This window comes from Oncorhynchus tshawytscha, linkage group LG18, assembly GCF_018296145.1.
Source record: "Oncorhynchus tshawytscha isolate Ot180627B linkage group LG18, Otsh_v2.0, whole genome shotgun sequence".
Classification (NCBI taxonomy): domain Eukaryota; kingdom Metazoa; phylum Chordata; class Actinopteri; order Salmoniformes; family Salmonidae; genus Oncorhynchus; species Oncorhynchus tshawytscha.
In genome coordinates, this window is record NC_056446.1 from 15,817,799 (window position 1) to 16,072,619 (window position 254,821).

The 254,821-nt window shown below is 42.9% G+C and overlaps 1 protein-coding gene across 1 annotated transcript; it reads left to right on the forward strand.

Moving 5' to 3' along the window:
- Positions 1-85,492: 85,492 nt before the first annotated feature.
- On the forward strand, positions 85,493-243,391 carry LOC112217585 (mannosyl-oligosaccharide 1,2-alpha-mannosidase IA). The gene is made up of 12 exons (XM_024377994.2): positions 85,493-85,528; positions 125,404-125,500; positions 152,977-153,092; positions 162,239-162,319; positions 203,743-203,837; positions 224,008-224,131; positions 224,453-224,546; positions 230,116-230,231; positions 232,093-232,312; positions 233,179-233,351; positions 234,675-234,790; positions 240,151-243,391. The coding sequence occupies exons 2-12, from the start codon at positions 125,404-125,406 to the stop codon at positions 240,281-240,283; spliced, it is 1,365 nt and encodes a 454-aa protein (XP_024233762.2). The 5' UTR covers positions 85,493-85,528; the 3' UTR covers positions 240,284-243,391.
- The last annotated feature ends 11,430 nt before the right edge of the window (positions 243,392-254,821 follow it).

A 254,821-nucleotide genomic window follows, 5' to 3' on the forward strand; every position in this document is an offset into this window, starting at 1 on the left:
TACCTTTAGTGGCTTTATTCAAGCCATTGCCGTTACATAATCTTGTCATGAAGTTGTATTTATTGTCATTGACTATTGTATTTCTACTCTCTCCTCCTAGCATTCAACCGTACATACCCCTGTGTTACATCTGTTTATGAAGGATAAATGTACAGTAAGTACCGAACAAGTTTGACGTATTCATGAGTATAGCTCAAAACAAACTTTACTTAATCCCCTTCAATAGCTAGGGTAATCAACATCAGAACGCTGAGTTTCCATAGTCACACATGACCACAGCAAGTCCTAGCACATCTAATATGATGTATGAGGCGCTAGCCAACCAGCTTGCATAAAGTGATTAATTATAAATGGGATGGAGGAGCATATTTTCCATGCAGTAAACCAAAACAGGGAACGGTTTGATGCACCAGGCAGAAGTCATTAGTATGCTCACTAATCTCTGAAACACTGGTTTTCCTTGCAGCTACAAAAAAGCTAAAAGCTCAAAAGGCGCGGGGAGTCAGACTTCAGCTCAGTACCAACGCTGAGGCAACTTGGGAAAAGACACTCAGCAAGGAGAGAAGAAGAAGTAGAAGCAGAACTTCAGTGCAGCCAGCCAAGTGAGAACAGACACTGTCGTCCTCATAAATTGAGGTCAACCTCCTGCGAATCACTCAGTGAACATACTTAATGCAAAATCCCAATGTGCCCGTGTGCAAAATTAGGCGGGAAAAGTGTTTCACGTGCTTGTAATCATCACAATAGGAATGCATCTCCTGGTGATTTATCCTCAAGGTTCCTGATTTTGTGTGCTGTAAATCAGACTGTGCTTCTGGCTACTGCTGCTTGCCAGCTTTACAGCCTACAGACTGCGATAAGGAGACATATTTATTGAATGTTTGCCTGCTTCTTTGGGGCATTTACGGGCAATTCCGTGCTACCACATCGAAATTCGAACCAGGCTAGGATTATTGTTTTGTTACTGGCAAGGGCTGTGTAACAAGCGTTTTATATCGTACAGACACTGTGAAACAGTCAGACTCCTTCACAGTGATGTGCGTTACTCTCAACAGGTGCTTGGCACAACTCTAGCTAGACCTTGAGCCACAAGTTTTACAAACTTGAAATAGACTCCTTCAGTTTTTTAGATAAGCCAAATGTATTCAGCCTCGTGTTAAATCAGAGTTGTTTTCACTCTCTCTACTTCATAACTTATTTTCTTTCATTGGGTGATGACTGACGAGGGAAGGCAGGCAGTGCTCAGAGCGGTGAAATAATTGTCAACCGTATGAGCCAACGCCGGGCGTAGGGCGGGGGATGCGGTGTCATGGGAGTCGTTACACGGATCAGTCAGAAGTAATTACTGCAGGCAGCCACAACACTGAGGAGAAACGCTACAGGGTCCACAGGTCCCCAACACCCCACTCACTTCCTCATTAGCACGACACCTCCCAACCCAATCTCACAAAACACTACCACACTCACTACCACAAACTAAGTGCCATCCGTTCCTGAACAATTCAACCCACTCTCACACCAGAACCTCTCCAGTCCAATCCATAGTCCACTAATCCACGACTAATACAGCTTCTGGCCACAGGAAGTCTGATGTTCATTAGGGAGAGGAATAATTGGTCTGGGGTGTTTGTAAAGGTGTTGTTATCTCCCCTGATTCATTTTGAGTATTAGGTATTTTCCTGTGGTGGAAAAAGTACCCAATTGTCATACTTGAGTAAAAGTAAATATACCTTAATAGAAAATGACTCAAGTAAAAGTGGAAGTAGCCCAGTACAATTCTACTTGAGTAAATTCAAAAAATATATATTTGATTGGAATATACTTAAGTATCAAATGTAAATGTAATCGCTAAAATATACTTAAGTATCAAAGTAGAAGTTCAAATATACATCATTTAAAATTCTTCATATTAAGCAAACCATACAGAACCAGTTTCATGTTTTTTTTTTACATTTACGGATAGCAAGGGACATGCTTCAACACTCAGACATAATTTACAAATGAAGCATGTGTTTAGTGAGTCCGCCAGATCAGAGACAGTAGGGATGACCAGAGATGTTCTCTTGATAAGTGTGTGAATTTGACCATTTCCTGTCCTGCTAAGCATTCAAAATGTAACGAGTACTTTTGGGTCTCAGGGAAAATGTATGGAGTAAAAAGTGCATCCTTTTCTCGGGGAATGTAGTGAAGGAAAAATGGTCCAAAATATAAATAGTAAAGTGAAGTACAGATACCAAAAAAACAAACAATTTAAGTAGTACTTTCAAGTCTTTTTACTTAAGTACTTTACACCACTGGTATTTTCACTGGTCTCATACTCGAGCCTTGATTAAGAGATCTTGTCAAGTAGACCCGCTGGTCAGCAAATTAATCAACATTAACATGAATAAGTCAGAGAATTGTCTGACAACTCTTTTCTGCTTTCCCCTGCAGAATATTGAGGAAGTACAGTACCGTATTGAGCAAATCATTTTTGCAGCACTGCTTTGATGGACTCTACCTTGATTGAAGTTATGGGCACCGTAAGCTGTTTTCGGAGCTCTAAAATAACATAAACGTGTATCTCACCGTGATTAATTGACTTCATCTGCTCAGATCCTTAGCAATGCTTCGATCAATATGAGGCTGATGATATGCATGTGAACACTCCACCAGTCTCATTCTCCTGCCACCGGTGCATGTCCCTATTAAGACATAATAAACCTTTTATTTCTAGCCCGTGCTCAGGGCTGAAGTAGGGGCTTGACAGAGATCATGTGAAAAGGTTGCACTTCAGGGATGAATGAAGGATGACTGAAGCAATAAGGCCCCGGGGGGGGTTGTGGAAAATTGGCCATATACCACAACCCCTGGGGTGCTTTATTGCTATTATAAACTGGTTTTCCAACGTAATTAGACAAGTAAAAATACATGTTTTGTCATACCTGTGATATACCAGGTGGTATTGAACCACCCGGTTTATAACACTTGATTTGTACCTTTTGAAAGTTTGATCCAATCAAAACAATACACATGATCACACTGAAGTGGCTTTATGTACTGAAGGGCTGAATACTGCAGCATGGATGTGGGAGGAAAACGAAGGAGGAATATCTGCTCTGAGTGTACAACATGGGATGCTTATTCAGAAGACACAGATACACATGTTTGCCATGCAGTAAATTCATCTACCATGAGATGTTTCATACCTTCATGCAGTGCAATTTATCATAAACGAGTTGACCATACATAGGGCTACATATAAAATATCCGATACGGACACTTTTAAGTGAGATTAAAAATAGCACACGCCAGGTGCCTATTTCATACACTCCGCTCACCACAAAGGTGTAGAGGACATCGATGTAAATAATACATGGAACATGGTGTTGAACCTAGACCTAAATGTCCTAGTGTAGGTCTTTGTTAATAGTTGTAGCGATCATCTTGGATGAATTTCCAAGACAGGGGGACAGGGATATAGTGGATGAGCATTAAAGGTCATGCTAAGATCATTTAGATAGGACTGCTAGATGAAAAACCAGCAATGACATGATATAGCTTAGAGAAATGTGTTTTCTCCCCTCAGAATACACATGCACACGCACACGCACAGCATTGGCTGACAAACTGCAGCATTTTTGAAGCTGGGTACAGAGTGTGTTCCTCCCTGACAGGCCTGCATCATTCTCCCAGTGTGGCTCCTCCGTGTCTCCCTGAGGTCCTACTGATGTGGAGGAACAGCATGTTGCTGACAGAACCCAGATGAATTCCTGGAACCTCAGCTTTAAATAGGCCCCTGTATTAAAAAAGAACTCACAGCCATTCTCCATGATCTCCTTTATCACTCCATTCTGCTTAGAGCTATGGGAGAGGCACTAAGCTTTACACGTGATTAAGATCCTATATACCCTGGCCACTGATGGTGGACATCTAGAGGTACACAGTAATGTTCTAGAAAACCAATTTTGATTTCTTTGAAGCAGCCAGCACAGCACACAAGAGCTCTTTCCTTCTTGTTTTCCATTGCAAAGTCGTGGCTCGTAGCTGCAGGGTGTTATGGAGTTAGTGTCTCTGTGGCCAGATGTATTGATCGGCCTGAAGTTTGGATGGAGCCAGAGGGTCCATTGAGCAGACAAATAACTGTCTATGCCTGAGAATCAGACTTCCTATCTCCAAGCACACAGACTAATAACATCAAACCCTTTTTGTCTGCCTGCCTTGCCTGCCTATCTCACAGAGTAGCTCGGAACCGGCCGTCCAAAACCTCCTTTGTCTCAACAACTTGCTTGGAAAAGGCTGCTTTTACAAATGCTACACAAAAACGACATTGTTCTATAATTACAGCAGAAGATAAAGCATTCCCGGTAAATGTCATTCAGCCTTGGCCAAAAAAAACAGACAAAGCCTTTGCAGTACTCAGCGGAAACAGTCAAAAGACAGAGAAAGATACTGTAGGACTGGAAAGTAGTTCAATTAATCATACCGCTTTGAAATTAACAGATTAATCTCACTGTGTTATCAATGTGGTGGTATTGGTTACAATAGATTTGCTGACATTAGAGAAAGGATGTGCATCTATTTTGAGGTTCTCTCTCTCTCTCTCTCTCTCTCTCTCTCTGTCTGTCTGTCTGTCTCTCTTTCTCTGCTGTTTTACCATGAACAATTTGTGGATTGTTCTCCATGCGTGACTTCAGTCATAGCTGTGCCCACTGAGAATACACATTTCAGTTAAATGCACTGATGGTGCATTCGGAAAGTGCATTCGGACCCCTTCCCTTTTCCATATTTTGTTACGTTACAGCATTATCTAAATTATATAAATTTTTTAAACACACAATACCCCATAATAACGAAGTGAAAACAGGCTTTTAGAAATGTTTGCAAATGTGTTAAAAATAAAAAACAGAAATACCTTATTTACATATTTATTCATACCCTTTGCTATGAGACTCGAAATTGAGCTCAGGTGCATCCTGTTCCCATTGATCATCCTTGAGATGTTTCTACAACTTGATTAGAGTCCACCTGTGGTAAATTCAATTGATTGGACTTGATTTGGAAAGGCACACACCTGTCTATATAAGGTCCCACATTTGACAGTGCATATCAAAGCAAAAACCAAGTCATGAGGTCGAAGTAATTGTCCGTAGAGCACTGAGACAGGACTGTGTCGAAGCACAGATCTGGGGAAGGCTACCAAAATATTTCTGCAGCATTGAAGGTCCCCAAGAACATAGTGGCCTCAATCATTCTTAAATGGAAGAAGTTTGGAACCACCAAGAGCTGGCCTCCCGGCCAAACTGAGCTATCGGGGGAGAAGGGCCTTGGTTAGTGAGTTGACCAAGAACCCAATGATCACTCTGACAGAGTTACTCTGTGGTGATGGGGGAACCTTCCAGAAGGACAACCATCTTTGCAGCACTCCACCAATCAGGCTTTTATGGTAGAGTGGCCAGACGGAAGCCACTCCTCAGTAAAAGGCACATGACAGCCCGCTTGGAGTTTGCCAAAAGGCACCTAAAGGACTCTCAGACCATGAGAAACAAGATTCTCTGGTCCTTTGGCCTGAATGCCAGCGTCACATCTGGAGGAAACTAGGCACCATCCCTACGGTGAAGCATGGTGGTGGCAGGATCATGCTGTGGGGGTGGTTTTCAGCTGCAGGGACTGGGAGACTTGTCAGGCTTGAGGGAAAGATGAACGGAGCAAAGTAAAGAGAGATCTTTGATGAAAACCTGCTCCAGAACACTCAGGACATCAGACTGGGGCGAAGGTTCACCTTCCAAAAGGACAATGACCCTAAGCACACAGCCAAGACAATGCAGGAGTAGCTGAATGTCCTTGAGTGGCCCAGCCAGAGCCCGGACATGAACCCTATCGAACATCTCTGGAGAGACCTGAAAATAGCTGTGCAGCGACACTCCCAATCCAACCTTACAGAGCTTGAGAGGATCTGCAGAGAAGAATGGGAGAAACTCCACAAATACAGGTGTGCCAAGCTTGTAGCGTCATACCCAAGAAGACTCGACTGTAATCGCTGAATACTTATGTAAATGTTATATTACATTTTTTAAGTACTTTTTTTTTTTACCTGTGTGTAGTTGATGAGGGGGAAAAACAATTTAATACATTTTAGAATAAGGCTGTAACTTAACTTAAATGTGGAAAAAGTCAAGGGGTCTGAATACTTTCCGGTACATAATCAAGCAGAGAGAACAGTCTATGACTAGGGTGGCTGGAATCTGACCATTTTTAGGGCCTTCCTATGACACCGCCTGGTATAGAGGTCCTGGATGGCAGGAAGCTTGGCCCCAGTGATGTACTGGACCGTATGCACTACCCTCTGTAGTGCCTTGTGGTCGGAGGCCGAGCAGTTGCCATACCAGGCTGTGATGCAACCAGTCATGCTCTCGATGGTGCAGCTGTAGAACCTTTTGAGGATCTGAGGACACATGCCAAATATTTTCAGTCTCCTGAGAGGGAACAGGTTTTGTCGTGCCCACTTCACAACTGTCATGGTGTGCTTGGACCATGTTAGTTTGTTGGTGATTTGGACAGCAAGGAACTCAATCTGCTCCACTGCATTTCCGTCAATGAGAGTGGGGGCGTCCTCTTTTTCCTGTAGTCCACAATCATCTCCTTTGTCTTGATCATGTTGAGGGAGAGGTTGTTGTCCTGGCACCACACGGCCAGGTCTCTGACCTCCTCCCTATAGGCTCTCGTTGTTGTTGGTGATCAGGCCTACCACTGTTGTGTCATCTGCAAATTTAATGATGGTGTTGGAGTCGTGCCTGGCCGTGCAGTCATGAGTGAACAGGGAGTACAGGAGGGGGCTGAGCACGTAACCCTGAGGGGCCCCTGTGTTGAGGATCAGCGTGGCAGATGTGTTATTACCTACCTTTACCACCTGGGGGCGGCCCATTGGGAAGTCCAAGGATCCAGTTGCAGAGGGAGGTGTTTAGTCCCAGGGTCCTTAGCTTATTGATGAGCTTTGAGGGCATTATGGTGTTGAACGCTGAGCTGATTATAGCTGTGAGTCTTTCTGGGTAAGTCTCTAAGACCTTTGCTCTCCTGGATTGAAAACAATATTTCCAAATTATAATTATTTAAATTCTTCAAGCTCTGTCAAGTTGGTTTTTGATCACTGCTAGACAACTATTTTAAATTCTTGCCATATATTTTCAAGCTGATTTTAGTCAAAACTATGCTACTCAGGAACATTCAATGTCATCTTGGTAAGCAACTCCAGTGTATATTTGGCCTTGTGTTGTCCTGCTGAAGGGTGAAAGGTCTCCCAGTGTCTGTTGGAAAGCAGACTGAACTAGGTTTTCGCTCTAGGATTTTGCCTGTGCTTAGCTCTGTTCAGTTTATTTTTATCCCCCAAAAAAAAAAAAAAACAACTCCCTAGTCCTTGCTGATGACAAGCTTACCCATAACATGATGCAGCCACCACCATGCGTGGAAATGTGAAGAGTGGTACTCAGTAATGTGTTGTTTTGGATTTGCCCCAAACATAATCATTTCTATTCAGGATATACAGTTAATTTCTTTGTTACATCTTTTGCAGTTTTACTTTAGTGCCTTATTGCCCACCCATTTTTACCTACCTCATCCCCATACTGTTTTTATTTATTAACTTTTCTGCTCTTTTGCACACCAATATCTCTACCTGTACATGACCATCTGATCATTTATCACTCCAGTGTTATTAATCTGCAAAATTGTAATTATTCGCCGACCTCCTCATGCCTTTTACACACAATGTATATAGACTCCCCCTTTTTTTTCTACTGTGTTATTGACTTGTTAATTGTTTACTCCATGTGTAACTCTGTGTTGTCTGTTCACACTGCTATGCTTTATCTTGGCCAGGTCGCAGTTGCAAATGAGAACTTGTTCTCAACTAGCCTACCTGGTTAAATAAAGGTGAAATAAAAAAATAAAAAATAAATTGCAAACAGGATGCATGTTTTGGAATTTTCTGTTCATGTGTCCTTCTTTTCAATCTGACAATTAGGTTAGTATTGTGGAGTAAATACAATGTTGTTGATCCGTCCTCAGTTTTCTCCTATCACAACCATTAAACTCTATAACTGTTTTGAAGTCCATATTAGCCTCATGGTGAAATTCCTGAGCATTTTCCTTCCTCTCCGGCAACTGAGTTAGGAAGGACGCCTGTATCTTTGTAGTGACTGGGTATATTGATACACCATCCAAAGTGTAATTAATAACTTTGCCATGCTCAAAGGGATATTCAATGTTTGCTTTTTTTTTTACCGATCTACCAATAGGTACCCTTCTTTGTGAGGCATTAGAAAACCTCTCTGGTCTTTGTGGTTGAATATGTGTTTGAAATTCACTGCTCGACTGAGGGACCTTACAGATAATTGCATGTGTGGGGTATAGAGATGAGGTAGTAATTTAAAAATCACGTAAAACACTATTATTGCATGCAATTTATTATGTGACTTGTTAACCAAATTTTTAACTACTGAATTTATTTAGATGTGCCATGACAAAGGGGTTGAATACTTATTGACTCGAGACATTTCAGATTTTCATTTTTTATTAATTTGTAATTCCACTTTGACATTATGGGGCATTGTGTGAAGACTAGTCACACAAAATCTACATTTTATCCATTTAAAATTCAGGCTGTAACACAACAAAATGTGGAAAAAGTCTAGGGTAATCATATAAAGCTTGCACGTTCAAGATAGCATGCATAGGTCATCGCAGGTCTGTGGACATCTTCACAATTGCTGTAATAATCTGCGCAGAATCTCGAAACGGCATTGATCACCATGTCCTTTTAATGTAATCTTAACTGCAATCTAGGCCATATGGTTCAGCTATTAGATGAAGCACAGCAATAACACATTCATCTGTTGTACAAATAAACAAAATATCCGACATTTTATTCCCATTTGAACTTTAGTGTGCTTTTAAATGGTTGAAAGCACAGTGATGGACATTAAACTAAACTCAACAAAAATCCGACATTGTTCTTCCATTGGAATTTGGTTGTGCTTTTACATGGTGTAAACTTTTGGCTGTCTTTTTGAGTGTGTGAATATAGGTTGTGATCTCATTGATCAACAACTCAACCAAATATTACCCAATTATCCACGCCGAAATGACTTGGTGTGCCCAGTGGGTATGTACACTTGGTAAAAAATTCAATTGAAAGTTCACATTGTTCAACTCAAAGTCGGCCTATTAAAGAGCAAGAGGAAGTCAGTTCCCACTATTTACCAGCAGGAGCAGGCAACTAGATGCCAAGTCAAATATTTCAGTGTTGACTAATCACAGTAATTCCTAAGTACTCATCATACCAAGGCATCCTTCACAGTCCATGTTCAAGAGGTTCTTAACAGTGTAATCTACACAACCACGTTGTCCTGATCTATTTTGAGTAAACAGTAATCTCTTCTCCCAGTGACTATCCCGCAGGTGACTGTTTTTGTAGTCACCTTTGCACCCATAACCTGGGGCCACTAAATGTGGTGAGAGGTTTGGCGAATGGCGTGCAATTTGTGTGAATGGTGCAAACATCTTAGAGTGCCTTATCGGAGTGCTGGAGTCACTGAAGCGTTCTTCTGCATCCTCTCAGCCTCCTCTCTCGTTGTCGGACAGATAAAATCTCCGCATAACAAAAGCTGTCCATGTGCTAAGGATGAAAGCATTCTGAACAGGCCCAAATGAAACATAATGGTAAGTCCATTGGTGAGTCAGTTACTGTATTTTGGAGATCTGGGAAGCTCTTTGCTGTCTTCTCTGGTGCACTTACCGTTTCGAAAGCCATATCCTAATTGGAGAGGTTTGCCTTTATGTAAAGTGCAATTTCCTGTGCACTTCCCCTGTCCTCTCACAAATACAGATTCTCCCAAATGTGCGTGCATTAGCATGTAGAGCGAAGATACTCCCATGGTATACTGTGTGGAGTGAGATAGGGGGTCATGTGAGTGATGGAGGGGGTCATCTTTTTTTTTTTTAAACCCCCGCCTTCTTTTACAGCATGACTTAATCACAGTCACTCAGTTCCCTGCATTCCCCAGAGATGGCTCCTGTATTATAATTGGGATATTTACCTTCTTCCATCCCATTTTTGGGGAAATAAAACTTTGGGAGCGGGGCTGTCTGTGTTATTGGCAACGCAGACTGTTTGTGCATCAGCTCACAGAAGCCAGCTGTCAGACCCAGAAAGGGATGAACTGTTCATGCTAAGTTGCTCAGCTCTTGTGCGATGAATTTGCAAATGAAGTAAATAATGAATTCCATTAGGATTTTGTAAATAGCTTTTCAACAGCAGAGTGTGTTCGTTGATGCACATTCTCAGCTTCTAATTCAAATCAGCGATTACAGAGTGGAAACGGGCAAAAGCTAGAACGTTTAGACCTATTTGGTATCGAAAACGGTTTTAATAGAACTGGGGTTGCTCTGGGATAGAGTTGCAAGCTCTGCTTAAATCCAGTCACACTTAACTGGCTCTGGCAGAGAACCCCCTTATAAGAGAACCATGCATTTCAATTGAGCTGCTTTTACGTACTCCTAATTGGCCAAAAGGCTCACTCTGCCCCCTCTCTCATACACATTCATGATGGATACTTTTTGGGGGATAAACAAAAGGAAGTTTTCAGGTCTTTCAAAGGTTACGGGACAGTGCAGAGCACACATACTCATTATTAGTCAAACACTTACTGTGTTGACATCTCTCGGAAACCTGCAGTCTCATCATTTCTTGTATCTCTGTTCCACTGCATTTTGGTGCCTCTCTGTAGCAGCAAAAATGCTGCATCATCTCAGCCATAGCAATTATGGCTCACTCAGCATAGGTCTCAGTGGGGCTCCAAACCTGTATGGCAGAGAAGAGGATTAGGTTTTCATATAAATTTATAACAGCATCTCCGCTGAGGATCCTAGAGGCCAGCGGTGAAGCAAATGAACATTGTTTTCTATCTCTGCTAAGCGGTGCATTACTAAACACACCATTGGAGCCCCCAGCACTTATCCTAATTGAGGGAGCCATGTTAATAATGTTTCTATCTATTACAGGGCTGAGCAGATAAGGCCTTTTATATCCTCTTGTATGGGAGACACTGGAATGACATCAGTGTCAATACTCAAAGGACAAAAAATGGTTTGGAGGAAGGGGTTGTAACATGTAGATTCACCTTTCTTTCAGTCTTATGTATCTTTATCTTTCAACGTCTGTCTCCTCACTGAATGAAGAGTGATTTCGAAATCCGTCAGCTGGAATCCAAAATATACCTTCCCTTGTGCAGATCTCTGGAGCAAAATATTTCATAAAGTAGTCATTTTTGAAAGCTATTCATTAGATCTAGATTTATACTCTGTTGTCGCTGCCAGTTTTCTACTCAAAGTCCTCTAAGTATAAGTGCATGGTATAAATCTTGTGATTTAACATACCCTCTTTCCAGTTCAGAGAGTTGTTTGGGGTTATGACTCCACTCTGTTACAGAATTCCTCTCACTCTGAGGTGTACGTTTCTAAACGTTATATACAGTATAGTATGGCCCTTTTAATATTGAAACTTCAAGAAATTGTAATCAATAATCACATAGCCAGCTTATTCTACTGTGAACAGGACTGAAACACAAAATCAGCCTGGGCTATGGCAAAAATATTACATTACAAACATGATCCCTCATACTTGATTTTTATTTCTACTTAAACTCAAATGTGTTGAACTGAGATATACCGTATTTCAGATATTTTTTTTTGTAAAAAAAACAAGTCTCTTCCCTCCAATTTTCCACAGAAACGGTCTCTTCACATACGAACAGAAAGACGTCGGTCGGCTTCAGAAGCCATCAGCGTGTGAATTACAGTGGTCGTGATTGAGGCAGGAAGAGAAGATGCCGGCTGAAATGAAATTTAAAATGGAGACACGTTCCCATCTTCAGATCTAAATCAGAGGTGGAGATTGGAAGCAGAGTGCTTCCTCTACATTAGCTGTCAGGCTGACCTTGGCCACTCTGGCTTTACACTCAGGATATGATATTTTTTTCATTGAGATTTACACCCCAGCTCTCGCATGCTCATTTACAGCCTCTGCAATGTGCAGGTGTTTGCTTCTTGTTTGATTGACACCTCCTGGGCCAACATATATGATTGGTGGGAGATTGATGTATGTGCTTGAGAGCAGTGGTGCACATGTATTAATTTATGAATAAATCAGTCAATCAAGCCTTTAGCTTTCAAAGTTCAACAAGTTATCAAACCACACCTGGCATAGATGACAATGCTTAGTTTCTGTTATTTACTCAGAGCCATAGCGAATAACATGCGAGTGTCTCTGACAACATGTTTATTTTTCTGTTTTCTATTCTTTTCCATCTGTCTTTGGGGAGAGCTAAGGGAGAAGAGAAGAGAAGAGAGGGGTGAAACTAAGACAAGCCCTAATTTGGTAGTTTCGAAGAGATGCACATTACAATGGAGAACAGTTATTTCATTTTCTAGCCTTTGAGCAGTGTTTGTTTCCAGAGGGAAATTAGCAGTCTCTTTATTGAATTCAGATACACAGACACGGCAAGGCCACAGCTCTTCTTTGCTATATTAATCAACATTTACAATTGAGTTGCATAAAAAATCAAATTGAAATAAACTATTTCCAAGGCCTAATCCAACATAAGGTTCACTATGGTCAGACTGTGGTATTGGTTCACCTTAATCTATGGGGAACTGATACCCTCTCACCTAGAAGGGGAGGGGAGGAGGAAATATCATTATTAAACTATATAACGAAAAATAGGTCTGAGTTGTTGAACTAGTCACTGGGGAAATATTATAATGAATATTCCTGTTTATAAGAATTATTTCCTAAATCATACAAAGCAGTTCAGCCATCCAAAAACTTTCCATAGATTTCTCTCCTCATGAGCTCATAACTTGATGCTCTTTGGCCCCCTGTGTGTGGCCAGGACAACTATAAATCAGTAAAAGGCATAAGTGATTAAAGTCAATGACATTTGGATGGGAGGGAAAATTTGGGCTTTGGTGAGATAATGATTGAAATCTGTTAAAAGCATTAAAAGGTCTCTAGCAGCTAATAACAGCCTATCAGGTCCTGTAACATGGCTGTTATTAGTCCTCTCCCTCCCCCTCTCTACCAGAATCCATCAACAGCACAACTGGAGCTATGAAATACCATGGTGACAGTAACCGAAATGGCAACACTGTAGCTCTTGACCCTTACTGCAGTAAAGAAATCCAATTTTACATTCGGAGTCACAAATAGGTGGATTGTCTTTCAAAGTCATGCATAAAATCATTTGAACTCTTTCTCCTCTCTCTTTCTCAGTGGCAATTTTAACATGTAAATCTTGGTGGGGCATGCCGGCAAACCCACTATATAACACAACACTGAATAATACATTAATTGCACTAGAACGGTGCCAAACGGTGCCCACACACTGTTTGTGCCCACATAACGCTGTCCCAACAGCAGTCCCAACACCTTACCACGGCTACATCTGGCTACACCTGGCAGCGAAAACAGTTAATTCAGCCTCATTTACTACCTTTTAAAACAAACATAGCAGAAATGACTGACTTGCTTAAACAAAATGTGGTTTCTACTGACAATTGAGGTGTACAAACTAGGGCACAAGGGGAATGAGAGGATAAGAGGCAATACATCATTTCGATGAAGACATTAATGAGCGAGCTAGGATGGACAAAGTGAATATAACTATTTGTTCAGCACTTTTGAAATGTAGAGCGACAGATTTCAAGACATGGGATGGTCTCACAGTATTCTCCCTGTACACCAAGTCAGAACCGTAGGATAAATAAAGGTGGCATATGAGCAGACAATGAAAGCTCTTACAATATTCAATGATTACATTTCTCTAACAGGCTATTGGCTACATGTGCACCATCAAGTCAGAACAGTACGTGAAATTAGAAGGGGAATTAGGAGGGGAAACGGGACCAAACTATTAGGGTGAGGCACATGGGCTACTAACAGCTTATGGTCTACTAACAACATACACTTAGTATTACTTTCTTAGCTACAGTATACATATCTGCCTTGCATATTACATCATTTCTGCGGGTGGACATGAAATAATGTTTAAAAAAGCAGGAAATCAGCTCCAAGGGATTTTAATTTAAGAAATCTGTTCTCGAGTATTCCCACACATATTAGAGAAAAACGTGAGCCCTGAGACTGCAGCACAGAAATATCAGCCCACAGAGAGAAGAACAAGATTCGACTTTCTAGAGCAGTAGTCACCAACTGGTTGATCGCAATTGACTGGTCGATCGCCAAGGCATTCCTAGTCGTTGCCAAACATTTCTGTAAAAAAAACACAGATAAAGCCTTGTTCCTTTTTTTAAATTCAGCTTTTTTTTTTCATCTCGGATGTTGGTGGTAGGTGCACCCGATTCAGCCGCCCTGCACACCAGGAAGGCGAACTGTTGCCTATTTTAACCATTTGAACCAGCAGCCGAGAGAGCAAATCAAGTGCACTATAGGCCTACCGCTGGCCAATCGGATGGCTCAGATGACCATGTCTGCAGTACCGTAGCAGGCATAAAAATGATACTGTGAGATTACAAAATGTTTAAAACCATGACTAGAGAGACTTTTTTTTAACCTTAATTTAACTATGCATGTCAGCTAAGAACATATTCTTATTTTATAATGGTGGTCTACCAGGGAACAGTGGGTTAACTGCAGAATGACAGATTTTTACCTTGTCAGCTTGGGATTTAGATCCAGCAACCTTTCGGTTACTGGCCCAACACTCTAACCACTAGGCTACCAGCCGCCCCACTTTCAACGAATGCAGGGAAGAGATGCTGTTTTTATGAGTGGGTTCATGTTTAAGTTCTTACTTTGGACTGTCAACACTCTGTATTCAACGCTTTTATAAGCCATAAAATGCACGTTCTTCCTGTTTCCAATCAGTGCTACAACAAGCACTGCAGCAGTAATGAACAGAGTAGGAAAGTGCATCTATAGGCTTGGCAGTGGCGACCCGTCATTCAGAGTCCCACCTGTTTTGAGCCCCACTTGTTCAGCGGAAAAACATTTCCGTTTTTTGTTGTCTGTTTTGCATGTTATTTTGACATTAATACGTGTCACATATTAGTTTGCAAACAATGTAAAAAATTAATAATAATTTAATAAAGCTGCATCTCAAATATGGTGTCTTTGCTTTCTTGAGTAAGGCAACTCCAAAATGCAGCTCAGTGCTTTCAGTGGTGGTTGGACAGTGATTGGAAAATACGGAGAGTAGTGATTGGCAATGTTCTCTAGTTGCGCCGTGATTAGCTCAATGTTCGGTCACTCATGGGGACACCAGGTCACCGCAAATCTAAGGGTAGAGATTCAAGCCCCTTGGGTGCTGCCATAGAGTTACAATAGAAGTGCCCATCCAAAAAGGCTCAAGGTCATTGGCCAAAGATATAATTATGTCAAATCACTTTGTATCAACTGTAGCTTTGATTGAACTGAACATGTCAACATCATACTTTCAAAATCTTAGATAGCAAGCTAGCAGTCATCATCATGAATCAAGTCAACAAAAACTGTTTGACCATAATGACCATCGTTATGTTTGGAGGAAAAAGGGGGAGGCTTGCAAGCCGAAGAACACCATCCCAACCGTGAAGCACAGGGGTGGCAGCATCATGTTGTGGGGGTGCTTTGCTGCAGGAGGGACTTGTGCATTTCACAAAATATATGGCATCATGAGGGAGGAAAGTTATGTGGATATATTGAAGCAACATCTCAAGACATTAGTCAGGAAGTTAAAGCTTGCTCGCAAATGGGTCTTCCAAATGGACAATGACTTCAAGCATACTTCCAAAGTTGTGGCAAAATGGCTTAAGGACAACAAAGTCAAGGTATTGGAGTGGCCATCGCAAAGCCCTGACTTCAATCCTATAGAACATTTGTGGGCAGAACTGAAAAGACGTGTGCGAGCAAGGAGGCCTTCAAACCCGACTCAGTTACACCAGCTCTGTCAGGAGGAATGGGCCAAAACTCACCCAACTTATTGTAGGAAGCTTGTGGAAGGATACCCGAAACGTTTGACCCAAGTTAAACAATTTAAAGGCAATGCTACCAAATACTAATTGAGTGTACGTAAACTTCTATGTGATGAATGTGATGAAATAAATAAAAGCTGAAATAAATCATTCTCTCTACTATTATTCTGACATTTCACATTCTTAAAATAATGTGGTGATCCTAACTGACCTAAGACAGGGAATTTTTACTAAGATGAAATGTCAGGAATAGTGAAAAACTGAGTTTAAATGTATTTGGCTAAGGTGTATGTAAACTTCCAACTTCAACTGTATGTAAACTGTAGCAAAGAAAGTAATACTAAGTGTATGTTGTGTAGTAAGCTGTTAGTAGCCCATGTGCCTCACCCTAATAATTTGGTCCCGTTTCCCCTCCTAATTTCGCATTCTGTTCTGACTTGATGGTGCACATGTAGCCTATAGCCTGTTTTAGAGAAATGTAATCACCAAATATTGTAAGAGTTGTCATTGTCTGCTTATACCCCGGACAGTGGAGGAAAGGGAGTGGAGGAAAGGGAGAGAGGAGGGATGTTGAGATGCGGACCCTCAGTCTGCTACTGACCATCCGATGCAGGCACCATCTGCCGAGTAAATGAAAATAAAAAGTGAATTATTTAAATGTATGATCACTCAGCTGTGCTTCACAAGTAATATAACAATGGATCTATTACCGGTGTGATCATATAGCCTACCTTTTTTTTCTTCAAAAGTCTCACAGAATGTAGGCCGACATTGAACACCACACATTGGCTGCTACTGTAGGCTGAATGATAGAACAGCTATTTCCATGTTAAAATATTATAGGATGCATTTTCTCCATTGTTGTTGATGGTAGGCTGCTCTGGTAGGCCTATATTATGATCAAATAGCCACAGTAGCCTACATGTCCACTGTTAAAACTGTAACTTAAAGCGGGTACAGCCTAAGTGTTCACAGTGAACACATGCTGGAAGTGGCAGAGAAGTTTCCCTCAGCAGACCTGAAATGTGACCCGATTCAGGAAACTAGGCGAATGTCGCAAGTCACGACTTCAGAGGAGAGAGCCTTTTGAACGTACATTTAAAAAAATAAATCGAAATGTGTTTTTTGGCAGAAATGCCTTCTCGAACATGTGAACTTTCATGTGCCTTAATATCAAACCTGTATGTCATGTGTAAATACGATTCCAATTGTTAAATTACGAGACTAGTTCATTTAGCCACAGAAAAAGCTGGCAAACCTTCCCGCTAGCCATGATTGGCTGAGATAATGAGTGGGCTGGACATGCCGAGAGATGAGTTTGGATTGCTCGGTGTTGGATCTTGTGTCTATAAAATGAGCTGCTCGTAATGCTTAAATAATCGTTTCTACTGCAGTTTTTTTTTGAAAGATATTATGTTAGCCATGGAGAACTACAAATATGTTGCTACTGCTCTCAATAACATTGCTGCCCTGAATTTATCAGGCACATCGACAAAGGTTAGTGGGAAAAAGTTGTGATGAACTACTTTCTGGATGACGATCGACGTGCCATGCAATGCTAACTCTCTCATTTCATAACACGTTTTGAAATCAGTGGAACACAATGGGCCAAACAAGCTGTGCAAACTAAACGGAAACAACACAGGATGTCTTATAAAAGAGGTTGCAGTCGGCCGTGAAACTTTCATCCATGTATACAGGTAAGAACCTAGCACCAGATGCAGATATTATACTTCTAATTTTGCCCAAAAGTTGTTTCCATTGCAAGCTAAAGCATACTGTTAGCTAGCCAGCTAGAGTTCGATGACTGGCTTGCTAACTAACAAAACTGAAATTCAAATTTTAATACATAAGACCGAATCCAGGTCATGAGTCACAAATTTGCTCAGTGCTGGATTTATTTTAGGGAACATTGCATGTGATCATATGCAAATGTAAGGTTTGAAATTATGATGTTTTAGTCAAACAATATACAGTGGGGCAAAACAGTATTTAGTCAGCCACCAATTGTGCAAGTTCTCCCACTTAAAAAGATGAGAGAGGCCTGTAATTTTCATCATAGGTACACTTCAACTATGACAGACAAAAAAAAAAAAAAAATCCAGAAAATCACATTGTAGGATTTTTAATGAATTTATTTGCAAATTATGGTGGAAAATAAGTATTTGGTCACCTACAAACAAGCATGATTTCTGGCTCTCACAGACCTGTAACTTCTTCTTTAAGAGGCTCCTCTGTCCTCCACTCGTTACCTGTATTAATGGCACCTGTTTGAACTTGTTATCAGTATAAAAGACACCTGTCCACAACCTCAAACAGTCACACTCCAAACTCCACTATGGCCAAGACCAAAGAGCTGTCAAAGGACATCAGAAACAAAATTGTAGACCTGCACCAGGCTGGGAAGACTGAATCTGCAATAGGTAAGCAGCTTGGTTTGAAGAAATCAACTGTGGGAGCAATTATTAGGAAATGGAAGACATACAAGACCATTGATCATCTCCCCCGATCTGGGGCTCCACACAAGATCTCACCCCGTGGGGTCAAAATGATCACAAGAACAGTGAGCAAAAATCCCAGAACCACACGGGGGGACCTAGTGAATGACCTGCAGAGAGCTGGGACCAAAGTAACAAAGCCTACCATCAATAACACACTACGCCGCCAGGGACTCAAATCCTGCAGTGCCAGACGTGTCCCCCTGCTTAAGCCAGTACATGTCCAGGCCCGTCTGAAGTTTGCTAGAGAGCATTTGGATGATCCAAAAGAAGATTGGGAGAATGTCATATGGTCAGATGAAACCAAAATATAACTTTTTGGTAAAAACTCAACTCGTCGTGTTTGGAGGACAAAGAATGCTGAGTTGCATCCAAAGAACACCATACCTACTGTGAAGCATGGGGGTGGAAACATCATGCTTTGGGGATGTTTTTCTGCAAAGGGACCAGGACGACTGATCCGTGTAAAGGAAAGAATGAATGGGGCCATGTATCGTGAGATTTTGAGTGAAAACCTCCTTCCATCAGCAAGGGCATTGAAGATGAAACATGGCTGGGTCTTTCAGCATGACAATGATCCCAAATACACCGACCGGGCAACAAAGGAGTGGCTTCGTAAGAAGCATTTCAAGGTCCTGGAGTGGCCTAGTCAGTCTCCAGATCTCAACCCCATAGAAAATCTTTGGAGGGAGTTGAAAGTCCGTGTTGCCCAGCAACAGCCCCAAAACATTACTGCTCTAGAGGAGTTCTGCATGGAGGAATGGGCCAAAATACCAGCAACAGTGTGTGAAAACCTTGTGAAGACTTACAGAAAACGTTTGACCTCTGTCATTGCCAACAAAGGGTATATAACAAAGTATTGAGATAAACTTTTGTTATTGACCAAATACTTATTTTCCACCATAATTTGCAAATAAATTAATAAAAAATCTGGATTTTTTTTCCCTCATTTTGTCTGTCATAGTTGAAGTGTACCTACAATGAAAATTACAGGCCTCTTTCATATTTTTAAGTGGGAGAACTTGCACAATTGGTGACTGACTAAATACTTTTTTGCCCAACTGTATCTGTGTGAGCTTCTTGCTCTTAATTTGATCAAGACCCAGGATACAACCCAGATGCAGACACAGGAGGTGGATAGTACAGTTCTCAGATTATTTATTACAAACACGTGGCAACAAAGGGCAGGTCGAGGACAGGCAGAGGTTTGTGATCAGATCAGTCAGGCAGGTACAGGACGGTAGAAAGGAACAGGGTCAGGGCAGGCATATGTTCGTAAACAGGTCAGTCAGGCAGATACAGGATGGCAGGCAGGCTCGGGGTCAGGGTAGGCAGAATGGTCAGAACTGTGAAAACACTAGACGAACTGGCAACAGACAAACAGAGAACACAGGTATAAATACACAGGGGATAATGGGGCAGATGGGCAACACCTGGAAGTGGGTGGAGACAAGCACAAAGACAGGTGAAATAGATCAGGGTGTGACAAATTTGCAGTCCACAAATTATTTGTAATTATGTTTTGGGTCCCCTGACCATTCGCTCAATAAATAAAAATTGGCCTGTGGCTAAATCCAATTGATGTTCCCTGGTTTATGGTATTTAGGATTTATTCATTATATCTGATTTAATCACTTTATAGCAAACAGGTATGCTAGCTAGAATACACACGTTCTTAATTCTGCATCATAAGTCACCCTCCTCAACTAATATTTGAAGGCCTAAGTCTGTCGATGCTAATAATGTGAAAACTACAGCTCTCTCTGTGAGTCTGCCACTTCAACCAACATTATTTAATATAAAATGTGTCTTACAGAGAATGAATTTTGCTGATCGTAATCACAGTCTAAGTGTGGTACAGTAGTTGTCTAGGAATGTACCACACAAGCTTACAGTGAATGAGGATGATGCATGGCATGACCTGGTGAATTTGAGACATTTTAGATGAAGATTGTCACGCCCTGGTCTTAGTATTTTGTGTTTTCTATATTGTTTGGTCAGGCCAGGGTGTGACATGGGTTTATTTTGTGTTGTGTTTATGTATGGGTTTTTTTCGTATGTTTTGGGATTGTGGCTAGTAGGGGTGTCTAGCATAGTCTATGGCTGCCTGAGGCGGTTCTCAATCAGAGTCAGGTGATTCTCGTTGTCTCTGATTGGGACCCATATTTAGGTAGCCTGGGTTTCACGGTGTGTTTGTGGGTGATTGTTCCTGTCTCTGTGTTAGTTGTCACCAGACAGGCTGTATTAGGTTTTCACATTTTCCGTTTGTTGTTTGGTTTTGATCGTGTTTTTGTATTTTCATTAAACATGTATCGAACTAACCACGCTGCATTTTGGTCCGACTCTCCTTCGACGGAAGAAAGCCGTAACAAAGATAAAGTACATGACAGGAGCAAAAGCATTGCTTTTAATATTGACTGAGTTGTGTTTTATTTGATCCTCATTCTGTCACGTCTTGATCTTTTTCACCTGTCCTTGTGCTTGTCTCCACCCCATCCAGGTGTCACCCATCTTCCCCACTTGTCCTCTGGGTATTTGTACCTGTGATTTCTGTCTGTCTGTGCCAGTTTGTCTTGTTTGTTCAAGCCAACCAGCGGATTGTGTCAGCTCTTGCTTTTTCCAATTGCTCTTTTCTCGTCCTCCTGGTTTTTGACCCTTGCCTGTCCTGACCCTGTACCGGCCCGCCTGACCACTCTGCCTGAGCCTGCCTGCCATCCTGTACCTTTGCTCGACCTCTGTCTGACCTGACCCTGAGCCTGCCGTCCTGTACTTTGGCCTCTACTCTGGATTATCGACCCCTGCCTGCCTTGACCTGTCGTTTGCCTGCCCCTGTTACATGAAACATTGTTACTTCACACAGTCTGCACTTGGGTCTTATCTTGATTCCTGATACATTCAGGAAGAAGATTAAATAAAAAAAGATTGACGTCAAGAAAAACATATCATTAATAGTTTGAAGCAAATACTGTAGTAAACATAAATTAAATTGTAATCTACTAACACCACAAGCCTAAAGCTAAATAATCAAATTCATAGCCACCCCAGACTCCTCATAACTCTTTAATTTGTATACTAGGGTAGGGTAGGAAGGGATGTCACAAACCACTTAGCTCATTTAAGCAGAACAATAGATAAATAGCTTCCTCTTCACACAAGACTAACGTCAAAGAGAAAGGAGAAGATTAAAACTGATTAAAATGATGAGGTTCACCTAAAGTGCTTTGGTTCAACAGAGAAGAGCATGACATTATATGATAACCATAGTCTGGGGACTTATCTTTGCTAAAAAAAATTTTTTTTTAAGTCCTATTGTTTCCTAACAGGTAGGGGAAGTTGTGCTGACGGGAAGTGGATGAAGAGTGTCTATCCATCCTTAGCAGAGATGAGAAGAGTGCCTGGAGCGAGATTCACACCGGGGATATGAAGTGTACAGTATATGTCTGTCTCACTGGGTTGTGTTTGTTAGAAGCAACTTCTCATGTTCCCTAAAGCAGCATACAGGAGAAGTTATGTATTTAATGAAGACCTCAATCATTTCTGGCACATATAAAACCTCACTATGATGATGTGCCTGTCCTGTTGGAATTCAAATACTTCCTCAGTGTGGTTACAACTGCTGAGGAGATGGCAAAACGTGTTAATAGTCACATGTAAATTTCCCTCGGGGCATTTAAATTGACTTTCTGAAATTAGTTCCATGATGTCCTTATAATCTAGCATTTTGCAGGCAGAGGCCTAACCAAATGTAATTTGCCATCTGCTTCGTAATAGGTTTCATCTTTCAATATAAATGTTAATAACCCCTTCTGTAGACTGAAACTGTAATGCTGGAATTCACAGAAGATTATTGAATGTCTGCTTCTGTAGATTCAAGTGAAATAAAAATATTTGTTCATTGACACACCTGTACTAGAGCTCGCCAGTCCTAAAAAATTGAATTAAAACCTCTGGTTCGTTCAGCCATTCCTACGGGGGAAATTAATGTGGTTTTGGGATAAACGCCGGAAATAAGGTCTGAGGTTTATGAGGTGTACTTTTTGTTCCACGAGAAAATATCAGTCAGTTAACATGACCTTTATGAATTAGGAAGCTTTTATCTGCTTTATGTGCTTATTTTGATTACATAATTGCTTAAAAATCCACAAAAAGTGATGTTAGCTGATCTCAGACCTTATTTTACGGATTTCCCCAAAAAACTACAAAAAAAACCACACATTTCCACATAGGCTTTGGCCAACAAGCCATGGCAGAGTTAGCCTCAGTTAGTGCCTACAAAAAGACCCCTAAACCATTGCTTTCTACTGTGTCTGATTTAAAGCTAAGAAACTGTTCAGAAAATTATTTTGGCACCATTCCAATACTCTGCCATTTTATGAGCTTTCTTCATTCTAGCACACAGCTCTCTCTCTAACTGATTCCATGTCTATTCTCTCGCCTAACCACAGTGACAGGTAGTCAGTGTCATCACCATCCTGTCTCTCCCTGCCTGCCTCCCAGTAAAAATGCAAGCTATCTCCCTTCTCATTCCCCATTCGTCAAAGTCACTAACTTGCCTTATAATAGCTGAGTAAAAGGCCATATTACAGTAGGCCTGCGACAAAGCAATGGATTAATTCCCTCTGATCCAAATGCTGTCAGACCATAAAAAATGTATGCAATTTTGCATTATCTCCTGTGCTCTGAATGTTTGAATTAAGGAAAAACAATAGTGAATTAATCAATGCCTAATTTGTACAATTCAGCATGTCTGCACCATTTCCCCCGCCTCGCCCCCAAATGAAGATAAGGCATGTCTCTTATTTCTGCCCGTCAATCATAATTCAGTCATGAAATTACATTCACTCCTCACTCTGGCATGGCATTTCTGAATGAGCACAGCGGTGCCATCAGTGTTCTGTCACAACATTTGCAATGTGAAGATTCAAAGAAGGAAGTGCTTTCAAAATGTCTTCTCCTCTTTTAAAGAGAAATATAATAAACAAGGAAGTCGTGTGCATAGAGCCTTAATCATTTCCATATCTCCTGTGGCAATTTATACATACTGTATGTGTCTCTCTATGCCTGAGGTGAATGATACTCTCTTTGACTCTCTCACATTTAAATTACTGCACTTAATTATTCTCTAACTATAGATTCATTCAAATTGGATTCCAATTCAGATACATTTAGATTGTACCAATGATGCCATATTTGTATATACAGTATATTGTACAGCATACTGTTTATGTCTATGGATCTTAGACATTGCAAGTACAGTAGAACAAGTAGAACAATGCTAAACAATAGGCCACTGATATCTGTTGTATTGTTTACCTATTTATGTTCAGACAGTTCTCATGTAAATGCTGGATAAAATGGCCTCCAGAAGTGCAATTAGCTACAGCAACAAAGCACCATTCTGTGCTCCAGACATGAAACATATGCTAATGTTTTTAGCTTTTTGACAGTTTCCTTTTCACCACAAACACAGATCCAGATGGCTGAACGGGTGGTGAGACTAATGTTGAGCATCTGTGTGTTTACACACTGCCGATTTATACATATGTTTGAACTTGTTCGACTTTACAAATGGGGACATTTCCATAATCCGTATGTTTCACCAATGAAGAAAGCAAAAGGTAACAGTTCAAAAGCTAAATAGATGGCACTGTATTGGTAACTTATGAGAATGGGTTGCCCTGTGAGCGTCTGTTCTCCACTATAGCAGCCTGGGCTCATACACTAGATGTAACGTAGTAAACATAAATTCGGCACACTATAATTAACATGATATTTCACATTTGGTATGGTTACATAAGGTAGATGGTTACTTAAGGCAAAAACAATAGCAGGGTGGATGATCGGGGTAGATGGGTAGGCGTATAATGCAAACGTCTAGCAACACGAAGGTTGCGAGTTCCAATCTCATCACGGATAACTTTAACATTTTAGCTAAGTTCAACTACTTACTACTTTTTAGCTACTTTGCAACTAAACTCAGCTAAAAAAGAAAGGTCCCTTTTTCAGGACTCTGTCTTTCAAAGATAATTCGTAAAAATCCAAATAACTTCACAGATCTTCATTGTAAAGGGTTTAAACACTGTTTTCCATGCTTGTTCAATGAACCATAAACAATGAATGAACATGCACCCATGGAACGGTCGTTAAGACCGCTTACAGACGGTAGAGAATTAAGGTCACAGTTATGTAAACTTAGGACACTAAAGAGGCCTTTCTACTGACTCTGAAAAACATCAAAAGAAAGATGCCCAGGGTCCCTGCTCATCTGCGTGAACGTGCCTTAGGAATGCTGCAAGGAGGCATGAAGACTGCAAATGTGGCCAGGGAAATAAATTGCAATGTCCGTACTGTGAGATGCCTAAGACAGAGCTACAGGACGTACAGCTGATTGTCCTCGCAGTGGCAGACCACGTCTAACAACACCTGCACAGGATCGGTACATCTGAACATCACACCTGCGGGACAGGTACAGGATGGCAACAACTGCCCGAGTTACACCAGGAACACACAATCCCTCCATCAGTGCTCAGACTGTCCACAATAGGCTGAGAGAGCCTGGACTGAAGGCTTGTAGGCCTGTTGTAAGGCAGGACCACACGAGACATCACCGGCAACAACGTCGCCTATGGGCACAAACCTACCATCGCTGGACCAGACAGAACTGGCAAAAAGTACTCTTGACTAACGAGTCGCGGTTTTGGAGGTCGATTTGGAGGTGGAGGGTCCGTCATGATCTGGGGCGGTGTGTCACAGCATCATCGGACTGAGCTTGTTGTCATTGCAGGCAATCTCAAAGCTGTGCATTACAGGGAAGACATCCTCCTCCCCCATGTGGTACCCTTCCTGAAGGGCTCATCCTAACATGACCCTCAAGCATGACAATGCCACCAGCCATACTGTTTGTTCTGTGCGTGATTTCCTTCAAGACAGGAATGTCAGTATTCTGCCATGGCCAGCGAAGAGCCCGGATCTCAATCCCATTGAGCACGTCTGGGGCCCGTTAGATCGGAGGGTGAGGGCTAGGGCCATTCCCCCCAGAAATGTCTGGGAATTTACAGGTGCCTTGGTGGAAGAGTGGGGTAACATCTCATAGCAAGAACAGGCAAATCTGGTGCAGTCCATGAGGAGGAGATGCTCTGCAGTACTTAATGCAACTGGTGGCCACACCAGATAGTGAGTGTTACTTTTGATTTTGACCCCCCCTTTGTTCAGGGGACACATTATTCAATTTCTGTTCATCACATGTCTGTGGAACTTGTTCAGTTTATGCCTCAGTTGTTGAATCCTGTTATGTTCATACAAATATTTACACAGTTGACAGTGAGAGGACGTTTCTTTTTTTGCCGAGTTTACTTAGCATGTTAGCTAACCCTTTCCCTAACCCTAACCCTTTTAGCTAACCTTTCCTAACCATAACCCTTTCCCCTACCTCTAATCCCTAGTCTAGCTATAATTCCGAACACATCATACTGTAGGTTTTGCAAATTTGTAACATATTGTACGTTTTGCAAATTCATAACATATAATACATATTGTAGTTCGTAACATATCATATGCAATGGGTTATGGATATCCACAAATTAATACATACCATACGAAACATAACATATCATACTAAATGGCTTGTCTCAGATTTACATGCAGAATAATACGAAATGCTCTGAGACCAGGTTGACGATCGACATCATCAGGTAATTCACAGTCCAAAACCTTCCGGTTCTATCAACCTTTCTTAACAGAGTAGAGAGCAACAACCCCACTATTTTAGCACACCATCAGTATCTCACTGCTCTCCTATACCAGAGAGACATTGAACTCTGTGTGGCCATCTCTAACTAATGCATCATAATTCTAGCGTGACATTCATGTTGCTATTCATGTTTCATTTATAGGGGGACCTTCAGGTTACAAAGGATAGTTTGTGTAAATTGAATTGCATACTTTTACAGGAGCATGTTGGGAATGACTGATGGCAAGTGGAAATGCAATTACTCTGCAGTCCAAAGACACTTGGGGCTCCAAAAGCACATACAGAAACACCACAAACTAAATAGTGAGGCTTTACAGTGGCTATTGTTCATACTGTAGGATTCAATGACGGTTTCTACCAAGGGTAATGAAAGCAGAGAGACGCAGTGCGCTGAATGACTGCTCTTTGGGTTTAAACCAACGAGGAGAGAGAGGAGCAACACGGAGGAAATCAAGAACTCCCAGCTCGACTCCACATGTAAACAACCCCGGGGCTACACACTAACAATGGAGCTCGTCCATTCCTAAAACACCCACTCCAAACCTTTATCTTGTTTTTAACAACAATACTCCATTCTTACCGAAACAAAAGTGTGCACTGTATGCTGTAGCACATTGATTAAGAGCCCCTACGCTCCTCCTTACAGAGTATGCTCAGACTGGGGCACCTCGCCTCAGAGCTGGGATGGAATTGAATGTGGCACCTCGTCTCAGACCTGGGGTGGAATTGAATCTGACAGCGTTTTGACTTGAGGGATTAATGGATAAACACAACCTTGGACCTGCCTAGAGGCTGGCTGCCTGGTCTTAATGCCGACTTCTTCCCTTTCGAGTGTGACCGTCATGGGACTAAACCTCCAGCGGGCGAGGCAGGGCCTGGAGGAAAACCTCTTGTGGGTCTGTAATTGATTTCACAGGGCTTTATCAAAAATTAATAATGTTGGTGAATCATTCCATTAGAGGCACAGATGCTGGGTGGATGATGGCAACATATGTTTTCCTAAACAACACAGGACAACATATTGTGGTTTCATCTCTCTCTCTCAACATAACAAAAACAAATATGAAATCAGGTTCTCTGATAGATGTTTTAACCATCTTAACACAGGGACAGTCAGAAAGACATAGCAGCTTCTGTATAAGTCTCCAGTCACTTCGTAAGAAGTATTTCTTTCTGAGGAAGCCCCTATCCTGTTCTGCCACATCTGTGTTGTCATGAAAGCCTTTTCTCTTGTCAGCTTGACAGACAGAGGCAATCAGAAACTCTCAGCTCCCTATGACGGGCCGAGTGAACTCTCCGCCATTAACCAACTTTAAGAAGTATCTGCCTTGAAACAAACTTCAAAAGAGCAACAGAAGTTTGCCAAACTGACAGACAGACAGACCACACAACTCCACACTGTGCGACACCACACAACGAATGCTTAACAGGCCATCAGAAATAGCTTGAACGGGCGAGGGGGGGGACTGGGCTCCTTAAAATTGAAAAAAGCGGCTAATAAAGAATGCTTCACGTTTTCAAAGAGCTCGCTCTCCAGCTTGCATTAGTAGTACATAAACAGCTTGTTATGTTTGGACGCTGCCATCTCCGAAGAAAACAAGAAGTGGGACATTACTTGTTTCACAACTGAAAGCACTGTCACTGATGGATGACCTTTATCTGGCCTGAAAGCACTGGAAATGTGCATAGCAGCATGCTGGGACATCTCCGTGGAAGATTTAGGGCCCCTCGCTTCACGCATCTTTATAGAGTGCTAGAGAGGGGAAGAAAATATAACTAGACGGCGCTATTGCTTACAAACACCCAGTCATCTCAGCTCAGTGGAGGGGATTACGTTTTGGAAAGAAGCTAGGAGTGACATCATCCTCAACCCCATAATCAAGGCATGATTGTGTTGAAATAGTAAAGCTGGAAAATCGAAATGGAGTTAAAACTAAAGTGTACGGTCAAGTATGTGGAGCTACAGTATGTGAGAAAATCCCAAATGATGCATTGGAGTGTCTACTTACTTACATATTGGTTGACTTGCTGGCTGAAGCTGCCGTTAATATCTGGTAGGGTGAGAGGGAGGCAGAGTGGAAATATGAGCTGATGTCAAGAGGCCACTGAGCTCTAGTCAAACCCCTTCACTGTGCCCCGGGCCTGCCATGCTTCTGGTACATAAATGAGTCTGTATGAAAGGCTGGAGAGGGTAGGTAAGTACTGGTGGTGGTGTAGTCCAGGTCTTAAGCATGTTTTTTTTGTTGGTATGTTTTATCATTTTTTTATCACGTAGCCAAATATTGCGTTATCCTCCATCTGTATCTCCAAGGAGTCAATCAGAAGGGTGTTGATTTGGCACAGTCATTTCATGTAATGGCTTTACCTGGGAGAGGCTGCTGGTGGTTAGAGGTACGTAGAGGCAATAGCTGAAGGACATCTTTGCCAGAACATTTTCCTTTCTGAGGTTGCAAGAATGGATCCTCAATGTTGGACGATTTTTGTTGAGGATTTTATGTTAATTTCCATCCCTCTGCCTTTCCATCAATAAACAGCCCAGAAGAAAATATCTTGTAATTTCTAAGGACCATTCTCAGGACTTTTTTTCATCTCCAGAAAGGAAGGCCTCTCTCATTATAGTTATTTACTCAACTACTGCAATAGGTGCAAAGTCATGATCTGATGCTGCCACTTTTTCAGTTTCCCCAGCACAGGTAGATTTTGATCTGTACCTGAGCTCCACACTGTTAGATATATGCACGTAAAGAGCATACCGTGCGAGGCTATTTATATGGATGAATCCTGAAGCACTTTTTCAAAAGTTTAGAGTGGGTGCTATTTTCCCTAGCTGTCAAACTCCTCAGTCATTTGTGTGTTGAAAAAATGATCATATTTTCTCTCAGTTTCTCCGTAGAGGCAATTTATTTAAGATTCCCAGTGGAACTCACATAAAGATTCCAGCAACAGTGAAACAGTTACAGAATGAGACAAAGGTTTCCGCTGGAAGAGAACTGCCAGTTCCTCCACGCGTCAATACCACTTCCTGCACATTTCAGTGCTTCCATGACAAATCTGCTCATTTCATGTTAACACATCATACAGTACAAGCCTTCCAATGTGCAACACCATGTCAAATAAATGAATACAAGTCATCTTAACCAGATGTCAGTTTTATTTTAATGTAGGAGAACTACAAAGGGGAATAGACGCATGTTCCCTGAAAACTCAAGGCCCTACTGTGTAGATATACTTTTCTATTCTTATACAGTAGTTGCCACTAGTTGACTTGACTCTTAATTAACTCATTAGAGGAAAGTGGGGTATGTTGATACATTTTTTACATTCAGCATCACTGCGTCAAGGGAAATATAGTATTATTTTTAACAAAGGTGTGGTATATTGTATATCTTAAATGTATCACTACATTCAGATATAGATCTGTCACGCCTGATCCTGCTTCCCCTCTCTGGTGCTTGAGGGCCTCAGCTGGCTCGTTGGGCTTCTACACCTCAGCCGGCTAGTCCAGCACCATGCCTTGGCCGGCCCGCCGTGCTCGCCCAGGTGGGGGGGCTGTCACCCTGGCTGTCATGCCTGCTCCCGCTTCCTCTCTCTGGCTCTCGAGGGTGCCAGGCTGCCCTTAATTACGCACACCGTCACCATCATTACGCACATCAGCGCTCTTTGGACACACCTGGACTCCTTTACTCTGTTGATTACCCCTCTATATCTGTCTGCTCCTCAGTTTGTTCCTTGCGTCAGCACTGATGTCTTACATTTTCCCCTGTCCAGACACTGTCCTTGCTTGTTTCTTGTCCATTTTACATTAAATGTTCACTCCCTGTACTTGCTTCTTGTCTCCCAGCATCGGTCCTTACAGAATGCTGACACCACTATTTGAAGTGTCAGGGAGTTTTTGTTTTTGGTGGTGACGTTGGGTCCTGGTGCTGCCGCCGATGGAACCGGGGGTGCCTCAACTGGTTCGTCGGGCTTCCATGCCTTAGCTGGCTCGTGAGGTTTCCTTGCCTCGGTTGGCTGGGCAGGCTACCATCCCACGTCATGCCTCAGCTGGCAGTTTGGGCTTCTACGCCTCATCCTGCTCGGCAGGCTCCCAACCCACATCATGCCTCAGCCGGCGTTTAAGGCTCCCACACCTCTTCCGGCTCGTCGGGCTTCTACGCCTCAGCGGCTAGTCCAGCATCATGCCTCAGCCGGCCTGTCATGCTCACCCAGGCTGTCACGCGTGCTCCCGCTTCCCCTCTCTGGCTCTTGAGGGTGAAAGGCTGCCCTTTATTACACACACTTGCCACTATCATTATGCCATCAGCGCTCTTTGGGCTCACTTGGTTGCCCCTCTATATCTGCTCCTCAGTTTGTTTCTCATGTCAGAATTGATGTTTTATGTTTTCCCCTGCCCAGATGCTGTCCTTGTTTGTTTCTTGTCTATTTTCCATTAAATGTTCAGTCCCTGTACTTGCTTCTCGTCTCCCAGCGTCGGTCTGTTCAATATCACTTACCCTTCCATTTCTTGACCAGTTGTCTGGTTACAGGGATTTCGTTTCAATGTGCCAATTCGTAGGCAAGTTCTCTGTCTTTGAGGCTACTAACCTCATGAAACTGGTCCGCAAGATTCCTGGTATGTTTATCAAGCTCAGACTCCATGTCATCAGATAAGTCCTTGTGTGCCTCTGCTACTCTATCATAGCTTCTCTTTCGCACAAGTAATGTTCAATTAATTTTTTTGTCAATGTACAGGTAAGTGCCAAATAAAGGAAATACTTGAGTAAATTAGGGATACAAAGTATATTGAAAACAGGTTCTTCCACAAAGGTGTAGTACCTGAGTTAATTAAGCAATTAACATTCCATCATGCTTAGGGTTATGCATAAAAATCCCCTATTGCCCATTATTTAAAAGATCTAAGTTACTTTGAAAGAGGGATCTCAAAAGAGCATAGGGGGTCTAAAGGGTGTGTGTGTGTGTGTGTGTGTGTGTGTGTGTGTGTGTGTGTGTGTATGTTAGTCACCAGCTCTCAACCCAATTGAACAAGTCTGAGACCGTGTTCTCTACCATCATCAATAAAATACCAAATGATGGAATTTCTCATGGAAGAACGGTGTCGCATCCCTCCAATAGAGTTCCAGACACTTGTAGAGTCTATGCCAAGGCGCATTGAAGCTGTTTTGGCGGCTTGTGGTGGCCTAAAACCCCATTAAGACTCCCGAGTGGCACATCGGTCTAAGGCGCTGGATCTCAGTGCTCGAGGTGTCACTAAAGACCCTGGTTTGATTCCAGACTGTATCACAACCGGCTGTGATTGGGAGTCCCACAGGGCAGCGCACAATTGGCCCAGCGTCATCCGGGTTTGGCCGGGGTATGACGTCATTGTAAATAACAATTTGTTCTTAACTGATTTGCCTAGTTAAATAGAGGTTAAATTAAAAATGAAATAAGTAAAATACACTTTATGTTGTTGTTCCCTGTTGTTACCTGTACCTCGAGTGTCATTCAGTCAAATGTTTCATCTCTTGCTGCTACTCGAATGGACTTCTTTCATTCTCTCACTTCCTTGGCTGCTCTCTCAAGAACCTCAAGGGGGGCTAGACCCTTGCTTGTTACATTTGTATACATGGGGCATGATGATGTCTGCTCTGTAACAATAAAACGCACTCAAGTTCATATGCATGACACACAGCAAAAACAATATGCAAATGATGCATAAAACTTGATAAATGTCATTTTTATTTGTATGGGGTATGGTGGTCATTGGCTCAACTTACCCCATGACCATTGGTTCAACTTACCCCACACAGCTACAAGGATGCACTTTCATGCTAGGTTTAGAACCTCATATTGTAACTTATAGAGACCCCAACTGATGTATAATACAATCTACTTTTGTTTAGATTACAAGCATCATGAGACCTATAACTCAAACTCATTTGTGAAAATCGTTTTTTTCTTTTAACTGTACTTGCTTACCACTTTTTCCATGTGTTTTTTTTCCTTCACAGAATCCATGAATGGACGACCTCTTCCTAAATATTTGGTCACATTTATTTTCTTTATGGTTTCCTAGAAACAAGGGGTGCTTCAACTTACCCTTTAACTCAACTTACCCCACTCTCCCCTACTGTTTGATTATCCTTAAATCACCCTGTAGTGATAGTCATCACTGTCTTAGCATTAGCAATATAGCCACCCAATTATCACAGTATAATTTAATTAGAATTCATCTAATTGCTGAAGTTTGAAACTCTGAACATAGTTTTATAACAGTAACATTGCAATACGCCGGCAGAAAAAAAGGTAACATTGACAGTGCCTTCATAACCACATTTAAAAACTGTCTGGATCCATCCCTGTAGGGAAAGGTCATACCAAAGAGCAGGACGGATATTTAGCAGGCGGCGCGGTGAAGCTGCCACTCCAAACAAGCAGGGCAGAGATTAACACACCTTTCTCATCAGTCTGCTGCTAGCCATGTTATAGGACCACTGACCTTTAGCCGAGGGGAGCGCTAGCACGCTAATGGCCCTGTTAGGAAAGTAAAGAGAAGGCTTTGACCAGGCGGTGTCTCTGGACCTGGGGTGGGTACCTGCAGAGTCACAGGGGGTGGTTGTGGGTAAAGCCCGTCTCTTTCAACAGATTGGACCCAGATATGCTCTGACATAACGGTATCAAAATGCCTGGGGGATTGAACCTCCGAAGGACACGAAGATGACTATTTATCACAGATGAAGTCTGATCGCTGTGATGCTCCCCTCCTCCCTGCCAGATGGGTGTGAACTGATAGCTTACCATTGTAAGCCGACTGTATTAGAGATAGAATGTGTTAAAGCAGATTCCTTTATGGAGTATTGCTGTACCTCAACATTCCAGCCTTCATTTCCAATTTCCCAAAAGAACGTGGAAGGGAAACTATCCCCTGTAATAGCATGTATTTGCTAAGAGGTAGACTTTAAATGTGTTTTAGACAGAAAAACACCTTCATTCGCACCAGAAGCACTGCCAATGTTGTCACACTTAATCTGCAAGGTCTTTAATCAGATGTGAATTTAGCAAGGATTTTCAAACAAACTGCAAGTCGTGCAAGACCCAAACGGCTCATAAGGAAAGAAGACCTCACATTCTGCTGCATGCCTAACTAGTCGGAGAGAAAATAAATTCTACATGTGTCACTAAATCGAGCCAAAGTCATTACTCAGCCCATTCAACAATGCAAGTGTGCACCATATGTTCCATTGATTACATAGTTCCTAACCAGTCCCACAGCAGTGGCTCATCCATATTCATGGAGGGATAAAATAGACCTGGGCTGCCACTGTAAGGGCAGCTCTACAGAGAGACACTACGAGAAGCCATAATGAACCTACATGTCAATGGGTATCTAGAGTTTTTAATCAGCCAGAACAAGTTCATTAGCATGGTTTTCAAGGTCAGCCCTTTGGTTGACATTGATGCAAAGGGTGACCGATGACAATTTAAAGCAATGCTAGCTATTTGTTCTCCAAAAGCAGTCCTTTGTGTACCCTTTGTCTGCTTGGTGACGTATACACATGAATACCTATCTTTAAAAGCAACCAATGGGTCTTTGGAGTCATATTTCTCCGTGCAGAGCACACTAGTTCCAACCGTAATGAAATCAGAAGTGACAGGTAGGTAGTACACAAATACTTCAGTAGTTACAGGTCAAAATATCATTGCTCATTCCATCCTTTAACCCAGATCTAATTTTAGTGCAATCACTCTGATAAAGATATTCTGTATGGCTGGAGCAGGAAAGCAAGAGGCAATGGGGTGTGTTCACCACCTGGAGTCACCCGTGTCCGATGTCGTAATCGCTGGATATGGAACGGTTCCGAGTACTGACATGAATGTGCAATCCACCCCCACAAACCTGTCGTACAGGGACAGCACAGAATTTCAATAAAGCTAATAAACTTGTACGTCTTTCAATAGAATCTGATTCTGGGATCCATCTACTTTATAGGGGAAAAACTCTGCAGGGATGCAACGGAGCGAGAGGATTTGGTAGAGGATGAGACCGAGAGCAGTAAATGACGGCCAAGTACAACTTGCCCACAAATTAGCTAGGCCATTAGCATAGAGGTTTAGAGTTTTCACAATTAATTAGTGAACGAGAATCCCCACACGGCCAATTAGCTCACCGGCAGTGTTAACGATCAATTGTGACTTGAGAGTGCATAGTTAAACTCAGTGGTTTCCTATGGCTCCGTGTAGTCCATAGAATGATGTAATAATTTTGTTATTGATCTGCAAATTCACTGTTGGATTTCATTTTGCAGCCTGACGCTCTCTTAATCTAGAAGGTTGTTATTGTGTCTCGGTGATCTCTGATTTCTGCTGTAGCTTCTAACGACGATGTCACGGGTGTAGTTTCTATTTGTTTTATGGCTCGTGTTTTAGTGCTATTGGATACAATCATTTTCTGGAGGTCAAACATAGCTTATCATATTGCAGTTTACTGGCAAGGTAGTAGCACACAGTAGTAATACTGTGAATCTTTACAGTGAGAAAAATCCATATATGTAGGCTGCATTTGCAAGTGTTGAAATGTTTCCAGTCCTTTAAAATGGGTTGTTGTTGTTTGCAGTTGTATAAAAGAGAATTCGTAACCTGATGCTGATGTTTTTCTCCTTCAATGAATACACTAAGTCCCCAGCTCGGCTCTGCTTATGCGTTACGTGTTCCCAGATGTATCGAAATCCATAAAGAATGCAACAGGACAAAGATGTTGTTGTCTGTATCGATTCTATGTGAGGTAGAAGATGAATATTCATAACATACAAAGGAAGTAGGTGAGAGGAAACCTAAACTAGCATGCATGAATAAGGAACTCCTCCTCACAGATGACAGTTCATGTTTTCTGTGGTTTGAGTTTTAACACACTAAATTAGGTTACTTAAAAACATTTAAGGGGTTTCCCCTATTTGTTTTAGCAACGAGTTGTTGTCTTCATGGCTTCTGTTCCGCATGAAAATGATTTGTCCCATATTCCAAAAACTGAGTTCTCCTCAACTTCCCAAATACAGTAGGCCTAGCATACATTCAAATATATTTGTTAGAATGGGTTGATATGTTTATGAAGTAAATTCTTGATTAAAGCTGCTGAATAAACAGCACATACAAATAGGCCTAATCCCTCTTTCTATTTCTCAGTAATAAACTCTACAGTCAAGTTATCCAAAAACACGATGTCTTCTGCTTGCTCCTGTTCATTCCTCTGAATTGCAAAACTGTGCGCGCCAGTGTGTGTTTATTTAAGCATGAGCAAAGGCTTTTCATATTTATTCTGAACATCTGCCACATCACATGTTGGGAAACACAGGGAGGGGGCCATATCTGTGCATGTGACAGAAGAAGATCCGTCCCGCATAAGAGACGGAGCCAAACAAGGGCATTAAAGATTGATAATTTGGCATACAGTTAACACCTCTCCACTGAACCGTACACAGTTTGGAGATCTCCCCTCACGGCAGGTAGCATGTTGTTTGTCTCAGACAGTGGAGATTATGTTTAATCTAATTGTTTCTCAAGGTTACAAGCAGTGCATTCATCTCTGTGGCACGGCCATTACTCAGGTGCCTTTCAGAAAGGAGCCAGGGGAGGCAATAACAGTAATGCAGCACAGAGAAGTCGCTGGAAACACCAGAGTAATCAAAAGAGATAAAAAGTGACCGGGGGGGGGCATTAAAATGACTGATGTCTGTAGCAGATGGGTGTGTTTTACGACCTGCACCAGCACTCCATTTAAGTGCACATAAAATGTATAGGTGGCAATAATTGACTCCTGTAACCACCACAGTGTTGGAAGACGTTCATCCACATTGCGGAGCCGAGGTTTCTGAGTAGAACAGAATACACAGAAGATAGTCGTTTTGATTTTATACCTCTGGAAAATGGAGCAACGTTCAGAGAGTTTCAACTCTTCCCTCTGAATTCCTGAGGGGATGTTGATGATGAATGGAATAGATCAGTCCAGAAAGACAATATGTCACGGCTAGGGCTGTGACGGTCATGAAACTTTGTCAATTGTTGATAGACGAGCAAAATAACTGCCGGTGATATTGTAATTTACCCATAATTAACATAAACACATTTAGCATCTCCTGGCTTTCATGCATAGCCTACAAGCCACTCATGCAGACCTTTGGAACAACTACATTTGAATAAATCCAGTCTTATAAATCCATGTAATGTAGCCTACACCTTCACAATAAATCCATGATTTATTTTAGACAGGTCTAAAGAAACATGATATGAGGAAAATGTTTCAGAAGAACAGAATAGCATACGCTAGTTCATTTAGCAGACAAGATTTTCTCAGAATTCTGTGACATTATTTTTGGATTATTTTATAACATCAAAAATACAATTGAACATAGCTGAATAAAATAGAAAGGATGTTTTCGCCAAACATTTTCTGAGGGAGTGAACACAGTCGGCTTCTGTGTTGACAGGTTAACAAAGAAACAGGTACTCCTATATGCTTAATTTAGAGTTATTTATGCAATTTTAGTTGTGATACAAACATTAGGCTGTATGTTTAGATTTGTAACACATTCTAAGGCTACATGATGGGACTGTAATGATGACAAGCATTTCGCTACACTCGCATTAACATCTGCTAACCATGTGTATGTGACAAATAAAATTTGATTTGATTTGATTTGATTTGAAAAAGTTACATGAAAGGGATGAACTCTGCTTTGTTTTTTGCACAGGCTGCACACATCAGTCTCTCATTCATAGCATCTCCCTAGGGTGGCCGTAATGCCCCCTAAAAAAAATCCATGCCTTTTGTGGCCAGGGGCCTTTGTGCCCTTGGGCTGAATATAATAATTATAATTCCATTCTCCCAGCTGCTTGTTCCAAAGCACCTCTCGCTCACATGGCACTCGCCGATATCTCAATTCTTATTAGCCAATACCTGTCACCTGATCTGGTCCTTCTCACAGCTAAGAAATAGGCTACAAGTGAAGGCAGGGATGCAACTGCACTTGTCCTTCTTATCGAATTCCGAGGCTTTTCGTCAGTCAAAGAGATGATTAGGCCTAACGAACAGCAAAAGCACTATCCTATGTCAATCTACTATCCCCCATAGTACAAAAGTGGACCTATTCTATTGGTCAACTTGTCCTTCTGTGCGAGAAATAAATTGTCCCAGACAATGTTTGGAATGTTGTGGGATGCTATAGAAATGAATGCAAACACTCGCATCAAAAAAACCTTTAAAAGCAATGAAGCTGACGCAAAAGATGAGAACGTTTAGCTTAACATGTTGACAGACTATTCCTCTAGTTCATCACATTATAAGCTCAGCAATGTGCACACGGCAGTAGGCTATGAGCAAGAATGTTCCAAAATGCAATCAATTAGCGGGAAAACACCATTCTCAAAACTGACCACAAATGTGATTACACATGTAATGCTTTATTATAACACTTAGACCTATGGGCTAGGCTACATGAGGTGTGGGACTATGATTTGAAAAAGTAATGCCTGTTTCTTGCCTTACTGCACACACAAATTGGCATCATTCACAAGTGATAATATATAACTCACAAGTGATAGGGTAATATTGTCACCGATCAGACTATTTTTGATTTAATCTTGTCTTTACATATACTAAATCATATACACTACTGTTCAAAGGTTTGGGGTCAAAGAACAGCACAATCTGGCTCTAACCAGAATAGAAAGATGAGTGTGAGGCCCAGGTGCATGACTGAGCAAGAGGACAAGTACTTTAGAGTGTCTGGTTTGAGAAACGGACGCCTCACAAGTCCTCAACTGTCAGCTTCATTAAATATTACCCGCAAAACACCAGTCTCAACGTCGCCAGTGAAGAGGCGACTCCGGGATGCTGGCCTTTTAGGCAGAGTTCCTATGTCCAGTGCCTGTGTTATTTTGCCCATCTTAATCTTTTATTTTTATTGGCCAGTCTGAGATATGGCTTTTTCTTTGCAACTCTGCCTAGAAGGTCGGCATCCCGGAGTCGCCTCTTCACTGTTGATGTTGAGACTGATGTTTTGCAGGAACTATTTAATGAAGCTGACAGTTGAGGATTTGTCAGGCATCTGTTTCTCAAACTAGACACTCTAATGTACTTGTCCTCTTGCTCAGCTGTGCACCGTGGCCTCCCACTCCTCTTTCTATTATGGTTATAGACAGTTTGCGCTGCTCTGTGAAGGGAGTAGTATACAGCATGATACGAGATCGTCAGTTTCTTGGCAATTTCTAGCATGTAATAGCCTTAATTCCTCAGAACAAGAATAGACTGACGTGTTTCGGAAGAAAGTTCTTTGTTTCTGGCCATTTTGAGCCTGTAATCGAACTCACAAATGCTGATGCTCCAGATACATAACTAGTCTAAACAGGGCCAGTTTGATTGCTTCTTTAAATCAGCACAACAGTTTTCAGCTGTGCCAACATAATTGCAAAAGGGTTTTCTAATGATCCATTAGCCTTTTAAAATTGTAAACTTGGATTAGCTAACACAACACGCCATTGGAACACGGGAGTGAAGGTTGCTGATAATGGGCCTCTGTACGCCTATGTAGATATTCCATTAAAAATCAGCTGTTTCCAGCTACAAAAAACAAGGACATTTCTAAGGGACCCCAAACTGTTGAACAGTAGTGTAGGTTTAAAATGAGTCTTGATTTAGAATGGACCATTACAGTAGAACTGCGCTGGAGGGGATGGCTGCCGTTTACGGGCTCCTAACAAACTGTGCTATTTTGTTTGTTTTCTCGCATTGTTTGTAACTTATTTTGTACATAATGTTGCTGCTACTGTCTCTTATGACCAAAAAGAGCTTCTGGATGTCAGAACAGTGACTACTCACCTCGAACTGGACAAAGATTTTTTTCTTTAATGAGTCTGACGCAAAGGATATACTGCTTCCCCGAGACCAAACCCAAATTCCCGCCATTCGCGTGAAGAAAAGACAGAAATACAGGGGGCGGAGATCGGGATGCCTTGTGAGAATTTGTCGGTGAGTGAGTAACCCGCCTCTACCATCCATTCTATTGGCCAACGTGCAATCACTGGAAAATAAACGGGATGATCTCCGTTCGAGATTATCCTACCAACTGGACATTAAAAACTGTAATATCTTATGTTTCACCGAGTTGTGGCTGAATGAAGACACAAATAATATAAAGTTGTCTGGGTTTTCCATGCATCAGCAGGAAAGAACAGCTACGTCTGGTAAGACGAGGGGCGGGTGTGTGTGTCTATTAGTCAATAACAGCTGGTGCGCAATGCCTAATATTAAAGAAGCCTCGAGGTATTGCTCACCCGAGGTAGAGAACCTCATGATAAGCTGCAGACCACACTATCTACCAAGAGAGTTTTCATCGATATTATTTGTAGCCATCTATTTACCACCACAAACCGATGCTGGCACTAATACCGCACTAAATGAGCTGTATAAAGCCATAAGCAAACAACAAAATGCTTATCGAGAAGCGGCGCTCCTAGTGGCCGAGGACTTTAATGCAAGCATACTTAAATCCGTTTTACCTCATTTCTACCAGCATGTCACATCAAATCAAATCAAATGTATTTGTCACATACACATGGTTAGCAGATGTTAATGCGAGTGTAGCGAAATGCTTGTGCTTCTAGTTCCGACAATGCAGTAATAACCAATCTAACCTAACCAATCTAACCTAACAATTTCAAAACTACTACCTTATACACACAAGTGTAAAGGGATAAAGAATATGTACATAAAGATATATGAATGAGTGATGGTACAGAACGGCATAGGCAAGATGCAGTAGATGGTATCGAGTACAGTATATACATATGAGATGAGTAATGTAGGGTATGTAGACAAAGTGGCATAGTTTAAAGTGGCTAGTGATACATGTATTACATAAAGATGCAGTAGATGATATAGGGTACAGTATATACATATACATATGAGATGAGTGATGTAGGGTATGTAAACATTATATTAAGTAGCATTGTTTAAAGTGGCTAGTGATATATTTTACATCAATTCCCATTATTAAAGTGGCTGGAGTTGAGTCAGTGTGTTGGCAGCAGCCACTCAATGTTAGTGGTGGCTGTTTAACAGTCGGATGGCCTTGAGATAGAAGCTGTTTTTCAGTCTCTCGGTCCCAGCTTTGATGCACCTGTACTGACCTCACCTTCTGGATGATAGCGGGGTGAACAGGCAGTGGCTCGGGTGGTTGTTGTCCTTGATGATCTTTATGGCCTTCCTGTGACATCGAGTGGTGTAGGTGTCCTGGAGGGCAGGTAGTTTGCCCCCGGTGATGCGTTGAGCAGACCTCACTACCCTCTGGAGAGCCTTACGGTTGTGGGCGGAGCAGTTGCCGTACCAGGCGGTGATACAGCCCGACAGGATGCTCTCGATTGTGCATCTGTAGAAGTTTGTGAGTGCTTTTAGTGACAAGCCGGATTTCTTCAGCCTCCTGAGGTTGAAGAGGCGCTGCTGAGCCTTCTTCACGACGCTGTCTGTGTGGGTGGACCAATTCCGTTTGTCTGTGGTGTGTACGCCGAGGAACTTAAAACTTACTACCCTCTCCACTACTGTCCCATCGATGTGGATAGGGGGGTGCTCCCTCTGCTGTTTCCCTGAAGTCCACAATCATCTCCTTTGTTTTGTTGACATTGAGTGTGAGGTTATTTTCCTGACACCACACTCCGAGGGCCCTCACCTCCTCCCTGTATGCCGTCTCGTCGTTGTTGGTAATCAAGCCTACCACTGTAGTGTCGTCTGCAAACTTGATGATTGAGTTGGAGGCGTGCATGGCCACGCAGTCATGGGTGAACAGGGAGTACAGGAGAGGGCTCAGAACGCACCCTTGTGGGGCCCCAGTGTTGAGGATCAGAGGGGTGGAGATGTTGTTACCTACCCTCACCACCTGGGGGCGGCCCGTCAGGAAGTCCAGTACCCAGTTGCACAGGGCGGGGTCGAGACCCAGGGTCTCGAGCTTGATGACGAGTTTGGAGGGTACTATGGTGTTAAATGCTGAGCTGTAGTCGATGAACAACATTCTCACATAGGTATTCCTCTTGTCCAGAAGGGTTAGGGCAGTGTGGTTGAGATTGCATCGTCTGTGGACCTATTGGCTCGGTAAGCAAATTGGAGTGGGTCTAGGGTGTCAGGTAGGGTGGAGGTGATATGGTCCTTGACTAGTCTCTCAAAGCACTTCATGATGACGGAAGTGAGTGCTACGGGGCGGTAGTCGTTTAGCTCAGTTACCTTCGCTTTCTTGGGAACAGGGACAATGGTGGCCCTCTTGAAGCATGTGGGAACAGCAGACTGTGATAAGGATTGATTGAATATGTCCATAAACACACCAGCCAGCTAGTCTGCGCATGCTCTGGGGACGCGGCTGGGGATGCCGTCTGGGCCTGCAGCCTTGCGAGGGTTAACACGTTTAAATGTTTTCCTCACTTCGGCTGCAGTGAAGGAGAGTCCGCAGGTTTTGGTTGCGGGCATGTCAGTGGAACTGTATTGTCCTCAAAGCGGGCAAAAAACGTATTTAGTCTGCCTGGGAGCAAGACCTCCTGGTTCGTGACGGGGCTGGTTTTCTTTTTGTAATCCGTGATTGACTGTAGACCCTGCCACATACCTCTTGTGTCTGAGCCGTTGAATTGTGACTCTACTTTGTCTCTATACTGACGCTTAACTTGTTTGATTGCCTTGCGTAGGGAATAGCTACACTGTTTGTATTCGTTTCGGTCACCTTTCCCTGGTTAAAACTTTCAGTTTCACTCGAATGCTGCCATCACATGTGCAACCAGAGGAAAAATCTTTCTAGACCATCTTTACTCCACACACAGAGACTCATACAAAGCTCTCCTTCACCCTCCACTTGGCAAATCTGACCATAATTATATCCTCCTGATTCCTGATTAAAAGCAAAAACTAAAGCAGGAAGTACCAGTGACCCGCTCAATACGGAAGTGGTCAGATGACGTGGATACTACGCTACAGGACTGTTTTGCTAGCTCAGACTGGAATATGTTACGGGACTCATCCAATGGCATTGCTCCTTTGCACCCCAGTATCTCTACTTGCACATTCATCTTCTGTACATCAGAAGGAATTATTCCCGCCACAGTTGGGGGAATAATAATTGCACATTTGCTCCATCATGCTCCATAGATAATGATATGTGCTCCTCCAGGACTGTTGTTAGATGCCTGATGCTCCTCCAGTGACAATTCATGGTGTTTGTGAATGAGTTGACTGTGATCCTGTGAGGGCGTCTGAATCCCTGTGCTTGTCTGGGAGCTGTGTTTAACACAGCCTCATGAATAAAACATCAGGGCAGACACATTAATGCACAGTGATGTATCTACTGATCTATGTTTAGGTTGATTGACATTTCTCCCGGATTCCTGTCTCTGCCTGCCTGCGACACGAAAAGGCTGGGGCACATTCATTGCGTGCCAGCTCATGCTCTTTCTCTGTCTCTCTTCTCTCACTCTCCCTGTCTAGCTCTACTCCTGCTCTCTCCTCTGTTTGATCAGCGCACCTTAATTAGCTGCTACTGCAGGGAGCAGGCACGATGAGTGTTGGAAAATAGATCCCTCTCTGAAGCACACAACTTTTACTTGGGAGGGAAAAAAACAAAGAGTAGAGTTTTAATGAGGGTGTTGGCAGTGGAGGCTGTTGTATACTTATCATGGTGACTAGACTGCCACAATGCATCCTATAATACCCAACCCTGTCCCTTTACCAGTTGTCCCTGGAAAGTTAGATGACATTAAGAGGTTTAGGAAATCTGAATATTACGTTTTGAGTCAGCAATTTGTATGAAAATGTACAACAGTTTCAAGATCTTTCACTATGTTGTGTCACCCTATGTTTTATGATGAGTACAGGTGACCCATGTGGGAGATAAAGTGATTTCCAGTAGAGGGAAATGTTGCCGGGGATCATGAGGATGTCAGTAGCCCCATGGTGCTAACCCCATTTAAACATGTCCTTTTCCTGATTGTGTCCACATCCTGATCGTGTCCCCATCCTGATCGTGTCCACATCCAGATCGTGCCCACATTTGTAGACAGATGTAAACGATCAAAAGACTCTTTGTAATCTGATTGTGATCAGCTCCTCCTGACCGCCTCCAGAGGTAGCCAGGCACGCATTGTGTCTGGGTATCGTACAAGTGTAGGCGGGACTGGGCAGTGAAACTATTTAAATCATCACTATCCCACCTTCTAAAATCATATAGCCGCATTAACATGTGCCACTATTGACTTAAGGCATCAATACGACAAACACAAACAGTGTTAATAAGACAAACAGTGCAATTAGTGCAACCAATGACAATAGTGAGGGGTGTGTCATAATTCTTAAGTTAATTAGAATGAATTGAGTGAAACTGTTAAAAAACAGTAGTTTATGGCATATTGATTATATTAGGCTATTGTTATCATATGAAAACCTAATTGAATATTGTACATAATATTAGCATCAACATACATGATTGTTTAATTCAATTTCACATATATATTGTTTCCCATTTCATTTTTTTTGTTTTGTTACATGTAATCTTTTGGTTCAACCATAATGAACATTAAGCCTCATCAACAGGGGAACATATTGAGTGCACACTGATAAGCTGTAGAAAGAATAGATACATTTATAAGACTTGTTCATGAAAGAGATATTTGTTCATAAGAAGGGCCTGAGATCAAAGTCAATATCCAGACCACTAGGGGTCAATGTTTTTAGATAGGATATCCAGTAAGCTTCCCTTTATAGTAGTAGGATCTCCATGTTACCTCCTCTCCTTGGTAGAGCAACATGCTCAATGCCTGTGTATTTGAAGGAGGAGATTGAATGTTTAGCTTCAACAAACTGAGCTGCTACTGGATAGTCAATGTTCTTACACCTGATTGAGCTGCAGTGTTCAGCTATGCGTTGTTTTAATTGTCTTTTTGTCTTACAGGTGATGAGATAGATTACTCCCTTGGTCTTGCATGAGATGATACCGCTAACAGAGATCGTTTGACGTGTAACTGGGTGTCTGAAGAAGGATGTTGTTATAATGCTATTGCGCTATGCACATGAGCCACATTTGTAGTTCCCATTTAGAATGGGTGTCAAGTACAGTAGGTGTGAAGTGGGCTCAGGGGGCATGTCAGATCTCACCAAGCTCCAATAATAGGACCACGCTTATATCGCAAACTGAATTATGACCCTATCCTAGAATTCCAGCATAATATCTCATCCACAGTGGAAAGCTTTTTGGAATCAGGACAAATCACCAAAAAATAATGTGAATTTCTGTGTGAAATTTCCTGAGACACCAAATTTCTATACAGTCGCTTAATTACATAAACAAGTGTCTCCTCCTCCAGGTAGACCCATTGTAGCAGCAATCGACTCTGTGACATCCAACATTTCTAAGTTTGTGGATCACCACATTAAACCGAAAGTTGAGCAACTCCCATCTTATGTTAAAGACACTAGTCACATGATCTCATTGATAGAGGGCTTAGGAAGGATACCAGAGGGCACCCTGCTGGCCACTTTTGATGTGGAGAGCTTGTACACTAACATCCCACACACTGGAGGCTTGCAAGCGCTGCAACACAGAGACTCTACCCTTGCTCCATCCAATGATGGCATCTTACAACTTACTGAACTGGCATTATCCAATAACTACTTTGTCTTGAGTCAGACTTTCCTTCAAATTCGAGGTCTAGCCGTTGGTGATTTACCCAATAAATTACTGGGAGTTTATATACGGAGTTTGCGACTAGCTTATAGTTTATTCGCCGTTAGTCAGCACCTCTAAATAAAATAATTTGTGCGCCGGCTTAGGTTTTTTTTAATCAATATGTGTCATGAAAATAAATACCTATTATTTTGAAAGAATAGCTGTCAAATAAATTGCATGCAGGTAGGGACCAGGAAATCTGGTCACAATGCAGTGGTCACAATGCAGTGGACAGATATGAGACACATTTTAATACCATGTGTAGACATATATTTGGAAATGTGGGCACAATCAGAATGTAGACTCATGTTAGAACCAGGTACAAACGAGGTTACTGTATGAAGGGGGGGACCACCACATGATAGGATTTTCTCATCCTGTACAAGATGTGACCTGACCTTGCCTATCTTGTCCATGTACTCCCCTTTTGCCTTGCCTTAACAAAACACGTGCCAACTGAAAATGGTGAGAGAGGGAACAGACGCTCATCCTCTCAGTCAGTGTCCTCAGCAAATGTTACAAAATCAGTAGTATGTTACAATGTCACAATAGGACAATGTCACAATAGGACAATGAAGCAATGATACCCAAGAGGCTGTGGTATATAAGTACTGGACACAGCTATTGGCCGTTGTGAGGCATGAGGCTGTATGGTTCCAGTATTATAATGGTGCAGGATACACTGGAGTGTCATCAGAGGAATGTGTTTTCCTCCCGGTTTGTCTTTAGTAATGGCTCCATAGATCTCTGTGGCTGTTTCCACGGCCTTGAACACGATTACCACATCTTTACATTACCGCCTCCCTTCCCGTACATTAATTCCACCACGTAAGTGACAGGGCCATGAGATAGAGCCATAAAACATGGATTCGGATCACTTCTCCAAGGTTACATTTGCCATTTGAGTCACTCATGCACAATGATGATTCACAAATCCCACTGTGATGATTCATGGTTTGTTGTATGAACTTCTAGCAGAGAATCATAATTCAGTTGCAATGTTTCCTTTTCTCTCTGGGTGGTTGTAAATGGACAGCTTTCAGCTCCCCAGCGATGGATGGCTCACTTCGATCATCACGACGGCACAGCTTCACAAAGAGACCCTGTCTTCTGCAAGCTCAGCCCTATGTCGATTCATTGACACTTAAATTAATTAATATCAATGTCATGCTCATTCGCCGGTGAAGTTATGACGCAGCAGTGCATCCTATAAAATGCATACGGTATGGTGTTGACTTGAGAGTGGTGCCTGCACCTAGAGGGCTTGTTGTGTGTGTTGGATGGCTTTCACCTGCTTATTCTACTCCCTAGAAATCTAATGTCTTTCATAGGCATTTTAGCAACCGTGTTTATCTCCGGGAATGTGACATTGTTTTTACATTGGTTTGGCATTGTAGTCACGGATATCATTAACATTAAGTCTTATGAATCACTTCAAATTGAGAGTGTTTGATAAGATTTGCTCTGATGTGTTTGACAAGTGGGTCACAGTTAAGAAAGCATGCGGAGTCATTATTCTCCTGGTTTGTTCTCTGTTTCATTCATCTGTACTGTTCCAAATGATCCTGACGAGAAAAATGGAAATGCCTTTCCCATCTCAATCTAATAGCAGGTCACAAGTGTCCTCAATGATAGATTAATCAGACCCAGTTTAATCATCATTGGTCGTCACACATTGTATATCTCCATTATATTCCAATGCATGAACAAATTAAATGAGGGTTGTTTTGTCTGAGCATACCTGCATCCGCAATCCGCCAGCTGCTGTCACGCTGATGTCATCATCAAGGGCATGGCGGTGAGCTGGCCAGAGATGGGCTCCCATGTCCCCCGGCTAGAGAGAGCACTCATGCCGAATAACGTAGTGTTTACCCAGGTCAGGAATGGACTGCACTGTACACACCCAGCCGAGGGGAGAGGACGAAATGGAAGAGAAGAGGAGGAGGGTAGGGGAGCAGATGCTGAGGAACCAGACGGACAACATCCGTTCACCAGACATGGAACGGACGAACTGACTACAGCCGTGACTGTGCAGCTGTGCAGATGGAATAAACCCTCTGGACAGCAGCCTGATCCAGTCAGCTCTCTGCTGGCCACTAATTGACTACACCATCTGGTCCTGTGGTAATGTGGGTCACCTTAACACTGCTTCCAAACAAATCAGTGACCTGGCAAGTTAGGGACATGGAGCTGGGTCATTCATTGAGTGTCAGGGGGGTGGGGTAGGGTGGGGTGGGAAGTTGACTTGGTCCTCCCTGGCTCTAATCACACCCATTTGGGTGCCCCAGATCCAACCGCGGCCAAATAACCAACCCAGACAGAGGCTTCTGCCTCCTCCCTGGGCAGACAAACCTCAGCTGTGGTGTTCTATCCCTGACTAACCTGGCCTGCCAACTGATTTATGTTTCAATTCAATTAGGCCTTTCTCAGTTCATCAGCCACAAAATCCTCCTGAGATCCAAACCACTGTCATTCAGCTGCCTCCCTCTTAGGATTGACGCCATCATATCCGTGAAAAGCACTCCCAGGTTTGGTCATGTTTCATCACTTGTCTCAGTCCCAATACCCAACAGAGAAATAAAAACCTCTCCACTCCACGAAGTCACTAATGAATACAGAAAAAACGACCCCACAAATCTCCAATCAATGAGGAGCTTTGCTTTGAGTTATGCCTATATTCTTCCTCACTGCATACTCCTTATTGTACACAATGTCATCAATCTACATGTTTGTTAGCCCAAAGACAAGGACAAGCCTGGAGTGTCTGGCTGGGTGACAGTGATGTACAGCCCTGCTATAGCCAGCTGTCCCCAGTCCAGTCTCCTGATGAGGATAGGGCTGAGTTAATAATAACCTGGCCCTATCTGGCTTTATGGACCTGGAGACCTAGGGCTCGCCCTCTGCTCCCCCAGGGTGGGACAGATCACTCTGTGATGATCTGAGAAGGGGAGAGGCTCCACCAATCCCTGATAAATCAGCAGTGGCTGGCAGAGAAGGAGCAGACAGACTGCTCACAGGCCCCAGTCCTCCCAGATCCCAGCAAATCGCCTGATTACTGGGTGTGTTTATGCCCTCGGTGCTCTAGCATTCTGGAAGAGATCCAGAGAGCTCCACTTCCCTTAGAAAGATAGACCAAACACAGGGAATGGAGGTTATTCTCATGCAGGTTATAAACACTGTTTATTCTTCCACTTCCCATTTCTCAGACTATTACCTTTTCATCAACATTGAAGTATTATGAGTTAGAATAACCAGGGTCCTAATCTATGTCCACCGGCCATTTTAGACAATGTTTATCTGGACAGGATACAGTCACTGTCCCAGAAAAGGCGACAGCACTGTTTTCCACATTGTTCTTTTATTTGACAAACAATATATCCAACTGGACAATATATATGCAGTTTATTGGGAGTCCAAATCCTGCTTAGATGCAACTACCTTTTTAATGGACAAATCTACCTGTTTGTATTTGAGAGAGGGAAAGAGACCACTAACAGAAGCAGACGTGAAAATCAAAGGAAAACGGGATAGAAAAGGCTTTTCTTTAGAAGAACCATAACACTGTATGAGGGAAAACAGACTGCTGGTCTTCCACAAAATCGAATGTGAAAGGTGTTTTAAAGGAGGACAAGATAATGGGGATTCTCTCTGTCTCTCTGAAACCCCCAGTGGCTTGCGGTGCTGAAATAGCACATTGAGTGGCGAGCTAGGAATATTGGAGTAACAGCTCAAAAAGCAGGCAATGTTGGACAAAAGTTCCATAAGCCCACTTTAATCCACTTTCATTGAAGCTTGACCTCTGTTTAAACTACCCATTTGGTTCCCTTTTTTCAGCACTTTAAACAAGAGTCAGCGCTGCTGTCCATGGTGCTGAACAAACCCTTTTACATGCCAGGGGGAGCATGAGCTATTCATCACTGCAGATGATCAGCATGAGAAGTAGTAGGTACATGGTTCTCATTCACAAGCCCACATGCGTCCTCACCTCTCTAATTTGTATTACTGTCTGTCAGTGGTAGAAAAAGTACACAATTGTCATACTTGAGTAAAAGTCAAGATACCTTAATAGGAAATGACTCACATAAAAGTGAAAGTCACCCAGTAAAATACTACTTGAGTAAAGGTCTAGAAGTATTTGGTTTTAAATATACAGTCCAGTCAAAAGTTTGGACACACCTACTCATTCAAGGGGTTTTCTTTATTTGTACTAGTTTTTACATTGACAAATAATATTGAAGACCTCAGAACTATGACATAACACATATGGAATCATGTAGTAACTAAAAAAAAGTGTTAAACAAATCAAAATATATTTTATATTTGAGATTCTTCAAAGTAGCTAGCCTTAGTCTTGATGACAGCTTTTCACAATCTTGGCATTCTCTCTACCAGCTTCATGAGGTAGTCACCTGGAATGCATTTTTAATGAACAGGTGTGTTAAAAGTTCATTTGTGGAATTTCTTTCCTTCTTAATTCGTTTGATCCAATCAGTTGTGGTGACAAAGTAGGGGTGGTAAACAGAAGATAGCCCTATTTGGTAAAAGACCAAGTCCATATTATGGCAAGAACAGCTCAAATAAACGAAGAGAAATGACAGTCCATCATTACTTTCAGACATGAAGGTCAGTCAATCTGGAAAATTTCAAGAACTTCGAAAGTTTCTTCAAGTGCAGTCGCAAAAACCATTAAGCGCTTTGATGAAACTGGCTCTCATGAGGACCGCCACAGGAAAGGAAGACCCAGTTCCCTCTGCTGCAGAGGATAAAGTTCATTAGAGTTCCCGGGCTCAGAAATTGCAGCCCAAATAAATGCTTCACAGAGTTCAAGTAACAGACACATCAACTGTTCAGAGGAGTCTGCGTGAAATCAGACCTTCGTGGTCAAATTGCTCCAAAGAAACCACTTCTAATGGACACCAATAAGAAGAAGAGACTTGCTTGGGCCAAGAAACATGAGCAATGGACATTAGACTGGTGTAAATCTGTCCTTTGGTCTGATGAGTCTAAATTTGAGATTTTTGGTTCCAACCGCCGTGTCTTTATGAGACGCTGAGTAGGTGAACGGATGATCTCCGCATGTGTAGATCCCACCGTGAAGCATGGAGGAGGTGTGATGATGTGGGGGTGCTTTGCTGGTGACACTGTCTGTGATTTATTTAGAATTCAAGGCACACTTAACCAGCATGGCTACCACAGCGATACACCATCCCATCTGGTTTGTGCTTAGTGGGACTATCATTTGTTTTTCAACAGGACAATGACCCAACACACATCAAGGCTGTGTAAGGGCTATTTGACCAAGAAGGAGAGTCATGGAGCGCTGCATCAGATGACCTGGCCTCCACAATCACCTGACCTCAACACAACTAGGACAGTTTGGGATGAGTTGACCACAGAGTGAAGAAAAAGCAGCCAACAAGTGCTCAGCATATGTGGGAAGTCCTTCAAGACTGTTGGAAAAGCATTCCAGTTGAAGCTGGTTGAGATATTGCGAAGATTGTGCAAAGCTGTCATCAAGGCAAAGCTACTTTGAAGAATCTCAAATATATTTTGATTTGTTAAACACTTTATTGGTTACTACATGATGCCATATGTGTTATGTCATAGTTTTTAGGTCTTCACTATTATTTTACAATGTAGAAAATAGTAAAAATAAAGAAAAAACCCTGAATGAGTAGGTGTGTCCAAACTTAACTGTTACTTAAGTATCAAAAGTAAATGTAATTGCAAAAATGTACTTACGTTTCAAAAGTAAAAGTATTAATAATTTCAAATCTCTCATATTAAGCACACCAGGTGGCACAATCGTTCGTGTTTTTTTACATTTACAGAGAGCCAGGGGCACACTCCAACACTCAGACATCCTTCAGAAACAAAGCATTTGTGTTTAGTGAGTTCGCCAGATCAGAGGCAGAAGAGATGACCAGGGATGTTCTCTTGATAAGTGCGTGAATTGGACCATTTATATCCTGCTAAGCATTTGAAATGTAAACGAGTACTTTTGAGTGTCAGGGAAAATGTATGGAGTAAAAAGTACATTATTTTCATTAGGAAGGTAGTGAAATAAAAGTAAACGTTGTAAAAAATACACACTACTTCCGGCGCCGACAGAGATGGCCACCCCGCTTCGCGTTCCTAGGAAACTATGTAGTATTTTGTTTTTTTATGTGTTATTTCTTACATTGTTACCCCAGGTAATCTTAGGTTTTATTACATACAGTTGGGAGGAACTATTGGATATAAGAGCAACGTCAACTCACCAACATTACGACCAGGAATACGACTTTCCCGAAGCGGATCCTCTATTTGGCCTACCGTAGAAGGGGCAGACAGAGCGATCTTCTGGTCAGGCTCCATAGACGGGCACATCGTGCACCGCTCCCGTGCATACTACTCGCCAATGTCCAGTCTCTTGACAACAAGGTAGACGAAATCCGAGCAAGCGTAGCATTCCAGAGAGACATCCAAGACTAAAGTTCTTTGTTTCACGGAAACATGGCTCACTCGAGACACATTATCTGAGTCAGTACAGCCACCTGGGTTCTTCACGCATCGCGCCGACAGAAACAAGCATCTCTCTGGTAAGAAGAAGGGCGGGGGTGTATGCCTTATGATTAACAAGACGTGGTGTGATCAAAACAGCATACAGGAACTCAAGTCCTTTTGTTCACCTGACTTAGAATTCCTCACAATCAAATGCCGACCGCATTATCTACCAAGAGAATTCTCTTTGATCATAATCACAGTCGTGTATATTCCCCCCCAAGCAGACAAATCGACGGCCCTGAAAGAACTTCATTGGACTCAATGTAAACTGGAAACCACATATCCTGAGGCTGCATTTATTGTAGCCGGGGATTTTAACAAGGCTAATCTGAAAACAAGGCTCCCCAAATTCTATTAGCATATCGATTGTGCTACCTGGGCTGGCAAAACCCTAGACCACTGTTATTCTAACTTCCGCAACGCATATAAGGCCCTCCCCCACCCTCCCTTCGGAAAAGCTGACCACGACTCAATTTTGTTGCTTCCAGCCTATAGACAGAAACTAAAACAGGAAGCACCCACGATCAGGTCTGTTCAACGCTGGTCCGACCAATCGGATTCCACGCTTCAAGATTGCTTCGATCACGTGGACTGGGATATGTTCCACATTGCGGCGAACAACAACATTGACGAATACACTGATTCGGTGTACGAGTTTATTAACAAGTGCATCACTGCTTTTAATCAGGGCAAGGTGCCCGGAAACATGACCGAATACAAACAGCTATTCCCTCCGCAAGGCAATCAAACAAGCTAAGAGTCAGTACAGAGACAAAGTGGAGTCGCAATTCAACGGCTCAGACACGAGAGGTATGTGGCAGGGTCTACAGTCAATCACGGAAAACAAAAGGAAAACCAGCCCAGTCGCAGATCACGATACCTTGCTCCCAGGCAGACAAAACAACTTTTTTGCTCGCTTTGAGGACAATACAGTGCCACTGACATGGCCCGCTACCAAAACCTGCGGGCTCTCCTTCACTGTAGCCAAAGTGAGTAAAACATTTAAATGTGTTAACCCTCGCAAGGCTGCAGGCCCAGACAGTATCCCCGGCCGGGTCCTCAGAGCATGCCCAGACCTGCTGGCTGGTATGTTTACAGACATATTCAATCAAACCTTATTCCAGTCTACTGTCCCAACATGCTTCAAGAGGGCTACCATTGTCCCTGTTCCCAAGAAAGCTAAGGTAACTGAGCTAAATGACTACCGCTCTGTAGCACTCATTTCCATCATCATGAAGTGCTTTGAGAGACAAGTCAAGGACCATATCACCTCCACCCTACCTGACACCCAAGACCCACTCCAATTTGCTTACCGAGCCAATAGGTCCACAGATGACACAATCAACATCACACTGCACACTGTCCTAAACCATCTGGACAAGAGGAATACCTATGCAAGAATGCCGTTCATCGATTACAGCTCAGCATTTAACACCATAGTACCCTCTAAACTCATCATTAAGCTCGTGGCCTTGGCTCTAAACCCCGCCCTGTGCCACTGGGTCCTGGACTTCCTGACGGGCCGCCCCCAGGTGGTGAGGGTAGGTAACAACATGTCCACCCCGCTGATCCTCAACACTGGGTCCCCACAAGGGTGCGTTCTCAGCCCTCTCCTGTACTCCCTGTTCATCCACGACTGCGTGGCCATGCACACCTCCAACTCAATCATCAAGTTTGCAGACAACACTACAGTGGTAGGCTTGATTACCAACAACGGCGAGACGGCCTACAGGGAGGAGGTGAGGGCCCTCGGAGTGTGGTGTCAGGAAAATAACCTCACACTCAATGTCAACAAAACAAAAGAGATGATCCTGGACTTCAGGAAACAGCAGAGGGAGCAGCCCCCTATCTACATTGACGGGACAGTAGTGGAGAGGGTGGGGAGTTTTAAGTTCCTCGGCGTACACATCACGGACAAACTGAAATGGTCCACCCACACAGACAGCGTGGTGAAGAAGGCGCAGAAGCGCCTCTTCAACCTCAGGAGGCTGAAGAAATTTGGCTTGTCACCAAAAACACTCAGAAACTTTTACAGATGCACAATCGAGAGCATCCTGTCGGGCTGTATCACCGCCTGGTACGGCAGCTGCTCCGCACATAACCGGAAGGCTCTCCAGAGGGTAGTGAGGTCTGCACAACGCATCACCGGGTGCAAATTACCTGCCCTCCAGGACACCTACACCACCCGATGTCACAGGAAGGCCAAAAAGATAATCTAGGACAACAACCACCCGAGCCACTGCCTGTTCACCCCGCTATCACCCAGAAGGCGAGGTCAGTACAGGTGCATCAAAGCGGGGACCGAGAGACTGAAAAACAGCTTCCATCTCAAGGCCATCAGACTGTTAAACAGCCATCACTAACATTGAGTGGCTGCTGCCAACATACTAACTCCAGCCACTTTAATAATGGAAAAAGTGATGTAACCAATTTATCACTAGCCACTTTATATTATATAATGTTTACATACCCTACATTACTAATCTCATATGTATATTAAATGTATCACTAGCCACTTTATATGTTCTCATACCCGACATTACTCATCTCATCTCATCTCATATGTATATACTGTACTCGATACCATCTACTGCATCTTGCCTATGCCGTTCGGCCATTGCTCATTTATATATTTTTATGTACATATTGTGGTGGCATTTTTCTGCTTTACCAAATGAGGAGAGTTACAAACTACACACCAGTCAGAGTTACACTTAAACGACATCTTTTAATTAAGAGCTTTGCAATAGCCCTTTTTGACTTTCAATGATGCGCTATCTCTAATGAACCATTGAAAAGTACCACCAGAAAAGTACAAAGATCTTTTATAGCCAAGATACACCCCTCTCAACTTACATGATGAACCACAAATCTTAGGAACAGTTCACAAAGGTTAAGATTTGTATGAAATATATCTATAAAACATAGCAGACAGTTACTGCTGTGTCAAACAGTTTTCATTGTAAAGACCAGTGTCTGGCCCCCTGCTACTCCAAACTGGAACCTGTCTCACCCTGGTACGGTATAGCACAAAAACATTACCTTTACTATCTGGAATGCTCTTTAGGCTTTATTACCCAAAGACATCGTAAATCTCCTCTGTCAGTGATATCTCATAGAGGCCCATCCTCAGTGGAACACACACACACACAATAGTTAACAGAATACTCTATTCTGTCAAATAAAACAACCATTCTAATGCAATACAAAGATTATAATATAATCAGACAAGCACTATAACATCATCTTGCAATTTTGCACGCCAATATTCATATTCATTCCTTTACACTTGTGTGTATAAGGTAGTTGTTGTGAAATTGTTAGGTTATATTACTTGTTAGATATTACTGCATGGTCGGAACTAGAAGCACAAGCATTTCGCTACACTTGCAGTAACATCTGCTAACCATGTGTATGTGACAAAGACATTTTATTTGGATATAAATAGTAAAGTACAGATGCCCAACAAAACTACTTAAGTAGTACTTATTTATTTTTTTACCCCCTTTTTTCTTCCCAATTTCGTGGTATTGTTAGTAGTAACTGTCTTGTCTCATCGCTACAAAATCCAACCAAGCTGCACTGCTTCTTAACACAGCATGCATCCAACCCGGAAGCCAGCAGCACCAATGTGTCGGAGGAAACACTGTACACCTAGTGACCTGGTCGGCGTGCACTGCGCTGCGGAGTCGCTAGTGCACAATGAGACAAGGATATCCTTACCAGCCAAATCCTCCCTAACCCGGGCGATGCTAGGCCAATTGTGCGTCGCCCCATGGACCTCCCGGTCGGGGCCGGCTGCGACAGAGCCTGGGCTCAAACCCAGAGTCTTGGGTGGCGCAGTGGTCTAAGGCCACCCGGGAGCTTAAGTAGTACTTTAAAGTATTTTTACTTAAGTACTTTACACCCCTGCTGTATGTTAGGACCCTGGGATATCCAGACCACTGGCTCAGTCATTATACAAGACTTATATGCCCTGCCGGTCACAGGAACCACTTTCTCCCTACTTCCAAAGGAGATCATCAGTAAGATGCTGCATAAAGACATACTAAAATGTGATGTAAATTCAGGGTTAGTCTATCAAGGATCCGCACTACATAAGCAACACACCTGCAGATTTTCCTATTCCATTTGAAATAAAGCAAATCAGTTCGGTAAATGGATTTTACCTTCCAATCTAATTTTATTGAAACACGTCCAATGTTATGATTAAATAAGACGGAAACTTTGGAAAACAGCCAACACGACTTAAGGAAATTGAAAAGAAGCAAAAGTGTCTACAGGGGGGATTGAAATAATAAAAGCCTTATTTTGTTACTTGATGTCATTAAAATAAATTGCTTTATGCTCTTTTCGTGATGTACTGGCATATTAGGTTGTGTTATTAGGTGAATTCACATGGCTTACATTAGTGATTGTATAACTATGAGTCGGATGCATCTGTACATAAGATATTTAATCAGCACGGCGATAAACTCAGACTGAATGAATTATTAACATATATTCCTTGGAAAGGAATAATCAATATAGCAACAGCTGTGGATTATAGCTATAATAATAAATGGATGCATAATACTGTAGCCTACATGTACGGTATATATACACACACACCACATGACCAAAAGTATGTGTAATCATCTCATTCCAAAATCATGGGCATTAATATGGAGTTTGTTGCTATAACATCCTCCACTCTTCTGGGAAGACGTTTCACTAGAAATGTGAACATTGCTGCAGGGACTTGCTTCCATTCAGCCACAAGAGCATTAGTGAGGCTGGGTACTGACGTTGGGCGATTAGGCCTGGCTCGCAGTTAGTGTTCCAATTCATCCCAAAGGTGTTCGATGGGGTTGAGGCCAGGGCTCTGTGCAGGCCAGTCAAGATCTTCCACACCGAACTCAAACCATTTCTGTATGGACCTTGCTTTGTGCACAGGGGCATTGTCTAGCTGAAACAGGAATGGGCTTTTCCAAACTGTTGCCACAAAAGTTTTTAGCATTCTCCTGCCATCCACCAAACCCAGATTTGTCCGTCGGACTGCCAGATGCTGAAGCGTGAGTCATCACTCCAGAGAACACATTTCCACTGCTCCAGAGTCCAATGGCGGCGAGCTTTACAGCACTCCAGCTGACGCTTGGCATTGCGCATGGTGATCTTAGGCTTGTGTGCGGCTGCTCGGCCATGGAAACCCATTTCATGAATCTCCGGACGAACAGTTCTTGTGATGATGTTGCTTCCATTGGCAGTTTGGAAATCGGTAGTGAGTGTTGCAACCGCTTCAGCACTCGGCGGTCCCGTTCTGTGAACTTGTGTGGTCTACCACTTCGCGGCTGAGCCGTTGTTGCTCCTAGACGTTTCCACTTCACAATAACAGCACTTACAGTTGACTGGGGAAGCTCCAGCAGGGCAGATATTTGACAAACTGACCTGTTGGAAAGGCTTCCTGAGCTCTTCAGTAAGGCTATTCTACTACTAACGTTTTCTATGGAGATTGCATGGCTGTGCGCATGATTTTAAACACCTGTCAGCAACGGGTGTGGCTGAAATAGATGAATCTACGAATTTAAATGGGTGTCTATATCAATTTGAAAATATAGACAGTTGAAGTCGGAAGTCATTAAAACTTATTTTTCAACCACTCTACATACTTCTTGTTAACAAACTATAGTTTTTGCAAGTCTGTTAGGACATCTACTTTGTGCATGACAAGTAATTTTTCCAACAATTGTTTACAGACAGATTATTTCACTTATAATTCACTGTATCACAATAACAGTGGGTCAGAAGTTTACATAAACTAAGTTAACTGTGCCTTTAAACAGATTGGAAAATTCCAGAAAATGATTTCATGGCTTTAGAAGCTTCTGATTGACTCAAATTATGTCAATTGGCCTATTGGAGGTGTACCTGTGGATGTAGTTCAAGGCCTACTTCAGTGCCTCTTCATCATGGGAAAATCAAAAGAAATCAGCCAAGACCTCAGAAAAAAATGTAGACCTCCACAAACTGGTTCATCCTTGGGAGCAATTTCCAAAGGCTTGAAGGTATCACGTTCATCTGTGCAAACAATAGTACGCAAGTATAAACACCATGGGATCACGCAGCTGTCACACTGCTCAGGAAGGAGACGCGTTCTGTCTCCTAGAGATGAATCTACTTTGGTGCGAAAAGTGCAAATCAATCCCAGAACAACAGCAAAGGACCTTGTGAAGATGTGGGAGGAAACAGGTACAAAAGTATCTATATCCACAGTAAAACGAGTCCCACAGTGGGGAGAACAAGTATTTGATACACTGCCGATTTTGCAGGTTTTCCTACTTACAAAGCATGTAGAAGTCTGTAATTTTATCATAGGTACACTTCAACTGTGAGAGACGGACTCTAAACAAAAATCCAGAAAATCACATGATTTTTAAGTAATTAATTTGCATTTTATTGCATGACATAAGTATTTGATACAACTACCACGTTATGCACTGCAGTGCTAGCTAGCTGTAGCTTATGCTTTCAGTCCTATATTAATTATATCTGATCATTTGATTGGGTGGACATTTCAGTTCATGCTGCAAGAGCTCTGATGGGTTGGAGGACCACCTCCGGAAGTTGTCATCATTACTGTGTAAGTCTATGGAAGGGGATGAGAACCATGAGCCTCCTAGGTTTTGTATTGAATGTATCCAGAGGAGGACGGAACCTAGCTGTCCTCCGGCTACATCATGGTGCTACTCCACAGAGTGCTGTTGAGGCTACTGTAGACCTTCATTGCAAAACAGTGTGTTTTAAACAATAATTTGGTGATGTGAATATATTTAATATAGTTTTAAAAAGGATAACTTTTTAATGTTACACTATTTTTATGAAATTCACCAAGGAGGATGGTCCTCCTGCTCCTCTGAGGACCCTCCACTGATATATACACAATTCATTCGGAAAGTATTCAGACACCTTCACTTTATCCACATCCATTCAAGGACATTCAGAGACTTGTCCCGAAGCCACTCCTGCAATGTCTTTGTGCTTAGGGTCATTGTCCTTTTGGAAGCGGAACCTTCACCCCAGTCTGAGGTCTTGAGCGGTCTGGAGCAGGTTTTCATGAAGGATCTCGCTGTACTTTGCTCCATTTAGTCAGGATCGAGGCAACGAGTTCTTGCCGCTGAAAAAAATCCACACAACATGATACTGACACCACCATGCTTCACCAAGGGATGGTGCTAGGTTTCCTCCAGACGTCACACTTGGCATTCAGGCCAAAGAGTTCAATCTTGGTTTCATCAGACCAGAGAATCTTGTTTCTCATGGTCTGAGAATACTTTAGGTGCCTTTTGGCAAACTCCAAGAGGGCTGTCATGTGCCTTTTACTGAGGAGTTGCTTCTGTCTGGCCACTATATCATAAAGGTATGATAGGTAGAGTGCTGCAGAGATGGTTGTCCTTCTGGAAGGTCCTCCCATCTCCACAGAGGAACTCTGGAGCTCTCAGAGTGACCATTGGGTTCTTGATCAAGGCCCTTATCCCCGATTTCTCAGTTTGGCCAGGTACCAGCTCTAGGAATAGTATGCGGTTCCAAATTTCTGTTTAAGAATGATGGAGGCTATTGTGGTCATGGGGACCTTCAATGCTGCAGAAATGTTTTGGTACCCTTCCCCAGATCTGTGCCTCAACACACTCTACAGACAATTCCTTTGACCTCATAGCTTGGTTTTTGCTCTGACATGTAATGTCAACTGTAGAACCTTATATAGACAGGTGTGTGCCTTTCCAAATCCTGTCCAATCTATTTAATCCATTTTAGAATAAGGCTGTAACGTATCAAAATGTGGAAAAAAGGAAGGGGTCTGAATACTTTCCAAATGCACTGTAGATGGGGCCAGAAGGGACAGAGAGGCACCGCTGTAAACCCAGATACAAACAGACAGCAAACGCTCTAATGGACATTCTATTATTCTCAACCCCAGCCCATCTAAGAGAGTTTGGTCTCTTAGATGGGCTGTTAAATCCATCTGTATAAGAGAGGCTATGTATAGACTCAACTGAATATGTGTAGACCTATGCAGAGCCCCATTTCCTCTGGGATGACAACCCCTGGCAGGTTGCAAGACGAAGGGTTTATGGACGTGTCTGGTCACATACATACAGTACAGTAGACAGCTGGATCTGCCATACTGCTCAGGGTTGCATGGCTGTGAATGTGTATATCATACAGTGAGACAAGTGTAGTATATCACCTGCACTTATTGCCTTCCTATTTAGCGTCGCTGGGACCCAATTACACATTCACACAGCATCACTAAAAGCACAACACCTAAAAGCCATTCATTGGAAAGATCTTTCCATCCATTCATTGTGCATCCCTTGTAAAGGTGTAGTGATACATTGAGTTTTGAGCTGTACACCTTGTTCAAAAATGGTTTGTGATGGTAATGTAAGTCATGATTTCTACAGCCAGACTGGAAATGAGCTGTAACCCACTGAGAGACAGGTTACAGGAAAGATGAGTGGATTATACAAAGATGAACAGGGACTTCTCTCTCTATGGAAGTGTCAAGTTGGCTGAACATAGCATTAGTGATTTAATAGGGAAACCCAGGAATCCTAACTCATAATCCCCAGGCCATAAAAGTCTTGAATACATTACCATTTAAAACCACATAATATAGTTGTAATTGAGGCTCTAAAACTAAAGCTTAAACTATCTCAGATGAGCTGAATCCAAAGCCTCATCTGCATGTTTCTCTCTGAATTAAACCTGAAAGCAGCGTCCTAACTGAATGTTTGTTGGCCTATCACTTCAGGCATTTATTCATCTAAGTGTCAAATCAGATGAATGATTCACAGAGATCCTGAAAGCAAGTGGATGCAGGACATCAATCTGAGAATGCAATATACACTACCATTCAAAAGTTTGGGGTCACTTGGAAATGTCCTTGTTTTTGAAACATATATTCTTTCTAACATCAAATTGATCAGAAATACAGTGTAGACATTGTTAATGTTGTAAATGACTATTGTAGCTGGAAACGGGTGATTTTTAATGGAATATCTACATAGGCGCACAGAGGCCCATTATCAGCAACCATCACTCCTGTGTTCTAATGGCATATTGTGTTAGCTAATCCAAGTTTATCATTTTAAAAGGCTAATTGATCATTAGAAAACCCTTTTGCAATTATGTTAGCACAGCTGAAGACTGTAGTGCTGATTAAAGAAGCAATAAAACTGGCCTTCTTTAGACTAGTTGAGTATCTGGAGCATCAGCATGTGTGGGTTTGATTACAGGCTCAAAAGGCCAGCATCCCGGAGTCGCCTCTTCACTGTTGATGTTAAGACTGGTGTTTTGCGGGTACTATTTAATGAAGCTGCCAGTTGAGGACTTGTGACGCATCTGTCTAGTTTGAGAAACACTCTAATGTACTTGCTCAGTTATGCACCGGGGCCTCCCACTCCTCTTACAATGAATGTTTGATATCACACTCACAACATTCCCATCAGGGGAGGCTCATAGCTTTCTAAAGTAAACACAGTTTTGAAAAATACCATATGCTGCTCAGGAGCTCAGGCCTGCATCATGGAATCTGTCATACTAAGAATGGCCTACAGAACCAATCCTACTATAGGTTTGGCAAAATAGTATATGATTTGAAGTGGCCTATACTAACATCTCACACCTAATCTCTTAAAAACACTTCATATTATATTCCATCAAATCTTGGCAAAACTTCAAATGGGATTGCTGGGAGGTCTTGCTGCATGTTATTCCTGGATAGTGAAAACAAAAATATAAATGTTTCTTAATCATATAACAAAAACTACTTCAAAATGCGGCAGTCACAATTCCTCTAAAGCTGAACAACATATGGTCCTATAACTGATTCATTCTGTTGAAATGGTCAGTGAGGGCTTGAAACTGATGTCCGTGAATAGGATCGGGGACAATAAATCCAGACTGGTCTCGAGGCAGGATTTCCTCTGCCAAGCCGTGGATGTGAGTGGCACATGTAAAAGCCTGCCACTGCTATCTATCAAGCTCAAGCTCACAGGTCAGAGGCTTGGTCACATGCCAAGTCCCCTCAGCCAGAAAAAGGGAGAGTACCATAAAAGCCCTAGAGAGGGATCTCAAGGGTACACTTAGGCCCTACACAACAGAAATATCTTGGTCCCAAGCCATTGCATATTACTTTGCGTATAATTTAATCTTTTTAGTGTTCTGGGCAGTCCTTTCAACCCAAAGAATGCTTAGACATAACTTTTCACCATCATTGACTCATACATCAGTTACAGTAAGGTACTGTATGTCAGCCACGGCCGGCCAACTCATTAAGCAGGATTAGGCGACCGCCTATGGCGGAAGATTGATGAGGGCAACCTTTTCTCAGCTAAACTGACCAAGACGCACCTCCAACAACAACACATAAGACCTTACAGAATTCTGCCCCAAAACAATTTCGCTCAACCAGTGGCATAAGGGCTTTTTAGGTGAGCGTTGGTGCCACCCTGTGATAAGCAGTGCCCACTTTGTCAAAGGCAGGGGCGCAGAATATTTTGCTTTTCCATTCCCAGCGCACCTCCCCAGGGTGCTGTTGGAGAGGTGCATTGCTGCGGTGCTCCACCAACCTTCCGTCAAAAAAAAGTATCTAACATAAATCATGTAGCAGATATAGGACATGGTAGAAGGAATATTTGGCCTTTACTGTAGGCTACAGGCTGGAGACAAAATGTATGACAATGTAATGAGACGAACACTTTTTACATCATGCAGGTTTCTCTGATCAAATAGCCTAACCACATTGTGCCCAGTCAAATAAAAAAATGCACTGTCATGTTATTATTAAACAACATCTCCTAAAAACAGGACAGGCCAAAGTAAAATGGACAAGTTTGTATCTGTCAATTTCTGACAAGCTTTCATAGCGAAAAATTAAATACTTCTGCATTTCCCGCTGTGTAATCACATTGCAAAAAGGCTCATGATAACTTTGGTAGCTGATATTCAGAGCTTAAGTAGCCAAATTGATTAGTTACCGGAATCAGAACTAAGAAAGCCAATGCAATGGCCTTTTACAAATGGTGAGCCTACCACATGGACGGAAATTCAGAAAATTCCATTGTGGGCCGCCATGGTAGGCTACACCCCAGTTAGCAGGAGACAATGTCTATTTTATGTTCCTTTCCAGACAGGACGCCTTTTTTTGGTGTTTTACAAAACGGTAGGCTTACTACAGATGGGCATTCATAAAATTATATTTCAGGCAACACTGTAGGTTACACCTCAGTAAGCACGGTCTGACTCTGATGCCTTATGGAGATCTTTTTTTGGTGCAGTCCGGACTGACCTTGATTTCCACATTCACGGACATTGGTTTTTGGTCCGGTCTATGACGTCTATGTTTGGTTCAGATTTTGTGCAGTCTGGACCAGCCTTGATTTGACGTCTATAAATATTGTGTTTTCAACTTTCATTCAGAATCTAAAATGAACCTGACTTTAATGTCTGAAAAATACATCATTTTCAACGTCTGCAAAACGTACGGAAAATACGTATTTTCAACTTTTATTCAGAACCTAAATTGAACCTAACTTCAACTTCTGGAGTCTTTAAACATAATTTTTCTTACTGGGAGTATTCTAGTTTTGTGGGGGCAGCATTTTTTGGTCTCGCCTAGGGCGGCAGAACAGCAAGGACCAGCCAGTTGTGCTAAATAAAACTAACCCGATTTCATGGTTGCTATGTTTAAATTGATGTGTGGGTGGCATTCTATCATTATGCACATGAGAGAAATGTACCATTTGTTGTCATATTTTTCATTCCATAACTGGTTTAGTAAAGTTCCATAGTCAACACAAACACATACATACAGTGGGAAGAAAAAGTATTTAAACCCTTGGTCATACAATTTGATCTGATCTTCATCTAAGTCACAACAATATACAAACAATTATATTTTTTCATGTCTATATTTAACACACCGTGTAGACATTCACAGTGCAGGTTGGAAAAAGTATGTGAACCCTCGGATTTAATAACAGGTTGACCCTCCGTTGGCAGCAATAACCTCAACCAAACATTTTCTGTAGTTACGAATCAGAACTGCACAACGGTCAGGAGGAATTTTGGACCATTCCTCTTTACAAAACTGTTTCAGTTCCACAATATTCTTGGGATGTCTGGTGTGAACCGCTCTCGAGGTCATGTCACAGCATCTCAATCGGGTTGAGGTCAGGACTCTGACTGGGCCACTCCAGAATGTGTATTTTCTTCTGTTGAAGTCATTCTGTTTTCGATTTACTTCTGTGTTTTGGGTCGTTGTCCTGTTGCATCACCTAACTTCTGCTGAGCTTCAATTGACGAACAGATAGCCTTTCATTCTCCTGCAAAATGTCTTGATAAACTTGGAAATTTATTTTTCGGTCGATGATAGCAAGCTGTCCAAGCCCTGAGGCAGCCCCAAACCATGACGCTCCCTCCACTATAGTTTACAGTTGGGATGAGGTTTTGATGTTGGTGTGCTGTGCCTTTTTTTCTCTCCACACATAGTGTTGTGTGTTCCTTCTAAACAACGCAACTTTAGTTTCATCTGTCCACAGAATATTTTGCCAGTAGCGCTGTGGAACATCCAGGTGCTCTTCAGACGTGCAGCAATGTTTTTTTGGACAGCAGTGGCTTCTTCCATGGTGTCCTCCCATGAACACCATTCTTGTTTAGTGTTTTACATATTGTAGACTCGTCAACAGAAATGTTAGCATGTTCTAGAGATTTCTGTAAGTCTTTAGCTGACACTCAAGGACTCTTCTTAACCTCATTGAGCATTCTGCGCTGTACTCTTGCAGTCATGTTTGCAGGACGGCCACTCATAGGGAGAGTAGCAACAGTGCTGAAATTTCTCCATTTATAGACAATTTGTCTTACGGTGAACTGATGAACATCAAGGCTTTTAGAGATACTTTTGTAACCCTTTCCAGCTTTATGCAAGGCAACAATTCTTAATCTTTGGTCTTCTGAGATCTCTTTTGTTCAAGGCATGGTTCACATCAGGCAATGCTTCTTGTGAATAGCAAACTCAAATGTTGTGAGTTTTTTATGGGGCAGAGCAGCTCTAACCAAAACCTCCAATCTCGTCTCATTGATTGGACTCCAGGTTAGCTGACTCCTGACTCCAATTATCTTTTGGAGAAGTCATTAGCTTAGGTGTTCGCATACTTTTGCCAATCTACACTGTGAATGTTTAAATGATGTATTCAATATAGACAAGAAAAATACAATAATTTGTTTATTGTAAGCACACCGAGTTTGTCTATTGTTGTGACTTAGATGAAGATCCGATCAAATTTTATGCAGAAATTCAGGTCCTTTCAAAGGGTTCACATTATTTTTCTTGCCACTGTACAGTACAGCCCATGGCAGTTCCTCTTCTTCACACTGTACGCAAATCAAGTGTTTCATATTTTCTTTCCGGTAGTATCCAAATGATCGCTGTTGACATACAATGTTAGCAGTCAATGCAGGTAAACGTCTTCCTGGAAACAATTCAGAGCCACAATACATTACAGTTGCACTCCAGACATAACGAGAGATGATCCATAATTGAATGCAGCAGTAAAATTATTGTGATTGACACATTAACTTTGTTGAGCCTCAATGGAGGTCTTGCTTTATTTCACTCAAAGATGGATCAAATGGCTGAAACTTGACATAATTGATGTAGGATCTTAATTTGAACAAGTTTGCTACAGCAGGAAGAATCCTGCAGCAACAGGAAATATTGGACATTTTTGTAGGGATTGATACATTTTTTGTTTTGGGCAAATCAAATACACTACAATATAATGTTTGACATACAGATGTATGAACTTAATTTGATCACCTTCCCTGCAATGCAGGACATGTAAAACGTGTAGTGTATTTGAGGTTTAAAAAGGCTTCTGAAGTTTGTAATTTCCACATTGAAATGTAAGATTTTCATTTATTAAAACTGTGTCAACCCCTAGAGAAATGTCCATTAATTATAATGCACATAATAATTCACATCTCCTGCTGTAACAAACTGTCTGCACAGGAAGATTCCCAGCAACAAAAGAATGATCAAATTAAGTTGATCAAGTGATCAAAATAAACCCCCCCATTCATCACATATGTTCATGCAGGCATCAAGATATGATGGTTGGATATGATAGCTGAGATACAGTGGGGCAAAAAAAGTATTTAGTCAGCCACCAATTGTGCAAGTTCTCCCACTTAAAAAGATGAGAGAGGCCTGTAATTTTCATCATAGGTACACTTCAACTATGACAGACAAAATGAGATTTTTTTGTCTCTCCAGAAAATCACATTGTAGGATTTTTAATGAATTTATTTGCAAATTATGGTGGAAAATAAGTATTTGGTCAATAACAAAAGTTTATCTCAATAATTTGTTATATACCCTTTGTTGGCAATGACAGAGGTCAAACGTTTTCTGTGAGTCTTCACAAGGTTTTCACACACTGTTGCTGGTATTTTGGCCCATTCCTCCATGCAGATCTCTAGAGCAGTGATGTTTTGGGGCTGTTGCTGGGCAACACGGACTTTCAACTCCCTCCAAAGATTTTCTATGGGGTTGAGATCTGGAGACTGGCTAGGCCACTCCAGGACCTTGAAATGCTTCTTACGAAGCCACTCCTTCGTTGCGGTGTGTTTGGGATCATTGTCATGCTGAAAGACCCAGCTACGTTTCATCTTCAATGCCCTTGCTGATGGAAGGAGGTTTTCACTCAAAATCTCACGATGCATGGCCCCATTCATTCTTTCCTTTACATGGATCAGTCGTCCTGGTCCCTTTGCAGAACAACAGCCCCAAAGCATGATGTTTCCACCCCCATGCTTCACAGTAGGTATGGTGTTCTTTGGATGCAACTCAGCATTCTTTGTCCTCCAAACACGACGAGTTGAGTTTTTACCAAAAAGTTGTATTTTGGTTTCATCTGACCATATGACATTCTCCCAATCTTCTTCTGGATCATCCAAATGCTCTCTAGCAAACTTCAGACGGGCCTGGACATGTACTGGCTTAAGCAGGGGGACACGTCTGGCACTGCAGGATTTGAGTCCCTGGCGGCGTAGTGTGTTACTGATGGTAGGCTTTGTTACTTTGGTCCCAGCTCTCTGCAGGTCATTCACTAAGTCCCCCCGTGTGGTTCTGGGATTTTTGCTCACCATTCTTGTGATCATTTTGACCCCACGGGGTGAGATCTTGCGTGGAGACCCAGATCGAGGGAGATTATCAGTGGTCTTGTATGTCTTCCATTTCCTAATAATTGCTCCCACAGTTGATTTCTTCAAACCAAGCTGCTTACCTATTGCAGATTCAGTCTTCCCAGCCTGGTGCAGGTCTACAATTTTGTTTCTGGTGTCCTTTGACAGCTCTTTGGTCTTGGCCATAGTGGAGTTTGGAGTGTGACTGGGGTTGTGGACAGGTGTCTTTTATACTGATAACAAGTTCAAACAGGTGCAATTAATACAGGTAACGAGTGGAGGACAGAGGAGCCTCTTAAAGAAGAAGTTACAGGTCTGTGAGAGCCAGAATTCTTGCTTGTTTGTAGGTGACCAAATACTTATTTTCCACCATAATTTGCAAATAAATTCATTAAAAATCCTACAATGTGATTTTCTGGATTTTCTTTCTCTCATTTTGTCTTTCATAGTTGAAGTGTACCTATGATGAAAATTACAGGCCTCTCTCATCTTTTTAAGTGGGAGAACTTGCACAATTGGTGGCTGACTAAATACTTTTTTGCCCCACTGTATGTTTCTACTGTTACAGTTTATTGGACATCATAAAGAATGCATTGACATGACGTCTATCAAAAAGCTACTGTAAATAGCTGCATACTCATATAGCTACAAAAACTGTAAAACGGTGCTGGTACAGGGAGAGAGGTACAGTTGTGAGTGAGCAGTGCAGAGCTTGTGTGTGTGATACAAATGTAGGAAAGATAAGTGAATAATCATTGATTAATACTGCACCAACACACTGACCTGCTAATTAACTCTTAAGAGACACTCCTACACCGGCTTCTTTTCAGTCACAGTTACTAATCCAGTCCTGGGAAGGTACTGTAGGCGTAATGTAATGAGTACTGCAGTTTTATTCACCAAGTATCCCAACACAGACAATATGTTAATCCTCCAAATTCATCAATGAGATTTGCTTTTCAGAGTACAACAGGGAGCCTATAAAAGGGTCATTCCATAGCTAGATCCCAGCATGATGCAAAGGGCCTCATTTTGACCTTGAAAAAGTGAATTGAAAACCACAAAGTACACTGCTGGTCTGTATTGGCTGTTTCATTTCTAAGCATCTCGTCCACAGTCTGAAATATCAAACAGTCCTGTTCTCTTGTCTTTATCTAGGATCATGGTGAGGAATGCCAATGTACTCTCTGCTAAACCCAACAAATGTTGATGAGATGAACTGATTCTATTACGCTGGCTAATATGACTTAAAATGTCAGAGGAGATCTATACCTGACTATACTATCTGGCTTTAGAGAACAATATGACAGGCCAATATACTGTAAAGTGATTTGCTTTAGATTAATGTAGTCGTCTAATAATCTCATTAGAATAATGTAACAAAGGATGTCAGGTTTGGTTAGAATTTTCCTAGTGGGGGAGTATCAAATCAGATTTTATTGGTCAGATACACATATTTAGCAGATGTTATTGCGGCTCTAGCAAAATGCTTGTGTTCGTAGCTCCAACAGTGCAGTAATATCTAACAATACACAAAAATAAAAAAAAGTAATATAATGTCATTAAGAAATATAGAAAGTCCATATTATGGCAAGAACAACTCATAAATTTAAAAATGGTGCCGACAGAGAGGGCTGCCTCGCTTCTAGTCCTTAGGAAACTTTGCAGGATTTTGTGTTATGTATTATTACATACAGCAGGGAAGAACTATTGGATATGAGAGCGACGTCAACTTACCAGCACCACGACCAAGAATATGACTTTCACGAAGCGGATCCTTTGCCCGAACCACTCAGGAAATTTGAACTGATTCCAGAGGCTGACCCAAAACAATGCCGCCGGAGAAGAGGTAGACAGAGCGGTCTTCTGGTCAGACTTCGGAGGTGCGCACACCACCCACTGCTTCCGAGTAAATTACTCGCTAATGTCCAGACTTTAGATAACAAGTTAGACAAAATTAGGGCAAGAGTTGCTTTCCAGAGACACATCAGGGATTGTAACATGGCTCTCTCCGGATATGCTGTCGGAGTCGGTACAGCCACCTGGATTCTTTGTGTGTCGCGCTGTCAGGAATAAACATCTCTCCAGGAAGAAGAAGGTCGGGGGTGTATGTTTCATGATTAACAGCTCATGGTGTAATTATAACAACGTACTGAAACTGAAGGCCTTTTGTTCACCTGACCTAGAATCCCTCACAATCAAATGCCGAACGTATTATCTCCCAAGGGAATTCTCCTCGGTTATTGTCACAGCATTGTATATCCCCCCTCAAGCCGATACCACGACGGCCCTCAAGGAACTTCACTGGACGTTAAGTAAACTGTAAACCATACAGTTGAAGGTGAAAAGCTTCAAGTTCCTCTGCATACACCACTGACAATCTGAAATAGTCAACAGCGTGTCTTCAAGTTCAGGAGGCTGAAGAAATTCAGATTCGCCCCTAGGACCCTCACAAACTTTTACAGATGCGCAATTGAGAGGATCCTGTTGGACTGTATCACCACCTGGTACAGCAACTGCATCGCCCGCAACCACAGGGCTCTCCAGAGGGTGGTGCAGTTGTATTCTACTGTATTTTAGTCAATGCCATTCTGGCATTGATCATCCTAATATTTATATATTTCTTAATTCCATTCATTTACTTTTAGATGCGTGTATTGTTGAGAATTGTTAGATACTTCTGCACTTTTGGAGCTAGGCACACAAGCATTTTGCTATACCCGCAATAGCATCTGCTAAATATGTGTATGTAACCAATAAAATTGGATTTCATGAACATGTGATGGAAGCATTTTGATTTCACCTGAAGCTTTGGGGTTGTGAACTGTCACAATAACCATTTCATCTTCATTAGTCCTTCAGAGGAGTCATATAAAACTGATGCACCACATCAGCCCGACAATTCCACATTGTGGCTTTCTATTCATTCCCTCCTGTTTATTTTTCCAGAAATGAGAGAGCCATCGTTATGATGAAGTGCTTATGACCTCAGATGGAGTGGAATCTCTGGCTTTTATTGAAGAGCATATTTAACATGGCATTTATTACATTTTCATTCAATCTGGGGTCAAAGAACCAAACTGGTGAATTACTAATATGTTCTCGAAACCAACTTGTGCTAAAAATACATTTCGGACGTGACAGGGACTAAAAACTCCAGCTAAATCCTTTGCATATTGAGAGGTCACAGGTATCAGCCCACGTTTATGGTACAGCCGGCAGTGCAGCGTATTCATCATCACACAGTGCTGCTGAGAACATTTGACATGTCACACGAGTGAAAGAATCAAACAGTATGTGAAGCGGAAGAGCACATGCTAATGGCAGTCTTGTGCGAGCATAATTACACTTTCCTCTCTCAACCTCTGAACACGGGCCCCAGCTAAGTGCTGCTCGTTGGCGATGCTAATTATCATTCATTAACGCTTCAAGACCCTCAGGTGGCCCGACTCCGTCACCCCTCTGTCTAAACCCTCCTAAGAAAGAGGCCCGGGGTTCCAGTGGAAGGGAGAGGTCAGTGATTTTTCCTCCACCACGGAGTAGCTGAGCTGGACATGGGATTCGCAATGCTGCCTGGTTGGGTGGAGGGGCGTCCCGGTCACGGGTGGGGTAAGAAAATGTAATCTCAAAGTCATGAGAGAGCCCCAGAGTGACTGCATCTGTTATTATTACATGTGACACACAGATTGGAGATTACTGACCCCGCTGTTCAAGGAGAGATGCTTCTCACATCACCTTGACAACGCAGTATCTCCAAGAGAAGCAGCTTGCCTGAAAATCTTGGTGTTTCGTTATGCCTAATGAAAAGTCTTTAAAGATAAATATGGTTGTTTACTTGTAGTCAGTGAGACTGTTATAGTGGTACTAAACAGGAATTCAGACGTAATAATACAGACAGACGGTTACTTTTTGTTTAGTCTTTCGTCTCCCCACAGAAATCAATCATAAGGCCAAAAGAGAAACAAGGAAGGGTTATGTTTTCATCTCCAAACTGCGCCAAATGGTGGTATTGATATTTGCCTCTTCTCAATTGAGAGGCCAGAGATCTAGTTCAGTTTGTTTGGTTTTGTCTGCAACAGGGAGAGTAGAGGGGGCGAAAGTGTTCGATGAATGAATATTCGAGGGCGATGACTGATGAGCAACATGTTGGCAAAAAGGTGGAACGGTATTTCCAGCGAAGCAGTAGATCAATAACACAAAAATTATAATACATGACTTCATAATACATTGGCTTATTTTCTGAAGCAGCCTGAATATGTAGCCAGCCTTTAAGCATATGCTTATAGTTTTGTGGTGGTTACATAGTAGCATCCCTCACAGTGATCAGAGGACCATGGCCTCCCAACGACAAGGTAGCATAATCTCTGACTCACTGCTGCACTGTGTGGACAGCAAGGTTATGTAATTCCTAAGGTCATTCCAACTGTACATAATACATTGTTATGGTTTCCAAACTCGTCATGGACTATGCTTATACTTTTTAGGGTGGTGTATGTGTACACGGGAATAGTAATCTTGGTTGGACAAATTGCTTTTCACCGCTACATCCTTGAATGAAACATTGGGCTCTATTGTCGGCTGGCATTAAGGCGGCACTAGCTTAAAATGCACGCTCGTTGGCAATTTCAACTTGTAAAAAGCCAGCACTCTGCTATTTTCCAACTCTGGCACCAGGGTTGGTAATGTACTTGTCTTATATCAGCTCACTTGCGCTGAGGTGGAAGGGATGGAAATATTTGAGGTGTGTCCTTAAAAAAGTGTGCCAATGTCCAAATTTCAAGCAGCGCTACAGGTAATATTTAAGACTCACCAAAAACTGGTTTTAGCGGTAACGCAATTGGTTGTGACATCGATTTTGCCAGCAGCAGCACACAGTAGCCTAATCAAGTGGTTCCCAACACTTTTCAGTTACTGTACCTCCAACTGAATTTTACTCTGGCCCGGGGACCCCTGAAGTACCCCCTTATCTGCATTTTACCAGTAGGCCTATGGTCTTATGAGTCTTCGAGTACACCCTGTGGATAAGCCAAGTACCCCCCAGGGTCCTAGTACCCCTGGTTCGGAGCTACTGGCCTAATCAGTAGCCTATAACCAATGTTTTATTCAAATATCACGAGAAGCAAAACAGTCAGACATTCCAGTTGTTTCTTTATATTTTGTCCATGCAGCTTCTGTGAAATGTTTGAACTCGTTAGATCTATGTGCAATGCCCATTGAATAAAAGTTGTCAGTGACTGTAGGAAGTCTGTTTAGGAACAGCAAGTTATTACAATAGACTGTTTGCAGTTTTTTCTTAATAATTGTGTAAAAAATGGCACACTTTCACATTTGGACAGTCAAATGGCGGGAATTCCGATCACTGTCCTTGGTGCTGGCTTGAAGGCTATTTGCCAGTTAGTTTCTTTACCTTTCACGTGGCAGTCACTAACTGGCCATATCAACAGCGATGGTAGGCTAATCTTACTATAACATTTGGGCAATGTCAAATTGTCCATGGCTCGAACATGCAGTGCATTTTTCGAAATGCAAATGCATTGTGTGTAGACTAATATTTTCATGTTGAAGCCAATACAATGTTTTATTGGCTACCTGTTTGTTATAACTAGATCTATTGCAGTCTTACTGTACTATTTAATAAACTTTCTTCAATGAATAGAACAAGCATCCATGCCTCCTGTCAAAGAGCCCTTGGGCCTATGTCTGCACACATTGCCTTATGCTCATGGAACGAGGGATGTGGTTTATGATGATATCATGCTTCTAACCTGAAATGTAGAAATACAGTTTTTTTTTAAACAACAGATGAATTGTTTTTCTTTTAATTTGATTAAAAACCAAACTTATTAGAAAGATTCACCGTCCATGCGTTTATGTTGAGAACATGCCTAGAATGCAATTCCATTTCGTCTGCTATTCCTGAGAAGTGCGAATGTCATCTGTAAGAGGTTCCATGATGTTTACAAAACATAATATTCGGGGGCAGTATAACGGTGAGTGGACATTCCGCATTTATCTTTATATTGCATCTTTGTCCAGCTCCTGTGAAAAGTTTGAATGTGCGTAAAACCCTCCATAGTAAGTTGCCATGTCTGTATTAAACTGCCCATGGGGAGCAGTTATGGTGCCTGTAACTGTATTTAAACATAACCTATTTAAAAACAACTTTGTTGTTTGGTTTTTATTTCAATTTGATTCGAATTAGACACTGTATTTTTAAGCCTTATCAATAGAATAGTGAATTTAGTCTTGCTTATTGACTACATTTGGCAAGCCCATGTCCAGACTGCAATTTACAGTAGGCCTAGACCCTACATCAGTGTGAATGCTATAACCTATGTATTTCCATATTGAGGCAATGCAATTAGAACAATGTGGACTACCATTCAAATTAAAGTTGATGACAATGCAATAAATAAAATAGCATAAATACACAATTTGAAGTAACCACATATTTAGCCATGGAGCACATTCTGATTGGTCAGTGCGGTGTCAAGCCTCGACACACCCACACCTTGTTTATCATCAAAACCCAGCGCTTTTGTGCCACTGCCAGTTACTGTGCCCATTGCAAAAATAGCAAATGTATTTCACACACCGTGGAACCTATAGCGCCAGCGCTAAGATTTATCATTGTGTTTTTACTCCTGAATAAGCAGGATATTTACTTTAATAGGTAGTCAATACTTCAAATGTGGCAAACTCTCCTACTGATTCTAAAAATGCAACAAAATTATTCTCCTCCCTAATCAATATTGTGCACGTGGAAATACCTTTCCTTTGCTGAATACATCCTCAGCGGCTTAAGTATCATTCATGCTGGCTCTGGCTGCCTCACTGTATGATTCACGCTGGCTCTGGCTGCCTCACTGTATGATTTACGCTGGCTCTGGCTGCTTCACTGCATGATTCACGCTGGCTCTGGCTGCCTCACTGCATGATTCACACTGGCTCTGGCTGCCTCACTGTATGATTCACGCTGGCTCTGGCTGCCTCACTGCATGATTCACGCTGGCTCTGGCTGCCTCACTGTATGATTTACGCTGGCTCTGGCTGCCTCACTGCATGATTCACGCTGGCTCTGGCTGCCTCACTGCATGATTCACGCTGGCTCTGGCTGCCTCACTGCATGATTCACGCTGGCTCTGGCTGCCTCACTGCATGATTCACGCTGGCTCTGGCTGCCTCACTGCATGATTCACACTGGCTCTGGCTGCCTCACTGTATGATTCACGCTGGCTCTGGCTGCCTCACTGTATGATTCACGCTGGCTCTGGCTGCCTCACTGCATGATTCACGCTGGCTCTGGCTGCCTCACTGCATGATTCACGCTGGCTCTGGCTGCCTCACTGCATGATTCACGCTGGCTCTGGCTGCCTCACTGCATGATTCATGCTGGCTCTGGCTGCCTCACTGTATGATTCACGCTGACTCTGGCTGCCTCACTGCATGATTCACTCTGGCTCTGGCTGCCTAACTGCATGATTCACTCTGGCTCTGGCTGCCTCACTGCATGATTCACGCTGGCTCTGGCTGCATCACTGCATGATTCACGCTGGCTCTGGCTGCCTCACTGCATGATTGATGCTGGCTCTGGCTGCCTCACTGCCTGATTGATGCTGGCTCTGGCTGCCTCACTGTATGCATAAACCCTCCCGTTTACACCTGTCCTGATTGTTATTCATTCTGGTTCCCCTATCTATCCAAATGAAATGGCAGTGCGTTTAGTAGCGTTACACTGCTCTACTCATCACACTGAAGTTAATTTTGTGGCATCATGATGAAAAATCACCCAGTCTCAGGAGCCACACAGACACATGGGAGGCTGCGGCTCCTGGATAAAACAAAGTGACATCTCCACAGAAGGCTGAGTCGTCGACAATAAACACAAGCCACAACAGGAGCCGCTACACTCGTTCAGGAGGGTAGCAACATGCCACTATGTTGTCCCCGGTCCAATGAGCCAATAATGCAGTCCTCAAAGTCAAAAATGGTGCAGGAGAGGACTTGTTTGTATAGGTTGGCAAAGAATGACCGAACACGGGGCTAGGATTAGGCTTCATTTCAGGGTTTGGAGAGGAGGTTTGGATCAGGTTTGGGTGGATTGGGGTTTTAGAAGGCAGTGACTTGGGTGGTTAGCGTTGCAATGGGAGGGTATATTACTAGAAACTTTACCAGTAAACTACCAGAATTATAGGGAAACTTAAATGTTTTTGGGGCATTTTATAAAATTACAGTTTATGGGTACTTCAGATTATCACAGGTGTCTGTAGTTATTGCTAACCCTCTGTGTGGCCTTATGACATGTAAGATATATAAAAATAACAAATTGAATGACAAAGCTGTAAAACATTATCTAAAATATAAACCAACTTATTGAATAATATTTTTGTTTAATATGATTGTTTCAGCATGAAATAGACTTAATATTAATGATTTTACTATTTTAATATGTATTTATTGTTAATGTTTTGGCGTCAAACTGTGAAAAAAAGTAAATAGTTGGAAGAGTTGTAGAGTTAATTAGACTATTTTCTCTTGAATTACTGCATTGTCGGAACTAGAAGCACAAGCATTTCGCTATGCTCGCATTAACATCTGCTAACCATGTGTATGTGACAAATAAAATTTGATGTGATTTGATCATATGGTATATCCACTAGAAACTCGTGGACAATATGGACATATAAACAATTAATACTGTATACGAATCATTTTTAAAAAAGTTATTCAAGTATAAATGACCAAAGTTACCATAGATTCTGTTAATTACCGAAAATTCCAATAACTTTGTTAGATTACAGGTAGCTTTGCAACCATTGATTTGGTACCTATGGCTATTTTCAATCAGGCAAAACAAACAGCAAAAGCTCTTTGAGTGGCAACATTTTGCGATCGATCATAGAATGATTTCACTCTGCTCCCTGAGGTTTCTTGAAGGTTACAATAACAAACACTTCAGACCAGCCGAATTAGAACTCAAAACACTTGTCTTGGGCTTCGTGGCCTTTAGGTTACAAAGGCTGTTCCAGAGGGTTCCAACATGCTGCTCAACATGGGAAACAGAATGCATTATGCTAATCAATAACTGTCCTCTGAAGAGGTGAAAATGCATTGATAGGATTTCCGATGATCTTCTCCGTAAATACCAGAATATGTTACTGCAGAAACATCTGGTTCTCTCTGGCTAACGTCATGCCAACATTAGTTCCACTACAGGATTTTCCAGATCAGTTCAGTTTGAATATAGTATTCATGAAATTAACTTACACAATTTCGCCTCTGGTCAACATGCATAGGTCAATGTAAGTAAATAGGTAGAAACGCACAGACATTTGTGGTAAAGGTGCTGATTAAGATGCCTCTGCTGATTCTACCTCATTGAGCAATATTGCGATGAAGAAATACTGCCTTTGTGCGACTGGTTGCTATGGAGAAACACTTGCTTTGAAGAAACTCAAGTTCCCACTGAAACACCACAGCATAAAAGCAATGGGGTATTGCGATGGGTAATTACTATTTCATGTACATCAGTCAGAAATTACACAGCGGTCTTCTCACAGAACCCTTGATTCTGCCACATGAATGGTCAAGCCTGCAGCTAGAGGAGCTTGGATGCGTAATTCATGGAGCTAAAAGCAATGTGATGGAGCAAAAGTCCACTTGAGTAAACATGGCCAGTTGCTTGAGGCTGGTAGCTATGTTAGTCTTATTCATAAAGGTAGTTCATTTTAGTTCATCATTTTTATTTGTTTTAGCTCACACAAAATAGTCCCGTGTTTGTATAATCAAGACAAAATAACAATGTACTTTTGCATTCTAATTCAGACAGGTCTTTCTTGGAACTTCCTGTCCAGTTATAGGGAGTCTAGATAACCGTAAAGATTGAGTAGATTGATTTTAGCGATCAGAGCTCTTTAATTTTGATGAGGGCCTGAGCCTGGTAGCCTTCTGAAATTACTGCTGCATTACTCTTCCAATTTCTATACAATTAGTAAACAATCATCTTTGACCTCCGAACTGCATCCTCAAATCCATCAAAAGGCAAGCCAAGCATGTTCGATTTACCTGCTGTGCCTCCTGTTCCATGTAAAACCTTCGTATGCAATTTCCTATTAACATGGGAACTAGTTCTGCCTCAAAAACGTTTCTCTAGGCGACACTCATTACAAGCCCTCATAATGATGTGTGAAGTGAAAATGTAATATGATCACAGTGTATAAACCATGATGAATTACCTGTAGCAAAGCTCTGAGCTCGGCAGGTGGGTTGTTGCTGCAGGTGTTGAGCGGGTGACATGTGGTGCATGCTTCCCTTCGTGAAGCTCCTGACTGAAAGCCTGCTGCTGATATTCCAGCAGGAGTGGGGAATGAGAGGGATTTGAGCCATGGGGAAGCTAGTCTGATAGTGTCTGTAAAGACACAGATTCTTCTGGGACTGGTACAGTCCTAACAGGTAGTAAACAAAGAAGAGATTGGCGACTAGGTCAGCAAGTTCAGTCTTTTGCTTTTGCTATGTCATTTTAAACACGTAGCCTAATCAGATACCGTTTTCAATAGTTTTTTACATTTGGGGGAGAATGTGTGTGAGGAAGATCACGACGGAAATTATTGGAGATCTCCTGCTGGCTATGCATCTCTACACTATTTTCCTGATGTGTGCACTTGTCCACTACCCACATGGAGATAGCCTCAATTGCGTACTTTACATATTTCTGGATAGATTAGGTGTTCGGTAGTGACACATACATGAAGATTTACCAACTTGCTCATACATTTTCTCCAAAATATTTGCAGACAGACACCTCACCTTATGGCCTTGCTTGAGATGGGTGCAATCCCATCACCTGGTGATATTTGTAGGGGTGTGGTTTAAGGCACATTCATTCTACAGTCTTTTAATGTGTGTGTTTCAAAAAGTGGGACCGCATTTTTTTAGAGAATGTTGTTTAGAAATATACTAAGCTACTAATTAGATCAGTATCTTTAAAACAGCTTCTTTTGAAATAATACTGTAAAAAAATGTTTTAATCATGAATTGCTTTATTTTCAAACATGATGTTTTGGAGTGTTTGTTATTGCCTTGGCTTGAATGACAACATATCATGATTTAAATAAATGTCCTAAGTTTGGGAGGAGACTTAACTGTTTTCTTTAAACCGTTTTTGGGGGATGGGACTGCAAATTGCACCACTTCTATAGAATCAACCATATCCAGGGAATAATGAGTCAGTGTGTCACACTGTGCAATAAAGGGTATGCTGTATGAAATATACCATCATACTGATACACTCCTTTATGAATGTGTAGACCTAGTCATACTTTCTGAACTTGAACATAACATGACATACCTCATACACCACAATCTGTACAATATATCCCATGCAACACGATAGCATAAATGGTCAAAATAAACCCCTTTAGAAAACAGAGTTGATGTTAACAACAACTCTGAAATGTAACTACTACAGTTATCAGTGTTTATATACTGCACTTCCTTTCAGGAAAATACTTTCCAGCCTCCATTTCTCCTCAACCCTGTTAAGTCCATTGGCAGGAAATTACAATGATAACAGTTAGTGCTTGCTGAAGCAGAGAAAAAGATGCCTGGAAGCCTCTGATGTAGAATTAGATTACGGACCTCACAGTCCTTTGTGTACTTTGATATTATCATTTCTGCTCTGCCTGTTATGTTATAATGAATGCTCCCTTCCTCCAGAATGCTCTACAACAAAGCTTTCTTAGTGTCCAACAAGCTTTCTCTACCCTTAACCTTGTTCTGAACACCTCCAAAATAAAGGTAATGTGGTTTGGTAAGAAGAATGCCCCTTTCCCCACAGGTGTGATTACTACGTCTGAGGGTTCAGAACATGAGGTACCTGATACAAGTACTTGGGAGTATGGCTAGACGGTACACTGTCCTTCTCTGAGCACATATCAAAGCTGCAGGCTAAAGTTAAATCTAGACTTGGTTTCCTCTATTGTAATCGCCCCTCTTTCACCCTAGCTGCCAAACTAACCCTGATTCAGATGACCATCCTACCCATGCTAGATTACGGAGACATCATTTATAGATCGGCAGGTAAGGGTGCTCTCGAGCGGCTAGATGTTCTTTACCATTCGGCCATCAGATTTGCCACCAATGCTCCTTATAGGACACATCACTGCACTCTATACTCCTCTGTAAACGGGTAATCTCTGTATACCCGTCGCAAGACCCACTGGTTGATGCTTATTTATAAAATCCTCTTAGGCCTCACTCCCCCCTATCTGATATATCTACTGCAGCTCTCATCCTCCACATACAACACTCGTTCTGCCAGTCACATTCTGTTAAAGGTCCCGAAAACACACACATCCCTGGGTCGCTCGTCTTTTCAGTTCGCTGCAGCTAATGACTGGAACGACCTGCAACAAACACTCAAACTGGACAGTTTTATCTCAATCTCTTCATTCAATGACTCAATCATGGACACTCTTACTGACAGTTGTGGCTGCTTTGTGTGATATATTGTTGTCTCTTTGTGCTGTTGTCTCTGCCCAATAATGTTTGTACCATGTTTTGTGCTGCTACCATGTTGTGTTGTTACCATGTTGTGTTGCTACCATGCTACCACTGGCACATTTTTTGTCTGAGCCTCACTGCATGCAATGCAAACAGTCCAGTAGGCCTACGGATTAGCATATTTTCTATGTCTTATTAAAACATTTCAAAGTAAGTTTGATTTCTGTCAGGGAGCAACAAAATGGATTGTGAGGGAGTTTAAACTCCAGTCCAATTAGTGACCATTTTCATATCATACATCCAGCCTCTCTCTCTCTCTCTCTCTCTCTCTCTCTCTCTCTCTCTTCAGCTCCACACAAATGAGTCCCCCTCAGGGACAAGGCGGCGATTGTGTTTGAATCAGATTCAATAGTGGTTATATTTGGACTATGGCTAAAGAGGGAGCAAGGAGGAATAACACAGCTGGGTGACATGGCCTACTTATCATTTGATTGGGTGCAAAGCTTACATGGGTACACGACCAACACTAGTAGCCACTTTGCATCTCAAAACTCTCTGGATGTGTCAATCAAACACGGGACCTTTCCACAAAATATACAAATATGGACGTTAGATTGCATTGAAATTAAATAGAAAATAATACCCAGGATGATTGGTTGTCAGCAGATTACTGCAACAAGCATCTAACATCAAAGCAAACATGTATTTTCCTTTCAATTTTCTTTTGAATTGCAGCAAAGACAAATAGTCTTGTGAATGCGTCAATATGTCATCATATAGCAGCAGTACTGTAGCTTTACTGACAATCAACCAATCGGGACAAAAGTAGGGGTTAGGCAATCTCCTGATTGTGAGTGAAAGACATGTCAAAGCAGGGCTAAACTTTTTTCTAGGGACTGCTGTTTGTTCCAAAACGAATCAATACAGAACAGAGTCATTAGGTAACGGACTACTGGCATCATTGTACAGTGCCTGCAGGAAATATTCACACATCTTTGACTTTTTCCACATTTTGTTGTGTTACTGCCTGAATTTTTTTGATTTGTCACTGGCCTAAACACAATACCCCATAATGTCAAAGTGGAATTATGTTTTTCGAAATGTTTACAAATTCATTTAAAATTAATAACTGAAATGTCTTCAGTCGATAAGTATTCAACCCCTTTGATATGGCAAGTCTAAATAAGTTCAGGAGTAAAAATGTGCTTAACACATCATATAATAAGTAGCAATAATAGAGTTGAACATGATTTTTGAATGACTACCCCCTCTCTTTACCCTATATATATAATTATCTGTAAGTTCCCTCAGTGGAGCAGTGAATTTCAAACACAGATTCAACCACAAAAAAAACAGGTAGGTTTTCCAATGCCTCGCAAAGAAGGTAGATGTGTAAACATTTAAAAAAGCAGACATTGAATATCCCTTTGAGCATGGTGAAGTTATTAATTGCACGTTGGACGGTGTATCAATACAACCGGTCACTACAAAGAAATATGCGTTCTTCCTAACTCAGTTGCCGGAGAGGAAGGAAACCGCTCAGGGATTTCACCATGAGGCCAATGGCGACTATAAAACAGTTTAATGGCTGTGATAGGAGAAAACGGGATGGATCAACAACATTGTAGTTACTCCACAATACTAACCTAATTGACAGAGTGAAAAGAGGGAAGGCTGTACAGAATAAAACTATTCCAAAACATGGATCCTGTTTGCAACAAGGCACTAAAGTAATACTACAAAAAATATGGCAAAGCAATTCAGTTTTTGTCCTGAATACAAAATGTTATGTATGGGGCAAATCCAATACAATGCATTACTGAGTACAACTCTCCATATTGTCAAGCATAGTGGCGGCTGCATCATGTTATTAAGGGTATGCTTGTTATCGTTAAGGACTGGGAAGTTTTTCAAGATAAAAAAAAAGTGGAATGGAGCTAAGCACAGGCAGAATCCTAGAGGAAAACCTGGTTCAGCCTGTTTTCCACCAGACACAGGGAGATTAATTCACCTTTCAGCAGGACAATAACCTAAAACACGAGGTCAAATCTACACTGAGGTTGCTTACCAAGAAGACAGTGAATATTACTGAGTGGCCGAGTTACAGTTTTGACTTAAATCAGCTTGAAAATCTATGGCAAAACTTGAAAATGGTTGTCTAGCAATGATCAACAACCAATTTGATAGAGCTTGAAGAATTTTGAAATGAATAATGGGCAAATATTGTATGATCCAGGTGTGCAAAGCTCTTAGAGACTTACCCAGAAAGACTCACAGCTGTAATCACTGCCAAATATGATTCTAACATGTATATATGATAATACACTAAAATATACTCTATACATGTATAAACTCTAAAAACATGTTTTCACTTTGTAATTATGGGGCATTGTCTGTAGATGAGTGAGATTATTATTATTTTATATACATTTTGAATTTAGGCTGTAGCACAACAACATTTTGAATAAGTCAAGGAGTATGAACACTTTCTGAAGGCACACATACAGTAAGGGTCATTCGTGAATTGCGATGGCATTTGGGCATGGCATTTACATTTTTTTTTATCAGGGCACATCATCCCATTCTAAATCAACTAATATGGCAGCTTAATGAGTTTAAATCATGTTTGCTAATATGATAACATTGTGCCACCAGAAGGAGTAGAACAACAATGACGCATCGGTAAATTAAGATTTAAAAAAAAAATGGAGGCCACAGATGCTCAAAATATAAGGTCTAAGGTCTCAGACTACTGAAGTGATATGATTAATAATTTCTTCCAAAGTAATTTACCTTCATTTAAATTGAGTAGCATCAATGACACTTTGGATTTAGACACACCAAATTCCTCAAATTTATGACAATCATTTTCTTTAATATAGACCTCTCCCCAGATAACAGCTTGTCACTGGAGCGAATGCTCAAGGTCCTTGTCTGTGTTTCTAATTCAAGGCAGTAACACCAATGACAAACTTAGAGACACATTATATTAGTTAAAAAAATACAAAAGATGTTTAGTTTTTATTGATCAATACAATATATGAATAATTTTTGTTCAGTGGTGTAGTGGTGCCTGGAGAAGTTGGTATACTCAAATTTTGGCCATTTTTTTCCCAAGGCGCCCTGTGCATCAAATTCTATAAGAAACAGTGACATACACTTTCAATGACCTAAACGATAAATCCCATATTGGTCTTTCACAGTCAGGCCTACTATTGAAACAGATCAACTGAGTCAGAAATGTACAGATTTCCCCCATTTATTTCAGGTTTTCATTCCATAACAATGCTTAAACCACATCAGGAGACTACGTTTGAGGTCTGGGAAAAATCTGAGCATGGTGAAATTTAGATTTTTGAGAGTAGTTACCCATTAATTCAAGTGTGCAGGCACCTAGCATTATTGTGCCTAAAATGTGAAGAAATAATAGTTTATCAACATTAAGCTAAACATTCCGATCTGTTCCATCAGCTCTATTAATTGATACAGCCTATACCTCCACTACACTATTTTGATTGGTATCAGTGGGGATTAAGGAATAAACGCAATGCCCACTGAAAAATAAGTGGGTATATGGCGTAGACTTGCGTACACCTTCCACTACACCACTGCATTTTTTTATTTCTTTTTAGCATTCAAAATAATGGATGGATATCTCTCAATCCCCAAAACATGTCACAACAACTCTGCTGGGCCACTACTGGGACAAGCCAATTTGCTTGCCTTAAGTAACCTACTTCAAGCAATGCATAAACAACGTTTTGCAGTATACATAACTTGTATTATGTTTTGTCATTGATAAACAGTTCAATAAAGACAAAAACAGAGTTTTTCATGGTTGCAAAGGTGAGGGACACAGATGCCACCACAATTCAAAACCAATAATGCTACACATACTGATAGTCAAGAGACAGATTCATGTACTGAAGTCGATGGGACAGTAGTGGAGAGGGTAGTAAGTTTTAAGTTCCTCGGCGTACACATCACGGACAAACTGAATTGGTCCACTCACACAGACAGCGTCGTGAAGAAGGCGCAGCAGCGCCTCTTCAACCTCAGGAGGCTGAAGAAATTCGGCTTGTCACCAAAAGCACTCACAAACTTCTACAGATGCACAATCGAGAGCATCCTGTCGGGCTGTATCACCGCCTGTATCACCGCCTGGTACGGCAGCTCCTCCGCCCACAACCGTAAGGCTCTCCAGAGGGTAGTGAGGTCTGCACAACGCATCACCGGGGGCAAACTACCTGCCCTCCAGGACACCTACACCATTCGATGTCACAGGAAGGCCATAAAGATTATCAAGGACAACAACCACCCGAGCCACTGCCTGTTCACCCCGCTATCATCAAGAAGGTGAGGTCAGTACAGGTGTATCAAAGCAGGGACCGAGAGACTGAAAAACAGCTTCTATCTCAAGACTGTTAAACAGCCACCACTAACATTGAGTGGCTGCTGCCAACACACTGACTCAACTCCAGCCACTTTAATAATGGGAATTGATGGAAATGTATGTAAAAATATATCACTAGCCACTTTAAACAATGCTACTTAATATAATGTTTACATACCCTACATTACTCATCTCATATGTATATGTATATACTGTACTCGATACTATCTACTGCATCTTACCTATGCCGTTCTGTACCATCACTCATTCATATATCTTTATGTACATAGTCTTTATCCCTTTACACTTGTGTGTATAAGGTAGTAGTTTTGGATTTGTTAGGTTAGATTACTCGTTGGTTATTACTGCATTGTCGGAACTAGAAGCACAAGCATTTCGCTACACTCACATTAACATCTGCTAACCATGTGTATGTGACAAATACATTTGATTTGAAGTGTGCAATTTAAATGCATAAATGCAGTCTGATATTGTAGCCATGCAAAAAAATCTATAGGTGGTTTATTTTTTCATTACAAGTGTTGGCAGGCTGTTATTTGTTTAGTTTACATTCAGTCTCTCTCTCTCTGTTGACATAATAAACGGCAATATCAGCAAGCAAAAATTATTACAATGACTAAAAAAATACATCTATTTGACATACACGGATCCTGCTTCTCATGTATTTTGTTCTATATTCTGTAGCCTAACATTCCAAAAACTATTTGTATGCGATTGTATTTATTTTTATTTCATTATACAACAAGTCCGATTCAGCCACGCGCAAAGCCACATGACAAACGCATGAGCCGATGTGGAATGTCCACGCGCTACACACTGAGTAGACAATCCGTGCGACTACGAGATCCATCCGAGATGTGATTGACTGACTTGACTACCTCTACTCTAGAACCGTTTCATAAGACCACTTTTTATTATGTGGTATCGTTTAGATCACTGCATGTGTCTTTTATTTATGAGTGACCATTAAGTTTGAACAAGACATCAAAACAAGAGTGTCACTGTCACGTTCGGGTCCGAACAACACGCCCACAATTGTATTTCGCTAACTGTACGCGCAGACCAAAGCGATTGGACAAGAAGAGCTGTCAATTGCGCATAGCTGCCATTCCTTCCGTTCTGCTCTGAGCGAAGAGTTTTTGCAGATGTTTTCTCAGTATGGGCAGTTGAAACAGCAGCGCGCTGCTCAATAGTAACTTTTACGAAATACTAAATTATTAATTTATCTGATATACATATGGGAAATGGATAGCTAATAGTATTGTACGGAAGCTAAGACTGTGCGACGTAAGCCGATTTTAGAATTGAATTCATTTGTTTTAGTTTCTTGAACGACAAGGAAAATGCCAGTAGCAACTCTATTGCCTTTTACAGCTACCCCGAGTAGGAAGTCTTCCAGCCCGACCTCTTTCAGACTGACAGAGAAATTCATTTTGCTATTAGTTTTTAGCGCTTTTATTACGCTTTGTTTCGGTGCTATTTTTTTCCTACCGGATTCGTCGAAGCTGCTCAGCGGAGTTTTCTTCCACTCGTCCGCGGTAGAAACCAACACTCGAAAAGGTACGGATAGTGATTCAAATATCGTAGTTGGGACCGACGAAAAGATATTAGCCAAGATTAGAAAGGACCACGAAAAGGCTTTGGTTGAAGCCAAAGACACTCTTCAGAAACGACCAGACGAGATAAAGCAAGATATACAGAACGAGAAGGACAAAGTTTTGAAGGAAGGTCTCGGTAAAGGTGGGAAAGATGACGATAACCTACCAGTCATTGAATATGTATGTATGCCATGTATGGTAGCAACAGGGCATGAGTATGTATGTATGATCCGTATGAAACCAAAGAGAGACGAGAAAAAATTAAAGAGGTGAGATGTATGTATGTATGTATGTATGTATGTATGTATGTATGTATGTATGTATGTATGTATGTATGTATGTATGTTTTATTATCTACTAGAATGAGTATGGCTGCTTTGGGTTTGTGTAATTAGTTTCGCTTCCCATACGGTGTTTGCTGTAGTGTTTTGCCTAATCGGCAAGTTCCTCTTAAATGACACGCGGTTTACTATAGTTAGGCCCATACGACACTGTACAGCACAGGCATAATATTTTCAGCTAGTGGTTTGTGTCTATTGAACTTCGAACTAATTAACTTTGTACCCAGATATCTGTCCTGTATTTATATACACGCATATGTCCTGTATTTATATACACGTAATCCCATACTCTTCATTATCACCCAGATTGAGAGTGCATCCTGTAGACCTGGGATGGGCAATTTTGATGGGGGTGGGGGCCACAAAATATCGGAACTCATTGTGGGGCCGCAGTGGCACATGGGTCTGCATACCTACATCCATACACACCTAGCGTTTTGGGGACCCCTTTAGTTAATTTCCTGTAATTCTACACATTTTGCCATTGGGTGGAAAGAAATGTTTGCAGTTTTTAATGTGACTGACTGACCTCGATTCGGTCTTATGTAGCAAACTTTGAAATTGTGCTTTTTACATTGGATAAAAGTAGAGACTCAGAGCTCCCAAATGGTATATCATACCCTGCAGTTGAGAAACAATGGGAAAGTAATTCTGCTTTGAAAGTTGACAAACTTGTTATCCCACCTTTGAGAAAATGGCCCTGGAATGTTTTGGTACATCTACTGGAGATCTCTTCAACCATTAAGCATTGTTCACACCCTCTTAAGCCTTAGCCCCACCCATCTCTTTAAAACTTCTTACGGCGGATAAATCCCGTTAACAGGATCGATTTTTCAACAGCCAGTGAAAGTGTAGGGCGCCAAATTCAAACAGAAATCTCATAATTATAATTCCTCAAACACACAAGTATTATACACCATTTTAAAATATAAACTTCTTGTTAATCCCACCATAGTGTCCGATTTCAAAAAGGCTTTACGGCGAAAGCATACCATGCAATTATGTTAGGTCAGCGCCTAGACACAGAAAAACACAGCCATTTTTCCAGCCAAAGAGAGGAGTCACAAAAAGCAGAAATAGAGAATTAATCACTAACCTTTGATCTTCATCAGATGGCACTCATAGGACTTCATGTTACACAATACATGTATGTTTTGTTCGATAAAGTTCATATTTATATCCAAAAATCTCAGTTCACATTGGCGCGTTATGTTCAGTAATGTTTTGCTTTCAAAACATGGTGATTTTGCAGAGAGCCACATCAATTTACAGAAATACTCATCATAAATGTTGATGAAAATACAAGTGTTATACATGGAATTAAATATATACTTCTCCTTAATGCAACCACTGTGTCAGATTTAAAAAAAAAAAAAGCTTTACAGCAAAAGCACACCATGGAATAATCTGAGTACAGCACTCAGAGACCAAAACAAGCCATACAGATACCCGCCATATTGTGGAGTCAACTGCAGGGTAAATATTCACTTACCTTTGATCTTCATTGGAATGCACTCCCAGGAATCCCTGTTCCACAATAAATGTTTGTTTTGTTTGATAAAGTCCATCATTTGTGTCCAAATACCTCCTTTTTGTTCACATGTTTAGTTCACAAATCCAAATTCACAAGGTGCGAGCACTAGGTCCGATGAAAAGTCCAAAAAGTTACTTTACAGTTCGTAGAAACATGTCAAACAATGTATATAATCAATCTTTAGGATGTTTTTATCATAGATCTTCAGTAATGTTCCAACTGGACAATTCCTTTGTCTTTAGAAATGAAAGGGAACGCAGCTCGTTCTCACGGCTGCATGCAAGACTTAGCTCATGGCATTCTGCCAGACACCTGGTTCAAACAACTCTTATTCGCACCCCCTTCACAGTAGAAGCCTGAAACAAGGTTCTAACGACTGTTGACATCTAGTGGAAGACCTAGGAAGTGCAATCGGACCAAATTCCACACTGTATATTGGATAGGCAAAGACTTGAAAACCTACAAACCTCAGATTTCCCACTTCCTGGTTGGATTTTTTTCTCAGGCTTTTGCCTGCCATATGAGTTCTGTTATACTCACAGTTTTAGAAACTTCTACTAATAATATGCATATCTTAGCTTCTGGGCCTAAGTAGCAGGCAGTTTACTCTGGGCACCTTATTCATCCAAGCTACTTAATACTGCCCCCCCCCAGTCATAAGAAGTTAAGGATTCACAAGTGAGGCCATGTGCTAAACAGAGTGAGTAGTGTAGTAAAAAAACAAAGATTAAGGCTTAAAGTGGTGAAAGTAGTAGCTTACAATAAGGGAAAACTCCAGATAAAAAAACACTATGTAGTCCTTGGCCTAAATCCTAATCTGATTTTGGTGCAGGTCATGTTGTTCTTCACATTACCGTCTCTGGTAAACACACTGAAGGTGTAAACAGTACAGTGAAATGGTTACATGCATATTTGCATAGTAGCAATATCAAAAATAAAAAGTGTACAGATACACATATTTCATAATTATTAGATGATGCTTACCCAGCCACTAGGGGTGTGCTGAGTAGTCGGACAAAATTATTATCGTAACGGGTATGGACCAATTTCTGGATATGATTATGATCAGAGTATTTTTTTGTAATTATCTGTGATTGGGAAAAAAAAGTTTTTGGGTGCCAGGAAGCATGTCTCTCATGTGTCAGTCACAGAGTCTCTAAACCATACTGTCTTTGCGTCAGTCATTTGCATGGTTTAAATAACTAAACTGTCTAGTTTGCCTGTTTGTAAAGAGAAGGGTGGGCTGTACGTTGATCCTGCTGCTCTGATTGGATAGAGTGAAACCGTATTTCTCCGTCCACTCACTTAAAAAAATTCACCTGATCACTTTTCCTCGCATGTTTTCTGTCTGATAATTTAGATTGCTCCTGCCTGCTACTATGATAAATCACATGGCAGCATAATATCTAACAAGTGGGGCAAGGGTATGGAAACGCTAGTGCACATTCTGACTGAGTGACAGCAAACTTGGCTGCCTGCTGCAAATTGAAGACACACAGACACTCACCCTCCCTGCACTGCTCCTAATCTGCATTTTTTTTTGCAGGGAGGTATAGTATTTAGCCAACATCTAATTAGGCTTACTAAAACACTTGTGTTTTTTATGATCACCAGTATGATCTATCAAATTTCAATTTACAGATACGATTACGGTCATGTTGGCACACCTATACCAGACACACTTGTCTAAATTGATGGGTTACGTGAAATAAATGATATAACCCCCCCCCCCAGCCACATCTAGCTAAGTGGATGGGCCACTATTGTCTAGATATGTACACATGTTCATGAATACAATTATAATCCCCCAGACACACCTGGGTCATGTAATTGTCTGGCAAAGTGGAGTCTTTTGTTTAGACCTGTAGCTAGCTAGCTAAACAATGACTCATAATCCCAAACCATACTACTAGCAATACAAACTGATTGTCATAGCTAGCCACCATGCATGAAATGCTGTAGAATGAATCTGCAGGTAGCTAAAGCTAACCGTCTAGGGTTAGGCTATAACTAGCAATGCAAATTACTTTGAGGTATAAATAATATTAGCTACTACACAGATCATACCTGTAACGTTAGCTAACAGTACACTTGAACTTGCATCGAAAACAACTTTCTGACAAATTTTGAAAAATATAATATCTGAAAATGTAGCTAGACTCTTACATGGATGAACACCTCACAGCAGACTGAACCCATTTACGCCGTTTAGTTTGTACAGCATGTTTGGCACGCGTTGTGTCAAGTCACTGACCGTGTGCAGAAAGTAGTCCATCACAACGTTTTCCCACTGATCTTTGTCGATAGCGCCTGCTAAATTCAGGGCAGCAATGTTGTTGAGTGCAGTAGTAATACTTCTCCATGGCTAGCATTATATCTTTGAAAAAAAGCTGCGGTAGCAAGGATTATCTGCACATACTGAGCAGCTCATGTTATAGACAGAAGCATGCAACGTGGCAGACCAATCCGAACTTATCTCTCGGCATGTTCAGCCCATCCATTATCTCAGCCAGTTTTGGCTTGATTACATGTTTAGATAGCTGGCCGCTAGACCAATTTAACAATAAAAAAAATGTTCGCTGACAAGACAACTGCTCATGCACAACCAAATGTAGAATATTGCACATTGTGTATTCTACTATTCTAACTCTTGACAGTAAGTTGAGACCCTGACAGATTTCCTAAAAAATTATATATCCATGTTTTTTTGTTTTTTGAGGGGTGGTGGAATTGATCCACGGGCCTACAAAAGGGGCACCGTGGTTCGCCGGTTGCCCATCTCTGCTGTAGACAAACCACAGTAGTCCAATTGATTGGATGATAATTTTGGATGGCACTTTGTTAGTGTTCGTATACTGTGTAGCCTAATTACGTGGGTCTAAGCCTCCAGACAGTCCTGTTTTTGAACAATGAATTAACCAACCAATTATAGACACTTCCATACTATGAATGATAGTGTTACAAATGATGACTAGTAAATGGGTAAGAATTATTCCCATTCAGAGGGCCAGTGTCTGTTTTTGTACAGCCACCATACTCGGAAACCACTAAAAATAGAAAGTGTTAATGGGTGTTTAGTTATGAATCCAAAAGACATACAACTCACCACTTGCTTGGCTGGTTTGTCACTTCAGCATGTTATTTGCCTAGTCTGGCGGCATTTGGTTTTGGTTCTCCTCATGTCGACTATCAGCTTCCTGTGGTACAGCTTCTCTGCTGACAAAGTACACTACTTGATGGGATCAAATTATTCAGAAGGCATAAGGTGATTTAGAGGAAATTGCAGTGGTGGCAGATTCTTTAGCAGTCAATCAAAATTTGCCATGTTTATGGTTGCAAAGCTGCCTTTGAGAGTCCTCGGCTCAGGTCCCAGCCTTGGGCTTAGAAACGCACAATGTTTCTCCTAAGGAGAGCCATAGCCTGTGTGTGTCTGTTTGTTAGGGGGAGGGATGTGCTGGTTTAGGCCTACTATGAAAACATTGCACAACCAAATAACCAGCAGGGATGCTTTGTGTAGTTTGTTTTGGGCAAGGTTAGTCATTTTTATTTTTAATGGGAAAATGTTCTGTACATTCTTTGGAACTAGTTTTGTGCTTGAGTTCCCTTCTTACACAATCACCTGCCTGTTCCCCTTTCATCCTAGTACCAAGGTTCCACTATGAATCATCGTACAAATTAAATAAAATAAAAATTCTCTGCTGTCTTTGTGTGTGTGTGTATATATCAGAGACAGTAGAGCAATCTCTGTTTATATCCCCAGTCATTACTGTAGTTAGTAGTAGCCTACACACATCCCATCCAACAAACCTCTACAGGTACAGGATAGAAACAAAACATTGCCATAGGAACAAAAGCCTGACTGTTTGACAAAGACCCTTACTGGGTGAATAGTTTATGGTAATCTTTACCATTGCAACTGTGGGCTAATTACAGCACAGTTCACAGCACCATACACAGCATCCTCTTATTGCTGATTCGCATGTCACTCTCTTCCTGTGTGTGGTGTGGTGTGTGCTGCCTGAGATTTCCTCAGTCTACTGGGCAGGTCAACATTGGGTGGAGCTAGTAAGCATTTGGAAATTATATGCAAATTAGTGCCTGGGCTGCAGCTCTGTAGGGCTGACCCGCTTATCAGTATTCACTTGGTATCTTGAAGGGCAATCGGTTAATAACCCTGTCAGGCTTTCGTCCCGTCCCCCCTGCATGCGGAGAGGAGAGGGCCAGCTGGCTCAGCAGCCAGGGATTAGAAACTGGGTTTGTTAAAGGTCTCGAGTCGCCTTGGCTGTCTAGGAAGGAAGGATGAGGCAGTCCTCTCTTTCACCCTCCTCGGTCTCTCTCTTTCTCGGTCTCTCTCTTTCTCGGTCTCTCTCTTTCTCGGTCTCTCTCTTTCTCGGTCTCTCTCTTTCTCGGTCTCTCTCTTTCTCGGTCTCTCTCTTTCTCGGTCTCTCTCTTTCTCGGTCTCTCTCTTTCTCGGTCTCTCTCTTTCTCGGTCTCTCTCTCTTTCTCGGTCTCTCTCTCTCTCTCGGTTTCTTTCTCTCTCTGTCTCTCTCTCTCTATCCCCCCCAATATCCAGTTGAATTATTTTTGCACACCATGGACGACATGACACTTAGCGAAATCGCCTTCCCTTCCTGACCTACCTCTGTAACATTCTGATAATCCCAGTAGCCTCTCTTCCTCACTTTTACTTTCATGACAGACAACCTAGTGGGGAAGTTAACAGCTTTTTAATCCAAAACTACCTGTATATCTTTGTAGAGTATTGTTCGATTCTGTACTCCTAGCCATTCTTTTGTTCATTTACCTCTTACAAAGGATGCCAGGAAGATGCGTTTGAAACGGATCTGTATTGCCCTCCATTATCTGTAGACGGCTATAGAATTACCGACGTGGAGGCCCTCCAGGTGCTCAGTCTAATTGTGTAATGGCTTTAATAGCAGTCCCTTTCTGCCAGCCAATCCCGCTGCGTCTCACAGGGGGCACAGTGTTGTTTATGCCTGTGGATAGTCTATACACTGATGGAGCCTGAAACCTCTTCACAGGAGGTTACTATGTAGGTGGCCATTACCTTTGAGTATCGCAGAGGTATGCTCAGATAAATGTAGGCTATAGAAGAATGTAGGCTATGTCCTCTGGCAGGTCAATATACGAATGCTAGGCTATAAGGTTGTAGTTATTTTGTTTCATAATATGTGAATGTTAGGCTACCTGATCATCTTCGTGTCGTCTTATATCTTAACCCCAGGAACAAGCCTTCCTAGTGCTAGGATGTAGCTAGGATAGAGTTAAAAGCCAGTATTGGCAGCTATGATGGTTTTATGGGGCTTCTGAGCAGAAGACTACGTCACAGCGTAATCATATACTGTGAGCGCACATATCCCTCTGTGTCTGTGTGCGTGTGTGTGTGTGTGTGTGTGTGTGTGTGTGTGTGTGTGTGTGTGTGTGTGTGTGTGTGTGTGTGTGTGTGTGTGCATATCAGTGATCACCGGCCTTAAGAGGCCTTGTCGCTCTTTCATCAAGCTGACCACCAGTCCAATAGCCCAGTGATCCCATGCCTCTAAGAACTGAGTGATTGAAGGACTGATTGATAAGGAGGCCAGGACTGGTGGGCCATTGCAGCTCCACTACACACTACTACGCCATTGAGGCCCAGAGCTCTAACACACTTCTACCACAGTACAGTATGAAGATAGGCAGAAACTGCTTCTCCAAAGGAAATCCCAGATTATAACTACTTCAGACATTGGCTCGAATCTAGGTTATGCCTTTTAGATTTCAAGAAAATTAGCAACTAAGGAAAAATTCTCTCACTGACTCCCCAAACCCCAGCCTGGTCTGCTTGGTCTGTTTCGCAAGCGTTCCCGGAAGTCTGGCGATGTTGCGCCTCTGCTTTTTAGAATCTCTGTGCTTCTACACCACTAAGGGGAAGCTCCCAAGCCACCAGCCCCCACCACCTGATTGACACTAATGATGACTCTCGCCTGTAAAGCAGAACAGAGACCTAATCCAATTGATCAGCACCAAGGGAGAGACAAACAGTCCCAGTAGGGAGGTGTTGGCGACCACAGTGAGACATCCTGACCTTCAGTCTTAATTGCTTTGGGAAAGGGAAATTGATGTCTCCAAGCTGGCATATTTCTTGAGTTAAAAGGTTCTTTGTACAGTAGCTTTTATTTACTGAATGCTAATAAAGACCTTCTGCGCCATTGACTCGTGCCCTTTTGAAAAGAATCTCGATTTATACAGATGCAATCTTGATATTTTATTGAACCTTTTTGACAGGGAGTCATGCTGAGACCAATGGCTATTTTACAGATGAGCCCTGTATACACATCAATATAGGCCTACACTATGCCCTTCAATATACGGAAAGCAAAACACAGCCATAGAAAACAAACACATTTTTCAGGAGAAGGGCCCTCAGTCAGCCTTTTGAATTGCCCTAGAGGAACAAATTCATCCTATTTTAGAGAGCCTTGGTGATTATTCCACAGGTAAATCTGCTTTCAGTTTTTTTTTTGCACATTACTTAACTCAGGAGAGATCAAAGGGATCACCAGTTGACCTGGTCTGGTATCTTGTACTTCGTCTGTAAATTAACAATGCAGTTAGGGTGGAAGTTTATGCAGGAGGGATGTCAGGCACGGTTGAACTTCTTCCCTGCTATAGACCTTGAGTGATACCGTTGGCTCCACTTGAGTGCTGTGGTGTTTAGTTGCTGTTAGAGCCTAGGTTATTGGTAGTCTGAGGAGCGTAACACTTGCTTTATTGCCATTCCCTTTGTATACCCTGTAATGTATACCATGGCCGGGTGATCGATTTCCTCATATTGCTTCAAGTAAACCATAATTTATGGGCCCAATGACCAGCTAATATTAATGACCTTTCTAATTTCCCCCTCTGAGTGGGGTTCCACTCTGTTTTCTTCACACCAAGAGAGGCTGGGCTAAGGATCAATGACGGCATTCAGCTCCAATTCATCTTCTAGTGTCCCGTCCTGTTCTGCCTCCTTCCTTCCACGTACTGCTGCCTTCCTGCCTACCTGTGTGGCTAGGATTCTGTGCGATTTGTCTTTGCTTCGCTGCAATTCATCAACAGAATCATAGCTGTTTAATGTCTGCTTAAGATGACTCTCTAGACTATAAAGAAATTGCTTTCTATTTCATTATTATGGTAAGATATTATACGTTGTATAGGACAACAATCCTTTTAATTGAACCCCTCTAGTGTTCAGTATTGTAGTTGGCAGACTGGTACTCAGATTCCCAATCACACAGATCATTGGTTTTCAATCTGTGTTTTATGTTTCACAAAGTTATTGCATTACTGAAAAGATAGATGGAGTACAAGACCCACAGGTTATTCCAGGGCCACCATGTCTTCTCATGCATGGTCTGTCAGTAGGATTAAAATGGGAATAATTTTTGAGGCGGAGGTATGTTGGTAATCGGGATGGACAATACTATCAAGCCAGGGCTGAGAGGGTAAGACGGAAGAGTGAGTCACTTTCACAGTACAAATGTCCCATTATTTGAATAGATCTCTCCAGCAGCCTTTGCATACAGATAACTGCCAAAATAAAGGAAACACCCAGATAAAGTTGGCCACCATGGACTGCCAGAACAGCTTCAGAACTGCGTCTTGGTATAGATTCTACAAGTGTCTGGAACTGTATCGGAGGGATGCGACACCATTCTTCCACAAGAAATTCCATCATTTGGTGTTTTGTTAATCGTGGTGGAAAATGCTGTTTCGGACTCTGTTCCAGAATCTCCCATAAGTGTTCAATTGGGTTGATCTGGTGACTGAGACACACACACACACACAAACGTACGTCCTTTAAAACCCTTATGCTACTTTGAGACCCCTCTTTCAAAGTCACTGAGATCTCTTCTTCCAGTCATGGTAGCTAAAATAATGGGCAACTGGACATTTTTATACATGATGAGATGTTAATTGCTTAATTAACTCTGGAACCACACCTGTGTGGAAGCACCTGCTTTCAATATACTTTATTCCACATTTACGCATTTATTTTGGCAGTTACCTGTATCTCACTCGAGGATGCATGCATGAGGGCAGGCCAGTCTGACTGACTGCGGTGCAGTACCAGTCAAAAGTTTGGACACACCTACTCATTGCAGGGTTTTTCTTTATTTTTACTATTTTCTACATTGTAGAATAATGGTGAAGACATCAAAACTGAAATAACACATGGAATCATGTAGTAACCAAAAAAGTGTTAAACAAATCTAAATATATTTGATATTTTCTTCAAAGTAGCCACCCTTTGCTTTGACAGCTTTGTTCATTTCTGCTTGTAGATTTCCAAACTCATCAAAAATGACTTTCAGGGCCTAAAACAAACTTTTTTGTATACCAGCCACTGCTTCTTGACACACTGCTCGCTTACCCCGGAAGCCAGCCGCACCAATGTGTCAGAGGTAACACTGTACAACTGGCGACCGAAGTCAGTGTACATGCGCCCGGCCCCCACAATTGTACACCACCTCATGGGTCTCCCGGTCACGGTGTACAATTTGCCCAGCATCGTCCGGGTTAAGGGAGGGGTTGGCCGGCCGAGATGTCCTTGGCCCAACGCGCTCAAGCGCCTCCTTGTGGGGGCCGGGCGCATGTACACTGACTACGGTCGCCAGTTGTACAGTGTTCTGACACATTGGTGCGGGATCGAACCCGGGTCTGTAGTGAACCCTTGATATGTCTTTGAACCAAAATATAAATAAAATAATAAATCCTCATTGGTGCTCCAGAGTGGCGCTGTGGTCTAAGGCACTGCATCTCAGTGCAAGAGGCGTCGAATCCAGGCTGTATCTTATCCGGCCGTGATTGGGAGTCCCATAGGGCAGCTGACAATTGGCCCAGCGTCGTCCGGGGTAGGCCGTCATTGTAATATGAATTCGTAACTGACTTGCCTAGTTAAAATAAAGGTTTAAATTATTAATTGTATTTAATTGTATAAGGTTTTCTTGGTAACAGGGCCACCTGTTTGCATGTGCCTTTTATAATCTTACTACAATGTCTCTTTTTGCTAGCAGTGGAAGCAAACTCAAACATTGAAAAGAAACCTAGCTTGTGAAAAAAAAACTATGCAAATAGCCAAGAAACACAAGGACAAAGTCTCACTTTAGTAGACTTTCGAGTAAACTTATGCCTGTGTGCATTGCTTCTAAAAAATGAGTCTTTCAGCACCCCGCTCAGTGGGATAGCTATAACATCAGGATTCAGATTTCTTGCAGAAATACTTTGAAAACATCTACTGCAGCATTTATTTTGCTATGAATCTCAACTTGCGTTTCTGCCCTTACTTGAGTTGACTATTTATGAAATGCTCGCACTGTAGAGCCCTGATTGTGACCACCCTCTATAGTGGCAGGTGAATTAGACATTCTTACACGCCAATGCCGAAATTTACCCGCATTTGGCGGGTGGCAGGTGTTAATTTTATGCCCTGATAACTTTGAGCTGGATTGCTTGTCTTTGCAATTAATTTAGTTTTGTTTGTGCTCGTTAGCATATTTAGCTATTACTAATTTTGCTGGCAATCTGGTAATAGACGCACAATGGATACGGATGGGTGTTGTAGAGTGTGAACCTGCAGGATCGAGTCACTGATTTGATGTTTGTAGAGAACGACAGGCTGTTGTCCAGGGTCACGCCAAGGTACTTTGCACTTTAGGTAGGGGGCACTGTGGATTGTCAACCGTGACAGAGAGGTCTTGGAGCGGGCAGGCCTTTCCCGGGAGGAAGAGCAGCTTGGTTTTGTCTAGGTTGAGCTTGAGGTGGTGGGCTGACATCCAAGCTGAAATGTCTGCCAGGCACGCAGAGATGCGTGTCACCACCTTGGTGTCAATTCCACCACTTTTCAACATCATTTTCATTATCTCCAGCACAATACCAGTGTCTACAGTCTACATATGAGAAATCGGCACGTTTCATAGAAATAAATGAAGGAAAAAGTTCTACCCGATCATCAGAAGTTAAAATGATTTTAAGAACGATGATTTTCAAAGACTGAGATTAGAGGTGACGTGGGGAGCAATAATAATAAAAAAAGACCTTCCCTCTGGCTAGATAGTCATTGCAGGTTTTTCTTACTTTTAATCCTACCCTGTGACATCACAGAGAAACTTTTTTTAAATGTATTTATTTTTGCTGTCTTTGTAACCACAGACCATTAGAACTTGCTGTTTTCACATATGTAATCAAATTGAATCAAGTTTTATTTGTCACATGCACCAAATACAACCAGTGTAGACATTATCATGGAATGCTTACTTGCAAGCCCGTAACCAACCATGCAGTTCAATAAATAGTGTTTAGAAAATATTAACTAAATAAACTAAAGTGAAAAAAATGTGGGGGGGGTCCATGTAAATAGTCTGGGTGGCCATTTGATTAATTGTTCAGCAGTCTTAGAAGCTGTTAAGGAGCCTTTTGGTCCCAGACTTGGCACTCTGGTATCTCTTGCCGTGCGGTAGCAGAGCGAACAGTCTATGACTTGGGTGACTGGAGCCCGTGCCAATTTTTTGGGCCTTCCTCTGACAGCCCCTAGTATATAGGTCCTGGATGGCAGGAAGCTTGGCCGTACGCAATACCCTCTGTAGTGCCTTACGGTCAGATGCCAAGCAGTGGCCATACCAGGTGGTGATGCAACCGATGGTGCAGCTCTATCTTTTTGAGGATCTGGGGACCCATGCCAAATCTTTTCACCTCCTGAGGTGTTGTCGTGCCCTCTTCACGACTGTCTTGGTGGGTTTGGACCATGATAGTTCGTTGGTGATGCAGACACCAAGGAACTTAACTCTCGACCTGCTCCACTTCATGTACACACTGGTAGGGTGCTGGTGATAATTCATTTTAGGTTGAAAAGTGGCAGAATTGCCCTTTTAATGAGGAAATGCAGTGCAATAACGACCTGTAGTTAACGGATTAGTACCTCCATCCTCAGTCTAATTAATGGCCCAACAGTGCAGCAGACTGTCCTCCTCCTCATCCACCACTGCCCTGAGTACTATTATGATGACGGACAATGCCCAATGTGGTGGAGCAGGAGCCGTCATTCCTCTGCTTTTGGCCATAGGCTGGGTTTTTTCCCCTCTGTCAGCTATCCACTATACTGCTGAATACAGACTACAGCAGAGGCAGAGTACAAGTGCTTGGAGCAGTTTACTCAGGCAACTATAACCCTCTATCTGCCACCAGGTCATCACTAACATTAAACCCTGTTTATTGTTAGGCTTGTCACGTACCTGACCTTGTTTTAACACCGGCATGGTGAATGACATCTTCACAGCTCTACATGGTATTGTTTTGCCTCTTCCGACAAATTGTTTATCTTTGGGGATTTAAGTAACCAGGCATATTTTAATAATGGCTCTCATTTTGTGAGGTCCCATTTTTTTGTTGTTGATATTATGTCTTATGTTATGTAACGTAACGTGCAGTTCTGGGACATTTAATGTTTGGGCCATTTATCCTGATGCAGACGACACAACGTACAGCTGAGAATGTTTTCAGGGGTTTGGATTGATGCTCTTTTTAAAGTGGACAATTAAAAAAATATATTGACAGATTGGGCCCATTTTGTCCAAATGCAGCAGCAGTATCCACTATTTTGTTTCTGAGATTGAATTGTGTGTGTTGCATTGTGGTGGTTGTATTTTCATGGACCTTTATGGACCCTGCCCAGGTTAGTAGTTTTGGCAGTGTATGCGGTGCACCACATTCATTTCCTGGGAAAGGAAAGCCGAGTACACACGCTAAATAATTCAGCCAGCATCTTCGTATTTTTCCACTCGTAAATAAGACATGGGAGGTAGGGGAAAGAAGAGGTAAAGGAGAGAAAGCGCAAGGCAGTGGTGAGTTTTTCTCTCAGCCAGGCCGTAACCCTCTGGGCGCCTGCTTTATTTGTAAAAGCTCTTCATTCCTGCCCCGGCCCCCATACAATCTCACCTTCTCATGTCGGACCACAACCCTGCCAAGAGTCAAGCCCCGGCCTCATTCAGACTGAGCTGGACAGGGCTGATCCGGTCCAGGCCTGAGCCAAAGGCCCCCTGTTGACCTGTGGCACCATAGAGGCAGTAATTGAAGCCCTCAAGCATCTGCAGGTGCCTGTCTTTATTTTTCTTTTTTTTTTCCATCCCCGCCCTGCTCACTTTTAATGCTCTGAATGCACATTTCATTTTTATTCCTGCTATAAAAGAGTGGAGAAAGGTATACTGCAGGGGACTGGCTGCACTCTCCCATTGACAGAGGAGAACCAAATACCTTGTGGACAGAATCTCAAAGACTGGCTTAGTAAACAAGCAGCCAAGAGGAAAGATGAGCACTCTGTTCTGCAGTGTAGGAAGAAATACTGCTCTACTGCACACTAATGGATACAACTGGAAACTCTTTACTGTTTATGTGGTTAAGGAAGATCCGTGGTACTGTGGCTCTTCTGTTAGATGAGGATGTTGGCTCCCTCTCCAATCTCTATTGATACTGACAGTGCTAAGGTACAATCCTAGAACCTAGACATCCACGCATTTACCCCTCTGTTTGGGTGTCATAATGACTTGTGAGGTCATCAAGCAGGCAAATGAATACTGACACTGATGTGTTGTGGACCGTATTGATTACTTGCCCCACCCCTGACTGAGGCACTGATTGGTCAATAATTGTCCCTAAGAGCTGTTCTCGGTTGACCTCTACCTTACACAGGTCTAAAGGTTAACATGGTGGCCAGTCACCACGGCTGAGAAATTTGACATGTGATATCGCGTGGTGAAAGGAGTTGCCCATGTGACCAAGTCTATATAGACTTTGTATCCAGTCCATCAGATCTGTATGCCAACAGTGCAGATTGGATCACCTTCACAGACAGTGCTGTGCTGTGACTATTCATTCAACAAACCGCACTTACAGGCCAACAGATTTGAATAATGTTGGGCCTCTGCTCTTTAATCATGATCTACAGCCTGTTAGGCAAAGCCATCCATAATTTCCTTAACTGCTTCCGTATCGAGGGGAGGAGGGAAGAAAATCAATTGGCTTTTCACAAGGTCTTCATTAGTTTGCCTTGTGTCGAGGCTAGGTCAAACCAGATTCCACTGTTCCCAATAATGAATAAAAATCAAAAGAACAGTTTGAAGTGAACAGAACGCTCCCCTCTTCAATTAAATAGTCCTGACCGGACCTTGTTTTGAAGACGTGTGTACTAACACCTTTCAATTACATTATTATTATTATTTTTTAAAATTTTGCCAGGGCTGTGACGATACCAGTATCACAAAAGAAATGTCATGGCAAATATGAAAACACAAACCAGACCAAACTCTTTAAAAACCTGCTCTATGTACATTGTTGTGTGCTGTAGCTTGGAAAACAAAGAAATGTGACTCTGGATGACAACATAATGATGTTTGTTTCCAACATTAGGGCTGTTTTCCTAGAGAATTTAACTCCGCTTCGTGTTTTGTTTCCTTTCAAAGATACTAACGAGTATCGTGATATTGGTATTGTTCCGGCTGTAGTTTTTGCCAGGACAGCTCTCCTCACATAATGAAAGTGATCATAAATTGCTAAATCCTTTTTTCCCCCCCTTCACGATAGCATGTTTATGTTGTCAATACCTATAATCCAGCGGCTCTTTTACCCAATTAATAACAGGAGCTTCCAGAACTGCGAGTTTATTGATTTTCCTGTTGAATTTCATCCCTTTCCCTGTCAGCAATCAGTTTCTATTGATTTGTGTTTAATATGGTGTTCCTCAGTAGGATAATCTGGTATTGTTTAACACTGTTAACTACCTATCACGTTATTGGAGGCCTAATGCTCGAAATCAGCCATTTGCCACAATTTCGAGTGACCGCAGGATGTGTGATATAAGCAAGATAGACTGATTTAACCCTACACGCCATATTGTTGCTGCTCAGCTTCAAGGCAACAAGACAACATATTTCCGACACCAGTCAAACAATCGGAGAAAGGACTTGTTCTTTACGACAATGTAGTCTCTACTATGCTCTGCAGATGAGAGCTGGATGACTCTTGTCCCAAAGCAACGTTCAATGGAAGAATGTCCGTGACCTTCTGAAAGCTGTGTCCGCAGTGCCTTTTAATAGCTGCTGACAATCTTCAATGTGGTTCACCTGTTGTGAAATAATGGTCTGAGAAGGTGAGTCTTGGATCCATCAGCCAATCACAGTGGTTCTTCTTCGCCTACCTGGTATCAAGCATCTCTCTGGCCACACGTCGCAGTGACAGAACACACTTAAAGGACCAATGGCTTATCGATTTCCTGACCAATTCATCTCATGTAACGCAGGTGGGTAGCAGCCTGAGATTTACTGGAAAGCCAATGAGACGCCATGGAGGAGAAGCTCACAGATTTACACCACACATGGCCACGGCGGCAAGGCATGTATGTCGCTTCATGGAAGTGGCGTAATGGCGCGTTAGCAGAAGCAACATTTCATGCACTTCGCTGCCTTAAAAATAAGTTATGATATCCTAGTAGCCTGAATGCATGTCAGGTTTAAAATGCCATTCATTTTTCATGATGTTTGTGCTGCTTCACTCCCGAATCGGCTTTGCATTTCTTCTTTGACTTTGGATGAAACACTTATAGTATTTCCTCAAAGCAGTGTTTTTGAAGAATCTCGTTTTGCAAGGTTGATCATCGTAAATGTTTAATGTATTATTTTTCTGTGATACTTCTGAAATGCAAGAGCTGCTGTAATTTGGTGTAAGAAAATCCAATACATTTGTTGGTCCTTTTACATAGATCCAGTTTTCTATCTCAGTGGGTGATGGCTCGATATCACAACACTGGAGACAATTGTTTTGGTGGAGTAAAAAGACCCAATATGTTTTGAGTGTTACAATTTGGGTTTAGACAGAAGCTTTATTACCACTGTTAAGTGCGTTATCAAATTGGTAATACAAGTATATTGATGATGGTGAGAGAACGGAGTGTAGTAGTGTCAGTGTGCAGATGGCCTCTGAGTAGGCGTGCTCCTGCGTAACTCAATCCCGCCGGTCCAGCACTTTGCCATGTGTAAAAGATGCCATCATCGACCACAGCCAAATCAGCCCGCTGGCCAGCCGCCACCTCTTTGCTTTCTTTTAGGGCGCAGGGCAAACATCTGTAACCCAACTCTGCCTCGCACTTTTCAGCTGTGTGCCCATGCCGTCCCAGGGGAGGCCACATTGGCTCCCCCACACAGTGTGTGTGCTGTTTGGCCATCTGTCACCCTTGTGCCAAAGACCCACTTCGTTGCCAGTGCCCAGTGTTCCACCCACACCGCCACCTCCCCCATCACTACACCCCCCCGAGCTGCACTTGTTAGCTAGACGTCATCCCCCCCAGGGAGGATTTCATTAATGCTTTTGTTTCACTATTGGATTTGTTGTCCTGTAATTTGCCAGTCCTCCCTGGGGACTTCAAGCACTACACACATGCCTCCAGTTGCAGATTACTCAATAGGACGCCTCCAGCAAACAGGGTCGTTAACTCCCAGATCTTTGCACAGCAGTCAATGATTTGCCATCATCTATATGCAGGAGGGAGGGGGGACTCATTGCTTGCCTCTCCAGTCTGCACGTTGGGTTAATGACAAGCTGCCGTAACAGTGGTGACCTCCATGGGGAATGCTGAAATGGATACAGTGGCTCATTGTGCTGTGTTGTCTGAGCACCAAGCGGCGGTCAACTTCACTGCCATTGATGTCAGCCATTGAGCAGATTCTATTCCACTTGAATCAATTGAAGGGCATTTCCATGTAAGAGGACCCATGAGCGCCAACATATGAAGTTCAGAAATTAAGGTGTGTATATACATTTTTCAAACATTTTCCCTCCTACAAATGTGGAGTAAGCCAAGGCTTTGATTTCTGGTCAACCGGATGGAAAGGGGGTCTTAGATAACATACCTTTTAGGACTTTTTCTGGTAGTATTAGAAGTACATCAAAACACAATGTTGACGTAAAGACCCTACCAACTAATATCAACACTTATATTTAGTTTTGGATACATTATTTGCCTTCTGTAAGGTTAAGAAACATTGCCTTGTGCCTTGTAGTTCTGTTACCAAAAACCCACATCTTTAAGACATTTTTCTACTTTCTCTCCCTCATGTAACAAGTAAAAGTAAACCCACCCATTTATTTTAACTGATAGGAATTACGAAGTGATTAAAACGTGCAATTCTGTTACTAAATCGGTAACGGAATTACTGCAATTGAATTGGCTACAATGGGAAATGATAGTAGTCACACCACAGTTGGGTCACCTGCTACTGTCCTCCCTTCCACTGGCATACTGTCATGTTCAGCTTTTAACTGTTTTTTTCCTCTTCTGTCATTTGGTGGTCAAAGCAAGACTTTGAAAACAATCTAGACAACCCCTCACTCTCTCTGCCACTGTCTCTTCTCTTGCTCTCTCTCCAGTTAAAGCCTCAATATAGGTTTTTGGGCGACCTGACCAAATTCATATAGAATTGTGAATGATAGATTCTCATTGAAAGCAAGTCTAAGAAGCGGTAGAGCTGTTCTATGTGCACTATTTCTATGCTTCCTGTTCTAATGTTTTGTTTTTGAGTCTTTTTCTTTCGTTTTGTACACCAGCTTCAAACAGTTGAAAATAAAATATTTTGGGTTACTGAAAACACAGAGTGTATAAAACATTAAGAACACCTTCCTAATATTGACTTTCGGTAATGGTATTTTATTAGGATCACCATTAGCTATTGCAAAAGCAGCAGCTACTCTTCCTAGGGTCCACACAAAACAAACTGTCATGACGTTGGCCTGTGGGTAAGGTTATGACCCCCCCCCCTCCATAAATACCTTTCTCCCTTCCCTCTCTTGACTCTACAGAGGGACTCTTGAATAGCCTTTGTTAAACAGAGATTCTGGGAACATCAGCCAGTGGGGGGAAATTAACCATATTTTGGTAATCCAACCAGTTGAACATATGCGTTGGTACTTAATGAATATGATGTCAGTTCGGTTGTCATCTGAGACATTCTCATCAATGATAGGATGACATAAACGGTACAGTGGAAAGTCTACACATTATAGTTATCAGATTCACATGGAATTGTTGTGCAATTTAAATGTTTGAATATGAAATTATTTGTGATGGGATGAAATGTGATTTTAGCTTTTAAAATGTGAGAATTGGGTTTTCATGAGTGAATTAGGCCCGACTCAGTGGCCCGCCCACGTGAAGAGACATTGGTTATAAACTATGAAACACACCCTCCTCTCCCTTCCTATAGAAAGCCTTGACAAAAATATAACGTTCTGTTCCGGGTACATCAGGATGATGATCCGATGTCAGAAGGGTTCAGATAATAACTACAGAACGAAGCCAACCTCGGCGTGCGCTTTGGTTGCGAATAGTATGAACTTTGAACTCTTATTCACTACAGAAGTGATACCTCCTAGCCGTTGAGTTGGCAACAGCAGCTGCAAACGTGGGCTAGGAAAGAACAGGCAGAGTATCCCTTCTACCACACAACGTTACTACAACGTATTCAATTTACCACCAGAGACATTCTTCAAAGGACTCTCTTGGGCAACACGGCCTTCCATCTACCACCAACCTACCGAGTAAATATTTATTGCATTTTCCTTTTCTAAATGGGTGGTAATTTAGAATGCATAAGATTCTGCATTCACGATTGAGTAGTTGCCTACAGCCCGATAGAGACATCGCTTCTCCCTTTGTTCTTCAGTCTTCCTGCTCTTTCACTCAAACCCAGCCCCCTTTCCTTTGTGTAACCAGCTGTCATATCTGTTCTGTCCACTAGGGACGTTTTCCTTCATGACGTAATTTGTAATCAAGGTATGATTCATTTTGTGTATATGTAATTCTATGTGATTTAGTTAGGTATTTAATGAATAAATAATTAAACCCAATTTTGTATTGCTCAACTTGTTAGCCAGGGTTTGTGAAGATAACCAAGAATTTACAACTTTCAGATGAGACTGAAATCAGGTGATGATTAATATTGACTGCTATTGATGTAAAATATTACTAGGTCTTTAAGAGTTTATTCGGAAGACAACTGCTCTAAATATTATTTCATGATGCCCCGACTTTCTAGTTAATTACATTTACATGATTAGCTCAATCAGGTAATATTAATTACTGAGAAAGGATTTTATTGAATAGCATGTCATCACTTAATCCGGCATAGTCAAAGACACGACAAACATAATACAGAACATCAATAGACAAGAACTGCTCAAGGACAGAACTACATTCATTTTTTTCTAAAGACACACGTAGCCTACATATCAATGCATACACACAAACTATCTAGGTCAAATAGAGAGGCGTTGTGCCGTGAGGTGTTGCTTTATCTGTTTTTTGAAACCAGGTCTGCTGTTTATTTGAGCAATATGAGATGGAAGGAAGTTCCATGCAATAAGGGCTCTATATTTTTCTGTACGCTTTCTTGAATTTGTTCTGGATTTGGGGACTGTGAAAAGACCCCTGGTGGTGTGTGTGTGTGTGTGTGTGTCAGAGCTGTTGCACCCCCCCCCCTCCCATTTTGCCCTCAGAACAGCCTCAATTTGTTGGGGGCATGGGATCTACAGGTGTCGAAAGTGTTCCGCAGGGATGCTGGCCCAGGCTGACTCCAATGCTTCCCATTCTTGATACACACAGGAAACTGTTGAGCATGAAAAACATGACACAAACCATTGTGCCTGGCACCTACTACCATACCCATTCAAATGCATTTCAATATTTTGCCATGCTCATTCACCCTCTGAATGGAACGCACACAATCCATGTTGTCTCGGGGATTAAAAAAACAGCTTTAACCCATCTCCTCCCCTTCATCTACACAATAAGGGATCATAGCTTTCAAACTTTACATTTGCACAGTTTTCTAGTAAATGTGTTTTTTTTTTTTTAATTGCCTGTGTAAAATGTTCAAAGTAGTTGTTGTGCATATAGTTTTATCGTTTGTTAAACTTTTGAAATCAATGGTTTTTGTTTGGCATACTTTTTAAAGAAAAATCTGGGTCAAAGTATAATTCCGTTTCCGTGGAATTGCCCTGAACCTGAAGGGAAACCCTTGCCAACTAGTTTTCAGCTTTGTGTACATGTCTACCTTCGATTATGGCAAAAAATAAACATGTCCAATTCATCCCGGACCTCTAACTAAAGTTCCACATATCTGATTACCGGAGTCTGGTTTCCCCATCTTCTTGTCAGTCAAAGGGAGAGGTAGCCAGTGCTGGGGATAATATAGGACAGGTATTTGATCAGTGCTGGGAGATAATGTCGGTTACTGCCCCCTTTTTGTTCTCATTATCCACATCGTTGCGATGGAACATTTTAAGGGCTTTTTAAAAAGGTAATAATCATCGTAGCCAATGAGATCATTCTCCCCCTGTCCTTGGGAATTGATTTCTGAAAGTGGGTTAGTTAGAGGGCTATTGCAATGACAATACTGTGCTTGCTGTGATGTCACACCCATTGTGAATGAGGAGGAAATCCAATAGGCCCTTATTGCACATATTGTGGTGATTTTCGGCCTAGTCTCAGTATTATGTATGAGACGCAGAGAAACACCTGCGTAGACAAAGAATGGTGCATTGCTTTGTGTAGTGTCTATAATGGGTGAACTAGCCTACATTCTTGTAAATACAGTGGGGGGAACAAGTATTTGATACACTGCCGATTTTGCAGGTTCTCCGACTTACAAAGCATGTAGAGGTCTGTAATTTTTATCATAGGTACACTTCAACTGTGAGAGACTGACTCTAAACAAAAATCCAGAAAATCACATGGTATGATTTTTAAGTAATTAATTTGCATTTTATTGCATGACATAAGTATTTGATCACCTACCAACCAGTAAGAATTCCGGCTCTCACAGACCTGTTAGTTTTTCTTTAAGAAGCCCTCCTGTTCTCCACTCATTACCTGTATTACCTGTATTACCTGCACCTGACTCCAACCTCTCCACAATGGCCAAGACCAGAGAGAGTGTAAGGACATCAGGGATAACATTTTAGACCTGCCCAAGGCTGGGATGGGCTACAGGACAATAGGCAAGCAGCTTGGTGAGAAGGCTACAACTTTTGAAGTTCAAGAAGTTCAAGATGACGGTCAATCACCCTCGGTCTGGGGCTCCATGCAAGATCTCACCTCGTGGGGCATCAATGATCATGAGGAAGGTGAGGGATCAGCCCAGAACTACACGGCAGGACCTGGTCAATGACCTGATGAGAGCTGGGACCACAGTCACAAAGAAAACCAATAGTAACACACTATGCCATCATGGATTAAAATCCTACAGCGCACGCAAGGTCCCCCTGCTCAAGCCAGCGCATGTCCAGGCCCGTCTGAAGTTTGCCAATGACCATCTGGATGATCCAGAAGAGGAATGGGAGAAGGTCATGTGGTCTGATGAGACAAAAATAAAGCTTTTTGGTCTAAACTCCACTCACTGTGTTTGGAGGAAGAAGAAGGATGAGTACAACCCCAAGAACACCATCCCAACTGTGAAGCATGGAGGTGGAAACATCATTCTTTGGGGATGCTTTTCTGCAAAGGGGACAGGACGACTGCACCGTATTGAAGGGAGGATGGATGGGGCCATGTATCGTGAGATCTTGGCCAACAACCTCCTTCCCTCAGTAAGAGCATTGAAGATGGGTCGTGGCTAGGTCTTCCAGCATGACAACGACCCGAAACACACAGCCAGGGCAACTAAGGAGTGCCTCCGTAAGAAACATCTCAAGGTCCTGGAGTGGCCTAGCCAGTCTCCAGACCTGAACCCAATAGAAAATCTTTGGAGGGAGCTGAAAGTCCATATTGCCCAGCGACAGCCCCGAAACCTGAAGGATCTGGAGAAGGTCTGTATGGAGAAGTGGGCCAAAATCCCTGCTGCAGTGTGTGCAAACCTGATCAAGAACTACAGGAAATGTATGATCTCTGTAATTGCAAACGCAGGTTTATGTACCAAATATTAAGTTCTGCTTTTCTGATGTATCAAATACCTATGTCATGCAATAAAATGCAAATTAATTACTTAATCATACAATGTGATTTTTTGGGGATTTTTGATTTTCTACATACTTTCTAAGTAGGAAAAACTGCAAAATCGGCATTGTAATCAAATACTTGTTCTCCCCACTGTATGTCTATGAAAAGCCTCTGATTTCTTCCTTTGAACAGAGCTGCATTCCTCTGCGTAGTTGGAGACTAGCAAGGTGTGTGTGCATGTTCGGTTTAGGCCGATTTACATGATGACATTGACAATATACAGTGCCAGTCAAAAGTTTGAACACACCTACTCATTCCAGGGTTTTTCTTTATTTTTACTATTTTCTACATTGTAGTTCTGTCCTTGAGCTGTTCTCATTTATTAATGTTCTGTATTATTTTATGTTTTGTGTGGACCCCAGGAAGAGTAGTTACTGCTTTAGCAACCACTAAAGGGGATCCAAATAAAATACAGAAATACCGAAATGATAACAAAAGCGCAGGAAATGCAGATTATGATGAAAATGCAATGTTTTTATTTTTAAATGTAAAAGTTGGATTGAACAGTATAAAACAGTCAATGTCAAAAGCCCCATTGAAATCACTTACCATATGTATTGCCACCGTAGGTTCATGAATTATAAAGCATGTTTGAAACGTTTTATTTCGAACATGATTATATCGGATATCGCGATATTTGGAGTGACGTCTTTTGAAGAGGTCTCCCCATTTCCCAACCCTAGATGGGGGTGGTGTGTGTGTGTGTGTGTGTGGGTGGGTGGAAGAACAGAACAGCACAGCCACAGAGGAAGGCTGAGAGGGAGATCTGCGGTAATTACATAGCCTCCTGCCTGCCAGTCCCTTTGGAAATCCCTCCTGTTTTCATTTGCGCAGAAAGAGAAGCTGATTTTAAAAAACAACAATGTTTGTTTAATTAGCTCTTGATCACTGTACAAACTTCTAATTTCATCCCACATCAAAAATAAAAGAAGAATGTGGGATGAAACAATATGGAGCGTTTTTGTCTCTTTGCGTTGGATGCTGAATTGTCCTGGTGGGCAGATGCCAGACTGAGTCATTGGTTGGGGTTTATTTAAAAAAAAATGCTAATCTGCTAGACGAATGGTAATCTGATTGACGGTAGAGAATAGATCAAAGAAAGGTAATTCCAGTGACTTCTGTTACCCTCGCATAACCTCTTCTAATTGATTTGCTTGATGGATATGTCTGCAGTCTTATGGACTAGCTGCATAGCCACAGCATATCAGTTGACCCCAGGCAGCACTTATCCTCACCTGTTTTAGTCAGTCTGTCTAGCCTACTGTAGCTTGTCTGCCATGTCAATGCAAATGCTTGGTTTTGCTGTGTCACTCAGCGACTACAGGGCACACTGACCGTAGATTTGGAGTCCGTTGAATTCATCTAATGTGCACTCATTTTAGATGCTTCGCTGCTAGCTTGATAAAAAAGAGCATCAATCAGTAAATTCATCCATCATAAATAGACGAGTAGGACATTATGCAAGGTAGGTTTAACCTCTCAGCAGGTCAGCACTGAATCTGATGCCTGTCTACAGATTTAGATTAGACCCACTCGAATGATGAGGGAGGCCTTTGTATTGGTCCTGTATGTTTACCTGTTCCTGCTCCTCTCCTGTGTTTAGGATAGCGTTCTCTCTGGGGAGAGTGTGATGGTCAGGGTCCACTGACCTGCCAAGGGAGAAGCCTCTTCCATATTAGCTGAGTGGGCTCTTCAGTATTGCTGATGCTTGAAATCGCAGTGAAAATTCCCCTAAGAGGAATGACGTTAGTAAATAATCGTATTATAGTGTGCACGACACAGACATGAATACTCAACGTTGAGCTGATGGACAGGTGGGCGAGGTGCGTTGTTTTTCTGCAGGTCAGGTGTATTGTTGTCCTAGCTCTGCCCGGCTTTGGTTAGTTAGTACATCCTTACATTAGAGTGGGCGTGTTGTCCTACACCTGTCTGGCGTTGTTTACTAGTACATCCTTACATTAGAGTGGGCGCTACTGTTAGTTGTAGTGGGCGGGTGTATAAAGAGCTTGCCCCTGTTTTCCTGTCTTTCATTGTTTCGATCTCCTCTGAACAAGTGCTTAAATGCACTGTAAACACAGCGACTCCTCTTTCAGCACGATGGATCTTCCTCTAGTTCTAGCTCACATCAAAAGCAGCAAGGCTCAATCTGTTTCATAAAACACCCTAATTACAATCCCTGTTATCATGTAGTCCAAAGAGGTTCCCTCCCTCCTCCTCGCCACCTCACAAATAATGATGCATTCTGATCAAGGAGCACCCCATGTACAACGCTACAAATGAGAGACTGGTAGTACACGATTCTGTATGAACACAAATTAGATTCCAAATCTGTATTCTTCATGTTAATGCTCCGGGTTCTTGTGCGTTATTAGAATTCAAAGAAGCTAAACTTTTGTCGTTGAAGTGGTGCTCCTTCTTCAACGGTCGTGTTTTTAAAGTCCCTTTTGTATTCCTGTGAGACCACTCCTTTCAGTTTGCTCATTCACACACGCTAAAAGGGAATTGATACCGGATACCGTTCTGTTGTTAGAGGGGTTTATTATCAACATTTTGTTTTCCTGCTATTTTGGACTCGTTTTGCAGTGCACTGTTAATGTAGCTAGGTAGGCTACAACTTGCATGTAAATGAACAGATATAGCCTGTATTAGGAATTTCCAGGAGAACAAAAGCGAAGTGCAGTCGCAGATAGTCAATCAAATATCGAATGGGTTTTATTACAAGTTGCAATAGGGAGACGCCTCCAGCACAGAAGAAGAGAACATGTCTAACTGGCTTTTTCTGAGAAGGCCCTTATTTTAATCAGTAGGCAACTGAACTCTGAACATCAACCCAATAGGCTTATAGGAAGTCAAAACATAAGGCAGTGACTGTCAGCTTCTATAGAAGTGCAGTGTTTCACAGAATACAGAATTTAATAGTCCGTGTTTACCAATCACTATCACCAGATATGAGGTCAATGTAGAGCTGGGCGATTTGAACAAAAATCCATATCGTGATAAATTGCCTGAATTGATGCGATAAATAACATTTTAATGTGCACCACTGTTTAAAAATAACTTATTTTTCTCCCCAATTTCATGGTATCCAATTGGTAGTTAGTCTTGTTCCATCGCTGCAACTCCCGTACGGATTTGGGAGAGGTGAATGTTGAGAGCCGTGCGTCCTCCGAAACACAACCCAACCATGCCGCACTGCTTCTTGACACAATGCCCGCTTAACCCGGAAGCCAGCCGCACCAATGTGTCGAAGGAAACACTGTTTCACCCGGTGACCGTGTCAGTGTGCGCTGCGCCCGGCCCACCACAGGAGTCACTAGTGCGCGATGGGACAAGGACGTCCCTGCTGGCCAAACCTTCCGCTAACCCGGACGATGCTGGGCCAAATGTGCGCCGCCCCAAGGGTCTCCCGGTTGCGGCCGGCTGCGACAGAGCCTGGACTCGAACCCAGAATCTCTAGTGGTACAGCTAGCACTGTGATGCAGTGTCTTAGACCACTGCGCCACTCGGGAGGCTGCGCCACTACTGTTACTTATTTTTTTGTTTGTTGTTGTATCCATCAATTGTCGCATTAACAATCACCCATCCTAACAAACCTTGTTATTTCACATTTCTCCATAGGCTACTTATTGTAATGAACGATATATGCAAAATGCCTGTGATCACTCTAAACTGTATATGAACTTTATTCATCTTAAATGTCCCATAGGGCTACATTGCCTAATTCTAATAATGATTTGCTTACGATGTAGTCAAATGTGACTGACCACCTTGATTCGGTCTTATGTAGCAAAATTAATTTTTTATTTATTTTTTACATTGGATAAAAGCAGAGACACAGAGCTACAAACGGGTATATCATACACATCAAGTAATTCTGCTTTGATAGTTGATAAACTTGTAACCCTACTTTTGAGAAAATGGCCCTGGAATATTTTTGGTACACCCACTGGAGATCTCTCCTTTTGGTCTACATCCATTCAGCATTGTTCACACCCTCTGAAGCCTTAGCCCCACCCATCCCTTTAAAGATTCACATGTGAGGTCATGTGCTAAACAGTGAGTAGTGTAGTAAAGATTAAGACTAAAAGTAGTAGCCTACAATAAGGAAAAATTCCAGGTAAATTTAAAAAATAAATATTAGATGCCGCTTACCAGACACTTGTCTAAATTGATGGGTCATGTGAAAGAAATGCTATAACCACCAGCCACATATTGCTAAGTGGATGGGTCTCTGCAGAAGGTGTAAACGGTACAGCCAAATGGTTACTTGCATAGTAGCAATATCAAAAAGTGTCAATGCCAGTAGAGAAAGAACAAAATAATACACAGTATGTTCAAGAACAATATCAATAACAATATCAGTCATAGATGAGGAAGTTGTATGCATACAATCAGGGGTAAAGTATCTGAGCAGCAGGATACAAAACAAAAAAAGTAGCAGCAATGTATGGCGTGTGTTAGGAGAGAGTCATGTGACTAGAGGCACTGCAGATAGTGCTGATGACTGGGAACTCTCCCCCAGTGATAAACTGGTCCATTCCGGGGGGGACTTGGTGTGGCCTGTGATCAGGAAGTGAAGGTCCAGATTGTGGTGGAGCTTGTGCATGGTTAGCTAGCTAACATTAGGCTATAACAATGCAAATGGCTTTCTGAGGGAATATTACTACACGTAATGTTAACTAGCGAGCCAGCCACCTAACATCAGCTAACTAGCTAACAGTAAGCTTTAACTTGCAATGAAAACAAGTTTCTGACAAAATTAGAAACGTATAATATCTGAAACTGTAGCTAGACTCTTACCCGTATACATGGATGAACGATTCACAGCAGACTACAACCCCTTTCATTAACTTCTTATGGGCAGGTGGGGCGGAAGAGGGCGCGTCCCACCTTGCCAACATCTGGTGAAATTGCAGGGCGCAAAATTCAAACTACAGAATTATAAATATTTAACTTTCATAAAATCACAAATGTAATACACCAAAATAAAGCTTAACTTCTTGTTAATCCAGCCGCTGTGTCAGATTTCAAAAAGGCTTTACGGCGAAAGCACACCATGCAATTATCTGAGGACAGCGTCCCGCATACAAAAGCATGAAAAACATATTTCAACCAGGCAGGTGCGCCACAAAAATCAGAAATAGCGATATAATAAATGCCTTACCTTTGATCTTCTTCTGTTGGCACTCCAAAAGGTCCCAGATACATCACAAATGGTCCTTTTGGTCAGTAATGTCATTCTTTATATCCATAAACTCAATTTAGCTGGCGCGTATCAGTCAATAATCCACCCAATTTCCCTCCATCAAAATGCATACAAAATGAATCCCAAACTTTACTAATAAACTTTTCCAAACAAAGTTTATTAGTAACGTTGTCAAACAATGTTTATAATCAAACGTTAGGTACCCTAATACGTAAATAAACAATAAAATTTAAGACTGAGAATCGTTATTGTCTTTACCGGAGAAAAATACCAAAGAACGCGCTCTCTTCCACACGCTTCGAAACACTACAGCCAAAATGGGAGCCACTTATTAAAAACGACCATTTCTGGCTCATTTTTCCAAAAACCAGCATGAAACTTTGTAAAGACTGTTGACATCTAGTGGAAGCCCTAGGAACTGCAATCTGGGAGGGTTTTGCCTTATAATAAAAGTTACTGCCATTGAAAACAGTGGTAGGCTGCAAATGTTTTTTTGGGGGATGGTTTGTCCTCAGGGTTTTGCCTGCCATATCAGTTCTGTTATACTCACAGACATAATTTTAACAGTTTTAGAAACTTTAGAGTTTTCTATCCAAATCTACCTAGCTTCTGGACCTGAGTAACAGGCAGTTTACTTTGGGCACACTTTTCATCCGGACGTGAAAATGCTGCCCCCCCTACCCAAGAGAGGTTAAATAAGACGTCCTGTGTTTCCATTTTGCTTGTACAGCTTGCTTGGCCCGTTGTGTCAAGTCACTTTGGTTGAGAACAGTAGTAACACATTTGCAGTTCTCCATGGCTAACGTTATATATTTTGAAAACTCCAGTAGAAAGGATTATCTACACATAATGAGCAGCTCATTTTATAAACAGAAGATGCTACACGGCAGACCAATCCGAAACTCATCTCTTGGCATGTCCAGGCCGTTCATTATCTCAGCGAATCATGGCTAGCGGGAAGGTTCGTGTCTTCTTCTGTGGCTAAACCAACTAGGCTTGTAATTTAAAAACTTTATTCATATTTACATTTGGCATACAAGTTTGTTATTGTTCAAATGTCTCTTCTATGAAGTCGTGACTTGCGACATACGCCTAGTTTCCTGAAACGAGTCACAGATGATGATTATCTAGTCAAATCTAGTTTACATGTAAGTCAACAGTCTGGCACACAATTTTCAGGCAATAGTCCCACAAATTTCTGTTGGGCTAAAACTTGAGCGAGTTTGGGTACCTATTAGGAGTGCTTTGTTGTCAGCACATCCTATAGTATAACTTCATCACTGCAGGGCTGAGTCGTCTGTAGCGCATGATGGATGGTATGGACGGTACCGTATGTCTTCCGAGCTGTGCTTTGCTTTCCCACCAACACTAGGCCTCTGTCTTATTTGCATGTAGATGCAGGTGCATAAGGGAGTCGCTGCCCATACCAGTGTGACAGGCGCTGCATGAAGGATCACTGTAATATGTTGTGTACACTCCCTCCGCCTCTCTCGTTCGTTCGTCTCCAGTGGCCAGTGGGGAGAGTTTATGCTACTCTGCAGGGCAATAAGCGGGTGTGGGGCATATTTATGTGATGTGTATTTCTTGTTTCTAGTGTTCTACAATGGGTGTTGTTATTTGACCTGCTTATTCCTTCAGAGCGGGCTGCTGTCTTGCTGTGGGTCAGTAGTGTTTGGCGGGGCTTTAAAGAGGTGGCAGAGAGATAATGGATGTAGAACAAATAGGGAACAGACACAGCCTGAAACAGGAATGCAATAAAGGGGAATAGCAGGTATAATTACATCATAAGAATACCTGGACCGTTCTGGCCCTCCACTTTGGTGTGAATCCATCTCCATTGAGACACCATGCTTCATCTAAGAGGCTCTCTGAGGCTCTCCTGCAGTACCTACTGGTCTCTCCTGGGAGTCTCAGACATTGCACACGGACACGCGCTTTCTGTTCTGTTCTGTGTTTCATTCATTCTTCCACAATTACATTGTCCCCTTCAATTATTTTGCATCTGTTGTTCCTAAACAGCCTTGAATCAGTGTGTGCTTGAATGTGTGTCATGGTGGAAGAATAGGGATAAACATGTTTGTGCAGGGGATAAATGTAGCACACACACAAACTAGTGAATGCCCCTACTCTAAATAAGGTAAACCAATCAAGTGGCTGGTCTCTGTGTGTGTGGAGCCAGGAGGGAAGCAGCAGAAGTAGTGCTGTGCTGGGAACAGCTTGGGCATGTTGAAGAATGCCATGAAGAGCTTACTGCCTTCCAGTCTGGTGAAGACTCTCTAGAAGGCTGTATACATGATAATCCTGACAAGAGGCTGCAGCCCAGTTTACTAGACCCCAGAGTGAAACAATGACACAGATGTTGTTTGTTGCTGAAGACTTGCGCTCCTTCGGACTGGCTTTAACTGCAGTGAAGAGTATAGCTGACGATGAGACCGTGTTGCTTCTTGTACTCATTCAGCTGCACAATGTTGCGGCCAAGATATCTGTCTTTGTGACTGCTATTCGCTCACTTAGTACTATTACGGATGATAAGGGCATTGTTGGAAATGTGTCATTTTAATTTTAAAGGTGTTTATCTACCTGTGCAAGGTGTACAGATGAATGGATTTAATCAGGAGTAGGTTATGATGTTCTCTGATGACACAATGCCCAGTAGCTTTGAACATAATAAACTCTGCAGTTGTGGGCCAGATACAGCATGACTCCTTGTGAAGTTGTCAGGTGATGGTGGGAATATTATGAATTAGTGATGCTGGGTGTACTACCTCGTATGAGGCTCCTTGTGGGAACTGGCAAACCGTGTCGGGCAGAGGCACTGAATGTGCATGAGACGCTAGAGAAGAGATTGTAGGGTAAGCTCCAGATTTGCAGGTCCGTCATGAAACCATGGCGAGACTTTCCTCGCTTTAAAAGTGTCACTAACCTGATCGTTCAGAGAAAATAGCCAGGCACATTGAGTGCCGATGATTGATTTGATTAGATTTCTATGCTTGGCTGCATTTGCATAATGAATGGTGGTGATTTCATCAAATGCACTTATGATGAAAGGATACACGTCCAGTGCTCTAAAGCAAGTGTGCGGTTCATTGTGCCGTGCTCCCATTAACTATACCGGAGGTCACCAGCACTCTCTGGAATATTGTATTCAAGTAGTCAAAGAAAGAAAGATCTGTATTTTGACATTCAGAAGAAAGTATGGCTCTTGGTGTCAGTTTTCTCTGGCAATTTCTTCCCGTCCAAGGAGACAAAAGTCTGGAAGAAATAATTTGCTGCCAGATTTGGGGATATGAGTGTCTTCAGCTCACCTGATTTTCATGAATGTTAACAAGGCCCTTAACTCCCTATTGATTTGACTGGATGGGCCCACACATACACACCAAGACGTTCTGTACAACAGCTGACTTTATATGAGAGTGTTAGCTCAATCAAAAAGACAGTGCAAGTGATTGCTTAGGCCTAATCCTTTGCCAGAGCGTAAATGTGTCCCGACACTGTCACGTCCAATAGCCGGGCGTTCAGATAAGCCTCAGCCAGCTAAGAGGATCTTCTCCAACTCCTCTCCTCCTGGGTTAAGGATGGGTATGTTTAGGTCTGTTGCAAGAAAGAGATCGGAGGACGGCGTGGGAGAGAGAGCGAAAGAGAAGAGAACCGCAATAGTCGAGCGATGAAGGACAGAGAGGGAGAGCAGATAAGAGGAAAGACACTAAAGTGAGTGTAAAAAAACGGAGGCAGTTTGGTTGACAGTAAACGGGAGTTGGCATGGACGTGGTGTCTGTTGACATTTCCTGTAGTTGGGCTCTCTGTCCTGGACAGCTGCTTGTCCTGAGCCCTGGGTTCTGTGCCTGCTGCCGGCACTGTCTGTCTCCGTCTCCCAGTCTGGCTCTCCTCTCCTTCAGAAACCTCCATGGCACAGAGCTCCTCCAAATCCTAGTTCTGCCCTCCTTCACACACAGCTCAGTCATCAATGTGAGATGAGGGGGGAGGATGGACTGACAGCAGGGGATAAGGGAAATGGAAATTTGGCAAACAGATGATTTGTTCCCAGGTCCCCAAACTAGCTGAATTTCCTGGGCTGCTCAGCAAAGAGAAAAGAGGGAAAGATGAGCACAACATGGAGGACAGGTTAGCAGGGGATGGAAACTGACATGGGGAGGGGAGGGAATATTTTTTAATGATTAGGCCTTTTTATTCCTTTGCCGTTTTGAATAGTCACTTATGACTCGTGATTCACTGACTTTGGTTTTACTCTTCCCCCAAACCCTGTTTTGTCCTCACATGACTCTCCAACCAACCCACATACTGTAGGCCTATAGAAAATAAATCACTCCCTTGGGGCTGGTTTATGAATTAATAGACATCTGTTCCTGATCTGCTCTGCCCCCGCCCTAACCTTTTTTAAAGGCTTGCACGCGTCACACTGAATGGGAATCTAGCGGTTGTCTGCCGATTAGTTCAGTGTTTTAGGGGCCTCCCCGCTGTGGACGTCTGATTCTTTTTTTTCACGCGATTCTACATGTAAAATCAGTGTGCACTCGGTTCACAAATGACTTTCAGCGGTACTGTCGGGCCAACAAATGCTATTGGCGTGTCTGAGCCCTTAGAAGAACAACGCACTGAGGGAGGTTAATCCTCTTAACAGACAGCAGAGCCCACTATGGCCTGCTCCACCTTTAGGTCCCCTCTGACGGACTCTCCTGCCGAGGCCTAGCCCGGCTCAGCAGGTCGAAGAGTGTCTCTGCTCTGTCAGACCAAACACAGCCATCCAAGAGCCCTGTCTTTTGAGCATAGGTGTGTGTTACCGGACAACAATGGTACACCGCTCTGCATCCCAGGGCACCACATAAATGCCACATAGGAGAGCCTTGGTGATATCCCAGCATGCTCTACTGCACTGAGAACTCAGTCTTGTTTGTTTCTCATGGCAGAAAGTAACATGCCCCCCCCCCGAGCACCCGCTGTCAACTCATTCCACTGTTGCTGTGACGTCTTTGGACTACACAATGCCGTCGATTAAACAATGGGAGAGCTCCTGCTGCTGATCCTCCCGCCGACAGACCGCATGCAGAGAGTGAGAGAGCCACGAATGACGAGATTACATTTTTGACTCAAATGCTCACATTAAACCCTGACTGGAAAAGCAATTACTGCCTTGTAAATCAGGGAGGCTGGCGCTCCATCTAAGCAGGAGCAGGACTCGCTCTTGGCTCTGCCGGTCCTTGTGCCTCCGTTAGGACCACACTGTGGGAAGACCAGGCTTTGTACCGAGGTGCAGAGGACTGAATATTGAGCCGTCTGGATGGAGACCGGTAACCTACATTGAACAAAAGCAATTCCCATCTGGGAATAGTCCGCCAGAACAGCCTGCTGTTTTAATTTTTTTATTGCAAACAAAATGTAGCACTACTGAATGAGTATCAATATGGCCCGTGTTCAATGCCTCCCATCTCCCCACAACTTCTAATTCAGTTCTGGCAAATGGTTCTGGTTCCAAGTCGCCTAGTTACTAGCTAAGCCAACCAACAGAACCACTGGCTTGTATTTGGCACCCTCTCAGCAGGACCAGAGTAAGGTGTGAGCGCTGGGAGGTTGAGAGAGGGTGGGGCCCAGGGTTTTGGGGTAAATAACATAGACTCGTTAAACCGAGATCTGTCTGTCTGTCTCCCTCCCGCTCTCTGTGTGGGAGTCGATAAACTCATCTAATTTCTGGAGGAGAATGCTGGCTGGTATGGGGAGTCCACGCTGTGTTGCAAATGACTTCCCACCAGCATTCTCTACAGGGGGGCCCTCAGACAGAGAGACGAGAAGGGACTGTTTGTTTAGGCCTGGGACTGAGTGGAGCTGTTTTCATTTCATTATCAGAGAAATCAGAGTGAGAGGTGCCTTTCATTAACACCATTAGGAGCCTCTCTGGAAGTTTCTCCCACAATGTTAAAGGGGAATTTCACCCTGGGGGAATCTGGGCTTGTTTTCATCATGTCATTGCTAGGACAGTGAGATATGTTTCACACATAATTGCCCAGGAGGAAGGTAGGTCAGGGCTTTGCGCGCTGAATGATACACCCAACGACGGCTTCTGGTGTATTGATTGGGGTGGCAAGATGTAAAAAATACATGTAGGACTGCTTTGTGACATTTTGCAAAGGCTCTGTTATAGTGATCGCACTATATGTTTTTTTTGTGGGTGTAGATATGGATGTTCTTGTTCGATAGAGCTGTTGGACATCTTTCAGCGATGTTCCTTTCGGCAGATTCATTAGTAAATATACAAGCAGACACATTTTTTCCAGTCTCTGAAATACTACAACTTGTGTTGGGGCAGTGCTTTGTGCTCTGGCCCCGCTCCCTCTCCTAAGGCTGGTTTTTAATTTGAAAGGAGGCGGACACTTAGAATAATCATTTGGGTAAAACTGAAAGAACTGACCAGACGCAATGTCTTCAAGTGATTCCTCTCATCAACATGAATTCGACGATGGAGCATCTATTAGCTACATGGTGAGATTCAACCATACATATTTCAACCGGAATATAGCAAAAAGGATTTGAAACAGAGTTGGATTTAGCTAACGTTAAAAGCTCCACTACAGCCGAAGCCAGCACCAAGAGGGCAGGTGACAAATACGGTGCCTAGCTAAGTAAGTTATTTGTCCTGCAAACCACTTAGCTAGCGAACTTTTGTGTATTTGCTGGCTAACATACAGTAGCAGAACTGTATCCTGTGAACTGTATCCCTCTTGAGGGATAAGATTTTATGCTGGATTTCAAGCAGATGATTTATGAGGAGCTGAATAGCAGTTTGATCATGACAACACTCCTCCCACAGCTTTACAATTATTTACTGACCCTGTACGGTACGTTTCTTTGTAATTTCATCTTGACCACCTCTCCTATCATCTGCTGATCACCAGCTCTCTAAACTATGGATTGTTTCACCAGATAATGTGATTTAACCAAACATTTCTGGTATCCTTTGCTAGGAGTTATAGGATAGACCTGTACTGTTTGGTGTAGCACAGAGACCAACTTTAGCGACGCTGTCTTCGTCCTCGATTGGGGATAAACAGGACTCTAATTCCATGTCCAGTTGCAGGGGGTTTGAATTTAGAAAATAAATACTTTTTTTGGCTTCATAAAGTAATCCAACAATATGTGCACAGCCAATCGTGTTTATTTCAAGTCTTCTCACTCATTGATCGAGACAGGTCTCTGTCATCATGACATGCTGCAATTTGGGGTGGGACACCCACCGGGCAGTAATGAACATTATCTGATGTAAGAATCTGTAACTACAATTCTCTGCACTTGTGTGTCTCTACACCTAAGAAACACTTGGACACGCTGAACTGTAATACACAGTTCATACAAAACAAAATGACATGTTGCTTTTACCATAAAACATTGTTTTTGAATACACAGTTCTCTTTTGTTAGCATTAAATAGTGTACACTCGCCTGTATTTTAGATTCTGAAACATTTTGATAAAATTAACATTCTTCGTATATCTGAATGTCTAGCATCTGTTTGATGATAAAAAGCCCTGTACAGCTTATATAAATATATTCTGTGAATCCATAAGGGCAGACAAATTTAGAAGATTGATAGAATATCCATATTTATTTTAAGCCCTACATCAGGGCTTTCCAACCATGTTCCTGGAGAGCTACCATCCTGTAGGTTTTCATTCCGACCATAATATAGCACACCTGATTTCTAATTATTAGCTGTGTTTACACAGGCAGGCCAATTTTTTTTCCCCCCTCCACTAATTAGTCTTAATCAGATATTTTTCAGAACTGATCTTTGATCTTTGTCAAAAGACCAACTAGGTGGCTACAGAAGGTGTGAAAAGTCTTAGGAATGCAGTTCTTACACAGTATGAATTGTTGTGTATGGGAGATTGAGGGGAATTGGCACATCAATCGCTCTCATACAATACATTTACTGTCAAAGCACAACCCTGCACAACAAAAAACCCCTTCCTCATCTCAAAGTACTGTCTGTAAACCTCCCCCAGCTCATTGACTTTGACAGATTATTCTTGTCAATAGTAGCCTTTTGCAGGGGAATTTTGTATTGTGTTTTGAGAATCTGCAGGGAGAATAATGAGGTGCTTGTGTCATGAATGTCTTTGTGTCATTACTGTTGTAGTCTTGCTTTATACCTTTTCAGTGTCCCTTGTTGTTCTCCATAACCGCAAGGTGTGTCCGCTCCCTCATGCTTGTGTATTCAAAATGCCCCCGCTTTGGGGTATTTTTCAGCAGGACACTGGAATGACTCCAGATAACCGGAGTTTTGCTAAAAGAGAAAGGGGTAGACTAAATTGATTACATGGTCTGGAAGGTACTCTGTGGTCATCAAGCTACCTCTAATGACCTGTAACCAGATAAGTCAAACACTGCCCAATTCATACAAATTGAGCTATCTTTGCTGTCAGCTTGTAAATATTTTGGCCAATTTATCTTCACTAGCTAGGTATTGGAAGTGCATGTTGGTGGAATCAGATTGTATACCACCTACAACAAAATACACAATTTAACCACTAATTGTATTGATCTCTATTAGACTGGCTAGCTAAGCATACCTAACATGGACATTTAAATATTGTCAGTTTGCTGTTGGTTAACTAGCATCACTAAATTGGCAGTAAGATTGCTAGCCAGCTGAGACTGGCTGAAAACCAACTAAACAACCATAGACTATGTATACTCATTCATCATGGCTACCAACACACAGAGTAAGTTATCTATATCGACAATTCTATTTTTAACGAGTGTTTTCCAGACAAGGGTGAAATAGAGGGCTACCAAATTGAGACGCTTTTTATTTGGTACCATTAGCTAACTTAAGTTAGCTAAGGTCGGTCAAAGAGAACGAATCTCTGGTAGCTAGAATGGTGAAAGATGACACATTTTCACACTTGTTTGTAATTCGCACAGCCATGATGGGCATGATGACAAACGGTGAGATTACTGTGTTGGCTGTTAAAAAGCCATTATTCATGTTTGTGGGAACTCCCCCTCTACCTAGCGGGCGGTATCAGCATTCGCTATGAATGTCGGACTTTGTGGTTCACCATGAGCAGACCAATACACAGTGAGTCGAAACTTCCCGACTCTACCAAATTAAAATGTGCTAGTTCTAGCTTGTGGTTTGGATAATTGTGATGCTGATGATAAAAACGTAATGTTGTTAATATAGTAATGACTATCTGCCGTGACAGAGCCGGGGTGAAATTCCCTTTTAAGCCTTCGTAGTGGGCTTTCCATGATGGACTGATCAAAACACCCTCTCTCACTTAGGCTAAACAATTGTGACTGTGAAGGGCAGGCCCGGTCCTGGCTGTTCTGCTGCCCTAGACAAGACAAAAAACAATTGCCACCCTCTTATACCCCCGTGAAACTAGAATATTCCCAGTAAGCAAAATGACATTGAAAAGATGTCTAAAATATGTATTTTTCCAGAAGTTTAAGTTGGGTTCATTTTAGGTTCTGAATGAAAGATAAAATATGTATTTTCCGGACATTTAAAATACTTATTTTCCGGATGTTGAAATCTGGTTTATTTTCGGTTCTGAATGAAAGTTGAAAAGACGTATTGAATAGATTACATTAGAGTTAAGTAGGGTACATTACATTGTATTGCACTATACTCTACTGTGCTATACTGGTGTACTGAACTATACTTTGCTGTACTGTGCTGTCCAAACATTTGAAACTGATGTCTATGATTGGTTAAGATTTGGTCCGGACAAATGTTTGGGCCACGTCAAGGCCGGTCCGATCCAAATCTGAACCAAATATAGACGCCTATGTTTGGGCCAAATATAGGCCGGTCCGAACCGAATGTCTGTGGACGTTGAAATCGGGACCGGACCAGACCAAATCTGAACTAAACATAGACGTCCAGTCTGTGGACGTTGAAATCGGGACCGGACCAGACCAAATCTGAACTAAACATAGACGTCCAGTCGGTGGATGTTGAAATCGAGGCTGGTCCGTACCGGCCAAAAGAATGTTGTTGTTCTGTGCTTACTGGGGTGTAGCCTAGAGTGTCGGCCCGCAATGACATTTTCTGAATGCACATCCATGAGGTAAGCCTACCGTTTGTAAAACAGGCAGTTGCATTGGCTTTATTAGGCCCCATTCCTGTGACTAATCATTTTGTCTATTTCAACTCTGAATATCAGCTACCTAACTGTATCAGGAGTTATCACGAGCCTACCACAGCGGTGCGTCTCTCCAACAGCACCGTGGCGAGGGGCACTCGGCATGCATAAGCAAAATATTTTGCGCCCCTGCTTTTGAAAAAGTGGGCACTGCTTATCAAGGGGCGGCATCAGCTCTCACCAACAGATCTTATATTCCACTGGGTGAGAGAAATTGTCATTCTTTTTGGGCAGAATGTTGTGAAGATTTATATGTTGGGGGTGTGTCTAGGTCAGTTTAGCTCGGTTAGAATGCCACCCCCCCATTCTGTCGCTGTAGGCGGGCCGCCTAATCCTTCTAATCCATCTCTGCTCTCTGTCACAGGCAGCAGACTTTTTAACACTCAATTTAATTCCAATCTTTCCACATTTGTGCTCCAATCATTTGTGCATTAGCAACATCATCTCATCATTTGAAATGGTGGTAACCAAGAGAGAACACAGCGGTTGCTCTGGTTTTCACATTGCAGGAAGGGCACACATCATTAATAAACACCTTGCCATTGTGTTTTTCTCCGCTTAAGTATCAGAGAAAGATGTGTCGATCTCAGAAAACGCTCCAGAAAATACTGATCTGTAAACAAAGGAGTAGGCCTAATCTCTCTGCTTAAGAGGGACCGTTATTGTTTCTGTCCATTGACTACCCTCATCCACTTAGATTGTTTTGCTAGTGATCTTCAATAGCCAGCATTGAATTGTGGACCATATTTCCCTATGTGGATCTGACAAGCTGAGAGTCTTGAGGAAAACATAATTTTAATCTCTGTCTGGTCTTATCTTTTGCTCGAGGGGGATTTCAGCTTCAATCTGCCTCTGTATCAACTTTAGAGAATGGCAGCATATTTCTCTCTCTTCTCCTTTACAGCCTAATCCTCCCAACAACAAACACTGGAGGACACACTGGGAGTCACTGCCCTGCAGAAGAGAACTGAGATGTGACAGTGCAGAGAGCGATTTCGACACTAGCACTGTGTTGGGGTGCATTGTTGGTGCAACCAGACAACCCATTACCTTCCAATTTGATCATTTATGGCCTGTTATTTTCCCATATGCAAACTTAGTTGGACTGTATTATGACCGAAAGCAGTGGTGTTGCAATATTAAATGGGTAACATAATCTCACTGGCACTCAACAAATTAAACTTTATAGATTGCAGTTTTAAGTGAGTAATATACCTTTTCATTGAAAAGCTGTCCTCGTTTTGAACAGTTTTTATCTGCCACCATCTGGATCGCTTCACCAGGGAGAGGGAGCAAACGGCTTTATGCTGTAATCGCCATGTAGGGTTTTTTTTATAGCTATGATTCCATTGATTTTTAAGGAGGATTAGGTGTAAATTATAGTCTTTGGGACCAAAAATAGATACGGTCAGAAGACACTGATTGAAGAACAACCTTGTGACGCATGTAGCTTAGAAATTCAGCATGTAATGTAGAGTATAGATGTCTCTCAGTGGTTAAGTATCACAAATCAGGGTCACTGAATACGTCAAACTGAGACTTTTTCTTGTGTAATGTCAAGGTCTATTAAATGATTGACAGACTTCCCTGCACAGTTAATATCTGAGGTGACAACAGGATGTTGTCCAACATAAAATAGCCTGAAGTCTGCTCCATGTCACAAATACACCCTTATTTAACAAAACAAATACTTAACTGGAAACCTGCCCATAATGACCAAAACATCCAAAGGAAGTGAATCACCCTTCCACCCTTCATAGATCTGCTAAGACTAAACCAAATTTCCCCCCTGTCCCCCCTTCCCTTCCTCTCTCTTTGCCCACAGATGATGAAGTTTGCCTGGGACAGTTACAAGCGATACGCCTGGGGATCCAATGAGCTGAGGCCTGTCTCCATGCAAGGCCACTCCAGCAATCTGTTTGGTGAGTATCTGTCCCCATTCCCGTTCAGTCCCGCAGATAGCTGATTCATTCCCGCCCCCTGCTGCCATCAGGCTTGCCCCACAGATTAGGACCAAATTGGCAATCAGTCAAAGCTATATTGACCAAAAATATAAACGCAACATGCAACAATTTCAAAGATTTTACTGAATTACAGGTCATATAAGGAAATCAGTCAATTTAAGTAAATAAATTAGGCCCTAATCTATGGATTTCACATGACTGGGAGTACAGATATGCATCTGTTGGTCACCAATTTAAAAAAAATAAAGTAGGGCCGTGAATCAGAAAACCAGTCAGTATCTGGTTTGACCACCATTTGCCTCATGTTGCGTGACACACATAGTTGATCAGGCTGTTGATTGTAGCTTGTGGAATGTTGTCCCACACCTCTTCAATGGCTGTGATGTTGCTGGACATGGGCAGGAACTGGAACACACTGTCATACATGTCGATCCAGAGCATCCCAAATGTGCTCAATGGGTGGCATGTCTGGTGAGTATGCAGGCCATGAAAGAACTGGGACATTTTCAGCTCCCAGGAATTGTGTACAGATCCCTGGAAACATTGGGCCGTGCATTATCATTCTGAAACATGTGGCTGTGCGGCGGATGAATGGCACGACAATGGGCCTCAGGATCTCGTCACGGTGTCTCTGTGCATTCAAATTGCCATCAATAAAATGCAATTGTGTTTGTTGACTCTATCTTATGACTGGCCATAGAGTAATCCCACCACCACCATGGCGCACTCTGTTCACAACGTTGACGTCAGCAAACTTCTCGCCCACACAACGCCATACACGTGGTCTGCGTTTGTTAGGCCGGTTGGACGTACTGCCAAATTCTCTAAAACGACATTGGAGGTGATTTATGGCAGAGAAATTAACGTGGAGGTCGAAAGAAACGCACACCTGTTTAGGCGAGGCGCAGGCTAGCGGAGTAGAGCACTTGAAAAATTAAAGCAGAGCCGTACACTCTAGGAGCTCAGATGCAATATTTTAATAACCAACAAGCTGACAAGCTGTCTTCATCAGAGTATAATAAGAAATTAACATTCAATAATCTGGCAACAGCTCCGGTGGACATTCCTGCAGTTGCGTGCTCCCTCAACTTGACATCTGTAGCATTATGTTGTGTGACATAATGTCACATTTTAGAGTGGCCTTTTATTGTTCCCAGCACAAGGTGCACCTGTGTATCGATCATGCTGTTCAATCTGCTTCTTGATATGCCACACCTGTCAGGTGGATGGATTATCTTGGCAAAGGAGAAATGCAAACTCACAGGGATGTAAACAAATTTGTGTACAAAATTTTGGAAAGAAATAAGCTTTTTGTTGGGACCAACACTTTGCCTTTATATTTTTGTTCAGTGTATTACTCAATAATCCTGTGGTGCCGGGTCGGGGAGAGGAGAGCGTACCTGGAGCACCACCGAGTCTGTTCTTCCACAGTCGCGCTGGGAGGCTCAGACAAAAGGTGCATTGTATCGTCTACTGAAATTGTAATCTTGTTTTTTTAGTGGACGGTATCGCTGCTGCTGTCTACGTCTATTGAAGATGTATCGCTGATGGAACCTTTTCTGCCTGGCACAGAGGATTTCATAAATATATTTTTGAGTAATAAACCTTTTGTTTACACGTGCTTTTTAAGAAACTCTTTTAGTAAACTCTCCTCTCTGTAGTAAGTGGAGAAAGCTCTTAATAGTTGGTATAGGCTTTGATATGCTTTGATGGAAGCATCTCTTGACTGATAGATTCAGACGCACATTGTTTTGTCGTCTCTGAGATTTGGTGCACAGAAGACTGCAATAAGCTATATATGTTTCACCCCCCTATGTCTGTGAATTCTATGGCTGCTGGGTATTTGCTGGACATTGAGAGCGGTTCATTAAGGTGTGTGTTTTAAAGGGAGGTAATTGAGTTAAAGGCAGTGAGGTAGTGTGTTTCTCAAAGTGTTGCTGCTTCCTTTCTCTCTTTCATATGTGAGACATACTAGAGAATACTGTATGCTGCTGCATGACTCCTGGGGGGAACGGAACGATTGCAGTTTTCTTGTTTACACACACACACTAAACAGCCCCCTCCTGTGTGGTTGGTATACGCTACATGTCTTGTACCACAGAATGCCCCAGTATTTGTTTTATTAAGATGCAGTACTTGCCAAATGGAAGTGAACAATGACATGTGTTTTTTTCCCCACCTCTCTCCTCCTCCTCCAGCAAACCACTCGGCACAGCTAGTTCCTCTTACAGTGTATTACAAGCCATTTGTTATAGCCATTACTATCATTGAGTTTCATTTTGTGGAGTTAAATTAATACTCCATGTTCGAAGGACCTCACTTCCATTTGCAGATGAAGGATGAATAATGCTTTGGTTCACTGAACCTGGTTTGTATGCAGTGGGTTGAGGTGGCTTATTCTGGGTGGTATTTAACTAAAACTCCTGTTTAATTCACAAAGCTTGAACATTGTTAAATTATTTGGGAAAATAATTGATCATTGGCTTTGAAATTTGACTTGCATTAACTGTGATCCATAATTAGTGTGAACATGAAGATGTTTTCTGTTGGACTCAAAACACTGTAAACACACCAGGAAATCAGGTCCAAGTGAGTTTAATTTTGGAAATCTGTACCCAAGTATTCCCATAATAGAGAGACACGTGATTGTATACAAATGTAAGAAGGGTTTGAAATGGTTATTTTTTAGTCAAATCTTATATCTGTTTGGGATTATTGTGGTCAAATTGCAGTCTTCAAGTGATTTGTAATTATGTTCCGGCCTCCGGACCATCCAAAAATTCGGCCCGCGGCTGAATCTAGTTGATGATCCCTGCATTACAATGTAATACATTTGATCAACTTTATTTGTAGATTTCATTAGTAATAGAGTTATAGTAAGTAATACAGTCCAGTTACAGCTTCTTTTGACAAAGTAGAAAGTAAATAAAATAATAACAATAGTTTAACCAATCAGACGGGTGCACAGGTGAAATGATTTGCCTTATTCCTAAACAAAAGCACCTGTACATGAACAATTGTAAAGGGTAAATTGCATAAATAAATATTAATAAAACAAAATCCATGACAAGATATAAAAAATATTAATTTGGTTCTGCTCGCCATTGTTAACTACACAAGTTGTACGTTGTCCTCGGTGTCTGATTACATACCATTTCCAGCCTTTCATAATAAAATAATTAGACTATTTTTCTAAATTCAGTCATCCTTTTCACCCTCATCATTCAGATAATTCAGTGTTTCCCCTAGGATTTTCTTCAGCAGCAGTGGCTGTTGGCCTATGGCGGTTCTAGTGTTAAGACTTCCTCTATCGTAACACTTCCTCTCCCCTCCCTCTCTTTGTGGCCTAATTAAATTTAAACAATGAGGATATTTGTTTGGTTCTAATATGATGTCTGTCCAGCTGTAAGTGAGCTCTGGTATGTGATAGGCTGTATGTGGGTGTGCTGTGCTGGATGGCCTGTGACAGTTGGGAGTGGTGTGTTGACAGGCTTGCAGATGGGCCTGATACCCAGGCTGTCTGGGGCTGTCTTACAGAGGTGCTAAATGAGGTGTGGAGGAGAGCTCTCTCTCTCTCTCTCTCTCTCTCGGTCTGTCTCTTTCTATCCTCTCCCCTCTCTCTCTCTCTATGTGATGAACAGCTCTCCTCTGCACCACCGATGACACCAGTCACTTCAGACACAGGCAATATTCCCACACGGAGCTCCCATTCTAATTAAAACATCTCTCTAATATCCCATGAATGTTCTCCAGCCTCACTCATAACTTTCCATTAGGGACAGGAGTTGCATATACATTTTTGCCAGCGCTCACCTCGTGAAGTATGGCACCTCATTTAAAGGCCGTATATAGATTCTTCCTACTTAATCCTTTACTCTCTTGAAATAGTTTCTAACAATTTTGGTGATTAGACTTTCATATTTAACTGAGAATTTCAATCACCCTTGTGTAAATTCTATTTAATTATCAGGGATTTAAGATATGCAAATGCCCTTCTGAGATAGTCCTCTGAATCTTTAATGGCAGATTACTTTGTCTTGGTTTTGGAGCATTTATCAGTCCTTGCCCTTTCCGTATTCCATTTTCAGAGAAATACATTTATTTGCAAGATCTCAGCTGAGATTCTACTTTGTTTAGAAGGAAGCCTCATTAACTTGCTTCCACAACACTGGAACAGACAAAGGCAATTATGTTGTCTTCAACGGCGCTTGCCAAGCCTATTTTTATGTTTCTTGGATATGCTGTAAAGGACAAGGTTATAACTCCTTTAATGTGCCATTGATTGCAGCACAAGAGCCCCAAAGCTTGACAATAGCACTTTTCTTCAACCTGTTTTCATCACAAAGAAGAAAAAAGGCTCTCAACCAAAGGTCAAAGGTGGCCGGAGAACAACTTCCTTATGAAATATTCATGGCTTTGCAGCAGCCTCTTTTAATACAAGTTACAGCTTTCCCGCTTCTCTCCTGCCTGCCGTCACTACAAGGCTTCATTACAGGCATAGGATTTACCTGCCAAAATGTGATTAACGCCCTTAATTTAGCCAGGTAAGCTGGAAACCAGATATACTGTCACTGGCATTTGTTCCTGTCACCCACTCTCATAACGGCACACAGTGACGAGCGAAGGGGCGTCCAATGGTTTTCAGCACCACACAGCCCAGCCGGTGCTCCTTCTCTCCACTGTCTGAGAGGTCACACACACACGCCAATCATCACTCGAGGGCCCTGACAACCACCCCACGCCAAGACTCATATCCAGGGGCCGCGGTGAGAGAGGGAGCCATTTACTGAAATGTGTACCCGGTGGTGCCTTGAGGGGGAGGGTACTGGTTGAACATACACACACACACACACACACACACACAGATACTACCTATGCCACTCCCAAGCCAAGGATAAACTTAGTCGGCCTCCTATTAATTAAGAAATGGCGGAGCTTTGCATTATTAATCTTTGTTAGTGCTTGGTTAATGGGACCTGAGGTATGCATAATACATGGCCTGACATCTGCTCTGCGACGCGCTGTTTACCTGGGAAGACCAGGCCGAGGCATTGATGACAGTGCTCTGTTTTTCCTTCTCTAGTGGGTTACGGCTGCTCCGCCAGCTGCAGATGCATGCAGGAGCCAGATGGGCCAGATGCATACGCCCTGCTCTGCCTTGCAGGAAGTCAGCCTGGAAGCCAACAATGCTCTAGTTCAGAAAGTAGGCCTAGACACTGGGCTTTAGGATGCCACTTGTTCAAACGTCTATTGAAGAATCTTTTCATATGAGACACTGCTGGGAAAGCAACACTTTTCAGAGACCCTTCCTTGCAATTAGATTTAGAATGTCCCAGAGATTTGACACCATTGCCTACCGTTGTTGTACCTTATTATTTCTTCCGTTTTGTCCTTTTCAGTCCAACCTCATGGTGCATCCGCGATTGTAATCGTACTTGCTACCTGAGTCGATGTGTTATGACATGTTTTTTTTTGTTTGGACTAGGTCTCCTGTCTCCAGGGTTGGGAAATGAATAATAGAGCCTGGGAATGTTGTCCTAATATAATTGTTGTTATTCGGTCTGATCAATGAAGTCAGTCAAGTCCTGCTGATGTCTCCGTTCCCACATGGCTTGACTAATTAATACCTACCCTTCGCATGTCTCTTTGTTAATGAGGAAAGTAAATCAAATGGGTTATTTATATTGTGGAGAGAATAAAGGGGAATGCATGCAGTTTTTTCCCTAATTGATTTCGTAAGTGATTTTTCACTCGCGACATGAGCGTGAAGCCTCTCAAGTTGCATCTAATTAAACCTAGAATTGACAGAGATGAGAGAATGGTTTCGTGCCAAAGTGTTGTTTGGAAATGAGTCTCCGGTAACTGTTCTACTTCCATTGTAGACATTTTAAGCAAAACCTGAGGACTGTGTTCTCTAGAATATGAAATGAAGAATTCTGTGTCTGAGTACACTTGTTTTATGCACGTCTATAAAGTAGTTCACTTATACATGTCAGAATGTTTTTTTAATTAGTTGTTAGCTAAATTGTGATCCATAATATTGAGTAATTTGAATGGTCTGGGGGTAGTTCCAGTACCCGTGTAGTTGGGCAGGAAATCAAAGAAGATTGTTTATGACTAGCCAGAGGAGATGTAGCTATTTTCTGAAGTCCCTCTTCTACTACCCCTTCTATCTGAATTGCTAGATGTATCGAGGCATTTTCCTGTGGGTTTTTTTCCGTCATCCCATCACACCACTCCTCCTACAGGGGTTGGTAGGCCAGTCAGTAGGAGTGATGGGAAGTTCGGCTCTTTTTACTGTCTCTGATCTTTTCAACTGGTTCAGTAAAAATTATGAATCTTTTGACTTATTTTGTTCATTTGATCCACATGCAGGACCCAAACGATGAAATACAAAACCTCTCGTTCATCATAGGGGGCTTATTGGAGCTGTCATTTGTGACTGAGACTTGTACATTGTTTGAAGCACAATTATGTATTAATGGCACCTGTTTGAACTTGTTATCAGTATAAAAGACACCTGTCCACAACCTCAAACAGTCACACTCCAAACTCCACTGGCCAAGACCAAAGACCTGTCAAAGGACGCCAGAAACAAAATGGTAGACCTGCACCAGGCTGGGAAGACTGAATCTGCAATAGGTAAGCAGCTTGGTTTGAAGAAATCAACTGTGGGAGCAATTATTTGGAAATGGAAGACATACAAGACCACTGATAATCTCCCACGATCTGGGGCTCCACTCCATCAAAATGATCACAAGAACGGTGAGCAAAAATCCCAGAACCACACGGGGGACCTAGTGAATGACCTGCAGAGAGCTGGTACCAAAGTAACAAAGCCTACCATCAGTAACACACTACGCCGCCAAAGGACTCAAATCCTGCAGTGCCAGACGTGTCCCCCTGCTTAAGCCAGTACATGTCCAGGCCCGTCTGAAGTTTGCTAGAGAGCATTTGGATGATCCAGAAGAAGATTGGGAGAATGTCATATGGTCCGATGAAACCAAAATATAACTTTTTGGGAAAAACTCAACTCGTTGTGTTTGGAGGACAAAGAATGCTGAGTTGCATCCAAAGAACACCATACCTACTGTGAAGCATGGGGTGGAAACATCATGCTTTGGGGCTGTTTTTCTGCAAAGGGACCAGGACGACTGATCCGTGTAAAGGAAAGAATGAATGGGGCCATGTATCGTGAGATTTTGAGTGACAATCTCCTTCCATCAGCAAGGGCATTGAAGATGAAACGTGGCTGGGTCTTTCAGCATGACAATGATCCCAAACACACCGCCCGGGCAATGAAGGAGTGGCTTCGTAAGAAGCATTTCAAGGTCCTGGAGTGGCCTAGCCAGTCTCCAGATCTCAACCCCATAGAAAATCTTTGGAGGGAGTTGAAAGTCCGTGTTGCCCAGCAACAGCCCCAAAACATTACTGCTCTAGAGGAGATCTGCTTGGAGGAATGGGCCAAAATACCAGCAACCGTGTGTGAAAACCTTGTGAAGACTAACAGAAAACATTTGACCTCTGTCATTGCCAACAAAGGGTATATAACAAAGTATTGAGAAACTTTTGTTATTGACCAAATACTTATTTTCCACCATAATTTGCAAATCAATTCATTAAAAATCCTACAACGTGATTTTCTGGATTTTTTTCCCTCATTTTGTCTGTCATAGTTGAAGTGTACCTATGATGAAAATTTCAGGCCTCATCTTTTTAAGTGGGGGAACTTGCACAATTGGTGGCTGACTAAATACTTTTTTGCCCCACTGTATATAGATACACAGATGATTTGGTGCGATTCGGTTTGGTTAGAGAACGAATCGATGTGATTTGGTTCGCTACGATACTCTTTGTTGCACTCAAATTTGTTGCATAAATACATTCATTTTCCGTTCTAAATTCAAATCAACTGCTGAGGATGGAGCATATGAACTGAGTCTGTTTAGAGCTGGGCCTGTTTAGAGCTGGGCCTGTTTAGAGCTGGGCCTGTGTGAGCTGGGCCTGTTTGAGCTGGGGTTGTCTGTCTGTCTCACCATCACCCACTAATTAACTTGTAATTTTTGCAGATTAAGTGTTTGAGCTAGTTATTTATCATTTCCAAATTAGCTATAACATAGCCAATGGAGAAAAACCAAAAAAAAATATATACTACCGTTCAAAAGTTTGGGGTCACTTAGAAATGTCCTTGTTTTTGAAAGAAAAGCAAAAAATGTTGTCCATTAAAATGACATCAAATTGATCAGAAATACAGTGTAGACATTGTTACTGTTGTAAATGACTATTGTAGCTGGAAACGGCTGATTTTTAATGGAATATCTACAGAGGCCCATTATCAGCAACCATCACTCCTGTGTTCCAATGGCACTTTGTGTTAGCTAATCCAAGTTTATCATTTTAAAAGGCTAATTGATCATTAGAAAACCCTTTTGCAATTATGTTAGCACAGCTGAAAACTGTTTCCTGATTAAAGAAGCAATGAAACTGGCCTTCTTTAGACTAGTTGAATATCTGGAGCATCAGCATTTGTGGTTTCGATTACAGGCTCAAAATGGCCAGAAACAGAGACCTTTCTTCTGAAACTCGTTAGTCTATTCTTGTTCTGAGAAATGAAGGCTATTCCATGCGAGAAATTGCCAAGAAACTGAAGATCCCGTACAGCGCTGTGTATTACTCCCTTCACAGAACAGAGCAAACTGGCTCTAACCAGAATAGAAAGAGGAGTGGGAGGCCCCGGTGCACAACTGAAGAAGAGGACAAGTACATTAGTGTCTAGTTTGAGAAACAGACGCCTCACAAGTCCTCAACTGGCAGCTTCAGTCTCAACATCAACAGTGAAGATGCAACTCCAGGATGCTGGCCTTCTAGGCAGAGTTGCAAAGAAAAAGCCATATCTCAGACTGGCCAATAAAAAGAAAAGATTAAGATGGGAAAAGAACACAGGCACTGGACAGACAAACTGCCTAGAAGGCCAGCATCCCGGAGTCGCCTCTTCACTGTTGATATTGAGACTGGTGTTTTGCGGACTATTTAATGAAGCTGCCAGTTGAGGACTTGTGAGGCGTCTGTTCTTCAAACTCTCTCTCTCTCTCTCTCTCATATATATATATATACATATACAGTGCCTTGGGAAAGTATTCGGCCCCCTTGAACTTTGCGACCTTTTGCCACATTTCAGGCTTCAAACATAAAGATATAAAACTGTATTTTTTTGTGAAGAATCAACAACAAGTGGGACACAATCATGAAGTGGAACGACATTTATTGGATATTTCAAACTTTTTTTAACAAATCAAAAACTGAAAAATTGGACGTGCAAAATTATTCAGCCCCTTTACTTTCAGTGCAGCAAACTCTCTCCAGAAGTTCAGTGAGGATCTCTGAATGATCCAATGTTGACCTAAATGACTAATGATGATAAATACAATCCACCTGTGTGTAATCAAGTCTCCGTATAAATGCACCTGCACTGTGATAGTCTCAGAGGTCCGTTAAAAGCGCAGAGAGCATCATGAAGAACAAGGAACACACCAGGCAGGTCCGAGATACTGTTGTGAAGAAGTTTAAAGCCGGATTTGGATACAAAAAGATTTCCCAAGCTTTAAACATCCCAAGGAGCACTGTGCAAGCGATACTATTGAAATGGAAGGATTATCAGACCACTGCAAATCTACCAAGACCTGGCCGTCCCTCTAAACTTTCAGCTCATACAAGGAGAATACTGATCAAAGATGCAGCCAAGAGGCCCATTATCACTCTGGATGAACTGCAGAGATCTACAGCTGAGGTGGGAGACTCTGTCCATAGGACAACAATCAGTCGTATATTGCACAAATCTGGCCTTTATGGAAGAGTGGCAAGAAGAAAGCCATTTCTTAAAGATATCCATAAAAAGTGTCATTTAAAGTTTGCCACAAGCCACCCGGGAGACACACCAAACATGTGGAAGAAGGTGCTCTGGTCAGATGAAACCAAAATTGAACTTTTTGGCAACAATGCAAAACGTTATGTTTGGCGTAAAAGCAACACAGCTCATCACCCTGAACACACAATCCCCACTGTCAAACATGGTGGTGGCAGCATCATGGTTTGGGCCTGCTTTTCTTCAGCAGGGACAGGGAAGATGGTTAAAATTGATGGGAAGATGGATGGAGCCAAATACAGGACCATTCTGGAAGAAAACCTGATGGAGTCTGCAAAAGACCTGAGACTGGGACGGAGATTTGTCTTCCAACAAGACAATGATCCAAAACATAAAGCAAAATCTACAATGGAATGGTTCAAAAATAAACATATCCAGGTGCTAGAATGGCCAAGTCAAAGTCCTGACCTGAATCCAATCGAGAATCTGTGGAAAGAACTGAAAACTGCTGTTCACAAATGCTCTCCATCCAACCTCACTGAGCTCGAGCTGTTTTGCAAGGAGGAATGGGAAAACATTTCAGTCTCTCGATGTGCAAAACTGATAGAGACATACCCCAAGCGACTTACAGCTGTAATCGCAGCAAAAGGTGGAGCTACAAAGTATTAACTTAAGGGGGCTGAATAATTTTGCACGCCCAATTTTTCAGTTTTTGATTTGTTAAAAAAGTTTGAAATATCCAATAAATGTCGTTCCACTTCATGATTGTATCCCACTTGTTGTTGATTCTTCACAAAAAAATACAGTTTTATATCTTTATGTTTGAAGCCTGAAATGTGGCAAAAGGTTGCAAAGTTCAAGGGGGCCGAATACTTTCGCAAGGCACTGTATATATATATATATATATATATATAGAACAACATTGAATTTCATCCCCACCGAATGGTTTTGATTGTTTTCGAAGTCTTTATTTTATTTTTAGTAAAAAATGTTGTACCTCTTTTTCTCCCAAATTTGGTAGTTAGTCTTGTCCTATCACTGCAACTCCTGTACTGACTCGGGAGAGGCAAAGGTCGATAGCCGGCGTCCTCCGAAACCGAGCCAAGCCGCACTCCTTCTTGACACAATGCCCCCAGAAGCCAGCAACTGTGCATTGCTCCCCGCCCACCACAGGAGTTGCTAGTGCGCAATGGGATAAGAACATCCCTGTCGGCCAAATTCTCCCCTAACCCGTACAACACTGGACCAATTGTGCGCCGCCCCAGAGCCTGGGCTTGAACCCAGAATCTCTAGTGGCACAGCTAGCACTGTGATGCAGTGCCTTAGACCACTGCGCCACTCGGGAGGCCCCTGTTTGGACGTTTTTACAGAGTGTTTTTACAAAAGGGATTGGTGTCCTCGTTATACTACCAAAAGTATTGCTGATTGTGAACCTGAACAATCAAAATAGATGTTATTGTAAGCCCTGTTCAGCAGGTAGGCTATAGCCAGATGAGTTGTCTCTGTGGTAGTTTACTTTAATTTTGGTAACACCATTTTCAATGGCGCATAGATAACAACAAACTAACAAATGACTTAGGTTGTCACTCAACTAATAAAGCCTAATATCACACAAACCATTTTAGCATTTGAATGCTGAAGGTGCTGCACAGATGTGCAAGATCAGGAACAGGCCGCCTACCTCGCATTGGTCAGGGCACAGTGCGAAGTTTGACTAGGCTACTGATATTGACTGGAGTTGTTTGGCATGCAAAATGACTTGTAGATCAATGAATGTCATCACAGTTACATGCAGTTCAACACTGAAAGAGAGGAAGCATCTTTGGAACAGAATGTAATATGAGCAACATTTTTGTCAACTGGCGGGTCATAACGTCTGAATCGGTTTTCTGACCGATGCATGCTACTCTTGGATCGGTTTCGGGTCTGTGAACCGATGCACTTGTATCTTAAACATTTGAATTGGGACTGAAGCATATCAGTGAATCGTTGCATCCATACTAGGTATAAAAATATGAATATTTATTGATGGCTCTGGAAGAGGTCTAGTTGCAGCCACAGTTGGACTAGATTGGGATGGTTCTTGGCAGAATGCAATTGCTTGACTGCCTCGTGGGAGATTAGCACAATATCCTTCAAACTCCAGCAATCCCCCCCCAAACGATTCATTCTCGAGTTCGAGTGTTGAGCAGAGGCAGGCGGTGTATGTTTTGGTTCTACAAAGCTGTGTCAGTTGATTTACATTCAATAATCAATTAATTGCATTCATTCTTGCACCATGTGTTCAATTATCAGTTCTAAACATATCTTTTCTTCTTTATATGCTGCCTACAGCCTGATCTATTTGTCTGCGCGCAGATGACAGACAGTTGGTGGTCGGAGCGAGCCAGAGGAGAGCGTATTAATTCTGCTGTAGAATTCATTGTGGCCAGCCGGTCAAATGACTATAATGAACTATTCACTTGGGAAAACAAATCATTACTCACGAGTCAGTAAAAAGAGTCGTTCAAAAATAATGACTCGTTCGCGACATGCATATCACTTGTCAGTAGGCAAGTTTGTGTGCTGCTGGCTCTCATAGTGTGTATCAAAGCTGTCATCTCACAATGCAAATAAAATACCAGTCTTGCAGATGATAAGTCCAGGGGTTCAGCAGTGACCGACACTGTTTTTAGGATTAAGAGGTCTCAATGCCCTGAACCAGAGACCAGACGCAATACACTAGCAGTCATAGGGCCAAAAGCATCGATACCTCTGTGGTTTGATCAACACTATAAGACTCCTGACATACTCATTATTTTCTGTCTTGAGTCTTGTTTTAAAGCACAGTAGTAGCAAGCCCTGGTGTGAGCAGAGAAGCCTCTGCCACAGCAGTGCCATGCCTAATTAACCCACAGAGATACAGTATGTATGGACAATCCTCCATCAATTAACATCAATTGCAATAGAAATACCATTGGAGAAGAAAAATATTCTGTCTATTTTTATTCTGCCGGGTTTGATGGGGGAGTTCAAAGAAGTCAACCCCCCCCTCCCCCTAGCGGATTATGATGTTACGCTATCGTCCAGGTTCTGAGTTGCTGAAAGTAAAACATTCATCAGGCCTCTGAAAAGAGAAGAATAGTGGAGCCAAGCAAGCCTTATGAGAGTGCACTTCAGCTCTGTACCCCTGTGAGCTAATTTACCACTATGGCTACCGAACCGTGACACACCGTCCAGATCTGAGGCTGTGCTCGCATTAATTACCCAACAGAATCAAGTGGAGCGCCGTGCCGTGAGTGTGTGAGCGTTATCGTTTCGGCAGGGACTCCCGTGTGTGGCTTGGTGGTGATTAAGTGTCTGCTCCCAACAGAGCTCTGGAAATTCAAGAAATAGGCCTAAGTCTTTGCAAATGATGGAACAAGAGGCAGTGATTGCATCTAGATGCGAGAGTGTTTTCTTTCTGTTTGTCTTTGAGCCAGAGGCGTGTTTGATGAAGTGAGCATAACTGTGTGAAAGGATTGTTCATGAATTAGAGCTAACACCATCTCAATGTTTGTCAGTCTGATTGTTTTCTCTGATCTGCTCATTTTCTCGGAGCTGACGAATGAGTTGCTACGGCTTACAAACAGATCCATTAGGCACTGCACAGAAAAGGCTTTGCTTCTCAGCCAGCATTGCTCAGCAAGCTTGTTTTGCCATGACTATTCATTAGCTTTGTGTTCTGCTCTTAGGGATGGCATGATGAAGACCGTCACATATACACTCACAATCCCTGGAGCATTTGCCAAGTTGCATGCTGACACCTATGGGCTTTCTGCAGGGGCTTTCTGATGAGACTGGAGGGCCCTATTGTCCTCCTCGTCTCCCAGCAGAGGACCCTCGTCTGCCCTCTGCCTGGCTGCTCTGAGATGTGCTTACCAGCAGCTTCTCGCTGAGCGGAACAAGGCTTTCTGCTTCAGCTGTAATCACCAGCATAATCTCCTCCGTTGGAAGCTGTGCTCGTGTCCTGAAGAAAAAGGCTGTAGTGAGAGGAAGCCGCTAGCAGAAAGGAGGGAGAACAAGGGGAGGAAAAGATAAATGGCGACATAGCAGGAACAAGTCTCTGCATTAATCTGGATGATCAGAGCTCCAGTGTGATTATGATGTGGAGCTACACTAAGAGGATAACAGATCCTTTCCAATTCCTCTGGATTATGCCCGATCGTACTGCCATATTTTATCCTTTCCCATATACTGTCATATGTAGAGTTAATGATGAGGACGATAATGACGATGATGAGTTGGATTCACAAGATTAAAGCTTTTCTCCAAATGCTCAAAGCACATCACATTTCTTTGCATCGCTAGAGATAAACACTCCTCAGTGTCAGTGTTGTTCTTTCAGATGTCTGGTCTCTGTTGGAAGCAGACCGACAGACTCAGGGCCCTGTGGTGTGAGCCGTAGTACCCTCGTACCTCCGGTGTGAGCCGTAGTACCCTCGTACCTCCGTGGTGTGAGCCGGAGTACCCTCGTACCCCCGTGGTGTGGACCGGAGTACCTCTCGCACCTCCGGTGTGTATGTGGGCCGGAGTACCCCTCGCACCTCCGGTGTGTGTGAGCCGGAATACCCCTCGTACCTCTGTGGTACCCTACCTTTCTCTGTATCACATCCACCAGAGCCACTGTCCCAGCGACAGAGAAGGATCTCTCAGAAGCCTTGGCTTCTCTCTGATTCACACGTGGCTGCCATCACAAAGGAAGTGAGAAGTTGTGATGGGGGAAAACATCGATACAGTTACATATGGGAATATTATTTTTGATGAGGTATCGTTTTGACTATACATCATCAGCAATATTTTTTTTGCGCTATTTTGCTGTACCTGCACCAAAATGCCACTATTTTTCCTTATTCTCCATCTTCTTCAGGACTTTTATTTCCATGTCTGATCAAAACGTGTTTTCTCATGGCTCTGTCTTGTCCCTCTGCAGCAGGCATATATAGTGAGTAATATGTGTGGAACATCGAATCACAATAAAATCAAAATCAGTATCGAATCGGAATACATATAGAATCGTGAGAATCGCAATACATATAGAATCGTGAGAATCGCAATACATATAGTCGGCACCAAAGTATCGTGAGGTCACTGGCAATTCACAGCCCAAGTGAAAAGGCACTCTGAGTCAGTGGCTGTAAAGAGACGCCTCTTACTGCAGCACATTGCTGTGTGAATTATGGATAAGGCCACTTGTATTGCCAACCGTAACCTTGTGTGTATCTATAGTTTCTCACACTTCTCTCTGAAGGCCCACTTCAACACAATTGCAGAATGTGACATGGTGTAAAATGGAAAATGACACAAGAGATTGACAACACAAGGCATTGCTTTCACTGGGGGCAATGTGAAGTCTTGTATGCACATTGACCTGGAAATGTTTTGCAGGCGTAAGCCAGCTTGCATCTGACTAAAATAAACACACTTGACTGGGCCACTACAGTGACATTGCCAATTACATTTTCATGCCAAATGGGTTTGAAGGTTGACTTGCTTATTGAATGTTGTTCTCTGCTCATGGCAGCTAGCCCTCCAAGCTGAAATGGGCTATCATTTGTCACATTGGCCTAGCTCTGCCCATGGAGAGGGGCTCCATATTACACACAGGCCGTATTCAAACACAATCGTATCACTTCAGGCTACTTTTTTAAACAAGTCTTTTGAAAGATAACATTCATCAGTCCAACCCAGTGTTAAGCAGTAAAGTTTCATCCAAGCTGAACCTGACCTGCGGCTATCATGCAGGCAATGCAGGGGCATCCGTCCTTCTTTTCCTAGCATTCAAATAGGCATATTCTTCTCTCCCTTGCAACTCTTCCCTGGGTCCTTAGTGTACAAGAGAAGTGCACTGTTTTCTGTCAGTATACCTGGTAAAATAAGGGTTAATAAATAACTACGGGGGCCATATAAAATCTGTGATTCTTCAGTTCTGTTTTATATTTTCCTAAATTATGCTTTCTCAATTCTATTTTTCCTGGTTCTAGAATTTCTTAGATTTTCACTCTCAAAATTACAAATGTTCATAGAGAAACAACGAAATCTGATGTTCTGAGTCCTTGTTATGTAGGTCTGGAAGAAAATGAATACATTTAGATTTCAGTGTAAATCCCCTTTAATTGTTCATCTAGTGAGTGAGGAATATGCCGGTCTAGCGATGGTTCTGTGCTGGTCATTTCATGACAGAGTGCAAATAATAGATTTAAACGATATACTTTCTCATGATATACTTCTGTCAGGTAAGCCTGCTTTACAGTTAACATTTAATTGAGAAGGTTTCGGGGAATGTATTTGTCAACCGACAAGACGGTTATCACCGCAATATGGCTGCGAATTAATTGGCAGATATTGTGTTCGATTTGGCTTTTTAAGCTAATAGTGACTAACCAGGAGTGCAATGTCTTGTTTATGTCAATTTACAGTGGAGTACAGTACTTGAAAATTGCATGTACTTTCAGAATTGCTTTGGCGAGCTACTCATAGGTGGACTGCGGGCCACTGGTAGCTCTCTTGACCTGTTGGAGACCCCTGCTCTAATGTATTCCTTTTGTTGTGACATCTTTACTCGGGATTAACAGAATGATACCAATGAGAGAGCCTATAGGGAGGAGGTCAGTGACCTGGCACCATGATGCCATGTCAACAACCGCTCCCTCAACGTCAGCAAGACAATGGAGCTGGTCGTAGACTACAGGAAACAAAGGACCAAGCACACCCCTTCCATATCGACAGGGCTCTAGTGGAGTGGGTCGAGAGCTTCAAGTTCCTCGGTGTCCACTAGTGGTGCACGGGTCAGCTGTTTGCTCACCCACCCACTATTGCTAATAACCCATCCGCAACCGGCCGACTATATGTGATTAAGTGAAAATGAGGCCCTCTCCCGACCCTAACCCGCTAATATAGAACATGGGCTGTAGGCTACAGTCAGCGATGACAGTGTGATTATTATTATTTTTGCCGGGGGGTGCAGTATTTTTTGGGGGGTTGTGTACATTTATAGAATGGGTATCTATAGGAAAATGGGGGGAGGGTCGTGCTTTTTAAATTTCAGTTAAAGGGAGGGTTTAGTATTTGTTCAATCTAGGCCAGGGGTGGGTCATGTAATTTTTAACTGATGAAAGTTAAATATTTCTCTGTTTTAGAATTAGTTGCTTATTAGGCTATATCTCAATGTGTGCCCGATGCCACCCCTCATCACTGATTCGCTGCTGAGCACACTCAAGTATAGTCTATTTAGTGTGATGTCAAACAATTGATTCATAGGCTATAGGCTACAGAAGCGCATGCTCGGGAGAAGCACAGTGCAAAGTTATTTTTCAAAGAAAATGTTCTACCTTTCTGAATCTCTTGCGCTGCTGGGGATGGTGTAAATAAAACTAAGCTGCATTACAAACGGCAATGGATATTTCAACCCTGAGTCCTGGCTTGCTCTGTTCGTGCTGACAAAAACTTTTTTGTGTTACCTGCCCAATGCTGTGCTGTGTAGGCTTAGAGGCAGTTCAGGATTAGAGTCAATGAATTCTTCCCCCAATTTCTTTTGATAAGGCCTATTCCCCCAAATTCTATATCTTGCGTGCAGACTAGCCCATGTTCAGTTTGAGAAGGAGAGTTTGCTATTACTATAATTGATTTTAATAAAAACAATGTTTCTTACCCATGATGTATTTATCGGAGTAATTGACCTATGTATGTACTGCATTCTATACTATACTACTGTATCTTATTCTATGCCACTCTGAGATTGCTCGTCCACATATTTATATATTCTTAACTCTATTCCTTTACTTAGATTTGTGTGTATTGGGTATATGTTGTGAAATTGTTAGATATTGCTGCACTGTTGGAACTAGAAGCAAACGCATTTTGCTACACCTGCAATAACATCTGCTAAACACGTGTATGTGAGCAATAAAATTAGATTAGATTTGTTTCGAGTAACTTACATTGTGGTGCTGAAACTTTAAGCAGCAGCCACAGCAGAATCAATTGGAAAATGACAGCTCATTGGGCTGAAAGTAGACAGATTTGAGTTGGCATAATTCTATTCAACCATCTTCATTTTAATTAGACTTTACTAACAATAAGAGGGCTTTGTGTTGGAGCCTATTTCTTCCTATTTAAGAAATAAGAGGTATGCCTACCTGTTTAACAGACAAAATTAGGCTATAGGCTGCTATATCTATAGATTTTGCCTGCCAATTCCTCCACCATGCACTCTTTAAATATCCTACCTCCATGTCAGTGAAGGGCTGTTGAGTTAAAACCAAGACTCAAATTGAGGGGTTGTGCTATAGACTTACCTTTTTCTAAAAATAATAAACACATTAAACACAGGCATACCCATTGTTGGCTTAAGACTTTGAAAAAAATAAACGATCCGATTATATAAAGTACAACAGCTGGGAAAGACGTGACGTTGATGCGTACGTGATGTTATTGTTTCATTTCTACGATATTCAGAGGCTGATAAGTAATCTTGCTTGGGAAGTAATCTAATTCACTATCAATTGATTAAGCTATTCACTTTCTGTACAATAGAAGATATTTAAACCCAAGACAGCTTTTCGGGAAACACTTGTGACCTTCTCTCGTTGGGTTAAGCCACGGAAGAAGAGTAGCCAGCTTACATTTTTCTGCGTTGGTAGGCCTATTCTGTCTGGGGTGGTAATGTAGGCCTAACTTTTGAAAGTACCATACTCCGATTCCTAATGACGACTCAGATAAAAAAAATATTTGCAATAGGGCTAACCCCAATTATTAGACTGGTCGATAGGCTGTTGGTCAACAAAGTTTTTTTTTTTTTTTTTTATTTTTTTTTTTTTGCAGTAACAAATATGTATTTTTATGGAGCAGGAGACACCGGTCTTATTCACATCCATTGAGGAGGCTGAGACTAATCCGTTGCGGATGCCACAGAATGGCACATTTCAAGAAGGGGGAGTGTGGCGGCTGCACAATGTACTTCTCCCTCCAGAATGCGCTTTCTCCCTCCAATTTGTGCACATTCATTGTTTTCATAACTTCATTGTGTGAATTGTTTGCATTTGACATTGTTAGTGTCTATCAATTCCCCATTACATATCAGCAGTAGTACATTTACCGTTAATTCCAAAAATGTCTAATCTACAATGTTTGTTTGATTACGGTAATGTGTATGAATTAATTCAACACATTATTATTCCTGCCTTTTACCGTTCTCATTGTCGAAGTGGACACGTTATTTACAGAGTGCACAATCTATGCTACATTTGTTGATTGATTTCATTTCATTTGCGAGTTTTGTCAATTTAGTAATTGTCTTTTGTTTGGAGCGCATGAGTAAGGACGCGCACCTGATTACGCATAGAAGAAGGCCTATAGGCTACCTAGCCTGCGTGAAAATGTAGGCATATAAATATACCCATTTTGGGGAGCTGATAGTGTTTCCGATGGCTTAATGCACCACCACTAATGACCTGCAGAGCTTCTCAAAGTAATGTTTTCTTCACCTCAAATAGCAAGCAAATATCAAGTCTTTTTTTTTTACAATATTTCCACAGTGTATTTGAAAAATCTTTCCAGCTCTCTCCCTTTCAATAACCACTCAGTTTGAAAGGGAAAAATGTCATGCTCCGATCCAGTGGAAACATAATAAAATAGGCATACCTGATTTACTTCGTATCCCTTGCCCAAATAGTCTACAGCTGTGACTGTCCGGAGCTCACTGGCACAGGAATCTCTGAGGGCCCAGAATATTTTATACAATATTGCAAGGAGGCCGGACCCAAGTTTATAGTTGATACAATGTTTCAAGATTGTTGCAGACAGGCCATGCGTTGCCAATGTGGTTTATAGGATATTTGTTTTTATCAGGATATTTTCTACCTGCTGGCTGCAATGTTTTTATTTGTTGGGATTATAGGCTGTGTTTACATAGATGGCAATAGAAGTTACTTTTTAAGTTTGTATCATTTTCATTTAGTTTTGGATAGAGTTTTGATTAACCAAATAACAATGATTTTGACATACGAAGGCGTTATTATAAATTCAATTGTTCCACAAAAATGTGCATATGAAAACCATAACTGGCACGCAGATCTATAGAAATGGTAAGATAAATTGGCATTCCACATGAGAAAGTTGGCTGATTCCTCATGTAGCCTATTACCGGCAACTTCAGGAGAGTAGCGGCAGAATCTAGGAAAGCTAGTAGGAGCAGGAGAAGGATGGTTGGGACAGATTAGGTTGATGTCTTGCTCCCTCTTGGCTAATTTGTGTCTGATTTCATCAGACCGTGAGCTTAAAGCATCAAACAAATAGTTCATTTTAATAAAACACATATAGGGTTTGTCTATATTAGGGTTGAATGACGGGAACCCGGTTATTGGGATTTTCAGACCCATAACCATTCAATCTTCGTGAAGAGAAGTGAAAGCCTTGTGTATTTAATTCTAGTCCTATATCAAGGATGTAATTTAGAATGATGAAGATGAGGACAACGGTACGTATTTCATTTAACAGCTGAAAGCGAGGAAGGAAGGAATGAAGCAACAATAGAAAGAGGAGGTAGGCTAATAACATTAGGGGAAATATTATGAAAGGTGTGTGTGTGTATATATATATATATACGCCAGCCTTCTAATTATACAAATATATTTCAAAATGAAAATAAAATTCGCTAGCCTATACTTGTAATGTTGTAGGCTGCATGTGCTTCACCAGAATCACATGTTCTCTTCTGCTTGATCATGGTTTGAACGATGTGCATAATTCTAGTCCATAAAGTATATACAATATACAGTACAGTAATACAGTTCATACTCCAAAAGATTAGCCTACTGGAGCTAGTTTAATTTATTTACCCAAGCTAGCGACATCTATGGGCTTTTATGTTTTTCTGTCGTACATAATATGCAGTAGCCTATATCAAATATGTATTGGATAAGGGCACAATCATTTGGGCTTTTTTGGGATTGGGCTCATTAAATGTCTTTAATGTATGGCTTATAAACTGTATTTAATGTATGGCTCACCAGGCTCAAGTAGCATCAGGCTTGAGTTTTCCATCAAAGCTCTAATCAAATCCAGACCGGTCTATTTATGTACTTTAAAATGCTTTTGAATGACACTTGTCACTTGTGGTGGGAAATACCAGGTTACCTGGGAGAAAATAGATGTATTCTCCAGATGGAACATTTGTAAAATAACGGGAAAATTTTCACCCCTAGTCTATATATATGAAAAAATACACGACCAATCGATGGGTTGAAAGAACAGACGACTTTCAGCCTACCAAGATTTGTTTTGTTGTCTGGACAGCCCTAATTTGCAAACAGGGGAAGTTTTGTTGCCAGCAAGACACGCTCTGTCCATTCTTAGCCTGTCATTTCGGTAATTTGTGTGGAATTAAAGAAGATTCAAATGTAGCTTAAACCCTATTTTACATCATATAAGGTTTTTGTGTTGTGCACGCCATCGGTTGAAACTCAACTTGCTAATGAATACAGGGATTTTGGCTGATAAATGTGTAAAAAAACAAAAATAATGTTTTAATTGAAACGTTCAAATGATACCACAAAAATGGTTGTAGAGACTATTGACTTGAATGGGAATATCTATTTTAAATTATACTGTCCACCCTCCATAGAAAAACTCATAGAAATATAGATAATAGAATAAACATGACCATTTAAGTTGACATTGGTCGTCATTGTGATAGCAATTAGAAGTAAAAATGTCAAATTTCAATGATTTACCAGCTACATTTTAGTGATCTGAATGGATAGGTCCATTCTATGGATTCTGTTTCCATGACTGAAATGACACCCACCCTCTTCAAGAGTATGTTGTGTCTCAACCGACGTCGGGTCGGGCACAGTACAAAAACCTCTGGATGTGAAATACGATCTAAGTTACAACATATTCGAATATGAAAAAACCCTGGCGTTTAAACGGCTTTAAATCATTTACGTTAAAGGTAAAAAAATTACATAAAAAAATAAATAATAATAGTTTGACAACACTGTTTGTAAGCTTTTAAATAATATCAAACTCAACTGTTTATCTTTTCCAGGGATGAAGTCATGGATGTTTCATTGTATGGTGTAATTGGGATGATGTGCGCATTAGGTGTTCCATATTTGGAAAGGATGGTGTAATTTAGCCTGGGCCTCCCCTGGGCTAACCCTGCAGTGTGGTGTGTGTGTGTGTGTGTGGTCCCCTCAGTCACTGGGCTGATGGAGCTAGATGATGCTGGAACTGGGAGGTGTATACAGGGGTTGTAGCAGAGAGGGAATCCATCACCCACTGAGGTGGGATCTGTGGATCTGCATGGCCCTGCATCAGACCCCCTTGTCACAACCACAACCTTCGTTAGACCACTGGAGCACTACGTCTCCTTACACACTGATTTATGACCTACTCTGTCCTCTCCTCATACCCACGCCCCTGATACTCAGTCTCAGTTTACCCACACACACACCCTCCCTCTGATTTCTTACTATTCCATCTTTCCGGCTCCCATGCCTGAAGAAACCAAACAAGCTCATATTTTTGAGATGCAAATCTGCTATGTCTTACTATTTATTTATTTATTTTTCTGATTGGATTTTGGACACAGTGCATTGACCCCTTCCCCTTTCCAAGTTGTGTAACGTTACAGCCTTATTCTAAAATGTATGAAATCTTATTTTTTTAAATCTCATCAATATACACACAATACCACTTAATGACAGTGAAAACAGGTTTTTTAGAAATGTTAGCAAATGTATAAAAAATAAGAAATTGACTTTTTTTTCATCAATTTTGAGTCCCTTTGCCATGAGACTCAAAATTGAGCTCAGGTGCATCCTGTTTTCATTGATCATCCTTGAGATGTTTCTAGAAATTGGAGTCCAACTCATGAGGTCGAAGGAATTGTCCGTAGAGCACCGCGACAGGATTGTGTCAAGGCACAGATCTGGGGAAGGATGCCAGCATTGAAGGTCCCGAAGAACACAGTGGCCTCCATTATTAAATGGAAGAAGTTTGGAACCACCAAAACTCCTAGATCTAGCCACCCGGCCAACATGAGCAATCGGGGGGGAAGGGCCGTTGTCAGGGAGTTGACCAAGAACCCGATTGTCACTCTGAGTTCCTCTGTGGAGATGGGAGAACCTTGCAGAAGGACAACCATCTCTACAACACTCCACCAATCAGGCCTTTATGCTAGAGTGGCCAGACGGAAGCCACTCTGCAGTAAAAGGCACATGACAGCCCACTTGAAGTATGCCAAAAGGCTCCTAAATGACTGTGACCATGAGAAACAAGATTCTTTGGTTTGATGAAACTTGGCACCATCACTAAGGTGAAGAATGGTGGTGGCAGCTTCATGCTTTGGGGATGATTTTCAGCGGCAGGGACTGGGAGACTAGTCAGGATCAAGGGAAAGATGAACAGAGCAAAGTACAGACAGATCCTTGATGAAAACCTGCTCCAGAGCGCTCAGGACCGCAGACTGGGGCGACGGTTCACCTTCCAACAGGACAACGACCCTAAGCACACAGCCCAGACAATGCAGGACTGGCTTCGGGACAAGTCTCCGAATGTCCTTGAGTGGCCCAGCCAGAGCCCAAACTTGAACCCGATTTGAACATCTCTGGAGAGACCTGCAAATAGTTGTTCAGCGACGCGGCCCAGAGCTTGAGAGGATCTTATAAGCTTATAGCGTCATACCCCAAAAGACTTGAGGCTGTAATCACAGCCAAAGGAGCTTCAACGAAGTACAGAGTAAAGGGTCTGAATACTTTTGTAAATGTAATATTTCTGTTTATTTTTAATAAATTAGCAAAACATTCTAAAAACCTGTTTGTTGTCGTTATGGGGTATTTTGTTTTAGATTGATGGGAAAAACAATTGTTTCCATTTTAAATTAAGGCTGTAATGTTAAAGTCAAGGCGTCTGGATATTTTCCAATTGCACTGTAGTACTGTTTTGCTATTGAACAATGTTGCCTTTGGTTGGGATGGGTCTTTTCCCCCAAATGTTATAATTCCACCTTTTGATCTAGATTTCTCTAACTTCCTTTGAATGGTTTATGTTTGTATTGTGGGTACCTGAAAGACAAAGGAGATAACCAAAATATAAAGTTAGACTATAACTGCTCTAAAGCTCACTACATGATTATCTAATCTAACAACTCTAACATATGTAGGCCTACCTTCGCTGTCACAACAAACTTCCAATGGTTTACTCTCCAACTTCCTATTTCTGTATTAAGGAAACCACCATGTCCTCCCCAAGATGAATAGCCAAATGTGTCACATAGCTGCAGAGCAGGTTTGACTAGACATTTGGGCTAGTTGCCACAGGTATATTTACATAATAAACCAAGTTGCCCCAGGTTCTGATGTTTTCTAAAATAGCCCTCAATGAGGTGGTGACGACGTCCTCCCTCAGAACAATGAACGATGTCACTGTGTGTATGGGTTTGATATTCTGAGCCCACTTTTACGTGAAGGTTGTTTTTGTCCAAACAATGCATCGTCTGACAACGCCTCGAAGGCTCTCAGCCCCATGAGATTCAATTTTCCACCATTTGTGACGTTCCCTGCTAATGATGTGAGAACTCTATTAGCGCGTGTCATCAGTCAATGAAATGCTCAAGAGTCTCTGCTCCAAAGAGGAGCTCCTTTCTAAAGTATGAGATATAAAGAGCGAGCGAGTGAGAAAGAACAGGAGATAAATTAAAGCTCTTAGACACGAGAGCTGCCGTCCCATGAATGTTGCTCACGCATCTATCACCAGGCTCTTATGCACTGGAGAAATGTATTTAGCCTGTTCATGGGCCGGCCGTTGGACTTAAAGAGATACTTTGGGATTTTGGCAATGGTGCCCTTTGTCTACTTCCCCAGAGTCAGATAAACTTGTTTGTCTCTGTGTCCATTATGAAGAATGTTAGAGGTAGTGTTTGTGAGCCAATGCTAACTATCGTTAGCACAATGAGTGGAAGTCTATAGGTACCGCTAGCATGCTAGTAGTTACTTCCAGTCATTGCGCTGACATAAAAAATGGTGTCCATGAGTTCATCTGACTCTGGGGATGTAGATAAAGGGCAACGTTGCCAAAATCCCAAAGTATCCCTTTAATTGATTTCCTCAGAAAAATGTTAAGTGATGTCCTCCTTGAGTCAATTGAGGATTTCTAAATGGAAACTTGGGAAAGTGTTCTTCCATCAAACGTTTTAAAATTACCAACTGGGATTCTCTATAAGAACTGATATCCAGGTCGTCCTTATTTTTTTCAAAAGCCTTCACATGTTTTTCATTTACTCAAATCTATCATCTTACATTCAAAATTGACAAAGATCTCAAGAGCCCTTTATTATAAGAATAAAGGCTGCTTCATGACATGTCATAGAAATTCATTTTAATTGGAAGCTTAGAGTGAGAAGACTGTGTTTGATAGATCAGAGAAATCTGGCTTTGATATTCTGTGTTCTGCTTCTTCGAATTCAAGTCACTCCATGGCTTGCTGTACATTTGAGGTACATGCACACACAAACACACGTGAAAACATTCTCAAAAACACAACACCTTTTCACACATTATGCTCTGGCTTGTCCCAGTAATGGGATGAGGATGCCCCCCTCTCCACTTCTCTTTGCCAGTGTATTTTATAATGGGGAAGCAGGCACGCACTCTAGCCACGGAGCAGGAAGGAAGCAGACAATGGGTGGCAGGCACAAAATGTCATTCCCTCATCTCTCTCACAGAGTCCAAATGGAGTGAGGGATTAATGAAAAACAGGAAAGGGAAAAGGATGCCAGGTGACAAAAGGATGGCCAGTGGAAACGTGTTTAGTCAAGCCTGCAGTGACCCTTGCTACTCTTCCTTTTTGTGTCCCACATTAACATTCGTTGACAGACAGGCGCAGGCAGGCCTATAGCACCCATTGTTAAGTTTCGGGGGTGTTCAATCTACATTAAAGCTTTTAGCTGTAATCCTACCCTTTTAAGGAAATAAAAACACCTTCAGTTACCACGACATTATCATTTTTTTTTCATTTGAAGAAAGCCATATAGGTGTAAGTGAATGGGAAAGTGCTTTAGTCGTGTTATTGAGTTTATTTTTGATAATGCTGCGGACTAAAAGCTTTGCTAAGTGTTTGTCTCTTTGACCGCCTGCCTGGCTGGTGCCTTTTCTCTTTGACCGCCTGCCTGGCTGGTGCCTTTTCTCTTTGACCGCCTGCCTGGCTGGTGCCTTTCCTCTTTGACCGCCTGCCTGGCTGGTGCCTTTTCTCTTTGACCGCCTGCCTGGCTGGTGCCTTTTCTCTTTGACCGCCTGCCTGGCTGGTGCCTTTCCTCTTTGACTGCCTGCCTGGCTGGTGCCTTTCCTTTCATCCTCTCCTCCTTTTGAAAGTGTGACGTAAAGGAGGAGAAGTAAAGGAGGAGAAATATCGTCCCTCCAAGCGAGTGTGGAGAGTTGGCAGGGGCTGGGTTCTCCTAAGCGCTTGGTAAACCGAGCAAGTCGAATCTTCACTGGAGAATAAATTGTGTCTAGGCTACATTTCTCTATAGCTCAGTAATTTCATTAATCTTGTTGCTCTTAATGAAGCGGAAGAGGGTGTTTTTAGCTGCACAGGACCAGACTTATGGACACGGTACTCTGTCAACGGGGTATAATGTCATCTTTTTATTTTTTGTATTTTACCCACTTTTTCTCCCCAATTTTGTGATATCCAATTGTGATCTCATTACGATCTAGTCTCAACTCCCCGGCGGGCTTGGGTGAGGCAAAGGTCGAATCATACGTCCTCCGGAAAATGACCTGCCAAACCGAGCTTCTTAACACCCGCACCGCTTAACCCAGAAGCCAGCTGTACTAATGTGTCGGAGGAAACCCCGTACAACTGGTGACACAAGTCAGCGTGCATGCGTCCAAACCGCCACAAGGAGTCACTAGAGCGCAATTGGACAAGGCCATCCCAGCCGGCCAAACCCTCTCCTAACCCGGACGATGGTGAGCCAATTATGCACCGCCTCATAGGTCTCCCTTTGGTTCTCCCGGCTGCGACATAGCCTAGGATCAAATCTGGGTCTGTAGTGATGCCTCTAGCACTGCAATGGTGTGCCTTAGGCCGCTGCGCCACTCAGGAGGCTCGGTATAATGTCATCTGATAGGTAAGGTCTGGTGGCCAAGAGCCTTTCGAAAGCATCAGCCCACCGTGAAAATACTCACGCTAATATGCTCACTCCTCTGTTCTGACTTTCTCTGCCACATCCTCCTCAACCAGGTAAAAACCTGACAGTATAGCCAAAGGTGCTCTGTCATATTTGTATTTGTTCATAAGCATGACGTCTCACACTGAGATAAATGGAAGTTGCCTGAAGCAATATTCCACCGCAGCAGGAGATATGCCCCGCTCTTTGAATAAAACAGCACACTTAGAACTCCCAGCTGCCCTGGAGATTTTAACCTCCTCTGGTCTTAATGGTAGAAACCTTACTCTGACTGTGCTGTTTTTCTACCAATACAGTATGTTGCTATGGGAGGAAAATAGGATACGAGTCCTCAAGGCTTTGTTTTGTTTGCCTTCCCAGGGAGCATAAAGGGAGCCACCATCGTGGATGCCCTGGACACCCTATACGTCATGGAGATGTATGAGGACTTTGAGATGGCCACAGAGTGGGTGGAGAAGAACCTGGACTTCAACGTGGTGAGTAGAACCAAATAACGTAGAACCTTTGACTGCTAGCTAGTCAGCCACTGACAAGCTCAAGGTCAGGAGATCTAGAATCTGATTGGTTAGGCAAACCCCACTGTAATCGGTAGGGAAAGAATACAGAGCCATCCAAGGCATTTTAATGCAGGAAAGCTGAACTCCGTCTTACATCATTTCTACCAGCAACGCTGCTGAGTTTTTTTTAATGCTTGAGTGTATCAGTGCAGCCAACCAACTTGATGAAACTGTGGGAAGCATTGGAGTCAACATGGGCCAGCATCCCTGTGGAACGCTTTCGACACCTTGAGTGCATGCCCCGACAAGTCAATATTAGGAAGGTGTTCTAAATGTTTTTGTACACTCTGTGTATGTTTTGATTTCTACGACATTCTAAGGTTTGTATCATTCACAACTAAATGTGTCAAATAACTTTTAAGCTCAACATAGCCACATCAAATGCGCACTCGCTCTGGAATGGGAAAAATATCCTTTTATTCAGCTATGTTCAATTATATTATTCTTACAATAAAAACATATAAAATAATTGCAAGGGACTTATAAAAAATATCTTTGTCTGCTAAATGAAGTAAACTCCTATTCTGTTCTTCTGACATACATTTTCTTCACATCATAATGTTTCTTTAGACCTGACCAAAATAATGGATTTATTGTGATGATGTATCTGAAATGGATTTGTTCGACTTGTTTTAATGTAGATGTTCCAAAGGCGTGCATCAGCATGCGTGGACGCCTGGAGATGCTAAACATATTTATGTTAATTAACGGTCAATTACTGTGAGACTGGCAGTCATTTGCATGACAATAACCAACTGACAAAATTTTATGACCGCCACAGCCCTACCTACCACGCACTCGCACATACTTACAACCCAAAATACACACATTCACTCACTCACTACATACACTCACACACAATCACACGCACACACATGTATACTGACGCCACACACAGGCGCTTTCACACTCACCACATATGCTGCTGCTACTGTCTATTATCTATCCTGTTGCCTAGTACCTTTACCCCTGCCTATATATACAGTACATAGCAACCTCAATTACCTCGTACCCCTGCACATCGACTCAGTACTGATACTCCCTGTACGTAGCCATGTTAATTTTTATTCGTTATTCACTGTGTATTTATGCCTTGTCTCTTTCAATTTATTTATTTTTCTTATCTTTAACTCTGCATTGTCGGAAAAGGACCCATAAGTAAGCATTTCATTGTTAGTCTACACCTGTTGTTTACGAAGGAAGTGACGCATAAGATTTGGTTGGATTTGACTCCAGGTAATTGAGCCCTGAAGTGCTCTGTGTAACATCCGGGGTGTAGTGGGGGAGAAGTCAGGCGCAGGAAGCAGAGAGTTCAGGGTAGTGCTATACTTTTTAATGCACGAAAACGGTGAACATACGCCAGCCCCACGAAACACAGGGCGCACACCAAAACAAATGCCCCAAACACAGGGGACTTAAACAGTCCAGCAAAACCCAAGAAAATGGGAAAACCGTGACACACAGACATGTACACATGTACACCAAACAATCCCGCACAACCAAACAATCCTGCCGGTAAATAAAGCCCAACCAATCAACCTAAAACACTAACAGGTGAAACCAATAAACAGAAAGGGGAAAAAAGGGATCAGTGGCAGCTAGTAGGCCGGTAACGACGACCGTCGAGCGCCACCCGAACAGGAAGGGGAGCCACCTTCGGTAGGAGTCGTGACACTCTGTTTAACACGAGAAGAGCCAAGTTAGAGCAGTTTGACTAAATATGAATAAAACATTGAAATATCTGTGCCATGTTTAAAGTCATGCCCTCCTCTGTCCTGGACTTTTCTTAAATATGTCTATTTAACACGCGTATGTTCGAATTTCAAATCCTCCTACAGAGTCGCAGGTAAGACATTTTGATTTCTATATAGTATCACACAGATTCAGAGGTTTCCAAAACACCTACCATTGCCAATGAACAATGAGCCACTTTCATAAGTTCTACACTTGAGCATGAGGCAACAGCCTAAAATAAACTCATAAAAATGATATATATATATATATATATTATATATTTATATATATATATTATATATTTATATATATATTATATATTATATATATTGAGAGGGATAGAAAGATTTTTTTCCTATTCTGTTACCCAATACCTTCATTAACACAACCAAAATATAATTTTTCTGATAGCATATGAAATGCATTCATTAGAATGTTGGATTTAAAATGACTTTTGTCTTGAAGGGATGGGTCCCTCAAGGCCTTTCTATTGTTAGACAGAACAGGTACAGTACTCACCTGGAAGGAACCACCGTGTCGGTCTGTGGAAGTGGACTGAATGAAGTCATCTTAATTCCACTGTTCGGGGTAGGGAAAGGATAATTTTTTTTCTAATCAGTCAATATGGACTTGACTCATCAGGTTGAAGGTAATGTGCTTTAGGAGTGAGGACTTTGTGTGTCTGTCAGATAGAACACATTGCCTTCCTCAAGCCTTTCACTCTCACCGAGAAAAGGATATTCATTGACAGTTTTTCCCTCCAGACTATGCATAGGAAACAAATTACTCCCAAACACTGAGACGGAAGAGATGTATAAACCAGTTTGGAAAGGCTTTGTCTCAGACATGGCCACACGATATATACAAGACCTTTGCAATCTAATGTGATGGTGCTCAATAATGCACAAACACACAGTGGAATAACGCAACAAATCAACCCCCCAGTCTATTGGACTGCAATAATTAGGATTTGCATTGTGGTCCACACCTGCACCACTCTCAAATGCTTTGAACCACTCTGTTTTTTTGCATCTATTCTTAGCTCAGCATGTTTCTCCCCATTGTCATGCCTCAATAATTTGTGATTTCTCTGCAAGTTTTTCTTTTCTTTCTTAAATTTTGTTTTCAAGTCATGGTTCCATTTACAGCTTTAAAAGGAATGTCCCACTTGAGAGAATGTCAAACTGCAGTTTGTGCAATTTTTGGATGTGAACCACTGAACCATTACTTAGCCCTGTAATGCAGTTTCTATGATCAATTGAATGCCAGAGGTGAGGAAGGTTATAGCTAAAAGAAATGTGATGGCTCATCAAGGGAAAATTGTCTAACCTTTCCTCTTTTCACCGTTGTTAACCCTAGTTGCTGTGTGAAATGAACTACCATGGATTATTGAAGGGGTGGTGATGGAGCTGAAGAATTTAGCTGAGGGAGTTGGAGTGGAAACGGTGAAGAAGAAAAACACCTTCAGTCTTTTTACTTTGATGTTTCCTCTGCCTTAGACCCTGCCCATGTTATGGAACCAGATTCATTATTTATTCCCCTGGGAGAACCAACTTGTTAAGAAGCACTAAATTCTTGTCCACCCCTATTTTTTTTTCCAAATGCGGGAGAGAGAGAGAACGGAAAAAAACATTAGTGATCAGACGCATTCATGAAGTGTATTAACAAACTTTTAATTGAAAGGCATTGACTTCGCTGCCCTCGAGCAATTCCAACAATAAAGGAGCTCACAAAAGCCCTGGTGGATTGGGCATTAATATTCACTTTGTCTCCTGAATACAGAATATCTATTTGAAAGATAAATACAACCCCCTCTTCCATCTCCTTCTCTTCCAACATTGTCTTAACATGGATGGAGCGGTCTGTGGTTTTCCATTTGGCCCCAACCTCTGTCATGTTCCTCCATACCGCCTCACTGTCATAATAGTGAGGGGCCACGACTGGAATACTGAGAGACAGGAGCATACCACTGCATTTCCTGATGCCTCTGTACAATACAGATCCACGGGAACAGCGGAGATGTCTCGGAGTCTGTTTTAATGTTCAGGTTTCAAGACAAGGCAGTGGGGATACCGGATTTACTCTTGTCTTAAATATCGAGCCAATTGATTGACCCAGGCTATTTGCATTGCCGACCCCCGTCCCCTCCCTCCCCACCAGCACCTCCCTGCCTGTGTGTCTGTCTACTTGAGCATGACCGGTAGACAGACACATAGGGTCAGAACAAAAACAGGTCTGGTCATAGTAAACAGCGTGGACTATAATGGCCAGGGACGATTTCTCTTTTGTTTCCCACTCAGTTCTGCTGGGAAGAGGTGTAGAGCGAGAGAAAGCGAAGCAGTGTCCATTTTTATTTGCCTCTGCCTTGTGCCCGCCTGCAATCTTTCATCTGGTGAGCTGTGTTGTGGGCTGCTGTGAAAGGCAAGGCCAGTACATGAACAAAGGCAATGGCTGTATGTATTATGGAAGGGCCCCGGCTCCACTGTCAGCCCGCAGGCAGGAGCTGTGTAATGGACTGCACAGCCTTGCTGGACATCAGCCTGCAAGATAACCTTTCAGAGGCTGGAACAAAGAGACATTTTCTAGCCAGAGGTTTGAGGGAGCCCCGCACCCCCCTGCGTCTTTTTGTACAAACACACGCACACCTACACACACTCGCACACTAAAGCACGTCATCAGAGGATGAATTTCCAAGGGTCCTCTGACAGATGATCCACAGAAATGGCAGTATGTTATTGTGTAGCAGTGTAGGCCAGGCTTAGAAAGAGCATTCGTGCATCATCTCCAGGAGTCAGTTGTCACTGCTGCTCTTTGTGTCTACACAGGGGCTTCCTTGAGATGATTTTACTGTCAGGGAGTATTATTGTTGTTGTCATTCACTAACATTGCTCTCAACGTTGTGATGGGATGGAGCTCAGCTAACTGTAGCCTCCGCTCTAGAACCTCTACACAACGTTCTGCAATTCCATTTTTCCATCTGACTTCTCAATCCCATCTCAAAGTAATTTCCCCTGTACTCTGATTATGCTGTTGAATTGGAGCTCATTCATTGAAGATGTCCCTTGATTTGACCTGACTAGAGGTTTCAGTAGGTCAGGAGGCTGAGGGCTGTGGTTCGGTCTGACACCATGAGCCCCAGCTGGATGGGCCTTGCCTTATTTTAGCGTCCTATTAATAGCAACGCACATGCCCCGCCCACCTGGGGATCTGTCTTTTTCAGCCATTGAGGGGTGCAAAAGCCACTTAAATCTTGTTTGATTGCTTTCATTTTACTCCTGTGACTCTTTCATAATCTTGCTTTTTTGCCTGTCCCCCCCCGCTAGCGTTATGGCCGAGGAAATGTTTGTAATGACCTGTCAAACACACCCCGGTAATGGCTGAAATGGTCTCAATGGAATACATTGTCTTGTTATTTAATCAGGGAAAACCCATCGAGACATGGGTCTCATTTACAATGGTGCCCTGAGGACAACAATACAACAAATTGATCTCATTAAAGTCATTCAACATTAAAGTCCTAAACTGCCATAGAGGCACCAGTTAGTCAAGATGTAGGGAGTTTTGTAGACTATTCCAAAAATGGGGGGCACTAAAATTGAAGGCAGATTTACCTAGATCGGTACATACTAGTGGAACTTCGAAAGTTAACCATTTCTGTGAACGGGTTTGGTGTCGTATTTGTTTTATTTTAACAGTGAAGTGAGGTAGGTAGGAAGCTTGTGTAGTAAAGCTATGTAAACAAAATGGGACTAATGAAGTCTACACGACTAATCAGGATCAGCAAACTTTTTGATACAGGATGCAGTGATGCATATTAAAACTGTCACCTGTGATAAAGCAAAGGGCACTATGGTAGACTGCATCAAAAGGTTTAGGAGTGGTGGCTGCTGAATTCCCATAAATGGTGTCACCAAAGTCACAAACTAGCAGGGAAGTTGACTACAATCTGCTTCCTGCTGTTTAGGGAAGGACCCGATCTAATTCTATAAAATAAGCCTCCTTTAAATTTCAGCTTCTTAATTAGCGCATCCGTATGTTTTGTAAGTCACATTTTTGTCAATCCAAAAGCCAAGATATTTATAGGCGGAAACCTGCCCGATGAAAGAGCTATCCAATGCAGAAATGTGTATAACCATCTGAAATACTTGTACGAGAATTATAAAACAGCATAATTTCGTTTTTCCCCAATTTAAGCACCAATTTTTTTAAATAATCATGAACTTTCTCCAAGGTGACAAAATCAGATTGCAGCTCCAATATAGCCTGGTCAGTCATATGGGCAATGGCGTACATAAGTGTCATCAGCATACAGCTGAATGTTACAGGTTTATGCAGATAGACCAATACTCTTTATATAAAGAGGAAAGGTCCCAAAGTCAACCCATGTGGGAGACCTTTTAGTAATATCGAGGTGACTTGACACCATCAGAAAGCACACATTGTTTCCTGTCTGACAGTTGCAAGACGCCTGGTCAAGGCTAATTTCTGACAACCTTTGAGTAGGGAGTGGTTGAGGGAGACTAATCAGGATCTCGTGAAAGATGAACGGAGCAAAGTACAGAAAGATCCTTGATTAAAACATGCTCCAGAGCAAGGTTCACCTTTCAACAGAACCACGACCCTCAGCACACAGCCAAGATAACGCAGGAGTGGCTTCGGGGACAAGTCTCTGAATGTCCTTGAGTGGTCCAAACAGAGCCTGTTCTTGAGACCTGGAATTAGCTGTGCAGCGATGCTCCCCATCCAACCTGACAGAGCTTGAGGGGATCTGCAGAGAAGAGCTATCCAAATACAGGTGTTCCAAGCTTATAGAGTCACACCAAGAAGACTTGAGGCTGTAATCGCTGCCAAAGGTGCAGCGATTACAGCAAAGTACTGAGTAAAGGGTCTGAATACTAATGTAAATGTGGTATTTCATTTTTTTTTTGTTTATTATAAATTTGCAAAAATTCTAAACCTATTATTTCTTATTGTTGCGTTGTCGAGAAGGAACCTGCAAGTAAGTATTTCGTTGGACGATGTATACAATGTGTATCCCGCACTTACAACTTGAAAGACTTTGCATTTTTTACTAAAACAGCAGCGGGAGAACTTCATACATTAGGGAATTCAGCAATGTCTCACCCCACGATAACATGTGAGAGACTGCTCTGTGTTTTGATGTAAATATTAATGTAAATTCAAATTGTGCAACCTGTAACATCTGGTCTGAATACATTGAGGCTGTCGTCGGTTTACGTTATTTCGGCGCTCTAGAGTTGACCCCTTTTACGGAATTCCCACCATTTTAAAGTCTACAATACGTAATCACATTTAATCTCATTAGTATCCACAAAACATATTTGCTCTAATGCCACTTTATTTTCTAACCCTGGCAGTATGTGCAATTGAACACTGAGTGCAGTGCACTCAATGAAATCCTCTTGACGCTTTGGCCTCACTGAAGTTCTTGACTGAAGGACAGAACAGCCCTCTGATGTCTTGATGTGGGTGAGAAGACAGGGCCTCGTGATAATGGCTGTCCTCGGAACAGAAGTAATCCTCTCTGAGAGGAAAGCACCTACGTTACAGTACCTAGCTAGTAGCTACAGCAGTGTCCTCAGGATACCTCAGAGTTTAACCCCTTCTCAACAGTTAATAAGGTGTGCCAAGTCCGTCTGTCCACAATCAGGCAAAAAACAGTACATTACCATGAATACAAAATGCTTTACTCATTTGAACAACTGCCATCTGTCATAATTTGAAGTCATTATCACACCATTGATAATGCAGAAATATTACGAATTTGGATTTCACAGTCTGCAGGTTTGCAGGACTAAATACATGTATTTTAATTCTAAGTTAGTCTGACGGCCCGGCGTTAAATTATCTTGTTTGCCTGCCTGCCGCACGTTCTCTACTATTAAATAATAGAACTGTATCTCTCTGGGCCAGATTAGTTTACTCATGTAGAAATTGTTAGTCGAATACAAAGAGTCAAAGTGCAGAGAAGCCTTCGTATTGAGAACATCTATGGAAAAAAAGACGTATAAACAAATGTTTATTCCCTCATCTGCCATTTGTCCCAAACAAATAGTCTACAAGAAACAAAAGCCAAAGTTAAACATTTCCCTCTCAAATATAAAATAATTGCTTATATTTGGAAATGAGGACAACAAAAAAAAGTATTGGCTACTGATATTTACTTGTTATTTGGTATAATTACAAAGCGTTGTCACTGAAACCATAATGAGGTTATTTGTAGCCCACCACCACCACCATTACCAGGAAGAAATGTTTCTCATTAAGTTCAATCCTGTGCAACAATGGACAATGTCTCCCCCACCCATGCACAGTTTTTAAAATGTGGTCCACTCAAAGTACAAGCAATAACAAACTTTTCCTCTCACTAAAACCTCAAGAAATATGCACATAGTAATATTAGATTAACATAAATATTTTAAGACCACTCTACATGATCTACCATTTTGATCTATCATATAAAGCAAAAGGCTCGAGGTTAGGATGAGGTTATCAAAACCATTTATCAGTACTAAAAGTACTGTAGGCCTCTAGGACTTTATTCTGGATGAATGGGCTCCACATGCTTCTTTTCAGAGTAATGAAAATCTACATGAGGAATGGATATGGGTAATAAGTCTGGCTATAATAATGGAGAAAACAAAGCCTGGGGCCCTTCGGGAGGGAAATGGGCTGAGTGCAGATTTGTGTTTTGGCCTGATGGGATTGTCAGGAAGGCATCTCATCACCTCTTCTTATTGGTTCATGTTTGTTGGTGGCGACTCATGCTTCCCAGCTTGACCTTAAGATGAAATGACACTTATATTGCAGGGTGGCTATTTTCTCAATTATAGATACCCTTTTCCAGAGTTGGTTAGGCTTGGCGCTGTGCGAGCTCCGTGGAAGTCCATTCTCTGGCAGCCCCTGCTCTCTCTGTTTATCTGTCTTTACCATGGCAATACATTAGTGGATCACATTCATCTCAACATTCATCTCAATGGAAATGGTCAAATGTTTGTTGTAGTATTAAGTGGTTTACTCAGAGGTCTTCTCTGAGTTATGGAGGCATGGCCTAAGGGTTTTGATACCTCGGAGTGTCTTCAGGTGTAGCCCACAGCGTTGTCTGTCTGTCGGTCTTTACATTCGGTGTGTGTGATGTTAGGATATTCCTGCCAGTTGCTACATGGTGACTCAGCAGGTTGAATACTCCTAATCATGAATCCTTTGTCTCTCTCTCTCTCTCTCTGCTCCCATCCCTCTCTGCTCCCATCCATCTCTCTCTCTCTCCATCCCTCTATCTCGCTCACTGTATTTGTTTGTTCTCCCTGCAGAATGCTGAGGTCTCAGTCTTTGAAGTGAACATCCGGTTTGTCGGAGGACTGCTCTCCGCCTATTACCTCTCCGGCAAAGAGGTAGGTACCTATCTGTGAAAATGCTGATTCTGCTGCCCAGAACTCTGAACGCTACAACTGGACAAGATCTGATGCATGTGATGAGGAGAAGAGGACCTAGTTCATTCCATTTGACCCCAGTTTGATAGAGACCATGTTAGCTGAGATAATTACATAGAGGTAGCCGCCAATAGTTGAACAACCATTTCGCCTCAGTTTAGAGTGATGCGAGGTGTTAAATAATCTTATTGCAGCCATGTTGGAACAGTGTTGTTCCAAAGTTGCTGAACGTTGAACTGTGAAAGAGAGGTGAACGCTTTACTGCCCGCCAATCTCTTGAGTGCAGGGCAGTCCTTCAGGGAGATGTAGAGCTATGAAAATATATCAGGGGTTTAGCTAATCTCTTCTGAGAGGAAGGCTCATTCTGCCTGCCAACTCTGGGATTTGTGTGGGACTGCAGTTCTCTCATGTTGTCAGGAAACTATCTCTTTGGGACCAAACTGATATTCCCATTCAGCTGTTGTGAGTACTATCAGCCCTCTATTTCTCTTCATGCAGACAGAGTTTTTAATGACCTGCTCTAATGACTGGCTTGAAGATAAGATAGTCGTAGATACCACGAAATAGGCCAAAAAAAATACCTGTTTAAAATCCAACCTGTTTTCTCAAAGTGCTTCTAATGACTCCTCCAGTTGAATTTTAGCAAGCAGGAGGACTTTTCCCACCAGAAGATCTATGCTTTTTATCTCCCCATTTCAGTAGGGTTTCAGGGAACTACTGAACCTTGGTTCCAAGCTAAGTGGCTCTCATTAACAGAAGGACAGTCGCAATACCAGAGTGGGAGGAATCCATTTAGAAGTTCAATGAGCTCAGCAAAGAAAGTCTCTTTAGTCTTTCCAAGTCTAAAGGGAATCAGAAAGAAACAGAAGCAAAAGGAGAAGCTGATCTTTGTTTCCTCTCAGCGTCACACCAATCACTGTGAACGCTAAGACTTATTATCAAGTCGAGGATTTACAGAGGCTGAAAACTCAGTTGGCGTTCTGAACGCAAATTAATTTGGCCTCTTTACACATTTTCACCTGCAAGAGGTTTTTAATGAAATGGAGAGCATACTTCCCCACACATGTTCCAGGACTGCGTTTACATTATGAAGCCATGCATCATTCTGAAGGATGCTGTTTATCAAACATTGCCAATTATTTCAGAGCGATTATCTCATTTAATATAATTTTCCTCCAATTAAGGTAAAACGGTAGGAAAGAGGTCCTCTTGAGTGTTTATGCAATTTGAATTACTGGAGAGTGAGGTTGACAGGAATGCTTTACCTTTTTAACACGATGCTTCTCTGAGTGCTCTTTGCTGACAGACCCCAGAAGTAGCCAGGGTTTTGAGTGTGTTATTTTGCTACAGGAAGTGTCAAGAAGTTGTGCATGCCTTTGTCGTGCTTACCTTCATTTTGTTCTGACACGCTGGGAGAGACACTGGGGGAATTTTTCCATCACCGTACAGCATGCACTGTAAAAAATAAAATAAGCTGGCATATTGGATTGCTATGGAAATTCCCTGTATTAATGAATACAAAACAACATGGCAATGTGTTATGTCCAAGACTTGCACACAAAAGCTGGAAAGGCATTGCATTGTATTGCATGCTGTGTGTGGAAATCTCATTGTAATTCATTGTAATTCTTGCTCCCATTCATATTAATGGTGTTTCTGGACTGTAAAATGTAGATGAGATGAGGTTGAGGAGAGGGAAGTCACACCGTTAAGCAGCAGTGACTGGAACAGGGGCGAGTGGTTCACAGAAGCAACTACAATGATATCCGCCGGATTTGCAGGTTTATTATTTTACGGTTTGGAGAGAGACTATGTAATCCTTTTATTTTGTTCCCGGTGTATTTATTATGTTAAAATCCTCTCGGTAAGAGGCACTATATCCCGAGGCAGATATCCACAGGACTAAAAGGGCTTACAGTAGGTAGATGTACCTGCCAGTTCATGGTATTTTATTTGCAGATGAATGAACAACAGGGAAATTGCCAGTACTCTAGTGACGCATCATGCGGTAAGGCTACAGGTTGTGCAGGTTTGTGGTTGAAAGCGACACCTTTTCTTTGTCGTTCTTGTATTGGGAAGTTTGACCCATGCCGTTTTTCATCATAACCACACATGATAAGTGTGGCATAATGCTGTTTTGTAGTGCTCCGCAGCTTAGCCTGGACATTGCTTAGTCTACAGGGATTTACACAGGGAATAGGGTGTTTGAATTGCCTCACTGTATAAATCAATTCCCATTATCTCCAAAACACTGTAGAAAATAATATCCTTGAGTGCAGCACTGGGAAATGCTGTCATTGACAAACATAACTAGGGTACCAGGTGTGTTAGTGTTGTAGTGAACTCCCCTTCATTCTCCCTTGTTGTATTTCAATATCTGTACAGTGAGGCTGTGTCACTCCCAGCAGATTGGATCTGTTTTCTCCTCTCTAAAACTGAGCGCACATTGCTCTGTTCACCCTTTCATCCTCTAAGAGAGGCGGACCCATTTGATGTGAGCCTTCAGAACCTGAGTCCAGGGAGCTCCTCCGAGTCCTGCAGGAGAAGGTAGAGAGAGTCAGTTAAGTATACCCGACCCACTTTAAGCTGCCTGGAGCAAGACAATGGAGGCTGAGACACGTGTTTGAGGCCCGGTGGTGGGTGGGAGGGGAGATGGGGCCTGGGATGCAAGCTCTGAGATCTCTCCTTGGCCCCTGAGCCAGGCTCTGAGATCTCTCCCCGGCCCCTGTGCCTTTCGCTTGGCTGGAACTCAAAGCAGGCTGGACCCTTTGACATTTTGTATGTGTAAAACTACACAGATGCACGGTAGGACAGCCTCAGCCCTGCATACTGATCAGGCCTGTCCTTGTCTGTTAGCCAGCCCTGAGATGCCCGATAGGAGGAGCCGAACAGACACTTCAGATCATCATCATGGTGAAGGAGCCATAAAGGAGATCATCATGGTGAAGGAGCCATAAAGAGCCTCTCCTCCTGATTCGCTCATTGTTCTTCTGAGTGGGAGTGGTTTTCATCTGCATCGCAGACAGCTTAATGTGGTGCCAGATCAATTATACCAGGGCCTTCTGAAATGAGCTATTGATAGAGTGGAATTGTTAACCATTCATAAGTTGTGCTGAAGTGAAGGCCACCTAGCCCCAGGTCACCTCTGATTTTAGACCTTGGTTGTTTTTCCTACTATGAGTAATGGATGGGATTAATACAGGGCTGATTTGGGATCAGTGTTATTTATGGCTGGCCAGTTTTCCATCTCTGACGTGTTGCTGAGCGGGACATGCCGACCTGTCAGAGTAAAGCACTTAACGTCTCAATGGCTCAGATATTGAGCGGGAGCCATAAGTCATTTTACATAACCGACCGAAGGGAATCAGGAATGAATGGGCTGGATGGACCCCAGAGGTTTTAATATCCACTCTGAGATTAAGGACAGCACAAACACTCATCCACACTCTTACCTGATTACTGTGACAATCTTACGCTGGGGAGCTTTTGATTATCTTGGATCTTATGTCAATCAGATTTGTTTTCTCAAGGAGAAGGTTCTTGGGGTAAAATCGCTCCCTCACTAGTGGACCAGTGGACCTGACATGTACCTCCATGCTCCATGGGTATTCCGACTTTAAGGGTTAAAGTGAGCACTGAGTACCCCACAATGTGAACGTTTCACCATGTCAGTGGAAGTACGACTAAATCATTCAGAGATCCGGGGAACCAAGTTAAATACCTCTTTGAAACCCGCCTAAAACATTTTTCCAGTCATTTCATGGCAGGGGGTGCATTAGGCTGTGCTGTGTCTGAGGCATTAGACAAATATTGTATGCAGATGTATTGCAGAGCTAGCAGCGCTATTTAAACAGTGTGATTCTCAGTGTGCTGCTGTTGAAATAGGCCCAGTGTCTGTCTGCCAGTCACAGATGATCAGGGCCTGGTCTGTAGGGAGTCTGGCAGGGCTTTGCTGGAGCACAGACAGCCCTGGCTGTGGAGCTTCTCCCAGATACATGGAAGTTACCTGTTTGGAGATCTCCCTCTCCATTCTAGATGCAATTTAGCCTGGATCTCATATGCTGCCTAAGATTAAGAAACCTGGAACCAACCAACCTCCCTGTTTGTGTACAGGAGCTAGCTACTCTCCTTAGCCAACAATTTAGCTACTAAGCCTGGCCACTGCAGTCTTTTTTTATCTGTTCTCTGTTCAGTCACATTGTGTGACTAGCAGTGGTCCTTTTGTAACTCTCTTTAATGAGTCATTTCCTACAGTACTCTGCAAGTGGTGTACCCAGAGCCCAACCACTGCCAGAGAGGAACCCAAGGCCGTAAGCTCTGCAGGCACTGGCTGATGGTGGAGGGAAAAGTGTGTTTGCTTTCACATCAAACAAGGTTTGAACAATGTCACCGTAGGTGTCTCGTCCTTTTCTTATGTTTTGTTGTATAGCTTGACGGAGCTTAGGCTACAGTCCAACTGAAGATACCAGCCTCAGGTTTTGGTTTCTACATGTTGCTATGGAGACGATCAACATAAATGGGTGGAAAGGATACTTCAAAGTGTATAGCCTTTGGAGTGTGTTGCATTGTCAAAGGGATAAGCACACAGACACAGGATCTGTTAGTCACTCACTCATCCACTGACCTTTTGAGTTTTAGCATCTGAACAGAATAGTTTCCCCACTGCTTGGCTTTTACTTTTAAATAAATTTTAAAAATCCATTGGTTGTCTGTTTATCTCCTGGTTTTGTGTGAGTGAGAATTAGTCCAGTGGAACAAGGCTTCCCAGCAGCTGAGACCCAAGGTCAGCATCTCCCTCTGTCTGAACACAAGAGTTTAGGTGTGCCACGGGTGATGAAGCCCACTCCTATTTGTCTCCTTCTCCAACGGGCTGTAGGCAAAACGCCAGTGTGGCCACCATGCAGGGAGCACTAGCTACCATATAGAGCTGGCATGAAACCACACCAGCTCCGCAGCCGCTCTCGGTTTGTGTTATTGTGAGGGTTGTTTGGGAAACCGGGTTTACCGCTGGCCATCTATTCAAGTCTCAGACAAGGAAACATACATTTTCCCTGCACCTGCCACATCCTGTATCCTCTCTTGTCAGTCAGTCAAGCCGAAAACACTGTCATCTGCTCCAATTTTGTTATACAACCGTGATGGGATCAAAACACAGTGTTGCCAACTTTTTGAGCACAGTCAGGGAAAGTAGATTAGTAGGCAAAGGTCATCTCCGGCAAAGCAAGGACAAAGTCACGAGGGACTGTTGTTGAATCAAACATTTCAGTTGAGGCAATATTTTCCTCTTATTTCTTTTCCCACTGAAATGCTAATGCAGTCTTCATGCAATCTCCGTTTCTGAGACAGACATTTTGTGCGTCTTCATTTTTTTTCTACATCTGTCGAGATGCGAAGCCCCCCCCCCTCCATGACAAGCGAACGGATCAATGAATCATTTCAAACTGCGATTCTCCAGTGACTCACTATCACCAGCCCCCAGCCCCATTCGCTCCCATTGTTTGCTCAGGCGACATTCCTCTATTTGCATGTAAATCACAACTCATTAGCAAGCGGTGGGCTGAAGGCTCGTTACCACTGTTTATTGCTGTTTTGGCTGGTATGATTAAAAAGTACATCTGACTTGTTTATGGCTGGCGGATGGGGCGCGACAGGGGGGATATTAATCATAGCCAAGGGTCCACAGCCATTTGTATCTGTCACAAGGCATCGGCTCTTACAGAAACCACTCTGTTTGCTCTCGTTAAGCCACAACATGTAGGAGAGAGAGCGTCGTCTACCTTGTTAATGATGGCTGGGCCAGTGTTTTAGAGTGCCATCTTGGATGGGATATGTTTAGCCTTTTACAGTTGGTGACTAAGTCTCGAGATGGAAATAAAGTTGTAGCCTGGAAGGGTAAGTGCTGTGCTGTCACTCAGTCTGTCAGTCTTCCCTCTGGCTTTGGCCACTTGCCTCAAAGAAGTGAGACTGGAACTTTTTTGTTTTCCTGTGATTTCCTCTTGGTTATTTTCATACCCGGCGCTTATCTTCTAGTGGTCCAGATTTTCTCTTTGATCTATACGGCTTTTTCAGTGTAAAACACACTGCATAATATTCTTTGGCGATAACATGGAATAAGACATTGAATTTTCGCTCTTTAATCCAAAGATAGGCACATTTCTGATAGCCTGTATAGGAAACCTGTTGTGTGAAGCTTAATATGCTTTAAATAAGCTAAATGAAGGTGATATGAACAGCAGCATACAGTTATGTTCTTTGCAGTAAGGGAAATGGCTTTTTTGATACTTACAGTATCTACCCCTATGAACATAAGTCAAACTTATATTTGCCATATTATGTTACTATGCATCTCAATGAACGTACATCCCCAGCTGGGGTGCCTGGAGGTTCCTTGCAATCTGTGAGAACGGCACTCAAGGTGGCACCAATTAATATCTTCATTGGAACCACATAAAGTTACTCTGTGTTTCCACTGGGAAGGTTTTCACCGTGAAGCATCACACAACAGAACTGCCATATGGCATCATTTAGAACCCACCACACTACAAAAAGTGTGTTTTTATGTATTGTAGGCAAGCTAATTGTTCTGTCCTTCCTGACAATAACTTCTGTAGTGTTGCGTCCCATTTGTGTGGTAGTCTCACACCTGGTAGATCTCAACAGACTCTCAGGGATCATAGTATGCTGCATTGGAGTGGGAGTTGAGAGTGCAGAAATGCAAAGCACTAAATCAAAGCAATTAAACTGTTACCATGTCACACTCTTAGAATTAGGAATTCTAATTGAATAGGATCTCTATGGTCACACTTGTGTACCGTTGAAAGTCATAACCATCGTGCCATATGTTCCTGTCCATTGGAGTGCGAGCACTCCTGGGGGTTAAATGAAGGTGCATTCATGACTCCTGCTCACATTTTACTCTATGCTTAATACGGCGTAACATCTGCTATGGGCTTTGATGACCCAGCAAGAAATGGCTGCATCATTATCGTGTGAATAGGGCAGTTTTGCTCTTGGTGTGTTAAGTCATTTGGCCTTGCTGCCTGCTGGCCTGGCATTTCCTGGCCCTGAGGTCTGGACTTTTCTCTCCTCTACTCTCTGCCTCCTGCCTGCCCTGGCTCCCTCTTCTCTCGCTAGGAGATGTGCTTGTCTGCCTGGTGTCTGCCTGGTGTCTGCCTGGTGTCTGCCTGGTGTCTGCCTGGTGTCTGCCTGGTGCCTGCCTGGTGCCTGCCTGGTGCCTGCCTGGTGCCTGCCTGGTGCCTGCCTGGTGCCTGCCTGGTGTCTGCCTGGTGCCTGCCTGGTGCCTGCCTGGTGTCTGCCTGCCTGGTGCCTGCCTGCGTTGCCAGTCAGGGAGATTGGAGCAGCACAGCCTAGAACCACACACTCAGGGATCGCAGCATTTCATCTTTCCACTAGAAAGGCTTCTATACAAGCCTCATTAGACTAGATCCTCTGAGTTTACAGTAGAGGTCAACCAGTCAAATGAGAGGCTGGCATTGTGTGAACTCCACAAATTGCTTGGTTTTCATCTATTCCTCACTCACAAAAAGACCTGCAGTAGGCTGCAATGCTGTACATGCTATCTCCTGTATGGGAGGAATGTGTGGATGATGAAAAGAATTCAGCAGTCTCTACTTTGACTGTAAATGTGTGGGGTATAATGCCTGCATAATGTGGAGAAGGAATGGTGTATGGTTTGGCATCTTGTGTTGCCTACTGCTTTTGTGTACCTCTGTTAGAAGGCTGCTCCGTCTCTCTCTTGGTCCTGCGGTTCAGCGCCCACTCCCTACACCTACGTGTCCTCTCAAACAAATGTCTCTCCGCAAACACACACACACACACAGGGAGTGCATGACTGCTCACCTCCTGAATGTCAGAAGGAAAACAATCTCAGTGTCGGCCTCAGTGTGCAGTTGGCACCCAAACATTCCATCCCTGCCTACACGTCCTCAGGTGTCGCAAATGGTACAATGACATCCCTTGTGTTTTACACATTTTGTTACGTATTCTGTTGTGACATCCTTCAGAGCCGTAAATGGTCCCAGGCCCCTGAGACTTTCCTGTGTCTGGCTGTGTTATGAAATATACCATCATGAGAACAGATGAGATTCTAAGACAGAGGAGAAAGGGCCTTGCTGGAAGCCAATCTCTCTCTCATGTTCTCTACAGACACCCTTCCATCCTGGCACGTATCTTAACCCCCCCAACCTTTAAGTACTGTCAGTTCTGTCTTGTCTGGACAGGGCACAGAGCCCAGGAGAACAGCAGAGCAGTGAGGCTGTGTCTGAACTGAGAAGTGATGGACTTAACCAGTAACCTTGTCCAGGACAGGGGATGTAGGAGCTCTGAGTTTCAACCAGAAACTTGATTGCAGGTCCATATGTTAACTCTGCCAGTCAGCTGTGGCAGTCTCTAATGAGGTGATTTAGAGCATCGTGGATTCCTCCTGGAGAAAGTCGCAACAGGGAGGCTCAGAAAGTGTCAGAGCCTTTAATCGAATCCATAGACTAGTCAAATGTATTCTCTGTGTTAGAAGTGAGAGGGAACCCAATGGAGTTGAGTTTGTTTCATCCTCTCGACATGACTGCAATGCTAATGAAGCCATCTGCCTTTATAGACCCGGCCGTTTCACAAGCCCAATTCATCGCAAATCACATAAACACTCCAAATCCGATGTGCTGTGTTTAGGGCTTGGAACCAATATTCATTTTCCAATCATTTTATTTTAAACAGAACGACAATTCAATTCCACTGTTTCCCGACCGTCAAAATAAAGTTCTTAACCTGTTCCAAACCCCCCAAAAGTACTGTTTTATATCGTTCCTTTTTGTTCCTTCTTTAACCTGTGAAATCCTCAAGTTTTATTTTCTTGCTTTAGCTCATTAAATGACTTCACCAATCAGTGTGGATAGGCCAGGCAAGCTAGTTGTTTACATGCGTGACGAACAGACAAGTGTAGCCTATGGCGAAAGATAAGACTGACATTTTGTGGGCGGGGAAGAGAGCGAGAGATGGTTGAGGAGGAGGCTTGGCTTGAAACACTGGACATCTTGTTATGACATGCATTTTCTGAATTAGGTCCACATAATTATACCTAGGAGGAGGGGCTTCTATGGAGGAACTGTGTCCTTTCCTACGGTCAAATGACTAGTGGCCTCATGGGTGGAATGTTATTTAATATTTTTAACAAAATTAATAAATGTTATTTACAAAAAAACTGCTAACTCTGTATTTGACATGGTACAGGTGTCTTCTTTTTTTGTTAAGCCCATAACCACGTCTGTCAGGTGTAGAATCAGTCTGTGTGATTGTGATTTGTCCCACTGCAGTAAAAGGTTAAATGTCCTTTGAGCTATCTAGCTAACATAAACAAGCTTGTGTGTGTGAAGAGCTGCACCAGATTTAGAAACACGTCATGGCGTTGTCTAGTTTAATAAATACAATGTGAAATGTGGTAACTAAGCCTATAGTATCCTCAACTCGCATTCAAAAAGTTAATCCATTCTTCTCTAGCTAATTAAAAAAAAAAAATCTCCCTATCTTCTGAATCACGCTTGTAACGTCAGTACAGTAGTCTATGGTAACGTCAGTACAGTAGCCTGCGGTAACGTCAGTACAGTAGCCTGCCGTTTGGAAAGGGGAGGGGCAGGGAGCCTAAACACACACACAGGCAAAGATTTTCAGCTTGCAGTCAGCCACAAAGTGAGGGCTTTGTAAAAGCGCTTTGTTGCATTTTTTGTGTGACTAGAAGAAAATAATATTATTAACTATGCTTTTAAAATATAGGTTCTGTACCGGACCAGTATGGATCACTTTCGTTCCCGGTTTGGTCCTGTTCCTTGAAAAAGTCATTATGTTCCGGTTTTTGGTTCTGTTCCCTGAACCGGTTTCAACCCCTGGTTCAAACACACGGCGCTAAGTCGTCTTGGTATGCATTTAATCCCAGATAACTGCAGGCAGTATACGTTTTCTGCTCAGATCGTAAGCAGATCTATTCGCTTATCAAGAGCTTGACCTTGTGAAGGCAATTGTCATACTGAGAGTTCCTCGTTAATAGCTTAGTTACAGGAAGATGTCTCTATAATTGAAGACACTATTCCACATGTTCAGGCCATCAAATAATCGGACGAATGAATAGGGATAGCCCATATTAAAAATGGCCTCCTCGGAGCCGTCGTTGAAGGTTAAGTGACAACGAAGAGGTTCGACGTTGAGCACACAGGGGCAGATGGGCAAATCGTGGATAATGTTTGATGAGAATAGCTTGCTAGTTACCGTCTGGGAGATATTACTCTAGTACATCACAGCCTCTTGTTACAAGCCAGTGAGGGCTTGTAACAAAAAACAACCTGTCGGGACGGACCTTAGCACGTGATAATGGCTTTCCAGTGAAGTCGAGCAGATAATGATAAACATGGTCGTGACTAGGGGAAGGCAGCTTGACTCCCACCTCGAATATGGATCCCACCACCACAACTGCCGTCGCCTCTTCTGGGCTGATTAGGCTCTCTGTCTGTGTGCCTGAGTGGTGCCAACTGAAACCTCCCTCTGTGGGGATGGAACAGGTGCTTATGAAGTGTTCATTACTCCATACTACCAAGTAATTAGACTAAGAATCTATTTGCAGCGGAGAGAGAGCGAGGGAGAGAGATGGCTCCGCTTTACTGGGTATCGGATTATTAAATGAGCTGTTAGTCCGGAGAAGTCATCTGTTATTATAGCCAATGATATGCCAACGTTCACCGAGGAGAACTTATAATGGCTGTAATCATTATTGTGGGGTAACACTTTCTTGTGATTTAACACATTATGAGTTAATTTATAGCTCCCCCTTGTCACCACTGTCTGACGCATGGGAAGATATGATAAGTATTCATAACAGCTCATGGCTCCTTAACAGCCTTCTAGTACTGTATTAACACTAGAACCACCTGGCCTTTCAGACTATCAGTACCCACTAGAGAATGTTGCCGGGCGTCCCCTTTATCATATGCATCAACCCGCAAACATAAGCACCAATGCTTGATGAACACAGTCTTAGAAATAACCTAGGATATAGGCCTATTTTTGTTTCCCTTAGTATCAAAAAGTGTGTAATGCATTTGATCCACTTTATTTGTAGATTCGATTAGTAATAGAGTTGTACAACTGAATAAAGTCCAGCTTATTTTGATAAAGTAGAAACAAAAAATATAATGATAAAATAACCAGCCAGGTGCACAGGTAAAAAAAAATCTGTGTTCCTAAACAAAAGCACCGCTGCATGAACAGTCGTTTGTTGATTGTATAGAACACTGTATCGTGATCTTATACGCGTGCCTTTACACATGAATCAATCTAGTTTTGACTTTATGCTTCGGTTCCACAGTCCACACACAGCTGTGTCCAAACTTTTGACCGGTACTGTATATACACATACATACACACATTACCGTTCAAAAGTTTGGGGTCACTTAGAAATGTTCTTGTTTTTTAAATAAAAGTGTATTTTCTGAGATCATCAAACTGATCAGAAATACAGTGTAGACATTGTTAATGTTGTAAATGACTATTGTAGCTGGAAACGGCAGATTTTTTTTTTTTTATGGAATATCTACAGAGGCCCATTATTAGCAACCTTCACTCCCGTGTTCCAATGGCACATTGTGTTAGCTAATCCAAGTTTATAATTTTAAAAGTTTATAATTTTAATTGATCATTAGAAAACCCTTTTGCAATTTTGTTAGCACAGCTGATCACTGCTGTTCTGATTAAAGAAGCAATGAAACTGGCCTTCTTTAGACTAGTTGAATATCTGGAGCATCAGCATTTGTGGGTTTGATTACAGGCTCAAAATGGCCAGAAACAAATAACTTCCTTCTGAAACTCGTCAGTCTATTCTTGTTCTGAGAAATGAAGGCTATTCCATGCGAGAAATTGCCAAGAAACTGAAGATCTCTTACATCTCTGTGTACTACTCCCTTCACAGAACAGCGCAAACGGTCTATAACCAGAATAGAAAGAGGAGTGGGAGGCCTTGGTGCACAACTGAGCAAGAGGACAAGTACATTAGACTGTCTAGTTTGAGAAACAGACGCCTCACAAGTCCTCAACTGGCAGCTTCATTAAATAGTACCCCCAAAACACCAGTCTCAACGTCAACAGTGAAGAGGTGACTCCGGGATGCTGGCCTTCTAGGCAGAGTTCCTCTGTCCAGTGTCTGTTCTTTTGCCCATCTTAATCTTGTCTTTTTATTGGCCAGTTTGAGATATCGCTTTTTCTTTGCAACTCTGCCTAGAAGGCCAGCATCCCGGAGTCACCTCTTCACTGTTGACATTGAGACTGGTGTTTTGCCGGTACTATTTAATGAAGCTGCCAGTTGAGGACTTGTGAGGCATCTGTTAGATTTGTTTAACACTTTGTTGGTTACTACGTGATTCCATATGTGTTATTTCATAGTTTTGATGTCTTCACTATTATTCTACAATGTAAAAATAAATAAAACGCTGGAATGAGTTGGTGTGTCTGAACTTTTGACCGATAGTGTATATATTTGTAATAGCTATATACAAAGCAAATTGGGGTGAGATCATTGGAATTATTCAAATGAGCGCCAACGCTGATAAATAGGCATAACACAAACTCATCATTACACTATTGTTGTTCTAAATTAACTCAACCTCCTCACCTTCATCATTCAGTTAGGCCTAATTTAAATTAGATTGTAAAGTAACTTGCACAATTATCGCCCATTCCATCCATTTGTCATTCATTCAGTGGGCTGCCATTGTTTGCTTCCCTTGATAGAGTCAATGATATGTTTTGCATTATTCTGAAGGCCTACTGCAACATGGATTATGTTTTCGTTTCCTTTACAATAAATGTGATTTAGTCATATTTAAAGTAATGAAACCGCCCCATAACAGCTTCTTTATACAAAGTAAAAGAGAAGGGTATTAACCCACAAGGCACGCCGTCAAATTATTTGCTGCTGATAAATAGGCGCAACAAAAACTCATCATTACACTACACTATTGTCTTTCTAAATTAAATCAACCTCTTCACCCTCTTTATCATTCAGTTTAATTTAAATTCAATTGTGAAGTAAGGTGCACAATTCTAGCCCATTCATCCATTTGTCAGTCATTCAGTGAGGAGAGAGCAATGCATAACGCCTGGCTGGGTACCAACGCGCTACAGCATTGTCTTGGCGCAGTTACGTTGGGAATAGTTGTGGGGGAAAAAATGGTCAAAAGGATCTGACAAATGAGCAAAATACAAACATTTAGGGAAACTCAGGGAATGAGCATGACATAGCGATTGTTTTAATTTACAAAATCAAACGTCAGTGTCTGTTGGCCTATGGCGGTTCTAGTGTTAAGACGATAAATAATTCACAATGCTTTGCACACATGTTGTATTACTAAAGGATTACTAACTTGCCATAAGCATTCATAACAGCTCCAAGTTCCTTGGAATAGGCCTAGCCTATAGACATACATACATACAGTTGAAGTTTAAATACACTGAGGTTGGAGTCATTAAAACTTGTTTTTCCAACCACTCCACAAATTTCTTGTTAACAAACTATATTTTTGCCAAGTCGGTTAGGACATCTACTTTGTACATGACACAAGTAATTTTTCCTTTGCCACCACCCATGATGTCAAGCAAAGAGGCACGGAGTTTGAAGGTAGGCCTTAAAATACATCCACAGGTACACCTCCAATTGACTCAAATGATGTCAATTAGCCTATCAGAAGCTTCTACAGCCATGACATAATTTTCTGGAATTTTCCAAGCTGCTTAAAGGCAGTCAACTTAGCGTATGTAAACTCCTTCCCACTGGAATTGTGATACAGTGAAATAATCCGTCTTTAAACAATTGTTGGAAAAATGACTTGTCATGCACAAAGTAGATGTCCTAACTGACTTGCCAAAACTATAGTTTTTTAACAAGAAATGTGTGGAGTGAAAAACGAGTTTTAATGACTCCAACCTAAGTGTATGTAAACTTCCGACATCAACTGTACATGCATACATTAATAATGCATTTTGTTCAGGTGGTTGGTAAAAATAAAGCATAGCCAATGGTTCTCATTCCAAGTGGTTTTATTAAATACCTCTAAGAGGTGTCTACCTGGGCGATCATCCATCAAGCCCATTGACCTATGTAGAAAAGTAATGAGTCCCCTTCCTGATAAGGGCAAAATGTACATAATCACACTATTTGCCTAATGAGACATTTTGGGACATGGTCCAACCACTACAAGCCATACAAATGACCCAGTTACCGTATGTGTGCCTGCTGCCCTGGACCCCTCGTATTCTAGAGAGTAATATGTTTTTCTACACGTCTGCCACCACCGGTGCTGTATTCTGTGGGGAGAGAATTGGTTTCGCCTGGCGCTCTTCATTGTGCTGTGACACACTGTATTGTTATGGTGCTCCAGCAGTGCTAACGGTAATGCCAGGCAACAGGGTCAGGTCCTGGAGCCAGGGAGGAGATGATTGAAGACAGAAACTCATTTCAGGCTGTCGCCTCGCGCCTCGATGGGGTTCAGGACACCCTGGCTCCACTTCACATATTACAGGCACCAGCATCACTTTCCACTGAGACTATTTGTTTGGGAAAGTGGATTAAGAGCGGATATGTTCACGTTTAGAAGTTTAGCTGTATGTTTAGTAATGTGCTTTATTGGTAGAGAAAAAAAAGGTGAGGGATACAACTTTAGTTTTCTCCCTTAACAAAATGTTATTTACATCCCATAGTGGAAGAAGCCTCTCCAGAGGGTTATGGCCTAGCTATAACCTGTTAACCGGTGACATCATTTCTCCTCGCCACTGTATGACTGAAGTTTAGTTAAAGGAGCATAGGGGTGTGATGATAAGGGTGTGGCCTGACGTGCTGAGCGGGGTGTGTGATTGGATATCTGCGTTGTCAAACATGGCCAGCCACAGATTCACATCGCTCTCAGCTGGGGTTGTTTAATCAGGACAGCAGGCAGCCGTTTGAAATTCATACAGGAGATCCCGGGTCGCTATGTGTTTTTACCCCCCCCTCGAGCATTCTTCGGCATTTGGCTTTTTGAAGATTGTCTGCCCACACTTCACGCCACAGTTTTACGAATGGAATTGAAGTGTTTGTTTAGTCTTTAAGTGAAGTGATTGGCTAGGGCTCATTTCCATAGACACTTGTTCAGCTTTCGAACTAAATGCACACTAGACCACCCGTTCTAAATGCGGTGTGGGAGGGTAAGTGCAGGCCTCGTGAAAATATATTAGGTATGTTAATGTGAAACTCCACACCGGTCTCTGTCTTGTGCAATTCCTGAACATATCAAAGGGATTTCTCTATTTAGAACAATATTATCGATGTTGCGTCCAGAAATTAGCCATCTTCAGAGGGACCTTTTTGTATTTGAGGGAATGTCTAGCCTTTCTAATGTGATGTGGTGCTGGCTGGTGGGAGATTTGTAGTGACTCAGACGTTTCCTCCCTCCCAGAGCTCTCTCTCTAAATGTAGTCCCCAGATACCGCAACCTTGATTTTATCGCATCCAGCTCAAGGATTTAGAGCTGAGTTCAGTCTAGCGAAGGATCCTTCCATTTTTAAACGACACAGCCATGCAGGAAAGAGAATCTCTGTGAGTGACTAGCCCACACACTTTCTATGAGGAAACTACAGTCGCTGTTCCCCCACAACAGCATCCTTTGACAGTCTGTGAGGCCCACGACAGTATATGAAGTGTGAACTGTTCAGCCTCCTCTGGGCCATCCCTATCCACTGGCTCAGGAACAAACTGTCCTTATTGGATTACTATGGAAGAGCGGTGACAAGCCACACCCATAACACCCAGGGTTCTCAGGCGCTCTCTCTAGTCCTCAGCAGCAGTGGCTTCGTCCCTCCCTACACAGTATTTAGGTTGAACACAATTAGCAATCTGTTAGTTCCAATTCCCAGAGAGCCAGAGACCGAGAGAAAGCACCTCTTATCTACTAGCTGCTCGGTAATCATCGTTCATCTTCTCCCAAGTCTGATATGATGACCCTTTTTCTCCCTCTACCATAACAAGAGGATGAACCAACCGCCCGTGTTCGTTCCATAGCATATTCTGCTGAACACACACGCCGGGTTTGACAAGGAGAAAATTGGTTTGGGCGACGAGGTCACACATTGGGGGGGAGACCTTCAGCGGGTTACCGCGGCTTTATCAGCTAAGAAACCGAGATGCTATAAGTTCTTAGTGTGTTGACAAGCCCTCGGCTACAGTAGTTTGGTTTACCACCTCTCTACCCGGTGTGAATTGGGACATGAGTGTTAGCTGACTTCTTGCCTATAGTGCTCCTCATGGAGGATATAATTGCTACACCAACTCTCTGCGGATGTAGTTTTCTCCACACCATGTCCTCTGTGCTCCACTATATGCCCCTACAGCTCAACATTTTGCCTCCAAAATCAGCATCCCGGAGAAGGCCAGCATCCCGGAGTCACCTCTTCACTGTTGACATTGAGACTGGTGTTTTGCCGGTACTATTTAATGAAGCTGCCAGTTGAGGACTTGTGAGGCATCTGTTAGATTTGTTTAACACTTTGTTGGTTACTACGTGATTCCATATGTGTTATTTCATAGTTTTGATGTCTTCACTATTATTCTACAATGTAAAAATAAATAAAACGCTGGAATGAGTTGGTGTGTCTGAACTTTTGACCGATAGTGTATATATTTGTAATAGCTATATACAAAGCAAATTGGGGTGAGATCATTGGAATTATTCAAATGAGCGCCAACGCTGATAAATAGGCATAACACAAACTCATCATTACACTATTGTTGTTCTAAATTAACTCAACCTCCTCACCTTCATCATTCAGTTAGGCCTAATTTAAATTAGATTGTAAAGTAACTTGCACAATTATCGCCCATTCCATCCATTTGTCAACCTGGATGGATATAATTGCTACACCAACTCTCTGCGGATGTAGTTTTCTCCACACCATGTCCTCTGTGCTCCACTATATGCCCCTACAGCTCAACATTTTGCCTCCAAAATCAATCAAGTCTCGTTCAAAACTGTACACAGCATTTATTTTCAAGACCACCCTGCCTATCATGTCTAAGCCGCTGTCTCTCCTGACGGTCTTCTCAGTTTGAGCAGTCTTTTTTTCAACTCTCCTCCCTCTCAGCCGTCTCTAGCATATGGATATATCTGGCAGACAGTCAAAGGGCCTGCTAGTTTCAGGGACCCCCTGCAGCACTCCTCTAGTCAGTACAGTAGTTAACTTCTCTGTAACAGTTAAGTGGAAGTTAAACAGCACAGCCAGACAGTTTCAGCGGGGTCTCTGACACTCAGCCGCTACTGTTCCGTTCGGGAGGTTAAGCTTGTTGTCATGGTCTCTCATCTCTCCGTTTGGGGAGGCTGATAAGCCTAATAAGCCATCTGCAATGTTAATGTGCTTCGCTCAGCGCAGGAAGCTACGGCAGGAAGGAATTGAACAATGAAGTGTTTCCCTCAACGTCGTCACCATATCGGGAGAAATGCTACTGTATCTTATCTGGGCTGAAAGGAATCCAGTTCAACCGCTCCACTGAAGTTGTTGCCCTGTGTTACCTTGTATTAAACTGTATCAACTGATGACAGCAGGCAAGTAAGCACAGGGGGAGTTTACAGAGAGAGACTGAATCCCTAGAGCAGTTCAACGTCTCACTGTTTCACTACTTCCTGTGTGCTTACTGTGCACATGGACGGGGTCTGTGGGGCTGCAGAGCTGGAGCTCAGCAGGCAGACCGTGTGTGTGTGTGTGTGTGTGTGTGTGTGTGTGAGAATATTCCCTTCAGGGGATACACTGCTCAATTTAATGTCTTTTTACCAATACTATTCAAAAGACAGGACTTTACGTTCCAATTACATCAGCTTCTTGTTCTTCTATATGTATTCCCTGTGCCTGGTTGGGTGTCAGTATATCAAAACATCAGCACAGATCCCTAGTTGTCCTTTTGATGTGATGGATGTTTTCAAAGGTTATACCATCTCTGTGAGGATCTGTGAGAGAAACGTTTGGGCCGTGGAACTCTGAAGACCGGTGGGCTGACAGTCTGGCGGCGTTGTTTTTGCTCTGTGCTCATTTAGGGCCCTGCCTGCAAAAGAACTCCCATCAGCCTTTTGTTCTGCGTCAGCCGGTTTCAAAGGTCAACGCTGGATGATCATCAAAGCTAAAAAACATCCCTCACCCCTCCATTGTTTCTGGCCCAGCGTTACATGCTGATGTGAGGGGCAAGCACACAACAAAACCAGGTCACCAGCCTTGTTTTTCCAGCATGCCGCAAGCAGATGCAGTCACTCTCTGAAGCTGGTGTGGTGACTGACCTTTGTTATTTCAACACAAAAAAAAGATAAACACTTTGCATTTTTCTATAATGAACCCACCCTGCAGTTATGGATACCTCCGATTATGCCCAGAGAGACTTTATCAATGAATATCCTTGGGTTATTTGTTGCATGCAATGAATGCACTGCTTTGTGGGTATGGGTTGTGTTCTGTGGAGTGCAAAGTAGTGTACTGGCGTCTTTTTTTGGATAGTTCCGGTGTTTTCTACTCGGGCTGAGGATTACCAGGGAACTCACGGTACGATATTATTACGATACTTAGATGCCATTACGATTCTCACAATTCTATATGCATTGCCATGCGATACTGTGATTTTTTTAAAATTGTCATTCGATGTTCCAATCGTGTTGCTCATCATATGTCTGCTGCAGAGAGACGGAACACGTTTTGATCAGTCATGGAAATAAAAGTACTGAAAACAAGCTGGCTCCCTAATTTAAAAAGAGGACTTTTGGTGCAGGTGTCAAACACAAAAAGAATATCCCGATATCTAACTGTATCAAAAAAAAAATCCCCCATCACTAGTTTCTACATTGTGTTTCGACTGGGGACCTACCACTAACTTAGGTATGTGAACAGTCAAACTTGTGCTACTCGAATATGAGGGAACTACCTTCGCTATGACTTTTTGAAATTGGCTTGTGTTTCTACTTTACAAATTATCTATACCATTTATTGTCTATGCAACAGTATTTTCCTTACATTTTTTTCCACAGTCAAAAGAGCTGACTGTAACAGAGCCACGAGAAGGGAAATATCATGTTCAGTCTGAGGTGGTGTTTGTCTCTTAAAAATTCCATTTCCTGGCCAGCATTCATTCCGACTATAATCTCCCTACAAACCACCTAACCTAGGCTACATTATATCCTATAATCTCCCCACAAACCACCTAACCTAGGCTACATGCCATCCTATAATCTCCCTACAAACCACCTAACCTAGGCTACATTCCATCCTATAATCTCCCTACAAACCACCTAGGCTACATTCCATCCTATAATCTCCCTACAAACCACCTAACCTAAGCTACTTTCCATCCTATAATCTCCCTACAAACCACCTAACCTAGGCTACATTCCATCCTATAATCTCCCTACAAACCACCTAACCTAGGCTACATTCATCCTATAATCTCCCTACAAACCACCTAACCTATGCTACATGCCATCCTATAATCTCCCTACAAACCACCTAACCTAGGCTACATTCCATCCTATAATCTCCCTACAAACCACCTAACCTAGGCTACTTTCCATCCTATAATCTCCCTACAAACCACCTAACCTAGGCTACATTCCATCCTATAATCTCCCTACAAACCACCTAACCTAGGCTACATTCATCCTATAATCTCCCTACAAACCACCTAACCTATGCTACATGCCATCCTATAATCTCCCTACAAACCACCTAACCTAGGCTACATTCCATCCTATAATCTCCCTACAAACCACCTAACCTAGGCTACATTCCATCCTATAATCTCCCTACAAACCACCTAACCTAGGCTACATTTCATCCTATAATCTCCCTACAAACCACCTAACCTAGGCTACATTCCATCCTATAATCTCCCTACAAACCACCTAACCTAGGCTACATTTCATCCTATAATCTCCCTACAAACCACCTAGGCTACATTCCATCCTATAATCTCCCTACAAACCACCTAACCTAGGCTACATTCCAAGTCGTGATGATGCACGAGGAATAGTTTTCTCCTCATGACATAATGGGGGTGAGCCCAGTGATGCGCTGCAAATGTGGATTAAAGGGTCGCGTTTCACACACGACAGGAGGCCTGTCAAGTGTTATTGAGTCCAGGAACAACATATTACATCAAGGTTTTTATTGTGGTCGTCCCCTCTAATGCTTTTTAGTTTATGAACATGGTCGTCAATCCCCACATCCATTTCCCTCAATTGAGTTGCATTACAAAGTGATAACAGGCAGGTGTTTAGGCTGTTTTATTAGAAAGTACATGGACTATACAACTATTTCAAGGGCATGTGCTGTACAGTATGAACCTGGTGTTGACTTGAATGATGGAGTTACGCTCCGCTGTGCTCCACTGATTCTGGAAAGTGTTGTGCGCTGCACGCGTGCACTTTCTCCCCTCCCCACTGACAGCAGATAATGAATGTGTGCGCTCTCAGAGCAGGGAACTGGGCTGCCTGTGTTAGTTCGTATTATTCTTTTTCTTTTTTTTCTTTCTTCCCTCTGATTGAGGGCGCGTGGGGTGGAGGAGGAAGCGAGTGCCCTGTAAATTAAATGTGAGAGCTGACAGTCCGTCCTTACCCAGCATGCTTTACTGCCATAACTGGAGCGTTGGAGTCGGGAGTCGTCCACCCACCCGCTGCCGTGTCTCTCACTGAGTGTCTGAGCGCTGGTGAGCGGCGTTGTGGTAACCTCTCAGCGTCTTGTCTGAAACCCGGGCACGCTTGCCCTTTGTGCTCGCTCTGTAAGCTGCTGCATTGACACCTATCTCCTCATCTCGCTAAGGCTATTGGAGGAAGATCTTATCCCGCCCCTGTTGTGTCGCCGTGGCGTAGGTCCCTTTGTATGAGGTCTTTTATGCTTTGAGGATCGTGCAAGCTGGGATACAGGAGGAAAGGATTGAATGCTATCTGTTCTGTTTTCTCTCCTAGAGCCGATCTGGCTGAGGGAGAGGATGGCTGACATATCCTCTGGGAGTGTAGTAGTCAGCGAGGAAGAGGACCAGGGCTAGAGCTCTCGTGTCCATGTGGTGTAGAAGGCTTTCAGCAGCACACGTGTGTCTGTTCCCCAACACAATGCCATAATAATGGTTCCTGGGCTGGGAGTTAGAGGGGCCAACAGGGCCTGGCAGACAGGAGCTGCTCCCCTGGCTTAAATGCCTGCCTGACTCCCACACGCTGCTATGGTGGAGCCCAGCCAGGACAACCAAACAGCCAGCCAGCCTAGATGCTGCCCCCGCCTCATCTTTCCTTCTTTCTCTCTTATCCATCTCTCGCTCTCCTTTTCTCTATTATGACGGGTATCCTCCCCTCTTGCTTTCCTTTCCCTGTCCTCTCTATCGCTTTCTCATGTGTTCTCTCTCTGTATGTCCTCTCTCTCTTGCTCCCTCCCTCAACCTCTCCTCTCTCCTCCCATCTGCAGGAACAAAAGGCCCTGAGTGAGGCTGAAGATTGTGCAGGCCAGGCAGGCTCTGCTCTGTGTGTCTGTCTATCTTCCCAGTTCTACTAATCCAACCTGCTTTATCGCTCCTGACAGGTGGTCCCTGGCGGGACACAGAGCATTCACTCCGCAGGAGCTAAGAGCTCTCTCACTATCTCTTGCTCTCTATATGTCTCTCTCTCTCTGTTTCTCTATTTCTTTCTCTCTGTCCCTCTCACTCACTCTCCCTCTCTTTCCCTCCCTCTCTCTCACGCTCTTCCCCTCCCTCCCTCTCACGCTCTTTCCCTCCCTCCCTCACTCACTCCCTCTCCCTCCTTCTCACTCACTCCCTCTCTCTCACGCCCCCCCCTCTCTCTCAGCCACTCGTTTCCATCTGAATAGCATCACAGACACCAGTTACTCCCTACATACAGACACGCACAAAACACTCACTGAAATACAAGCCATTTTCAATAACCTTTAGTATGGTCAATGGTGTAGTGAAGGCTGTGATGGATGATAAGGTTGGTTGATGTAGCCTACCCTACCATCTCTTCCTCTCCCTTTCTCATTTTCCTCCGTGTGTGTGTGTGTGTGTGTGTGGAAGCCTGAGTTAATGCATTGTTGCAGCTCTCGTGCCCTAGCAAGAGCTGTTCACCGGGAACACGCACAGTGATAAAACCCCTCTCACTCTATTACCTAGTGTTTGCTCATTCATCTCACATCACCCCCTCCCCTTAGCCAGCCGTGTTACGATGTATCTGGGACATAATAAAGACGTCCACTAGCTAGGCTCCTAAATATATCAATTATTCCCAGTCTACCTTCCATGCTACATTGCGTGCCTCTCAGAGTCACCCCACCGTTAACTGAGAGAATTAATGAATAAAAAAGAACGCACTGGCGACTGAAACACAATTATCCCGAGGAGTCACGGCAGCACTTTGCCAGGCACAAATTCAAATCAATAGAAGCTAACAAGTCGGGGACAGTAATGAGCTTGGCGTTTGTTGTTTTTTCTCCCGTCCTGTTGCCTATTTTGTGACGGGGGTGGAATTGATGACGAACACAGGGAAAGTAATCCGTGTCTTGTAACGGACCCTGTGTTAGACTCTGCTGTAGGGGAGATCTCCCATTCCCCTTCCGAGCGCATGCCTTTTATTTGCTGGAGAGCCAGGGCCCAGGGAATATCTGTCTCTTCGCCTCTCTTCCATGGATCTGCTTCAATCCAGGCTTTTAGAGGATCTCTCCTCACTGCTGTCTTCAATTTACGGACAATGTTCTTGTGTGCTAGCGCATTCCGCCTGTTCCAGCCCTGAAGGATTAGACTACAGAAAACACCAGGGCCTTTTTCTCCTCACTTCTCTAATGTTTGGTTGTACATCATCATTCACCCCCTCAGGGAGAATGCAGTGGGAATCCACACATCTTCTGCTTTGTTTTTTAAAGGGAGAGGATAGGATGGTATTGTGGCTAGTTTATTTATTCACTCGTGTTCTCAGTCTCAGACAGAACTATTCCTCTACTTTCTTCCCTCTCAGACATGGGGTAGATCCCAGCTCATCCTCACCTTATGTAAATGACTCTGTGAAGGAAACCCTGGGATGCTGGGAGCAGTTTATCACTCTGTGGTCTGCCACAACCCTCCCCCTCCTCTTCCACCTCCTCCCAGCTCAGTGGGCTCAGCTCTTAGGCACAATAAGGCAGACATATTAGAGGAAGCTGCTGAGGGTCTGTAGTCCTCAGTATGCTGAAAGAGGCAACAGTGAGGATAGAGGGAGCCTGGCAGTCGTCAGCAGCTCAGCCCTCCCCTTCTGTCTGTCCAGGCCAGATTGCGCTCAATATTAAGCCCTCCCGCTCCTGTGTGAATGGACGTCCTTGTCTGCCTCTACTTGTCTTTGGTCCAGCCGCGGTGGAGGCCCATCTTCGGCATCTTTCAACACCACATCTCTCTCGGGTCTTGGAGTGTCTGTGTAGGATGTGTATGAGAGTGCATAGAGCTAGTGCCCCCAAAAAATCATAAAAAGTGGGTGAACAAGGGAGTACAGGAGGGGACTCTCGGTCCCTGGGTGGGGGCTCTCGGTCCCTGGGTGGGGGCTCTCGGTCCCTGGGTGGGGGCTCTCGGTCCCTGGGTGGGGGCTCTCGGTCCCCGGGTGGGGGACTCGGTACCCGGGTGGGGGACTCTGTACCCGGGTGGGGGGACTCTGTACCCGGGTCGGGGGCTCTCGGGACCCGGGTGGGGGGACTCGTTACCCGGGTGGGGGGACTCTGTACCCGGGTGTGTGTTGTGTGCGCTGTGGTTGTAGTTGAATTTCTTCACAGAGGGACAGAGCATTAATTTCCCCCATACATTTTTATGTCCCATATAATGTGACGAAATTCACTTAGCCTATTGTTTTCTGGCACATTCATTTTGTTTCTTTTGCGTGCCGGGTCCAACAGTAAAAACGAGCCGGGCCAGTGGCATTTCGTCAGTGGCCAGTAACTTTTTGTTGTTAATCTGTTCTGTCGTAGTCTACCATTGAAAACTACACGCGTAAATGTCCTGCTATTTGTATTTGAGCAATATGATTGGCCGTTCATTCAAGCACCACCGCGCTCCCGCGAGTCACGACTTCTCGAGTAGTACATGAGTTGACGCCATCACACAACACGTGTGAGCTGTCTGGAGCAAAAGGACGTGCCCTACTCACGGAGCTCATTTATTTCTTCTTTATTCTAAAGAATAGAGTAATGACTTGCATTGCTAAATTATATTACGCAGCTTTTTAATGTATACACTACATGTGGATGCCTGCTCATTCAACATCTCATCCCAAAATTATAGGCATTAATATGGAGTAGGTTCCCCCCGTTTTGCTGCTATAACAGCCCTCACTCCACTGGATGTTGGAACATTGCTCTGGGGACTTGCTTCCATTCAGCCACAAGAGCAAGAGTGAGGTCGGGCACTGATGTTGGGCATTAGGCCTGGCTCGCAGTCGGCGTTCCAATTCATCCCAAAGGTGTTTGATGGGGTTGAGTTCAGGGGTCTCGACAAACCATTTCTGTATGGACCTCGCTTTGTGCACAGAGGCATTGTCATGCTGAAACAGGAAAGGGCCTTCCCTGAACTGTTGCCACAAAGTTGGAAGCACAGAATCGTCAAAAATGTCATTTGTATGCTGTAGCGTTAAGATTTCTCTTCACTGGAAGTAAGGAGCCTAGCCCAAACCATGAAAAACATCCCCTGACCATTATTCCTCCTTCACCAAACTTTGCAGTTGTCGCTTTGCATTGGGGCACGTAGTGCTCTCCTGGCATCCCCCAAACCCGGATTCGTCCGTCGGACTGCCAGATGGTGAAGCGTGTTTTCAGTCCTCCAGAGTCCAATGGCGGCGAGCTTTACACCACTCCAGCCGACGCTTGGTAGTGTGCATGGTGATCTTAGGCTTGTATGCGGCTGCTCGGCCATGGAAACCCATTTCATGAAGCTCCCGATGAACAGTTAGTGTGCTGATGTTGCTTCCAGAGGCAGTTTGGAACTTGGTATTGAGTGTTGCAACCGAGGACAGACTATTTTTACATGCTTCAGCACTCAGCGGTCCCGTTCTGTGAGCTTATGTGGTCAACCACTTCGTGGCTGAGCCGTTGTTGGCCTTAGACGTTTCCACTTCACAACAACAGCACTTACAGTTGACCGGGGCAGCTCAAGCAGGGCAGAAATTTGCCGAACTGACTTGTTGGAAAAGTGTCATCCTATGACAGTGCCATGTTGAATGTCACTGAGCTCTTCAGTATGGGCCATTCTACTACCAATGTTTGTCTATGGAGATTGCATGGCTTTGTGCTCGTTTTAATACACCTGTCAGGAACAGGTGTGGCTGAAATAGCCGAGTCCACTCATTTGAAGGGGTGTCCTCATACTTTGTGTATCATAATAACCAAATATAGCCTATTAATAGTTGAATATGGAAAGAAAGTATGCCAACCTATACTGCCCTACCAAGCAAAAAGGCAGTAACTGCTCATAGTGTGGAACTGAGAGAAACTGCTTTTATTTCCCTTGGTTTCACAGTAACTGTATGCAGTTACTGCTACATGACCCACATTTTCTCCAAAACACAATACAATAGAGGCAGGATACTTGTCCATATGATTAAGCATGTATTTACTTTTGACCAAATGAGTAGTTACTGCCTTTTTTCTTGGTAGGGCAGTATAGGCCCTGCATGACCACAATGCATTTTAGAACTACACCATGTCAGGAACAGTAAAACATTATGTTTGGGACAGTAGATTCTTTGCCTACTGGTCCGACCGGGCCAGTGAGTAAAACATGTTCACGTTGGACCCTGGCGTGTTTCATATGCAGCCACGGAGTGGTGGCGCATAGGCTATTTACTGTGCTTTGATTGATGAACAGCAAGCTGGACTAGTTTATAAAAGGTGTCAAACTGACTGTTGACAAACTGACTGAATAAAGTCTATCTCATATATCCTTGCCATTCATTAATGATACGTGAATGGTATCGCATCCGGACAAGTAAACTAAAGTTCTCGTTTTTATTTTCAATATGAAGTCCATCTGGACAGACAGTGGTGTTAAAGTGAGTGACTCGTAAGAGAGCTGTTCATTTGGCTCCCTAATTTTCATACTGGTAGGCTTGTTGGTGATTAAAAGGCAGATAAATTGTGAACACATTCGATGAAGATGGTGAATCCTCCTCACTGCAGGAACAACAGGCAGGCTAGTGGACAGAGAGCCTCACTCTGGTGCAAGATGTGATAAAGGAAAGCGGATTGGATTGTTTTGAAAGCTAACGATACATCTAGATCAATATATTTGAAAATAACAGGTCTGCTGTTTTGATCAAAGTGTTGACAACGGAGTAGTCGACTGCTGTTCTCTGTGCAGCAAAGCCCATGATTAACACCAGCTACATTCTTCAATCATACCTGGATTGCAGATATCTGAGAAAATGCCTCTTAAACGGCAGCTTGAAGCCTGTGGAAGTCAGCAGACTCGTACAGGATTCTTTAAAGGTCCAGTGCATTCCAAATTAAGTTGTGTTTCATGCCGTATTGTACAACAGCTGATGAAACTAACACTGTAAAAATGTGATCAGTGTTATTTCCTGATAGTTGCTGGTTGAAAATACAATCTAGCTTTAGAATATACCATAGGCCACCAAAACAGATTTTTTGGGGGGTTGCCTGGCTGGCTACTTTTTCTATTTGGCTGTCTACTCCATGTGTTAGTGGAAAACACTACGTCTGTGTGTGGAGTAAAGGTGATCTAGAGTTTTTTTTACTCTAGTTGCACAGGTGACATGCTGGTAGAAATGAGGTAAGACGGATTTTCCTGCATTAAAATCATTGGTCACAAGGGCCGCTTCTTGAGTGAGTTTTTTTTCTCTCTTTTTTTCTTGTTTACTTACAGCTCAAAAAAATATAGATAAACTCTCTTGGTAAATAATATGGTCTAAAGTATTCTAACTCAGGTGAGCAGAACCTTGACACGTCCTTGATATTAGATATGGCCAGGCTATGGTCAGTGTCTGTACATTTGTTCATTTCTTTCTTTGTTTGAAATATTAGATTTTGACGGGGTGTTGTGATAATTTGATATCTCTGTTTAGAACTTAGTTACATTGAAGCGTGTGATTTTAAATTAAATACAATTTTGCCAGTAATTAGTGTATGAATTAGGGATAGCTATTTATATTTGTTGGAATGTAGATATTGATGGTCCAATTGTTGAATTTAGCTGGTGCTTTTGGGCCAATTGCTCTAAAGGGCTGCACTCTGTGTTTCAGGGTTGTTTCTCCTTGGGTGAAGTGATATCTACTTTCTTAACATCTGGATTTTTTTCTTAAGATCATGACCTTGTTTTTATCCATATTAATGGATAGTGCCCAGTCCTTACAATACTGTTCTATCAAGGACAGACTTTGTTGGTGGCAAGATTACTAAGCCATCAGCATATAAAGTCAACTTTATTTATTTGTATTGAATAAGGTTGGGCTCCTATTACAACCTTGTCCCACTCGTCCGTTCTGACTAAGGAATTGTCGTCTTCTTTTTTTGTGCCCCAACACTAGATTAAACAGAATAGGCTCTCTCAGCGTAGGCCTGCTCTGTTCATATGCTGTCTGGCCCACAGGCTTTACCACTCTTGAGGGCCTTTTATTGTATCATTTTATTCAGACAAAGCAATAGGATTGTCCAGTTGATTTTGTTTGTATTTTACTGTTAATTCTAATTATTTTAATTTTTCTATTATTGATGTTTGGGTGTAGTCAGTAAAAAAAAAAATATATATATATATATAAACAGGTTTCCAAGGTGTTGTTTACAGGTTATACCAACTTTGGTTGGGAGGTTTTTATTTTTAAGTGCTATCTAGTTTCCATAATTCCCAAAATGAATTTGTATTGATTGCCTCCTCTATCTTGAGTTCCAGAATGGCGTAGCAGTGTAGACATTGTTTGTTGTTCTCCTGTGTAAATGGTCTTTTTTGTATATATTTCAATATATTTTTTTCTCTTTTTCCATTTTTTAAATTAAATATACCTTCCGGCAACCCATCTCACCCAATGTGATACGGATCTGCTATTTTTAGACCTTATAGCCAGAACCTACGTCAGAAGCTAGCCATCAGAAGCTAACCAGCTAATTAGCTACTAGCTATATAGTCATTGTTAGCCACTGCTAGCGGCCTTTACCTTTAGCACAGATACCAGCCTCTTTTAGCCTGGATAATACTTGCCAGTCTACTCAACGCATTATCAACCCTGAGCAAATCGGACTGTTTTTTTCTCCACGACAACACCGGATTTCTGCTGTAAGCCCTGGACCGTTACTCCAGATCATCGCAGCTGCCACCGAGTGGCCCAGCCCCGAAGCTAGCCTTGAACCAGGCCCATCTCCCGGCCTGCTCAGTGGACCCTATGATCACTCGGCTACACAGATGATGCCTCCCGGACTCTTCACTAACACGACTAGAATCCACTACCCCACCGGATTCTTGCCGTAAGCTCAGGACTTTTTGCATCGGATCATCGCTGCTAGCTAGCTGCCACCTAGTGGCTAACGCCCTTGTCCCGAAGCTAGCACCAGTTAGCCGCGAGCCAGGCAGATCTCCCGGCTAGCAAACTAAATTACTCCAGCTACAATACCTCTTTTGCCAACTGGCCTCCCGCTTGCTAGCGTAGTAACGACTACCTAGCGGCTTCCCTGTTTCATCTATTGCTGTTCACTGGACCCTATGATCACTTGATTACATAGCTGATGCCTGCTGGACTGTTAATTAATCACAGTTCTCCATTTTGTTTATTTTGTTTATCTGTCGGCCCTAGCCTTGAACTCAGGCCCTGTGTGTAGTTAACTGACCCTCTCTGCCCCTTCATCACCATTTTACCTGTTGTTGTCTTAGCTAGCTCTCCCAATCAATACCTGTGATTGCTTTATGCCTTGCTTTGTCTCTCTCTAATGTCAATATGCCTTGTATACTGTTGTTCAGGATAGTTGTTGTTTTAGTTCAATGCGGTGCCCCTAGTTCCACTCAACATGCCTCAGATAGCTCTTTTGTTCCACCTCCCACACATGTGGTGACCTCACCCAGCACCTAGTGCGTCCAGAGATGCAACCTCTTATCGTCACTCAATGCCTAGGTTTACCTCCACTGTACCTGCACCCTACCATACCCTTGTCTGTACATTATGCCCTGAGTCTATCCTACCACGCTCAGAAATCTGCTCCTTTTATTATCTGTCCCCAACGCACTAGACAACAACTTGTTTTGATAGCCTTTAGCCGTACCCTCATCCTGCTCCTCCTTTGTTCCTCGGGTGATGTATAGGTCCTGCGTGTCCCCAGGTGCTCTCGTTTGTTGACTTCTGTAACCGTAAAAATCTTGGTTTCATGAATGTTAACATCAGAAGCCTCCTCCCTAAGTTTGTTTTACTCACTGCTTTAGCACACTCCGCCAACCCTGATGTCCTTGCCGTGTCTGAATCCTGGTTTAGGAAGGCCACCAAACATTCTGAGATTTCCATCCCCAACTACATTTTCCATCAAGATAGAAGTGCCAAAGGGGGAGGAGTTGCAATATACTGCAGAGAGAGCCTGCAAAGTTCTGTCATATTTTCCAGGTCTATGCCCAAACAGTTCGAGCTTCTAATTTTAAAAATGTATCTCACCTTTGAAATAAGTCCCTCACTATTGCCGCCTGTTATAGACCCTCCTCAGCTCCCAACTGTGCCCTGGACACCATATGTGAATTGAACTCTGTCTTCAGAGTTCGTTCTGTTAGGTGACCTAAACTGGGATATGCTTAACACCCCAGCAGTCCTACAATCTAAGCTAGATGCCCTCAATCTCACACAAATTATCAAGGAACCCACCTGGTACAACCCTAAATCTGTAAACCTGGGCACCCTCATAGATATCATCCTGACCAACTTGCCATCTAAATACACCTCTGCTGTCTCAGCGATCACTGCCTCATTGCCTGCATCCGCAATGGGTCTGTGGTCAAACGACCACCCCTCATCACTGTCAAACGCTCCCTAAAACCCTTCTGCAAGGCCTTTCTAATCGACCTGGCCCGAATATTGACCTCATCCTGTCAGTCGAGGATTCCTGGTCGTTCTTTAAAAGTAATTTCCTCACCATCTTAAATAAGCATGCCCCTTTCAAAAAATGTGGAACTAATAACAGAAAAAGCCCTTGGTTCACTCCATACCTGACTGCCCTCGACCAGCACAAAAGCATCCTGTGGCGGACTGGGCTAGCATCGAATAGTCCCCGCGATATGCAACTTTTCAGGGAAGTCAGGATCCGATACACGCAGTCAGTTAGGAAAGCAAAAGCTAGCTTTTTCAAACAGAAATTTGCATCCTGTAGATCTAACTCCAAAAAGTTTTGGGACACTGTAAAGTCCATGGAGAATAAGAGCACCTCCTCCCAGCTGTCCACTGCACTGAGGCTAGGAAACACTGTCACCACTGATGAATTTCAATAAGCATTACTCTACAGCTGGCCATGCTTTCCTCCTGGCTACCCCAACCCCGGCCAACAGCTCCGCACCCCCCGCTGCTACTTGCCCAAGCCTCCCCAGCTTATCCTTCACCCAAATCCAGATAGCAGATGTTCTGAAAGAGCTGCAAAACCTGGACCCGTACAAATAAGCTGGGCTAGACAATCTGGACCCTCTCTTTCTAAAATGATCCGCCGCCATTGTTGCAACTCCTATTACCAGTCTGTTCAACCTCTTTCGTATCGCCCGAGATCCCTAAAAGTTGAAAAGCTGCCACGGTCATCCCCTTCTTCAAACGGGGTGACACTCTAGACCCAAACTGTTATAGACCTATATCCATCCTGCCCTGCCTTTCTAAAGTCTTCAAAAGCCAAGTTAACAAACAGGTCACTGACCATTTTGAATATTACCGTACCTTCTCCGCTGTGCAATCCAGTTTCCAAGCTGGTCACGGGTGCACCTCAGCCACGCTCAAGGTACTAAACGATATCATAACCGCCATCGATAAAAGACAGTACTGGGCAGCCGTCGTCATCGACCTGGCCAAGACTTTCGACTCTGTCAATCACCGTATTCTTATCGGCAGATTCAACAGCCTTGGTTTCTCAAATGACTGCCTTGCCTGGTTCACCAACTACTTCTCAGATAGAGTTCAGTGTGTCAAATCGGAGGGCCTGTTGTCCAGACCTCTGGCAGTCTCTATGGGGGTGCACAGGGTTCAATTCCCGGGCCGACTCTTTTCTTTGTAAATATCAACGATGTCGCTCTTGCTGCGGGTGATTCCCTGATCCACCTCTACGCAGACGACACCATTCTGTATACATCTGTCCCTTCTTTGGACACTGTTTTAACAAACCTCCAAACGAGCTTCAATGCCATACAACACTCCTTCCGTGGCCTCCAACTGCTCTTAAACGCAAGTAAAACTAAATGCATGCTTTTCAATCGATCACTGCCCACACCCTCCCGCCCGACTAGCATCACTACTCTGGATGGTTCTGATATGTGGACAACTACAAATACCTAGGTGTCTGGCTAGACTGTAAAATCTCCTTCCAGAGTCATATTAAACATCTCCAATCCAAAATTAAATCTAGACTCAGCTTCCTATTTCGCAACAAAGCCTCCTTCACTCACGTTGCCAAACATACCCTTGTAAAACTGACTATCCTACCGATCCTCAACTTCGGCAATGTCATTTACAAAATAGCCTCCAATACTCTACTCAGCAAATTGGATGCAGTCTATTACAGTGCTGTCCTTTTGGTCACCAAAGCCCCATATGCCACCCACCACTGCGCCCTGTATGCTCTTGTGTGCTGGCCCTCGCTACATATTCGTCGCCAGAACCACTGGTTCCAGGTCATCTATAAGTCTTTGCTAGGTAAAGCTCTACCTTTATCTCAGCTCACTGGTCACCATAACATCAAGCACCTGTAGCATGCGCTCCAGCAGGTATATCTCACTGGTCATCCCCAAAGCCAACACCTCCTTTTGCTGCCTATCCTTCCAGTTCTCTGCTGCCAATGACTGGAATGAATTGCAAAAATCGCTGAAGTTGGAGACTTATCTCCCTCACTAACTTTAAGGATCACCTATTTGAGCAGCTTACCAATCGCTGCAGCTGTACACAGCCCATCTGTAAATAGCCCATCCAATCTACCTACCTCATCCCCATATTGTTTTGCACACCAGTACTTCTACTTGCACATCATCTGCACATCTATCACTCCAGTGTTAATTTGCTAAATTGTAATTACTTCACTACTATGGCCTATTTATTGCCTTACCACCTTATGCCATTTGCACACACTGTATATAGACTTTTTCTATTGTGTTATTGACTGTATGTTTGTTTATTCCATGTGTAACTCTGTGTCGCACTGCTTTGCTTTATCTTGGCCATGTTGCAGTTGTAAATGGGAACCTGTTCTCAATTGGCCTACCTGGTTAAATAAAGGTGTAATAAAAAATATAGATTTTTGCCAAGCTCATTAGTCATATAGAAGGATTTATTCCTTTGAAATAACTTCTTATATTGGCTTAGGGCCTGTTGCTATATGAGATGTGTTTTTGGTTTGATGAAACTCTTAGTTGTCTTGCAATGAAACATTAATTCCATTTTTCCTTTTGAAGTTATCTTTTTTGATGTTCCCTTTTTCCACCTTTTTTAGATTAGATTTTCTAGCCAGTTTTAGAAATATATCAATCAATTCACAGGGGTTAAAGTTGCCCGTTAATGCGACGGATTTCTGTCCATGTGGGTTCTGGAGAGGTCGTTTTTGAGATCAGTGTAGATCCGTAGTAAGAATATCTGGGGGGGTGTACTGACCTGACAGGCATGATTGTTGATGACACACCAATGTTGAGATGAAGGGAATTAAGTAGTCTTTTTATTTAATTTGTGGGTCTAATCCTGGATGCTGATTTGGTTAAAACCACATTCCAGACTGTGTCTATTTCACAAGTTACCACCAGCTAAAGCTATTATGTTGACATGCCTATTTACTCTGTTCCATCTGACTGCATAATTCAGTCTCAACAGCCTAGCCAGACAATTTATAAACTTGATCTCCACTAAAAAGCATCTAGACATTATCTCACATTTCTTTTAGACTAGCAATAGGTTTGCAATAGCAGAGATTTGTATAAACCTCACTGTCTGTCTCTCTGACATTTGCACCATTGTTTCAATATTGAAATTCGATCTCCAGCTGTCCCATAGTAATCAAAGTGTAGGGGTCGGGACAAGACAGACAGGCAGGCAGATTTTCTCAGCCAGTCGAAATCATGAATCGGCATCATTTTTATGGATGTGTACACAGAGATGTCAATAGAAAACAGGTCAAACAAATGCAGCTAGTCTTTCCAGCATCCGTTTGAAGTTATTTTTTTAAATGTGTTGTTGGCTAGCTCCTCTGAACAACAGTGTCCTGAGTAGAGAGCACATTTTCTATGCCAGGTGAAATCGAACATCATTAGCTAACTTTTATGGATGTATTCAAATAAATGTCACTAGAAAACAGCTTAAACAAATGCAAATGAAGACTGGGTTCCAGCTCTTTAGGCCAAAGGCAGATAACCTCAGACTTTGTATATTCCAGGATGAGATAGTAAAAGCTTTGTGTTCCATGGTGTCTAGTGTTGTTTTCGTGTGGTTTAGGCTCGGACCATTACAGTAGGTGTGAGCCGTGTTGAGCACCTGATACATACCGCTTAGGTCGCAGGATGGTGCTCTGTCTCTCTCTGTCACTCTGTCTCGCTCGTCGGTCTGTCTCTCTCTTGTCTAGTTCTGGCATTTAGGTCTCTCTCACTCTGACTCTCATACTGCCTTAAGAGTGCTTATAGACCATAATCTGAAAACCTTGTTGGATTGCAGTGATCTTAAGCCACACACCTGGGCCCTGGTCAGTTAATAGGCTGAGTCAGAGATTGAAGTGCCCTTTTGGTCTTTACGCTAGATGGTCTTTACGGTAGATGGGGGAAATGTTTGCTTCTCAGCTAAGGAGGCCAAGGCTATCAGCTCTAGTCTCAGATAGTCCATTCCACTGCCTATATGTCAGAGCTGTCAATGGAACTCACTTGTGGCAAAGAAGTCAGTTTTCCTGCACCTGGTCTGACCTTTAAGACTCCTGGTGTTTGAGTAGACAGACAGACACAAGATCTAGGTCTCTTCATTTGGGTTTACTGCTGCCCCTCAGAATCTCTCTCTACTTTTCTCGCATACTTTCTCTCTCTTTCCCTATGGCATTTTATCCCTCCTTACCTCCCACAAAATCCACTTATCTCACTAGCCCTCTCCCTCTTTCCCTCTCTCCCTCACTGCTGTGGATTCTTAGCTGTAATAAGTGCTGCGGCCCACAGTGCTGACTTAAGATAAATCCCTCCAAATGACTGTGGTAATTGCCTTGAAGTGCCCTTTCACAATGTCTCCCCCTGCACCCAGGACGTGATCTATTGTGGCTAGCTCCGTTAATGTCAGCATAGCAGAGAGGCACAAACTACAAACGACACCTAGTAATTGTAAAGTACAGGCACGCCATTCCTCTAAAAAATACTTATTGGGGTGTAATGGGGGAGTGGGGTTCTCTCTTTCACTGCTTAATAGTTCATTAAGGAATGGAGAAAGGTCTGAGTCGTCATTTTAGATGTGAGGTGAGAGATCTTCAGGCTCTCTTTGCTAATATAAAAAGCTGCGCCTCAGCAGCACATTAAAGGAAGGGGCACAACCCCTGATCTCAAAGACTTCAGTTTGTTACTTTTCAATCATCAGGTTGAAAATGCCAGGGACGCCAGGTGAGTTCTCTCACTGGCACTGCCCAATCGATGGCCTAATCAATCTTTTAAGTGCTTAGGCACAGAAAAAAGCCCCAGGGGACTCCTTTCTGAAGTCACAGTTTAGCGTTGAACTTTCAGCAGGCAATGATTTCTCAATTAGTCGGAAAGTCCCAGTTCCGTCCAGAGGCCTGTTTGAATGGTGTTGTTCTCCTCGGTCTTTAGGGAGGACAGCGCTGCTATGAGTCCCTCACTCAGGTGGAAGTAAACTGGGAGAGTGCACTCTGGTAAACGGTGTGCTGGGTTTCATTCCCTAATGCAATTTGACCTCCCCTGTCCTGCCTGGTGTTTTGTGCAGCTCACCACAATTAGATCGGACAAAAGCTGCTCTTTCCCAGCAATTAATATCTCAGGCCCCTTTCAGGCTTTAGCCTGCTGAGTGCAGGGTGGCATCTTAAGAGGGTCAGACCACTCTGTCTGATGAGCTGATGAGAGATCCAGTCTGGATACAATGCTATTGTCTAGTCACTGTTATCCTCAACAGAAGCCTGTGCAGACATCTGCAGGACTGTGCTCATGCCAATGGAGATCTCAGATGAAAAAATCTGTCATATCACCACAGCCCCCTGAGTATCTATCTGTATTTAATATTGTATTATGTGATATTAATCCACAACGGCTACAGTAGAAGCAGATACAGTCAGTTCTCAGATCTAACCTATGGTTCAGTAGCCACGTTGAAGTGAATTTCCATGGTGCCGTGTTCAGTCCTGTTGTTGACCTGTGATGTGTGCTCCCTGGAGAGTCATGGCAAGGTATTGGACATCACATCCCAGAGCCCCCCCAGTCCCTCCCTGACACTTTATCCAGGTATAGCTGGGGTTGGGGCTCTGGGCCGATCTATCGGAGGCACCAGATCCCTGTCACAGACACGTGGAGTAATTTGGGCTGTGTCCCGCGAGGCGGCCCAGTCACCCCTGGTCAGGCACAGTAATTCATCTTATTTAGTGGCATGTCCAGCCTTCCTCCCCACAGCCCCAAAGCACAGGACCCGTTAGCCTGGATCCCAGTGACAGGCACATAGCCCTGTTGTGTACACACACACACACAGCATCACACACACACTTACCCTCGCCCATTATGTCTCTCTCTCTGTGTGCTCGGTGGCTATGTCCTTATTCCCTAGCTCTAAATGTCTTGGTAGAGGACGAATATAATGGCTCCTATTGCAGAAAGAGGTTGTGTGCAAGTTGAAAGTAGTGAAACCAGACATCTCCCTGTTTTCAGAACTACAACCACTTCTTCCTTCCTTGTCTCCTCTGACCTGAACTGTCCAAATGAGTCTGGCGTTATCCACGTTCAGTGTCAGGAAACCCGCAAAAACCGCCGTTGCTGTTTATCATCTGTATAACACATGTCTGAGTTCTACTTCATAGCAGAGCCTCTCACATCAGTGATAAATCATTATCCAAACTCACTGGAGTGTGTTTGGAATATGATTATCATCATCAATATTTGCTAATGTTATCTGCCGTCCATCTCGCCTGGCCAGGTTGTTTGGTGGTGCAGATCATTTGATTGCTTTGTAAACCTTGTTGACAGTTTGCTTGATGACTCTAGGTGGTGCTGTAGTTAGTTTATTCTCCAGCGTCCTGGCATTATTAAAGGCATTAATCACACCAATTGGATGAGACGTAGCTACGCAGGATATCTCCATTTCTGACCTGTGTACAGTATATATGCAAAACATGGTGGGATGGAATGATTTGTGGGTGTCCCCTACATACGTTGCGGGGGCTCCAGATTACTTTCAGAATCTGCTCAGAAACGAGCTATAAATGTCCAATGTAATAACACGGATCCTGGAGGCGACAGACTAACTCAGTGGTGAATGAGCGAGGTAGACAGCCCACGTCTCATCGCAGAGGGGGCAGGAGTGGGCAGAAGGAACAGCGCTGTGGATTTAGTAGAACAGGTTAACAGGTGACCTTGTCCAGAGACTCCAAGGACACGGCGGGAGACAAAGTAATTATTTGGTGGCTGACGCACACAGACCTAGCCGTGTTGTTTGAGTACGGCACAAGTCTCAGCGGGCATCCGGTAACACAATGAGCTGAAAGCAACCTCGCCACTTGATGTCATGAAGCACCGCCCCGTATTGACACGGCTACCAAATGCCTCTTTTGAAAGTTCGCCAGCACCTGTCTTTAAGCTCTTACTCTTTACATATCCATCAACCTCCACTTTTTGAAAATACCCAATTCAATTACTTTCAAGACATCGGCTCTATTGCTCTACGACACCAATATTTGACAAGTTGCGTTTTTACCCTTTTCATTGGTGTCCCCTCAGAGCAGGCAGCTCATGGTGAGACATTCTCCATTATGGAGTGGCTGGTACCCAGTGGGGCATTCTCTAAAGCTGCTACCCTTTCTCCTTCATTATCTGAAATGAGCCATTTTACTACTTCATAGAGGAGAGAATATCTTTTCACATCAATTGGATTAGCAGGAAGCCGTGTGGCACAGGTCCCTGGATTGGCTGTGCTTCCACAAACCTCACCTATCCGTTGCATGTGACAATTTTTTTATTCATTTTTAATGGTCATTTATTTAACCCGATAAGTCAATCGAGAACCAATTGTCATTTACAATAATCACCTGGCCTAGAGGCATAACATAACAGTGAACAGGACAACACAATACCATAAAAAAAAATAAACATACACTATACAGAGGAAAGGTACAAATTCACCAAATATACAACACTAAGAAATATTCACAGTGCCAGAAATCTTGCTTGTTTGTAGGTGACCAAATACTTATTTTCCACCATAATTTGCAAAAAAAATCCTAGAAAATCCTACAATGTGATTATCTGGATTTTTTTTCTAATTTTGTCTGTCATAGTTGAAGTGTACCTATGATGAAAATGACAGGCCTCTCGTCTTTTTAAGTGGGAGAACTTGCACAATTGGTGGCTGACTAACTACTTTTTTGCCCCACTGTACATCTACCAGAGCGCAGGTTGCTATTGGTAGTGGAGTTTGAGGAGTGAGCCGAGGTAGATGATGGACTTAATAAATTGGTTCCAGTGAGTCTGGCGTCGTGTATGTAACAAGGGCCAGTGGTCACCGTGATGAGTGTTGAAGTGGTAACAAAGTGGATGGCAGTGTGGTAAATGACATCTTGCTTTTTTCGGGGCAAGACTGTAAATTACATCGCCATAGTTCCGAATGGTCATTTTTACAAGGGTGTACTTGGCAGAGTGGGTGAAGGATGCTTTGTTGCGGTACTGAAGGTGGTTGATGTGGGTATGGAATGAGAGTGAGCATTCCATCCATATACCAATAAAACATAGTCTTGGTTATTTCTTTATTGATGCTGCTTGCAAAAAAGTTGTTATTTTAAATATTGTGCACAAATTTGTTTACGTACCTGTTAGTGAGCATTTCTCCTTTGCCAAGATAATCCATCCACCTGACAGGTGTGACCTATCAAGAAGCTGATTAAACAGCATGATCATTACACAGGTGCACCTTGTGCTGGGGACAATGAAAGGCCACTCTAAAATGTGCAGTTTTGTCACATAACAAAATGTCACAATGTCAAGTTTTGAGGAAGTGTGCAGTTGGCATGCTGGCTGCAGGAATGTCCACCAGAGCTGTTGCCAGAGAATTGAATGTTCATTTCTCTACCATAAGCCGCCTCAAGTCATTTTAGAGAATTTGGCAGTGCGTCCAACCGGCCTCAAAACCGCAGACCACGTGTAACTATGCCAGCCCAGGGCCTCCACATCTGGCATCTTCACCTGCGAGATCGTCTGAGGAGGGGGAGGGGTGCTGAAGAGTATTTCTGTCTTTAATAATGACTGGCTGTGCCTGGCTCCCTAGTGGGTGGACCTGGCTCCCAAGTGGGTGGGCCTATGCCATCTCAGGTCCACCCATGGCTGCGGCCCTGCCTGGTCATGTGAAATCTATAGATTAGGGCCTAATTTATGTATTTTAATTGACTGATTTCCTTCTATGAACTGTAACTCAGTAAGCTCTTTGAAATTGTTTCATGTTGCTTTTATATTTTTTGTTCAGTGTGGTATATGAACATGTGCTGATGGTGCATTGATAGAATTCACAGATATGATCATGTCTACAGCTTTGTTATCTCTGTTTGTTACAGTAGCTCTTGCTACTAAATTTAGCGTTCTTATATGCTGGATTTAGCTGCACCCAAAGCACTTTATCTCAGAGCCGAAGTGTGCATGAAATTCTAATTATTGACTGGGGCATCTTCAATCCACACAGTGAGTGCATTCACAGAAACTCTGGGGACTTCATAGGGAATGTATTTATTCGACATTTAGTATTCCTATTTCCTACGGTACAGAATCCTCTCAGGACTCGGACGATAAGATGTGTATGTGCCTTTCATATCCTACCTGTCATTGTATATTGGTGTCATTGTATATAATTTCATGTAAAGTGCTGGTGACATTTCCCTGCCCCTGATGTGATCTGAACGGGTTGATAGATGTACAGTGCATTCGGAAAGTATTCAGACCCCTTGACTTTTTCCACATTTTGTTTACGTTACAGCCTTATTCTAAAATGTATTGAATCGTTTTTTCCCCCCTCAGTCTACACACAGTACCCTATAATGACCCTATAATGACAAATCAAATGCCCTATAATGACATTTTTGCACATTTGTTAAAAATAACTATAACATTTACATAAGCGTTCAGACCCTTTACTCAGTACTTTGTTGAAGCACCTTTGGCTGCGATTACAGCCTCGAGTCTTCTTGAGTATGATGCTACAAGCTTGGCACACCTGTATTTGGGGAGTTTCTCCCATTCTCTGCAAATCCTCTCAAGCTCTGTCATGTTGGATGGGGAGCGTCGCTGCACCGCTATATTCAAGTCTCTCCAGAGATGTTCAATCGGGTTCAAGTCCTTGCTCTGGCTGGGCCACTCAAGGACATTCAGAGACTTGTCCGAAGCCACTCCTGCGGTCTCTTGGCTGTGTGCTTGTGGTTGTTGTCTTGTTGGAAGGTGGACCTTTGCTCCAGTCTGCGGTCCTGAGTGCTCTGAAGCAGGTTTCATCAAGGATCTCTCTACTTTGCTCCGTTCAACTTTCACTCGATCCTGACTAGTCTCCCAGTCCTTGAAAAACATCCCCTCAGCGTGATGCTGCCACCAACATGCTTCACCATAGGGATGGTGCCAGGTTTCCTCCAGACATTTATTTTATTTAACCTTTATTTAACTAGGCAAGTCAGTTTAGAACAATTATTTTCAATGACGGCCTAGGAACAGTGGGTTAACTGCCTGTTCAGGGGCAGAACGACAGAATTGTACCTTGTCAGCTCGGAGATTTGAACTTGCAACCTTCCGGTTACTAGTCCAACGCTCTAACCGCCCCACATGACAGTTGGCATTCAGGCCAAAGAGTTCAATCTTGGTTTAATCAGACCAGAGAATCTTTTTTCTCATGGTTTGAGAGACCTTTAGGTGCCTTTTGGCAAATCCAAGCGGGCTGTCATTCTCCTTTTACTGAGGAGTGGCTTCGGTCTGGCCACTCTACCATAAAGTGCTGCAGAGATGGTTGTCCTTCTGGAAGGTTCTCCCATCTCCACAGAGGAGCTCTGTCACTCTAGAGTGACCATCAGGTTCTTGGTCACCTTCCTGACCAAGGCCCTTCTCCAATTGCAGAGATTGGCTGGTGGGACAGCTCTAGGAAGGTTCTTGGTGGTTCCAAACTTCCATTTAAGAATGATGGAGGCCATTGTGTTCTTGGGGACCTTCAATGCCGCAGAATTGTTTTGGTAGCCTTCCCCAGATCTGTTCCTTGACACATTCCTCTCTCGGAGCTCTATGGACAATTCCTTCGACCTCGTGGCTTGGTTTTTGCGCTGACATGCCCTGTCACCTGTGATATCTTCTATAGACACGTGTGTGCCTTTCCAAATCATGTCTAATCAATTGAATTTAACTCAGGTTGACTCCAATCACGTTGTAGAAACATCACAAAGATGATCAGGAAACGGGATGCACCTGAGCTCAATTTTGAGTCTCATAGCAAAGGGTGTTAGCATTATGGGATATTTTGTGTAGATTGATTAGGGGGGAAATTATTTAATCAATTTTAGAAAGGCCTTAACAAAACAAAATGTGGAGGGATGGTGTGAGGCAGCACAGCGTTGTGGAGCTAAGTACAGTACAGGATGGGAAGGATGGCCTCAGACCTGCTCCGCTCTTATCTGATTGGCTTTTATCAGCCTGCTGCAGGATGTAGTCCTAAACACTCTTACTCTGTCTCCCTCTTCCTGTCGCTCTATCTCTCTCGCTCCCTCTCTCCCCCTCCCCCTCTCTCACAAACCAGGAAACAGCCTCTCCTTTCCAACAGGAAGAAGGGCAACGCTGCATGTGAGATAAAATGCCCATGTGACAGGAAGAGCTAACCCTAACCCATTGTCCATGGATCAGCGCCTTGTCACCACGTCTCCGACATCAGACAGGATTGACAGAAAGACGGGGTTGGATTGTGTTGCTGATACATCTCTCTTTTCTCTGTTTGTTTGTTTGGTAGGTGTTCAGGAAGAAGGCCATACAACTGGGAGAGAAGCTGTTGCCTGCATTCAAAACACCCACAGGCATCCCCTGGGCTCTCCTAAACCTGAAGAGGTGAGTCCTGCACTCAAACATCACCATTCTGTCGGTCTCTGTCTGTTTTATATACACACTGTACAGTCAGCCCACGGCTTCATATATATCATTCACTATTCCCAATACTGGAGCGTCACTCAAATCAGAAGAGGTCAATACCTTGAACCTGGACCTGTACAGACATACATTGTACACCCACTAGGCAGCTTGAAATAGCTCACTCACTCCTCCCTTGCATCACTCGTCCTTGTACTCTATTCACAGGCGTAAAGACCCAAAGCCTTCAATGATTTCACTCTCTCCCCTCTGTTTCCCTCAGTTACGTTAACTACACAGACTATTGCAAATACTTCTCCCTCTCCACAGCTTTGAAGTATTCTCTGCTGTGGGTTGATAGCATCGTGGTTGGCACATAAAAGCAGTTGTTTTGGGAAGTGGGGTCTCTGCTTGCTTTATACTGTCCCCCAAACCACAGAAGTGAGGAATGGTGTCAGTATCGATGCTCATGGCTCTGTTTTGGTAAGCCAGTGTTTTGACTACACACTGTCTGGATCTTGAAACACTTCAGCTGATTTTATGATGCTCTTGCAAACCGAGCCTGCCTCTAGATTGTTATTTTGTCTGCACCTTACTCTGAATGGCTTCTGCCCGGCGTCTAGGCTACAGCGTATATAGCTGCCATGGCTCCCTCCCTGGTCCAGAAAGAAGCCGCTTCAGAACAATACAGCCCTGAGTCTGACAAGTCAAGGTTTGGCTCGGCTAACCAATCCAAAGTGACCGTTTTTTCCTGAGCAGCCCTCCATGGAAGTCTTGTTCCCTTCCTACCCTCCACCCCTCTCCTTGCCCTTATGATAGCCCCCCTGAGCTGAGGGGTGAGTCTAGCCGCCCACATCGCTGAGAACAGGCAGAGGGGGGTACGAGGACAAAAGGGAGGACAGAGGGTACTCTCGAGGTGGCAAACCTGTTGGATGATTATTATTGGGTTTGGAAATTGTTTTTCATCCGACGCTAACCAACTTGCTGCCCGGTAGGTAAAAGCAGCAGGGGGCCTCAAGGGTGAAGGAAGGGGGGAATAAATAAGGGAGGAGGAGGGAGGGGGGCGTGTAACGCCAGTGGCTTGTCTCAGCCATGAGAGTAAACAACCTCTCTGTCCAGTCTGCTTCAGTCTCCTGCAGCCAGTGTAGCGTGCTCTGCCCCATCAGTCCAAGGCCTGCGAGAGTCCTTATATACACACTCACACTCAACTCTTCCCTCTCACTGCACAACCCTTGCCACAACCAAGAACAGAGAGGGATTTTTGTCAGGGTCAAATCCATATAGCTTAGCTTTAAAGAAATATCACAAAACCTGAACATGTGGGTGGCTTCGCAGCATTATTACTGTACCAAATGAAAGAAATGTCTATAGCTTGATATGTAATATGTTATCTCTTCTCACATAGCTACACACTGTATAATGTTTTTTAATAGCAAGGATAGAGCAACCTGCATTCTTTTCACATTTTTCGCCCAGTGAGACTGCAGCCCAGTTTGTCAGATATTCATTAAAACTCAGGTTGTCATGGAGATGACTGGGTCTGTGTAACAAATTCATTTCTCCCCGCTTATGGCGAATGAAAGGGCTTTCTGCACGCATTGTCACATGGTGGTTGGAGCTACCAGTCTCCTCGAGTTAGAGCCGAGGCCCCAGAGGACCACCGCCCGCCCCCGCCTGGCCCTAACCCCACCACTGGCCCCCAGGGGCCTCAACAGATTGGTGTCAATGATGAATTTACCGCGCCACTGAACCATACTATAGCTGGCCTAGCTTTTATAGAGCCCACCAGACCTTGACCACAGATGGCATTTCTGATATGGAGATGGTAAGGCATAGGAGTGAATATGCTGGATTTCTTTAGATATGGGAAAAAAATAGGCTTCCCTTAGTATGTAAGTTAATGTAGAGCCTGGCATATGTATATGATTTCTGTCTAGAGACTATAAGAAGCAGATTAACATCAGTTGGGAGCACCATCCACTTAATAGTGAGCTGTGTTAAGAGAGCTCTCCCACTCCTTCTCTCTCATTAACGTGATGACTAACAAGACGAACACTGTGTGCTGTCAAAAGCCTCTTGGCAGGTTTTGTTTGTGACTCATTTTCTTGTTGGAGGTTATGTCTGGCCAGCCCTCTTCCCTGTGTTTTTCATCTGAATATTTTGTTGGTGCTTGTTTCTAAGAAAGCTCTTAAGAGGGGGAAGTGGTCCCCTTTGGGGAATTCTGAATCTAAACTCACTGCTCTCTCCCTGCATATAGAAAGAGATGACTTGATATTGATCAACAACTTTCCTTCTCGTTTCATCTGTGTGTGTGTTGCTGTGTGTACGTGGATGAGTCTGTGGTCCTCTGTGGCTCAATTGGTAGAGCATGGCGCTTGCAATGCCAGGATAGTGGGTTCGATTCCCTGGACCACCCCTACCTTTAATGTATAGGGGGGTTGGTTGATTAGCAACCGTGTGCAACTATGAGTAAAACAAACAGGGTTGGCTTAGATTGTTGAGATTGTATTCATGTTTTCAACAAATATTGAAGACTTTGTTACAATGAGCACTTGTCTCTTAAATACAATACATCGTTACAGTTATTGGTTAGCTAGCTAGCAAATTTTAGCTACGTTAGTATTGACATGAAATCAGTCAAAACACCTCAAAACAAGACATGGTATCAAGAACAAGATGAAACTGGCTGAAACGAGTCACTTACGATTCCCCACACGGCAGGTTCTTTTCATTGGCGGTAGCCATCTGGCCGTTCAGAATCATAACAACTCAGTCTTCTGCCCTATTTCAGCATGCACATTGTTTTCATGACATTGTCAGCTAACCCATCTATACACTCATGACTAAGTTGCTTTGGATAAAAGCGTCTGCTAAATGGCATGAAGACTGATGCTTATTTTCCCCCCCAGATGGTTCTTCACCTTCCCCTCTTACAAAAGTACAAGGACTCATAACTAGGCTACTGCCATGAGCGGTTAAATACATGTATTTGAGCCGTGAATTGTCGACAGCAACAGCGTAACCCAATTCAAAGATGACAGCCACTTTATCTGTAATGAAAGGAGGAATGTTTGGGCTATTTTGGCATCTGCACTTTGTCCTACTTTAAATGGAGGGACGTACTCTCATCCGCTTACATCAGATATGTTAGAACCAGTAACCCACTTTCAGACAGCTGCAGGAAGTTTCCCTCCACTCTCCTCAGAGAACAGTTAACGTTAAGCCAAGTGACTTTGAATGTTTTCGAAGACCATTCCCAAGATTTGTAACACTAAGTTTTCATACTTTACATCCTAGTTTACATCGTTTTGTACTTAACTTGAAAACCACGAACCATACTAGCAATCATAATGTTGCAGTCAGAGCAGATCATTTGTGCTCAGCGGTTATGTAGGCCTTAGTCTGTTTTGTAGAAAACATGTGGCAAAACCGAGTGTCTGTAGAGGGATGTTCCTACACCTGTAAGCCTATTGACCTGAGAACAACCCTACTGGCCTCCAGCCCTTTCCAAAGAGGATGACGTCTATATATAGACCCGCTCTACATCATCAGTCCTCACATAAGAGAGAGAACTTCACCTCCAGTAACAGTCATTAACTGATAGAGGCTGCTGGAGTAGATAGCATGCCCTGGCTACGCAGATCAGCTGCCACTTTAGCGCTGCCACTCTGTTAGTGGTTTAATGAGGAGGTGGGTCGGATACAGAGGCTTTTAAAGGCTACTACTTCCAAGCCATTCACATCTAGCAAATGAAGGAAGGATGGTAGGAACCAGGGCTGATTTGGAGAGCAAGAATAGGGAGAAAGACGGGGTCCTTCCTGGCTATCCATGATTGGCTGAGATAATGGAGGGGTCGACAATGCTGACGTTTGGCCATGCGTTTACGTGTCAATTCTTAAAGAGATGGGTGAGGCTGAGGCTTAAGAGGGTGTGAACGATGCCGAATGGGCGTAAACAAAGAAGCGCTCTCTAGCAAGTGTGTAAATCTCGTAAAAATGTTCAAGGGCATTTTGTCCTACTTGTCTCCTAAGTGGGACAACACTTTTATCAAGTTTATCAGCAGTATAGCTTTCCCAGAAAAGCAAATCACTTAGATTTTACATGATCCCCCATAGAGATATCTGGTTACATTTTACTCGGACCCACGGTGTTACAACCTTGAGCCAGATTGATCCAGAACTGATCTTTGGCACTGGGGGAATCCCATGGGAGTATGGTCAAAGCACGCCCCATCCCTTTCTCCCTCTCTCTCTCTTCAGGTCCATAGACCCTTACCTCTGTCCTTCGTTACCATCTTCTTCTTATCTTCCCTTCTGTGAACGTCCAGATGAACATAGCTATGCATGTCGCCGTGAGACGGACTGGGTCGACGCTTGGCTCTCATGGGTCATTAAATGAGGCCATTTATTGTTGGTATATGACCGAGTCATCCTAGTGTGCATGAAGTCCTGTTAAGGTCCCAGATGGAGGAATCAGGATGACCAGGGTCCTCCACTGACCACAGAGTTAGAAAGTCCCTGGCACACAGGCTTGCCACCTCATTAGCTGCTAATTGATTGTGACCCTGGAACAACAATCTGATTGAGCTTCATCTCTTCTGTTCTCTGCTTGTTTGTATCCCTTTCTTTTCATCCTTCTGCAGTGGACGAAATGTATTTGTTTTTTGAAAAAAAGTCATTTTCATCTTGGGTTTTACATTAAAAGAAAAGAACCGCACCGCTAGAATAATCAAACAAAACAACACCAGAAGGATTAGATCATTTAATTAGCCGTTTGAAACATAAGAGGTGTTTTTACTTCTGTGAAACACTGCAAAAACCTTTAATCAAAGAGGCAATGGTAAAATAGTTTTGCTAGATACATGACTAGATTCCTTTATGTGAAATCAAGCACTATCTCAATTCTCCCCTCGAAACGATTTTCTCCCGAAGGTCAAATGGAACATGCATTACTTTCATGAGACATGATACAGTTTCAAAACCATTGTAGGGTTCTGAGTTTGAATGGTAAGGAAGTTATTGAGAACAAACAACAAATGCTTGAATCAATTCTTTTATTACATCGCCATGGAAGAGGTCTCACTCAGACGAACACCTTGCCAAACGGAAGTTTTACATCACCACATATACAGTCAACTTGCACAACATGTACATTCTTATTGTCAGTACAGAAACGTCAGGTCAGTTACATATTCACTTTGTGACTTGGTCAACATAACTTCTAGATAATAATGAAGGTCATGTATGCATTGAGACATCTTGATCTTCCTTTTCCATGAGCAGTGCAAAGAGGCTCATACCTTTCTAAGAACCAGTTAACTCGCTCAATCGAGAACATACTAATATTTGATGTGTCCGAACAGATATTGGAGGGAGAAGCATGTTATAGCCATGTAACATAGATACACGTCTAGTAAAACTGTTCCCATCACCATTGAAGCTGTGGAATTGAAACACTGTACTCTGTGAGCCTGCTTAATGTTTGGGGAGATGGGGGAGACTAGTGGAGGGGAGGACATTTCCACTCTCCTTGAGGAGTTGACAGTGATGCGATTACAGCTGGTGTCTGCAGTAGGGTTGCAAAGGCAGGATATATTACTTGAAACATTCTAAGTTTACCAGTAAACAACCAGAATTGTTCTATCACAAGACCTCTAGTGGCCCTTTTGGCGTACTTTAGACTGTCACAGGTGTCTGTAATTGTCTCTGGGCCTCTGTGTGGCCTTCTCACATATAAAATATATGAAATAATAAAATGACAAAGCTGTAAAACGTTATCCTAAATATAAATCATCAACTTAGTGAATACCACGGGTGTGCAATATGAGGATTTCGGCATTAAATATCCTTTATTTGTTTTTTGTTTTTTACACACTTCAGTGTTTCCACCAGCGGGCGCCACTGCTAAATCGTGTCTGCCGCTCTCCAAAATATGGTGTCATCTTTTGTTTGTTTAATTTTTTTATAAATCATTTTTGGGATGATAAAACATTGTAAACTTCAAACCACTGAAACCAGATATAAAATATAATGGAGTTATATATTTTTAAATAAGGTATTCTTTGAGAACTAACAACCACCAGAATAAACACAAGACAAAATGTAAAAGAAATACCATGTCATGTGGCCCACATGGATTTAGTTATAATGTTTGAGTCACTCAGATAGCATAAGAACATGACATAAGTCATGGCTAAATGTCTAGAATTGCAAGAAACTAGCTTTAAAACTAAAATGTTCTCTCTGTCCCATTGCAAAATGTTTAGAAGAGCAGAACATTCGCTTTAAAGTACAGTACGTGTCCAGTGAAAATCGCACTTAAAAGTTAATATTCTGGTAACTCTTACCCAAATAATGATGTTGATTTGTCCAACACTTGTATTTGTGTCAAAAGCTTAAATTGGAGAAACAAAAGCCACCTCAAACTTTAAAAATGCTTGCTATTTCCTCATAGAGTATGATGTAATACTCCTCAAGATGATGAGCTGACCAATCAGTGGTCGACTTCCATGAATGTGTTTAATGCCCGGTATACACCCACACCATTCTGTTGTTGGGGTAAGCTCAGACCAGGGCCTAAAATTAACACCCGCCACAAAGGGGTATATTTTAGCATTGGCGGGTAAGATGTCTATTTCACCGGTGGGCGGTCAAGGCTCCACAGTGTGAGCATTTCACTCGCATTTGTGAATAAAAATGTCAAATAAATGCTGCAGTAGCTGTTTTCAAACTATTTCTGCCGTTTTGTTTCATATCTGGTCAATTAATTGCACAAGGTCAAAAGAACTATGAATCTTATAACCTATCCTACCTTGCAAAGCAACACTGCCTGGCTGGGGGCTGTGCGCACATGAAGTGCTGAGTGAAAGATACATTTTTTTAGAAGTGCTGCGCACACAGGCATAAAAGTTGGTCCAATTTCCTTGAAACCAAAGTCTACTGAAGTGAGACTTTGTCCTTGTTTCTTTGTGTTTGCATTGTTTTGTTCACAAGAGAGGTAGTTTTTCAATGTTTTAGTTTCAATTGCTAGGGAAGACTCTTTCACAATCTCACAGGCACAAGCATGACTCAGTCACGTTATTATGGTAACCTCCCGTCCTTAAAGGGGCAGGGGAACATTTTTGTCTGTGATAATTTTGGTTGAAAGACTCGGGTCACAAAAAATTTAATGAAATGAAGCAATATACTACATTACTTCTTACTAGTAATACATGTATTGTTTTAGAAACATTACAAAGCATCCCCGTCCATTTTTGTCAGGTTATTTTTATTTGTATTTTTGGTGAAAATGTATTGTTTTGCCTGACATAAAAATATGAGTGGCTGGTAGATTTTTGGACTGTTGGAAAAGCAAGTGAAGCTAGTTGAGAGAATGCCAAAAGTGTGCAAAGCTGTCATCAAGACAAAGGGTGGCTACTTTAAAGAATCTCAAATATTCATTATTTTTGGATTTGTTACTACATGATTCCATGTGTTATTTCATAGTTTTGATGTCGTCACTATTCTACAATGTAGAAAGTATTACAAAAAAAGAAAATCCCTGGAATGAGTAGGTGTGCCAACTTTTGACTGGTGCTATATACAGAAATCAAAGACAATATCTTAAATGAATATGTAACCATTTAAACAACTGGATTAGCACAATAAGCAAAATATATTTTACTTACTGATCTAAAAGTACCTTCTCCTTCCAATCTTTCTTGCGTGCAGGACTCATGTCACTCTCTCGGTCAATTTCTGCAACTGTAAATTGGACACTGCTGTTAGATTAACAATCATTTAAGCTTTCTGACCATATAAGACACAGGCACTTGACTGTTTTATTTCTTTACCTACTTATTGTTCACCTAATACCTTTTTTTGCGCTATTGGTTAGAGCCTGTAAGTAAGCATTTCACTGTAAGGTCTATCTATGCCTGTTGTATTCGGCGCACGTGACAAATAAACTTTGATTTGACATGTCAATGTCTCGGAAAGTTGGCTTTTGTTTACTACGCCATTCTAGTCAAATATCGCATATTGAGCAGCAACTGTCCCAATTTCGGGACACTGATCCAGTAGAGTTAACATACTTAATTACCCATTTTTGGAAGGAAAACTATTTCACTCATATTGTAAGAAATTCTAGGTAATATTTCATAGAAATCTGGCAACACTGGGCCAGTTACATTAAAACACCTAAAAGGTGTCTCTGTGGCCCAGAGGAGGGCCTCAAATTTTGGTCAGAGACCACTCCATTGGCCACGCTCACGATTTAAGCATTGACATGGACTCGGAACATCCAATTTCATTGTTTCTCTATTAAATGTTTTAATTTTGAGTGTGAAAAACCAAAACAATCTAAAATCAGGAAAAATAAAACTGAGAAAACATCATTTGGGAAAATATAAAACATAATTTGGGGAGAAAATCACCGGCTTTATAGGGCCCCCCTTATTTATTAACCAGATATATTGACAGAAAACGGTGCACTTCTCTTGTACACCAAGGACCCAGGGAAGAGTTGCAGGGGAAAGGAAAAGAGAAGAATGTGCCTATTTGAAAGCTTGAAAAAAATGTGTAGCTTGCTAGAAAAGGCTGGAGACCCCTGCTATATTAAAAATATATATTATTCAAAGCTAAATGCCCAACATTACGATAGATTGCCATAGATTTCTGTTAATTACCCAAATTACTGAAGGTTCTGGTAACTTTGGTAAATGACCAGTAGCTTTGCAACCCCAGTCTGCAGGTGTACCAGACAGACAGACAGTCTGGAGAGGATCAGAGGAGGCCTGGAGACAGCAGCACCTCACAGTAGCCCCCTGACCCTCAGCAGCTCTCCAATAGACTCTAAGCTTCGTCCCTGACTCCAAACCCCTTTGGACTGTCGATTACTAACCACACATAAAATTGTGTCATAGTGTGACTTAAAGTTTCCCTAATATCAACAGTCCATGAAGTGAGACCCAAGTTCAAAAAAGCTATGCGGACTTCCTTTCAGGTGATAGTCTCCAGTCTAATTTTCTACAGAGGAAGATGTCTCTCATGAATAAACATCTAACTTCGTATTTTTTCATTATTAATGCTAGCACTCAGGTGGGACTGACGTGTGCGCTCTTCTTTAGCGTCTTTGTATTGCTTCACAGACCATCTGGCACGCCACGCCACACAGGCATCCTTTGAAGGAGGAGGACTAAGATAACACTTACTCCAGACAGTCTCTTCCTGCTTTCTTCCCTTCTTTCTCTTTCCCTCCACTCTTCTCTTCCTCCCGGATCGCCAGAGAGTGTGCTGGCCGATGAACCCTGCCACTGAAGCAGTGCCTCCCCTCTCAGTCCGACACTATGAAATATTTCCTCTGAATCCATTTCCTTGGGATTATCTCCTCTCCGCACCCTCACCCATCTCCTTTTAATAGTACCATAAGCAAGATAAAGGATTTCCAAATCAAATGTTCCCTGCCGCCGAAGCCTGACATCAGTTTAACTTGACTTAACCTGCCTAAATTCAATTAAATTGGAAATTGTTAGAGGGGGGGGTGTTTGATCAGGGACACAGTTGTGTGTGTGTGTGTGTGTGTGTGTGTGTGTGTGTGTGCGTCTGTGTCCATCATTCCCACACATAACATCAATGACACTGTGCTATTTTCATGTTTTTTATCTGGCCAGAGCCAAACTAGGCCTATATTTTATTCAAGATAAGCTTTCTCAAGATAGCATGTTCCTAGTCCAACATGACTTGTTTTCATTACCCTGGTAGGGATGCTTCGGAGGGATGAAATGTGCCCTTCCAGAGATGTAGACAAGAAGAACCATTTTAAAGACGTTACCTTATCATTTATAATGGCATATTTTGAGAGCCGGGGGCACAATACCAATAAAATCATAGCAATATGATACAAAAGTGTAGTAATTATTTATTTGATTTACCAATTAGTTTGGTGACATTAGTCACTGGAGTCTTAGTGCTTGTCTTAATCTCCACATTGTGTCGTGAGAAACCTCACTAGCGTCCTTGCCGTGCCATAAAAATGAATTCTACTGAACAAAAATATGAATGCAGCATGTAAAGTGTTGGTTCCATGTTTCACGAGCTGAAATAAAAGAACCCAGACATTTGTCATAGGCACAAAAAGCTTATTTCTCTCCAATTTTAGGCACAAATTAGTTTACATCCCTTTTAGTGAGCATTTCTCCTTTGCCAAGATAATTCATCCACATGACAGGTGTGACATATCAAGAAGCTGATTAAATGGCATGATCATTACACAGGTGCACCTTGTGCTGGGAACAATAAAAGGCCACTCTAAACTGTACAGTTTTGTCACACAACACAATGCCACAGATGACTCAAGTTTTATAGGAATGGCAATTGGCATGCTGACTGCAGGAATGTCCACCAGAGCTGTTGCCAGAGAATTTAATGTTAATTTCTCAGACCACGTGTAACCACGCCAGCCCAGGACCTCCACATCTGGTTTCTTCACCTACGGAATTGTCAGAGATCAGCCACCTGGACAGCTGATGAACTGAGGAGTATTTCTGTCTGTAATAAAGCCCTTTTGTGGGGAAAAACTGAGCCTGGCTCCCCAGTGGGTGGGCCTATGCTCTCCCAGGCCCACCTATGTGAAATCAATAGATTAGGGCCTGATTTTAATTTATTTCAATTGACTGATTTCCTTCACTTTTCTCTGTATATTTGTTTCTCTCCCCGGGATAGGAATATAGAGTCAAATATAATCGAAGGTTGCTGCTGTGAGTAATCTTATTTTATCCGTTCAAGCCAGTGGGGTGGTGAAAACCAGCACAGCAGGGGTAATAGTCTATCACCCCCTCGGCCCACTCCGTATGAAGTAAATAGCTGCATTGCTCTTTTTGAATATTGACTGTACCTTCGTGTAATGTAAGCAAGCACTAGCATACAGAACGGGTTGATTTGTTTTTCTCCAAAGGTTAACCATAATTGTATATCTGGCTTTAAATTGCAGTTGACTCGTTTCATGTCGTCACAATAGCCTCATGGGTAATATGTCTGTCTCTGGAGCCTACCTAAGTGTCCAAGACACTGAGTATACAATACATTAGGAACACCTGCTCTTTCCATAACAGACTGAGACCAGGTGAATCTAGGTGAAAGCTATGATCCCTTATTGATATAACTTTTTAAATCCACTTTAATCAGTGTAGATGAAGGGGAGGAGACAGGTTAAAGAAGGATTTTTAAGCCTTGAGACAATTGACACATGGATTGTCTGTGTGCCATTGAGGGTGAATGGGCAAGACAAAAGATTTACAGTGCATTCGGAAAGTATTCAGACCCCTCAACTTTTTCCACATTTTGTTATGTTACAGCCTTATTCTAGAAATGATTCAATTGTTTTTTCCCTAAGCACAAAACACATTTACATACTGTACGTTTCATACCCCTTACTCAGTACTTTGTTGAAGCACCTTTGGAACCGATTATAGTCTTGGGTATGACGCTACAAGCTTGGCACAACTGTATTTGGGAAGTTTCTCCCATTCTTCTCTGCAGATCTCCTCAAGCTCTCAGGTTGGATGGGGAGTTTCACTGCACAGCTATTTTCAGGTCTCTCCAGAGATGTTCGATCAAGGTTCCAGTCCGTCTCTGGCGGGGCCACTCAAGGACATTCAGAGACTTGTCCCGAAGCCACTCCTGCGTTGTCTTTGCTTAAGTCCTGTTAGAAGGGGAATGTTCACCCCAGTCTGAGGTCCTGAGCGCTCTGGAGCAGGTTTTCATCAAGAATCTCTCTGTACTTTGCTCTGTTCATCTTTTCCTCAATCCTGACTAGTCTCCCAGTCCCTGCCGCTGAAAATCATCCCAACAGCATGATGCTGCCACCACCATGCTTCACCGTGGGGATGATGCCAGGTTTCCTCCAGACGTGACACTTGGCATTCAGGCCAAAGAGTTCAATCTTGGTTTCCTCAGACCAGAGAATCTTGTTTCTCAGGGTCTGAGAGTCTTTAGGTGCCTTTTGGCAAACTCCAAGCAGGCTGTCATGTTCCTTTTACTGAGGAGAGGCTTCCGTCTGGTCACTACCATAAAGGCCTGATTAGTGGAGTGCTGCTGAGATGGTTATGCTTCTGGAAGGTTCCACAGAGGAACTCTGGAGCTCTGTCAGCGACAATTGGGTTCTTGGTCACCTCCCTGACCATGGCCCTTCTCCCCCGATTGCTCAGTTTGGCTGGGCGGCCAACTCTAGGAAAGGTATTGGTGGTTCCAAACTTCTTCGTTTTAAGAATGATGGAGGCCACTGTGTTCTCGGGAACCTTCAATGCTGCATAAATGTTTTGGTACCCTTCCTCAGATCTGTTCCTCGACACAATCCTGTCTTAGTGCTCTACGGACAATTCCTTCGATCTCATGGCTTAGTTTTTGCTCTGACATTCACTGTCAACTGTGGGACCTTATATAGACAGATTTGTGCCTTTCCAAATCATGTTCAATCAATTGAATTTACCGCAGGTGTACTCCAAGTTGTAGAAACATCTCAAGGATGATCAATGGAAACAGGATGCACCTGAGCTCAATTTCAAGTCTCATAGCAATGGGTCTGAATACTTATGTAAATGTATTTCTGTTAAAAAATACATAAATTTGCAAACATTCTGAAAACCTGTTCGTTTTGTCGTTGTAGGTTGTGTGTAGATTTAAGAAACATATTTTTATTTAATGCATTTTAGTATAAGGCTTTAACGAAATTTGGAAAAAGTCAAGGGGTCTGAATACTTTCTGAATTCAGTGGAAGTGCCTTTGAACGGGGCATGGTAGTAGGTGCCAGGCGCACCAATTTGTGTCCAGAACTGCAACGCTGCTGGGTTTTTCACACTCAACATTTTCACGTGGGGAAGCATTGGAGTCATCATGAGCCAGCATCCCTGTGGAATGCTTTTGACACCTTGTCAAGTCCACACCGTGATGAATTGAGGCTGTTCTAAAGGTGAAGGCGGGGTACAACTCAATATTAGGACGGTGTTCTTAATGTTTGGTGTACTCAGTGTGTACTGCAGGAGTATAGCAACGTGGTCTGGTGTTCACGTCATTTGAAATTCAACTAGTTGAATATGGCTGGTTTAACATGTCTAAGAAAAACACATTCTTTTTTTTAAACAGAAGTAAACATTTGCACCATATCCCTTTTCAAAAGACGCCCCCCCCAAAACTATCCCATCACTAGTCCCATTTACCCCCACCAAGCCCATAGCAACAGTGCTGTCAGCAGCATCACCGCTTACACCTGGCAGATGGCTTATTTATTTCACCAAATGACATGTAGCACAGGTACAGAGAAGTTGTCAATCAAAGTGTAGTATTGCGTCATACCATGGTCTGAAAGCAAGGATCAGTAGTTGTGAGTGGAGCGAAACTAAGCCATGAATAGTTTTAACATATGGAAGGCTTCTGGAATTCAAAAAAATGTGAGATGTTGATTTCTGTTTAAGTATACTGAACAAAAATATCAACGCAAAGTGTTGGTCCCATGTTTCATGAGCTGAAATAAAAAAAATCCCATACATTTTCCAAAAGCACAAAAAGCTTATTTCTCTCAAATTTTGTCCAGAAATTTGTTTACATCCTGGTTGGTGAGCATTTCTCTTTTGCCAAGATAATCCGGTGCACCTTGTGCTGGGGGCAACCGGCCACTCTAAAATGTGCCGCAGAATAAGGCCTAAGGAATTTATTTCAATTGACTGATTTCCTTATTTGAACGTAGAAATGTTTGCATGTTGCGTTTTATATTTTTGTTCAGTGTGTATATATATATTTTTTTAAATGAATAGTCTGCCTGCCGTTTATGTAATTCCCTGTAAACAGTTTGATCATAGGGCCCTGGTGTAGATTTGCTCTCCTCGGTTGGTGGTGATTCAGTAAGACAGGTTCTATATTTAGTACCTTAAGAGTAGACGTCATGTGTTTTTTTTCCTGGGGACAAAGAGCAGGTCCAGCAAGGCCAGACTCCAGGCCTGGAGTATTAGTTCTCATGATTATAAATTAGTCTCCCTCCTCAGAGAATAATGGCTCCACTTTTATGTATCTTTTAGAATTCCCCTTTCCCTCCTATAAAATGGCAAGCGGGAAATTACTCTCCGATCAAATTGAACTTTTAGTTCAAGTGGATGTCATCACACGAAGTTATAGCCAGCTCTCTTTTTTCTCCCGCCGTCTTGGTATGAAATATGGCAGCTTTAGCAGATTTACTCGTTGCGGTTCACTCTCAGGATGTACAATCCATCCCGAGAGTCTGGGGAAAAGTGGTTTGATTAATAAGCCTAGATTCCGAGTAGCCCAATTAGAGGAGCCATTGAGGTTTTTCACACAGTGATACACAGGAGCACCGCTTCATCTAGTATTGGCCGTCCCTCAAATCTGAATTACAGCTGCCGTTTATAGCTCTGGCCTGATGAAACCAGGATAGCCTGAAGTTGATAGTTGATGGTAAGAGGATTGGTGCCACTGGGACAAAGGGAGAGGTTCAGACTCGGATGTATGTAAGCTATTATACGTTACCTGTAATTGGATTGGCAGACAAGGTTGTTTTGGAAAACATCTCCATTTAAAGGATCACGTTCATACTTCTGCAACACGAGAAGCAACATTAACCCTAATCTTAACCTTATCTGAGTATCCCCAAAACAAAATGCCTCGAGCCACTGGGACGGTAAAACCGTGTGTGTGTGTGGGCTGCTGCAGTCTCTGTGAAAGAGCCACTGGAGTAGCTGTCTAGTCCTGACAGACCCTCCTCCATCTGTGCTGTAGCTCTCCAGCAGCCAGCCGCTCTCCCAGGACACTACTCCAGGGCAATACCAGACGAGCTCCTGGAGCTACAATGATCCCCACATACCTCACCCAGCCTCCTCAGCCCCGCAGGATATAGCAGACTCGCGCGATTTAAGGAATTTAATTAAGCCCTTAACTGCGGATCTATAGCTCCCATTTCGCCTGGAACGAGTAAGAGATATGGAGGAGAGATCAGGTTTGGAACTAAGAGCTAACAGGAAGCAGTAAGCCAAAGCTTCAGTATCCTTTCTGTGTGCCCGCTGCCCCCATACAAAGGCATTGGCACCTGACTGGAGTAAAGTGACTCCATTGTTAGAACCATTGTTAGTTCATTGTCCAGAAGGCTGTTTGTGTTCTCTCAAAGTCCTTTCAGCCACTACGTTATGTACACAGAGCTGCACATTTGTTAGTGCCAGCCTGCATCTCTCTTTCTTTCCCGTAAAAGGAATGGGTAGAAACCACTGAACTGGACCTAGTGCCCACAGATTCCAGACCTGAGGCAACAGTTAAACAGAGAGGAAGGAGGGAGAGGAATATGGATAGTTGGAGAGAGAGAAAGAGAGGTAGTAGAGTTCACTCCCTGTAATGTAAATGTAGCATTTGAACCCCACTCATCCTCGACCCTGTACCTTTAGGCTTAGCCGTGTGCTTGTTTTGGGCTCCTCTATGCTCCCTGTTGTTATTCTTCCTCGGGATTTAGATCTCATCCAAGGGCTTAGGAAGGGATTTGACACATAGACCACAGGAGGGAGGGAGGCCAAAATATAGAGAGAGAGGCCAACAGAGAGAGAGGGAGGGAGAGAGGCCAACAGATAGAGGGAGGGAGGTAGGAACTAAGGGAGGTAGGAACTAAGGGAGGTAGGAAGAAAGAGACCAACTGAGGGAGGGAGTTGGGGATCCATTTCAGGCGCTCAGAGTGCAGTCCAGACGAGTGGTCAGGTTAAATGCAGCTCTTAAGGCATCCACATGCTTCCCAGCCAACGCAGTTCCGAAGAGATAGTGCATATGTTATGACATTTTTACGTTTTTGTTCGTTTTGGACATCCGTAAGGGTTTTTTCTGCAGTTCAGGAGCACTTTCGGAACTGAATTTTAGAACTGAATTTTTATGCCCCATCATTGGTGATTGGTCAGTAGTAGGGATTCTTCAATATAGTACAGTGCATTCGGAAAGTATTCACACCCCATCACTTTTTTTGTGTGTTGAATTTTACCCCCTTTTTCTCCCCAATTTCGTAGTATACAATTATTAGTAGTTACTATCTTGTCTCATCGCTACAACTCCCGTACGGGTTCGGGTGAGACCAAGGTCGGGAGTCATGCGTCCTCCAAAACACAACCCAACCAAGCCGCACTGCTTCTTAACACAGCGCGCATCCAACCCGGAAGCCAGCCTCACCAATGTGTCGGAGGGAACACTGTGCACCTGGCGACCTTGGTTAGCGTGCACTGCGCCCAGCCCACCACGGGAGTCGCTGGTGCGCGATGAGACAAGGATATCCCTACCAGCCAAGCCCTCCCTAACCCGGACAGCGCTAGGCCAATTGTGTGTCGCCCCATGGACCTCCCGGTCGCGGCCGGCTGCGACAGAGCCTGGGCGTGAACCCAGTGTCTCTGGTGGCACAGCTAGCGCTGCGATGCAGTACCCTCGACTACTGCGCCACCTGGGAGCCCCCCCTTCACCTTTTCAACATTTTGTTACGTTACAGCCTTATTCTAAAATTGATTAAAGAAATGTTTTTCTACACACAATACCCCATGACAAAGCGAAACCATTTTTTTAAACCATTTTTGCAAATTTATTTAAAATTAAAAACGGATACCTTATATAAATAAGTATTCAAACCCTTTACTGTGAGACTCGAAATTCAGCTCAGGTGCATCCTGTTTCCATTGATCATCCTTGATGTTTCTACAACTTGATTTGGAGTCTACCTGTGGTAAATTAAATTGATTGGACATGATTTGGAAAGGCACACACCTGTCTATATAAAGTCCCACAGTGGACCAAGCCAATTAGGTTGAAATAATTGTCCCTAGAACACCGGGATTGGATTGTGTCAATGCACAGATCTGGGGAAGGGTACCCAAAAAATGACGCAGTATTGAAGGTCCCCAAGAACAGAGTGGCCTCCATCATTCTTAAACTGAAAAAATTTGGAACCACCAAGACTTCTTAGAGCTGGCCGCCCAGCCAAACTGAGCAATTGGGGGAGAAGGGCCTTGGTCAGGGAGGTGACCAAGAACCCGATGGTCACTGACTGAGCTCCAGAGTTCCTCTGTGGAGATGTGAGAACCATCTCTGCAGTACTCCACCAATAAGGTCTTTATGGTAGAGTGGCCAGACTGAAGCCACTCCTCAGTAAAAGGCACATGGGAGACTAGTCAGGATCGAGGGTAATAATGAACGGAGCAAAGTACAGAGAGATCCTTGATGAAAACCTGCTCCAGAGCGCCTCAGACTGGGGCGAAGGTTCACCTTCCAACAGGACAACGACCCTAAGCACACAGCCAAGACAACGCAGGAGTGGCTTCGGGACAAATATCTGAATGTCCTTGAATGTCCCAGCCAGAGCCCGGACTTGAACCCAATCAAACATTGCTGGAGAGACCTGAAAATAGCTGTGCAGCGACCCTCCCCATCCAACCTGACAGAGCTTAAGAGGATCTGCAGAGAAGAATGGGAAGCTTGTAGCATTATATCCAAGAAGACTCCAGGCTGTAATCGCTACCAAAGGTGCTTCAACAAAGTACGGAGTGAATGGGTCTGAATACTTATGTATATGTGGTATTTCTGTTTTTTATCTTTAATACATTTGTAAACATTTATGAAAACAGTTTTTGCTTTGCCATTGTGGGGTATCATGTGTAGACTGAGGAAAACAAACTATTTAATCAATTTTAGAATATGGCTGTAATGTAACAAAATGTGGAAAAAGTCAAGGGGTCTGAACTTTGCGAATGCACTGTTGTCATTCAACGAGAACTTGTTTTCATGCACATTATTTTTATGGAGAAATACTGCACGTAACATCTTAGTTAGATGTAAAGTTGCGCGACTAAGATTTCCTCCACAAAACATCAAAATGAATGACATTTTTGAGGAAGTTTATACTGGCTACGGAGTCTCGAAATGGACAAAGTACTATTGACACTTTTTCAACATTTTTTTAAATGGAGTATGCGAGAACACTCGTTCGGTTCGCTAGCCGAGTTCGCTCGGCGCTAGCCGAACTGAAGCATGCTGACGCCTTTATAGTCTGGAGAGAGAGGACATGGCAGTGCTGGGCCACAATGCAGCCAAGAGCTCACTGTACTGTGTTGTAATGGACCATTATGGAGATGAATGAGAGATGGCAGGTCTGTCTGCATCCACCTATCTTAACCTCATGGCTGGCTGCAGCAGGTACACCGCTGATACTGATGTCATCTGATTCTCCTCCGCTCACACACTCTTGACAAATAACCCACACACACCGTCACACAACTCACTGTCACACACGTGCATATATCCTCTCCATTCCAGGCTGTGGCAATCTGATTATGGATCTGGGCACTAACCATCATAAACACCAATTAGGTTTTCTGACCCAGGAACAGACGCTTTCTCTCCCTTTTCTTTCCTCCCAGACATTTTGTGTGATTTTTTTTTTCTCTCCCAGAATTTGTGTAACATGATTTAATCAGCTGTGTAATGAAAAACAAATTGTTTTGGCACAGCGTGTGGTTGAGGACGGGGGTTATTACAATACACACCCAGCTTTAAAAAGGTTGAGCAGTGTGTTCCTGGCTGCTTCTCCCTCTCCCTCTCTTCCCCTCCCTATGGCCCAGGCCACGGGAGCTGATGGATGTAGGGTCACGTTCCAAGGCCCTGTGTGTTTGTGTGTGCACGTTCATGCGTTGCCTGCATGCATGAGCCTAGTATTGGGGCAGGCCCTGGATCATTAGTGATGGTGGAAGATAATTTCAGCAATAGGAATGATGACATTGGAGGCAACACTAAGACCTTATGAATACACAATGTCATCGACTGGAGACCTCTGCATTGCCTGTCTGTTTCTCTAATGAATTCCGTGCTATATGCTGTTGGGCTTTGTCAGCCCTTTTTTTGAAATACGGACCTGGAAAACCACTTCAACCCAATTGGCACGGAGAAAGGTCAAATTAGTTACACTAATGTTTATAAACAAGTTTGCTTTTCTAATGAAGTCAAAGGGATGCCAGTTCAATTTGGGAGTCTGTGTAGAATATGTTTTACATAGCACTCACTCTCGCACGCACGCTCGCCCACACAGGGATATGTTTTACATAGCACTCACGCTCGCACGCACGCTCGCCCACACAGGGATATATTTTACATTGCACTCACTCTCGCACGCACACACGCTCGCCCACACAGGGATATGTTTTACATAGCACTCACTCTCACACGCGCACACACACACACACGCACGCTCGCCCACACACACACACGCACGCTCGCCCACACAGGGATATGTTTTTGGCTCTTACCCTTTGGTCCCTGTACTAGCCAGAACTGATTCATGCAGTGATAATGTTAGAAATCTCCCAGTGCTCGGTCTCTCACACAAAAGCTAGAATAGCAAAAGTGACACTAGTTATTATTTGGGGAGTCAATGATTACACACCATTAGCAGACTGAAATATGGTTAGTCCTAATACACACACTGGCCCATCAGGGTGACTCAGGAAGCGATATCACACAGGAAGCAGGGTAATAGAAAGAATTTAGAAGGGCAGCTCTGACCCGGGCCTGCTGTTTAAAAACAGGCAGCCCAGATACACATTGTGGTGGACATTTTTATATCACACACACTGTGGAGAGATAGTATCGGAGGAGTAATGTGTGGTCTTTTAAGTTAATTTGGTGTGATGTTAAAACAGATGAGTACTATATCTAAAGTCACATTCCTAAGACAGGAGGAAGGTTTTGACCCCACTGACGTGTGTCGGGTTGACGTAAGTTAGCAGGTTTATGGAGGTGTGAGCTCTCTAGGGAATGTTTGTGTGGTGGGGTTTTGACTGAGGTAAATGTTTTGACTGAGGTAAGTGTTTTGACTGAGGTAAATGTTTTGACTGAGGTAAATGTTTTGACTGAGGTAAGTGTTTTGACTGAGGTAAATGTTTTGACTGAGGTAAATGTTTTGACTGAGGTAAGTGTTTTGACTGAGGTAAATGTTTTGACTGAGGTAAATGTTTTGACTGAGGTAAGTGTTTTATGTTCTCTTCCTGTGCAGTGATGTTTGGTGGACCTGAGGTTTGGTAGAACTGTGTTTGGTGTTCTATGCAGTCACAGTGTTGTTTGGAGAAGCTGACTTAATTAGCTGCGTTGTCTTGTTGTCGCTGCAGTGGCATCGGGAGGAACTGGCCGTGGGCGTCTGGAGGCAGCAGCATCCTGGCGGAGTACGGCACCCTGCACCTGGAGTTCATGCACCTCTCCAAGCTGTCAGGGAACCCAGCCTTCGCAGAGAAGGTGAAAGCTTGGGAGCCACAGCACATTCCATTCCAGCGCATTAACTAACACCAAGTGTAACTGAGCACTCAGCCAGCCTGATGATGGGGTTATTCATAGCGGTGACCTTGATTACTATTCATGTTAATGCCTGTTCTGCAGGTAAATGCCTTCTTTCCGCTCTGAGCCACCGGCCTCTCTCTCTCTTATGCCTCCCTTAACTGCCGTTCCTGCAGTAAGGCCATTTAAAGTGCATTACTGTGCCGTGCTGCTGGAAGATTAGGCGGCCATGAGGTATTTGCAGGGAGAAAGTAGAAACTCTTTTCCTCCTCCTCCTCCTAGGTCATGAACATCCGGAAGGTTCTGAATCGACTGGATAAGCCCCAGGGACTGTACCCCAACTATTTGAACCCTAACAGCGGACAGTGGGGACAACGTAAGTCCCCCTCATCCCTCTCTCATCTCACCCCTCTCCTGTCTCATCCCTCTCTCCCATCTAATCCCTTCCACCTCCCTCTGCATCACTGTTTAACCATCTCTCCCATCTTCCATCTTGCCCAGCCTTCTCTCTTTTCACCTCTCTCATCCCTCTCTTCCATCTCACCTCTTTCCCTTTCCATTAGAGGTTCACCAGTGGCTGTCAATCGATGTTCCGCAGCCTGTAATTATCAAGGTATTTACAGCTGGGAGAGCCACTTCAGTTCAATGTGAGCACTTCTGATTGAGTGGGCTGTGCATTAGAAGATTATGTAACTTAATGCTGCCCAGGGGGTGAGGGACATCAGGGAGAAATAAGTATCTGTGGCTAATGACAGTACTTAAACATGGTGAATACTGCCAGTAAAGTTAATTAGTCCTCTCTCGCTACAGTTCGGTCGTGATACCTCCACACAATATACTACTCAAACTCTCCTGCTTCTTTGACTCAAGGCACCCCAACAGTTCAGTACCCCCATCCCTTGTATGGAGCAACTTCTGCTTTGACATTACCCAGCTCCAGCCAGGCCACCTCTTGACAAAACAAGCTTCAGACCCAAGAATTGCCTTGTCGGTAATCTACGGCACAGTGAGGCGGCTGGGGAGAGGCGGTGGTGGGATGCAGTAACCCTGCAGTGTGTCCGTGCTCAGACAGCCCTGTGCCCAGCAGACAGCAGCTTGTGTGGATCCCTTCTCAAATTATTGTTTGTCTCTGAGCCACACAAAAGGTTAATGAGATGCACAGACCAGATCAGACCAGACCAGTCCCTAGCTCAGCCATATGCTGCTGGCTGTAGCATCCTGATGGACCCACTGCAATCTCTATCACACACACTTTAATTTGAATGCATATCTTAGCTGTTTTGTTTGTTTTGCTATTCTGTGCGATACCTCCCTGTGTGTGTGTGTGACCCTCTGTAATTGAATGGCCCCTCTATGCCCTCGCTGAAATGTCACGACGGATGAATACCCATACTAACTGTCTGTGTGTTTGTCTCTGCTGTAGTCCTGGTCAGAGAGGGTTCAGCGCTAATGACTGACCGCTGTGCATCCAGCCCCTGGGTCAAACTGGGTGGAGGGGATCAATGGAAGGGGAGGAAGAGGAGGGCAGCCGCCCGGCTTGTTTCTCATTCTCTCTGACAACTTGATCCATCCCACAGGGTTTTTTTCCCCGTACAGTTTACAGCTCCATAATTTAGTGGAGCATAGGTGGTGTTGACATCGGGTCACCCAGCAGAGTGATGTAGTGACCCAGGCCAGGGTGTAGTGAGGTGGGGGTGCTGTCAGAGTCCTGTGTCTCTCTGGATGACTCTACATCGTTGGGTCTTTGAAAAAGCACTTCTTAAGTCCCGTGTAGTAGTATTATTATAATTATCATTACAAGTAGCTATTCTGATGGGAGCCAGCCAGGTGAGGGAGAGAGTGGCTCTGTGAATTGCTGACTGACTAGGGGAAAGTAGCTGTACTACACCAGTAATGTCAAACCAAGCCTTAGAGAACACAGAGAAGGTTCCAAGACAAACATTGCTAAAGGCACCTCTAAAAGTGTTTGTGGTCTACATGGTCAGTGTTAGCTGGAAGAAGAATTTCCAACTAGAAGAAAAACAACTCCATTGACAAATAGCCTGAAGTATAGGAATGCTAATGTTGGCTGTGACAAAAATGTAAAGCTTCTTTTTTTTTTCCAGGTTCGCACCAGAACCATTTGCCACCTGAGGATATTTTACATAAAGGTCACTTGTGATCTGTATTTACTGGTAGAGTAGACCTAAGGGGGATGTCATAGAAAAGGTCTTTCCATTCTCAGTGTTTCTCTGTCAAGGTACAGACGGTCTCTCAAAGCTCTGGTGATGCTGTTGTAGTTGATGTTTCAATACAAACCATCAGTACAGTGTCCCTTTAGAGCCACGTATCTGGCAGTCACATCTTCTTGTATGTGTGGAGCTGCCTAAGACATGGCCCACAGACATGACGGACATCGCATCAAACCAATGGCATAGACCGCAGACATGACTGTCATCCTATCACACCAATAACATGGCTTACAGTCATGAGGACATCCCACCGTTAGGGAGTGAATGTTATTTACAGTATATTAAGGGGTACATGGAGGTAATATTTTACCTGGACTTCCCTGAGCGTTTGGGGGAAAAAAACACGTTAACCTCCCCTACAAATTGGTCATTAAAACCAAATAGCAGGGAATATTAAATCCCTTATTAGTAGGCTATAAATGTTGCAGTTTAAAATTCTATCAAATCAGTGGTTGAAATCGCCTGCTGTATTCATACCATATTCATGTTATCCGCAAAAAGGAGGCCTTTACCAATGTAACAGTTAAGGCCCGTCCACACCAAGGACTATAACGAACTGCGTTGGCGAACATCCACACTAGAGGAAAGTGTATCGTTCCGCATTATCCTACACCTGTCGATCAGTATCCTACACCTGTCGATCAAAGCATCCTACTGCGACGCTGTAGGCCTATTCATAAAGTGGTAACACAGACCATTCAGTGTTTCAGGGTGTGTTCATTGTCATAGTGACAACTGCAAATAATACTTCAGTGTAGGCTACATGTAGTTTAATGACAAGTATAATATATTAACTGGCATTTTAATGAAATGTAGATATTCAACAATAAACACTGTTTAGCCTGCTATTGCTTGTCTTGCCATGTCATTGCTTGCTTGGCTTGCCATGTCATTGCTTGCTTGGCTTGCCATGTCATTGCTTGCTTGGCTTGCCATGTCATTGCTTGCCTTGTTGCTCAAGTGGTTTAAGTGATTTTCATTTTTCTAATGGATGTCAATTATTTTGGCTCTTTTTCACTGTGCACATCACTGTCTATCCTGTGCAATCATTCAATACATCAGTGCTACAACGTTATCATCACTGGACAGTGATACACTCTCTAGCCGCAACTTTCCCCGGTGTGCATTTTCTACGCTGTAGGCATTCAGCAATTAGCAAGACCAACCTGCTTCTCTCCACGGAAAGCCTATTAGGTCTAGCATAAAAATACATCTAATATAGAATTTTGTAGCCTATAGATTTTCCTGGGATTTTCCGAGAGGACTAGCGGAGAGTCTTGCATCCGTAGCCTATAGCCTATTGCACAGTGAATAGCTGGAAGAGATGCGCTAGAGTTGTGGAGCCAAAGACGCTAGATACTTTTGATCATGTTGTGTATGTGGACACCTGCTCGTCGAACATCTCATTCCAAAATCATGGGCATTAATATGGAGTTGGTCCCCCATTTTGCTGCTATAACAGCCTCCACTCTTCTGAGAAGGCTTTCCACTAGATGTTGGAACATTGCTGCGGGGACTTGCTTCCATTCAGCCTCAAGATCATTAGTGAGGTCAGGCACGGATGTTGGGCGATTAGGCCTGGCTCGCTGTCGGCATTCCAATTCATCCCAAAGGTGAACGATGGGCTTGAGGTCAAGGCTCTACGGGCCAATCAAGTTATTCCACACAGATCTCGACAAACCATTTCTGTATGGACTTTGCATTGTGCACGGGGGCATTGTCATGCTGAAACAGGAAAGGGCCTTTCCCAAACTGTTGCCACAAAGTTGGAAGCACAGAATTGTCTAGAATGTCATAGTATGCTGTAGCGTTAAGATTTCCGTCCACTGGAACTAAGGGGCCTAGCGCGAACCATGAAAAACAGCCCCAGACCATTTTTCCTCCTCCACCAAACTTTGGGGTTGGCACTATGCATTGGGGCAATCCGCCAAACCCGGATTCGTCGGTCGGACTGCCAGATGGTGAAGCGTGATTCATCACTCCAGTGAACGCGTTTCCACTGCTACAGAGTCCAATGGCGACGAGCTTTACACCACTCCAGCCGACACTTGGCATTACCCATGGTGATCTTAGGCTTGTGTGCGGCTGCTCGGCCATGGAAACCCATTTCATGAAGCTCCCGACAAACCGTTCTTGTTCTGACGTTGCTTCTAGAGGCAGTTTGGAACTCGGTAGTGAGTGTTGAAACTGAGGACAGACGTTCTGTCAGCTTCTGTGGCCTACCACTTCGCGGCTGAGTCATTGTTGCTCCAAGACGTTTCCACGTCACAATAACTGCACTTACAGTTGACCGGAGCATTTATATGAAATGACAGGCAGCCTAGGTTAAACAGCCTAGGATCAACAAGAAACCCTTACATTATTGTGAAAATAACTTTTCACGAGTTGTCGTCCTTAAGTATGTGTGCGACGCCATGCTTGTTGATTTTTGGTGCTTTCAAGAGAACTGGGAACTCAAATCATGACTTCAGTGGTCTTCAAGTCGGAGCTTTCGAAAGATGCCAGAGTTTCCGACTTTGAATTCAGGTGTGTGTGTGTGTGTGTGTGTGTGTGTGTGTGTGTGTGTGTGTGTGTGTGTGTGTGTGTGTGTGTGTGTGTGTGTGTGTGTGTGTGTGTGTGTGTGTGTGTGTGTGTGTGTGTGTGACCAACGTCCAATTCAGTGAGTCAATCCCAAAATGCTGACATTTTAATTGATTACAAATTACATGACCCTCCTTCAACCTAGCTTCCTTTCCTGATGAAAACTGAGCAGTCAGGCGTTTCTTTTACGCTACGATAGATTAACGAGATCCTATCAGACTGCAGGACTGCAAGACAGTGTGATGTCTGAGTCCTCAGTTCGCAGGCAGTTTAATTTGTCCCTGTCCCTTGTCAATCAGAGCCATGATCAGATCCTTGACCTTGTGTTCCCACTCTGACCTGCTGTTAACCCCTGTGGCATTGACCCCAGTCAGCAAGGAAATACAGTCCTTATGAGGGCAAGACCACACTTCACTACAAACTCTTCCTGGAGCTCTGTCCCTTTTATTACTGCTGACGTCTAATCTATATCCCCCAAACAAGGCTTTGGCTGTTAATGACATATACATATGTATGAGGGGGCATGACAATCACTATGATGAACAGCGGCTTGGCTTGACTGAGGCTCTCTCCCAGACCCTGGAGACTCATTCCTCACAGAGAGTGAAGTGGACAGGACAGCACATCACCCGGCACAGCCCCACACCTCACTGACTGTCACAGGGACTGTCTCTCTTTTATACCCGGCTGTATCGCTGCTGCTCCCTGCACAGCTCAGTCGGTACTCACACAGTGACCGGGGACGTGCCGGGGGGGGACCTGATAAACTCATCAGAATGCCAATCTCCCCCTTGCAGACATCTTCCATACATCAGCCATCAAAGGAGACTAATCCCATTACTCCTGTAGCTTTGTTGGGCTCTGTTTGAAAAGGTGTCCCCGTCCCCTTGGCCAGGCCTATGCCAGACACGTCCCTTTGTCACTGAGGTTCGGAGGCTGAGCAGGTATTAAGGGGCCATCTTCCTGTGTAAACAGCCTCGGGTGCTGAGATGGCCGCCATCATTGGGCCATTCATCATCCTGAGGTGAGGCAGGCCACTGAGGAGGGAGGGCTGCTGCTGGCAAGATGAGATAGGTAAATTAAGCCTGGCTCCAGCATGACGCTCAAATCTTTCGTGTTGTCTCTGTCCTGTAGATCACGTGTCAGTGGGCGGCCTGGGAGATAGCTTCTATGAGTACCTGCTCAAGGCTTGGCTGATGTCAGACAAGACGGACGAGGAGGGCAAGAAGCTCTACTATGACGCTCTGCAGGTAAACCCTCAAGACACCTTATCTAGCCTACACACCTCTCCTCTCTTCTCACCCGTCCTCTCTCCCCCACTCCCATCCCATCCTCCCCACCCCAGTCCCCTCTGCTCCTCTTCTCCTACTCATCCTTTCTTCTCTCCTACTGAGATTTAATGGCTACAGTACCCGTGCATTCCGAAGCGCTGACTAAACCTTTTCACGAGGCTCTTTTGACCTCCATTGAAAGCTTCTTTTGTCAACGCGATAACAACAGTTGGAGTTCTTAAATGACTGAACAGTCCGAGTCGGAAAGCAGTACCAGTTGTGTGGGTTGCTATGTGAAAGCAAGACGTGCTACGCCAGGCAGGGGTTATCTCTGAGTGTGAAGTACTAACCGCACTCCACAGAAGCTGGAGGAGTGAGTAAGTGGGGTTGGAGGAAGCTTTCAGTGGATGGGGGTCAACCAGAATCAGAGCTCTATCTGGTGAGATGTGCTCTGAATGCTGCTAGCCAAATTCTCTGTTTCATTAGAGCCAAGCCTCCTGTCGGAGATAATAATGTTGTTCTCCGTACGGCGGTCCACAAGGACCCAGACTGCTCCAGGATATTACCCTCCCTCCATTCCACTCCCAGCCAGCCTTGTTTCCCCACCACAACTGCCTACCTACCAACCCGCTTGTCTGCCATCCACCTGGGCGAGACACCACAAGCAGGTCACCCACAGCGAGAGGGTCCCTATTGCCATGCCAAGCCGTCCTCCATTTGTGTCAGACAGCCTGAAAGGCAGCTGGTTAGGAACAGACTCTGTTCACTTATTAATGGCTCCTTGGCATCCTCGCCTCAGCGCCGGCCCAGCCTACATGCTCTCTATCCCCCCGATGAGAAACGAAGCAGCCAGTGCTGAACAAGATGTGCCGCTGCCTGCCTCTGTCCAGGTCTGTTTGTTCTCGAAGCACTAGTAGTCTGAGGCTGAGATTGAAGGAAATGGCCTGATATTTTTTTTATTTCTTCTCAGCAGGAAAAGGCTGGGCTGTTGCTAAACAGGATATAGGCTGCCTTTTTAAAGAGACCAAAGGAAATGAAATAACCAGTTTAGGAGAATATTAATCGGCTGATTTTCTGTGGCGGAACACGCCAGGCAATGCCCACCCGCATATAGACTGCCCCATTTACGTGATGGGTCACACACTACAAAAGCACAGATCTGAATTATCTTTTAAAAACGTAATTGCTTTCGGGAGATTTGCAATATTACATTTTCTTGGGTTTTCCCTCGGCAGGAGAAAAGCAAACTCAATGAATATGAAAATAAATGTGCCAAATGAAGCGCTGAACAACGAGGCGCATCAGAGAATGCACCGGAGATAGTATAGCGTTTCAAGCTGCCGTCGACTCGCTGCACATATTTATTCCATATGTTAAAAGGCAGGATTTTTACTCTCTCATCGTTAATGGCCGTGTAATAACCGTGTGTTGTCTGTCAGTTGTGATCTTACTGTATTGGACACCTGCTGTGTGGCTAGCGGGAGATACATGCCGTCGTTTTGAATCATTTGTGATCCTCCTGGTGTCGTGTCTCGCCGTGGATGAAACGCAGCCCGCCATTCCAGAATGTCTCGGGATAAAGTGGCCCTCCCGTCTACAGTAAAAGCCAGGGACAAATAGGAGCAGCGTTCTGTGTCCACGCCACACAAGCAAATACATAATACTGGCCACCAGCTGGGACCCCTGGTTTTCAAACAACATCCTTTTTATCAAGGTTAACAATGCTGTTTGGGTGGTATTTATTAATGTTCCACTCCATTTGTAGTGGGAAGGGCCCCGGTCTGGGACTGGGGTTGGATAGACGGCTCACCTGTATGCCGTTCTTGTCATTGTCCTCCAGGCCATTGAGACCAGTCTGATGAGGAAGTCCAGCGGGGGACTGACGTACATCGCTGAGTGGAAGGGTGGCCTGCTGGAGCACAAGATGGGTCACCTGACGTGCTTCGCCGGGGGCATGATCGCCCTGGGGGCCGACGGAGCTCCCGAGGACAAGACGGGTCACCAGATGGAGCAGGCCGCAGAGATCGCCCGCACCTGCCACGAGTCCTACGCCCGCACCAGTGAGTCTGACTGACCCCATCATCTGGGGCACACCAGTGTGTCCCTGTCTCCCTCTACAGCAGGGGTAGGCTAAGAAGCTCTTCCTCTCCCTCTACAGCAGGGGTAGGCTAAGAAACTCTTCTTCTCCCTCTACAGCAGGGGTAGGCTAAGAAACTCTTCTTCTCCCTCTACAGCAGGGGTAGGCTAAGAAGCTCTTCCTCTCCCTCTACAGCAGGGGTAGGCTAAGAAACTCTTCCTCTCCCTCTACAGCAGGGGTAGGCTAAGAAGCTCTTCCTCTCCCTCTACAGCAGGGGTAGGCTAAGAAGCTGTTCCTCTCCCTCTACAGCAGGGGTAGGCTAAGAAGCTCTTCCTCTCCCTCTACAGCAGGGGTAGGCTAAGAAGCTCTTCCTCTCCCTCTACAGCAGGGGTAGGCTAAGAAGCTCTTCCTCTCCCTCTACAGCAGGGGTAGGCTAAGAAACTCTTCCTCTCCCTCTACAGCAGGGGTAGGCTAAGAAACTCTTCCTCTCCCTCTACAGCAGGGGTAGGCTAAGAAACTCTTCCTCCCAGGTGAGGTGATATTAGTTCTGAAGCCCAGACAAAAGGAGGTGTAGGACTCAACCACAGCTCACACTCACTCTTTCTCTCACACACACACACCCCACCCACCCCTCTTTAGAGCAAGCCAGTGTGAAATGAAAGATTAATGAGCGTTGAGCCTGTTTTCTCTCTGAGGCCAGAGGGGCTGCTGGGTAAGTAGAGCGTAGTGCCAGCCAGGTTAAAATCTTTAGTTATATTTTATATATTTTTGTTTTGCTCATCACCTTCTCCTAGATCTGGTTGGAGTTTTTCACGATGTTGTGTTCTTCCTTGCTTCCCCCTCTTCCAGCCCTGAAGTTGGGCCCAGAGGGGTTCAGGTTTGACGGTGGCGTGGAGGCCATCGCCACACGGCAGAACGAGAAGTACTTCATCCTGAGGCCTGAGGTCATCGAGACCTACATGTACATGTGGAGGTTCACCCACGACCCCAAGTACAGAGAGTGGGGCTGGGAGGCTGTGCAGGTGAGAACTATTATCCTTCAGAATTATCACACCACAGTCCTATCTGTCATGTTTGTTTTCATCCTGTCCCCTCCTAGCCTCCACTGAGAAGAGACTCTTCCTCTTAGAACTTTGACAGTAAATTTAACATTTTAAATTTGACCTTTATTTAACTAGACAAGTCAGTTAACCTGTCTAGGACCCCCGCAACAGCCAGTGAAAGTGCAGGGCGCCAAATTCAAAACAACAAAAATCTCATAATTAAAATTCCTCAAGCATACAAGTATTTTATACCATTTTAAAGATGCAATTCTTGTTAATCCAGCCACAGTGTCTGATTTCAAAAAGGATTTACAGCGAAAGCACCACAAACGATTATGTTAGGTCACCACCAAGCCACAGAAAAACACAGCCATTTTTTCCAGTCAAAGAGAGGAGTCACAAAAAGCAGAAATAGAGAAAATGAATCACTAACCTTTGATCTTCATCACACTTCATGTTACACAATACATGTATGTTTTGTTTGAAAAAGTTCATATTTATATAAAAAAATCTGAGTTTATCCTATGGGACTCCCAATCACGTCCGGTTGTGAAACGGCCTGAAATCAAACCAGGGTCTGTAGTGACGCCTCTAGCACTGAGGTGCAGTGCCTTAGACCGCTGCCCCACTCGGGAGCCCAAAAAGTGAAAAGGGCTCTGTACGCCAACAGACCCCTGTTCATTGTGATGTGTAAACTCATTCAGGTCTACGCACCGCTAGTTCTGAGTACAGTAGTCATTAAAACCTCAAACTCTTCCTTCCTCCATATACTCCTCTCTCTCTCTCATTGCTATGCGGCAACAGATCAGAACAGTGGTAATGTTGAATGCTGATTGCTCAGATCCCAGAGCCATGCTGTTGTATCCACTAATGACATGAGATTACCTCTGATGGGCCTTGTGTTAGCCATAAATATGATCTGGAGCCTGCCTGCCTGCCTGCCTCTCTGCCTGTCTGCAGATAACTCCTCCTCCTGCCCTCAGCCCTCATTCAGCCAGGGTGGATGTGTAAACACTGCAGCCCCAGCTCCATCCCCCTCAGCTCCATTTTCTCCCTGAGTCATATTGCCTAATGCAGCCTCCTCTCCTCTTCCCCCCCCCACCTGCAGGCAGAGCAGCCACACTGAAGGGAAATATGCTAGTTCAACAACAAGCGAACACCACCGTGCATACCTCTACAACACCCTGCCATAAGAAACAGAGTCAACTCAACACTTTTTCACCCTCCGTTCTCTCATTCTTCTCCCTCTCTATTTTCTGTTCTCTCTCTTTTTCTCTCTCTCTCTTTCCTTCTGTCTCTCAGGCTCTGGAGAAGCACTGTCGTGTGGAGGGAGGCTACAGTGGAGTGAGAGACGTCTACGCCTCCAGCCCCAACCATGACGACGTCCAGCAGAGCTTCTACCTGGCAGAGACACTCAAGTAAGGCGCTAACACACACACACACACATTGTCATCTTACTCTGCTAAGAGCCATCTGGAGACATAGCATTGACATTTTGGCCTTGCCATTAGAGAGGAATAAAAATCGATCTTGTCAGAAAATCGATCTGTTTTTTTTTTGCATCCTTGTCATCATACTTCCTCCCCCCAGAACCGTTCCTTGAATAATTATAGTATTGGATTTGTTTGACAATATAATGGTCACATACATATAGAAGTAATTGTCCTCCCTATAAGGCCATTATTCTCTCCTGGACAGATCTACCTAAACATAACTGGTACCGTAGAATCTATTGGGACAAAATGGGATGCAGTGGATAAAGAGAAGCAGTTGTTCAGGTGTTTGGGTTTATCGTCACTGGGTATTTGGACAAATCATGATTTCGCAGGTGTTCGCATCTTTCGGATTTCGGAAGGGGAGGGTACATTCGGCCCGTAACTTGCTAAGAGGTTAGAACTCCTCGTTCCAGTTCCGCACCTCGTTTTAGCATCTCTTCATCTCTTCTCTTAATGGGCAATATTTCCACTTTTCAACCTCATATTCATCATCTCCAGCACCAAACCAGTGTCTACATATGTGACCGACCGGCTCGATTCGGTCTTATATATTAACATTTTTAATAGTGTTTTTTTACATTGGATAAAAGTAGATACTTTCAGGGAAAAAAAGTAGAGCTAGAAAATTGTATATCATACACAACAGTTGAGGAACTAAGGGAAAGTAATTCTGCTTTGAAAGTTGATAAACTTGTAACCCCACTTTTGAGAAAATGGCCCTTGAACTACTGTAGAGCTCCCCTTTGTCTACACCCATTAAGCATTGTCAACACCCTCTTAAGCCTTAGCCCCACCCATCTCTTTAAGGATTCACATGTGAGGCCACGTGCTAAACAGAGTGAATACGATAGTGTACTTAACAACCAAAGATTTCAAGACTGAAGGCTGGTTTACGTCTATCTATGTCAATCTGCACGTCTGTAGACCGTTGTCGCAGTGACATCATGAACATTTATTTGTCATCCGACATCAAACTTATCTTTGTCGTTATGAAAAAGTATTAGCACAAAAACGACAGGCTGCATGACATCAGCAGCCTGGTGGTCCAAAATAGCATAACTGGTTTATTTTAACACCAATTAACCTGTCTGTTTAAAAATGTATTTAGTATCTGTTTATCTAGAAAAACGGGTAACTAAAAGCAACTAAAAGCAGGACATTCTACTGGAGAATTTTACAACTTGGACACTGTCTCATTGGCCTGACGTTATATGCTAATTTGACTTTGGTGCAGGTCATGTTGTTCTTCACATTGACATACAAGTTTGTTATGAAGGCACCTGAAAGTTCACTTGTTCTAGAAGGCATTTCTAACTTTTTTTTAACTTGATATATTTTTAAACAAAACTTAGAAGTGCACCGTTTTCACATATGTTGACACTAGTATTGTGCTGGAGATAATTCAAATTTGGTTGAAAAAGTGGTGGAGTTGCCCTTTAACACGTATGGATCCTAAACTTGATCGAGCAGCTGATTATTTACGTGAGACTTTAGTTCTGGGTTAACCAAGATTATAAGGCCATATAGAGGAACATTGTCTATATCCAGGCAATGTTTTCCTGGTAAAGAGAGTCACACCTACATTTTGTTTCATGACACCAAAAACCTGCTCTAGTATTTCATCACACCCTAAAAAACAGACACGTCTCTGTGTTTTGTGTTCTCTGACAGCTTCCTGACATTCAGTTTGTTTGAACACTTCAAAACAGATCAGAAGTAGAATGTCTTTCCCCCAATGAGCACTCACTTCACCTCTGTCTGTGCTGTGCCTGCTGGCCTCTGAGGAGAAACAACTGACGTCCTGTGTGTATTGTCTTGTCACGGCCGGCTCAGACAGGCAGGCTTCTGCTAGCACAGTGTGCACTGTACTACAGGGACCTCAGCAGTCTTCTCCGAGATTGATAGCAGCAGTCGCACACAGACACCGATAAGAGGAGGCAGACTGCTTTTACTGAGCCCTTATACCCTCTCTCGCTCTCTGAAAATCTCTCTCTCTCCTTTCTCTCTCCTCTCTCTCTCGTTCACTATTGATAATAGCGCAATGCCTGGGGGGTTAGACAGACCATATAATGTGGGTCCAGTGAGATAGGCTCATTGTAACATATCTCTTACCGGCGTATAGATGGGTCTCTCTGTCTATTGTCCAGTCTAATCCTGGTCTGAGAGAGATTTAACCCCCCTCTATGGTTTCTATGGCGTATCAGTGGTGTTGTTTTGCTCCCCTCTTGTGGGAGCCTTGTCAAAGCACTCTGGTGTGACCTTATAAAGAGGTCACAGGCTCTTTGTCCCTGCTCTGTCTCCCCACACTGCTCTGCTCTGGGGGCTAGGGGCTGTAAGGACAGCCACGTCACCATGACTGACAGATAACACCAAGCTGCACGCAGGAGAGAAGGAGAGAAGGAAATGGAAAGAGGTAGAGACCTGGGGGAGACAGGAAAAAAATACAGGTTCAAGGTTGGGAGGGAAAGGATCCAAGAGAGGTAAGTGAGGACGTCTTGCTGTAACAGTTGACAACCACAGCAGCAACAGTAACAAATACGTGCCCGTTTCCCTCCTTCTGTGCAGTAAACAACTCTGTGGCACTTTGATTTTGGTGTTATTCTTCCTTTTTTTGCCCAAACCCCCAAACACCTGGGCTAATCTGCCTCTCTGACTGATGCTTATATGAAATGCTGTGTGAGTCCCGCCACCTAATAGAGCTGTTAAACTTCTCTAGCATTTCATTTAATGGTGTTGGAAAGTGCTGCAATTTTGCGAATAGGGTCTCTCCAAATGCCAGGACTCCCCAAATGACTCGTTTACTAATGCTTGCAAAATCCATCTTTTAGGCTCTGGCTCTCCCTTTCTCCCTACTTTCTCCCTCTCTTTACCTCTTTCTGTCTCACCCTCTTTCTTCCTGAATCCCCTTTCTCTCCATCACTCTCCTCCTTCTCTCCATCGCTCTCCTCCTTCTCTCCATCACTCTCCTCCTTCTCTCCATCGCTCTCCTCCTTCTCTCCATCGCTCTCCTCCTTCTCTCCATCGCTCTCCTCCTTCTCTCCATCGCTCTCCTCCTTCTCTCCATCGCTCTCCTCCTTCTCTCCATCGCTCTCCTCCTTCTCTCCATTGCTCTTCTCCCTCTCTCCATCGCTCTTCTCCCTCTCTCCATCTCTCTCAGCCTCCTGGCCAGGGTTCTCCTGCCTTTGCGTGAGGTCAAATTAGCAGTAATGACTAAATGTAAAGCTGTATGTCTGGCTGTTTGCTTTACTTGGCTCGTCACACTAGCGACTCCTTGTGGCGGGCCGGGCTTCTGCAGGCTGACATCCGGTCGTCAGGTGAACAGTGTTTCCTCCGACACATTGGTGCGGCTGGCTTCCGGGTTAAGCGGGCGGGTGTTAAGAAGCGCGGTTTTGCGGGTCATGTTTCGGAGGATGCATGACTCGACCTTCACCTCCCAAGCCCGTTGGGGAGTTGTAGCGATGAGACAAGATCGAAATTGGGGCGAAAAAGGGGGTAAAATACAACACCAACAAAATAAAAAATAAAATAAAGAAGGATGCTGTGCTGCTATGACTTAATGAGTTAGTTGTGTCTTACTACACATTACTAGTGGAGTGAAATGAGGCTTTGGGTTCTGAGAACGCTGGGGGCTGGTGCGAGGGGAATTTGACTGTTGTCATTAGTGACTGAAGTACTCAATTTTTGTTTTTATTATTTTTGTTTTTTTTTAACTACTAATTGACTGATGTCATTCAAGTTAGTTCGTTTTTTTCCGTGAGCTCAATACGCAAATTGGACAGTTTCTCTAGAGATCAATCAGATCCAGCCTGAAGTATGCGATGTAGTAGGGAGTTGTTGTAACGTTTCTCGTCGGAAAGGAGACCAAGGTGCAGCGTGGTAAGTGTTCATGATTCTTTAATTACTCAGAACACCAAACAAAGAATAATGAACGTCACGTTCTGCAGGCTTCACAGAGCTAACAAAAAACAAGAACCCACAAACACCAAAGGGAGAATGACAACTTATATGTGATCCCCAATCAGAGACCACGATAAACAGCTGCCTCTGATTGGGAACCACACTTGGCAAGAAACAAAGAAATAGAAAACATAGAAATAAAGAAACTAGAATGCCCACCCTATTCACACCCTGGCCTAACCAAAATAGAGAATAAAAGCCTCTGGTCAGGGCGTGACCGTTGTAGTTTCTACATAGTTTATGCGATAAACTAATTAGAATATTGGCCTGTATTCTACATAGTTTAGCGCATAAAGCGTGGTAATGAACTACAATGGCCATAATCCATTGCGCATCTACGGAAGAGGCACAAGAATGCGCAGTCACGAGGTGATATCGAGAGCAGCTGTTGCTTCGCGGTATCTCTACCTGAACATACATGATCTAAGTGATTTGATAGTTGGTATTCAGCAGTCATAAAAGTATGCCTTATTTACATTGAAGAACTACTAAAATGGTGACTTTGTCAGACGGCACAGGCAGCAGCTCTATAGAGAAGAGATGATGACATGGAATGAAAACATAGCCACCAAATAAAACAAATGTAAGATACACAACATCAGAAATATTTCATTAAAGTGAATAGTAATCGGCTGTCATCACCATCATTGGATTTTTCTAATCTGTTTTATTCTGTGTTACAACATTCAACCCACATTTTTAATAATGAAACCGAACAGATCTCAAAAAAGCACTAATCGCTCAGACTACTCTGCTTCTCCTCACTCTGGAAATGGAGTGGCGCCCGCAAGGTTACCGTGGCTATGCAGGGCGGGCGTGGCGTCATCCAATCCCTGTCCATTTTATAGTCTGTAAATTTTATCGAGTGTCACATCTGCACCTGATTAAGGACTTTTAGGGTATAGGCCCTCCTGCACTCTAACTGCTGCTGCTGGGCTCAACTTTTTGGATTTGCGACTTCACGCCGAGCCCAATAGCTTTTGGCAGGCGGCAGGAAACATAAATTGTTTCGAGTCTTGTCGTTTTAATTTATTTATCATTCTACATTGTTTGCTTGGCTCACCCCAAGCTTGGCAGGGAAAATATTGGCATGGGAGAGTTGCTGAACTGTTTGTTCCCGTAGTTGGTTTTGGGATTTGTGAGACCGTTCCACTGTCCTCTCTGACACTCTCAGACATCTAGTGGATGTTCTCGCAGACTGATGCACTCATGGACATCAAGTAGGAGTAGAGGTTGTTGATGTAAATATCTGGGTTCTCTTAAGGCCTCGTGTTGATCAGAAATTAGTGTTTGAACTAAACTGAGTCTCGCTCTCCTTCCCTCAGATATCTGTTCCTGCTGTTCTCTGATGACGACCATCTTCCTTTCGAGCACTGGGTGTTCAACACAGAGGCCCACCCCCTCCCTGTCATCAAGAAGGAGATGACGGACACAGACAAGCCCAACCAGCTGGAATAGAGTGGACCACCCCCTGACCTGACTCCACCCATCTTGGAACTCCTCTATCCCCTCCCTCTCTGAGCAGTGGGCGGGGCTGTCTATTTTACTCCTCCCCCACTGTGGGTGGAGCTCACCCAGGCAGGTCACTCCCCTGGTAGACTGGACTCACTCCTGTTTTTGAGTCCATGATCAAACCAGATGGAACCGGACCGGGCTGCCTGCCTCTCCTGACCCAGACTGCCCTCTACTGGGGACTGGGAACCACCACTCAGAACCACCTCGTCCATGAGTGCTTGTCTTGTCATCATGTAGAGATAACAATCAGTCTGCATGCTGCCCTCCCCTCCCAGTGCTGTAGAGGCTGTAGGATTTACCCTCCTCTGTGAGGAGAACAGGACACTACTACGCTGTAAGATTCACCATCACTCAAAAAAAGCCATACTGATTTGAATACAGCTTTATCATTTTCTTTCTTTCCATGTATTTCGGGTATGTGATTGTGGGTGTGACTGAAAACAGATTTTATGTCAATCAACATATCGGATTTGGGTTGTTCTTATCGTAAATATGATTTTAGTCGCACTTAAACAATGGACCATTTAGATGTATTTCTGTTAAAGACCCAGAGCTTGATTCTCACCTGCTCTATAGCTGAAATCCAGTCAAAATAGTGCCTTTCTGTCTGAAATAGTCTATCGAATAAGCAGTTCAGGCAAATTGCAAGGCTTTTATTTATACAGGTAGTCTGGTAGTTAGCAGACGGTCCAGGTGGCATTGGCTGAAGGTTTTATCACCTTTACCACACTGCCATCTAGTTTTGGACAACCAGTACTACAACAGTCCAGTCCTCCAGTCATTTGAGTGTAGCAGGTCGCAGTAGGTTTATAAAGGGGATGAAGTCACGGGGAAAAGACCTGCAGTGAGGACAACCTCTCAGTTAATGAAGTGGACACATTTACCGTTTAGCTTGGTCCCTTCCTGAAATATGGAACGTGTTGGGAAAGTAGAGTTCATCCCTTCTATCAACATGTCATCAATTCATTCAGCCTAGTCAGTTTGTCAGAGCTCACTTTATTTCCCAACCCCCATCAACATGTTCCTTTGTTCTTAAATCGACAAAGTTGCCGTGTGTTTTTGTTTTTTCTTTATTAGAGGTGGTAAAGACAATGAAACCCATGTGATGTAAAATAGTTGCTATGCTGATAATTTATTCTGTAGTACATTGGAAGGAAGGTTTGGGATCAGGCCCCTAGGTGGCACTGTGGAGAGCGAGGGCACTGTGTTGAGCGAGGGCACTGTGTTGTGGATTATTTGGGAGTTGGGGGAGACCAGGGCAGAGTCAGACCAAGAGCTTGGTAGTCAATCATATGGAACGAATGCATCGTATGAATGAATGTACCATCAAATGTGATGTTTAAGATTATTTTGCCTTCGTTGTTCTTAATTTGTTGATTTGTTTGTTGATTCCTTTCTTCTGGAAAGCACAAAATGCTGAAGGAATGTGTCGTGGTACCCATCAGAAGAAGCTGTTAGTCCGTTCAGGAGAATAAGAGGAAGCACAAGAGGAGTTGTTTAGTTGTGTTGACATGCAATGAGAAGATGCAAGTAAGGTTCTCTGTTCACTACACTGGATGAAATCCACTCACATATGAACATGTAAACATGCTGAATACTGTATAGAGAAAAGAGGACCAATAGATTGAAATGGTCACATACGGGACACATCATACATAGACATTCACACTCTCAAACACACTCATGACCATGGAAGTTTATGGACACTCAGACATGGATGTTAGAGAGAGGAGTGTGTTTGTAGGAAACCGTAGTCAAACAGTTCTGTTCTTCTGCGGTGTACTTTCACAGACAGGGGGCGCTGATGTTCCTAAAATGTCTCCCCATACATCTTATTGGGAAATGGATGGGGTACGATCAAGAGGCCTTCATCTTTTTTTGAAGTCATATTCTGACCCTAGAAAATTTAAGAATTTAAGGTTTAAGAAGCCTCACTGATATCCGCTACCTGCTGGAGCTACACTCTTCCAGGCCTCCTATTGAAACGCCAGCAGGGCAACCTCGGCTTTCTCTACTGTTCTTTAAAAAGACAAAGTCAAAGTAATCCCTGTTTACCTTACTGGAGGAAGCAATATTAATATCCATATATGTTGAGATCCCCCTCCACCTAGTTAATTATGGCAGCCATTCGGGCTCCAGGGAAGAGAGTATCACTCACTATACACTGTAGATATGACATTGCTGCATTCACCGTCTCTGAGAGCCGAAAAGGCGCTGCATAGTCAATCCGACATCTGCATTGGCTGTGCAGTATTTACTGTGGTACAGCCTCTGCAGAAGTCAGGGCGTTCATACTTTGTGAGCTTTGCAGAGCAGTGCAGAGCTGTTGTCAAGGAAGTGAGTTTGTGTTTATACAGGACCTCCCGCCTTCACCTACCGTCAACCAATCATGTCAAGGCGGAGCTATACAGAGCCTTCCGCATTGTTACAAAATTCGAGAGGCTCACAGGGATGCGGTACGGAGCTCAATTTGGCCTCTGAGTGCCTCCAGAGGCGTCGCAATTGCGTCACACCATCCATATGGCGCCTCAGATCAAGCATAAATTGTCTCTAAGTGTCTCCCGACTGTTGCAGCTTTCGGGAGCAGAAGGGATGACTCGTAGGAATACAGAAAACGGTAAAGTCGCTGTAAAATGAAAACATGACACATTTATTTTCCTCTTTCTTTCAGTATGCAGACTAGAAGACGTGCTGTTCATTTCCAATTGACTTTGTGGTTGAATATTGTGTTGACGATCTCTCGCATTACAATGCCTTTTATTTGTGAATCTCTTGTTAATGGTTTCGTGAAACAACCTCAGAAATGTAAACTGTACAATATTGCTGATAATCATTCCATTGCACATAGGTTATTTGGGTTAATGTTATTTTAATTTTGTGGGAAATTGTTATGTTTGTTTTTGTTTCTTTCATATTAAAATGTAAATATTCCATTCTACATTTATATAAATCTTACGAACTTATGGATGAAATGATGTTAATGAGCAGCAAAAATTTTCATAAACTATATTTGTTACACTTCTATTGTGAATAAAACAATCTTTTAATAGATAGCCTTTTTGGTGTTTTCATTCTTAAATGTAATCTTGACATCAATGATATTAGTCCTCCAATGGGTCAAATGTGTCTGATAATCAGAGGCTGTACAGGGCTCTCACCACTATGTTTTATCAGCGCTGTAAGAGAGAGGATACCAAACCACTTCCAAGTGAAGCTGTATGTATAGCTATTCTCCACTAGGTGGCCGAAGAGTATCAAAACATTGATGTATTGCTCCTCTTTCAACTCTGCTTGCTTTGTCTTGACCTTCAGACATGCTTATTGCATGTAGTTGTATGCGTCGTTAATCAATCAAATGTATTTAGAACGCCCTTTTTACGTCTGCAGTCGTCACAGTGTTTATACAGAAACTCAGCCTAAAACCACAAATCAATCAATCAAATGTATTCATAAAGCCCTTTTTACGTCAGCCGATGTCACAAAGTGGCTTGGAAAAACTCCCTAGAAAGGCAGAAACCTAGGGAGAAACCTACAGAGGAACCAGGCTTTGAGGGGCTGTGCCGAATGGAGATTACAACAGTACATGGCCAAGATGTTCAAACGTTCATAGATGACCAGCAGGGTCAAGCAATGCAGCTGTAGAAGCACAGTGGCTAGGAAAATCCTAAAGAGGAATCAGTCTGAGGCATTTCATGAGCTGAAATAAAAGATCCCAGAAAAAGCTTATTTCTCTCCAATTTTGGGCACACATTTTTTACATCCCTGTTAGTGGGCATTTCTCCTTTGCCAAGATAATCCATCTACCTGACAGGTGTGGCATATCAAGCAGCGTATTAAACAGCATGATCATTACACAGGTGCACATTGTGCTTGGGACAATAAAAGGCCACACAATACAAGGCCACAGATGTCTCAAGTTTTGAGGGAGTGTGCAATTGGCATGATGACAGCAGGAATGTCCAACAGAGCTGTTGCCAGATAATTTAATGTTAATTTCTATACCATAAGCTGCCTTTTAGAGAATTTGTCAATACTTCCAAACGGCCTCAACCGCAGACCACGTGTAACCGTGCCATCCCAGGACCTCCACATCCAGCTTCTTCACCTGTGGGATCGTCTGAGACCAGCCACCCGGACAGCTGATGAAACAGGAGTATTTCTGTCTAATAAAGCCCTTTTGTGTGGCAAAACTCATTCTGATTGGCTCGGCCTGTCTCCCAAGTGGGTGGGCCCCTGCCCAGTCATGTGAAATACATAGATTAGGGCCTAATGAATTCATTTCAATTTACTGATTTCTTTATATGAACTGTAACTCAGGAACATTTTTGAAATTGTTGCATGTTGTGTTTATTTTTTGGTTCAGTACATATATCCCTTAATGCTTATGGTGTGCAATTATGCAACGGAAAAGCAACTTGTTCAGTGAATTATAGATTGTGGTTTTATTGACAGATTAGAGATGTATGCTATTTCTAAGATGTTTCCTGTTGCCACTTGAATTGAATTGATGTCCATCTAAAGCTAGGTGTTGTACTGTACAGTATACAGAAGCTGAAAGTGTGAACGACAGTTGTGAACTAAGAACACAGGGTGGCAGCACAACCCAGCACTACACACTAATAAGGATGAAGGATTTTGTCTGTTGCCAGTTAACTCCTGTATAATATTAATAGACATAGAGGCAGTAATGCACAGGCCTCTAATAAGACACTGACCGTTACTTTTCACAGGTATCCCTGAAAATGGTTAACTTCTTCCTGTATTCTTTCTCCTTATATAATCTTCCTCACTCATCCATAGTCACAGCTTCCCAGGGAGATGGCTGTCCGCTGCTTGCATGCAGGGCCGGCCCTAGCTATTTGGGGGCCCTAAGCGAGATTTGGAAATTTTGCACATTTTGCCATGGGGATGACAGAAAGAGTTGAAGTTTCAAAGCAAGCTTTCAAAACAATATTCCTGCAATTCGAAAAAATTTTGCCAAGTCTTATGCCCATGTTAAAGGAGAAGTTTTATTTTTTTACAACCAAATCTCTATTTTTGATGTAAATGAAATGTTATCGAAGGGTCCAGACACCTTTTAGGCCGACCTTTATTCGTAGAGTTCTATTTCAGTTTGTTAAGACTCGAGCGCTACCTCTCGGTCCATTCCACAGGTAACTTCCAAAATAAGGAAACACGTGAGCAAATGCTAGGTTAAAAAATACAAGGTTGAGACAACGTAATAAAACATGTATGGGACCAGCGCCGTTGCTAACTAGCTGGTCCCATGAATTGCAAAGAGTTATGGGGATATTAGAAACACATTGTTTTAACCATTTTAATCTTCAACCTAGAGTCCTAGTTGTTCGCTAGCTGGCTAGAGAGTTGCTGTCTTTTTTCCACCAACCTTATGATCTGCTTCAGGCTACTAGTCTTCTACCTAGGCAGTTTAGCTACAACGCTAGAGCTGGTCCCATGGTTGATTCAGAGCGGTAGAACCTCAGCATTATTATGATGCCATTGTCTTAACCTTCCCATATTCAACCTAGAGTGAATGAGTGACTGTCACTAACTAGGGTTGAATGGCGGGAACCCAGTTACAGAGATTTACCGGGATTTACCGCCCAAAACCCCTCCCTTTTCCCTTTTACCGGTAAATTATAACACATTATTTATATGAACAGCAGGGCGTGAAATGGACCTGTTCAATTATATGCGATGTCTAAATCTGGTTTCTCTACGGCTTCTGCGTGATGAATCAACGCTCAGGGTGGCGACAGACAGCCCATCTCAGTATAGAGCGCAATACAATACATGTAGATCTGCAATATCATCTCATCATGGTAACTTTTTTTCTTGTGACAGGTATGGTCTACATTTGCTGCAGCATAGTCTATGCTACAGTAATATAAAGACAGAACTCGTGTCTAATTCACCCATCTCCGTCTGGCTTTTGGGGTCACCTTGTTTTTGAAATGTAATGTAATTTTTTTTATTGTAAGGATTTTTTTGACATTTTATGTAAAGATGATATTTTTTTAATTGCAACTGTAGAGTTTTAAAACAGCCTCTCGCTCATATCTTTGCTTTAAATCAGTGCACTGTGAGCACAATACTTTCTCTCCATCTACTCCATTCAAACTGCATCCAAAATAGATCATCCTGTTCTAGATTGATATATAGCCCTATACAGTGCCTTCGGAAAGTATTCAGACCCCTTGACTTTTAGGGAAAGAGGGATACCTCGTCAGTTGTACAACTGAATGCATTCAACTGAAATGTGTCTTCCGCATTTAACACAACCCCTCTGAATCAGAGAGGTGTGGGGGGGTTGCCATAATTGACATCCACGTCTTCGGCGTCAGGGGAACAGTGGGTTAACTGCCTTGCTCAGGAGCAGAATTACATATTTTTACCTTGTCAGCTCGGGGATTCCATCCAGCAACCTTTCAGTTACTGGCCCAACGCTCTAACCACTAGGCTACCTGTCACATTTTGTTAGGTTACAGCCTTATTCTAAAATGTATTAAATAGTTGTTTTCCCTCATCAATCTACACACAATACCCCATAATGACAAAGCAAAAATAGTTTTTTAGACATTTTTGGAATATCAATGGAAATATCAAATACGGAAATATCACATTTAGATAAGTATTCAGACCCTTTACTCAGTACTTTGTTGAAGCCCCTTTGGTAATAATTACAGCCTCAAATCTTCTTGGGTATGATGCTACAAACTTTGCACACCTGTATTTGCAGAGTTTCTCCCATTCTTCTCTACAGATCCTCTCAAGCTCTGTCAGGTTGGATGGGGAGCATTGCTGCACAGCTATTGACAGATGTTAGATCGGGTTCAAGTCCGGGCTCTGGCTGGGCTACTCAAGGACATTCAGAGACTTGTCCCCGCAGCCACTCCTACATTGTCTTGGCTGTGTGCTTAGGGTCGTTTTCCTGTTGGAAGGTGAACCTTCACCCCAGTCTGAGGTCCTGAGCACTCTGGAGCAGGTTTTCATCAAGGATCTCTCTGTACATTTCTCTGTTCATCTGCCTCGATCCTAACTAGTCTCCCAGTCCCTGCCTCTGAAAAACACCCCCACAGCATGTTGCCTCACCACCATGATTCACCGTAGGGATGGTGCCAGGTTTCCTCCAGATGTGACGCTTGGCATTCAGGCCAATGAATCTTGGATTCATCAGACCAGAGAATCTTGTTTCTCATGGTCTGAGAGTCTTTAGGTGCCTTTTGGCAAACTCCAAGCGGGCTGTCACTTGCCTTTTACTGAGCTCTACGGACAATTCCTTCAACCTCATGGCTTGGTTTTTGCTCTGACATTCACTGTCAACTGTGGGACAATATATAGAAGTGTGTACCTTTCCAAATCATGTCCAATCAATTGAATTTACCACAGGTGGACTCCAATCAAGTTGTAGAAACATCTCAAGGATGATCAATGGAAACAGGATTCACCTGATCTCATTTTCGAGTCTCAAAGCAAAGGGTCTGAATACTTATGTAAATAAGGTATTTCTGTTTTGTTTTTTGAATACATTTGCTAAAATCTCTAAAAACCTGTTTTTGCTTTGTTGTTATGGGGTATTGTGTGTAGATTTCTGATGAAATGTTATCCATTTTAGAATAAGGCTGTAAAGTACCAAAATGTGGAAGAAGTTAAGGGGTCTGAATACTTTCTGAAGGCACTGTATATAGATGTCCTAGCCTACCTCTTTCAGGTAATAAATTAAATGCAATATTATCCTTATATTTAGCTAAGTAATGATGGGTTATGCATAATAAGCATCTAACTTATAGCTTCTGTCTCTTGCGCAATACACAAGCACTTGTGCTCCGCTTGCCTCTCCTTAAAAAACGCTCCTTAGCTCTTGGAGTCCTATGCAGGAAAAGCTAGGCTAGAGTAGCTTGCTGGACATTTTTTTGCATTTCTGATCAAATCAAATCAAATTGATTTATATAGCCCTTTGTACATCAGCTGATATCTCAAAGTGCTGTACAGAAACCCAGCCTAAAACCCCAAACAGCAAGCAATGCAGGTGTAGAAGCACGGTGGCTAGGAAAAACTCCCTAGAAAGGCCAAAACCTAGGAAGAAACCTAGAGAGGAACCAGGTTATGTGGGGTGGCCAGTCCTCTTCTGGCTGTGCCGGGTGCAGATTATAACAGAACATGGCCAAGATGTTCAAATGTTCATAAATGACCAGCATGGTCCAATAATAATAAGGCAGAACAGTTCAAACTGGAGCAGCAGCACGGCCAGGTGAACTGGGGACAGCAAGGAGTCATCATGTCAGGTAGTCCTGAGGCATGGTCCTAGGGCTCAGGTCCTCCGAGAGAGAGAAAGAAAGAGAGAAAGAGAGAATTAGAGAGAGCATACTTAAATTCACACAGGACACCGAATAGGACAGGAGAAGTACTCCAGATATAACAAACTGACCCTAGCCCCCCGACACATAAACTACTGCAGCATAAATACTGGAGGCTGAGACAGGAGGGGTCAGGAGACACTGTGGCCCCATCCAAGTACACCCCCAGACAGGGCCAAACAGGAAGGATATAACCCCACCCACTTTGCCAAAGCACAGCCCCCACACCACTAGAGGGATATCTTCAACCACCAACTTACCATCCTGAGACAAGGCCGAGTATAGCCCACAACCCAAGGGGGGGCGCCAACCCAGACAGGAAGATCACATCAGTGACTCAACCCACTCAGGTGACGCACCCCTCCTAGGGACGGTATGAAAGAGCCCCAGTAAGCCAGTGACTCAGCCCCTGTAATAGGGTTAGAGGCAGAGAATCCCAGTGGAAAGAGGGGAACCAGCCAGGCACAGACAGCAAGGGCGGTTCGTTGCTCCAGAGCCTTTCCGTTCACCTTCCCACTCCTGGGCCAGACTACACTCAATCATATGACCCACTGAAGAGATGAGTCTTCAGTAAAGGCTTAAAGGTTGAGACCGAGTTTGCGTCTCTTACATGGGTAGGCAGACCGTTCCATAAAAATGGAGCTCTATAGGAGAAAGCCCTGCCTCCAGCTGTTTGCTTAGAAATTCTAGGGACAATTAGGAGGCCTGCGTCTTGTGACCGTAGCGTACGTGTAGGTATGTACGGCAGGACCAAATCAGAGAGATAGGTAGGAGCAAGCCCATGTAATGCTTTGTAGGTTAGCAGTAAAACCTTGAAATCAGCCCTTGCCTTGACAGGAAGCCAGTGTAGGGAGGCTAGCACGAGTAATATGATCAAATTTTTGGGTTCTAGTCAGGATTCTAGCAGCCGTATTTAGCACTAACTGAAGTTTATTTAGTGCTTTATCCGGGTAGCCGGAAAGTAGAACATTGCAGTAGTCTAACCTAGAAGTGACAAAAGCATGGATTAATTTTTCTGCATCATTTTTGGACAGAAAGTTTCTGATTTTTGCAATGTTACGTAGATAGAAAAAAAGCTGTCCTTGAAATGGTCTTGATATGTTCTTCAAAAGAGAGATTAGGGTCCAGAGTAACACCGAGGTCCTTCACAGTTTTATTTGAGACGACTGTACAACCATTAAGATTAATTGTCAGATTCAACAGAAGATCTCTTTGTTTCTTGGGACCTAGAACAAGCATCTCTGTTTTGTCCGAGTTTAAAAGTAGAACGTTTGCAGCCATCCACTTCCTTATGTCTGAAACACATGCTTCTAGCGAGGGCAATTTTGGGGCTTCACCATGTTTCATTGAAATGTACAGCTGTGTGTCATCCACATAGCAGTGAAAGTTAACATTATGTTTTCGAATGACATCCCCAAGAGGTAAAATATATAGTGAAAACAATAGTGGTCCTAAAATGGAACCTTGAGGAACACCGAAATGTACAGTTGATTTGTCAGAGGACAAACCATTCACAGAGACAAACTGATATCTTTCTGACAGATAAGATCTAAACCAGGCCAGAACTTGCCCGTGTAGACCAATTTGGGTTTCCAATCTCTCCAAAAGAATGTGGTGATCGATGGTATCAAAAGCAGCACTAAGGTCTAGGAGCACGAGGACAGATACATAGCCTCGGTCTGATGCCATTAAAAGGTCATTTACCACCTTCACAAGTGCAGTCTCAGTGCTATGATGGGGTCTAAAGCCAGACTGAAGCATTTCGTATACATTGTTTGTCTTCAGGAAGGCAGTGAGTTGCTGTGCAACAGCCTTTTCTAACATTTTTTGGGAGGAATGGAAGATTCGATATAGGCCGATAGTTTTTTATATTTTCTGGGTCAAGGTTTGGCTTTTTCAAGAGAGGCTTTATTACTGCCACTTTTAGTGAGTTTGGTACACATCCGGTGGATAGAGAGCCGTTTATTATGTTCAACATAGGAGGGCCAAGCACAGATACCAATAGACTATTCAAAATGGGACGCATGCTCTTTTTTGCTGAATGTTAAGTACAGCAGCCAATAGAACTCATGGGTAGTTTGAAAGAAGAGTGAATGCGCGATGGCGGTAGGTTATAGTAGTTATTTATTCAGAACCAGAACCATTCAATCTTCGTGAAGAGAAGTCAAATCTTCCTGCGTCTAATTCTAACATTATGAAATGTATACAGTGAGGGAAAAAAGTATTTGATCCCCTGCTGATTTTGTACGTTTGCCCACTGACAAAGAAATTACCAGTCTATAATTTTAACGGTAGGTTTATTTGAACAGTGAGAGACAGAATAACAACAACAAAAATCCAGAAAAATGCATGTCAAAAATGTTATAAATTGATTTGCATTTAATGAGGGAAATAAGTATTTGACCCCCACTCAATCAGAAAGATTTCTGGCCCCCAGGTGTCTTTTATACAGGTGACGAGCTGAGATTTGGAGCACACTCTTAAAGGCAGTGCTCCTAATCTCAGTTTGTTGCCTGTATAAAAGACACCTGTCCACAGAAGCAATCAATCAATCAGATTCCAAACTCTCCACCATGGCCAAGACCAAAGAGCTCTCCAAGGATGTCAGGGACAAGATTGTAGACCTACACAAGGCTGGAATGGGCTACAAGACTATCGCCAAGCAGCTTGGTGAGAAGGTGACAACAGTTGGTGTGATTATTCGCAAATGGAAGAAACACAAAAGAACTATCAATCTCCCTCGGCCTGGGACTCCATGCAAGATCTCACCATGTGGAGTTGCAATGATCATGAGAACGGTGATGGGAACGGTGAGGAATCAGCCCAGAACTACACGGGAGGATCTTGTCAATGACCTCAAGGCAGAGATAATTCCAATCCATATAATACAGTATAATACAATACAGTACAGTATTACAGTTCACACTCAAAAAGGTTAGCCTACTGGAGCTAGTTTCCTTTATTTACCAATAGAGCATAGGCCATAGCTAGCTACATCTATGGCCTTTTATGTTTTTCTGTTGTGCGTAATGTGCTGTAGCTTATATCATTCACAGTATGTATTGGATAATGACACAATCATTTGGTCTTTTTTGGGGGCTTGGGCTCATAAAATGGTGTCAATGTAGGGCTCATAAAATGGTGGCAATGTAGGGCTCATAAAATGGTGGCAATGTAGGGCTAATAACATGGTGCCAATGCAGGGCTCATAAAATGGTGTCAATGCAGGGCTCATAAAATGGTGTCAATGTAGGGCTCATAAAATGGTGTCAATATAGGGCTCATAAAATGGTGCCAATGTAGGGCTCATAAAATGTATTTAATATATGACTCATCAGGGTCAGGTAGCATCAGGTTTGAATGTTCATGCTGACCAACGCTGTAATAAAATCCAGACATATGTATATGCTTTATAAGGCTTCTGAATGACACTTCCTTTCCAATACATATTGAGGATCTTATTCTGGTGACATCATCATCGATGCGTGGCTGCTGTTTGACAAATAAAAATAATCTTGCTCTTTAGTCCATAATAATCTCATCATGTAGGCTATACATGAGCTCTAGCCAACGGCTCACAGATACAGTACTGTATCTGCGCTCTGCATGCTGTTGGCTAGAGCTCACTTGCCAAAACCGAAGGGGTCGTACTCCCTATACAATGCAACATTTTTTGTGAGGAAACCATCAGTAGAGTTGAAAATACTATGGAAACCCATTTAACTTGTATTTTTTATTTATGGGATTTGAACCTGCTAGGTGTTTTATTTCTTACTATGTCATCAGGCACATTCTTTTATCTGAAACAAGTCAATTTGATGGAAACATCTCTGGTGGGAAAATGCACATGTTGTTTTTATGCAGATGTTTGAATATTCGCATGAACATCTGCCGCCAATTGGATGGAAACCTTTCTAGTGGCTGAACTAACAAGAGAGAAACTGCTAATGCACAACCACATTTCGAACTAACAAGAGAGAAACTGCTAATGCACAACCACATTTCGAACTAACAAGAGAGAAACTGCTAATGCACAACCACATTTCGAAATTCCCACTCATGTATTCTACTATTCGAACGCTCGACAGTAAATTGAGATCCCGACTGAGTTCCAAAAAATAAAAATGACGTCAGTTGAGGGCCCTAAGCGACCGCGTATGTCCTGCATGTATGTCCATCGTGGCAGCTGGCCAGGCTCCATAGTGTCCCAGGTCACTATGGTGACACGTTTCCCTGTATCCTCACCCTTTCCCAGCCCATCATCATCACTGTCGTTACTCAACCCCCCGTAGCCACACACACTTTCAGCCAGCAGTAGACATGCACACGGGGCAGCTATGCATCAGTGTGATGCAGCTCTGTGGGTAATGTTCTAATTTGAGAGCCACAGCTGTTGAAGCGACAGGGATTGCAGGCATTAGAGAGGATTAACTGTCATCCAGCAAAACTACGGCTGGTATATTGGAAATACAGCATTTTAGGCCTGATATGGGCAATCCAATGATTAGGAAAACAACCTAAGTAAGAGACACGTCAGACATTTGATGCTAGGCTGGTGTTTCAATTCACGCCCGTGCTTGACTAGATGTTTCATTTGTATTGTTTATTTTTACCAATTGATGTTAAGTGAAACTATTTTTTATGGTGTCCAGTTCTCCTTTTCCAGATGTTCCACTTTCTCTCCTCTGTGGTCTATAACGGTCTCTGTTCTACAGTTCAAAGCCACCAAAGGAAGTCTTGTCCTTTATTTGCTCCATGTTCTGAATATTGTTTAAATAAAAAAATGCAATAAAAACTGCTTGCAAATGAAATGGCTACCCAGCGAGACATACAGTATATATCGACTGCTGACTGTGGATTTTATTTGCTCAATTAAATCCCAATCGCTTTTTTGAAGAGTCACGTCATTTTCATGGGGTTAGAATTACTTGATGTTTACATAATGCGTTTGTCCTTTATGGAATTCAGCATGGAGCTTATTCTGGGTGTGCTGTCTGGTTACAGCCCGTGACATGTCCCACTGAGTCTGGGATGAAGCAGAGGAGACCATGTGACCTTCCCAATCGAGGAGCGACTGGGAAGGAGTGGAGCAGACCAGGGACGGAGGTTGTGTTTTGAGGAGTGTGACATACTCTCTCTGAGGTGCTGTGAGAGGCTCTGCTCACAATCTCTCAATTCAATTTCAATTCAATTTAAGGGCTATATTGGCATGGAAAACATATGTTTACATTGCCAAAGCAAGTGAAATAGATAATAAACAAAAGTGAAATAAACAATAAAGAATTTACAGTAAACATTATACTTCCAAAAGTTCCAAAAATAATAAAGACATTGCAAATGTCATATTATGTATATATACAGTGTTGTAATCATGTGCAAATAGTTAAAGTACAAAAGGGAAAATAAATAAACATAAAAATAGGTTGTATTTACAGTGGTGTTGGTTCTTCACTGGTTGCCCTTTTCTTGTGGCAACAGGTCACAAATCTTGCTGTTGTGATGGCACACTGTGGTATTTCACCCATTTCAGCCAAAATTGGATTTGTTCTCGAATTCTTTGTGGGTCTGTGTAATCTGAGAGACATGTGTGTCTCTAATATGGTCATACATTGGGCAGGAGGTTAGGAAGTGCAGCTCAGTTTACACCTCATTTTGTGGGCAGTGTGCACATAGCCTGTTTTCTTTTGAGAGCCAGGTCTGCCTTTGGCGACCTTTCTCAATAGCAAGGCTATGCTCACTGAGTCTGTACCTAGTCAAAGATTTCCTTAAGTTTGGGTCAGTCACAGTGGTCAGGTATTCTGCCACTATGTACTCTCTGTTTAGGGCCAAATAGCATTCTAGTTTGTTCTGTTTTTTTGTAAATTTTTTCCAATGTGTCAAGTAATTATCTTTTGTTTTCTCATGATTTGGTTGGGTCTAATTGTGTTGCTGTCCTGCTCTGTGGGGTCTGTTTGTGTTTGTGAACAGAGCCCCAGGACCAGCTTGCTTAGGGGGCTGTTCTCCAGGTTCATCTCTCTGTAGGTGATGGCTTTGTTATGGAAGGTTTGGGAATCGCTTCCTTTTAGGTGGTTGTAGAATTGAATGGCTCTTTTCTGGATTCTGATAATTAGCGAGTATCGGCCTA

What these genes read in the sequence shown, in the direction of transcription:
- LOC112217585 (XM_024377994.2), top strand. Translation starts at nt 125,404, where the DNA reads ATGATGAAGTTTGCCTGGGACAGTTACAAGCGATACGCCTGGGGATCC. An exon ending in CCACTCCAGCAATCTGTTTG is followed by an intron (nt 125,501 to 152,976) that starts GTGAGTATCTGT and finishes TTGCCTTCCCAG; the next exon opens with GGAGCATAAAGGGAGCCACC. An exon ending in ATTACCTCTCCGGCAAAGAG is followed by an intron (nt 162,320 to 203,742) that starts GTAGGTACCTAT and finishes TTTGTTTGGTAG; the next exon opens with GTGTTCAGGAAGAAGGCCAT.